General features: G+C 40.5%; 7 protein-coding genes across 10 annotated transcripts; 5 read left to right on the forward strand and 2 right to left on the reverse strand.

The window, feature by feature from the left end:
* The first annotated feature begins 441 nt into the window (after positions 1-441).
* LOC121962812 (beta-1,3-galactosyltransferase 1-like) lies at positions 442-127333 on the forward strand. 4 transcript variants are annotated; one of them, XR_006107166.1, is made up of 6 exons: positions 442-518; positions 3229-3305; positions 22651-22761; positions 61069-61124; positions 125168-126991; positions 127110-127333. XR_006107166.1 is itself a non-coding variant. In XM_042513118.1 (5 exons), exon 5 carries the CDS (start codon positions 125425-125427, stop codon positions 126409-126411), a length of 987 nt encoding a protein of 328 aa, XP_042369052.1. In that variant the 5' UTR covers positions 442-518; positions 3229-3305; positions 22651-22761; positions 61069-61129; positions 125168-125424; the 3' UTR covers positions 126412-127333. The 4 variants fall into 4 exon arrangements, 3 of the variants coding, with proteins under 3 accessions (XP_042369052.1, XP_042369050.1, XP_042369051.1); XM_042513118.1 differs by having other exon boundaries at positions 61069-61129; positions 125168-127333; XM_042513116.1 differs by having other exon boundaries at positions 125168-127333.
* Positions 127334-153228: 25895 nt separating this feature from the next.
* Positions 153229-175300, reverse strand: LOC121962974 (bile salt export pump-like). The gene is made up of 29 exons (XM_042513328.1): positions 175121-175300; positions 174825-174913; positions 174656-174674; positions 172729-172758; positions 172591-172642; positions 172214-172494; positions 171972-172059; positions 170495-170628; positions 170233-170404; positions 169188-169312; positions 168931-169105; positions 168556-168669; positions 168327-168437; positions 168119-168244; positions 165928-166131; positions 165653-165823; positions 165153-165354; positions 164994-165063; positions 164462-164582; positions 164104-164271; positions 163192-163296; positions 162716-162877; positions 162291-162494; positions 160576-160817; positions 159747-159903; positions 159054-159251; positions 157517-157723; positions 155062-155208; positions 153229-154625 (listed from the first exon to the last, which is right to left on the reverse strand). The coding sequence occupies exons 2-29, from the start codon at positions 174901-174903 to the stop codon at positions 154425-154427; spliced, it is 4065 nt and encodes a 1354-aa protein (XP_042369262.1). The 5' UTR covers positions 174904-174913; positions 175121-175300; the 3' UTR covers positions 153229-154424.
* A 5997-nt stretch (positions 175301-181297) lies between these two features.
* On the forward strand, positions 181298-185411 carry LOC121962982 (retinol dehydrogenase 7-like). Its single transcript, XM_042513339.1, has 5 exons — positions 181298-181418; positions 183079-183393; positions 184407-184665; positions 184761-184924; positions 185016-185411. The coding sequence occupies exons 2-5, from the start codon at positions 183081-183083 to the stop codon at positions 185237-185239; spliced, it is 960 nt and encodes a 319-aa protein (XP_042369273.1). The 5' UTR covers positions 181298-181418; positions 183079-183080; the 3' UTR covers positions 185240-185411.
* A 1325-nt stretch (positions 185412-186736) lies between these two features.
* Positions 186737-190523, reverse strand: atp5f1b (ATP synthase F1 subunit beta). The gene is made up of 10 exons (XM_042513336.1): positions 190390-190523; positions 189356-189529; positions 189068-189242; positions 188823-188944; positions 188543-188727; positions 188273-188431; positions 187946-188068; positions 187606-187818; positions 187308-187509; positions 186737-187206 (listed from the first exon to the last, which is right to left on the reverse strand). Exons 1-10 carry the CDS (start codon positions 190490-190492, stop codon positions 187109-187111), a joined length of 1554 nt encoding a protein of 517 aa, XP_042369270.1. The 5' UTR covers positions 190493-190523; the 3' UTR covers positions 186737-187108.
* A 12028-nt stretch (positions 190524-202551) lies between these two features.
* LOC121962975 (collagen alpha-1(XXVIII) chain-like) lies at positions 202552-239504 on the forward strand. The gene is given in 37 exon segments (XM_042513329.1): positions 202552-202834; positions 202975-203132; positions 204324-204898; positions 206676-206696; positions 206782-206844; positions 212012-212026; positions 212028-212069; positions 212248-212292; positions 212462-212488; positions 212904-212948; positions 213252-213296; positions 214693-214746; positions 215998-216066; positions 216175-216243; positions 218476-218544; positions 223308-223376; positions 224307-224375; positions 225307-225375; positions 225496-225564; positions 225648-225719; positions 225817-225885; positions 226009-226080; positions 226250-226318; positions 228197-228265; positions 228726-228794; positions 229414-229482; positions 229905-229973; positions 231185-231253; positions 231335-231403; positions 231499-231579; positions 231763-231798; positions 232999-233035; positions 233233-233790; positions 234632-234927; positions 235012-235240; positions 237780-237974; positions 238170-239504. Coding segments are annotated over 36 exon segments (3702 nt in total). The 5' UTR covers positions 202552-202834; positions 202975-202981; the 3' UTR covers positions 238178-239504.
* A 2644-nt stretch (positions 239505-242148) lies between these two features.
* On the forward strand, positions 242149-249513 carry LOC121962977 (kelch-like protein 41b). The gene is made up of 6 exons (XM_042513334.1): positions 242149-243503; positions 244587-244744; positions 245016-245123; positions 246969-247154; positions 248837-248983; positions 249079-249513. Exons 1-6 carry the CDS (start codon positions 242397-242399, stop codon positions 249188-249190), a joined length of 1818 nt encoding a protein of 605 aa, XP_042369268.1. The 5' UTR covers positions 242149-242396; the 3' UTR covers positions 249191-249513.
* A 1907-nt stretch (positions 249514-251420) lies between these two features.
* Positions 251421-253848, forward strand: LOC121962981 (2-oxoglutarate receptor 1-like). The gene is made up of 2 exons (XM_042513338.1): positions 251421-251496; positions 252643-253848. The coding sequence occupies exon 2, from the start codon at positions 252651-252653 to the stop codon at positions 253668-253670; it is 1020 nt and encodes a 339-aa protein (XP_042369272.1). The 5' UTR covers positions 251421-251496; positions 252643-252650; the 3' UTR covers positions 253671-253848.
* The last annotated feature ends 7079 nt before the right edge of the window (positions 253849-260927 follow it).

A 260927-nucleotide genomic window follows, 5' to 3' on the forward strand; every position in this document is an offset into this window, starting at 1 on the left:
CAATTTATCATCCAATTATATGAGTTTCTTAGCCATTATAGCGACCAATAACTCTTTTAACAAACGCGTTGACATGTGAGTAGGCTATTAAAATAAATGGACTTAAAAACATGTGAACCTTTCCTTTAATGGTGCTCAATCAAACAAGAATATCCTTAAGAGAGCCGGTCAATCACTGCTCTCCCCTGAAACAGGGCCGCGGGTTTATTTTTGCCCTGATGCCTTCAGATCATCCAGGCATGACAAGCGGCCGCTGCGCTGCCTGAGAGTCAGTCTCCGTTAAACAAAGCAGCATCATGCTCCTCGCTCGCGGCCAGGGACCGATTGGCTGCTGTCCCTCCCATCAGGCGGCCGCTGATTGGACGGCCCCTCTGCTCCGCCGGCTGCCGCCGCCCCCTCCACGAGCGTGCAGCGCGAGACACAGAGCAGCAGAGGAGGACTCCGCGCGGTGTGGAGCGGACGGTGCACAGCTGCTAGGACAAGTTTTAACGACGGGACACGGAGGACAACACCGCAAGGTGAGTAAAAATGCTAAAAACACCGTGTTTCTCCGGTGTGTGCTGCGCTGCTCGCTTTCCAGGCACTAATTAGTGGCTTCAGGCGCTCGTGCGCTTCCGGACGGACGCTGTTTTTGGAAGTAAAATTGAGTTTTGGCTTGCTAAGTCCATCATGTGCTGTTATGTTTGTGAATGCGCTGTTTGACCCCAGCTGTGGCAGCTAATTTGCCCGTTTCGAAGTTAATTTGTGTCAAAGGAAGCTGTGTTTTTTTAAAGGTTGACTGGACTGTCATTTAAAAGCGGATTTTGACTGTTTTTTTTTTTTAGGTTTGACGTATGTGACTTGAAAACATTTCAAATTGTGCTGCACAGCAGGGAGGTAAGGGTGCTGGGAGCTGCTACCTATTTTGTGAGGTTTTACTGCTCACTAGGTTAGCCTGGCATCATTGACACACTTAATTTTGTCTTTTTAAGTGCATGCCATCATTTAAATGTAAATTTTTTTGGCTTATTGGTATTTATATGTGTGTGAGAGGAGAAGAGAGCAAAGCAGAGACAGGATAAATCCAGATAAGTAGATGAGAGCATTGTGCATTTCATAATACTGTGCACATTATAGCCTAATATCAAGTGCACTGATTCATCTGACTGCTAATCCACATCACTTAACATGAACTGGTAAAATCCATAAGCCCTTTGTTTCATAGCATAAAGGAATTAATGTCACCCTGCTGTGCTTTATCACTCCGTCAGATACTCCTAGGAAGTGCAGGGGACAGTTAAAATGGAAAGCAGGGGGATATAACCCTCTGTGGCAAGCTGCTCAATAGGATTTTACCTTGTAGTGGACGGGTCACAACAACAATTCACGGCCAGTGTCTCTGCTCACTGTGAGCAGTGTGTCTAAGCCTCTAAAAATCCATTTCTGGAGATTTATTTTGACAGTTGCTTTGAAACCTGAATACCACAGATCTCAAACGCATCTCCCTCCTACAGGACTGATCCTCTTTTTGGAATTACACCGCTCCACGAAGAGGTTACATCAATACTTCTTCACACTGTTTCTTGTCGTGAAGTAATACCAGAGAAGCAAGCTTGGCTTTTTTTCTGAGCGCCGTGGCTTTCAACCTTACACCGCCGCCTGGGTCGTTAATACCAGCAGCCCCTGCCAAATTCTCTCATTTAAGCCTGTGTGCTGGCGCATGACCAGATACTGATATTGTATGAGTGGGGGGAGAAAATGTTCCATTTAATTTCAGAAATGTCCCACAGTCCTCCATTTATCTCCCGTGACATGAAATACAGTGGTTTAATCTCAATTAGGCAATGACATATCAGAATGGGTCCCACACACGGGTGACTGCAGATGACAGTGATGAACATGGGTTGGGAGGTCTAGTTTGGTGAACTGAAGGTGATAGAATAACTGATTCTCTAAGAAAAAAAGAAAATGTTAATTGATCTCAGCTTGCTTGACTTCATCTGACAATATCCATTTTTCTCCTGGGAGACTGTTTGATAAAGCCGATCTTGATTGAAGTCTTTGTCTGTCTCTAAAGCTCGAACAAATGTTGAGATTTAGAAGCTATTTCCAGACTTAAGGTTCAGATCTGAGCTAATAACTTCTTCGTCATGCCACAGCTGATAGTCTTTTAAAAAATGATTATGATAATGAGTGTAGCTCAATAAGAGACCCTCAGAATTTCTTCCTTATGAAGCCTGTAAGTTCCAAAAATCAATGATTTGCGCCTTGTTTTTAAAGGAGCAGTGTGCAGGATTTAGTGGCATCTAGTTGTGAAAATTGCAGAAACATCTCCCATGCTTCTGCAATTCAGGGTAGGATTCTTCAGTGTTCATTAACCCCTTTTACACTGCATGTTCGAGGCAGGAATAGACAACAGGAATGAGTCCTAAAACCCGGAAATCTGTTAGCATTTCAGCACTTCCAGCTCCCTTGTCTCAAAGTAATTGGGTTTTTTGAATGTTTTTGGTTAGAAGCCTGAAGTCTTTGGTTAAAGACTCTTAAGAGACTTTTACATTTTGTTTTACGGCATACTCTGGCAAATACCCCACTGTGAACTATGAAAATGTCTGTCTGTGTGCAGCTGATTTGGTAAAAGGGACTACCGGCAGCAGGGTTGGAAATTAACTTTTTTGTCCACCTGCCGGTTTGGCTGGTAGATACCAAAATCTACCAGCCACTCAATATATTGCCATTGTTTTTTTGGCTGGTGAGTGAAGCAAATCTAGCAACCACTTGACTTGTGGCTCGTGCTAATTTCCAACCCTGCCCGGCAGAACAGGGTTGGTATAATAACAGCAAAGGCAGCGTAAAGAAGGGACTGTATATCAGCTCAGTCACATGTTCTCTGTGCAAAAAGTGTTACTGTTAACAAGTTTTTTTCAAGAGCTGAATCATCTGCACAGGTATCTCTCTCTACAAAACAAATGGACTGAGTGTTTGAGAGAGTAAATAAAGCAGTTTCATGTTGCAATTCAGTGAATCTGTGCTGCTGTTGGGCTCATCGCAGACGGGCCGTGAGTCAAGCAATGATTTGTAGGCCGAGACATCAGCACCGCAATGCTGCATTTACAATGACATGTATGTGATTGCAGCTTCTGAAAATTTGATATTTCACATGACCACATTGTGATCACAATAGTATTTCAGTTACTTGTACAGTCCTAATCTAGAGCTAGTGTTTGGTTTGTCTGCTCTGGGCTACTGTAGAAACATGGCGGCGCAACATGGTGGAGTCTGTGGACGAGGACCTGCTCCCTATGTAGAAATGAACGGATCATTCTAAGGTAACAAGAACACAACAATCCATATACACTCAAGAAGACACTTTTCTGTACTTTTAATTTAAAGAATAATGTAGTCGTAAAATAAGTTTTGGTGTCAGTTTGTTCTAAATCAATACAGATAATGCGCGCTTTTTTAAACACATATCAGAAGGTATTCTGATGAATTATCTGGGTATTTCTGACATCAATACACATAACTGAATCGATATCAAAGCAGCTGGATCAATATCGAATTGAAATCGAATCGAATTGTGACCCAAATAATCAAAATTGAATTGAGTTTTGAGGTTCTTGATAATACCCAGCCCTTGTACTTTTTATATCATATTCAGTTTCTGCCAATATTTTCCCCTAAATCCTACACACCGGACCTTTTTAAAGTGTAGTAGTGGTATTTCAGGATTTAACACTTACACTGAGTCTTATCACAGCCCTTATATCTATAAATAGGTTGTTTACATCCGCTGTGTTGTGAACTACATATTATTGACATCCTGTGAGAGGAAGCAAGCCCCTGGGTGTGCATCTCACGGGCTGCTTTTAACTCATTTAACCCCAGTGTTGGGGATTTATATGTGAAGGCATCCTTCCTGTCGGAGTTATTGGGTGAATGTGACACACAAAATTGATCTTCTGAAATGCTCCACACTAAATAACTTGATGCAATTTTAACGTGTAGCACCGATTAGGAAATTGAAGATTTTATTTGGCTGAAATGAATCTGGGAGCAGAGGCCCTCAGGCAAGACCCGATTCTTTTAATTACATCATATTTTTGTCCTGGAAGTGATTGGAATTCGATTTGTTGGGCAACAGCGCGCTCCCAGATGAGATAAACTATATGTGACAGTGATGAATGACATTAGCAAAGAGCGCTCCAGAAAAGTGTATCACAAACCAGCTTATTAACTCGTTCACAATTTCAATGCACTTACGGTTTTGCGGCTGCCTTTCACGTCAGCACGATTTAAATGGGAAATCTGTCGGATGCTGGGTTGCTGTTTGTTACGGCGTGCGGTGGCATTTTGGTGCCCCCAGGGAACATCCGCTGTTTTGTCAGAATCTCCTTTGGATTCTGCTGCTTTATAAAGACCTTCAGTTAATGTTCAATTTAGCCCCCCCCCGTCACCACCATTGGTTTAATTTAATATTTGGCAAACCTGCTCTGCCATTCATCATCTGGATTTACTGTCAGTCACTCCAAGTCTTTCTGCATCAACATTCAAGCATCATACAGGCAGGAATCCATCATAGAAGAGGAAGATATACCAATTTCTCCGCTGAGTAAGGGGCATGCCCGCAATCATAGATATATGATTGTAGACGAGCTGGAAAGCACATACTCTATACCCGTATGACCAGCTGTGATTGACATTATCCGGCTTAGACACATTCTGCTGTTGTGGATAATATGAGAAATCAAAGAAAGTACAAAAAATGACAGTGCTTCCTTTTTGCGCCCAGCATCATTGGATGGTGACTTTCAAATATTCAAGGCTGACTTGTCCTTTCATACACGCAGGCTGAACTATAGTCCAGTACTCAGTGCGTGGTTAACATAGTCATGAATCTACGTAGTGAGAGTAGCAGCTGCTGTGAGTGAATGCAAACTTTTAGACCCAGCAGAACGAACAGTTAAGTCTCACTTTAACTGTGCATGGCCTTTTGCCTCTCCATCTGTTCCCACAGTACACTCTGCTTTCCAGGAAGTGTGGTACATTGAATAACAGAACGATATATATATTTCAACAGTGCTAATCATCAACAGTTAAGCCCCCAAAAATATAAAATCAATATAAAGTGACTGCCGCTGCTGAATGTGTGTGAAGCGCTGCGTATTACTATAAAGGCCCACCCATTTAAAACTACCTCAGTTAAGTCCTGGAAAAGGGTCAAATATAGTGGAAAAGTTTTGAAAATTCATTGGTAAAAAAGTGTGGGAACCCTGTCAGGGCTAATGCTGTGTTTCAGTACATTGCTACCCTGCATTTCTTCCTGTATGCAAATGGCTGGCTACTGTGCTGCTTAAGTGACAGGCTGACAGTAACAAAATGCTAAATATACATAGAAGGAAATGTGTTATCTGCTGTGAGCCAAACCTCTAAGCCAACATGTCCATAAAGCAGTAATATATTCCTGCAGCAGTGTCACTAAGACAAATGCCTCATCACTGACTGTACTTTGCACCCAGTTTAGTGTGTCTGGTATTCAGACTTCACTCCTGCAGTTTTTTTTTTACATTTTAAATGTGTTCACAACAGTGAAGTGCTGAATGATAATTTCTTTTGATAACTTTGGAAAAAAGTGCAATGTTCAATTGCGAGAGCCATAATTTTAATTATAACGTACATAACTAACTGTTTAACAAGCTGTAGCAAGAGAAAATTTAAGATGTCAGCTGTGGATTCCGCCGGCTATAAAGAAAACAGATAAATTTACTCAGCCAATCTTAATTATGCGAGATGGGAAAAACAACAAAAAATAATCTGTTGGCTGTTGCCCAGTTAATGAGCGCTCTGCATGCCAGTGCCTTTACATTTAAGCTTGGCCAAAGGTAGGAATAGGTTGTGATTGAGGGTTTCATTTTTGATTTATATCTGGATCTATCAAGCTCTGACGCTGATTAATCTCTTATCAAACTGTTCAGCTCAATATGTCAGTTTCAGGTGAATTTTGCTTTCACCAGATACCCATTAACCAGCAAGAAAACAGTTAATTTTTAAGAAAAAAACCCAAATGACAAACATTACAAGACGTGTATCCCCTTTTAGTGCAGCTCTCCATTCACTCAGTGAGCTGAGGTGCTACATTTTGAAGCACTCTTCATTTAGAGATGCTGACATTTGAGCGATTTGTGATGTAAATGTATTGCCTTTGATTTTATTTTCTGTTTGCTTTGCTGACAGGCAGGCAGTTAGTTGCATTAACATGTGGAAACATGATGCCCACCCTCTGATCTCCGCTGCGGCGTCCCCGCACTGCACACCCTCCGGCCAGCACTACACACTACTCTTACTGTTATTGGCTAGCACTTGTTGCGTTAGTTGTTTGGGTTTATTAGGTTTAGGCAAGAGAATGCTATGGTTAGGGTAAGCCAATCAAAGGCAGATTACGGTGAATCATGATTTCATTCAAATATATTTGAACAGGGGCCAGGCGAAAGCTTGCTAGTGCTGTCATTCATTTGGCAATTATTGCTGGTGAAGCCGTGCTGACCCATGGTGTTGGGAAGGCTTTACTTTGAAAACCTGCTGCCCACCCTCTGGTCTCCCCTCAGGTTACCCCGTTAAGTTAGTGGTTTAATTTTAAACCCCTTTAGCACTGTCAATTATGTTAGCACCACTTGCTGTGCTGATGTTGGTACTAAGACAGTTAACATTCCTACTAAAGGGTTTCTTTGGCTCTAAATTAAACCGCTTATTAACCAGGGTGACCTGGGGGGAGACAGGAGGGTGGGCACCATATTTTCACAGTAATGCCACCATGGGTTTGGACAGCCTCACCAATGTTAGCTGCAGAAGGAGCTATGGCAGCTAGGTAAACCTGGCTGTTAACAGTGACTTATCCAAAGGAAAACATCATTTTATCTGATTAAATAATGTAGAAACAGGATGAGTTTTATAAAACAATGATCACAACTTAACTTTATATATTAACTGTACATAGATTAACTATATTAACAGGACCTGCTGACTTGATAAACATAAATTTTTTTTTCCCATATTGTTATTTTACAAACTATGTAAGATGGGCTGAAACACAAGGACTTTTGTGGAAAGGTCAGCACATTTTTTTTTCAGTTTTGGAACTGTTGTATCTCTAATAACAAACCACAAATGCGCGATTGTAGTTTGAACCACAGAAGATAATTGCAATTTAAATAGCAATCACATTGTTGGTGAGAAAAATCAAATCATTTCCTCAAATTACTCAGAGAAATGATTAATAATTTATTCATTTTACACAATGAGGGACATAATGTCCCTCTGACGGAGCAGTAGGATTCTTTTTAGATGCTCCCCTGCTCCTTGAACATCTCCCTCAGGGGGTGCTGGAATTGTTGACCCTGACCTGTTCAGGCAGGGCAAACGAAAAGACCATTTCCCTCAGGGAATTAATGGCGTATTATTATTGGCTCAGCTCTCTCTCTAAATAATTAATGACCAAATTGTTCAGTTTAATCACAACATGGGAAAGCAAACCAATGAAGGAGTGCACTGTCCAGTTGCCCGTTTTCATGCAGAATTAATGATTTCTGTGTAAGAAGTTGTAATTTACCCTGCATTAGATTGTATGACTGCACAGCTACACTGTAATTACTGATAGGAGGAGGCTGTAACTTGCAAGACTGTCATCTTTTATAAGGCCTTGAGTTTTGTGCTACCGTGGCTGTAGTATTTCTCTCTGATTCTTTTCTTTCTCTGGGGGCGTTCACTGGTTTCACATTGATGTGCTCTGACCTATGCTGTTGCTCCAAACTGGCTCCCTCTCCTGCCCCCTCTCTTTCAGCCCCGCTCCCTCCGTCTCTGTGGAGAAGGGCTTGGAGAGCTACACAGGCGGCTCTGTGTTTCATCTGTCGAGCTTAGCTAGTTGCGATCATGTCTGCGACTGCCGTCCAAAGTTTATTGGATCATTTGATAATCTTGTTGGCCAGAGCTTAGCCACGTGTGCCCCCAGCTCTGCGTTTGACTCCGTAGGCACAGATGATGGATTCAAATCCAGCAACGGCATACTGTGATCATACTGATTTTTTACCCACAAGCCCTTTCAACAACATGGCACATGAAAACAAACAATAAACAGCCTGGTTGTTTATTATCTGGCTATATTTACTGGGTTTGACTCAAAAACATGCAAGCCACATTAAAATTGTAGCAAGGAGAAACTAAGTAACATTTTGTCATCCATTTCCCTGTTTTTGTTTACGAAAATGTCAAATGATAAGGAGTAATATGCTGTCATTATCCAAAAAGCTCAGCTGGCAGATATCTGTCCTTGTTTTACTGAGGACAAAAACAAACACAATCTGAAAAGACGGACCCAAAATGTCATTGTCCTCATCGCTGGTGCATGTCAGGTTGATGAGGTGATTTACTGACTGCTGCAGCCAGGCCTGATATAACAGCCAGGTGATTACATTGTTCAATAATGCTGAGTTTGTCAGGGGGAGTCGTGGTTAAGTGCTGAGTTGCATTTTATTCCCTTTTGTGCACAGCTCTAAGGGTCACGGTGGTTCATTTTTATGACCCAAGTCGTATCACACGGCAGGTTAGAGGGAGGGAGAGCGGGGTTGTGCTCGCCTCATGCCGCTCCCCCGCATCCTGTTATCTCATACTCTACCAGCTGCGGTTGCATGTTGGCTGCCTTCGCCTTCCCATTTCCACACGCGAGGCTCTGCTGCAAAGCTTGCCGAGCCCCCTCCGCCACCACACTTGGCATGGGATGAGTGCAGAGCGGAGTCTCCTAGCCCTGTTTTTTTCTAATTGGGTTCTGATGACGGGACTTTGCCGGTTTGCCAAGCTGGCCGCCACAGCTATTGCTGTCTCCCAGTTCCCCCCTTGGTCAAGTAGATGATTGGATTTTCTTTGGAGTGGTCAAATAGAGGGGGGATATAAGGGTTAGGACCCTATCAGCTGTCTCCCTGTGTACGTCTACAGGCTGTTTGGCTTCCCAGAGCACTGAATTTATAACACCAGGAAGCCTTGTTTGTGTTAGGGCATGCTTCCCTCCACCTTATCTCTGCTACCGCATGGATACCTTGTCACTCTAATTTTGAGGTTGTGAATTGAAAGTTTATGTTGAGCATATTCGGAAACCCTGTGGCTTATGAAACACATTCAAAACCACCCGTTTTTTTAAATTCATGCTTCAATAGGGAGGCTGTTTTCCTCAATTAGAGAGAAAGACTTCTGGAAGAGATGTTGGACAGTAGCATTGTGCTGCCACTATCCACTTTGAAGGCAGATGCTAAGAAAAAGCATTATAATTTTTTTCAGTGTGATCCCCCTCCTCACTCTAATCCTCTTTATAGAAGGCCAACATGGTTCCATACTGATATGTATATGCAGCAGGGTGTGTGGGGGAAAGCAGGAGTCAGAGTCATGCTGTTTTATTTCTTGAGCTAAATTAATTAAATACAGAGTCGTCACAGAGGAAGATGTTTACTTTTTATTTTTGGGAGGCTGTATGTATAACATTTTGTACTGCTTTCGGCGTAATTCAGTAGGTGATATTAATATCGTGCTGTATGCACGGTTGATTTCAATCAGCATCTGCTCTCAACAAGCTCACATTCCTCAGTGGACCCGACTAACCCATTTGAATAGTCGTGTGTTTGACTCCTAGGCCTAATTATAGAGTATGCACTATTATGTGTGCACAAACACCATACAGAACATCATTAATCTTAGACAAACTAGTTGCAGCACCAATTATTTTAGGTATGTTTGATACTCTTGATGCATCTTTAAGCGTCTTTATCCTTTGAGGCCTGTATGTAAATATGACATTTGCCTCTGAAAATTCTTTCCGCCAAATTGATTTTGAGGGCAGGCAGATTTAATGTGGAGCAATCTTATCCCTATCTTATCCCAGTTGGTCTTGTTAACTGCCTCCGCTCTCAGCTGTAAGACAGAAAATATATTTACATGAGACTGACAGACCTAGATAATGGAGTTTTCGGAGCTGACCTTCTGGACCGAACAGATGGTCCCAATCAAATAGTTGATCTCTTCTGCCTCCGCTCTTGTTGATGAAATGAAGCAGCAGCAGGTTACCGTATGTCCACAGTGGTGCGATATGTTGAGTATAGGTGCTTTCATCCTGGTCGAGGCTGTGACGCTGGATTTCACAAGTTCATATTCCACTTTAGATTTATACACGTGTTGCTTTTGTGCTGTCTGAAATACAAAGCGGCGCTTCACTTTGGCAGAAAATCTCAAAGAAGTTTAAGTTTAGTCGATATCGAGCTCTAGCTGCTTCAGGGATTCACTGCCGCTGCTCACACTGAGGATTTTTTCTTCTTCAGCTCTCAATATTGATGATTGCAAAAAGGATGAATAACTAACAGGAAAGTTAGAAGGGCTTGGAAAGCACACCAAAAAGTATAAACTTTAGTATGAAAGTGAGAAAGAGGTACATTTCATTAATCTGCTGATTATTTTTGCTTGGTCTATAACGTCATGAAAAAATAAAAAACACCCATCACGGTCTTGTTTGTTTTGACACAACAATCATCCTCTCCCCCAAATATTCAATTTTCTATCATATGAGTAAATTGTGCAACAGCTGCAAAAATAAAAAACAACACAGTGGAAATAAATTCTAGTTGATCATTCAGGAATTACCAACTAAATAAATTAGTTTTTTGCATGTATGATGCTCTTAAAGTCCCAATAAAACAGTATTTAGTGTCTGTATTGTGATTTATTCCCCTAGTGAAAGGGAATATTTGAGCAGTTTACAGTTACATGATAAATTTAAATGAAACCCTTTGCATTTGATTGAACTGCTAAAAAGTGTGCAGGCTTAGAGTTTAGCGCTGAGCGGACTGTTGGCTCCACGCACACACCTCCCTCGCTGTGAGATCAAGAGGAGGACAAGGGAGAGATGAACGAATTAGACCCTTTTGTTTTGGAGATGAAACAATGTGATACCCAAACACTCATCTCTTCATGTCTCCTGTCGCCACGACTAATGGTTAAGTGTAGTCTTATATGACCGATGAGGCTAGCTAGTCGCCCAAAGTCTCATTTGATTGGATTAACTTATTTGAACTCCCCTGAGAGCAGGATGAGTCATCGTACATTTGAAATCGTTTTACCTTGTTTGACAGAAAGAGAAATGTAAAAATACTCAGATTTTTAAAAAATATATTTGGCATAACAAAAGCTAAATGATTAACTCAGGGGCACAGGATTAAAACTGAGAGAATGTGTTTTTCATTTCATTTGGACTTTAATGTGAAATAATTATTGCACTGCCACAGGTCAAATAATCTGACGGTCAAAGAAAATGATGTTACACCATCAGTAGACTGAGGCTGAGCGCTCGTCCTATTTGTCTACAAGGCTCTTACTTTAACACGATGGATGCTAGACACACATTTAAGCTAGCTATGTCTGTGTTGCACACGTTTTTATACATCAACAGTTAATTCTTCTTTGCATTTGGCTGTAGTGTCAGATGGAGGCAAATGAGAGAGATTGTGAATGAAAGATTGGATAAGGGATTCGTAGGCCACGGAGCTTAACAAATCCGGGTATTTTCCCAAATCCAAATTGGAGCAGACTTTCTGAACCCATCCCTGAATTTGATGTAGAAATCCAGATGGAGATAACAGTTCTTTGAGTCATAACTATGAAAATGATTTGACATCTTTAGGGTGCTTGCAGGTTAAAGAAATGAATTGAAGATGGCTGAGGTGTTGCAGTGGGAAGGATTTCTTTTCATGTGAGAGCAAGTTGGTGGAATGTCTAGCCTTGGAGGAAGTATTTCACTCGTAAATGTTCAAAGTATAAACTTCACAGAAGGCTGCAAGGTGAAAGTATAATGTATTGTATGGCGTATTCTTTCCACTCATGGACCAGTACGTATGCACTGAAAGCGTAGATACAGTACAGGAGTGTGGCTGTAATGTTTGTACTGAGTTCTCAAAGACTTTTGTCTCATTTATTCCTTTTCTTGCCTGAGAACAGCTGTGAGGGAGCCTCAAAAGGTCAAAAAACACTAAGTTAAGCCTGAATGATAATAGCAGACCTTTTTTCCGGCACACACTCTTGCTCTTCTTCCATCCTCTGAATTTTTCCATTTTCATTTTACTAGCTTTAGGTCAGAGCGTTTGAAGAGAAGTGGAGATCATGCACTTGTTCACGTATTACCAATACAATATGTATACATTTATTTCAACCACTTCGGCCTTTGTGAAGATAGAAAATGTGTGTAGCACATAGAGGTGGAATAGTATATTGATTAACCCTTTGAAACCTAAGCAAATTTGACTTGGTTTCATTTAAAAGCGGGAAGAAAGCATTAAGCAACGAAAGAAGACATGACCCCCAAATTAGCAAGAAATTAGCAAAACATTACAACAAAATTACTCAAAAATTAGTAATAAAAAAAGAAACTAAAAAAATGAGAAGAAAAGAAAGAAAAATTAAAAAGCAACAGGAAATGACCTGGAAAAGTGCTCAAAACTGTGTAAAATCTTTTTCCCCAGACATTTTACCCTAGCTGTTTTAAAAATAAAATTTTCTAAATTGACTTTTTTTTCATACAGAGTTGCCCATTGCCTTTTTGCCCATGGGTTTGAAAGAGATTGTGCCATTTGCTCAGGGTTCAAAAGTTTGAATACAAATACAAGAAAAGTGATGTTGCTCCAGGTTTCAAATGGTTATTCAGCAAATTTTTTTTTTTAAATGGATCAATCATTTAGGTAATTTTAGTAGGAGTATTTGCTGGTTTTCTTATGGCTGGTTTGAAATAATTGATTGATTGATTCAACCAACTAAAACTGATTTTATTTGAATGATCTGATATCGAATCATAAAATCCAAGAATGGACTTTATACATGTTTGCTTTTTCCTGTGGATGCTGAAGCTTAAACTCTGTGAAACTCTGACGAACATTGTGGATTGGCGCCAGTTTCAACTCGTCTTGTCTAGTTCTTGAAGCACTCTGATAGTGTTAAAATATATTCAGGCTTTGGACAGTTGGTCGGTCAAAAAGACTTTTCAAGACATCACCCTGGGCTCTGGTTGTGGTGCAGACATTTCTCCATATTTTCTGACATTTTTTAGACCAAGTGATTAACTGAAAAATAATCGACAGTGGCAGCGTCACATGACAAAGGCAAAACAACCCCAAGTAGATATGTGTTATTACCACAAAGGCCACAAAGGCCCATGTGGTTGAAACAATGACAAATGAAAAACAATATTGGGAGGATATCTGAGCAAGTGTACACACGCACTCGATTTTTCTTTTTTATTTATTGCACCAGACATAGTTTATTTGTTGTTTGACTGTGCTCTCACAGTGGCACCGGGGTAAAAAAACATTCTTCCCCTTGAGCACCCAAAGAAGACATGGGGATAGAGGCAAAACACATTTGAGGTTTGTTTGGTATAATCTTTTCTTGGAGCGTGTTTATTCTCAGGGCATTTTTTTTTTGTTATATTTGTACTCCAGGCAAACAATGCACATTTATCTTTCCAGAAAAGCCTATAAATACGTAGTGTAGTGATTTGAATACTATATGTTGCACTCCATTAGGCACTGAGTTTTGAGCGCATACATGCTTTGCAACATGAATGCTATCACGTGTAAATGATAAATGACTCGTCTGAAGCTCGAGCTCTAGAGATCCCTTTATCTGCATAGATTACTTCAGGAATGTCTGTCTTTTCTAGTTTTCTTCACAGAAAAACTAATGTAAGCGGGCCAGGCTAATGTGTGTTCTGGTAAGATGCACACTGTGTCCTCTCTAATATGTGAACCCCATGCATTTTTCACAACGCGGTTGATTACATTCTCTGGATGATTTTTCATATTTAATCAGCTTCAGGCGCTTTGGGTTTTACTTACACAAGAGTGGCCATTAATATTCAGTGTATCCACATTTCAGACGTGCGGTTACTTTGTTTGCATTCACGGCTATGTCTTTGTTTTGTGGACTTATAGAGTAGTTTTAGTGGAAATAATATATTCAGTACTTAGCATTTGGTGATATTACCCCTAATTCTGTGTTTTGAGGGATTATTTATAAGCCTCTGGTATAACTGTAGCATTCTCATCCCCTGTAATGAATTTTAATTGATATCTAGTCTGGTGATTCATCTTCAAATAACACTGATTCAATCACATTTCATATTGAAGGTTCCCAGGAAAATAGTGGAAGCCAGGATGATAATGAGGATCATAATTGCACCTGAAAGCAACAAAACAAGGATACTGCAATAACGCGGAACAAAAGCTGTCAGCTGGAAAGAAAATACTTTCCATTTAATTTGCCTGATTATGCAAAAACACACAAATAACGTCATTTTCTTCATGTGGATATGGCGTGATTGGACGTTTGCTCACTCTCCAGCTCAGCAGGTAGTCTTGATATTTGCATCATTTTTCATTTATCACTGTCACCATCCATCTTGCCTGAGGGGAAAGCGGCGTTGGCTCAATCGCCGACACCTGGTGACCTTTTCCGGCAAGAATCCGCTGTGGGGAAAATTTGTTGCAGAGTCATTTGATTCAGCTGAGTTATCGCTGATGTGTCCCAGCCATGGATTTGCTGCTGTGTCACCCCCTTTTCTATCTCGTTATAGAGAGCAAACACAAACTCTCATAATAAACGGCACATTCTCCTGTTTTTATACGAAGAAAAAGCAGGACAGCCGATCACCATCATCTATTCGCCGCCGCCATGACAGTTCTCCTATTCCCATCGACGTATAAAGAGCCCATGTGTAATGAACCAGAGGATGATAGTCCTGCTTTGCGGTTTGCAGGATTGCAGCTCTGACTCCCCACTGCATTTGAGATGTGTTTGATGTGCTGTGACGCCTAAAGATGCCACAATAGTCCTGCAGGTTCAAAGCCGAGCTCGCGGCTTTCCCCATGCATGCCAAATAGGACACACAGGAGAGTTTTATGGTGAAAAGCAATAGTTTACCAGTCATTGTACTTGACAGGAGGAAAAGCTTGACTACTAGTCTATCATTGAATAAAGATGTGTCAGCAAGGGCTGCCCTCTTAAAGGTCCAGTGTGTAGGATTTAGTGGCAGAACTCAAACAGCGCTAAAATGTGAACGTACCTATCCAGAACCCAGTATTTGGTTTATCCCTTCTGGGCTACTGTAGAAACATCTTGGAGTGAAAGTGGACCTACTCTGCATGCAGTAACTGTATATCAATGTCAAAGCTTTTTTTTTAAGCAGCAATTCAGGAAAACAGCATGGCAGGCCATAACCTACGGTTTAACTGTGCAGAGGTTTTAGTTACAATAGTTACAATAAGACCAGGGCAAAGTATTGATATTTTTTTCTGTCTTGGTTCTCGAAAAAGAATGGCCTAGGTTGCAAGTATTTGCTTATGCTGTTTAAGTACAAATCTTTGGTAAACACCAGTAAATTGTCAGCACCAGGATGTTTCAGTCGCCTGCAAAACACTCACACCAGCGTTTCAGCCATTGCACGAGTTTTGAGCCGTACTTTGCAAGTAAATAAGCGGAAGTTAATTAAAAATAAGTTGATTTCAGGCTCTAGTGGCATGTTTGCTCCATTTACAAATTTGCATAATTTTTTGCAACAGATGTTCCTTGACAATGAAAATGAGTGCTTGAAAAAGTACTTGAAGGTCCTTGAATTTGACTCTCCCCTGTTTGTATGAACTCTTTATTATATTAATGTCATATGGAGTATGGATATTGTCTTAGGTTTTGGATATCGCAATATTGGAAGTAAGTCTGTTCCTGGTTTTTAATCTAGAACAGACAAATGCAAAAGTTTTGTCTTAGAAGGCCAGAGTGGGAGCATATCCCTTTTATTTGAATGTTATTACTTATTTTAGTGCTTCCATGATGACAGTGCGTAATGTCGTGCCTGTGCATATGGGATGGGTCCCATGATGTAGAGTTATCGCTCCCCTCCATCACTGCATCTATGGAGGTAAGCCTGCTCTTTCCTGTGCATTCATCACCATTAAGAGAGCAATCAGCGGTGCTGGAGATCAGCTTAGGCTATAGGAAGCACACAGTGTAGATGACAGATCCAGATTCACCCCTCCTTCCCAATCACCCCCCCTCCACCACCATTTTATCGAGCGCTATGATCTATTGAGGGAGAAAGCCAGAGCGGTCTTCAAATAAAAGCAATAACTCTGTGGCTGTGGAGAAGGAAATCAGGAAGCAGGCGTGTCCTGGCAAGTCAGACATCTATCCTTCCCCAACACAGCAGTGTATACGGACATACGTTTCCCTCCCCCTTACCTGCCCCCCCACCCTCCGTATGTTGCTGTCTCACTCAAGTTTATCATCAGCTGCTCCCCGTAGATGGCTTATTGCCTTTTCCACCCTCATCTGTCCGCCTGGCTGAAAAGGCCTCCCAGGAAGAGATTAGCAATCCAATAACTCGTGGAGCATCCACCTCAGCAGCAGGTGCTCCCCAGAGTGAATGCTGATGAGAACAGCCAGGACTCTATAATAACAGGCCAGGTAGTATTTGCTAACAGCAGGCAGCCTGCTAGAAGCCCCAACATGCTTGTGAGCAGACCTTGTCTCTAAGTTTTTGATGGTTTCAATGTTATTCAATACATATTTTTTTTCAATACATAAAAATACAGCAAGAAATTAGTGAAAAGTTGTAAGATAAGAAAAAAAAAGACAACCCTAAAAACAAATAAGAAGATTACCCCGAATATATTCTAATATATAATTAGAATGATTATGAATATGTTTCTGGACATTTCACAAACATTTCCCTTGTTTTTGCAAATTTTCTAGTAATTCTCCATCCTTTTTAAAAATCACTTTTTAGGTCATTTTCTTCGTCATCATTTACTTATTTCTCGCCATATGTAGGCCACTTCTTTTCAAGTTGGTTATATTAAAAAAAAAATCAAACCAATTTGCTTAGGTTTCAAAGGGTTAACCTCAAATGACAGTGTCTTTGTAGTTATTAATAATTGCATTTTTTAACCTCCAGCTCAGTGCGAAGAGGCTTTTACACTCTCTCCTCAGCTATGGAACGACCTATCTGAACCCCCCAAACATTTGTTGAGTTTGTGTTCCTTTTAAATCCAGCTGCATAACAAATTTAATGCAAAACTGCTTTTATGTTCCCTTTTTATTCTCTATTTTTTCATTTTATAGACTCCTGTTTTATTATTTGAACCTTTACATTCTTTTATGCTCCATATTTTTTTTACTTCGGCGTAGCTTGTTTATCCTTTCTTACCTCACTCTCAGGCTTGGTACTTAACTGTCACCTGTGGTTTTATGGAGCTGTACAACACTTTTACTGTGGTGTTTTGTTGCTCATTATAATAGCCCATGGGTAAATAGTAAAAACACTCGTAGAACTGTCTTCACCCTGATTTTGAAAATTACCTGTCTTTTAAAGCTTGGTAAGAAGCCAGGTGATGTACTGAACAGTTTATGTTTCATAACAGAAAATCCAAACAGCGCTATTTCACAGAATATTTCAATAAAGAAGGCAGGTTTTTACCATTTTTTAAAATGGGAAATCTCAATCAAGAGTATGTAAGGTAACCAAATAAGATAAAGTATGTTGGTGAAATGATACATGGGCCCATTTTGAACTCACAAAAAGTAATCATCAGTCATTTATTTATCTACTTTCCAAGTATAAAATATATATGGACACAATAGTGTGTTATCTGCAGCTCCACAGTTGTAGCTTTTCTCTTTATTATACCTGTTCTGATATGAAGCCTCCAACAAAAGACTGCGCAAACACAAACTCAGCTCAAAACAAACTGGGAGGGTGTATTTTCTTTTTTATGGAGAACAAAAAAGGACTCAAACACCCTATAGCGTAACCGCAAGTCGTCTCCCTTGTCCATAAATCCCCTCTAGCTTCTGGCTGCAGGGTGTGCACTGAATTTACGCGCTCTGCTTGTGTTATCTGTAGTTTGTGTTTTCTTCAATTTCACGGGGGCTTGTGTTTCATGATAAAGAGTCAGTTGGAGTCAGTTCCTCAAGGCCAACTTAACGTGATAGGCCACTGTGGGGTTGTTATAATGTATGAATCACAGTGGAGACCAGCTCTTCTCTCTTTGTCATCTGTAATGTAGAAAAAGCTGCTTTTCAGACACTGATTGCAGGGGTCAACAGGGATTATTTTTAGGAAAGATACATAAAAATGATACGTTTTTCATAATAAGATTGGCAGTCACGCTCATTTGAAGTAGGTTTTTGCCTTATTTTCCTCTCAGCTTTCAACCCAGTCACCTGTCGTTAGATTCACAGAAAGTGGCAAGTTGAGAGTTTGTGTTTTTCTAGGTGCTGCAAGAATCATTCAAAGTATCTATTTTTGATAACTGTTTGCAGTCGAAGTATCTGAGAGGCAGGGAGAATGAGAGACAGAACGAGAGGCAGAGAGAGAGATAAAAAGAGAGACAATGATAAAAGGGCTGTCTTTGCTATGCTGTTGGATGTTTGCCATCTTCAGTGAGCAAAAGGGCACGCGCAGACTGGTGAATGGGAGGCACAGGTGCAATAAAGGATCTCCACTAATTGAGTGAAGTACAGGAGCCCAGGAGGGCCAGTCCAGGTGCACAGATACTAGCCAAGGTTAGCAGAGGTCCACAACAAACGAAGAGAATCCTCCCCTTCACTGTTCTCTGTAATTGCGGTTTGCCTAATCTGTCCCCTGGCTTCCTGTCTGTGAAAAAAAAAAAATAAAATTCAGAGCGCTGAGCAGTCATCTGGCATGAGTCTAGAGTCAGAGATTGCTCCGTCGGCTTGGCATTCACCAGCCTGCAAGATGAGGAACAAATGAAAACTGAATTACCAGGCTGGGAGATTAATGGAGAAAAATGAAAAAGGATGGATTGGACCGTGCTGAGACGCCAGCGTTACAGGTGTCAGGGGAGCAAAGACGGATGCCAAGCTTCAGACTTTGGCGCCCAGAGGTGCCTCGTGTTCCAGCAAATGATAGGCCTATGTCATAATAAAATAGGCTGCTGAAAAGTAGCGTGATATTAATTGCGACAGGCATCTCCTCCTCCTTCATCTGTAGCCATTGAAAGCACGTCTGACTAACAAGGAGAATCTATCCTGGAAGTGTTCGCGTTTCATTTTTCTGTCATTATAACATGAGCAAATATCTGCTGAAGCTAGAAAAATGAGAACCATTGTGCTCTTCCCTTTCTTTTGACAGAATACAGTTCCTACAGCTGCTCATTGAAAGTGGTCGGCAGCTATTTAATTTTTCTCACATCTACATGAGCTTCATTTTACTGTAGATTAACACTAGGCTTGTTAGTTTGGGTTATTTTTGTTTTTGGTAGCCCAACACCCATAAACCAATCAGTAGGGAAGAAGAAAAAAAGCCCCACAAAATTATGTGAAATAAAAGGGGCCTTTCCTTTCAGTTTGTGCGCTCCATAGATTCAGTGAGCATTAGCGTCGTATTTTAAAGCACCATCTTTTCAGAGGTGGTGAAATTCCAGCTCACTCTCACTCCAAAAGAGTGCTTTTGTTTCACAAAGAAATCAAAGTAAAAAAACATTGTATGTGTATTATCAAAAGATGCACGTCACAAGCAAAAATTGTACATTTCCTGTGAAAACAGAAATGTAATTTGAAAAGACAAAAATGCATATTACGAGCGTAAATTGAAATGCCATCCTCCAGCGTCAGCGACAGAAGTAGGAGGGTACCTCGTGTGACATTTGGACGTTAAGGTCCACTGACAAAGCAGTGGTATTTGAAGAGTTGGGATGAGAACATGTTAGAAATTCAAATGTTTTTTGATGTAAAAGCCTATTTTCTTGGCTTTGCCAGCTGCCATGTTAACATGTGCAAACAGAGCAGACTGCCCACCCTTCAGTGTCCACCGGGTAGTTATCCTGGCCTCCCTAGCTGTAGTGTTACTACTCAGGCTAACCCACTGAGTACACCGCAAACTTCCTTTAGCCTACATTAGCACCACTAGCCGTGCTGACACTGCAAACTGTGCTAACAGCGTTAACATTAGTGAGTTAACAATGCTACACAGGGTTTGTGGTGTAAAATTGAGTCACTTACTTACAGGAGCAAGCTGGGGGAAGATCTGTTGGGTCGGGGGTGGTGTTACCGGCCTAAAACAACCTATAGACCAACATGCAAAGCCATTCAAAAATATTCTCAGTGGTTAACTAATTAACCATTAACATTCCTTATAAACACTGAGGATGCGGTAAAATATTGTAATTTATTATATAACCCCCCCTCAAATGTCCTCTGTCTGTTAACTGCATTTGGTCTTACAGTTTCAATTCAGACTCGTGAAAAGACAGCTTTGTCTTTTATGGGATTAATTCTGAAATGAAATGAAATGTCATGGGTGTGTTTGACATTTGACTGTCTTTTATTGACCATATGCATGTTATTTTTCATTTAATCAATACAGAGAAGGCTAAAGTGCAACTACAAAAGTCAGATGTTTCCTTAAACCCCAAAGCATGTTTTAAATGTCACTAATGCTGTAGATATTACCGTTATTCAAGGATAGGATTAGAGTCTTTCTGCTGTTTATTACAACAAATCACTGAGCTATATTCTACTAACATGCACATTTGCATCCAAGTCTATATCACAGACTCGTTATCTACTATCCCAGCTTGTCATTCTTTGTATCAACGCTCCTGACAACAAATAAATGAATGCTTACAGAAGCTTTTCAGCAGCAAGGCGTCCCTCTCTGTGTGCTTCTGGATTATAGATTGGGCCTTTAATAATCAATGACAGTGTGGTTGTCGGGACAGATTAGTGGCATAATCTCCAGTCTATGCCTTTATAATACTCTTTACACTGTAACTCTCAGAAGCAATAAAAAGCCCCAGCTTAATGCGGCGGCAGCTAATGTTTGTCACCATATTGGTTTCCATGGAACGGCATTGTTGAGATCATTCCGAGCCCCTCGGTGTTAGTATCGTTTGCTTTAAGGATTTTATTTGAGGTTATTTCTGAAGTGACATTTTCGGAGGAACTTGACATTTTGATCAAATTGATAAAAAAGATTATCTGACAGTCGTATTCCCAAATAAGGCTGGCAAAGCTGCGTCACAGATGTCAGGCTTAAGAAAAGTAAATGTAAACAGTCTTAAAAGTAATTCAATCCCTTCTCTCCAACTCTGTGCAAGTTTTGTGAGGCAGCAGGTCACCATGTGTTGTAATCACGCCAGAGAAATGCCCTCTCCATTTGCATTTCTCCATGTTTATTGAGGTGTGAGACACTGGCATGCAAACGCCATTATTCTCCCTCTCCCTGGCTGATTTCCCAGCACAGTCGGCTAATAGAGGTGAGCCGACAGCAGGCCCAGTGGAAGACCACCCGCGCACTGTGGGCAACAAGTGGTGACATCTTAATTATGAAGAATGGACAGCAATCAAGCCTGGACATAAATCTTAAGATGGCACACTGTGTGACATCACAGCTTATATCAAGGCTGCACTATATATTATTTCAGCATCAGCTTTGCAGTGTGCACATGCACAGCAGTCACATTGCAGAATGTGCGATGTTAAGTGAGTCTAAAGGAAAATTTGCACGATTCTCATTTCCATGACTAATGGCCAAGACTTCCTTTAAAAGACTGGTGGCCTTGTGGGTTACGAATGTTTGTGACGTATGGTAGGGTTTATGATGGGAAGTGTGTGTGTCTGTGTCAGTGCGTCAAAGTATCGTAAAGATTGCATACTTTTCCATGGGTATTAAAGCTACAGTGGTCATATCAAATCAAGTTTATTGATATGGCAACTGAAAAACAACTGCAGCTGACCAAAGTCCTGTGCAAATTGAAATCGATGGCACACAGATAGATAACATTTAGATAGGCACAAAACAACAACAACACCAAAATGATGGTAGAAATGACAAAGCAGTGTTATTTGTACACAAATATAAAACAATACAACACTGGTAAGATCAATTACAAAAAACAAAGAGTATAAAAAATCAAAACCACTATGAGCAACCAAAGGCCATTAAAAACATGTATGTCTTAAGATGAGTGTCAGTGGAGGGAGAACATTTAATTGAGAGCAGAGGGATCTTAATTTAAGTGAGCAGAAAGTCTGCAGAAAAGCAGTAATGAGACAAGCTAAAGCTAACAGTTTACATATAAAAAAACTCCCAACTCCGAGTCCTGCAGGAGTCGGATTTTTAAGACCTGCTCCAGTACTGAAACTGCAATTCGCAATCGCCCTGCGACAGGCACATGTGACCATTAGTTCAACAACGGGACCCAATCTTCAGACACAAAATCTGTGACCTGACCTGAAATTGCAAATTGTTTACTATACATGAGCTGTACAAATAATTTGGCGATTATTTGGGGACATTTTATACATGTGACACTATGATAATCAATGTAAAGACAAAGGTAATGCAGGAAATACAGTTTAAACTAATATTTTTTGCTCATGCTTATAATATTGAGCAGCACGTCCACAGCTAACATGCCTGATTGAAGTGATTGCTTATATTCCAGTTGGCGCAGGAGAACAGGACCTACGCACAATGCAGCAGTCAGAATGTTAAATAAAATGATTATACTCCGTTTATTTAATATTGCCATAATTTAATACCTGCAGTCTGACCCACATGTTCTTTTTTTCACCCAGAACCGAATCCAGAAATTAAGTCAAGACAAAATACCCATGGGCACCTGCTGGAACCTCACCTGATGCAGGACTTGGAGGCGGAGCAACATAAGGGAACCCTTTTATTTTAAGGTAAGCAACGTGCATTATTAATATAACATGTTAAATCATTGCCTTTAGTTAGAATTGATTGATTGTGAGTCAGTATAATTCACCCCTCCAAATTCAATTCAGAGGAGTAGTCACATGGCTCACCAAACGGCTACGTTTTCTTATCATTTTTGTTTTTTTTCGGAATTCAGTCTCTTTCGAAATTTCCCCCAAAATCTTGAATTAATATTTCTTATCATATGTAACTTTGCAAGGCATCTGGTGAAAATTCTTCTTTCTTCATATTGCAATTTAGATAGCAGGAAAAAAAAGCTTTTTTTTTTCCTGTATCGAGCAGCTTTAGTTTATATTCAGTGATTTGTTGCAAGCATCTCTTTTATGTGAAAAGCTTTCAGAGTGAGAGGGATTGTAGCTGGATTGGCAGACAGGATTTAGAGGCTGAGGTTCAGAGAAAGAATCTTTTGGGCTTTTTTAGGGAAGGGATGAAGCCAGTTGGAAAACATAGTTTGACTCAGCTTTGCCCTCCTTGGTTTAATCACAGGCAGCATTTGAGGATTCAGAGATAAAGTTAGCTCAGATTCTTCTGGCAGAACAAACTGAAAGTCAACACTGTCACAAAAGGAAAGTGATCCGTAATCCCTTTTTAGTGACACATTTGCCAACAATTCCATCTTTTTGTCCACATTTCCCTGCTTTTGATGTATGTGCTGAGCTCTTACGCCCATGATCACGGCATCCTTTTTAACAACCCTGTGAGGGAATTGGTGTGTGTTACTCACATGTGGAAGAAATCTGCCGTATCGTGAAGATGGAGGCTCATATGTTGAGAGCAGTGAGTCAGTGTGTATGTACAGCGGCAGTTAGCAGCTCCACATCACATGTAAGGAAGCATTTGAAAATGCATGGCATACATTAAAGAGCATTCCTTTCAATCCCAGCAGGACACCAGCATCCACCCACGTTTAAGTGAATCTTGCTCCTGAACCCACTGCTGTATAGTGATATCTGGCGACACATCAATAGATCTGGTCCTAATGAGCAATATCACGCATTGTAGCATGTTTTATGGAGGTGTGTGTGCACATCAAAGTTTGGTTGTGTCTCAGAGTTCGCTGAATAGTTGTGTTGTTTATTGGCTATTATATTTTTTTAAAGCGCAAATATTCCAGGTGTTGAAGATTGAGCTCAGTGAAACAGTTTGTGATTTGGTTTTACATGAGTGAAACCTGAGCATAGTTATTGAGTATAATTCTTGGAGCACTTGATCGATGTTTGCCGGTTTGATTTATTGGTTATGAGGTTGTTGTTAGCTCATAATTAGGCTTGTAATAAACAATATAATTCAAGTTATTTTCAGACCATTTTGTTCCACTGATATAATAATATAGTTGCTTAGTAATGCAAGTACAATCTTTCAAAGAGAAATACACTTTTAATTCTTAAAAATATTCAGACATTGGAATTAGAGTATTAAAAAAATGTGTTACATATTTTGAAAGTAATTAACAACTGTTAATATACACAAGAAAATATCTATGAAATTATAGTACCTATATAAGAGTAGCACACATTTATTGAGGTTGAGATACAGATTTAAAAACTTTCTTATATTATTAAACAAAACATTTTTAGTATTTAGTATTTTTAGATTTGCAAAAAACAGAAAAAAGGGTAAATTGCAATAAATTCCAATAAATTGCACCCTAATCTCAGCATGTTGCCAAGCCCTCATATGTTTATAAGACACCAAAAGAAAAACTCCATTGCAGCAGTCCAAGCAGTTTATCACAATTAAATTCATCACAGGGATTTAAGACTTTTTTGTCTCACAGCTCAGTTTTAAACAAAATATTCTGCCTTCTTTCCCAAGCTTGAACAAGCAACAAAAAAGGTTCCCTTCCTGAAACATAGCTCAAGTTTTTCATAATCATCCAACCATAAGAAGTCGGCATACATTGATGACATTTTTGTGATCTTTGTCTTTTGCTTGAATTATACTTCACATAGGGTTCTACATTATAACCATCCTTTGTAAGATAAAACGTTCTTAATTTTGGCTCATACCATATATATATAGTTTTCTTTTTACATATGAAACAACTTGTTCCTTTCCTCCTGAAGACAAATCATTCAAGTAAAATAAAGATTTCAACTCTTTAGTCACAATAGATTTGATAAAATTTGGCACTCACTCACGAATTCAAGTACTGAATACCAAGAAATTCAGACGTTTATTTACTTGGTCCTTGAAAAGTACTTGAATAAGATTGAGAAGAGAGCAGCTACTACTTGTCGTTTACTGGCTGGTAAATGCCAACTAATTAATCAGCGCCAGGATGTTACGTTGGCTTGCAAACAAGCTTTTTTTAGATGGTGATCAGTAATTTTGTGCTTCTAAATTATGCTCTAAAGTTTTAGACCAAAACTCTGCTGGAGAAATGAAGGTTTGTAAATGTGTAGACATTATTTTTAGTAGTAGGAAAAAAACATTAAATTTGGGCACAAATTATAAAGATTCACAAACACTTGAGGTGCTTTTTAGAGCATGTGAGTCGGAGCTTAAAGTAATAGCAAAGTAACTGATGTCCCATAGTCTGCTCTTCATATTTTTCTGCATTTTTGTCCTTTGCCAATCACATGCTGGATAATGATAACAAGTTAATTTATAATAAGTTCATTTTAGTCAACGCTAGCATGTGTTAGCTCCATTTCTGAGCACTCGTTTGTATGCTTGTATGTTTCTCTTGCACCACATGGTTGTGGAAGAAAAACATATTTTCTCTTGAAAATAAAAATGAGTGCTTGAGAAAGTACTTGAAAATTCTTGAATTTGACACCCCCTATCTGGAAGAATCCTGAATAGTGCAATACAGCAGCAACCATAAAGGCAGCTAACATGCTTTCAGCTGCTCAGTCACTTCACTGTGAGGAGTTTAAGTCAAAGTTAGCTCTTTAGAGTACGTTTTTCCTGCTCAGACTGAAGTGGATTTGTTTACTTTCAGGCTTTATCAGACGCAATGATATTTTAGTCAGTATACGGCTAAATGACAAACGCTGCAGTGTGTGAGCATTCCATTAGTTTGTGAGGACTCAGCCGTACAGAAAATTTCATTTGTTGCCTGTCTGAATGTTGTGTTTTCAGGTTAACTGGCCACACAGGCCGGGACTCAGGGGGATGGCTTGTTTGTTTTCTCTGTTGTATAAGAGCAGTGGAGCTCAAATCCTGTTGTGTCACAAGCTTTTTGCATAACTCACACTTTGTGCAAACCCTCTCTGCTGCTGCAGTGGAAACACAAGCTCGGAAGCTATTGATTTGAGCTAATCCCAGATAGTATTTGCTGCATACATGTTGCGCCATGTGATTCCAGTAGCTCATCAGTCCCCCAGGACTGGGATAAGAAGCTACCCCCTCACCCCACCACACACAAGCACAATTAGAGTTGAAGATCTCACACATGCCTGGGCAAAAAATAGCACAATCACGCCGCACATGGGGGGCTGGAATTAAATCCATTTTTGGTAATTTAATGAAATTCAAGTGTCTCGTCCTCACAACTCTCATCCCAATTAGAAATGAAAAACTGTGAACACAAGGGTAGGAAATTATTAAAAGAACAGTCGGGTGGAAGTGGAAATTACAGAAGGCCCTCTTCCCTCGCTCCCCTTTAAAATGTGAATGTCAACGGAACTTTGTTAGCAAAGGTTAACACGGTCATTAGAATTCAGCCCGCAGCACGTCTAATTTATTCCCAAAGTGGTGTCATTCATTTATGGATCCGTTCCATATTTAGGGCGAAGGCGACGGCAAGATTTCCATCGCAGAATGTCATTTAGAACAACGGCGTGTCTAATACGAGACACTTAGCTGGGTGTCTTTGTCTTTGACTCACAGGTCAGGGATTAACACTGGCAGAGCATTGCCTGCTGTCACTCCCAACCTGAAACTAAATCTATATCATTTGAATAAAACATAGTATGAAGACATTCGAGTCCATTTAGATGTCTCGGCTTTAAGACATCTGGCCTTGACAACACCAATAGGTCTTCATTTTCTGTCTCCCTGAGTAAAACGTGGAAACAACAACACTTGTCAGCCTGATGCTCTTCTAAGCTCAGGAAAATGCAAAGGCATTTTGTTGGCGCCTACGTCTCTCCCACTGATTAATGGCTAGAGGTGGAGGACCCATGTTGTGGCTTTGATGAGGCAATTTGTACAGTTCTGCGAGAAAACAATGGCAGTTCATTTTATTGCGATGCGTCTCCAGGGATACATCAGCACGGCTGCAACATCGTACAGTGAGGAGTTTAGCCCAATAATAAATCAAAAGATGCTGGTGTGCCAGGGAGGGGGGCGGTATTACAGCTCACTCTTTAATGGCCCATGTGCTGTTTGTGGCTCCATTTGGATGCAGAGTTTGAAGCCAGCATCTTATTGTATTCAGTTATGACTACAAAGCCAGGGACTGTTGCTTTTGATACATCCCTCTGGGTGTGCACAAAGCTGCCAGTTGATCATTTAGTGTTCCAAACATCACATTTTCCAGATGAACAAAACTGTAGCAAAGCCTGGGAGTTATATTCCAAGGGTACAGGTGTACTGCTTGATGGTTATCGATAACAGAAAGCTATTGTTAAACCACAATGTGTATTCGAGCATCCATTGCGCTACTTGAGCCTGTTAGCCTGAGGACAAGCCGTAGTACATTTTACTAATTTTTTTGCTGATGGACCACAGCTAACAAGCACACACCGTATATATGTGACATCGACTTTCATACATGCACATTACTGATGCTGTATGTCAGCTGCTGTCCAACTGGGTCCTCGGATGTCAAAGGCACCAATTAGTATTTTTGGAAATAGTGGACATCTATGGCTAGTAATTGGCTGCTTGGTGTGAATCTGTACTGTTTCATCTTGGTTGGAAATTTCTGTTGCATTCCCAGCTTTTAAATTGTGAATATTGTCAGGTTTTCTTAGTTGTCTACCATAGTAAATTGAATCTCTTGGGGTGTTGGCAAACCTCCCTTTTTTGAAAAATCTTATGTGTGTGTGTGTGTTTGTGTGTCTTTTTTTATCATTCTGTGTCCCCTCTAAATTTGGACATTTTTGCATGCGTATGAACACCGCGCAAGCGGAGCTCTTCATGAGTATGCAAGGCTGTTTCCTGACTGAATTATGCCAGTCGAATCAGATTTGTTGATTTCTTCAATACGAATATCTGACAATATTTATTATTTTTTTTTTCCATTAAGTTTGAATTGGGCTCAGCGAGATGTTCATTGTGACGGGGCATTCACTTAACATAGTAAACAAGCCAATTGCCTTAACGACGGATCAGAATTGTGAATCAACATGTTTTGCTGACACCAAACATGTCAAACAAAAGCCAGAGACTGTAACCTCTGAAGATGCTGTGAGCTGTAAATTCACCACTTCTATCCAGAAGGCAAAAGACAATGTTATCTTGGAGCCTTACAATGCAAAGTCTCCTCAATGCCCCTGAACAGTGTCCCTGGCTCCCTGTACTAAGAGTATCTCCATAGCAAAATCTGGGGACCAAAAGGTTCCCAGAAGTACACTGCACAGCACACAGACTAGCAAAAAAATAACAAAAAAAGTGGCCTTGATGCAATCTCAGTTGATTTAAGGGTCTCCAACTGATTATTTGAATCGATCTATGAGTTTGAGTTTAGTTTTAGGAGTCACATGGTGGATAACTGATCTGTTGATCCAGTCAGAGCTCATAAGATTGATGGATGAGAAGAAGAGCTGCTGCAGAGGCAAGTGAATACAAACTTTTTGGCCCAGCGCAATGATTAAGTTTAACTTTCACAGCACCTGACATTGTGCTTTTCCATCTGTGCCCAGAGTACACTCTGCACCCCGAGAGTTTGGTTCAATGAATAACTGAACAGAATATAATTTTCCAATAGTGCTCCAAATAAACACTCCAGCTCCAAAAATATCAAATCAATCAGTGGTGGCAGATGTTTTCCATCGTGGTGGACCACCACAAATGAATAATTGTGTGGGAAACCCTCTCTATGACAGTATTATCTTGACATTAATCTTAGCTAGGCCAATATTTATGAATATTGGTCTTCATAGAGACCACTGACCAAATGATTTAGAACACACATCGTCCGATAACAATTGGCGTACGTTCAATCAGAGCACTGTTATACAGTATAATAGAACTGCAACTTCAGACGTTTTGGTATTTCCTCTTGATTAATTTACCAATGATTGACAAATTGATTAGTTCACTTATCCTTTTGCAGGGTATTGCTCAAGTGCATATTCTTAACAAATGACCTTCCGTTGTCCTGGAAACAGGTCTTGTTTCCTTTAATTGGTCACCCGTCTGTGTCCATTCTGCACAGTTTTACAGTTACTGTCATTACTGTCATCATTATTTAGTTGGTTAATGAGAGCAATGGGAGACTTGGCGTACCTCTCTGAACTAGACACATTTTTCTAAGCTGCTGCTTCATGAGGCAGGGGAGTGAATTAACTACAGCAGCATTAGCAGCTACTGTGGAGTCAGGAGTTCACACTGAAGGTGTGTTGGTTTTCCCCCTTATACGTCTTTGTGGACTGGAGGGATTTCGATTTGTAAATGTGCAGTAACATCTAGATGACACAGTAGTATGCCAGATAACCAAACGCTGCAGTATGATGAATATTGATCATATAAATGTTGATAATGAGGACCAATATTTCATTGTGGAGTCTCTCGCCTGCAGGTATTTTGATCAAATTTGATTTTTTTTTATGAGAGATTTGCAAGAAAACACCAGAAGTGGAATGCTTATTATCATATTGTTGCAATATATTTGTCGCTGGGAGTTTGAACAGCCACTAAGGTGTCTGCACGGTGCCCACAGCTGCTGCTGCATCTCTGTTGTGTTACTCTGAGTGTGCTGAGTATGTCAGTTTTCTATATCCACATTTACTGACAGATTCAGATGCTAATGTTTCCATGTTAACAAATGTAGCAGTGAGACAGCATTGAGGATCGTGCCGGGGCCATCATTACTGTGTTTGTGCAGTATATATGGGCAGCAGGTCTACAGTGATCAGCTCAGAGTGGAGCAGGTCCACTTGATTAACTTCCCATTTGTGGGCTGTGTAAGCCCTCCAGAAGTCAGCAGCCCTGCTAAACCTGCTCGTCGCTAATTGGAGACATGAAGCACTCTTCAGGAAAGCCCAAAAACAAAGCCTTGGGGGAAAGGTGTCACAGCTGCCTGTGCATAGGTTAATAAGCTCATAGGCCTTTTTCACAAAAGACATTTTGACATGTCGCAGCAGGAAAACCACAAATGTAAATAATAAGATGAGTAATGGCTGAAGTCCATTTAGCTTCTTTAGTTTTAAACTCCTGGTGTAGTGCACGCTGGCTCATTGTCACAGGTTACCGGGACGCTTGCATTGATGCTGCAAGCAGACTTTTTCATGACGTTTGTGACTTTGAGATATAAATAATTCTTCTTATTCTTCATATATCTTCTGAACCTTTCCACAAGATCAAATCAGCCTTGTAAATATTGTATGTTGAGTTTGTGAAGATGTATCAGGCACGTGCACGGTGTCTGTTACAATACCAGTTTGTGCACCATAGATTCTTGGCTTGCTTTGCTTGGGGGCCACTGATGTCGGGTGGCAGGGGGCCAGGGGCCTGTTGCATGTATGTTTTGGGGATTTTAAGACATTTCTGGGATTGTAGGACGTTTCTAGGATTTTGGGATGTTTCCCTGACGCATTAACATCTGAAAGGAGGCAGTAAACTTACTATTCGTTGTGCACAACAAATTGGTGTTGAAATCATAGAACAAAAACCACAGGGAGTGAAACTTCCCAGCTCTCCTCCGACGTTGTTAGACGTTAAATTTAGGTTGTGATGTTGGGTGACCAAAATTCAATGTCAGAATAACGTCTAATGTCAACATGAATTTGACGTAGAATACTGTTGATAGACAACATTGATATTTTGTTGGTTTTAAGTTGTTAAGTAACCGAGTAACTGAGAATAAAACCCAACATCTGCAAAATGTCATAATTTAAACGTCCACACAACATGACATTCGAAAGTCGTTAGATATTTTAGGTATCGTCCACAAAATTTACATTCTGACCGTAGATTGACATCTGACTGATGTAAGAGTCCAACATCTTTCCAAGCTCTGCAAAAACACCTGACCACCCACCCACCGTCATCCCCAGCTCTCTTGACCAGTAGGAAATAACCTTATTTTTTTAGGTTCGTACAGTGTACTGGAATTGACGAATATGAATGTTAATAGTAAAACATTATTGTGATATATTAATCTTAATCACAATTTTGGATTTCCCACAATTAAATGACCATGATTTATTGTGATATAAACTTAAAAAATGTGCGCTCCTGTCATAGAAAACTCAGCTGCAAATCAAATCAAGTGCTTCCCAACTAACAGCCAGTCCTTACATTGGAGGATCTGTTGTTTGGAATAACGTTACTAATGTTACCTAACTTTACCTTGCATTACCTCACTGAATCCCTGTCCTTGCCAGCAATTCAGACATTCATAACAGAGACAGTGTACAGCACATCACTGTATCCATCCAACTCCACAGACAAACTGAAATAACCAATACAAACAAATTAGTCCAAAGATATGCATCCAATAAACACTGTTTTCATTTGTTTGCACTCTATGATGGCATATTTACTTTTAGATAGCTTATGTTTTAGGTACAGATTTCATTTATATTTTGCCTCTAGAGGAATAACTGAATAACGATCAGGTTTATTTTGATGCAAACATTTGTACATTAGCAGGATGTAGCACAACATGGAAGTGAAAGCAGTGCTCTGTTCTTTCAGATGTGACAGTGCCATAAAAATGTTTTGTGCCTAAAATCAATAAATAATTGTGTTTATCATTTTGGGCAAAATTATGCAGTCCAAGGACCCACTCAAATGACCACCTGTGGTTCGTGGGGATTCACTGCATTGAAAACCTGTCAACATCACCGGCTTTAATACAACAGAGCAATCGTTAATGCTATTAGTAAAACCTGCAATTTTCCTGCTATGACAAGTCAAAATGTGCTCTCAAAAGTAATCAAACTGTTAATTCAGCGCAACAGTCCTGGAGGCTTATTCAGACATGTTTTTCCCTTCTCCAAACCAACATCAAAAATGAGGCAGATAATTGAGAGCAGTGCTGAAAGCCTGATGATCATGTGTAATGTGCAGCAGTTGCTTTGCTCTCTGCGAGTCATTTAGTTATTATTCATAGTAAGACTGTTCCTGAGCAGTGGGTGGCTGCATAGTAGCATTAAAAATCCAAAAACAACAATGTTCCCCTTCAGTCTGGGATCCTACACAAAAGAGTGACAAATTGAGAATCTTGAAATGCTATTTCTCACAATATTGAACTGAATCAGCGACGAGAATGAAGACTTTGGAGACAGAGGAGATAGCAATAGTGAGGGTGAATTGTGAGAGACCCTATGAAGAAAAATATTCTGTTTTGCACACCACTCATCCTCCACGGTCGCTCCATGCATAAATGAATACAGATAGCTGGGTGAAATCAGTACTGATAAGAAGAAGCTTGGCACAAGATGTTGCTGCTAATCAGTCCCCTCAGCCACCGTCCAACCCGGCATACAAAACCACCTCTCTCACACACACACACAGCACAGAAACAATCACTTTGCTTGATATTTCCTTTCACAATTGCTTTTGCTCTATCCATTCAACACCCATATAATTCCAGTGGAAATATGTGCTCTGCAGCTTATTACCGAACACAGATACTGGATGTTGCTTTGCATATTGACTACTTTGGCTCTGTTTTATTCTCTTCAGGCTTGTGTCATCATTAAATCACTTATTTCAACATTTAACACACTCAGTTTAGCCTTGTGCCGATTGGCGGTTAGATCGTGTATTGCCGATGAAAGGATTGTTTGACGACTGTGACCATATTAAGCAATTTAAACTTGCTTGCTATCAAAGCTAAGATGTAATAAGAGTAATGTCTTGAATCTGCGCCCTACTGTGCATTTAGAGATGTTTCTGGTGGAGCGGCACGTCCGCCTGCTGAGCCCCGTTAATCAGCACGAGTGACGAGTGAATTTCAAATCCTTAATTACAAACCAGTTTGCCGTCTCTTTAACACGAATCTGATACTCAGCATCTCTGTTCTTCACATGCTCTGCTCTTGGTAAGAGTAGTTAACATCGTGAATATGATTTGGATAATAAAGATGAGACAATAATGCTGATGCTGATATTGTCTTGTCAATCACACACACACCAACTTAAAAAAAGGAGCAATTGTTTTAAAAAGATTAGATTTCAGTGGATTTATGCCAACGGAAATATATATGTATATATTTCACCCATGAAATCCCTTTTTCAAGTAATACCTTCAGATCGCAAATTTGGATTACGATACGATAAGATAAGATAAGATAAGATAAGATAAGATAAGATAAGGGAACATAACACAAGGTACAGCTTCAAAGCAACTCAAGAGTCAAAGTGATTTGAGTACAAGGAAAGGATAAAATATTCCAAAATAAAAATTAGATATCATTGAGGAATAAAAGCAATACATGTATTATATAAAAATAAATTCAAACATGACAATGCCGTTAATTGTGCATTGCTTTGATTTGATAAATTCTCAAGCAGATTTTTGATATTCTGCATCTTGACACTGCACTGGTAAGAAACGGCTAAAAGTCGTCCGTGCTGGACATCACTGGTGTTCTGCGACGTTACTCTAATCACCTCTCCTCACCCAACCCTAACTGGTGCTGTAATTCAGATTTTTAATATTACCGGTCTGTCAGAATCCAATAAATGTTGTCAATTTGAGCCCCTCTTTCTAACTAAAAAGAAGAGTTCAACTTGTCATTTCATCAAAATGAGAAATCCTTGGTGGCTCCTGAGAGAATACATTAAGAGGGATAATGAAGGCGACAGAGAGCACCCAGGATGATTTCCTGTGGTGTATTTTCTGCTTCATAAATTATAATGTCACCATCAAATGAGGCAGCTCTAGGAATGTATGTATGCATAAAACAGGCCATATAAATAAATAACATCATATATGCTGTAATAGAAAAACCATTTCAAAGCTGTTTAACGCCTGTTTGAATATAAAGAACAATATTATCTCTAAATGAGCTTGGATGATTAAAAAAAACATAATTAAAAACAGCACAGAGTACAACTTCATGCATCTGCTCCAAGACATTTCCTATTAAAAACCTATTTCAGGCTGGTGTTGGAGGTGTAAAACAATGCTCAACTTGTAAGCTGTCTGCAACTTGTCAGCTGTCTTGTCGTTTCCGACCTTAATTGGAAACCCAAAGTGCTGACACGCAGCAGCCCTGAATCCACGAAGCAACACCTTATTTTCACTTTTGCCTGAGTCCCTCTCATCTCTTACTTGGTCCCGTCAGTGGTTGAGTTGAGCTAAGCTCACAGTTGTGTGATGACCCAAAAAAAAGGCTGCTTTTCAAACTAGGCAGAGGAGAATCGCCCCTTCTAGATGTCATTTCTAAGTAGCACAGCACAGCTAGAAACGTACTTGTGTTTCATCCTTGAGAGATAATTTGTAGACCATAAAATGAGAAAACTGCAGTGCCTTTTTCAACTCAATAAGTAAAAGTAATTTAAACGAATTAAAAAGTCACACTTTGTGAGCAAAGGTGCTCTTTGGAGTCAAGAGCCATAAGAAAGCCTTTAAAGTAGGACTGCATGATTAGTGAACTTTTGTCAACTAGCCAGTAAAAAGTTGTCTTTAGCTGATCACTGGAAGCACTGGTGAAATGGTGTTCGTCTCAAAAATCAGACGACAAATTGACTAGAAAATATACCAGCTCCACTTGTAGAAGGCTGCAACGTTACATAATGTCGCTGATGAGAGCCAATAATTAACCAGTTATTCTGTTAGTGTCGGGTCTGCATGTTTCCTCAAGCACAACAATAAGCAATGAAAACATTGAAGTTATTATATGTAGAATGACTTTAGCTCTATCAATTTCACAAAATGTGTCCAGGCCTTCTGATGGTCATCCTCATGTAATGTGCATTTTCTGAATGCTTATGATTAAGGACAAAACAGAGCAGTAACACCAGAGATCTTGCAGCATAGTTCAGGCAAAATATGACCTAGGGCTGTGCAATATGGCTTTAAACGATATATATATATATATATATATATATATATATATATAAATCTACTCTAAACTACCATAAACTACCAAAATACAAAATAATTGAATTAGCTTAAGTAACAAATAAAGTAGCTACTGCCATAAAATATGGTTACATGAATTGCTGTTATAATTAAGTTGAATAAATACTGTTATAATGTTCCATAAAGTAAAGTATGTAGTTAAAGTGCTGTCATTGTAAAGTTAAATAAAGTAATAAAACTTTTGACGCTGCCCCCTAGTGCCGTCTGTTGGCTGTGTCTATGCCAACTTATGGTTAAATTGTTATCAAGAACTCTTGCAGAGTCAAGAATTTCAGTTTGGCTCTGCACCACTCCGGCCTACAATAAAATGTATTTTGCCATGTGTTAATGCAGCTTGTCAAAGCACAGTTGAAGCTAATGATCACAATGTCATCATTCGTAGCTTCTTGGTCTGGTTTTTGCTCCATTTCCCAAAGTATGCAATGTTTTTCACCAGTACACAGGCTATTTGGCTAGTGGTAAACTAGTGATGTAGGTGGATGAGGGAGCGGCGTGAAGCTGCTGTCAGAGCGGACAGGTGTGGTGATTGGGGCAGAGCTGGGTGAGGAGTATAAAATGTGGAGGCAGCTGTATACTGTGAGCCACATTTTGTTGTAAAATGAATTATGCAGTCCTTCTAGGAAAGCCAAGTTCCTGAATTTGGTGTAGATACATAATATTGAGTGTAGTGACACAAATGAGCTTCCAATGGAGCAGTAAAGGTGTTTTTTTGTTTCTAAAGGGAGAGCAGAGGACCTGTTACTAGCAGACACATATTATAAAATATGTGTCTGCTAGTTTCTACCTGCTATATATATATATATATATATATATATATATATATATATATATATATATATATATATATATATATATATATATATATATATATATATATATATATATATATATATATATATATATATATATATATATATATATATATAAAGCAGGTTAGAAACTAGAAAGTACAGATTTATTTTCATTTGTCCTTGTTGGTGCTTGTAGCCTTAAGTTTGCCAGGTTGGAGACAAATAAACCTGTTGAATATTAGATGTGTTGTATGTCGATTCTGTACAGAGCAAAAACAACTGCTGTAGCTGCAGACCTGTTAGAATAGAAAAAAATACAGAATATTTTTATTGTCATTGTACACGTACAATGAAATTGATGAACTTTTAACTTTTAACAGGCGTAGTATCTGAAGACACAAAGGTCAAATATGCTGCTGATGTTGGTTGTAACTGTAGCTATGCATTTTTTTTCGTATAAAATGGTCAGAAATGATAGGAAAATACATATATTTCTGATAAACAAGGAACCACAGAGTCACTGGGTTTACTGTATGCGAACTGATCATGCTATTGTGTGTGTTGTCACCCGCCCAAAGACCCATTTGGAGTCTGGAAAAATCCCAGTATGGAACACTAGCCAGTCTCTATACCTCCCCTGCATGGGGTATGTAGCATACAAAAGCAAAACTCTGGTTTAAGTGATTTTGATGGTGAATGCGGCTGTCAGTGCTCAGTTCTGTGTCAGCTGTGTGTCAGTACAGACCCACCCAGCAGGGCCTTGATTTGAATTTGTGGCATTGCTTATGAAGTCCTTCTGAATTGGAAAAACAGAGGTTGTTTGTCTTCCTCTGGTCAACAGTTACGATGTGGATAATGTCCTAGGACTCATTGTCCATGATGGTGTAATTATATTACTGTGCACAACGCCCTGTAGAAGAGCTGTAAAGACAAATAATGGTACACAGCATTTCCGCCCATTTTTTCCTGCAGAGGCGTTATTAGAGTTTGGAAAAGTAGCAAAAAAAGATGGATGAGTACGTGAAAGAATATGGTGGAAACTGTGTGATGCTAAAGAATATACCATTTTCTAATATTTTTCTGATATTAGAGCTCAATTCCAAAAAGCATTTGATGGCAAAAATTATGCAACAGGCTCGGCGGTGCATTTACTGAGAGCGCCAAGCTCGAAACTCGTCACTAAGAGGAGCTGCTTCATCAAGTGTCAATTTTTTGCTTTCAAGTGCTATTTGGGATTGAGAACACAGTATTCTGACAATAATTGCAAGACCTACATGGAGAGTCCATCCTTCCAGCTGCTGCAGAAAAGAAAATAAAGACAGGTGAAGCCAAACATTTTTCCAACAATTTCAAAAGTGTCAAATTGAAATAATTTCCTTTTATGTATCTTCATGCACTCATCTATTGCTACTATATGGTCTTTTGCATACGTATGTAGTATGGCTATGACGTGCTGCGTTGCAGACATGGATATAAATAAAGCCCAGTCAAATGTATTTATGAAGGAGGCTTGGCGGTTTGTGTTAACTGAGAAAGCTGAGCCACGCTGTCACTTCAATGTCCACTGGAGCCAACAGACGGAAAAGATCTAAATGTTGCCTTTGCTAGCATCTTCCACTTCCACAGTAACCCCCACGCACCCATCAGTGCTATGTCGTGTTTATCACTCTGTCGATTACTTCTTTTTTTTTTTCAGATTATTTTTGGGGCTTTTTTGCCTTTATTTGATAGGACAGCTATAGCGTGAAAGGGGGAGAGAAACAGGGGATTACATGCAGCAATGAGCTAATGGCTGCTCCGATTACTGTCTTTTTTTAAAAACCTTTTTATCAGTTCCTCTGTTTTTTCAATATTCCAATGGCAACACATCTAACACACTTTCAGGCAAACCTTGTGAATTCTGTGCAACCTTGCGATTTTGTGCACTCACAGCAACTTCACCGCCAGTTTGACTACTGCTGCAGGAGTGTGAGGTCTTTGTTTGGGATAGAGACATATGGCTAACTTAACCCACGATTATCAACAGGTTTAATGGTAAAATTAAGTCATTTTGGTGCCGGTTTGAGATTGTTGGGACCGTTTCACGGTTTGTTGCTGTATGATGCTGCCGTGTTAGCCCTTGCTGAGGAGGAGAGCGGCTCACGCAATTATTTTGCGATTTTCTCTTCCCCCCAATGCAATTTCATTGCAAAAAAAAAAGCACCAAAACATTGCAAGATGCTTTTGCATTCTTCTCGAAAAGCTGCTGTGAAATTAGACATTTCAGGCTTGAAGTTTTGTTTCTAGCATCCACTTGAGAATTTTTCTTGGATTTTCTGCCATACCTTCTGCCAAACTACTCGCTGCTGCTTCATTCCTATTGCCTCTCCCCTCATCACCACAGACACCACGTCTCTGGTATACTAAGAAATACGGAGACCTTTCCCTCGCCTGCGAGGGGTTTAATCAGTGTTGTGTGAACTCATTTGGCATTGGCTTGGATGAAACAGATGTTTATTCGTATGTAAAAGTCTACCAGCTCCAACTTTAGCTTTATTCTTAAATGCTGCTGGATAAAAATACCAGAATGATGTTGGAATCCAGTGTGAATGGATGTTCATGATTTTAGAGTTATGAGATAAATAATCTTGAAATAGAATTTGTAACCAGAGTTACACACAGCACAAACTATGATCAACATTTTAATGACTCCACTTAGTATCTGAAAGTTTGCTCTCCAAATATTCCCAGCGGTAACTTCGAGTTTATCTTTCAGCTGTGAAAGTTTACCAAAATAAACAAGACCCCAACAGAATACTTGATTAAATACTAAATTCAGTTTTGAACGCAGTGGAATATATGATCACAGCTACGTGGAATTATGTTAATTTAGACATTGTAAAGCTGTGAAAGGCATGCATTAATAAGATGTTGCCTGTTTTATCAGTGTTGTGAAACTCTCTCAATGTTCAATGTTTCCTGAAGTTACGCAACACCATATTATTTTACTTCCGTCATCTTCTGTCTGTGCGTTCCACATATGTTTTCATTCACAGTCATCAAATCCAGCCTGTTCTGAGCAGCTGGCCTTCCTCAGGGTTTAGATTTTATTTATTTTGGACTGCATTTCATTTTCAAAAGATCTTGTATCCAAAATAGAACAGTTAATTGAAGAAGGCTACCTTTGAAACAGTGTGTTTAAATCCGGAATAATGTTTTAAAGTTGACCGTTTGATCAACAGACTTAGTTTATTACCTCATAATTCTTTTGCACAACTTTTTTGCTGCGCACAGGAGCTATACTTGGCAATAATTATGCACACTTCAACTAAAACAAATGTTTTCCCATTTTTTATGATTAGCTCGGTGTACTGTTTATGATGAGATTCTGACAGTGAGACAGTTACAAGGAATATGCTCAGTCACTACCTATGTCCCATTAAGCTTCAGAGCTGTAGGGGATCCATGCGTGGTGCTTTTTGCATGAGCAGAAATGTTCCATTACAGTCATTTTTCATACACACAACACGGCCAAAACTATGCAGACAACGATACCTTGCACCCACATGTGATTATTGAACATATCAGTCATTTGTAAAATAAGTCTCTACTCTCGATTTTTGTTGTCCTACCTCCTTATTTCCTTTTTTCTGGGGTGTCTGCCCTCTCACAGTCCAGTGTACCGGTTTAAAACTGGTTTGATTTTATGCAAACGGCTTGGACAACATGCTCTGGCAAATTAGAAGTAGCCTACACAAGCAGCCTGTGTTGATGGCATCATAGTGCTAAATCCAACTTGTATGTGGTGGTAAATTTTTGCAAGAATACCCTCTGCAGCAAACAAAAGTTTATAATACTTTTGTTTAGAAAGATAATCTTCACAAATTATTATTTTTCAAGCGTACGTGCAATGGCTAGAAGTAAAAAAGCTAATGTTAGGCTACAAACCAGCTACAGCTGGTTTGCATGACTTCAGCATCCATGCAGCATTTTCACATTCAAAAAAATCTATTCACGTTGAGAGGAGGAAACTAGGGGTTACTTATTTTTGGGTTTTTGGACTTCCTGCAGCACTTATGCAGCAGTTATTTTGGTAATAAGCAACATGATGTGATTGACACATTATTATGTTTATATGTTTGTTTGGTACGCTGTTGCCCTCCATGTTTGGGGCATGCGCATGCGCTGTTGGAGAAATGATGGATCGATTACTCTCCCTGTGACCTGACTGTGACCTCAGTGATGTCATTTCAGCACTTTCGATTCGTACCCGTAAACTTGGATGCATGCTCACAGTGAAGACTTCGTAGTCGTAAAAACGTGAGTTGTATTCGTAAGACTTTGCACTCACAGATTTTACACTCATATAAAAACAATCCAAACTCGAACCCAGTTTCACAGACTCACGTATATGACAGCAGAACTTTGTGTAAAACTACTTTTTTGACATAGAAATTGTTAAAATTACAAGTAAGAATGATTAATTATGGATACATCTTTTTGACAGCTATCTTACACCGTAGGAGAGGGGCCGAGTGAGCGGTGCACATTGTGTTTGTTTACTAAAAAGTTCATTTGTGCTGAGAAGACAAGACATGGCAGAGTTTATATTTCAGAAATGAAACATTTGACACCAACCTGGCCACAAGCGATGCCACATGCCGTTTTGAGTTGAACGTTTGCTCTGTCTCTTTTTCCTGTTGTGTGCTGAAATAGATGAAAAACTGCTGATTCACGAAGACAAAATTAGGAAAATTAGGAATCTGGCAGTTTGCCAGGGAGCTGAATGTTTCTGTTAAATGACCACCGCTCATAACAAGCTACCTGCTGTTGGCTGAATAGCGTGTTATTTCCAGTAAATATCACAATATAAAACATGTGTTTTCTGTTTAAAAAGTAGAAATGTTGGAAGATAGTGAGTACTCATCTGTTTTTTAAGTGGTGACGTCTCAGTCTGATCTAAGGCGCACAGTTGGAGGGTACCTGGTTTGTTTGCTGTAACAATAGAGCATATTTAAAGGATTCAACTGAGTCACCTGGTAAAATTCGCTATCCTTGTGTTTGGTTTCATATCTAACCAGTCTGAAAATTTTTAGCCCACCCTTCCTGCCCTCTTGAATTTCAGAAACCACTCAATAGGGCATTTGATCGCCATGTGACTGTGACAACATGGTACATCATATGTAAAGTACGTCGAAATGCCTCTGTTTGAAAGCCTCTATACAAGAAGAACTGCTCTGCCTTGCTTTATGAATGCAGATTAAAATGCATTATAGATGATTTGTGATGATCAAACAGCTCAGAGTGACACTGTGAAGGGGGAGGAGGAGAGGGGATGACACACTTTCATTCATTCACATCCCTTATTAGCCGCTCCGTACGCATCAAATCAGTTTGCAGACAGACGGATAGAAAGACATAAGGAGAAAGAAGGGAATCATTCACACCCGAGTGCACTCGTTCTTTGTGTGCTCAGTTTGCGTAAGAGTTAATGTTTGATGCGTGTGTTTATTATTTGGCCTCCATCTGCACTCCACCCCCCCGCTCCCTCATCAGCCATCAGTCTCGTGAACACATGTTTAGTTTTCATTGCAGCAACGCATCAACCACCTGGAGGGGGAAATGCCTGGGTGGCATTTTGACATGCTGTTTGCAGCTGACAGGTTCGGGATAATCACTTCACGACTCCCATGAAATTTCCTAATAAGCCTTTCGCTGAATGTCAATCCGGCTTTACCTGAGCGAGATGCAACTCTATGAATTCACAGGGATTTCTTTTTCTCCTTCTTCTTCTTCTTCCTCTTCTTTTTCTGCCTCTTTTTCTCCTGCTCACTTCGCTCGCTGATTTGACAGCTGTTGTTCTTAATTTTCTCCCTGGCTATTTCCCGAGGATCCATCTGGTGCTGTTGAGAGTGAGAGGCTGATGTGGGAGCAGTGCTCAGCCAGTCAGATGCACACACACACACACACACACACACACAAATCAAATACTTGCAAACACACCTGGGCAAGAGTTGTGTTTCTCCATTGGTGTGAGAAAAGCAGACGCATAATGTACACATGTAAACTTGACACTCACTCAGGGAAAATACCCAAACAAGTCAATGTGTCGAGAAAGGAAGCATCAAAACATAAAAACTAAAAATATAAACAACGCATTTATGAAATTCCTCTTTGCTTACTTCTTCTGCAGTCTATCCTATGAGTTTGTGAGGAGACCTCTTATGATAATTACATTATTGACTCATAGTACAGTATATAAACATGTAGCGGCAGATGCTTGAATCATGGCAGGCTGCCACAATAAATGAATGTGTGGGATATTGTTAATCGCGATTATTTCTGGGATAATATATTTGTTGTCATGACCAGATAATTTGTGATTAAGCAGAAAACAAATAGATGGTTTTGCAGAGTGCACACTAATCTGAAACTAATTTGCAAGCTTTTAAACAGTCTCAACCTCAGTGGGCTGAAAGTGAATTTGATGGCAGGTATTGACGGGTGTGTTTGCCCTGCACAGTAGTTCATTATTTTGAAAATCTAGACTGCGGCTCTCTGTGCTCATATTCAAGCATGTTTCTCTTCCTCTCCAGAGGTAGATGTGGAAGAAAGACAGACCAATTACAGTGAGTGATTTTTCTATTTGGGCTCTTTGAACAATAAGAGCTTTCTTTTCTTTCTTTTGCAGCTTGCTTTTGTGAATGCTATGCCGTGGGCAGTTTGGTTTTTGTCTGCTTCCAAGTACAGATTATTCCTGCTTGGAATAACTGTTTGTTTTGGTGTGCTAAGCACCGGCAGAGCTGTCCTCCTTCCACCCTGCAACCGACTTTTTATCTGCACATCCCCTTGTTTCGTCTGTAGGTTGTGATTCTTTCATCTCAGAGGGGTTAACGACAGCTATAATCCTATTGATCCAGAAAACTGATCCTTCCTAATCCTGTAACATGAAAGTTGGGCATTGTGATGTGCAGTGCAGTACAGTAGAGCCAGTAGCAACAGCTTTATGAATTCTTAGCCAACACCAAGAGCCCGCCGTCAGTGTTCATCTCAAAGCAGCTTCTGAGACAGAGAATGTCCAGGACTGTACCTCAACTAAAAAGAGGCAGTTCTTTATGAATCTATTATTTGTTTCTCCTGTGGAGGATGCAGCGTCTTTTCGGCATGCTGTTATTGTGGACTCTGCAGACAGAGAACAGAAGACGAAAGAGCATTTTCAGATGAGCCTCCGGGAATGAGTCAGGCTGACTTTACTCGATTGCCTTTCTTCCTGCTTCCCACTTTTCCTCTCACTTTCTCACCTTGTGTTGTGGGCTCTTGCTCTCTGTCTCTCCAGAGTTTTGCTCCTGGTTTGCCCTCGCACTTCTTCCCTGTTTAAAACCTACCGTCATCTCTTTATCCCTCCTCTGTGTCTCTCTGTCTTTACCTCCTTCTCACCGTCTCTCCCTTGACACCAGCGCCAGGTACAGCTGTGTGTGTGATGGCAAAAAGCATGTGGCAGTGCCCCGCCATGACCAACACTCATCCATGCCAGTTAATGACACTTACAGGCATCCCACGATGCACATCACCATGGTTGCCAGGCTGAGTGCTGGCTGAATCAGCAGTAAAAAGTCGCACTTTGGCAGCGCTCCCAGTGCAGGGTACAGTAGAGGTGACATCAGCGACTCTGGATGACACCGCGCTGGCAGCATCTGCCTCCCACACTCTCTCACTATTATCAGTTTTCACAGTGGATGTTGTGAGAGAGGGAGACAGACTGGTTGTACTTGCAGTGAAGTCAACGTAGTCATGAATGAAGGGGTAAACTGAGAACAAATACTCTATGTTGAAGTTTGATGTCATGACAGCAGTGTGTTTCCTCCTGTTTTAGTTGTCACTCCACCATTGACTTTGTTTACAGAGTGAGTATGTTTACATGCTCGAAATATTCCACTTTTTGCTTTTTTTTCCAAAAAAAGACAATATTCGTACCAAGTAGTTTACATGGCAGATGAAAATCTTCTTACATTCCCATCTATTTGTAGCCGTTTGTACTCTGAATAAAGTGCCCAAACATGTTGTTAACATGTAACATAACTTGAGCTGCATGTGCCAATCTGCTTCTCTGATAAAAAAATGTTCCACTGGTTTGGGACGTGTTTGACCATAATTTGCGTAATCCAAAACCTGTTAATATCCATGTCTTTTATAATGATTAAAAGTAGGTGTGTTTCTTCTTCCAATCAGAAATTTGGGCATCCTTTTGAGGCATGCATCTCTACCATTGCCTGATAAGTCCATCCAAACAATTTCGGTAGGCGGGAGTACTTGCTTTGACATTTTAATGTTAACATTAGACTCTACTCTACTCTACTTTGTTGCGATTGGACATAAACAGTATATCTAAAAAATACCATTCATTTAAATGTACTACTTGTGTGCGACGTGTACCTTGTCGACAACAATCCCCATGAGGTTTTTGTGATACATTGGCGTGACCAGCATATTTCAACATTTCTCATTCAGCAACCAGCTGCCTGTGGACTGCTGAATATTAGCTGGCAGTGTTATTGTTCTGCAAGCGGCGGCCTGCATTTTACATCATCAACTACAACACCGTCCCTGATTGGCTGCTTACTTTGTCAACTATTGTGTGGATCCCTGATTGACTCCGATTGTATTGTAATGTCTGGATACCAGGCGTAGTGGCACCAGACTGATACACAGAGCAAAACAGAATGTTGAGCTCATGTCATCAGGATGGTCCTGCCAAACTATCTCTACCAAACCAGCTGCTGGCTAATTGTTTGTGTACAACAGATCTGCGACAACCCACAGAGCTGACTGTAGACATGCAAGAGAAGAAAAGACATTTTAAATCTCAATGAGTCTTTTACCTGGTTACATAATGGATATATATATATATATCCATTATGTAACCAGTAAACATAAGTCAAACAAGTCAACTAGTCTAAAAGTAAGAAAAAAAGAAGAGGTCAAAATTGAGCACAATTTAATCCCTAACGTCAAACATTGTCAGACAATACAGTGTTTAAGAGCCATTTAATTATATGTTTTTTTAAATTTAACAAGTTTTCTCCCCATTGAGATCAAATATCTCCTTTAAAAGGCCAAGAACAGCAGCACTGGATTTCAACAACAATTAAGATTCACATAAAAACACATAGATAGTAACATAAAATGAGCAAATAAAAAAGTTGCACACAGACATCTTGGACTCAATAGATGGTTTAAAAAACTCCTTCAAGGTCACCATGTGTTGAGGATCATTTTGCAGATTATTCCATGCCGTAGGTGCAGAGAACCTGAGAAACTTTTTTCCCCAATTAAGTTCTGAGTTAGGGCATAACCAGATTGAAAAAGTCCTGCAAACGTAGATTTCTATTTCCGTATTTCACATTCAAAAGATACGTTGGTAAGAATTTTACCAGCAATCACTAAATATTTGTATAGCAGTGACTGAGGGGTTGAGTGAGTAAGTGATGCACAGTTCGTTATGAATCTTAGGTCTCCATGATAAACAATATCCAGCATTTGAAGACAGTGAGCATCACTATAGTCAAACTTTTCATTTTAAATAAATGCTTCTGAAATGTGTGGCACTTTGCATCACACAGTAGGAACATTGCATATGAAACCTATGAAACATGACAATAAATCACTAAATTATTTTAATGAATAATAATTCAAGTTGTAATAAGTTTAGCTGACTGGTATTTCTGCTGCCAGCTAGCAAGGCGGCATTTAATCGAGTAATTAAGCACATCCATAGTTGAGACACATATTATGAATTCACTTTATACTTATCCAAATAATGCTGCTTAAACATGAATATAAACAGCATATCCCACATGTCTGCATTGGAAAATGCATGAATTTTGGGAAAAAAAGGCCTAATTGGGGATATCCAAATGAAATGTGCTGTTTACATGGCCAGAATCAAATACTGAATATTGGCCTATTCTGAATAATAGTATAATATTATATTATACAAGCATAATATTAGTGTGCATGTAGATCTAGTCAGTGATTTGCTCAAAGACCTTTCTTTTACTCTAACATATGTGTTGACCTTTGTAGAAAACCTAAATGATATAAAATTCAAGTCACTAAATGAAGGCTGAATATGCAGAATTCTACCTTTTATGTGAATCTGGGAGTATAACACCTGACTGTATTCTGATACAGTAGGATCATAAGAGAGTGAAAAGATGATGCCCAAAGGCAAAAACAAGATGTTAAAGTCAGATTTAACGTATTATTATATCAGCAGCGTCTATAAAGCCTGTCAAATTGTTCTTAGGTTTCTCTGGAAACATCAAGTGTGGCTGGGGGGGGTGAATCATGTCAGACTTCAATTGCTAAGTGCTACCATGCAGCTGTAACAGTAGCTTTGTCACTGAAATTGCTCCAGTAATGAAGCCTGACCTTCTATGCCTGGACTCCCACTTAAATTCAATGGGATCCACCTATCATCTGCTGCTTTCTTTCACTATCACCGCTTGTGTTCGTCCAAAGAGGGGAAAAAATGCCTTTTTCACAGCTGTTAGGATGATGGTACTCTGCACAAATAGTCCCAGAAAGTGTTAATTCAGCCTCTTTGGACATATGATCTATTCATAGCAGCTCGTCCTCAGTGAAGCACAAGTTTACTAATGCTCCACTATTTATTATCAGGTCAGCACTTTATCTTTATCTACGGCCGGTCTGGGGAAAAGCAATTTAAGCTTGCCGAAGTTTCTTAGTCTCTTGCAACTTTAGTTTTTGCACATATTTGAAGCCATCGATTGCTCAGAACTCGTAATGGCTTTGCTGGAAGAGAGGCGATAACTTTGGAATAGGAGTGAACAAATCCCTTTCATGTAGAGCGCAAGCTGTCATTGCTGCTCCGAGGGTTCCTACGGCAACCATTGGCTGCCTCCTTTTGTTTGGCAAGGTGTGAGTCATGGTCGGCCAGTTTTTTCAGCATTACTCTGAAGATACGTTGAGACATTTATAATGAAAAGTGCATGACAGTTAATGGAGACAGTGTTCTTTTTGAACAAATTACAAATCTGAGGTTATGTCGCTGACATGACTGGATTACACAATCCTGATGGTATCTTTGTTAACTCTGTGTTGGAATCTGTTTTTATCCATTTAAACCATCTTAAAATGAAGCAGTACATCACTGCAATAGTGGTTGAGCACCAAATATGCATTTTCTTTTGGTAAAATTCATTTTTCCATGATTTTACAACACCAATAGACCAATCACACACGTGTTAACCATTGTGAGAGAGAAAGAAGGAATGGTTGATTTCAGTAACATATTTGAGAATGGCACTTCATGCATTTAGGACTATTATCATTTTGTCACATCACAGCTCTGCAATCACACACTGTTGGCAGTCATTGTAATATTCTCTAATAATTTCAGGTGCAATATGACTAATGCTGCTGCTACATCTGTTTTGCATCCATCTGCTGAATTTCAGCAGAAGAATGTGTGATATTAGTCTTTTTGTGAATAAAACTTGCAAACGGTAGCAATTTGGCACGTTGATTAAACTAATGATCGTATCTCGTTTCACAGGTGGCATTTATCAAACTGAAATAAGCAGTCTGTGACAAGGTTGTGCATTTAAGAGAGTTCGGTTATGCTGACTGGGAACTCTGGTGTCAGCACAAAAAACAATGAGAGGTTTATTATAAGGATAGAAAAATGTTGAATGAGGCCTGTTTGCTTTTCAAACTGCAAATAGTGGAGGCTGAGCAAAAGCCTCAAGTTGCTGCACTGATGCTACAGGCTTATTCAGCAGGGGTGTCACGATTGGATTTTTGATTTAATGGCTTTTTTCTTCAGCACCGACTGTTATGCCAATAATCTTCTCTTCTTAAGTCATAAAAAGTAAACACATCATAGGTTTTATGACACTTATTTTGATTTTCAAATTATTTTTTTAAAGAAGTGTGTGATACAACTGCCTTATTTTTTGAAGAACAACACTAAGGCCCTATGTAGGCATTGGCAATAAAATTATATTATACTGATATTGTGATATAAGACTAGATATAATTTTAGATTATTGTCTGGATATTCTAATAACACAGGTTTTGTCTTTACCTGGTTTTAAAGGCTTTTTTGAACTTACAGACAGTTCTAGCTTTTCTGTAATTAGCCTTTACCCACTGAGTCGTTATATCCACATTACTGATGATTATTTGTCAAAACTGTCATTGTGGAAATATTTTGTGAAAGCACCAATAATCAACCCTACAGTATTGTTGCAGTATGTCATCAGTGTATTTGGACAAAAGAAAAGTAGATATTACAATGTCTCCATATCATATAATCCAGCCCCAGCCATATAGTCAAATTAAAAAATTATATTTAAAATGTAATAACTACCACTTATTTATCATATTATGTTGATGTATTTTTCACATTTATTATGGTAAATCATTATAAACGTTACTCTGGTTCATTCTCTGATGTTCTGGGCATGCATATTGCATCAGCACTCAGCACTGTCACTTCAGATAAGGGCACATCATAGAAGGGAAGCACCAGGTCAACAGAAAGCGAGAGATTTGTAGTCAGCATGTGTAGTCCAGGGTTTGGACACTTTGGCTTTTGTAAAAACGGAGAGGCTCTTGATAAAACATTCGCTGCTTGCAAAATATACAGATACAAGATCAATAACAATAGCAATTTGCCATTTAATGTTGTGTTAACTTTTATGTTGCATAAAAATGCTCAATTGTATCATATCACCAGCCATGTACCTGCGTCATCTTTCTGTATTGTTGGGAAATTGTCGGGCTACCACTATGCCTCACTGTGTTGATTTAGTAGTGTAGTTTTTGTATATTTCGACGTGCACACGGAGGCAAATAAGAAAAGAAGATTTGTCGGTCCTGCTTTGATTTTAGTGGAGCCCAGTTTTGATGGATTTTGTGATTTAGAATTGACAGGTCAGGCATTTTCTGTGCCTTACTGCCTTTCCAAACTGTCCCTGAAAGCATTTTTCTTGAAGGCACCTCTTCCCCATAGGTGTGATCTCTCCGTGACCTGTGTCAGCGATGCTTAGTGTGCCAGTTACACTGGCGCTCAGGAATGTCTCACTCAGAACACACCGTCCTTGCTTGAATCATTAACCTCCACCAGTTTGCCCTGCGGCAACAAGAGATCCAGTCAACTGGCACACTTTGTCAACCCCCAATGTCTCCTTTGTTTGAGACTGTGACACAAAGAAATTAGCGCCCTGCATATTCATCACTATTACTAGCGAGGAGACGAGGAATTTAATTGAATATGTAATAGCACAAGGGATTGAAGTGGGGCCCGGCTCATTGCATTGCTGAAGCATGGGCCAGTCACTGTATCTCTTCATGGGAAGATAACAAATGCTGGGCTGGAGAGATGACACAAGCAAGTCCCACAACGGGAGCCGCGAGTCCGACTGTTCTTTTAAAGTGAAATATTGCTTGGAGATGTGCGGAGTGATGATAAACAAGGAGCTCCCAGTACATAGTGTAAATAACAAGATTAAATCAAAGGCTGAGCTATGATTGAAACACCTCCCTCTGGGCCCGAATTGATTGGCCATTTCAGCGCTGACAGTTTCATAAATAAACCGAAAAGGAGAGAAACAATGTGTTAACCTATTCGTTATGCACATTTAATGTGTGAACCTGATCAATGCTGCAGGATCAAGCTTGGCACGTTGTTGTTCGTAGCGCTCATACACTACACTGCCGGTGCTTCAGTAGAGCGATTGCAACAATTAGGTGTTAACAGAGAGAAATGAGGCCTCAATTCCCACTAATGGCTGCGCTTTTACTAAAAGAAAAAGCCAACCTCGATTAACCGGAGGGCTGAGGGGAGGGAGGTGGCGGCTGTTTGGCCGAGGCTAGACTTGGGTGGCGGCGAGGTCCTTCTGGGACTTGAGCGGCCTTCATGAAGCATTGGTTGGATGAAGGATGAAAGAGTCCGGAGACGTGGTCGGGTGGAATGAGGGAGCAGCGCGGACACACGGAGCCTTCAGAACTCTGACAGCTCCCCAGCAGAGAGGACAGGGGGGGATGATGGGAGAAAGAGAGGAGGAGGAGCAGAGGCGCCTCACAGAGATCAAAGGTGCACTCATCAAGGACTTGTCTCTCCTTTCCTTTGACAGGGGCAAAGAGGTGGGGGAGGGAGGGGGCTTGAATGAAAAGTCAATGACGATGAGGACTGTAGGCTGAGGCCGGAGAGCTATAACAAAACCAAAGAGGAGAGGGTAATCCTTTCACCTGTAGCTCAGTCGCTTTATATTCCTCTCAGCACTCTCTGCTGTGGCGACTTTCTCCATCTTAATTTCCTCTGCACTCTCCCTGAAAGATTCATGCATTTGGAATATGATGGACATATGGACAGTATATACACACTTTGCCCTTGGCTGTATTATTTTTACATATGTGTTCCGTAGTAGTTAACACTTTAACGCCTGAATAGACCTCATTTTTTCTTGTGCTGCGTTCAAAGTCCTTTTAATAGCAAACCCTTGAAATCTAAAAGAATTGGTTTGATTTATTTCAAAAATTGAGGGAAAAAAACATAACTGAGCAACTTTGCTAGAAATAATCCTGTAACGCTAAAGAAAAAGTTAGTAAAAGGTAACAAGGAAATAATATGAAAATTAGGGGGGGGGGGGGGGGATTATTAGATATTACATATTATATTGTATCTTAATTATGTAATTGAAATTATTGTACAGAAAAATGAAAAAAGTTTTTTGAATTTTTTTATTTTATTTCATTTTCTTGGGTTTTGTTTGTTTTTTTGCTTTGTTTTTCATATTTTTAGGTGTTTTTCTTGGAACTTTTTTTTTTTTTTTTTTTTTACTAATTTATTGCTAAATTTTGGGTCATGTCTTATAAATTTGCTTGTTGCTCATGTTTTTGAAATTAATCAAGCCAATTTCCTATATCTATTTGGGCTGGGCAACATGGCAGTAAGTGTTATCATGCCTGTATATCACATTGTGGAGCCACTATTTCTGTTAACATTATAGAAACCCTTAACCTTAAGATTCCTGATGAGCAGCTTCAGCAGCTGAAGAGTGACCAAGAGTGGTATGCACACCGAAAACCTTTTTAAAATAACAAATTGTACCAAGATATATGGGATTTCTCTAATTACTGGTGTTTGTGACTGTACAGATTGGTGATGCTTCAGTTCTCATTAGGGATGCACAGTAAGATGGGAACATTATCAGTATCGTCAGATATTGGCTTTATAATTAGATATTGGAACAGGCCAACGTGCTGATTTCTGCAGATATCACAAACCAATATAATCAACCACCCAAACCCTGTTTGCAAACCGCCAGCTTTATGCATCATAGTAGCACAGGTCTGAGACAGAGGGCAGGACAAGACAGAGACACAAGGACTTAGAGCCAAAGCAAGTGTGTGCTTGAGAGACAGGGTGACAGAGAGCCGAGGAGTAGGTGGATTCGTGCATGCAGTATTTCTGTAACTAATTAATAACTCACTTGGGACCCTGCTTTGTCACTTTTTTGTTTGCCAAACCTGTGATATTTATTATACCAGTTACATTTTTAATAGACGACAGTCAGCCAAGCGGATGTGAACAGAAATTGATCAGTGACGGTAGCAAAATATTTACAGTATCTGCAACAAACTTGGTAATTTAAACAGGAACCACTTTGCCCATCTGGCAGCTTACAGTTCATTTGGAAGATAAATTGGAATTGTTGCTTTTAAAGCATGCAATAAATACCATTTATGCCACCACAAAGCTTTGCCTGGCCCACGGTATTAAAGGACAGAAAGACAGCTGAGGGGCTTTTAACTCATGATGGTGGGCCCTGTGGACGATGACTGACTGCCATGGACAATGGCATCAGCCGCAACCATAGGCAAGAAAACACTCACAATAAGTTGATCACGGTGAATTCCCTTTGGTCCCCATGGTCATGAGCTTTGGGTTGTGACCAAAAGAATGATTGCAGATAAAAGTGGCCAGAATGAGTTTCCTCCACGGGACTTTGGGCTTTTGAGACGCGGTGAGGAGCTCAGGCACCCGAGAGAGCTCGGAGAAGAGCCACCGCTCCTTTGCGTCAAAAGGGGCTAGCGGAGGTGGTTCATCTATCTGATCAGGATGCCTCTTGGGCACCTCCCGTTAGAGGTTCTGTGTCGACATCCCACTGGTAGGAGACCCCGGGGTAGACCCAGGACACGCTGGAGGGATTTTATACCTCATCTGGCCGAGGAATGCCTCTGGATCCCCTAGGACAAGCTGGAAAACCTTGCTTATCCTGCTGCCCCCTGCAACCCTGCCCCAGAAAAGCTGATAGAAGCGGATGACCAAAAACCCCTCCAGAAACTCACTAATTGGTCTAATATATCTGCTAGAGTTTTCTGAAACTGGAGTGAGCGTCTCACCTCTTTTCACGGTTTACGCAGCGTCAGCCCAGCTTTGAAGGGGGCTCCATAATTTGTTTGCTCATTCATGTGTCACATGCAATATGTCAGACCTCACTGATCTCGTTTTGACAAAACCCGAGGAAAGGATGCATCTCACAGCTGCACCCGGCCCTCAAAATTGCAATGATCAGCCCCAGGTAGAACTCCAATTATAACTCAAATCAAGGTGTCATAGACTGGAACGTTGGCGAAAGGCGACTTATATAGCACAATAACACACTTGCATGCCTAAGAATGCCTGGAGAGCGTCTCACTCATTAAACATGATCATTATGAAGTGAGAGGTTACAGAGGCGATCTAGGGAGATATGACCTATTTCTCCCTCCTGAGTGCAGCTGCTCTCTCAGCACTGAAGGCAGGAGAGAGAAACAAGAGGACACACTACAGTTTGATACACAGGAGATGACATTTTCTTGATTTACTATGCATCAACAGCCAGGCAAAGACTAAAGAGGGGCGTCCTTACTGGATATAAGATGTAAATGTGCGCACAAAGTGGATGTTTTATGAATAGTGTGGATGGATGTCTCCTGTGTAAATCTCTGTTCCATAGCTTTATTCAGCCAGGAATAGAAAGAGAAGAAGAGAAGAGTGTTTCTTCGAGCTTACATTTCCACTTCTCTGCCCAGGCCGACAGCACAGGACTGGTTTTACATCTCAACACGAGTCACTAATTGACACAGTTTGGACGAGACTTTTAAAAAGAATGTGCACTGTCAGTCAAAAGTTTCTAAAGCCTTTTGTTTTAATATCTTAATTAAAGTCCACATAATGTCATACCTTTGAGAATCAACCCCAGTAAGGTCTTTTTTTTCCTGTAAGACAATCTTTTTATTTCGCAGAGCAATAACAGGTGGGCTTTCCTCTATCCTGAGCTGACATTTGCCTTAGATGATGACTGTTAAGAGTTTCAGATAGACCTAAATCTTTGTGTGTAAGGGCTTAATTGACAGGATCTCAGATTCTAATGGGACTCTTAATCAGGGCTTTAATAACACTTTGTAAATCTGAAAGGTCAACCAATTAAGCCTATGGTTATGTTAAAAACACCTCGACAGGCCTCGCATCGAGGCAAGTGTTCGCTGTTGTCTGCTCCAGGTGCATAATTAGAGTAATCAAGATCTAGGCCACTTCCAATTAGATCTGGGTCATTTCCATTAAAATGAAAAAGTCATTCATTTCCTAATGCACCATTTATAATACAGTGCTCCTAAGGTACCAGACACAGTCTCTTAACATGATTTGTTTCCTGTTGATTGCCTGAATAAAAAGCAGACTCTTATCACTCAAAATATCACATAGATCTGACAGCCATATTGATTTAGAAAAATACTTTTTTTTCCTCTTACCTGCAGTGCTGTTTATCACTCTAGATTGTTTTGGTGTTAGTTGTCGATTTATGGAGATATCGGCCAAAGAGATGTCTGCTTTCTTTTAGTATAATGGTACTACAGGCACTTGGCTTTTGGGGCTCAATGTGCCAAAAAATACATTTGAAAAACTCAATAGAAATACCTCTTTCTAGAAATCATGACTCGGTTACTCAAGATAATCCACAGACCTTGTAGGAGCGATATTCTTTTAGACCAGCCGCTAAAAGAAAAAATTGGGCATTGTATTTGTCTGCAAACCCCAAATGTGTTCCATTTGTATGTTTCATGTATCGTATCAATGTATATGAGTATATGAGCTGATTTTAACATCTGGGGATGGGGGATAACGCGACACCTAGGTAAGATGCCGGCCGAGCTACAGACCACAAAAACAACAAAAGTAGTTTTTACAGTTTTTAGCAAGTTGTCGCTTTGTTCCCAGCGCCTTTTTAGCCGCCAAACGCGGGTGTTATTTAGTGACCCGTTGCTGTGTTTCCACCTGTGAAAGTGCCACGAAAAGCAGTTCTTCTTTTATCCAGACATCATGGCATTCCCTGCAGGGCTAGTGCCTTTAAAAGCAGCTGTTTTTGTTAGAGGTGTTGCTGCGTTTCCAGCCAAGATAGTGCAATGACATGCGTGAGCTAGCAGTTGATGCACGCTTCCCTCTGCACGGTGATATAGTCTGCAAGGAAGAAAATTTCCTCATAAAACTGCTCACAACAAGGTCTGTGGATTATGTTGCGTAACCAAGTCATGACTTCTGGAAAGACACATTGCTGTTGAGTTTTTCTTTTTTTTTTTGTTAGGGTGCTTTTAGCACTACAAGTAGAGTGCCATCTAGTTCCATTATACTCAGAGAAAGTAGAGTTATCCACAGCAAATATCTCTCACACTCTGCTACTCACACCAACACAGTCTAGATTGATAAACAGCACCACAGGTATGAGGAAAAACATGCATTTTTGATTTTGGGATAGACAGTCTTTTTCAGACTGGATCCACTTTTGAGTTAGTAAATAAGATGTACAGCCACTTAATAACTATCAATTGATCCAGGTCTACTTCTGTTGTGCTTATTGCAGCATTTTTCACATTTTTCCAGAGAAAATCCAGTAATTCTGCCTTTTGATCCACACAAAATCTGTCAGAAATCCATTAAATAACTTAATGACTTAATAAAATTGCGAGGTAATGTCCGGTTCAGGTTGCAGGTTTTCAGTTAGTCAATTGTGCGAACAGACTTTTTGGTGAGGCACACGCCAAAGTGACCAGTCATGTATTACAGACGTCAGAGATGTGCTTGACCTAAAAACCTTTCCAGAGACTTTGTACCCGTGAGGAAGAAAGCAGGTACCTGTGTGAAGCTGGCAGGAGTTCACATAAAGCAGCAGAGTATTGCTTTGGTTTAACAAAGACCCATGTGATCTGGATATGTGGTTGAATTTCAATTTAAACCGAATCCAGTGAGCAGGGGAGAATAATGTGACCTTGAATTTTGTGCCCCACGGCATGGTGAATACACTGAACAGTAGCGAGGGTTGATCTGGAGCTCAGGGTGTCTACAGAGCGTGAATCACCTGTGAAACGATAGAAATAAGCAAAAGAAATCGAACGCCATTTCCATATGTGCTGTCTGTCATGGGAGACTTTGTCAACAACGCTAACAGCAGCTGACAGGAAGTCTTAAGGACGCCTTCAAGCTGAAAGTTAATTATCTCATTCGCCCCGGCGGGTATCTCAGGATCTGACGGTATCTGTTTGGAGCTTTCAGACCACACAAAGACACGCTTTGAATTGTGACACACACCCCCTGCAGTTAGCAGCTCTGATCAGCAATCAGGATTGTCAGAGTGTCAATAGGACGTGGAGACGGATGAATGCCAGGGTTGACAGGTGTGTCGATTAGCCATTAGATCATTACTAGAAAGAGACAAGTGATCCATGAAAACTCCAGTGAAATCATTCTGGTATTTTCTCTATCATGTGGAAGGTCTCCTAAGCAGTAATCATTCATTTGTTACTTCTATTTTCGATTGAAGGGCAGCAGTTTATAGCTCTGAATCATGTCTGCGGTAATCACCATGTCTCCATTAAAACGGGCTGAAATTTGATTGGCAACTGGTTTTGAAAGGTCAGAGGAACCCTGCAGTACAGGCGGATTTGTGGATTCATCTAAAGCCTTTTATCGTAGTCATTTTGAGCCTGTTAGCATGCTGATGCTAGCATGTAGCTTGAGGTACAGTTGTGCCTCACTTGATCTCCTCTCATTAGATATATTTTAATCACAGAACTCATGTTTGAAATCTTTATTTCAACAGCAGAACATAGTTAGAGTTTGGCATCTAGCCTCATCACTTCCCACATATAAGTTTATATGAGATATTTGGCAGGGATGATTGATATCTTACCCTCTAGCTCGAGCCTACCGATGGATGCTGGGGTGGATGTGGAGCTGAAAGAGCAGGCAGCAACACTGATGCAGGGCCGCAGCAATACTGACAGCAGAGGGGAGAGATGGCAAGTTTCTGCAGCTCAAATAGACTCGGGAAGGTGTGTTTTGTACATGACATGTGAAGCATGATGTATGACATTTGTGTGTGTGAATCAATGCATCTCAAGCCGACTGCCTGAACTAGCTCTCAGGTGTAGCTCCAGTTTTTGTAACTTCTGTAACAACGCTTTACAAAAACATAGTCCTTCCCCTATAGATGGACCAGCATGGGACCTTAGTTTTGGGAAATATGTATAGTAGTTAATTAGGAGAGACAAAAATAATTTGGATCTCATTTGAATTGCATTATGAATTACACATATGTCGCAAGTCAAGAAAATCACACTTTTGAAGCATAAGATGGTGAAAATATGTCATTAGAAAGTGTTCATAACCTAGAGTTGCATTTCCTAGGATAGCAAAGGCATGGCTTTCCAGACATTCTCACGCTAACTCTAAATAATACCACTTTTCTTGCCAAAACCGAACCAACCAAACCAACAAAAACAAATGGTCATAGCCAGTCATAGACAGAGGAGGGTTGGTCATGTCTTTGCTATCCTTGAAAATACAATTTTGTGTCTGGGATATACTCACACAAGCACAGTTGCTTGTTCTTTTGCCTCTCTGCTGATACAATGACAATTCGCTGAATAAAACTCATCAGGTAAAGTAACGTTGCATGCAAGGAACAGAGCTAAGCTACCTAGCTAGCTGGCATGTAACAAATGTTAGCTTACATTGCTGGTGTTGGTGATGTATATTGTGAGACACATAAGATTTAGTTCATTTTGCAGTAAACTAAATGGTACTATAGTGAATTGTTTTAAATTGACAAATATGTGTAATTCATGGCATAATGCAAACACAATCAAAATACTGTCTCTTGCCATTGATTACTGCAGGGTTTCCCGCACATTCATTGATATGTGGCATTCCACCAAATCTAATTCATCTGCTGCCACAACTAGATTTTTGGAGCTGAACTGTTGGTTAGGAGTGCTACTGGAATATATGTTTCAGTTATTTATAGTGCACTTGGGGCAGAGATGTGCAGGAGAATGTCAGGCGCATTGAAAGTGAAAGTGAAAAGTGTTCAGTCTGCTGGGTCTAAAACTTTGCTTTCACTGACAGACATTCATCCATTATTATGATCCGATCAGCTATGAAAGGATCTACAGATCAATTATCCACCCTGTTAGTGACAAACTGCTGCTGAGGAATAAATGAAGTTCTGCAAAAACGTTGGATTTTAGATTGACGTCAAAGGATGATATGATTATATGATAATGATTTTTTTTTTAATTATCCCCACCGCCACATCCACACACACACACACTGCCATTCTGTGGGAAACACTGTGATGTGACTATTTTTTTTTTTTTTTCTGAAATAGGTCCCTTTCGGGACACCGGCAGGGGAAGGGGTTTGTCTCTCTATATAGATAAAGAACAAAACTCCATTTTCACAGACATTAAGCAGATCATTATATGCAGAGCGTAATTTCTTCTGTTTAGTTATCAGTGGTGATAACTGGTGATAATCATATTATATAAGTATATAATATACAGTACATCATCAAACTTTTACTTTTGTTTTACTTATATATCCACAATGATAAAGTATCCACATAAACAACATGTTTTAATGACGTAACCCACATTAACTTCAAATCTGGGACCAAACCATGACTAGAAATGGAACTTAAGCAAAATTACCCTCCCAGTCATCCCTTTAATGGCACCCAGAAACAATAACAATTAGCCTACACACTAGAAAATTATAACTCCAAAAAAATATTGCAAAGCACATTTTCATTGGGCTGTTATGGTAATTTCCGCACTGAGCTCTCACAGACAAACAACACCAGGAGTATATTCAGGGCGAAAAACAAGCTCATCACTCATCGAGGTCTTGGAAATGACTTCAACAACAGTGAAACGGAGCCTTGTTCTGCTCCCAAAGGGGAGAGAGATACCAACTCTAATGATAGTTGGCAGCAGAAACTAAAGGTGCTTTTGCTTTCCTTTTATTATTCCTCGTTGTTGAATAATTAAGACCTATTGTTATTTCTTGGCCACCCACTGTAATGATAGCAATAATTCATATTATGCTGATTAGCACGCTGACGGGGGGGGGCGTAATGCATTCCACATGGCAACATTTTTTCCAGCGTCAGAAAAATTATGTTAATAGCAAACAGAGGCATGTTTATACAAAGAGGTAAACGCACGAGAAGAGTGTGTGAATTAGCTTCTATAGTTCGGCGAAACTGTGCCAAGGCCACCAAAGCATGTTTGATGCACTAATAAGTATTTCTCTGCATCTCTATAGTAAGCCAATTTGCAAAGTGATTGCTCATCAGCTGCCTCAGAGTGTTTACGCTATTATATGTGTGTGTGTGTGTGTGTGTGTGTGTGCGTATGTGGTTGTGTTTTTCCCTCTGCGTGTGCACACCGCACTCCCCCTCCGAGAGCCATTTTGGTGCGCGAGCGGCTTGTTAATGGAGGGCTGCGATTACTCCAGAGCTGAGCTGACGGCTCGCTGCAGCTAAGCTCTGATCAGGTAGCTGACTTCATGCCACGGCTGAGACGTGCCAGTCAGGTCGGAGAGCAGGAAGTTCTTCCCAATTACCCAGCAGACAATGCTCTCTGCCTGTTAGCGGGAGAGGTGAAAGGGCTCCATCCTGTCCTTGACATGGCGTTTCCTCTCTCTCTTTAAGCCTGATGGCACAGAGATATGTCACCCCATGATGGTCTATACTTTTAGTTGCTTTTCTCTTTCCAGCCGTGCTTTTAGGCTCACCAGCAGCGTGACTCCAGGCCTGTCTGTTCAACGTTTTGGCCGACACAGAAATGTCTCAACAATTTTCATGTGGCTGAAACCTTTGACTGAGGAATTGATTTGTTGATTAACACAAAATTAATAAGTGACAGGAAAAAAATGTAATCAGTTGATCTATCGATGTGTTAGATGGGGATTGGGAATTCAACATAGAAATTGTACCTTTTTACAATGAAGTTATTTAGGGGAAAAACATGAAGAATTAATACCAGGCCTTATGGCATGCTTTGGCTAAAAGTATGCCGATTTAATTGTAGTCATGCACTGCAGTCAGCAGCACACTTTCTCTTCACAGGTAAAGAGCAATGGCCAGCATCCCATTAAATGGAAATTCAATAAGATTACAACCCCTCTGTATGCAAAGTGCATTCTCCCATCACATGAGTCATGGAGACATGGAGGAAGTCAATGCAGGGTTCCTGCAGATCCTTAAAAAGTCTGAAAAGGCTTTCAGTTTATTATCTTTTTAAAAAGACCTGGTATAAAATTCACTTAAATTAATCTTATAAAAGTCTTAAAATGGAAGAAAGATTTTATTTATCTTTCCTGATGTTGCACTGTAAAATCTCAAAATAATAACATCTGTTTTTAGTTCATTTTAATTTAAAACATTTCTTTTCTTAAACTTGTCATGATGGGAATCCAAGCAATGGAAACTCACATGCACATTACAAAACACTAAATCGTCTGGAAAACAGGCCAGAATAAGGAAGAAATGCCAGATATTTCCCGCTTCTGCTGGTAAACCAACTTGATATCTTTATGATAATATAATATGTTCATTGCCTTCCATGTGTTCCACTCTAAAAAGTTTTTTTTTCCGACATTTGACGTAGATAATCTAACTTTTTCACTGGACAAAAAAATGTTTTATGTTGCAATCAACATTTGGGCAAAATAAAATTGTCCTTCCTTAATTTTGGTTTTTAGAAAATTGTTCTTAAACTTAATTTCGAGTGGCATTAAAACAGTCTTAGATCCAATTTGTATTAAGCTGTTGGAACTCTGCAGTATGGACGATGTGGAGGCCTGAGAGGAGGCTTTTTTTTGGACGGGGATCAAAGGGAGTGTTTATTTATTGTTGTTGTTCAATGAAACTTCAATGCAATGCCAAATGAGTCAACTCATTTAATTAAAGTTGAACTGCGCTTAATTGATTTTGTCTTTCCTATTAGAGAGGCTTGTCTACTTCTGATTTGGTGAAAGGGTTGTTTCTATCTGCATATGAAATGGTAAACGCCGCCTGTTATGTAGGGAGTAGTGAATGAAACAGCCCGCTCTCTGCCACCACCCGTGCTCTCAGTCCACACTGTAGGCATACAGTCAAACATAGCAGTGACGCTGATAGTGCCAAGTCTGGTAATTGAAATATTTCGTGTGGAATTTGTTAATTAGACTCGTGTTATCTCAGTTCAGTGCCATCCTCAAGGTAAATGAAAACCAGAGAATGTTTGGAAATTGGTTGAGTCTGTGTGTCGGTGCAGCAGCAACCGCCGCGGAAGCATATTAATCAAGTGAAAAACTCAATTTGATATGAGAGAAATTTCATTTGACCTTTTCTGGGCGTAAGTGAGTCTTGAATGATAAGTTCTTATAAAAGAGCATACATCAATAGATGCCTCCACCTTCTCCGCCTGTTTGTTGCCGTGGTTAGATAGCAAGCGCTGGTTGCAGCATACTGATGAGCCATCGGCTGATTACACTTAAAACTTCCCTCATGGTCCGTGTCAAGATACATTTGAGATGAGCAGAGCCTTATGCAGTTTGCATGAAGCAAAGCATACGTGTGTCTGCTTCTTGGAAACGTACCGTGCTGATTTATTGTTTAATTTCCGACAGAATGGGTTCAAGTGAATTACATTTATGTTAAAGAGATTCTTTTTGCAAATTCATTTTGGCATCTTAGCCTCGGTAAATCATGTTTGTTTGAGAAGTAAAATATTTTTTTGTTTTAGGTTGACAACAGAGCCTTAAAAAAGAAAAAGAAAAAGCCTTAATGCTCCACATACTTTCTTCACAGCATCATCTGACCTCTTTCCCGTCTCTTTCTCCAAGTCTCATATCAGTCGTCCTGACCTGGCTCTGTCTTTTTTTTTGTCTCACAGAGATGGTATGAAGAGACGGAGCCCATATTGCCTTGGACAAGAGCCAGCTGCATCGGGTACGGTATGCTACACTGACCTCAGCTTCCTGTCCGTTTGTCAAAGCGCTGCTCAGTCAGGGATGTAGCCTATTTCTGGTTTTAAAAGGCCTTTCATAATAGGTAGACACAGTGGTCCTGTATTTCTCAGAGCTTTTCTCTGCTGGAAACAAGCCAGAGGAGATGGAGAACTGAAACAGAAGCTTTGGATAAAAGTTATTGTTGCCTCTGAGGTTCACCGCTTCAATCTCGCTGTTTAATGAAGCAGAGGCTTTGTCACCCTTGCATGCGTTTAAGTCTCCTGGGTTCCCTTTGTCATCAAAGGGAATTACTAAATTGAGGAGGAAATACGGTGTGTGGTGCATCCCGGCGGTTTATGTCAGTTCTTTTCTCAAGTCTGTGCCGTCTCCCTGCGTTAAAGACCAGCACATGAATCACATGCGTATTATACTGCACCTACGTTGATATGATGAAAGAGGAGGCTGTTGCTGTAGATGAGTTTATGCATTTACCTTCCATTCTGATAACTCGGCTGAATGTTAATGATGCTTATACCAAGGATAATTTTTTCGTTGTTTTGAACAAAATCTTTTCTAACCTTAATCAACACTTTTTTACTCGATGTAATGGTGTTGTGCTGCTTTTGGCCCCGGGTCTGTTTGTCAATATTACTAATTCCTGAGCAGACTTGCTGTAAGCTGTGATCACCTGGAGCATCATTATCACCAGAGGAGAAAACTGTGTTTTATTCGGCAGGATGGAGAATGCGATCTGTGAAGTATAAGGGAAAATGGCGCGGGCTGCTGGCTGCTGGCTGTTATGACGGTGGCCGCTCATTGATCAATGGCGGATCATGCTGCTGATTGTGGTGGCGCTTGGGTTTACCACTCTTTCTCGTCTTCCATGTTTCGCATGTCCTGTCTTGGAGGTCTTCACAACCTTGAATCTGAGCACGATCAGTGGTATATGTTACTGTGATGTTTACATGATTCAGAGGCAGGTACACATTTTTACCTTTTTGTGTACAGTCTCTTTACATATCTATATTATAAACTGTATCGGTTTATAGTCTTATTTATAATCACATCTGGATGCATATAGACATAAAAATGACATGGTACCACAGCTGAACACTGTCAGGACACTAATATATGTCACAATCAGCAGTGGAACTTCAGCTACTTGTACTTAACTTTTCATCAGTATTTTATATTCATCCCACTTCATACTTTTACTCCACTACTTTTCAGAGGGAAATATTGTACTTCTTACTCCAGTGTATTTATCTGACAGTTTTAGTTACTTTACAAATTAAGAATTGCATAAAACGGAAGAAAAGGTTACAAAATATGATATTTGTTATAAATTTAACTACCTTATATCTGCCAACTCTTTTCATAACCATTTAAGTCATTTTTTCCTTTCTCTTTGTTATTATAGTTTCAGTTATTTTGGGTGGGCAATTACTTTAATAAACATTTCAGTCGTTTTTTTCTTTTCTGTTTTTTTAAATAGTTTTGAATTTTGGAGTCTTTTTAAATTTGTCTGAATTGGGCTCTTTGAAAATTATTTAAATTATTGTGTGCTGCCCACAAATGCCACAGTGCCCTCCTCCAAAGGTGGGAGGACATTCTGCAGTTTGAGGTTGCCACTGGCCACCGAAACATAATCTGGATAATGTATCTTTAAGTAAGACATTAAGAACAGCCTGCTCTTTCTTCCCTCTCTGTCTTCCCTTCTCAGTGCCCTGCCAGTGTCTGCGCTAGCCCGCAGAGACACCAACAGTTAGCATACATATGTCAGATGCTCCATGCAAGCTAAAGTTCACATCCCCTTCAGATGCGTGCTTCCTTAGCGCCACAGGCAGGGACTCAGTGAAAAGGTCATCTCTCACACTGAGTAAATGAAGGAAATTGCCGGCTTTCGCTTCCCCTCACCATACTGTTTTTAGCCTTAGCTGAGCATTGCAGACTGCTGCTTACTCCCACTCACCTAATCACCGCTCAGCAGGCCAAATTAATACATGAATCATATTACAAATCTGCATAGAATTAGCATTTTCTCGCCTTGAAGAGTATTTTTATATGATGTCATTTTTAATTGCAGCGGCTCCGCAGCCGGACACATTGTGTCTTCAGCTGGATTATGATATTCAATGCGGCAATTACACTGAAATTCCACTTTCTAAAGCCGTTAATGGGGAGAGATTCGAATTCAGATGAAGTAAGGGACTGTTAATTATTTATGAAAGGGGAGAGGGTCGTGCAAAACGGGGGAGGCACTTAAAATAATTTTTCAACCCTTTGAACTCTGCAATAGAAATGGTTTGCCACTGCCAGCATAGATGTTTTGTCATTTATTGAAATATTTTCAAATGTTTCATATCTATAAAATTGGCACAACTTGAGCTTAAAAGTTAAGTCAGTCAGTAAATCATAATAATTGATAAAAGTTGAAATAGTAGACGCATAAACTAAATATTTCTCAACACTCTATAAGTTATTTGAACAATATTGTTTAGTTTTTGAGATATGCTCATTTTTATAAGCAGAGTTCGAAGGTGTCGTGAAATAATTCCTTTGGCGTGACCACGCTTTTTTCCACCACAAATAACTTTGGTGCAATGACGTCATTATTAGCTCACAATCTGATGAAACAGAAGACAGAAGCCTTCATTTTCTGCTGCAAGAATGAATGTTCTAGCTTTAATGGTTTTTATTTTAGATCAACATACATACAGGATAATGCAAACAACAATCTCCTGCAGCCATTATGGGAAAATCCGAAATGATATTCAGTGTAGTTCCTGTGTAATACTGTGTTTGCATTGCACGTAAGATAAGTTAGTGTAAGGTCATGGCGTGATTACAGGAAAGACATACTGTTTGCTTTCTGCAGCAGAAAGAATGGAAGCTCAAGCGATTACCATGCTTATTAAAAACCTATTTAAACAGAAAGATGCAAACAATAAAGTCTATTTTTTAATTTGCCTTAAGTTAGGAACATTTAATTTTAATTTGTTGTATTTTGTATTTATTTCAAAAACCCTGAAAACTTCTGCAAGTGGGTTTTAAAGGCATGTTTTATTTAAAAATATTCAAACTCACACAGTGTATCATAACCACAAACTAAAATAGTATGCATTTATGGTGAAGGGATGTTTATGCATTTTCCCCCAGTCAGTCAGGGAGGCTTAAGGAAAAATATTTCTTGCTTCTTGCAAATTGTACCTTAATCGATCATTGGTAACACTCACAAGCCGTAAATTGACTAAACCCAAAAAAGAAAAAGAAAACTTTGCTTGTATCAAAGTATTCCAAATGTGTTTTATCCTTATCCATATTCTCTGACAGCACTGCATCATATATAAAACGCATAAAGACGTAAAGGCCTCGACATGTGAAACACATATATACAATATAGCTTAATCATGCTTTTTGTTTTGCCCACTTTATTTTGCAATGTCGCTGCTGAACTTTTCTTTTAGGCCCCAAGATAGCTCCATTGTCACAAAATAGTTAAATAGTGCACTCTTTACTTGCTGATGCTGGTCACTGATAGATGCATTCAAAATACACCATTCAGCTGATAGCTAGAATATAACAGAATCACATATTTGATCAAATTCTCAAGGACTGATTAATTGATTGTCAATTTATTGTCATTATCCCTAATCATGATAGATTTTTTTTTTTAAATAGAGTGACACCCTGGCCACCCTTCAACTTTGATAAATAAAGTTCAGTCCCAAATTAAATTTGAGAGATTGTCATTGAGGGTGGAAGTATGTCTTTATGCTTTTTCTTTGGCTACAAGGAAGCAACATTGGGCATCAAAGCCAAATCTAGTCATCACTACAAAGAGGAGGGCTTCGCAGTGGCACTGTGTGACGTGAATGTAAAATCTGAATGCATGGGTGATTATATGTATAACCTCGTGGTGAAATATTTATTGAAAAGGAGTGAACGTATTGATGGGCCTCGGGGAAGAGCAGGCGGTATCTAAGAGGCAATTCGACTTCTTTGAACCGCTTCCCTGCCTCCCAGATCAGGACTCTGGGAGTTACTGTGAATTCTTTATGAGTATATACAAATGGTAAAAAGCAGCACTTTATCCAGCCTTTTTATTTTTAACACCCAATCTTTTTAAATATTCAATCAATGCTCCAGATAATTTGTCTGACGAGTCGGACTATTTGATTTCTTTTCTCTTATTTGGTTGGAAACAGAAAGACACTGTGATGAATTGTAGTGAATACTCTGGCAGCTTTAGAAGCAGCTCTCTGACACAGATCCTGATAGAAGAGTGTAATGTGCTGACGTAATTTAACTTCCCTTCACGAGGCTTCTTCTCACTGAAAAAAATGTGAGTGCTACGCTTGTTAATTGGCGTCTTAACAAGGATCCCCTGCCTAAAGTGTTGATTTTAGATTGTGGACTAATCTGAGAACCAGAATTGTTTATATGAAGCTCAAAATATTACTTTGGATTTCATCATAATGCTTGAGAGTCTCAGTAAAAGATGGATTTATTGCAGTCCAAGTGTTAGTCTACCGCCACAGTGACGCGCTAATTGAACAGTGCACGCCGGAGATCCAGCTGCAGGCGCTATTTGCATAGCTTCATCATAATTTATCAAAGACACCTCAGCGGGCACTTTATCATGTCTCAAGACCGCTTTCTCCACCTTTTTTTTCCCTATGAATACATTACGCCACCGACTCATACATCTTCACCGGCTGTCCTTGCGGCGAGCAGTCGTTCTGCGAATGAAGTGCGATCGCAGGGCTCCGTTTGTCACGCATGGCTTCCCGCCAGACTATGTGTTCAGCGTAAACGCCACACAGAGATATCCGCCCAGCCAATGGCGTTGAGTTATTTGACCACACAGTGAGATATCAGGGCGCACAATGCTTAATACAGTGGCGAAGAAGCCTCAGAGATTAACGCCCGTGTCTCGGCGTGGCGGTTGTAACTCATTAGTCGATTTCTCCGATCAATCACAGTTGAATTATTGCAGGTCATTAGGAACATAAAACTTGAATGCAGGCCTCAGGGGGAGATCCATTTTGGCTCAGTGGGAGGTAAAGGACTTGATGAGTGGGAGAGGACTCGTGTCTGCATCCCTCATACTGTTTGAACTCTCCTTAATGGCTTTGATTGTCATTGAAAATAGTAATTTATCCCAAAAGATTTAGGAGTTTATCGCATTATCGCACTACTTCAACAATGGCAGCTTCTGTAGTTACATTAAACGGAGTGCGCTTTAACTGCTGGCAGATTTACAGGCAGCAACACACACACACACACACACACACACACACACACACACACACAGATGGACCGCACAATTTCAAAGCAATGATAAAACTATTAAGCCTTAGTGCACGGCTGACTCGCTCACAGACTGGCATTGTTTGGCATTATTCCATTTCAAAGGTTCTATTTGTGATTATGGCATGGGAACAACAATAAGGCCTCTTAAAGTGTCTTCAGATCAATGAAGTGAGTCTTTTATAAGCTTTCCAAACACCACAGCGGTAAAGGGCAATCTCAGAAGATTATACTTGTCAGATTAAATGAAACCATGGTGGGGTTTCAATTGGCGAGCAGCGAGAGGTTCCCCATTCGAACAATAACATCTCGGCGCTTTGAAAACAGAAGCCAGAGGACTGTGGATGCACCTCACAGGTTTTTTTCTTGGCAGTGTGCGAGCTGATTTATAATGTGCGCCCGGGTTCAAATAAGTGCTTCGGAGGATGAAAGGGTGATTAATTCAAGTGCAGGTTATTTGTCTTGTCTGACACGTGAATCACGGGAGCCTCTCCCCCACAGGACCTCTCTCTGCTGATGAACAAGATTTCAAATCATATCTGGGGTCGAGCAGGCTGGAGATCGAACTGGGGTCAAGTAGTAAATGCAAATTAGGGTTTTTTTTAACTTGTTGATGGGTGGAGTTGCTGTGTCAGGACAACTCTCACGGCTAAGCTCTGTTTTAATACATTTCCATCAATAGCCCAGTGTCATTAAGGAAATAAGGTAACAGGTCAGGAACCATGTAACCATTCTTTGATTATATGCAGCTATGACCTTAGTTGATGTAAACCTTTTTAGGTAAAGTAAATATTGCAATGCTCATACTGAAGCTATGGTGCATATTTTAAAATTTCTCCTATTAGAATTAGGATATCTGTATGAAAATCTCATATAGGAGTTTGGTACTGTGCACATCTGAGGCAGTTGCAGCAGCTGGAATCAGGTACTGGTGCCCAGCTGTGCCTTTTTTTTTAGTATTTTAACTCTTTGAAACCTGGAGCAACATCACTTTTCTTGTGCTGCTTTCAGATGCCTTTCACAAGTATTTAAACCTTTCAACTAAATTAGTGCGCTTTCTCTCAAAAACATGGGAAAAAAGCCAATGAGCAACTTAGTAAGAAATGTTCCACAATTTCAACTGTACAGGGATGAATGTTTTTGTGACTCTCTAGTTCACGTTTTATTAAGGCTTGACTTTAAGTGAAGCAAAATTAAGAACAGAGCCGCTTAAGTGACGGACAGTGAGTTGGCTCCAACACTGTAGTCCAAATATGGTCACTTCCGGCTCCACAAAAACAAGATGGCGATAGCTAAAATGCTCGAGTCTCTAAAACTGCGGTCTAAAAATCAATAGATGATATCACAGTTGCTTCGGTCATTATTTCATACAGTCTCAGGTAGAAACACTAAACTGATGCTCTTAATCACTGTGACATACACTAAGTAGTAGGTGAAGTTACTCTCTCAGGGAGGCAACTGGCGACACAAGTTAAGTGACATTTCCATGGCAGCAGTTGACTGACATCTGAAATGTGCCATTGCTAGTAGATGAACTCATCAGACTTAAAAAATAGCAGCTCATTCAAAGCTTAGAACCTACCAAATCCTCATGTTGGAGAGTTTTTTTCTGTCTGTCTCAGTTCCAGTAATATCATTTTTTTCTTCAGCCAAGCCTTTTGGATAATATTGCATTAAGTGTTTAATTTGTCTGAACAAGGCTTTGATCAAACAACTGTGACAGAATAATGATTCAATAGAAAAATAAGTTGTGAATTGTCCTTTTGTTTTGGTAGTTTATTAAACTCTACACTGTCAATCTCAGTCACACTACAGCGATGGGAAGTGGGGCCAGTTTCAGGAATATTACAAAACATCAGGGGAAAACGGCCCAAAACAGTACAAATAGCAGCCTAACTTATCTAAATCAGCTCAAAGATATTTTTACCAGCCTTAGTGAATAAAAAGTAGCCTGATTGATGAAGAAAATGTCCAAAGTGGCAACAAGCGACTGACTGCAGAACGCCATAGTTCTCTATATCCTACTTAGAATTATGCTTTATTCTGTGGTTAAGCTGCACTTCTGTCTAGATCCTTTTGTTCTGTGGAGGTGGATGCAATTCTTATATTTTTAGTTGAAAACATTTTAGGATTTTGAACAAGCTGCACATGCACAAGAAAACAGGAGGCAGTGGACTCCAGAGCAAAAAAAACTCCCTGTGGCTGTTATGCACATGCACTCTGCAATTTTAATTTCTCTTTCAGAATCAACTTTCAGTGGATCATCAAAATAATATTACTGTAAATGCACTCATGTTAAGGAGAATGTGATGTTTTCCTTTGGGGGCAGAATTGGCATTAGTGATGTTTTAGTTATGCTGTTGTGGACTGTTTTCTGCAGGCTGCTTTGTGCATTAAATTCCACTCATCTCATTCTGAGCAGGTTAAACAAATCAAAGGCGGTGCTTACAAATATCAATGAGACCAATCAATGAGTCTGCACTTAACCCAGCTGTGTGGAGGCGGTCTATACCTCAGTTCACAGGTTGAATGAATGCAGCGTTTAACCTTCTACCACAAAGCCTGGACTGTTCAGTGGGCAGAGCGAGCTTTCTGATTCTCGTCGTCACTTCCTGTTTGCAAGGTTAACATCAGTGAAAGAGGCAGCACATAGTGTTTACACTGGCCCTTGAACCCGGCACAATGCAGCGCTGCACGGAGCAGTGCTGTGCAAGAGTGCTGCTTTGTTTTCTGTCTAGTGGTAGTGCATAACCACTTGAGCAGAGAGCTCTGCCAGTCAGAGCATCTCTTGACAAATGAAGGTTTCATTTAAAGTGAAGGTCGTGAGCTGCTTTTGTTTTGGAATCGCTGGAGTGAATCCCCTCTCTCTGAGTTGTATTTCACTTTGCTGCTAATTTAAAGTTTTTGGCTGACACATCCTTGTGAGGAGTCCATAAGCAGTCAGTCACCAGCGTGAGCTGTCTGTAGATTTAACCACTTCTGCTGTGTAGGAACATTACGGTTCTGCTCGAACATGTACACAGTTTAACAGGCGCCAAACCAGCACAGTAAAATAGCGCTGGTGTTTTGTTTGTTTCCCCCCCGTCAGTTTCTGGGCTGAAAACATCAGTATGCGTAACAGAAGTGCTTTTGGAATGGTCGAGCGGTGTGTGAAATCTCCTCACACACCTCTCAAATCAATTTTTTAAAAAATATCCTCAAAGGATTTAGAAGGAATTGAAAAGTCTGACATTTAATTTACTAAAGTCTTAAATATTTTCTCTTGACTGCTGTTGGGTAATGTCAATAATGTTTTTGTATCTGATTGTTGTTGGGTTTTTTTTTTGTTTTTTTCCATAATACTTTGCTCAGTATGACCATGAAACAGGTATCAAATTGCAGTTTGTGTTCTCATACAAATAAACCCTGAAGAAATATGCATTAATATGCAATGGGTAATATATGTGGTCCTACAGCACTTCACAACAAACGTTTCCAAGCATTACCAAAGAGTGTCCAACACTAGTCCAGTACCTCAACAGTGACTTGCAAGATTTCTATTAAATTGGTTATTGATTGTTGTGATCCCTAGAGGTTTATTCCTAAGGAATTTTATTGATCATGTGACATTCCCCACTAACACCACTGTCAAGTCAAATTGTTCCCTTAAGGAGCAACTGATGGTGAGAATCCTCTAGTGACCTGTTGTACATGAAATTCACTGTAGATACTCATGCATCGCTGTACGTCTCTGCAAAGCATGGCTACATTACATTTATATTCTATTATGTAGCAGACATTTAAAAAACATGACGTTTTCTAATGTGTGTTTGTGTTTAGGTACAATAACTGTTTGTTTATGGTTAGGAAAAGATCATGTTTTAGCCAAATATACATTCCTTTGGTGGTGCTATCCCAGCAGAAAATGCAACAATGGCTCAAATAAAAACAACAGCTTTTTGTAGCACTATCCCCAGTGGCAAAACAGCAATGTAGGGATGTACGATAATATCAACACATCATCGGTATCAGCAGATAATGGCTTTAAAGTGAAGTATGACAATCAGCCATCATGCTGTATTTTTTATTTTATTGACAAAGTGAACATGTACAAAACATCAGCTGTACGCTGAAGTATTTTAATCCTTTTGCACAATGAATGAATATTACATAGACTGGAAAGCATTGTGTTTCATGTGTTTCTGTGCTGGTGGGTTATCACAAGAGTATGCATGGTATGTTCTGTTTAATCCACAGCAGATGAGACCTGATGATCACTAAAATTAAGTGGATCAGTGGATATATCAATATCAATTATTGGTCACATGAGTTGTTATACATCAGCATATCAGATTTTGGCAAAACAATCTGATATTGTGTATCCCTACAGCAATGGGTCGCTTAAAAAAGAAAAAGAAAAACATGTTTGATGACTAAAAGCCACTGGGATGAAGTGCTGATTCACAAAGAAAAAAAATGGCATTTTTGTTTTTTTTGTTGTCTTGAACGCTGCTCTACAGCTTGGCAGGCATCTCATCCAGGTAACACACCATCAACCACCCCCTCCACCTTCAAATGCAAAAGTCAGCTTCTATTAATAGATCATTTTAGACACGGTGTTATGATTTGTGTGAAATGTACAAATGTAACATATCTGTGGTTTGCAGAGATATACAGTGCCAACATTTTCTTCTCGCAACTGGGCTGTCCCTTGTGGATAAACCGTGACACTATTAGTGACTTTTGCATTGATTTTAATAATCTGATCTCCAAACACTTTTGATGTAGAAGCCCCTGTGGCCTTTCTTTGAGTGCTTACCAAACATTGAGGCTCTAAGAGACGGAAAATACACAGCAATTTGTTTGTTGTGTTCAGCATTGTATTGTGGGTTTAAATGAACCTTTTCGCCTCAAGGGGCCGCTCACTTGGCTTTAGAACAAGAGCCTCGTTGAGCATAAAAAGGCTGCCGGTGGTTTATGCACGTTGGAGGTTGACTGATGATGTCTGAGGCTGGCCATTGATGATGACGCATCAAGGTGAAAGTGCTTGAAAATGTTTTTCCAAAGAGAGACACAGGCGCAGCTACTTTCAGCGAACAGTCGATGCATTTTTCATTCCCTGCGCCTCTTTGCCCACTTCTGCTTTGACCATTTACCCCCTGCTTCTCCCCAACACTCCCCACATTTTCCTTTTCCTAGAGGTGTTTCACACACACACACACACACTGCACACTATCTCTTTGAACAGTGGTGTTTGATGTTAGAATTGAACCAGGGTGTGCGGACTGGGAGGCTTTCTCCTTCCCCAAAATCCTTTAGTCTTTTGTGTATTCAATGAGCAATTGCATACTCTTAACCATGCATGACTTTGATAAAGCTAATCTCAGTGTAGATGAATAGACCCTCCCTCCACACACTGACAGAACACTTCATAAGGGAGCTTTTATGCACTGCAATGCCTTTACTTCAATGTGGAGGCTTGGACTTTGGCACAATGGTGTTTTGATGCCGCATAAAATTAGAACTAGGTTCAAAAGGCAGAATTTTCGATGGCCATTTATCACGTCCGCCTTTATCAACTAGGTCATTTTTCATTTTTCTTCGTGTTTTTCGAGCGAGAGGGGAAGAGAGACAGTAAAAGGAAAGCAAGAGAATGGGCTAGAGTGTGAAAGAAGGTGCAGGGAAAATGAGGTAATAGATAAAGAGAAATGACAAAGGAAGGAAAAGTGCAGGATATACAGCAGATTGTGTGTACTCATCCACATTTTTTTCCCACCACGTTCATCTGAGAGTTTCAGATTCACCGCTCCGTCTCGGTAAACATGTTGACTTTTTACATTTCGGAACATTTTTGTCTTGCTGCTCCGACTGAACTAGAAAAGACAGCCGAAACTTTCAAAGTTCTGCCCAAAAGTATTTCTCTGGACGTAAGCACTCTGCCACACACGCTTACTCTCCACTCCTATCCGTGGGAGTGCAGGCTTTGTAGCCGTCTCTGGTGGCTCAAAGTGGGTTGCACAGCATACTAAGTACTTTGTGTCGGTGGTATGTTATGTAAAAGTAATTCTCGGGCTAATTTCAGTTTAAAGGGGCAACGCTGTGGCACATCTGTGGGCTGCGGTGGGCACGGGGCTTGCACGCTTTTAACTAGAGTGACACTTGTTCTTGGAGTAATTGCAACGCAAACTAGAAATAGATTGACACAGTAAGAGGGAAGAGTAAGCAGAAAATGTCAAGCTTACACTGATCATAGATGCCAATCCAAATCATCATCAACAATTAGTCATCAAAATTGTTGTCTGATTTATTATTGGTCAACTAATCTTTAAGCTCTTGTTAATGATTATAAGAAATAACTACAAATAAGTGGTAAGAGCGGCAGCACATTTGGTTGTTTTCTGACAACTGAGGGCCAGCTCTGGCCCATATACGGCTGACAGTTTTGGCTCATTTTTAGCCAGATAAGTCACAATTATGTCCATCTTTTAACTTCCACTGATGTGATATGCACATATGATCTGTAAATGTATGGATACTGGTCTGATATATAATGTACTGGGCTGAGTGTGCCAGTGTCAGAGCCCGGTATTGCAGCTGTACTTGGTAGCACTGTGGTACTCGAGATTGGTCTCAAGACCACTTTTTGAAGGTCTCGTCTCAGTCTCATCCACATTATTTATTTCTCTTGGTCACAGACAAAGATGATTTTATTTCAATAGTCAAGATGACAACTAGGCGGATATTGCCTGTCAAAAAGAAGTGTTGCATAAAGGTGGTTAATTTGATCTCAGCTCCTTAGTGTTTGTATTTGTGTGCTTATAGAAAACAAAGAAAAAATCCCACACATAAAATTCACTTCCGCAATGTCTTGATTATTTTATCAAGACATTTCTCATGGTGCACATATCCATATACACACAGATATGCACTGTATTTGGCAGTTTAAGAGGTGAATATTTGTTTTGTGTGGGTGTTTTTTGTAGGAATGTAGATCTTTCAGCTCAATTTGAAAAGTGCCTGAGGTCTCACGTTTTATCTTAAGTGTGTCATGCGGTGTGGGACCTACTCTACCTTGATCTTGGTCTTGACTTGGGCTACATCCATCCATATGAATATGTTTTCATTTAAAAACACATAACTGTTACTGTGTTTACGCCTAGTGTCCACATTTTCTCCCTAAAACCCCTTAAACAGAGACCTTTGAAAACACTGCTGCTCCAGTTTTAGATTGAAAACTCGGGTTGCATTTTAGTCTGGACAGGCGGACAGAGACTCTTTAGAATAATGATGCAGACAACCACATTCACTGCCTGACTGTCTTATCAGTCACAACATTTTAAGCCAAAACATTATAGCTATGTCTACATATCATTTGTGATTTCATCCTCATTGTGTGAGTACTCCTTTCCCATCACCATGGCTTCCTCTTGCAAAGGATAACGCTCCTGGCACTGCTCAAATATGTCACCAAATTTGCTTTGCAAAGACTCCCGATCTGTTTTCGGCTGCCTTGACGGCCTTATACTCGTATGTTGCTTTCAGTAACACTATCAGCTCTTTGGCTGTCCAAGCAAAAAAAAAAAAAAAAAAATCTGGTCTTTATTTTCACCAACTTTGTAGTATTTTATGTAACTAAGCAACCAGCTGCAGAGAAGTTGTTTCCTCTTTGCACTGGCAAGCACATGCCCAGAGTGCGTCAACGGTCATGTGATATGTGTTTTCAGGCGTGTTGGTATGGGCAGAGATTATTCCTTAAACACTGCTAAAAGGATCGTTTTCATGGAGATTGTTTTTTCCTTTCATCAGTATCGGCAAGATTGGAATCAGCCAACAGGCTGATTTCTGCAGATATTGCAACTACCTTTTTTTTATTTTTGACAAAGTGAAGAGGTACAACCATAAGTTGAAGTATTTTTTATATTTTACAAAATGAATGAATGTTACATACACCGAAAAGCATTGTATTTCATGTCTCCGTCTTCTGGTGCACCGTCATGATAAGAGTATGCTTATGCATGATCTTACCGTGATGTTAATTCCATTACAGGGGTGACTTAATGATCACTGAAAAAAAGAAAAAAAGTTGATATATTATGATCATCAGTTATCAGCCAAATGAGTATTCAAATATCAGCATATTGGATATTGGCGAAAAAAAATCCAATATCATGCATCCCTATTTAAATGAATGTATCAGTACGGATATAGCCTTGGTGTTAACCCCTCAAAGTCTTGGTCTTGTCTCTGTAGACTCTGGTCTTGTTCATGACGTCTTGCAGCACTGATGTTTTGTTGATTCTGGCAGATCCTTCCTGAGGACTGTGAGAGACCTTGGCTGTTAGGCTGAGCCATTGTGGCTGCCTGCTGTGCTATAACTAGCACTTGATAGATGGATAGATGCTTAATTGACCTGAGAGTGAAATTTTTTTGTCACCTTTATGTTTGCCCGCTGCACAATAGCTCAACCTGTTATAGCATGAAAGCACATAACATGTCATTCATAAAAACGCTGTGTCCTCCTCCTCTGCTCTGTGTATCTGTATGACTGTGCTGCAGAGAGGCAGGCATTTATTTTGTGTTTGCGAGCAGGCAGGAAAGAGAGGAGTTCAAGGACTCACAAGGGCTCAGGTCCCCAGGGGCCCCCCCACAGAGACAATGATGACTCTCCTCCCACACCCACACACCCACCTACCTCCTTCCCGTCCTCCATTTTGACACTGAGCAACGAGGCCCGCTCTGACCTTGCAGCGATTTGCAAATGCACACCTAGCCGGTCCTCTCACAGCTACGGGAGGAGCACCGCCTGCAGCTGACAGACCAACACCGAGACATGCACAAACACACACAGCCTCACATGCACATCCAGTCATGCGCTAACACACACAAAGAGTACGTCTGCAGAGGGACGCTGTTTCTAGGTCCCCATCTCCCCACGGGAGCTCCCTATCATCACAAGGTCCAGCAGTCAACATAACCCCTAGACAGCTCTGCCATTCAGCGCTCCCTCCTCTCTTCCTCTCCCTCTCCGCCCGTCACACCTTCAGCATAATAAGTGTTTGCAGCAGTCACACCATGGCACTGTGTGACCCCCTCAGTCATCAGCGGCGTAACCCCCACCCCTCCTTCCAGGCAAGACCAATTTACAATCTGCCCGCCTCAACGCTGCCTCTCAGCCGTCTGTGACGCCGCGCCGCCGTCCGCTCTGTTGTTTATTTATGACCCCTGGCCCTCCAATGAAGGGCATTATGAAAGGGATTACACAGCCAAACGGCTTGGCTCAGACCCCACTCTCATTACTCACTGCTTGTCCAGGAAGATAGCGAAGGACTCAGACAGTGAGCGGGAGATTATCAAAGTGCCCGACTGTTTGATCACTCTGTAAACTGAATGTATACGCTCCTGCTGGGCGAGGAGCTTCGTCTTTCAAGGGACACCTGAAAATGCGCAGTGCTGTGGGGGCTGCCGTCGAGAAGGTGGCTGTAATTGAAGTGGAAATGACAAAAGGGACTCTGGAGCCCCAGCTGCCAGGAAGGACTGAGAGGCCAGAGAGTTAGAGGAGGAGGAGGAAGGACGGTGATGCAGCAAAGGCTGAGTTTTTCTCACCTTGCCATGCTCATTCACCTCAGAGTGATACAGGGTAAGCATGAGGAGCCACAGAAGGAGAGAGGAGAGAGAGGAGAGGCCTCATACTGTCATGATATATTGAGAGCTTGTTGAGTGTTTTCGAGCCATATTAGGTTTCTCATTTTCAGTTTATTTTGTTTTTGATAGCCTGAAATTAACCAGCAGGTTAATTTTTAAGAGTAAAAAACAACAGCTTAAAAAAATAGCACTATCCATTATCCACTATCCATTTAGATTGTTAAAATTTTAATGTTTTGTGATCAACTACTTCAGGGCTGCCCCTTGAAAATTGGAGGCTCGAATCATCAGCCGGAGACCCTCAGTAGACTGAGATTGCTTCAAGTTAAGCAGTCATTTTTCCAGGGCAGTTTTTCACGTCACTCTTTGCAGCTGCAGAAATGAAGCTGGTTAGCTAATGTTAGCTTTGGCGTATCATTACTATGCATCACCAGGGTCTGGTGGGAGCTAGGCCATTCATTTAGCGAGTACTGCTGGTGACATGTTTCTGGTGGCACTATGGCGTTGCTGCGGAAACATGGTAGCCACCCTCCCTACTTCTAGGGAGCTTTGATTAGTGAGCAGCTTAATTTTGAGCCACAAAAACCCCTCTAGCATTATTATCTATATTAGCACCACTGCTAACGATGCCAATAGAGGTAATGGTGATAACATTATTACTAATACTAATTTGCAGCTCAAAATTTAGCCGCTTACTCCCAAGGGCAACTTTGAAGGAGACTGGAGGGTGGGTACAGGGTTTCCTCAGCAACACCAGCTCCCATCAGACTTTAGCTGTGTCCCAATTCAGGGTCTGCATCCTTCGGAGGCTGCATTCGAAGGCCAATTACGTCACAGCGCTGCGCGAAGGCTGTCCCATTTGGTCACAAGTCGAAGGCTCCTCCTTTCGCAGCCCACAAATGCGTCCTCCTTTTCCCTCTGTTTGGAGGACACATCGCTACTATCCTTCGCGGCCTTCCATTTCCCAAGATTCCTTGCGCGCCCGCGATCTTCAAAAATAATGGCGGCACAGAGCGGAGATCGGAGCGTTGATTTAACTTAATGTGGGTTTTTACTCATTTGAAAATCAAACGCCAGATATGTTAAACTTAGAGGGACATTAAAATCTCATAATTTCATTCATAATACGTGACGTTAGTAATGCTAACATGTAGCCACCTAGCAGCCCCGCTGTGCTGCCCGCAGCCGCGGAGAGCTCCGTCCGCAGCCGCGGAGAGCTCCGTCCGCAGCCGCGGAGAGCTCCGTCCGCAGCCGCGGAGAGCTCCGTCCGCAGCCGCGGAGAGCTCCGTCCGCAGCCGCGGAGAGCTCCGTCCGCAGCCGCGGAGAGCTCCGTCCGCAGCCGCGGAGAGCTCAACTGCGCGAAAAATCAGCTTCCGACGCGGACAGAGGCGCTTGTCCTCCTCCTCCAGCAAAATTTAAATAAAAAGTAAATTTTAAAAATACAATAATTTCTCCCCCCCCCCCCCCCCCCCCCCTCAGCTGATGTGGGGGTAAGGGCGGGAACATCTGGTGACGCAACCAGGAAATCCTCCGAAGGCTAGACTGTCCCAATTAACAACCGTTAATGCAGCCTTCGGAGGTGCCTCCGAAGGCTGCGTGGGCTGGGTCCTCCGAAGGATGCAGACCCTGAATTGCAGTGAAGTAAATTAAAGAGTAACCTGTAAATGAACATGTGTAAACACTCAAAAATATTCTTTGGCAGTTCATCCGATCAATGATTAACAGTTGAGATTCCTAGTATTCATTTTAATCATAAAAAAAGGCATTTATGTGTATATTTTACATATCAATAAGGGACAAAAAGATACAGAACAGGCTGTAACCTTCTCTTAATTATTACATGGTGTCCTTGTTTGATCAATTTATGTAAGTTTGGTCTTTTCAAACCTATTTCATAACCCACTGACTGAGCCAAAAGTACATGTTGCTCAAGGCTAAAAACAAGACTGCTTTTGTGAAAAGTTGACATTTTAGAAGTACAAGGTTTCCACCTGACAGGGTGCACAAAAGAGAACGGCCTCATGCACGCTGGCAGATTTTCTTTCAGAGCTGTTTTACTTTAACAGCTTTTATGTGCATCCACACACAATGTGAAAAACAATACAACACTCATCAGCAAAGTGTTAAATGCTCGCTGTGGGTAATTGAAGCAGGTGCGAGCTGAACATTTTTATCCTCACAGACAACATATTTCCATAGAGGGTCGTGTGCAGCTAGCTGACGCCGCAGTGAACAAAACAAAATCCATTAGTTTTGAGCCACATCCAAAAGCAGCAGGTGGACTGATTTTTGTGACTGAAACAACGGGCTCTGTCAAACTTTTTCACTGTGTATATGATGGCGAGGAGTTCCCTTTCAAACTTGATCCTTTATGTTATTTCACTATTCTGGCGTTCAGCTTTGATATAAATCCACCAGGAGGAAGAGTGATGTTGTACATCCAGAGATTAGAGAGATCAGAGAGACTGTGAATTGTTAAAGGTAGTGTATTTCAGTGTGTGCGTGTGTGTGTGTGGGCGGTTGTGATGTGTGCTGGCAGCATGACTTGCAGCAGGTGGGTGTGTGCAGTACAGTAACAGTACAGAGCCAATTTAAGGATGCGGCCAATGCTGGTTTTCACTTGGTTTTTTTTTTAATGCTGCAGGGTTACTCTCCTACCCTGTTGGTTAGGGGCTGCTTCACTGATCTTAGCTCCTTGTTTCCTGCGGTGGGTTACCATGGGACCCTCCGCTGGCGGCAAGCTCAAGGAGAAAGCTTGATGTCAAAGCGTACAGGAGAGGTGTGTAGGATCCCATACCGTACCTCTCTCTTGTCCTCTTGCTTTTTTCTTCTGACTCACACACTGTTGTTCCTTCTTCCTGCACTGTGTTCAGTTGGAAGTGTGTTTCTGGTGTGGTTCAATCAAGCATCTCCCTCACACTTTTCCTGGGTGTGATCGATGCATGCGCGTGTGACCTTCATCGCTGAGGTGTATGATATGGATCTATCTTAATGTCATTAACTGTCGTACATCTCTGTGGAACAAAGTGGTGCTGTATCACCTGTACCACAGTCATGGCCGAGATGTTTGCTGAGTTAAATTAAATTCTGTGAGATTTGGGTTGTTGTGCATATTAATGGGCATAAGCTGTATTAGACATTTATCTGTCCTGTCTTAGCTTATTTGTCAGGACTATAGGCTCATAGTTATCTCCTGGGATGTTATTTAGGCTGTTCTTAGCCACATAGAATTTTTCTTTTCCTCCGTGATGGGGCTGAGACAGATCCTTGGCGAATCCTTGCTGGTCTTTGGCTGGAATGAGATCCCCTGCAATGATGTACTAAACGTGAGGTCGACTCGTATTGGCCTAAGGCCCTGGTTCCACCAGCAGCATGTCAATGACATTACGTTTGCGGCGCTGCTGTGCTCTGTCCCCCACGCAGCTTTATATCCCACCGGGAGCATTTCAGAAGCGGAGCGTCCTGCCAGCTGATACTTTAGACTTGCTGAGATTGTGCTTATTTCAACATTTTCCCTTGATTTTGTGATCATTTCTCTTTGATTTTTGTGATTCTACCATAGCTGAGTAGGCCACATATATAAATGCTTTCCTCCCTTTTTTCTGTGCCTTTTCTGTCTATTTAAACTATGCTTATTGATGTTTTACCCACTTTGTTGTGCTGTAGCCTTACAGTCCAGCCAGTAACAAAGTAGATCAAAGAATTCTCGCCATGTTTTAGTTAACATACATGTTCATCTTAATAAGACAAATCAGTATGAAAAAATCCAGATATGCATGGAATAGATTGGAGATTTGTGGCTGTATTTTAATTAAAAACACATCCAGCTTCATAATTATACAATTTAATAATTAATATATCAGTTATGAACAAAATAGATATGTAGGAGGTTTTAACTACAGTGCTGTTTTGATGTACAGTGCCTGTTAGCAGGCTCATTACACTGCTGGACAGAATAAAGAGGGCTTGCAGAAGGAGAAGAAACCGATAATGTTGATGTAATGTTAGTTCAGTGACACATGATCCTGAGTCTGTGCAAGGCATTTTATTTTGAAATTTGACCGGATGCAGCGCTGCTTGACTTCCTGTGTAGTACAAACTATTCTGTGCAGCTTGACGCAAATGTTGTCTGCCTCTGGCAAAAGTAGTGTTGTATTTTCCGCAAAGCGGGAGCTGCGTCTGGGATGCTGCTGAGATGCTCCGGGATGCGCCCGGTGGAATCACGAGCATTGTCTGCAATCGGTTCCAGAGGCTGTGCCGGGTGTTGACGTACCCAGTGGAATTAAGCCATAATGAAAACCAGTTGCAATAGTTTATCTATCCACCAGGGGCAGCAGTGATATGGTAGCTGAAGGGGTTTACTGCACATGAGTTGTTCTTACCGTATTTGAGGTGTATGAGAGACTTTTATTATTATTATTATTATTACACGATGATCAGGTCACCAAAATATTATGTTAGAGAGTTTTGTAAAGCCCTGATACAGATTGTAGTGAGACAGCCGATAGCTTACTACATACACTACCTTCTATTCTCTCCATTAAAGCTCTGAGATGTGTTTTTCAACAGAACCATATGAACATGAAAGCCACACGCTTAGCAAATGATATACAGTAAGAAATACAAGCTTATGCAGCACTTACTAAGCAGCTGGCTTTACCTGCAGTGATAACAGGCTGAGACAGACTTACATAGTGTTTATATACCAAGAATTAATTACATAAAATTATATATTTGCTATTTACAACTTGGCACATTTAATTAAAAATATGTTCAAGACAGATTTTTCATAAAGTCAAAGTTTGAGAGAATCTGTGGTCTTTCTCCCTGGGCGACAAAGTAAGAAATTGCGGTTGCTACTGTATGACGTTTTTATTGTCAATACAGTTGCCTTTTTTAAAACTCTAGTGAAATGATGAAATGGACAGTGTGAAATATATTTTGTGCTTGCAAAGTTTATTGTAGCCTTTTTGTTAAAAATCCAAAGAGGATACTCGTCATCCTTGGGGCACTCTTAAGTTCTACATTTTTATTGAAAGTGACAATCATCAAACAGGTAAATGTGTGTGTTTACATGGACAGAGTATCAACCTCGAGGCTTATCCCAAAGCGAGTGTAAACGAGTAACTGAGAAAGAGTGAGTGAGAAAGACAGTGGATGCACTCAGCAGACAGCTGTTGGCTATCAGAGCAGAGACGAAATTAGCAGTTAAGTTGTCAAGTGCTAATAAATATACAGTGTAGTGTTCGTGTGGCTGTCATCTTCCATTGCCAGTTTGTTTTTTGTAATCATCACAGCGCGTGCGCAAATAGACTGCAGTAATCAGTCAGTCACTACGGGGGTATAAATAACCCAGTTTCTCTGTGTTTTATGTATTATCATATCCCAAATATGAACACTATCTCTATTTTGCATGAACACGAGAATGTTTGGTTTGTGTAATGGGTCAATGACCAGACAAAAGCAAAAACCATACATTAATTCACTCGCCTCTCCCTCTTTCTCTGTATATATTCCCCTCCTCACTCTCTCAACCTCCCTTTAATTGGATGAAGTGAATGTAATGACACACTATTTCACGAGAAAATAAATGGGCTCCAAACAAGCTGCTGCTCCATTCCAGGGCGACTTAATGTCACAGCGAACCCGATAACACTTATGAAATGTACACAGCAGACAGGGAAGATGAATAGTTCCCCTGGTAAACTGTGGCTGTGCATGTGTGATGCGTATCTGGCCATAACTGTCTGGAAGGGATGCTACCAGCGTTGGTTTGGACGTGGAGTGTTTGCAGAGGACTTTTGTGGACGCCTGATAGCAATCAGAAGACACAGACAAGTCTGGGAGGCAGAGTGATAAAGAAAAACCTTCATCTTGCTGATCAAATGCTGTAAATGTTTTCATGATGGGTCTTGAAAGCACAATTAGTTCAATATGTATTTTCTAAGGATAGAAATCAGCTTATTTTAGAGCTCTAAACTCATCAAATTCTTGCACAAAAAAAACAATTAACTACTTAGGCTTAATTAACATGCACTCTATGATTTTTCCTAAACGTAGCACTAAAAATCCTCTAACACATCTTTGAACTCAGACAACAGCCCAAAGCAGCATAAACATGTTTAAATCTGTGTCATGAACAAATCTGCCGCAAGGCTTCTGGTAAATATATTTGCACAAAAATAAAATTCAAACACGTTGGAATCTTCTGATGTCGGTTAAAAGGAATCTCTAAATGTCAGCCCATTTAAAATGTAATTAAAAATTTAATTTGGAATTGCTATTAGATATTCAGTAATAGTTCATGCGTTGTATCGCCCCAGCTATAAGCCTCTCTATCTGAGAAGGTTATTGTGCATGAAATGAGAGGAGGGAGTAAAACAAGCCGGGGTGAATAGAACAGAAAATGATCTGCCACATAGTGTAAAGACCTGCCTTCCTACGCTTGTGTAATTTAACGCCGGCTCTGCAGGACACACTTTGTGATCGTGTAACGTGGAGTGTTTCACATGTGGGGTCATGAGAGAGGCACTGATGAGCATTCGAACAGTAATTAATTTTTCTTACGGGGAGAGTCGTTTTTCAGAGGAGCACACATCATCTTTGATGTTGCAAATATGATCGCATGACTTTTTTTTCACCTTTTTTTTGATGATTAACTCCCACGTACAGATTCGTTTATTAAGTGTATTCACATATATGTTTTCATTTATTTTCTCTGATCAGCTCTCATCTGGGGTGTGTTGGTGAACAGAATCTGTCGACTTTTTGACTTTTCATAGGAAATGCACACTATTAATCAAGGTGTCCCAAGAAAAGCTTGACAGTAAGCCAGCATGCACAATACTCAGACACTGAAACTGAAGCAGCTAAACGGAATTTAGCGATTAGTCATTTAATGATTTACTCTTGTAATTTTCCTGGTGTTACATGCAAAATGTCTCACATGAAAAATTTCTAATGATTGACATCTCCTTCACCTGGTGAAGTGGGCCAGCTCGTGCCTTCAATATTTTTATTTGCATATTTATGGCTGCGCGCCTGAGCAGAGGTCTAATCAGATAGGATAACTGAAGACACCTGTGTAGCTGGACCTGAGATGTGCAGGGCCTTTAAACTGCAACATTATGGCCTCTCTCTCTCTGTCAGACTGAGCTAGAAATATATTTAATGGTCCCAGCTAAAATGCAAGAGACCAAAAATGTTATGCATTACTGACAGTCCCATTAAAATCTCTAAAAGTCCAACTGAAACCACATGAAGTCATCACATTTTCCACTCACAAATAATTTCAGTGTTTTTTTTTTCATTATTAGTTATTATTATTTTCACCAGGCATTTTCCTGAAGGAGAGCCTCCGTGGATGTGTGAGTGTGTACATCTTTCTGTCCACAGATAATCTCAGATATTATTGAATCAATCAGCCTAATATGTTGTGTGCACATTTATGACTCTATGCTCAAGGACATCTAGTAGTTGTGTTGATTCTTAATTGTTGAAAAACCTGTTTTACTGATCGTTTTCTACCGTCATTGACTGCAGACTGCTCACTCCTTCTGACTGGCTTGTAGGGGATGCAAGTCATCAACATCTCATAGCAAAAGCATAGAGAAAGAAGCACCTTCAGAAATCATCTTGGCTCAATACAAGAAGCTTCATTGTCAGTTGTGGCTCACATTTTTTTTCCTTTGTTGTGGCTCAAAAACTGACATTCATAGAAAAGTTCAATCTGACCTTGAAGCAGAGCATCTGCAGATGAATTCTATACCTGATATGTTTGGCACAATATAAGTTGAAAAATATTCCCTGTTTTTGAAAGCTTTGCCACCATGTTGACTGCAAGAGAGCTGATTTTATATTGTCTTCAGTGACAATGATCAGGTCAGAAAATCTCCACTCTTGTAGTTTTAATATATATCTTTTTAAAGTAGGAAGAATAGGTCTTGATATCAGAATTCCTTCTTTGCGTCTCAGGTGCTTGAGAACTGTGTCAGTTTGATTGACTGTAGCTGGCAGGCTAAGCACCAGCAGGGGAACAAGAGATCTAGTAAACAAACTGGCACCATAACCTACATGCACAGGGCAGAGAGGGTTTTGGTGGTGGTATTAACGAGAGAGGACCACATCAGTATCTAACCAGACCCAAGTAAGATCTGCATCTTGCGACTGCAGATCCGTTGAAATGTCTTTTTCCGTGGCCCCAGTGTTGTTAAGTAGGTTTTTGTCTGGTTGTATATGAAAGAAAGTTGATGTTATGGCTGTCTGCAAACACGGATTTAAATGAAGCCATTTGAATGGCTGTATGGACACAAGTCCTTCATCTATGCAGATACCATATTTGTTATTTACTGTGTAACTAAAAAACTCAATGCTATTCTGCTTCATTAGGACTGTGTGGGGGTGTTTTGATCAGATACAGGTGACAGTAGCTGGACAACATAGGCAAATGACCCCACTGTCATCAGATTTTTAGTGGAAAATGGAGCCCAAATGAGCTATTACTGTTCCTACTTTGTTTTATGTGTGTTTGCACTCAGAGGAAGAAGCAGATTGAGAAAAATATATATTTTTTCAGGGCCTTTAAAACTGTAATTGTCGCCCTTGTTTTCACATTGAACAGAATGGTCGGCATGAATAAATTGTAGGTAGGAAATTGGTTTTTAAGCTTCAAAAGCTGGCAAAAGATGGAAAATAGACACTGAAGGTTGAAGTGGGAGAAGAAAAAGAACTCTTGTACTGGTGTATGTTTGAGCTTTTAGCAGCCGAGACAGCTGCAAGTGATTAGAGATGTTTTACCACTGATGCTCAAAAATACATCTCTGACTCAGGTTTGTGCTGCAAGTACTAGAACGCAGATAGCAGATTTTTACTTACGATAAATACTTTTATTGGACAAAATTTTCTCAGAAATAAATGCGAGAAGAATATTTTGACATTGAAATTGGAATATGAACAACATATTTAACATATTTTTTTAAAAAGTAATTAACACCTGTTGATATTCAAGACTGCATATAAACAGTTATAGTACCTGTACCTTTCACAACTCTGCGTTTTCCACTCCAAAAGTGAAAAGTTATGCCCATATGATGTATAAAGAGTCGATGCTATTATTAATTTTGTGTGCCTTTGAAACAACTGTAAAAACAGAAAAAAGGTCAGATTTGAGCCTGAATAAAAAATACATCCACATGCGAAAACACTGATATTTTGGCACAGAAAACGACAGCTCCATGTAGAGACAATGAACAAAGGCATCTTCATTTCACAGATCCTTTATATAGGTGTGGAAGTTATCAGTTATTATCTTTTCTTTGATGTACCTAGGTGTTTTTTTAAGCTATTCTCTCCACCAACTCGTAGATTAAGACATTAGCTCAATAAATGTAGTTAGCCTAAGAGGGATTAGTGTGTCCTACATGACTAGTGTATCACTTGGCACTATGGCAAAGATAATTAAGAGTCATTAAGACGTTTTCCGCGAGAGCTTTGTTCATTTTCCGTTTCATTTCACCCAAAGCACAGGGTTGGCATTGTCATTCAAGTGCTGTAACAAGACACCGTAGGTCACGCTCGCTAGCTTTAAATATTCAGCTAAATTATAAGTTAGAAGGAACAATGTTGAATCCATCAGTAGTGCAAATTGTTCTGAGCTGAAACAGAACAGAAGAGTATTGGAGTTCAATAGTGGCCGACTAATTGGTGAGACGCTGTCGCATACACTGATACATTGTTAGGAACAGTTGGACACATAACGAGTGCAACTATGCCCACACACACCTACACGCTAGCTCTTTGTTATTCTAACTGCACTTCCAGGCTGTAAAAAACACGTACGTGCATCCGTAGCAACAGAGAAAATACATTTTGCATCTTATTTACACATATGCACAAATGACACTGAAAAAAAGCAGCACAGCCCACGTGCTCAAGCACAGATACGAGGCAAAGAGCGACTATGTGATAATGCCTTTTGTCTGGTAAGACAGTGAATCAGAGGACAAGTTGAAGAGTGCAGCCGTCACTCTAACCCAGCGCTACATCTCAAAGGGAAGCTTCGTCTTCTGCAGGATTTTGTTTTCCGTTTTTATGCGCGGGTAAACAGACAGCAGTGACAAGCACACGGGGAATAAGGAGGCTGCTGCGCTGCAACAGGAGATCAGAAAACCCCACGACGGGTGTCACAGGGGACTTTTAGGTTTACAAAAGCAATTTTTATTGGCTGGGGTCATAGACTTGTGTATCTCTGTTCCCTGTGCTCCCAATCCCCTGTGACATCAGTAGAAAGAAATCCTTTTCTTGATGTTTCTCTCTCGCTCCATAGCTTGCTCCACCAGTGTGATATTTCTGTCTGCTAACATCCACTTTTGTTGCTTCTTCTGTCATTTTCTGCCCATCTTTCCCCCCCTCTATTCTTTCCCTTTTGATTCACAGTTGCATTATGCAAATGACACATTTCCCATGGAGCGCTGGCTTTTGCCGCCTCTCTGGCAAAGTTGTATCACTCCATACATCCCTGCTATATAGAGGCAGAAGGAAGTGGGGAATAATTGCAGAGAAACAGCGTCAATTTACTATAATTTTGTGTTTTCGCTGCATGAAAGCATAAAACTATTATCTATGCATTTAATGTTTGTCTCTAAGCTCGACAGTACGGTGGAGTGACACCTCCGGTTTACACAAGAACAGTCCAAACTTGAAAAATCACAATAACACAAATACAAACACCTGAATACAAAATAAGAAAAATATTCAACATATGCAGAACGTCACGCATTCCCCTTTTCTCCAGCTTACTTTTCCTTCCTCTCACACTTTGATGGCAGCGCGTGTGTCGGCTCGCCGTACCTGTCAGCCTCTCACACATTCTCTTTGATGTCACCAACATGTCGACGTTAGTCCAAACTACGACACGGCTACACGTTCAAAGAGCAGTCAAACATCCTGCGCAACACCTCCGCAGCTAATGAGCCAAACACACTCCAGTCTGTTGCATGATGTGCACAGTGGGCGGAGAAAATACCAACTCTTGGTCAAGTTTGCAATATTTCAGTATTTTTATCTTTTGCCTTTATTTTATCATAATTATAATTTTGTTTCTCTTAAGAAACCATCAGCACATTGCAAATTGTATTAGCTCTGGGCCCCATCTGATATGTTTTTATGCAAATGTATTTCTGCCCAGATAGTAATTATTTTGTCCATTTTTAATTGGCGGCTGTAGCCACATACATTTGAAAAGTTTTTAGATGAGAAATAAATGTCAGATGATCAGACAGATTGTAAACAAACCTTCAGGTTAGTCAAACTTAATTGGGAGAGAAAATAAATGTGAATGTTAAAAATATTACCCAACTGTCTGTTGTGAGCACCCTTCATGTTGACAAATTAGGTGGTTTTCTGCCCAATAAGGCTTCTTGTATTTTGATGCACAAGAGCAAAATGTTTTGGGTAACTTCCTCCCCAGTAATTTTGGAGATTGACGGCTCTGAGTTCTATAGGCTCAATACTGAATGACAGATACCTAGGGACCAATCAAACTGAGTGACATTTCAAATGATACAATTAAAGATGACAGGGCTGGTTTGAGGCTCTAAATGAGCAACCCAATATGCTTAATGTAGTTGGCATTGTAATATTCTGCAAACCACAGATAAGTTATATCTGTATGTGATGATACAGCTGATATGTTGAACCTTGGCTGTGGTTAGGTTTAGGCACACAAATCATGGTTATGGTTAGGAAAACATCATATTTTGGCTTAAAATACCCAGTTTTGGGGGCGCAGTCTTCACCATCACTGAAAAATTACACCACTCTTTGTGCCACAATGCCAGCAGGTAACCACTTTTCATGCCAGATAATGCAATGATGAATTACAGCCACTTTTCGCGCCACTAACCAAGCAGGAAACGCTGAGATGTCTTGGTAAAAAAAACTTCTTGTGGTGTGATCCCTTGTGGAAAAACAGCAACGGGTCCCTACAAAATCTCCATGTTTGGTGCCTAAAATGCATCTGGAAATGGTGCAATCACTAAATCACAACCAATCTTGTTTATAGGTGTGGCAAAGTGGTCTGTAGCTCGGCAGCCGTCTCACCGTCCCCTCCACCTCCACATCAAAAGGTCAGCTCATATACCTCATCACTTTAGAAACAACACATGTATGAACCTAGAAATGTAACATATTTGTTGTTTACATGCCAACATTGTCTCTGGCAACTGGGTGTGACTGAGACACTTGCTGTCAGTCAAATCTGCCAACACTGACCGAGTATCTTCTCCTCAGTGCGGCCGCACTCTGGGCTGCAGTTGCCTGAAGAGATAAAGGGGTCCAATCTGCTCTGGAGCTGACCCGCACTCAACCTAGAACTATTTCACTGGTATTGGATTGAGTGGAGAGTTTTAATGCCATGGGGTCTAGCTGCACTTTCCCAGGCCTCTTCAGCGCTGTAATACATTTCTGGGGGAAACAATGCACCATGGATACCAACTAAGACCCAGAGTGGAAGCTAGCTCCTTTTTAAAGGGAGAAAGAAATACAGCTTTATTAGCTCCTACAAATGTCTGTGCTGCAGAGCAGCCCGGCCTGTTTTGGATGAAGCCCATCTCCCACTGGCCGCGGGAGAATTCTGCCGTCCATACACAAAGCCTTCATGAAGCAACATAGTTCACAGGACATCGTCTGCTGGGTATTTTCTGCTAAAACTCTCGCTAGGTTTACCGCTGGAAAAATACCAGGAATAATTGGCCATTAGTGTATTTGGGGTAAAAGAGCATAATGAAACACTTTTTGAACAACACTGTTGTTTGTCTGCACATGGGTGTACATCTCTCCATATCTGTGTTTGTGTGTATGTTTGAGGAAATAGCATTAGAGAGTGACGTGCACAGTCATTACTTCACAGTGGGTTACTGACAGGGCATTAGGCTCTCCTGCAGCGGGGCCTGCAAAATTGTGCTCATTATGGCGTCTCAGTTCACATCCAGGTCTGATTTGCTCGCCTTTGCATTGCTCCTGGTTATAGTCTAGTGGAGGCAGACGAAGAATCAGCGGAACAAATCTCATTAAGGGAAGAGACAAACTTACAATAGGAGCTGAGATCAAACTGTAAGAGGTAAATATTGACAAAGCAAGGCAGCGAGCCGAACTCAGCAGCACTGCTCATTCACTTGTTTGTGACCACTAGTTTGCTTTTGTTCTCTTACATTTACATTTCACTTAGTGCGTTAGTGTTGAACACTGAACAGTACGACCACACTGCTCTGCATAATCTGCCTTCAGACTGTTGCCTCGCAAATTTGATTTAAAGCTTCTATTTTGAATGCAGTTACAACCAGTCAAGGATTTACTCTCCGTAATAAGAAATAGCTGAGACTAATCGTCATGATTTTTATTAAGTAACCATAAAATATTCTACAATTATTCACAAAATGTTTTTGGTTAAGCCCTGATCAGGGTTTCTATTTAATTATCAAAGACTGTAGGGAATGAAATGACCACTTAGCCCCACCCCCTTTAGCAGGGCTCCTGTAGATCCTTTTTTAAATCCCAATTTTTAAAAGGCATTAAAATGATTAATCTCTGAATAAGGCCTTAATTGGTATTAAAATGTCTTAAATTAATCTTTTTTAAAAATTTGAAAAAATGTGGAGATATCAGAAGCAGAATATTATGATTCATATTTGTTGGCATTGCATCATAAAACCTTGTATTTTTTAAAATAATCTATTTTCTTTTTTTTTTATAAACCTACTCAATCTACCATTTCATTTACCATATTTGATGAAATGACGAAAAAAAGCTTCAAATTATCCAAATGGATCATTTTTGATAACACAATATGTCATTTCTTCCATGTGTTCCACTATAAAAAGTTTTAAATTTCTTAAGCATTTGAAGTAGATCATCTAACTTTTTGATTAGGCTAACTTGACTAAAAAAAATGTTTTTGCTGAAGGAAACACTTGCTGAAGAGTTGCTGTGAGGCTTTCTGCACATCAACAGAACTTAAAAATCCAGATTTAAAGGGTATTTTTCAACCTCTCAACCTCTATTTTCCCATGTTTTTGTGTTTAAGTGACTAATGGGAAAAACATTTTTAAAAATTGGTCTATAGAGCCAGAGCAGGGGCTGGGCTGCAACGTAAAGCCTGCACTTATGTTGTATTTGAACTATCAATTTTCATCCACTGAAGGTGTTTGTTTTTCCCACTCACAGGCTCAGATTGTAAGTGGTGTCAAGATAAGTGTCTGGCAAGATTTTTGAAAGAGTCCATGCAGAGCTAGACGTTTGTGTTTAAGAGTTAGACCCTATTTTATTTAACTGTGGACTGTTCTGGCTCTTGTAATTTATCAATTACAACTTGTCTGAAAGCTCTGAGGCAGCAAAATATTTGTTTTTAAGTGGAAGTCTGTGATGTTACATCAGTAAAGTTCAAAATTATATGTTGTGCCAACATTTCTCTCATTTATATGGCTCTTGAGAGGAGGAGGAGGAAAAATAAAGAAGCATATATGCTATTATTGTAGCTAAACCAACCATGGTCTGTGTCCACGTGACATGTTGTGCCACTATGGCACTTTCAGACACTTTCTTACAGGAGCAGTGATATTCCAAAATTTCATTTTAAAGCCAGTATCTGCCAGTACCAGTGACATGCTGATATTATTGTGCATCCCTTGTGAAGAGTTAATTGTGAAAATGATTCAAATTTTCTGCAAGGTAGTTCAGCAATATCGCTCTCGAGGATAACTTGGCAATATCAGTCAAGAGCACGGGTTCTTAAATTTAATATTCAAAGGTCCAAAATCTGATCTATTCAAGGCCGAAGGTCCGTAACAATTGGCGATGAGCAAGTGACTGTTATGAAGCTTTCTTATAACTGAATTTCTCTGACATCTCTGGTCTCTCCTTTCCCTCAAACAAGGCCTCAGCTATCTCATTTAAGCACTCTTTAACTACCTCTGCATCAAAAAAGGACTTTTTGTTTTTGCCCAGCACTCAGACCTCTCGGTGAGAGGCCTCAGTAGCTCTCTCCTGCTGTGTCAGAGATCTCACAAACAACTTGTTTGTTGATTCATAGGAAGATTTTAACTGTCTAAGTTTTGTTATCCTCACCTCTGTTTTCTGAGGATGTTGCAGTCTGTGTCTTTGTGTCATAGTGCGATTAGCATTTCCACGCTTCACAACTCCCACTGTGTCTGTGCAAACTAAACACATTCGTGCTGGACTGGTGCAAAATTAACACATATTTCTCCGCCCACTTGTCTTTGAAAGCGCGGTTTTGGTGGTCAGCTTTTCTTTTCTTTGCACATTTGAATAGAGACATCCTCACCGCCTCGGCGACGTAAAATACACTGACAGAAGACACCGATGTCTTGCTTTCTTTTGCCCACAGGACAGAACGTCAGGGCCCGTTAGAACCAACGCCTGTTAGCCGACCCTTGAACTCTGACACGTGATGACTTTAACGTCTTACGCTCACCGGCTGTCAACGTTGCCTTGACAACAGTGTCAAACAGGGAAACAATTAGGTATAAGGCTTAATCTCAGGCTAGGATCGCTCTAACGATCTCCAAATCTCCAAATATGCTACAAAACCTTCAATTAATGGATAAGTGTCAAACTTTTTTTTGTACACTTCATTACATTGTATTATTGTATTCCTGATAGGAGGTGTGACTTGGCATCTGACGTCTGGTCTTAAGGGTAACTCAGCAGTATCAGTCTGGACGGTAACTTAAGTTCAAAGACAGCTGGAGAAAGGAAGTATACTCTCCTGTAGAAAAATGAGAGTGATATTGACAGAGCGGAGGGAGCTCACCTGGTTTATTTCCCACTACATCACCGCTGCTGCTGTAGCAACATAAAGCAGAGCTGACAGCTCTCACTAACTGGCCAGTCAAACCAAAAGCCAGCTCTGACCTCAGGCTGTGTCTCACGTGGATCAGCTATGATTTCCAGCAGAGTATCTGACTTTTGTGAAAATATTCCCTCTTGAGGTTTCAGACTGTGTTTCAAGCTACTATGGATACATACAGAAGTGCAGGTGTGTTTTTAAAAATCCTTCTGTATTGTTGCATTCAGACATTGTTTCTATATAAGTTTAGAAAGATACGATGTAACTTTTCTCTGCCGTTGAATGAGGACTTTTTGTTTCATCACAAGAAGGAGATTGAGAGCCAAAGTGGGTAGATGAAGATGGAGAAAGGAACAGTTGTCCAAAAATCCCAACAAGATGGCTGAGCAGTCTGCACACACTGCAGCACTCAGAGCCAAATGGCTCTCTCCATGTTGGTCCCAAACCCTCGTGCATTTTGCATCTGAAAAGACGCCAAATGTGACTAAATTTGGAGCGCTGGCCTTGGAGTGTGCCTTCCACTTCATGGGCTGGAACACAAAGCCAGCATATCAAAGACAGGACAGTGTTTGAGAGATAAGCATGTATTTTCTCTTCCTCTCCTGCTATCAGCCAAACTTCTATCATGTAATTAAATCTAATTGCACATCCAGAGCCATACAGTTTGATGGGTCTGGGTAATTGGTTCTACATTAGAAACCATAATTACCTCTGTGGCCGCAGGATTATGCTTTTTACATCACTATTGTTACTCATTTTTGGCTGCAGAAGCATTCAGCATCGACCCCTACTGTGGTCTATTTCCATACATGTGTGCAGTCAGGCTCTTATTTAAATTAGCATGCGTGTAGATACTTTGTGGATAATTAATTCAGAATAAAATCAGAGCAACACAATACATATGTGGCTCCTCTTTAAAGGACAATTAAATTACAAAGAAATAGGTGTTTGAAAGGGGTAATATTTTCATGAATGAATGAATCACTGCACATCTGTGGACATATGTTCAACATACACTGCTTCCACACATAAATAATATCCAGATGATGATAGTGATTGTGTGAAACAAGCACAGGCATCCTGCACTTTGTCACAGTGTTAAGACTCGTCTGCCTGGAGTTTGTGATAAGGTGAACAGTAAGGCACATATCCACGTCTGCACACACTGGGCTTGTTATCTACAGTAGGAAGCTGATAAGGTGTATATTTTTGTTTTTTCACAATTCAACACATGGGAGCAATTTCTGCAAATACTCCAGAGTAGGCGAGTTCGTGTGCACTTGTTCCACATATTGCTCTTGAACCGAGGAGGGAGTTACAGAGGGACTGATTTGCTTTCTGTTTTCTACCTCTTGTCAGTGTTAAAGAGTAAATGCAGTAGTGTGGACACTCCAGCTGCTTCAATTTGTTTAAGTTAAAGTGAACCGTATAGGGAGACCTGAGAATAAACAGCACTTCAGGGCCTGTGTTTACAAGCAGCTTGGAAGGCCTCAGAGGAATCGCACTCAAAGTTAAACCTCAGAGTGAAACGGAGAGATACTTCTGAAGCCTCCCACGCTGACTTTCTGCAAGGAGAAGTACAAATTATGATGATGTTTTCTGACAGTTGTGGTTTGAGATGTTAGACAGTAGTAATTTAAAATGCTAAAAATAGCACACTTTTTCAAAATGCAGGTTTTACGAACATAGGTAGCAAAGTTATCTAGGTTACAGTTAATAATGCCAAAATTAATACATAGCTTAAATCTTACAATGCAGTTTTCCATTTGCACAGTTTGACTAAACACAGGCTACTCATGTGGCTTAAAAGAATAAAGGTATATTTAGTTCAAACCCATAGATATTTCATTTGGTGTCTTATAAGAAAGGCATCTTCTGATGGAGCTGTCAATTTTTGCTTGAAAAATAACTAGGGATGCACGATAATATCAGCATGTCATTGGTATTGGCCGATATTGGCTTTAAAACGAAATATGGGAATTGGCCAACATGCTGATTTCTGCCAAAATCACAAACCGATATTTTTTTTAATTGACAAATTTGTATTGAACAGCTACATTTAATTCCACTGACGTAATTCCATAAAATCATGCCAGCTCAATTTTCAATAAATAGAATAATGAATCGGTTATTTGCTTGAGGCAGCTTGTATCTGTACAGCTGCTAAAAGTTTTGTTTATTATAGCTGGAATTGTTGGCTGCGACAGATCACATCAGCACTGTGTCAAAGCTGTATTTTTTTCTCTTGCTGAGAGGACCTCTCAGCAACAGGACCTTGTTTTTTTTCTCTGGTGCTCTCTGCAGCATCCCACACAAGGTCAGTCACAAGAAATGTTAATTTTTATCTATTACACACGTCTTTGCCCGAATCTCCTGCAGCTCCAACAGGTCATTCACCAAGTTCAGAAAGTTAAATGCTTTTACTCTAGGTCCAAAAAAGATCAGATCTGTGGCAAGTTAGAAATGATCTCATATAATGAAATGCTTGATAATACAGGCCATTAACATCTTTAAAGGAAGATCTTCTTGGCTTTCAATTCAAGCCAAAAGCTGCATCCGATTCAGTAGTTACACCATCAGGTGCAGTAAAGTCTGAATGCTTAGCAGCTTGGTCATTCTGCTTGCCTTTGCTTGAGGAAAATACAGAATCTAGCAATCAATAAAACTTACAGTTCAAAGATCAAAAACATTGTTCAGCTCCATTTAAGGTTTCCGCAGTGTCACCACGGTATTTAACACTAAAGGCCAAACGGTGCAAACTCTGAATCTGTTACTCGAAGTTCTTTTAGCTCAGCTGAGGTTCTTTCCAAATCTTTGACACATTGATCAGCCACTGCAGTTGCACAAATTACCCCATTTGACCTGAATTTGGCTCCTGGTGAACATCTTTGTTGGAAGGAAAAATAATTCATCACTGATTTATTCTAGTTGTTATGGTTTTTGTGATGACCTAGACAGACAATAAGCTTGGCTATTCACCCGAGGCAAAGCATTTACAGGAAGAGCAGGTTCAGATCAACAAAAAAGCCCATTTCTTTTGTGGTGAATAAGCTTGTATGTACAAATTTACCTATTTTCTGGTGTAATTCCTTCTACACTTCTCACATAAACAGTGTACCAATGTTTAACTTATTGTTGGCATATGCTTTTGCTCTATTCTGGATTTTTTTGCTGTGTCTTGTTACTGTTTGTGGCTCGACCCATTTTCCACATGGGGATCATTAAAGTTTCATCTTATCTTAAATCTGAAAGCCAAGAAGGAGAGACAGAGGAAGCAAGACAACAGAACTGAAAACTGGTGGAGGATATCAAAAGTGTTAATCACACCCTGCATCTCATCCTGCTGTCCTTGAATGCACCATCTGACACTGCAGGCAGGCTTAAGCCTTTCGTTTTAAATGAAACTTGAGCTCCGTACTTTGTTGAAGAAGTCTGTTAAATGAGGCCGATATGACAGAAATACAGATGCACTGACGTATGTTTTGACCCTGACCGTACATGCTGGCAGGGAATCAATTTTAAATCTTTATAAAATCTTTGCCCTTGCATTTTTTGTCTATGTGTTTCCCAGCACAGTTCATTTACAGTTATGGTTAACAATGATAATGCCAATGCTAATTCTTGCTGGGGAAAAGGGCTTGAAACATTTAAACATGTGGTTACTGGAAAAACAGAACATTCATCTCCTGCGAGGGCCTTTTACGGCATCACCCACTGCTTTGTAAATTCTAGTTTTGAAGCCTCGAGTTTGGCATTTTGGCCACCACCATTTTGGACTTTTGGAGTAAAAAGTGACCACATTTGGACCAGAAGATATAACCATAATGTTAGCTGCCAGCTCTGCTAGCACACTGCATTTATAGCTATGATTAACTGTGATAATAGGGACAGCTTCTCCCATACTCTGAATCTGGGGTTATACCATACTTATGTTGCCCAACCAACGTTTTCATCATTGGAGCAACTTGGCAGTTGACAACACATCCACCTTTCACTCAAAGAGGCCATGCCCTTAATTATGCTTTTTTTTCTTGAAGAGATAAATTAGATAAAGCAAGCTGTTTTTGTACCAGGCTGTAAACATGTTTATAACTGCCATAAAGTTTGGCATTTTAACATGAGGGTCTGTGGGGATTGACTCTTTCTTGGAGTCAGCCTCAAGGGGAGTTGGCTTCATTTTCCGACCCCAGATGATGCCACTTGACTTAAGTCGATACTTCACATTAAGTATCATTTTTACTGTCCAGCAGAAATATAGTTTTGTTTGCCCTTGGTTACTGTTATTTATTTTTTTTAATACTGACCATCCCAAACTCCTACCTCCAGCACATCTATGCACCAAGAAGTAGTTACTGACAATGAGGGCCAGGCAGAGGACTACATTTTAAAAGAAAAGGCACATTTGCTCTGTCAGTGATGGGACTGTTCAGCATGGAACACCTGTCCAAAATGTCATTAAATATGATCAAACTTACAATCCCGATGATAACATTTTAGAAATGCTAATTTATTGTAATTCATTTCAGAAGCCCAATCTACCTTTATAATGTGTCATAGAGCATATATTTCATTGTTAAATAAAACCTCTGTTCCCACTGTGCTTTACACCTGATGCTGAGATTCTGGGGGCGGACTCAACAGGGGGTCACTCTGCTGGAGGCTTACACTCGCTGTCATAGACCTTTTATTAATTAAATCTTCTGGCTGCTGCACATTTGCAACTGTTTTTATTATTCAGAAAAATAGGATGCTGCACAAAATATGACAGGAAACTACTAAAGGAACTCTGAGGACTTTTTGATCACTAATAGTGCTGTGGAGCAATACTTTTGTGATGCATGCTCGCATGCATGTGGCCCAACTCACACGCCAGTGCTTTCACACACTAATTCACTGATTTAAAGGTGGCAATAATGCCAGACAGTCAAAAACAGCCCGGTCAGTGTCTTAATTAATCCTTAATATTCCTCTGTCAGTCATAATTCAATGCTCTAATTAAGCTGATTACGCTCTTTAATGCAAGAAACAATGAAAACGACACATAAAAACAATGCATGAAGTAGATCATAATAGCCATGTACACAAACAATACACTATTTGTTGCAAATGTACAGATGAAAGGATTGGTTTGGCTTTAGCAGCGCATCAATTCTGGGCACACACACAGTGTGCCGATAAATCCTCGACAGGCTGAAGTGTATCTCTAGTGCAGATCCAAAACAAAATTATAATCAAGCCTTTTTAATCAGATTAATTGTTGTCTTTGTGGTTATTTTGAATTCAAAGGAATCCCAATCCTGGCTTTGCTTCTCAACACTGAATACGTGTACGTGCATATGTATGTGTGTGTGTGTGTGTGTGTATTTGTGTGTGTGTGTGTAGCTAAGCGATCACACACTGGTAGATTTACACCCTTATGGGAGCTGATCCTGTCTGTATGAGAAGTTATTGGATTACATGTGCTCGGAGATATTGAGTGTCTGCTGCTCACTTCCTCGTCAGAGTGGAAAGAATAAGCTGTGTGATTGCTCCAACGTTTATTCCGCAAGTACACACGAAGCTAGATGTTTCTCTAGATCTGATCTGAATAATTAAGAAACAACTGGACACTGTGACAACAGTGAACATCTCTTCCTCTCTGCCTCCTCTCCTCTCAGTCGTAGTGTTACATAAATGTAAGCGTAACCTTTCTGGCTGGCGGTGGGAAGACGGATCACTGCGAGCAGCTCTCTCAGATGTATCACCTGATACAGCTGATGTACGGCCCATAAAGTCCTCGCATGCACTAAAACAACAAGAGGGGGGCGTGATACAAATGTGCTCTGTAGCGACGTCAACTTTAAACAGATAGCAGGTGCATAACTCCCAGCTGTAAAAGCTGACAGTCAACACATATACAGTCCAACAGCTGCGTATGAATCATGAGCGTGATGCGATAAGGTGCTCGCAGCCACCTTCAGCTGGTAAAGATTTCACTTGCAGTCACTTTTACAGCATCATGATTTACATTTAGTATTGCGTCCACTTAATTTAAATGATAAATGTATTTGCATTTATTATCTGTTGGGATGAGACAGACTATTGTCCCCTCCCTTTTTTTAAGCCTGTGCTGAATTAGTTGTATTCTTTCTGTCTGAATCACATAATTAGATGAGATTTGACCAATATTTCTAGGACTTAAAATGTTCATGTCTTATCATAAGGCATGTTTGACATAAGACTCTTATGTCACACATATAGAAGTTATGATTTATTCATTAAGGAAGTCCCACCAACAAGGATTTATTTAAACCAAGACTAGCTTTAATCAGAGTTTAATAAAACTAGGTTTATAATGGGTAAGTACAGATTTAAAATTAAGCAGCATAAACAATTAATCCTGGTTTAGTAAAGCCAAGTTTAGTCACTATAACTGAATTTAAACTTAATTCAATAAATAGGGACATGCATAATATCAAAATGAAAATAATAAATAAATAAACAAATAGTGTTTAATGAATAAATAAATACATAATCAACATGCTGTTGGCACCCAATGAATATTTGGAGTTTGAGAAAAACTTGTTGGCCGAATAAATAGAACAATATTGCCAAAAAATAAAACAGTTTTAAATGTTTGATAGTTGGCCCACTCTTCCTGTTCAGCCAAAAAACAGTTTCCTTGGTGAACCAGGATCTTTATAAAAATTCATCATCATAAGAGTTAAGTGGGCTGAGTCTCTCTCTCATGTTTCTTTGAGGAACTTCATTATTTTACTCAATCCATTTAAAAAAGGCAGCAACTGTAAAATTGAAACCTCCTGAGTTGTTGGTTCAAAGTTAAAGCTGGACTATGGTTAAAATTTTTGATGCAAAAGAGTTTACTTTAATCTCGGTCTAGAGTAAGAACTAATGAGATGGCAGAGCAAAATAGTGTTGGGAGGAGCTTGCTCGACTTTTTAATGAACCAGTTTGCTAGCTGATTGTGGTTTTTACAAGATTATTTTGACTATTTTTGCAGAAGTAGGTGTGAAGTGGAATGGATAGGTTCATTGGTAATCTCAGTGTCACTGTCTCTTATTCCAGCGCTCAGGTTAGAGCAGCCACACTGCCAGCATAAGCAGCGTAAGCAGCGCGGTGCGGCTGTTGCTCAGTTGTAGAACATCTAGATAAACTGAGTCTCGCCCATGTTTTTTTTCTGCGTGATGCAAGCGGTTGTCAGCAAAAATAAACAGCAAAAATTGTGTTATGATAATTATATTGACATACTACCTTTTACTACAGTTTCAATGTTTTTAATCTGCCACAGACATGAAGAAATATATTATATAAATATCTGTTTTACTCAACCTTTCCTGTTTGTGTTTCAAAATAAAAGCCCTCCGACAGCGTCTCTGTCAACAGAATCCCTCAAGTTGTAAACACAAGTCATTTTATTGTGAAACATTTGCAGGACTATGTTGTTTTCAACGCAGTTGCTTACAGGGCTTGATAAATTAGTCGGCTTTTAATTGTGTAAATACAGTAGTTACAGCAGCAGACAGCTCTGCAGCAGCGCTGCACCGACGAGGCTGTCAGCGTGAACACGGCAGGTGCAAGCCACAGCAATGTGGCGAGGTAACCGTCACGCACTGCTCACGTACGCAGTGTGGCCCGGGCATTTGAGGAATGAGTCTGTTGAACTTCAGTTTGTATTGCAGTTCATCCCAGTAGTAAAGTGTGTAGTGCTGGAAACCAATCTATCCCAGTTAATGGTTGATATGAGGAGCTTTTAAAGCGAAGCAATCACATTAAACTCCACTAAGGAAGTTTAATATCCCAGCAACTTAGAGATAGCGTAGCCTCATGAAATAAAAACACAGGTATGCTGACTCCCTCTGGATGGATGTGATGACCGCCATACTTTTCATCTAACTCACAGTGGTGGGTTATAATTGTCCAGAATAATGAGCTGAGTGGCACTGAGGTAAATGGTTTCAAAGTGGCAGCAGAATGGACATCTCCATAATCCAGTGCAGTGGGTTGTATGATATTATTTTCTGTTTTGAAGAGAGAAACAAGCTCTGCTTTGGTGTTAGAGTTCAATTAGAATTGAACATCACCAGCCCTCTAATTTTGTATTCATAGTTTTGTCTCATCTAATTGTGTATAAAAACAGTGGTTTCATTTTACTCTCACCATCGCTGTTATTCAGAGATGAACTCAAATGGCACATTCTTTTCTCCTGTTGATCAAACTCCATCAAGCTTGAATGTGGAGCACAACCCTCGTGATTCTCACCACGGGTTCTTCTATTAATTCTACACTTAGTGAAATGAAATCACAGCGAGCACTGTAGCAAACAGCAATTAGCCTAATTAAACTGATAGAAAGATGATCTATAAACTCTTAACATTGACTATGGGTGATTTAATTAGTGATGTAATGGAAGCTACACTGCAGGCCTGGTTATTGAATGGCAGCAAAAGAAGCCCTACTGTGTGAACTGCTAGTCACTGTTGTCATGATGGTTGTGAAGTGCTCAGATGAGACACAGTTAGAAGATAATTAGATATCTCATATTTCATGGTATTTTACAGGGCAGAAACAGATGATTTGTATTTTGCATATCCTGTTTTAAACCGACAGTCTACACCATGTGTGACCTTGAGCTACCTGTAAAATGAACTAAAGCAGTAGAGTTGGGATGGTATGCTTACCTTCTGATTGCATACTCTCATGGCAATTGGTTGCCAATTCCTACATATCTACAATTTTTAAGTATTGTGATTTGATTTTTTAACAATAGACCATGGGAAAAAGTTGAATCATACTCTTCCAGTCACTGAATACCATAAGGCATAATTCCCAAAGCAATGCACATCTAGTCTTTTATTTCAGCAGCATCCTGCATCGCATAGAAAAGTGGAAAAAAATACACTGAAAACTGTTTTTATGGTCTACTTTATAATAGCTTTACTCCACTGAAACTGCTACATTTACAGTGTGTGTGTGTGTATGTGTGTGTGTGTGTCTGGTGGCTGCCACAATATCGACACAACTGCCACTTATTGATTTTTCTCTTTCTCTTTGGTATTTAAAATAGGTCAGATTTTATTGCATGTAGAGCTGTGCTCAGCGCGGTCATTAGCTCAGCCCCTCACCCCACTCTCTTTTTAAGATGTGATGTAATTTCCGTGTGATTTAAGATCTGTCATATAACACAAATAACACAAATTAGCTAGCTGGTGCATCCCGCAGTCCCCCCCGCTTCTGAGAGGAATATGCTCAGGAGGAGAGCGGGAGGAAGCTCTGGAGACAGACCTTCAGTCGCACCAGCGCCCAGCAGGGTTTCACAAAGACTCAATCAATTCAGGCATTAAAAAATGTCAATATTTGAGTGAATTGATTTTTTTTCCCATCCCTGAAAACAAATGGGAATTCAGCATTTCATTATGTATGATGAGCAGGCTTTATGTCTCTCCTTGTTGAAACTAATTGAAAAATGGTTTTCAGTAATGTAAGTACACTGGATTTATTGGGCAGATTGAGCAAAACCTTTAATATCAGTCAGACCTGTTTTCCTTATGCAGTATTGGAATCCACCTTCGTCCTCGTTTATTTCATGTCAGCGCTTTCACATTATTGATATAGATTTCCATTTTTTTGGAAAGTATTTACATTTTGCCAGTCCTAGTACATTTTCTAACTCTTTTTTTTGGTTGGAAACAAATCCTAGCCACCCATTCCATCACAAAGTGAGCAGAAAAATCAATCAGATAAAGTGCCTCATTGAGGCCGGACACGCCAAGTTCAACATTCTCACCGCCTCGGTACGACAGCTGTTACGCAACCAAGAAGTTCTGATCCTGACAGCTCTCAGACATCCTCTTTTCAAGGGCAGAGATAGAAAAATGAATTTGCGGCAAGAGAAGGGGGGTCAGTGAGCAGCTATGTTTGCCGTTTGAGCGGGCGGAGAGTTTTTAGGAGAGGGAGGGCCGTCTCTGCTGCTGGACACAATCCTCCACCTGCCTCCTGCTTCCTGACCTGAGCAGACAGAGCAACTGTATACTTAAGAATGATTGACAAGGTGAAAACCTGTCCAATTTCAACTTAACTGATACTTTTTTCCCCAAGTACAAACTAGACTCATCTTTTTCACCACATCGAGTGCATGCAGAGTAAGTGTTTTACTCATTTATGGCAAAGAAAAGTGTTAAGATGTAAAAGAAAAAGTCTCATTCAGATGAACGTGTGATCGTCAGTGCTGTGAAGAAAGGAAAATAAGACTTTGCCCTCTCTCTTTGTGAATTTTGTGACTCTTGCCTTCCTCATCTTCACTTGGTTTATCAGAACAAGATAAAGGTGCTGCTCGCACAGAAAAGTACACTGACCTGACAGCGACACAGACATAGGAGCCGAGGATGCTGGGAAACACAATGGTTTGAAAGAAGGCTCAAAGAAATGGCCTTGGGCAGTACAAAAGGTTTTCTTTGTTGGACTGAATGTTTTCACCAAAATTGGCATCGGTCCCATCCAGAGGAAGAAATTGGAAAAAATGTTGGGTTTTTTTGCACTTCTTAGTTCCTTTGGGCACTGCAAACAACTGACCACCTCGTCTTATAATTATGAGCCTCTGCCGAACATTTGAGATGTGAATTTACAGCAGAAATGTATTTATACAACGTAAAAAATAGAAATAGATCAGACTTGCTCATCTGTTTGTTGGTGTAAGACTCTCTGACATGCAAAACTAAGTGCTTCCTGTACAATTTAATGTGGCCACCCCTTTTTTTTAAAAAAAAAAGTTGCGTGGCTCCTGGTGATCAGACTGCATGACACAGTCAATATTGGCATCTGTTATTGTTCTTGAAACTTACATAAATATTAGAAAGTTAAATATCATACTGGTATGAGGCTAAGGTGTTAAATTTCTGATGTGCGGTATCTCAGGACTGCTGATAGAAGCTTATAATACCTGTTTGGTTCATGAATAAATCTAACAAACTTATTTGCAAGGATGATGTGATCCCTGTGAGGACTCCTGTGACAACTTATTTCTAAAAAAAAAAAAGAAAGAAATTTAATTTAAGCCTCTGTTTTGTTTTTCAATTTTGGTTGAAAAACGACGAACTGAGATGCTGCTTAGAGTCTTTTGAATTTGAAAACTTGAAAACCCGAGAGGATCTTGGACAGTACAGACAACTTTGAAATTGTTATGCAGTTACTTTTAAAGGAATTGAAGAATGAGTGGTGCATTGTCTTCTTGTGAAATCTCCGGTCAATATCGTCCCAGCAGCACCGGCCACACTGCCCTATTGACCACATATGATAAGACATTAACTGTGTTGAATAGCCAACAAAAAGAGAGAGATGGTCCAATCACAGATGCTGTGAGAGGCAGCTTTGGTTTCATCTGTCACTGTGCCCCTCCAGTCAAGCCCCATCAGCTGGGCTTTTTTTTTTTTTTTTTTTCGAAAGACTAAACCCAAGTGACTTCTACAAGGAGCTGAATGATCCTGCTTTGATGGAGGCCATTTTTGTAGTTGGACAGTCTGGAAGATGAGAAGGAGGTCTCAGGGGAAAGAAATGGAAAAAAAACAAGCGGAGTGACGAGAAGGAGGCTTGAAGGCTTGTGCATCAGTTTCTGAATTTTGTATGAAGTGAAGGCTCGGTCAGTCAAGGACACTTCTGCTAATTTGTTGTTTAATGTGCCACGATTTTAGCACATCGTGATAAGATTGAAATATTTTTTCCTGCATAATTTTCTTATCTTTTTGATTTCGAGGAGAAATGTAGGAACAGCATAGAATTATTAGTGTATTGCAACCCTGTTCTGTTATCACACACACACACAGACACACACACACACACAGTCATCTCCGTGGGCAGCTCAGATCGATCTGTCCCAGAGGAAAGTCAGCCGGTCCAGTGGCTAATCACACAGATGGATCCGCTGTCTGACAGCCGTCATAGGCAGTGAGACTGCTACTGGATCACTTCCTGTCATCACTGACACACTCAAACAGAAAGACACATACACACACACACTTTGCTGTTAGGCACTGTTAAAACATCATTATATTCTTTCTGTTTGCTGAAGGGAGCATATTGTAAACTGGTGGCTCCTAACTGGTGTAGCCACAGGGTCCAGATATCTCCTCCACACATAGGAGAAATTACTATTTTATTTCACAAATGTAATCCACATTTTAGCTTAAAACACACTATAATAAAAAAAATTTTACTAGAATAAAGTGCAGTTACTGAAAACGTAGTGAATAAATAGCACTGCATCCAAAAAGGTGCTTATTATTTCTTCAAAACTGCTGACATAAAAGTAGCATCTTAATAAGCCAAACAATACCAAGAACAGAGCAACAAAACAGTTGCTGCACTAAAAAAACAAGCAGGCCGGTGTGATAAATGCAGCCCTTAACAAAGTCTGTAGGTGTGCACTTCAAAATAAAGTGTGTTTTTACAAACTTGACACACTTGAATCTCTTGTGGTCCATTAAGAATAGACCCCTGACCCACTTTTGGACTGCAACCCACCAGTTGGAGACCACTGTTGCAGCACATTGCAGCGGGGTCTTTTACATTTTTTCCAGCCCAGATATCATCTCGCTCATCCCTTGTGGAATTTTTTGTAAAATAAGAGACTCAGTTGTTCTACTAATAGGAAATCAGTTTAAGCACATGGACAGTTTGGAAAGCTCACATGATCAGATCATTAATGTGAATGTTTCCTTCACTGTTACTCACACACGTCATCGTCTGTTCTTCCACCAAATTCAGTTTAAATTATACACCTCATCTCTTCTCTGAAACCAAATCTAAAATGTTCATAACCTAAATCAAGCAAATTGCAGAAAAAAACATGATTAAAACAACATGTTTGTGGGATTATACCAAAGCAAAGACCTGCGCCACCTGTGAGGACGCCATCATCAGTAGAACGAGAGCACACGCTGCACACGGCTTTTTCTCTCTCCTCCACACACCACCAACCGCTCAGATTCAATTTATCAACGGCAATTACCGTGCTTTTAATATTTAAGATGTTATTTATATCGACACATTAGATTTGAAAGACCTGTCAGGAGGATATGTCTCCGGCATGTTTGGCTGTGTAACCTCAGCGCCACCGCGGTGATTTGATTCATTTTTTCACATTTTACGATGGTGAAATTTTAACTTTAATTTTTATTCCACTTATGGAAACAGACAGACAATTTAAAATCAAACCACAAGTTATTTGCTACATTACATTCCATTATTGAAAATTAAGATGGAGGTGTGATCTCAAACATATCAGCAGAATGCAACAGATCTCACTAAATTTTATCTTAAAGATCCAACAAAAAGCCATTCACCAGGCTCTCCAGAGACGGCCGTCGACCCGGAGAGCTTCGCTGTTGTTACTTTGCAATGTGTACAGTTTTAACTTTGAACTTCTGGCTGCGTATATTGAAGAGTAGCTGTGATTGATTGTAGTCATTGCGGCTTCTGTCTGCTGTCAGTGAGCTGTCATCTGTCTGTGGCTCACTCAGTGTGACGTGTCTTTTGCTGTGCAGAGGATTGTGGATCAGAAAAGCATGCTGGCTCGCAAACTGTAAAATGCAAAAAATATTATGTGTTGGGATATACAAAATCTTTTTCTTGCATACTCAGTAATATGGTCGTGTGGGTATTGGATTGCACCACTCTTCTCATAAATGCCTCGAAGAAATATCTTCAGATTATGCATAAAGATATTGGAGGTCAAAGGTCAAGGTCACTGTGAGCCTACAAAACATGTTATTGGCTGTAACTCAGTAGAACTCTAATAGAATAAAATAATAAATCAGAAACTGAATTGGTGACACTGATCTTGGTTGTCCACATTGAAACTGTGCTGATTGTCTGTGCTGCAGAGCTGAAGATGCGTGAAGCATCCATGTTTTCAGTATTTGTAGCTTCTGTGGAGCAACATCCATATTTTAAGCTGGTCTGGACTCTGGACAGACATGGATGGAAACTGAGATTTGAGTAATTGGCAGAGGCAAACAACCATGAGATGGTAATTCTAGTTTACCATTTTATTAGGTTTGCCATACAGATGCACTATATTGGATTTTTAGCCGATAATCAGTACTGACGTCTTTTTTTCCCCACCTAATTTTAGTGATCATCAGTCTCCTGTCGTGGAATTAACATCATATTGTGCAAACTCTTATCATGATGGTCCACCAGCAGATGGAGACATAAAATATAATGCTTTCCAATGTATATAATATTCATTCATCGTGCAAAATAAGAAAAATACTTCAACTTAGAGTTTATGTTTTGTACATGTTCACTTTGTCAATTTAAAAAAAAAAAATCAGTTTATGATATCAGCAGAAATTAGCATGTTGGCTGATTCTGATATTTATTATAAAGCCAATATCTGCCAATACTAATGATGTGTAGATATTGCTGTGTATCTCTAGTTTGCCATACAATTTTGGGATATTAGTAGGGATGATAACAATTGATCGATGATCAATTCATTGATCGGTAAGAATTTAAACAAACCTAAAATTTAATCTATTAATTGATAGGCTCTGAAATGCCGTCAGCACATACGCAATATGTTAATGTGAACTTTGACTGAAGAGAAAACACATTTGGTATTGTTTGAAATAAGCAAAGTTTTATGTTGTTTTTTTGTCAAATAAGGATTCATCCATCGTTAATTTTACTGATTTATTGAAAGCGCTTACAATTTTAACCCTTGATATTGGGAAATTAATTTTTTTAAGTCAAGAGGAGGGTCCAGACTAATGTTAAAAGTGCCGCCTCCTCACCGCAGTTACTCGTGTGCAGTCCCTTTAGATGCCTGTGAGGACTCCTAACTTTAAACCTCTTCACTGGCACTCTCCTTAATCCTCATTAGAGAAACACTTTAAAGGGGGGTTAAGTCATCTAATGGCTGTTTTATTTACAAGGTCTGAAACTTGAAGCGTCAGCACTTGGCAAAAAAGTCGTTGAGTCACCGGTATTGATCAACAGCCCTGTTAAAGCCAGCAGACATATTATGGTCATTCTGAGCTATGAGACAATAAAAGCTGTACTTATGAGATTTAGGGTTGCCCCATTACTCTGCCCCATATCTTTCCTTTATTTTTAATGTTTTTATGTAGTCTTATTTTTCTTTCCTCTGTGTAACAATGGCTCCTGTGTGAAAGTCTGGCCTGAAGGTGAGAGTGTTTGGAAAGCTCTCATTAAAGTGGCATTCAGAGATCCAGACGTTGAGCTGGAGGTGCAGTCGGCCAGTATCCACACCGGTTAACCTTGTCCAGCTCTCTGCGGAACAATTTAAATATTCATCAGCCTAAAAGAAGCTTCCGGCTGCTAGAGAGGGTGCATATTATTCCGCCTTCTTTAAAGATGCACATATGATTTGAGCTTTACGTCCTGTAGCTCTTGGCGTGACGCAGTCACCATGGTAACTTTGTCACAGATTTACTATCATTCATATTGTAAAATGTGCATAAGTAAACACCCACGCCGTAGTATTTCCCCTCCTCCCTCTTCGGCTCGGCTCTTAAACACACATTTATTCACACACAAACACACATGCATACTATACACAATCCCTCTGATCTCGCAGTGTTTCCCCAGGGCTGCTCCGACACAAACAAAAGCACAGTTTAAGGTTAATACCACTTCTCTGAATACACCTCTAGCCAATACTGATGTGTTTGCCAGAGGTTAAAAGTTCAGAGAATTGCAGTCTGCTGTGTGTGTGTGTGTGTGTGTGTGTGTGTGTGTGTCTGTGTCTGTGTGTCTGTGTGTGTGTGTGTGTATGCTGATAGGGTGTGTGTGTGTGTCTGTGTCTGTGTCTGTGTGTGTGTGTGTGTGTGTGTGTGTGTGTGTGTGTGTGTGTGTCTGTTTGTCTGTGTGTCTGTGTGTGTGTGTGTGTGTGTGTGTGTCTGTGTGTCTGTGTGTGTGTGTGTGTGTGTGTGTTTTAAGACAAACTGTGTCTGACAGCCTGACAGAACAATGAAAACCAGAGTGTGTATTTCTGTCAGGGTTTAGGTTGAAGCCGAACTCTGAAACTATTCACTTTTTCCTCTGCCCTCTGATCTCTCTCTCTCTCTCTCTCTCTCTCTCTCTCTCTGACACAGATACACACACACACACACACTTATGGCACATAAACAGAAAAATGGACTCAAAGACATGCTTTTTCCCAAGTCTCACCTCTGTGAAGCTGAAACCTAGCGGGTCTGACAGGTGGAATCATTTATTTACCGAGGGCATACTGAGCAGCTCGGCCTCTGACTGGACCTCATGCTGGCTGGAGATAGCAGCCTCACCTCACAAGGCCCCGAGCAGCAGTGGGCAGCCGGACGGCGGGTTATCACGCCATCCACACACACATCAGAGCGGCTTAAGTGCCCGCTGTGATTTCTGCAGGATAGCGAGGCTTGTGCATGCGTGTCACTGTGCACGCAGGAAGAGAGAGGAGCGTGTGTCCATTAATATTTATCTTCCTCCCCTGACATCCACTGGCCGCTATTTGTCTGGATAATTTATATTCAATATCTCACCATGTAGGATATACGAATCTGAGCTTACGTTTATACAGATTCATCATTTCAGTGTTACCTTGTTTTGAACACCAGTCGGATTTACTGTGTTGTCATTGAAATTGGTTGCCAAGGGTTTGTGAATAGAACATTATCTCGGATTTACAGCACTAGAGACATAAATTAGATTAAAACCTTTTAAAAAATCTAATTATCCACCTTTTAACCACAACTTGCCAAATGCTAGAAGACATTAAGAGTCCTACAGTCAAATTTAGAAAGTCTTTTGAAAGTATTTACAGGGTTCCCGCGGTAATGAAATTCCTGGAAAAGCTATGAAATTGGAAAAGCTGTTTTCCAGGCCTGGAAATGGTTTGGAATCGACAGAATGTTTTGGAAAAGTTTTGAATTCTCTTTTGTTTGGGTTATTTTTCTAAAAATATGTTAATATAAATCCCAAAACATGTCCCTAAACCCTTAAAATGCAGTGCTGCACGATGTGACAGTCATATAGATGTCAGCAGTATCATGTGATACACATAGATCACAGATACAAGCGCATGCATGTGCCGGTCTGGTCTATTTGCAAATGCAGCTACTTGGTGGTGGGTGATAGCATGTGCTAGCTGTTTGCTTATCCGAAAAATTCCTGGGAAGTGTCTTTAATAATATCTGGCTGCATTGCTATATGAGCCATCTTATTTTAAACTATGTAAATATTATTAAAAACCTGTGGGAAAGTTTTAAAAATTATATAAAAATAAAAATATGTGGGAACCCTGTATTTTACATGATTATTATATTTTGCATGCAGTCCAGTGAAACACAGAAAACAGATCACGTACACAACATAGAAAGACAGATAATGAGCATTATTTTGCACATTGTCCATTACAGCAGTTTCTTTGGAGATCAACATGAGCGAACTGTTACTGAGTTATGTGGGAAGGTAAATGTAGTACGATATTTTCCCCTGAATTAAAAAGAGAAATACACGGGAAGTATACTGTTGAGGTGTATATTTTTCAGGTGCTTCAGGCGCCTGTTATTTTGTTGTACTGTGAGTTAAAATAGCAACATGATGAAATATGTTTTAACATCATAATAAATCTAAAGATGTCTTGGCCCAGGTGTGTTGCTCAGAGTGCAAAGGAAGCGCAGTGTTGAGTGTGGAGATGTCCGTATGAGCCGTTCTTGAGAAACCACAGGCTAAGCAATCGTCCCTGTACGACCGGCATGTTTTCAGCAGTGCTCTTGTGTATGGCAAAGATGAAAAAATGAAATCCTCATTTCTGAGAAGCTGGATCTAGAGAGAATATTTGGTATCTTTGTCTGAAAACTGACTGAAATGATTAATCGATTAACAGCTGCCCGTTGATTGATTAATCAGTTTAAGGCAGGGTTCCCATGGTCATGGAAAACCTGGATAAGTCATGGAATTAGTAAAAAAAAATCATTTGTAGTTTTGGATTTTTGTTGCATGTAATGAAAATTGTTATAGTATTGTTCTGTGGATAAGTTTACATTTACCATAATGACAACTTTATTTTCTGAAGCTGTTAGTGTAACGATTCTCTGAGAGGCATCTATGTGCGACAGGTTTTTTGACCGTACGTTTCTTCATTTTCTGGCAGCGCTCTGTCTCTCCATCCATGTATGCCAGCTAGCTGAAAATGTGTTTGAATAGAGTTTGAATTCGTTTGAGAATTGACACCCAAGTGGGGCAAAGTATCATCATTATAGGTTCTTTAAAAGAAATGTGTGGGAATCCCTGTAAAAAGGTAAACCAAAGGTTTAAGCTCTTAAGTGCACTTTTTTTTGTGAGTGTAATCCTGTCTCTATGGAAATGATCTGGCCAGTTGCATCACATCAATTTCGGGTAGAAGTGAAACTTTTATGAATATAAATATTTGAGCATATCAGCTTAATAATTCCAAATCAGCAGAAGCAAGTCTGAAAAAAAGTGCAGTGTGAAACTAAGTTCAGCTGTTACCTTAATGTGTCAAAAAACCTGTACATTTCATTAACACCTCATTTTCAGCTTGTAGCTGCAGGTTGTCATCAGTAATTAGGCTGCTGCTAAAAACACAAAAGCTGATTACGGATCTGCAGAACGACTCGGAAATTGTTTCAGTTATATAAGAGTTTAGATGTAGTTCATGTGTTTCTGTGCCTTTTTTAACATTCTTGCTGTATGGAACAGAGTGCATGTATGTTTTGTATGGTTTCAGTTTTCCCTTCCTTAACTTAGTGTATACAAATATACAGACAATAATACTAATTCTTACCTGTGTTTGCACTTATAAGAGTTATACCTGGGCACAGGATAGGAGGTATTGCAGACCTCAGCTCTGGAGACACTGCATTGTCGTGGTGTGTGTGTGTGTGTGTCTCTGTCTGTGTGTTCCCAGTGCCCCTTAGTAAGAGGAGTGTTATTTACCGGAAGGAGTGCTGAAACTGCATGTCCTCGGCCTGTGCTGCCATCAGCAGTGGCAGCGTTTGTGTGTGTGCAAGTGCATGTATACGTGTGTGTGTGTGTGTGGTGGACAGGCAAGGAGACAAGGTAATTACCACAGGACCCTTCATCTGGCATCCGCTCAGCTCTCAGGTTCAACAGAGCAGCTAACAGGAGCTCTGTCAGCTCACAGCCAAGACACCAAGCAGGTGTGTGTGGAGGCACCTGTGGGCCTAAAAAATGAAAAAAAAAAAAAACTACTTTTTTTTTTTAACACAAGGAGACAGTTGAGGACATCTGCACATGAGCACATGTTAGATAAAAAACTGCGAGTGCGTCCGCCTGCATTGTCTCTGCATCGTGTGCGATCTCCCCTCCCAGCATCACTATTGCCTGGAGTCGCTCGTGTTATCTAGACAGGTGCAGTTGTCTGTGCCCCGCTATATAATGGGATGTGTTCAGCCTGTTCCACGCTGTACCGTCTGCCAGCAGCGAGATGGTGTTTCTGATAACTCCTCGCCCCCTGATAGAGGCTGCAGCAGGGCGAATTACAGCCATTGGGCAACAGTACTGCACATATGTTTGGAGTAGTGCTGAGCTTTTGTCTCCATCATTCCCTTCCAGGTGTTTTTTCCAGGTGAATTACTTAATGTGACTAATGGCTGTTTATGTGGAAATATCTGTATTCAGACGTCCATGATTAATTAGCCACCTTACATTAGAGCTTCACTTGGGAAGCTTCCCGATGAGTAGTTCTCTACTCAACACAGGGACTGTGGTGAGCATGTGGCCTTATAATTGTGATGTCACACATAGTATTTGACTACTTTTGTATATATTTTATATGTATATTATGGTCCACAATGCATGCACAGTGTGTGTTCACTTTAGCAACATTTGTTGTTACAGCACTGCTGCAGAGCTGCCTACTGTTATAACTACTGCTTTTCCTGCAGATAAAAGCATACTCCACTCATAAATGAGACTGCAAGCTGCTGCATTGTCTGCATGTTTCACAGAAAATGCTTTGAGTTAACAACTTTCTGTTAACAGAAAGATTGTTAGAGGGCTTCTATTTTTAAACAGAAAAATGAAAACTTGAGTAAAACTGATACATTTGTATTTCCTCATCTCTGTGACAGATAAAGACATTGAGTAAAAGGTAGTATGGAGTGGATAGAATTATCAAAGGACCATTTTCACTGTCTATTTTTGAAAACAATGCACATCAGGCACACCTGAGCAGCACTGCTCACACCGCCACTGCCAGTCTAACCTGGTAACATGGGCGCTGAAAGAAAACAACAGGTTACGTGACGTGATCGCCGAAATGTGATCGGCCACCAAAGCGTGCGTATTTCCAAAAGCTGAATCCATTTTAGCTTTCCCCCATAGTCCTCTGCATTTCTGTTATTGTTTGTTTCTTTCTTTGTTTTTTTTTTTTTCTCCTCCCCTGCAGCCCTACCGCTGCAGTCTAGATGCACTGTGGACATTCAGATGAATGGGAGGACTGGCCTTTTCACCACATCACTTGATTTGGTGTGAATGCTGCTGAATTTGGCCTAGTGGGTTTTACCACAGAAGCTGGCAGTTTGGAGGTGAAGTGGCCAGCAATATTGTGGCTCAGTAGCCTAGCAGTAGTAAGTTCTTTCAGGTCACAGAGAGCGTTTTATTTTTTATTAGGTTTAGAGATAAATGCCTCTGCAACGTGTCATTCAGCCCTTATACAATGAAGACAAATAGAATTGTGTTCATGTCAAATCACTTTCACAGACTTCACTGTCTCCCATTTTTAATGGTTACTAGTTTAGATGAAATAAGTTTTAAGGAAAAGTGTTCATAGAAACGCTGGATGAGTACATAGCACTAAAGGGAGTTGAGATTTTTCTGTCTTTTTTGGGGGGGGGTTGTTGAGCAAATCCTTTAAGCACAACACCGCACTTACAATCCTGGCTCATTTTTGCGAAATAATGCCCCTCGAAGTAGAGAGAATAGTGCAATTTAAAGTGATCTAATTTGATCAACTAAGTGCCAAAATTGCCCATTGGTGTTCAGAATGGGACATCACTTATCTCAATTTTTGTCCTATCCATCATGAGCTGAGTGCCACTTTTTTTTTCAATTGGCGGTCGCCTCATGAAAATGAAACACTTCATAGGAATATTGCAGTTCACATGCAATTCACATCACTTAACGTCTGTTAGATCGGGGCAATTCATCCCCACAGTATCTGCTGCCATATGGACAGAGGAGCATGATGGGAGAAAGGTGATCACTCAGAATGGTGATGTCAGGGTTTTTTTTTGTTTTTAATTTCAGGCCACTTGTATGTCTTTCTATCAGTCTGTTCTTCACTGTCAGTCACTCATTACCTTTTTTAATGTTTACTCTGTATTTGCCGTTAGATTTCGGGCTTTTGATTAAAGTCCTGGTCCTCAGGATACTAAACTCACAGTGTTATGGAAGCCTGATTCATTGCTTAGCTGATGGACGTAACAAAAAATAAAAATAAAATTACAGAGAAACACCCAGAGAGACCCTCCAGAGCTGGATCAATAGCAGAGAATTTACAAGCTCATCAGAGACTTATCGCTGCTGCTACTGCTGCTGCTGCTGCTTTTAGTGTTGAAGGTGCTTGTAGACACTTTCATGGATTTAAGGTCAGTGTTCGAGTGAAAGGGAGAGAGCACGGGAGGAAGAGAAAAGGGGAAAGAGGTGAGAAAGTGTTTAAATGAAAACAGTCGACTCAAGAGAAGGGTTTGAGAGGTTTGCGCCTCATGATGTGTCTACACTTCCTGCTGCAGGCTGCTGCTGCATCGATCGCCTTCTCGCTTTGTTTTTCAGTCTCGCACAAAGGTCCCTCTGCATGTGTTGAGGCTCCGAGAGAGACTCGTGATTTACAGATGAGCTGATATGACTGAATATTAAATCTTTACAAGGGAAGATTATAAGGGTAACAATCAGTTTATCACCTTAAATCACAAAGGATGGATTGAGATAAAGATCACAAGATAGCTTTGCCTTATTTACACGAATTAAATTCTGCTGTCGATTAGAAAAAATGAGACTTTAGTCTTTTCAGTGTAATTTATGATGCTGCTTATTCAGCTTTAAACTTCATTATCGTGTTAATACTATATTATGTTGGCTCTGGATGATTTGTGTTGCGAGAGTCCAGTGGGGCTGATGGATATGCTTTACTGCATGTGGAAAATGACCTGCTTTCAACAGCCATCCCAAGAGGAGATTTAGTTTCAAAGCGTTTATATTATTTTTCTTGCTTTGCTTTTTCCTCTCAGATGATTTTGCGGTCGATGTCATAACATAACGGGATGTCTGTTTAAGGCCTTGTCAGTTAAGTTGACGTTGAAACACCCACACATGTGCGCTAAAACTAATGGACTGTTATATTTGATAGTTAGACGCTTGTGATAACTTTGGACATAAAGTTTTGTCGGATTTATTACACTGTTGGACTGCCAGAGTGCTTAAAATGTAGGGAGATACCAGGTTTATTAGGATTCACTTGTATGCTGTGCAGTAAATTGAACCTGGATTATCAATATTGCGTATTTCACACACAGTTGCAATTCAGATTGCATAGAATACGCAAAACAAGATAAGAACATAAACAGTTAAATGAGAGTAATAAATGCTATATGGTTTAGCAAAAGCAGGGACAAATCCCAAAAATTACATGGTTATCAAGTAACCATGTAATTTTGACGACCGAATCACAGCCGTGATGATATAAAGTACAGCATCACTGCCTCTTGTGTGATATTGCTTAATTGAATGTTTAGGACTTTAAAGAAAGTTGTTTTAGAACAATAATCCGAGCAAAAAAACCCCAGACAGATACATTAATAAATTCAGTAAGATGTTGGTAGAAAGTCTAAATGATTTTTACATTTTGTTTTTATGCCACACTGTTGAAAGAGTTTTAAGAAGCTGGTTGGAAAGGCATGTATGCAGCAGCTGGATGACTAATCCATCTGTGAAAACTCCAGTGCCAGCACCCTCCAGCAGATCAGTGGGTAGCAAAAAGGTTAATAATACGACTTAACACATTTTTGGCACCATTCTCTTGAGCAAGGCACTTGTGACTAAATTGCTCCTCTGCAGATGCTTAGTGCCTGACAGTGAAGAACGGCGCTTGTTCTGAGCAAGCAAGCAGCTCTCAGGTGTGAGTGTACAGATGTGAGGCAGGCCACTGCTGAGAGTGCGTGCTCAGCAAAACGGCGGCCTGGATAATGTAAAAGTTTAAAAAGGCGAACACTGCCTTGCCCCAGGCACCTGCGCTCTCTAGTGACTACAGCTGATACATGTCATCAATACTATAAAACTTCTGCAGCCAGATCTAAGAAGGTTATTACCACCTCATTCTCCTGATCTCTGCAGCAGCACGCAACACAAACACGTTGCTTCCTAGTTAGTCCAGCGTTTGTCCTCACCAGCTGTTCATATAATATTTCATTTTGGGTGCTGAGTCTTCTGGGAGCGTCGTCCCCACTTACCCCGATGCAGCACCAAGCTTGAATATTGTATAACGGCAATGTCACCCAGTCGGACAGTGAAATGTATTACCTGCATGAATCAAGTTGTCATTTCCAATTTATGAGGGAGCTTAGCATTCAGAGCACATGTCTGCCCGGCGTGGGGAGCCGGCTGAAGCTTTTTGCCTCTCCGAAGCCCCTCAGCAACACCCAGCGCTGCTTCCCATTGAGGTCAGCGACACTGCAAAACAAACCGAAATGCACCTGCACTCATTTTTCTTGAGAAAATACTGTGTAATTATGAAATGCAGCTGTGTTTCTGCACCGAACACCCCCCTCGTCTTTTCCCTGCTTACTCATCCACCAGCACAGTGGCCTTTGCACATGATTCTCAGCTTGTTATAACCTGTGCAAAAGCACCAGATGGGTGGGAGTCACAGCTCACCACAAATGAAGCATTGTCTGATAAGTTTTAAACTGACTTTAAATAAGTTTTAACTTTGCACAATCATTAAAATATCCTTTGAGGAGAGCTTCAGAGTTAAAACAAATGCCGAGAGTTTTCTGCAAGCTCTGCTTGGCCGCAGACTGATACAGCCCAGCACAGCACAGTTTGGGCTCAAGTCAGCACCGAAGTGGGGATGGAGCATCAGGCTTCTGTACAGCAGCCAAATCTGTTGGCCGCTATTGATATCCCATTTCCTCTGTCACTCCTAAGCTGCTTTGCATTCAGAGGCTTTGCACTAAGCCCAGAGTGTCCAGCCTGTGGCCTGTAATACTGACTATACGGCTGGCTGTGCCGCTCCACAACAATCATCAAGTCCTTTTATTATCCAGGAAACAAAAGCCTAGCTAGTGCCACACTGGGAGCCTACTAGCTCTGACATTTTAATTGTGCTTCACTCATATTAGGTGGGATGCGAACCAATTTGGCCATTGCTGTTAAATTCCTCACGCATTAATTCCTCTTTTGACTATTTAGAAGGCGACATAATGGGTTTTAGACTTGGCAGAAGATTGGAGGAAAAGAGGATCAAACATCGAACAGAAGACAGTCTCTTTTTTTTTCGCAGCTGACAATTATAAACCTCCTGTTGAGCTTATCACATATTCAGCAGCAGGAGCTTGAGATAAGGTGTTGAGTTATGGGGCTGTGGACAGCGCATGTCAGCATCAGCAAGAAAGGTTTTGTGTTTGATATGTTTAAATTTCTAGCTACTTCCCGGAAGAAAAGAGCAGTTCAAATCCTCAGATGTAGTTGAAATTCTAGAAACGCGACTGCGTATTATTCACATCCTCATGCCTCCAGTGTCACTGCATTCATATGCAGCCCTCATTGGCCTTGGAGTCTGTTTTGTTTCAGCGTTCGAGGGGAAAGTGTGTCTGAGTCTATCATAAATCATAGCCATAAAGCATGCGCAGGCACTCTAAGACAATGTCACATACCCTAGAGTCAAAGTGGCAAGTGTGTTTGATAAATATAATTTGCTCCTGAGTGCCTTTTTTTCCTCTCAGACACAAAAAAGCAATTATTTTTTCTTTCCGTTATCCACTTGATTCTTTCTTGTTGTTATTGAATATTTAAAAGGTACCGCCTCGACTGCAAATACCACATCATAATGCCGCGATGTAAAGTATTTCTACGCAAAACGTTTTGACAGCTTTGCTTAAATCAGCACTCGTGGAAACCGCAAGTGTTGGAGGCCGTTTCCTGTTTTCCTCTGCCAATCATTAAATCCATAATATTGAAGCAGGCAACGTGAATGTAACATGTCAGCCCTGAGCTCAGATTATGATTTATTTACCCTCCGATGTGTCTGCCCTCCATGCTCACCTGTCACACGCATGCTCCTCCGACGCAGCAGAGACAGCAGACGTTACAGTCTATTAGACCACCTTGCAGAAACACGTCTTTGTTTTGTTTTTCTCTAACTCCCTCCCTCACTGACTCACATGCACAGTCATCCCCCCCCCGAGCAAGGTCACTCTACGCTGCACTAATGACTGCAATCAATTATCTGGTGCAACATTAAACAAGACCGAAACTCCCACATCTCTGTAGCCTTGCAGCTCTGTGCTCCCTCTTATAGAGGTCACTTGATTGTAAAGACAGCAGAGCAGATGATTTTCGTCTGTTCGGAGTTCATGTGACTCTCAAAGCACAAACACTGCATGGTAGTAAAGTCTGTAATTGATTTCTTCAATGTGTGATAACAAGGTGCTGCTGTAAACTCCAGCTCTTGAAGCGATTGATCAATTTATTATATGAATAATGGGCTGCACCGGGGCTGCAACTAATAATTATTTTCATTAGTTATCTTTTTTAATTAAAGCGACATGCCAACAATTACACACATTGAAGATAAGTTTGTTCTTCATGTGGAGCACTACTCAGCCTGTTAAAACAGTTTCATAATTCCAGACAACAACCCAGTGATGTCATAGTGATGTCATTAGGGTTATCTCGGCCTGGGCATCCCCAAGGGCAGGAATTTTCCTCAGCAGATACTGTGGGCCAAACTTTAGAAAAAAATTGTTATTGTTTACTAATTTAAGACTTGTTAAAAATAAGAAGAATTAATAATAAATTAAAAAAAAAATTAAATAAGATCTATGAGTTTGTTCATACTTGATATACTTGACATACATTTGGAAAAGACAGGAATCTGTCTAAACTTGCCTTCTAATCTGCACCAAATTATAATCAACCACCCGAACCCCAGCCACAAAACTGATAACTTTATGCATCATAGTAGCAAGAAGAAAAAAATGTTCCATATGTATCAGGACGCTTTTTTTCCCTCATATTTTCTGAATTCATATATATTACGCAGGCTGGATGGTGTGGCGGGCCGTATGTGTCCTACAGGCCGTCAGTTGAGAAACACAGTCTTAGACCTTGCCATGTGCTTCTGGGATTGCTCTTCTGAAATTATAGTTCCACTTTCTTCCTATAGTCATTTTTTACATCTTTTACGGCTCTTCTTACACTGTAGGCTGCTGCTTTATAAGTTTCCAGACTGCAGTCTGTATTTCGTGTGTTCAAAGCATCCGGGATGGCTCTGGTAATCCATAGTTTCTGGTTGTGTTATGATTTAAGTGTTGTTTTGGGTCAGTTGCTTCAGTTGTTTTACAAGGGACTGGTTGCAATTGATGGATCTGTCTTGGTTCTGTTTCCCAGTTGGCAAACTACCCTGATTCATGAAGTCTCAATGCTAATAAATGTCTTATCAAACCTTTTATGAAACAATCAAACAACTAATATAACTAACTAATGTTAACTATATTTTTTCTTTAGGATTTAACAAGAACAATGTAGTGGCGACTCCTCTATAGAGAATTTATGTAGCTGATCATCAATTTTAGGGGAATCTTTCTGTCAAAGTCAAATGAAAATCAATATTTAACCCCCATCAACTTCTGTAAGCAGACCGCACGTATTTGGAGAAGGCAGATTGTTAAAAAAGAAAAAGAAAAAAACTGTTTTACACCTGAAATGAAACTGTTGTGTCTGCCCTCTCAGCAGGTAACATTTAACTTAAATTAAGTTCCTTCAACTTTGGCTACTTTAAAATCTTAAAAACTTTGAAATCATCAGATTTGGATTAGGAGTTAATGAGATGCTATTGAACCCCGATGTTAGGCCTCTGCCACTTCACTTTCGACCGTTCTTTCTATGAAATGTTGTTTGCAAATCCTCCAGTTTTTTGGGAAATATGATGGTAAGTCGCTGGAGTACCTTTTTAAAGTGATTTATGATTTTGTCAATAAAACGTCAGAGGTAATGAAAAATGCCCCGCACAATTTCCCATCACAAAGCCCAAGGTGATGTCTTCAAATTGCTTTTTCTGACTCATCAACGCTCCAAAGACATTCAATTTGCAGTCTTAGTAAACAGAAAAAGCAACAAACTCTCACGTTTAAGAACCAGTGAATGTTCGGCATTTGCTTGCAAAATGATTAATTATTTATCAAAACAGTTGTGTGTTAGACTGATTTTCCATCAGTCAGCACAATACCGTCCCAAAGTGTGGAGTGACAAAAAGCACTCCTTTTTGTCAGTGGCTACCTTTCTGGACGTGGATAAATGTTTGATCACTGTACAAAAGTATCATGAGCGTCGTCTTCGCCACACAATGTGGAGTCTGCGATCAGTGTGAGGCGTAATGGAGCAGCGACTGAAGCAGAGCTCAGAACCAGGCTGCTAAATTGACTTCCCGGGGGGGTGGAGGGATTCATTCAAAACACTTTAGCACTTAATGCTGCCGTACAGCAGACTGACTACACCGCCATTCCCTCACTAGTCTCTCTCACGCTGTCTCTCTCCCCCCATTGCCTGTCACTGTGCTGTCATGACAACCAGTTCAGATTAGCAGATCATTAGCAATAAGCCCTGTGAATGGATCTTAATAATAACTGTAATTATTTGACTTTAATGCTCTTTTTTCACATGTTAATGCCTAATTTTACTGCGGTGTAGGATTTTGGAGTTATTATTTCATTGGCATGTTTAACTGCCCTCTGATCAGCAGGGTGGTGATAATTATGATCTACAGGACGATTGGTGTTAAAACTTAAATTCCTGTTCCTGGAAATGTTTTAATATTACAAATACAATGTCACATAACTGACAAAGTTTGGCAAAAATGTCACAGCGCTTCTTTTCAGTCATAACTCAGCCAAAAGGACGTCTCACACACACTTGCTCTGTGCAGTACTGTTTGATGTCCATCACCGACCGCAAAATGATATGATAATCAGTGTGTCATTTCTAGCCATTTTTAACCAACATTGCACGTCATCTCATAAGCGACCTTTAATGTATAGCTATATTTGTGCAAATCATTTGCTAACCAGGGTAACACACAGCACTTGAGCGGGGAGTATTCTGTCATACATCAGAACGTGACTGTGTCTTAAGGCTTTTGCTCACTGCTTTTGTTGTTTTTGGTCTGCACTTTTTGAATCCATCATCGGGAAACAAACGTTACGCACATTGACTCAGATTCATTTTATTGTTTTGTTTGTTGAGAAAAATCCCAATACGAGACAAATGAAGGGCCACGTTTGCTCCTGTGCCTCTTTACACTGGAGTTTCCTCTGTCTGTCACCACTCTCTCCCGACGTCTTACATTTGGCACCGCGGCTGAAGGGACTGAGCTGTCCTTCCTCTCTGTCCCTGTGCGGACCTGAATTTTAATATCTGACATGCTGAATGTGAGCTATCTATCCGTTTTCTCCTGTTTTGAAGCCTTGAGTTGAGCATTGAGTTGCAATCTTGGATTTTTGGAGCCAGATTTGACTATATTGGAGATGGTGGAGAAAACCCTTAATGCCAGCTGTTAGCTTGGTTAGCGCGATGCATTTACAGCTATGGTTAACTGTGATAATGCTAATGCTCATTTCCACTTGTGAAAAACAGGCTTAAAACCATCAAACTGAACATCTGACTCCTTGGAGGGTCTTTGAGTGCAACTTAATGCTAAACAAGACTTTTTTTAGGCAACAGAAATGTCACAATTGATTTTTATAAACTGAAAACACACTGAAATAGAGACAGTGGCAGCTGCACCTGTACTCTGGAGTTATGGCACGGTTACATGACCTAACCAACGTTATTACTGTGGTAGCAGCTTGTCAGTGGACGTCACCCAACTGTCACTAGAAGAAGCCGCAAAACTTAAAGCCTTAATAACTTTCAAGTGAACGATTTTTTTAAAAAACTCCCCTTACAGTTGTGATATATGTTGAAATTATCTAGAGACCAAAACTGTTTTGTGTACCAGGCTGTAAACATGTTTATTTCTGCAGTAAAGTTAGGTATTTTATTGTGGAGGTCTATGGACTCACTCTTGGAGCCAGCCTCAAATGGCCGTTAGCGGAACTGCAGCCTTTGGTACGACAGTAAAAAGTCTCCCCCATTAATATTACAGTCTCTATAATACAGTCCACCCAGTTTCTACTTGTTATTCTTTAAATAATATCAAGTCACAGTCACAATAATGCACATCCTAGTTATTTCTCTGTGCGGTCTGCGTGACGCCACAGAAGATAAACACATAATGAGAAGCATTAAAGTGCAGGATGTCCTGCTCTCAGTCCTCACATCTGTATTTCTCCATGAGGCCCCATGTGTTGCTGATGATGCACGATGACATCAACAAAAACTGTTCAGTGAATGAGTCACCTATCAGCCTGTAAAACTTAATGTGTACAGTTCATGTCTTTCAGTTTAAAAATAATGCAGGTGGCCCAAAGAGCTGCTCTGCCGCCCCAGCTCCTAACAGATGTGTTTCCTCTCCAGGCTGTTGAATCAGCGCTCTGTGTGGTCTGTTTGGGCCGTGTTTAATTAGTTTCTGCTAACCACAAATGAACACTGTCATTACTTAGTATTTCCCACTGCGAAAGCTGCATCACCACAATTAACCTCTTCCACTCCACCAGGACGCCGGCTTTTATTTATGTGTGATGATGTTAGTCCTCAGAGTAGCCATTTCATCGGAGTGAGACCATGTTTTGAAAGAGACATCACTGTATGAAATGATCGGTTATGACCTCTAGAATAATCACAGCCTCTTGAAACTTTATGAACACAAACTATAAAACTTGGACATTTAGAGGATAGATGGCTTTCTTTGGTAATAAGGGGGGGTTCTTAGCAGCTTTCTTGCCAAAACATTTAATTGTCACATAAATCTCCAAATGTTAAAAGTCACAGCATGAATTTTTTCGATGGTGCTCCTCCAGATCTTGGTGGAGCATTTATTGCTGTAGTGTGGCACAGTGCATTCTGGTATTTGTAGGTTTTCAATCTCATGAGCAAACGCAACCTTTTTCTCTGTTTTCTCTCATCATGTTGCACCTATTTCAAAAGTATTTGCATCTTTCTGCTGTAGACACAGATCAGTTTTATTAAAAGGGCAACTTTTCAGCAGTGAAATACTCCTTCACAAGTTTGAATAGGCACCGAACCAAAACACCGTGTTACTTTTAGAGATGTGACTAAAGAGCCTTGACATAGAGCTGAGCTGCAGCTCAAATTAATCTTCTAGCTTTCACATCATGTACACTAAAATCTGACAGGTTGATCTTACTTTTAATAATCTTGATTGCCTTGAAAAAGTAAAGTACATATAACTATAAATCTTAATTTGTGTTTATTCTTTATCTAAGTTTTAAGTTTACTTAAAACTTAACTGTATTTACTATTTTTGTGAATATAATTGCAACTTAAAAATGACCAGTAAAGTTATCCTAAGTTTTTTGTAAGTGTTAGCGACCAAGTCACTGACTCAGCTTTAAAAAAAAAAGTTTAAAAAAAACTTAAAATAATTACCTCAATCTGCAACACATTTCACATTCAAATCAATTTCACAAGTTCGATTAACACAACTGCTTTGAAATTGAGTTGAGAATGAGTTCAGATGTATTTCATAACCTAACATCAGCTTCAACTCCATCCATACATCATTCCAGTATTTCTCCATTTTCATACATTCCCAAAAAAGATGAGTATTTCCTGCATTATTTTCCCTTCTAAAAGTATATTTACTTTTATAATAATGCTTTTTTAATAATGGAATATCTGATTATAAACTTCCAACAAAATTCTTTGCACATCCTGGAGCTGGTAGTCGATTGTCGTATGCTTCATATATTAAACCATTTTTCATCTTATAACTGTATTTTGCTTTCTTTCACCCATTTCTCTTGAATATACAGTGTAGCGGTTTTTCTGTTCATCACTAGACGGTGACATAACTAACTGATTAATAAAATAAACTTATCAATTAGATATAAAGTAAACATAAATTAGTTCATTTTCCAGGATATTTTCAAGTAAAATCAACTTGTCAGATTTTACAGTGTATACCATTTCTATATATCTCCCCAACAAGATCTCCTGACCCCTTTAAAAAAAACAAAAATGGGCTTATGGTGTGGTGGGGTGGAGTGTAAGAGGTTAAAACTATGATCCTGTGGCCTGATACTTTTTGTAACTTATTCAGGAGACTTCCACTGAGTACTAATGTAATTCAAAGTGACACGACAGCATGAAACGATACAGCCATCTTTCAATTTGCTCAGAGGGGAAGCTGGGTCTCACGATTTCGTGAGGTGCATCGCCAAATGAGGATATTCTGGGCTGAAGGAAAACTAAGCGTGCAGTGGCTGTGTAGGAATAGACCTCGCTCAGGGAAGGACAGAGGTGAAAACAAGCTGATCTGCAAACAGGAAGAGGGGGAGCGAGGTCGAGGAAAGGGGACGAATATGATGATTTAGTGATTTGGTCAGAGAAAGGAGGAGAAATGGATATTGAGTGGCTGTAGGGAGACTGATTGCAATAAGGGCTGTCGATAAGTTTGAAGCGAGCTGTGAGGGGAGGAAAGGAGATGACACGGGGAGAAGTAGAGGTAGCGCAACATGGAATGAAGCCTTGAAAGTCCCACATACAAAAACAAAACAAAAAAAAAGCCAGGAGGACAGAGAGTGAGACGAAGAAAGACGGGGAGGGGGAGGTAGCGAGACATAAAAATGGATCAAGCAGCCAGTGAAGTAAAGAAGGAGGGAGTGATGGAGAGGGAGGAGGTGTGGAAAAGCAGCCATGATGAGATGGATTCTACTGGACCATGAGATTGATGACTCTGCTTCAGAAAGAGAAGGAGAGGGAAGAGATAGTCGGGACGGGGGGAGGAATAAGAAAAAAGCCCTGATGAAAAGAACCATAGCGCCCCGAAAGACCCGACAAAATCTGGAGTCTGATAAAGGAATGAGCCGCTTTTATCTCAGCCCTTCCATCTTAAAACACAGCACGAGCCGCATCGTCGCACATTTCTCTATCTGTAATAGGATCTATAGCACTTTTTTTGTTCGTCGTCAGTTATGCATTGCGAAATACATCCCCAGAAGAAGAACATCAAAAGAGATTATGTCTGGAGCAAATAAAAGTCTGTTTGTAAAGACGGATTCTGTGAATTGATTATCCATCAACGCCTCAGAATGCAAACATCAACACACAGGGGGCATTTGAGTATAATAAAGCCATATTTAGAGCTTAAATTCATCCCCTCATGGTCTGTCAGGGTGTCCAATTAGAGCGGTGGAAGATTCCCCACAGCAGTCCAGCTAACGAAGGAGAAGCTCATTATCGTAAAAATATGTAAAATCCACATGCCAACTTCAGTCTGACATTGAGGAGTGAGAAAGCAAGGGAGCAAATGGGGAGTAAGACCACGAGAATAAAAGGAAGTGGATATTAATCTGTTCCCATGAGAACGTTTCACTTTCACCTTCTCCGCCTTGATCCTTCTCCCTCCTCCTCCTCCTCCTCCTCCTTCTCCTCTCAGACTGCCGGAGTGGCTCTGATTTGCCAGCCCGCGTCTGCTCCGGAGGGGATAAGAAGGAGATAAACAGCGTTTGCAAACAGAAAGTGGTCGAAGCTGAGGCAGATCAGGCCCTATCAATGGGGAGAGTTTCCTGGGATATTCACAGTCTTCAGACCACAGAGCTGTTATCAGAGGCGGTGATAGAACGATAGGGTAACTGGCTGTGGCGCCGCGCCGCCTGCCGAGCCACTGGACTGACGTTATGAGCCGTAATGAATAGGGGATAAAAAAATACTGTTAGATATGTGGCACGCCGCGCTGCTATAAATGCCTTTTTCTGAAAATGAAACATGTTAGAAGTTTCACCTTTTGTCAACATGCTTATCTTCCTGCTGCCGTTTCATTATGTTATGATTTATGTCCACTGACTGTCTGTTTTCTCATCTTTTTTTAGATGCTGTCACAGAGAGCTGAAAGCGTTCGCGAGAGCTGCGATGGGACACAGTGAGGCCGCCGACGAGATAAGAGATCTCTGCAGCGCTCCTTTTCAATCAAAACACTAGACAGTAAGGAAGTCCATTATCTAAGATTAATGTCAGCTGCGTTGCGGAGGCAGCCTCAAGCTGCACCGCCAGATCTGAGACAACCCATGGAGGCGTGGCCTCGACGTTTCCAACGCTGCCGCCGCTAACACCAGCCGAGTGAACAGCGATGCCTTCTAAGGTCTCCTGCTTATACTTGCTGACGGTGGTTTGCTGGGCCAGCGCTCTGTGGTACCTGAGTGTGTCCCGCCCCTCCACTTCCTACGTGGGCCAGCTCACTATCCCCGTACGCAAAACGCCCAAGCTGAACAAAAACACCACCTTTAGCAACATCCGCACGCGCTCGCTCAACCCGCACGACTTCGGCTACCTCATTAACGAGGCCAAGAAGTGCGAGGCGGAGCCGCCCTTCCTCGTCATCCTCATCAGCACCACCCACAAGGAATTCGACGCCCGTCAGGCCATCAGAGAAACATGGGGTGATGAGAGCACATTTCCGGATGTGCGCGTGGTCACACTCTTCCTGTTGGGCCGCAGCACCGATGCTGTCCTCAACCAGATGGTGGAGCAGGAGAGTCAGATATTTCATGACATCGTCGTGGAGGATTTTATCGACTCTTACCACAATCTGACGCTTAAGACCCTGATGGGCATGCGCTGGTTGGCCACATTTTGCTCTAAGGCTCAATATGTCCTCAAGACGGACAGCGACATCTTCGTCAACATGGAGAATCTCATCTACAACCTGCTGAAGCCCACCACCAAGCCCAGGAGGAGGTACTTCACCGGCTACGTCATCAACGGCGGGCCAATCAGAGACATGCGCAGCAAGTGGTACATGCCCAGGGATTTGTACCCTGAGAGCAAGTACCCGCCGTTCTGCTCCGGCACCGGGTACGTCTTCTCCGCAGACGTGGCCGAGCTCATATACAAGACCTCTCTACACACCAGGCTGCTGCACCTGGAGGACGTGTACGTCGGCGTGTGCCTCCGCAAGCTGGGCATCCACCCCTTCCAGAACAGTGGCTTCAACCACTGGAAGATGGCATACAGCCTCTGCCGCTACCGCCGCGTGGTCACCGTGCACCAGATCTCCCCCGAGGAGATGCACCGGATCTGGAACGACATGACCAGCAAGAAACATCTCAAATGTTAGCACGACTGTTAGCGCCGGGGGGAGAGTCAGGGAGGAACTGAATGTCCTCTTATCACCTGCGTCCCCATCATTGGCAAATACTGTACAGCACGCAGGGAGTCGAGGGAACAGTGTTGACGAAGCGTCCGCCGCTTTGTCCGGACGCCGATTGCTTTGCCAGGAGTCTCAGACAGTGCAAGGCCAAAGCAGACTCCTCTGTATTCTACATATTTTCTCACTTCAAGGTGTTTATGAGACAAAACAGCCACAAAGTTGGAAACCCAAAAAAATGTTTAAAAAGTTCAGGTGGTTGTTTGCCAGCAGCACTATAATTCTTAGGGAAAAACACGACAGGAAACTTAGCAGCTCATGTTCAACTGCTCATTTACACAAGACACAAACTGTTCCCAGTTACTAAACTGCAGATTACATTAATGCCAACACTTCTTTGAACCCAGACATTCGCCTCTCGGGTCAATCACAAGCTCTAATTATGAATGTTCCTCATGTATTTTCAGTTGTTGTACTTTTTCTGAACAAGGTGTTAATGTTGGATGTACTGTCTGGCGCCGCAGCAGCTGTCGTCATCGTGAGGACCGTGGTGAGTTTACAATGTGATGACTCATTTAGATAGGCGTTGTGTCATGTTGCTCTAGAAAGCAGTGGAACTAGAAGTGTTAATGACTGGACCTGTTTGCCTCTGTGATGTTCTTTTTCAGGAGCAGACGTATTTTCTTACAGCTGATCTTTGTATCATGCAATGAAAAAAAGTATCCGGACAGCGTGAAGACATCGGCTGCTCGCATTCCCAAGTGAATGTTACTTCTGTTAAAAGTGTAATGTGCAGTTATTTGTCCCAGGCAGCACTGTGAACAGGCTGCAGACTATTATATTTTCTATTACTTGAACACGAAGGAGAACAGATGTACTGTAAGAGCAGTGAGGACGAATATAACACTTTTGAGTGCTTTCTTCTTTTCAATTACTTGAGATTAAATAAAGCGCTTTTATAAGACCCGATATTGTAGTTATTACCCAAAACAATCTAATAGTTTTGAATTTGCTGGATTTATCACAAGTTAATACACCAGCATGCATGTGAGGAAATGAGATTACACTCTTCGACTGTTGAGAAACATGAGCCGTAGAGTGGGAGCGTCTCATTAGGGCTGCTGCTCTTTGCGGCAGCTGTGCTCAGTTTGAAGCGGGTCCCAGCTCTCAACACGTCACCGACGGGCTGCTGTGGAAACAACACGGACGCACTCTTCTCCGTGCAGGTGTTGGCGCATGTGCGTAAGTGGAGAGCAGACTGTGAGCATTGTGTGATTAAATCAAACGTAGCATCTGTGCAATTGGCAGCTGAATGGCTGCTTTCAACCATAATGTCAAGAGGAATCACCGAGCCGGCTGGATTTTTATGTTAAAATACAGAGCATAAATCCTTCTTCTCAATGTGATTGATACCTTCTCTATTGTTTGTATTTTTTTCATTTTCTTTCTTTTTTTTTTTTTTTTTTTGTTTGTTTTGTTTTTTTCCTTACAACCCCGCAAATCCAAAAACTGCGCACAAGTCACAGACAAAATATTTAAAGTAAAGAGCTTGACTGTAGAGGCTGTTATCGCCGTAGAAACTGTTTTCTGTAGTTTTTACACTCAGGATCCCAGTGAAACACTTGTCGCAGTGTGGCGTTTTGATAGCCTGAAAACGCCACACTGCGACAAGTGTTTCATGCAAGAACCGTTGCCGTGTAAATGACCCCTAACCTCTTAAGACTCACCTTTGCATAGCTTGCCTTGTTAGCTCATCGAAAAAGACACAACATTCAAAGAAGTAGTTCTTGTTCGTGAAATACTAAGTATCCCTGCGGCCTCTGCTTCTCAGCAGCTCTACCTCACTCTCCGTAGGCAGCAACTTTATGTCATGTTTCAACAAACGTGCAATTAGCAGCAACAACAAAACAGGCAAATAACAGTTACAGAAATATATGTGAGTTTGTGCCATGCTGCAAGTCAGTTTATTAGCTCACTTGAACAGGTGCAGTGGCAACAGTTTACATAAAAATGGCGCTGCTTTGACATCCTTGCACATTTACCAGAATAGGAATGTCCTTTCTCCTCATTCTGTTTCTCTGTGCTCACCTTAAATCTCAGTTTAACAGCTGAATGCACAAGCAGGATTTGTTCCATCATAACTAGTTCAGAAGCAAATTATAGTGCAGTTAGCGACTATATGTGATGTGTGGAAACTTGCAGCCTCCAGGTCATACACACACACACACGCACGCACGCACGCACGCACGCACACACACACACACACACACACACACACACACACACACACACTGTGAACACATTTTCTTACCAGAAAAAATATTTTCCTATTCACAGCCTGGATATTTCAGTACTAATCATGACAGAGTTTCATATGTCTGTTTTTAAAACTTTGTTTTCCATTTTATGCTCTATTTTAGGGATGATTTCAGAGACGATGACGGCAGATGATAACCTTCACTTGACAGGGTCATCAGCGATTGCAGACTGACTCTAACATACTTTATAAGAGTGAACAGGTGCATTATTAGACTGGCCTACAGTTTCCTTACAAGGAAATATTTTGTTGTCTTCACCAATTTGTTTTTAAGCATTGATGTTTAGACTGTTATACTTTGCAGTGCAGTCGGTCTGATTCACTTGTGGAATGTAAATTTACTAAGTGTGGATTTGAGCTGCTTTTGTTACTTTATAGATGAAGGTGTTTGCATTGAAAACGTAAAAAGAGTTTATAAATTAAGTTACCAAATCGGATTTTTTTAAAAAAATGATAATAATAAGCAACATTTTTAATTTGTGATTTTTATGACGTCATTTTCCCAAACAATCCTTTGATGTGAGATGTTTGCCTTCTGCAGGGACATCTAGTGGCCTCCATCTTCAGAGTAAAGCTCAGCCTGCTGTGGTCTATAAACACGATACTTCTGGTGAGTCGAATAAAGCCTGTTGTGTACATGATGACGTAAATACAGGCCCCGCTGAACCTGTTGGTGAAGGTCTTATCTGACATGCACAGACTCAAATCATTAAAATGCTGGTTTTCTTGTTTTTTTTCATGGACTTCTAAGCAGCCATGCTTTCCTGCACATCTGCATGATGATGAAATCCACAAAACAGAAATAAGAACTATTTTTGTTGTTTCTCAAGATAAAAACAGTAAAAAAAAAAAAAAAAAATCCCTTTTGATGCCCCAAAAAAAAAGAAAAATTTTTTTTTTTTTTTGCCCCCCCCCCCATAGGTCAAGAGCTTTTGTATCTTTAGTGTGAAGCACTGTGTGTGTGTGTGTGTGTGTGTGTGTGTGTGTGTGTGTGTGTGTGTGTATACATACATGTGTGTAGACATGTGCATGCTAGATGTCAGCGAGTGCGGACAAATCCGCACCAGGCAACATCACTGTAATTAGGTTGCTCTAGCCTCTCATGCCTACAGGTGCGTGTATGTGTGTGTGCGTGCGTGTGTGTGTGTGTATGTGCATGCATTGGATTTGTGAACTCTTTGTTCCAGGCATCATCATCATCCGAGGGAGCAGCATCGCTCCGGCGGGATTTGTTGCCGGAGAAATGAAAAATGTCTTCTGTTCTTTACTTGCAAAGATAAACATAAAAATGTGGGAAGCACTTGTGGCGAGGCTCTTTCCTCAAACAGTTTCGCTCTGGAAACTCTTGTGGGAGCTTGTAGGCAGAAAACACACCATCGCTGTTATGATTCCCTCATAATAAAACCTATTCCCGGTTGACATCTTTACGTCAAATACTTCTTTTTGATCAGTCTCCGAAACAGTTTTGGAAACAAGAAAAATAATTGAAGCAGTTTTATTCCCGTGTATCAGTTTAGGCTGCATTTGTTCTTTATTGAGCGGGAAAGAAAAGAAGCTCTAAGAGCCACAGTATGTTATCAGTTAATGACTTTATTTTACTTCCACACACACAAAAAAAAAAGATCTGCCCAGTAGTACACATGTGAAATAATTGTTATTCACAGCTTCTTATCCTCAGTGCTGTGTTTTGCATTCCTCTGATCACCCCCTATGGCATATGCAATCTGATACAATATGCTGAGTAATAGAAAGTCTGCTCTGTAATTGGCCAAACAACCCAGTGGTAGAGCATTTAAAAAGGCTAAAGCTTGGGGAAAATGAAAAGCGAGTGATTATTCCGGGGCTTGTGGTAAATGAACCTCATAACGAGCGAGGCGGAGTGCTCCACAATTGGGAACGCTCAGATTTCAAAACAAAGCTTGGGAAGGCAGGCCTGTGGAGCCTTGAGTAGAAACACAACGCTGTTACGCACAGAGTAGACCTCGCTTTGGCATTGTTGTCTAGTTTGATGCTGTTAACACTGGAGGCAAATTCCTTAATGCTGCATAATCCGCTGCAGAAAGCATCTCACAAAAACGCCACTTTTTTTTTTTATATCTTCATATACATATTCATATTCTTATGCATATTCTTCTGCCCTAAATACATTCTTTTCAGCGTTTCAGTTGGCCTGACCTCGTCATGACCTGTCCTTTGAGGCACCAGGGAAGCGAGTTTATGAGGAAATAGCCGTGGAATAAATTGGCATCGTGCAATCCGCCATCTGTGCAGGCGCAGTCAGAGCAAGGTGAGAGAGGGGGGCTCATCGAGAGCAGCTGGGGAGCCGCTCAACAATTCTCTTCTTCCTCCAGGAAAAGTGCCATGAGAGCGCTGCGAGTGTGCATCACAACGCCACAGCTTCCCTGAAATGATAATGACAGCTTGATGTGCGCGCAGTTCGGTTTTAAACTTGGCCTGAAGTGATCAGGGTGTGTTGGATGTGCCTTTGTTGGCTGATAATGGGATGTGATGGTTAGAGGTGCACGTGAGTGCTGACGTCATGTCCTTTCTAAAACTCCCTCGAATTTGGTTTTGGTTAATTAAAATTTAGAAAATATATATATATATTCTGTACTTTTTCTGCAGTATCTAACCTCTAATTGTGATTAAAACAATGCCAAAAAAAAGAAAAATGATGCAAAATTAAAAACAATTATTTTTTGGTGAACTGTCCCTTTAAGGGTCTGTTCAGTGTCATTTACAGTGGTATTAACACAGAATTTTCCCTCATGATCTTTCTTTTCAGACAGTCTGGAGAAACATCAAAGAATGAAAACAGAAGATGTTTGAAATCAATATTGGATGTTTTATCTCGTATTATTGATCATCCTCAAGATGAATTTAAGCTGTTTATGTTGACTGGACATTCACACATCCACAGCATCAGGCGGCAGTCGCTTGTGTTTCCCACCTGGAGAAAGCGCGGCACTGAAAGTGATATTTACTTGCAACTCAAAGGTCAAAACTTGATTCAGCTCAGCGATCAAAAGCACAGAAGCTATTAATCTCCGTCCTGTCTTCCCCGTTTCAAACATTTGATAAATATACAGCAAACACAAGTCGATTTTGGATGTGGGCTGCCTCTGAGACTGAACATTCAAATTTGTTGTGAAATTACTTCTCGGCAAAACAAATCAATGGCAGCGGGGCAGAATAAGCTCCCGTTGCCTTCGCCTTTGCATCGCTGCATAAATGACGCACCTGTCACTTGGTGTTTTATATGCAATCACACTCTGCAGGACTCTTGCGACCGTTCCAAGTGCGTCCGGCAGCAGGAAGTTAACCCCTGCTGCAGAACAACTCAGATGGGTAACCTTAATGTGGATATATTTGCCAGGAGAAGCTGTCCTTGTCGATGACAGCGTTTCAGCTGCATGAATTATTTTCTGTCATCCATAACAGATAGATAGGATTTAAATAGGAAGCATACATCAGAACATGAGGCAGGAGCACCACCAGCACTTGACAGAGATAAGTGTGACAGCTAGGCTGAATTTGAATTGCGTAAGCGATAAATTAACTCTTAATGCTCTGGGATGGAAGCCGATCTCTTGTAAGTGATGGAAGCATGCGGCTCAACCTCACCTTCTTCCAAAAGCAGCAGGCTCATATTTATGACCAGCTGCAAGCTGGGGAGGAATATTTGCATTTTTGCATGAGAGTGGAGTCTCATAAATATCTGATGGGTTTATGAATATCAACAATCTAGCGAGCAGGTAAAGGAACAAGGTACCTGCAACGAGCTGGCTGTGTATTTGACGTTAGTAGTTTTATAATTTAGCATACGTGGGTACGTATGCGAGTCATATTTATGCCTCAAGATCTTTGGAGTAAGCAGTTTGTTAGTCTGTTTAATTGTATATGAAGGTGATCCTTGTATTCCTTTCTTTCACTTGCATTTAGGCAAACAGCAGCTTACAGCATCCCATCATGCAGTGGACCCTACGTATCCATCACATGAGCATAAATAGCCAATTCATCAGTCAGGTTCCACATATGTTCATTTTTGTTCTAAAGTAAATGTTAAGTTACGTGGCAGTACACACTTTTTATACATTTCAGCTGTAAGTGATTAGTTTGGTCAAGTTTGCATTGGTACCACCACTCAAAATCACAAAGGCTGATCTTCTCAACCATTTATCCACAAGCGTACTTTTACATAACCTGACTTGGCTATTTTAGCTTTTTACCCAGCGTGCAGCGCAACACATTCATACTCCCAACTCATCAAATATCGACTCTCAGTCCGTGGGCTTACAGGTCAAAATATGATGCACTAGGTACCCTTCCTTGGTCAGTTTTGGATGCTCAGGGAGGACACCTCAGTTCAGGCTTGTGCATGAATGAATTTCACAGGAAATGTATCCTCTCGTTAATGTTATGTTGGGTTTTTTTTGTATCTATGTAAACATGTGACATCACTTTTAGGTTTATTTTCTTAGGGTTCTGCAACAAAAGCAAGTAGTAAAGTATTGAAAAGTACATGGTTTGACTGGAAATAAGTAGCCTGCATTTGTTACTAATCTCATGTTATGTCACTACACACATTTTGCTGTTAAGAAAAGACCTCAGTTGAATTTTCGTTTCACAGGGTAAACAAAAAGTCAGCTCCCAGATGAAAGTCACAAATTTGTTGCCCTATGTGGACTGCGTATTTGACGGGTTGGAAGTGAGACAGGATTGTGTAATACTGCATACTGATGTCATGTACCATTCACAACGTTTCGCAACTGAAGCCCAAAAAATGAAACTGAACTGACCCGACCTGATTTTGGAAACCCAGCTTCACTGGTTATTGTGATAAAACATTTCCTAAAGATTGGGATTACTGCATTGTGTAATCCTGTTTGGATACTTATAGTTGTTCTTACCACAAATACGTGTTTTTAAATTATAATTGATTTATAACTTTTTTAACAGTTGCAGTACTCCCCAATCTTTCCAGGTACTGGTATGACTACTGCAGGAGTCCCCTCTGGGATGTAAGTCAGCCTGTTTGGGATTCACAGGTATAATGTATTTCACTGTGCTCTGTCACATTGTCTTTAAATGATGTATTTTAACAGACTGGTTTACAGCTACAGCTCACATAATCATTACAATAAGGCTTGTAAATGTTGCTTAGCATAAAACAGGCTTATGATTCAAAATCTTCACATCAACAAAAAAGCTCTGGCACTTTGGTCTTTTATATATTCCCAAACTGTAGAGAAACAGAATTGGCCACTTCCATTCAACTTCCCGTTTATGTGATAGCAGGATACTAAATCCTTGTTGTCTTAATTAGAGCTTAGTGAAATGAAGCTGCAGAGGCCTGAAGCTACATTATCGGATACTTTTGGGAAAATGGTTAATTAGTTATATACTGTAGCATGTAGTCAAAGAAAGTCTTCAAAACATGATCTCTTTTTTACAGTCGAAATTAAGGATTTTTAACTACGTCCCGAGACAGATCTATGTTTTATCTTTGTTGGCCAATCCTCCAATGTGAGATCAATACACAGAGTTTTATGGAAGGTCTGAAGCGGTCTCATGATAACAAAACTGCCTCACAATCTCAGCATATTAGGTCTTATTTTTCTTTTATCACAGAATAATTATTGTGAGATCTTAAGATGATGTTCTCACATTATTTTGAGGGTTTTTATGGTTTCTGGGACTAATGGGGTTTTGTAATCATTAGTGTTATGTCAGAAAACAAGTTTCTTACTATATGTCATGATCACAAAATAACAAAGCAGCTTTGTTATTCTTTCCTAGACTCCTACTGCTTGCTTTGGGCGAATTATTGGGTCTCTATATTAAAATTAAATTAAGCTGGGGTGCCCGGTGGCTCGGTTGGTAGAGCAGGCGCCGCATGTACAGAGGCTGTGGGTTTGAATCCGGCCTCGGCCCTTTGCTGCATATCATTCCTTCTCTCTCTCCCCCTTTCATGCTACAAAAAAATAATTAAGTCTCTATCCACTGCACATGACTTCTAACTATAGGTGCATTTTCACCCACCTCTTTTTATGTGCATTTACAGTATTAAGTCAATATTTACTTACCAATAGCAGACAGTAAGCGCATAAATTCATATTTTCTTTTGCAGATTTTCTGAAAAAAAAGGTTAAAATTTGCACTGCATTTGGATGAAAACCCAACTATTGATATATAGAGTTTGGTCACATTTACATCTCAGTAATGACATCTGGAAAGGAGTCACTTTTGTCCGTGCATTTAGTCTAAGCTGCTTTTGTGGTGTGCTCTTAGGCTAGATGTGGACTTTTTCAGTCATTAACAATGATCCAAACCACTCTGGCGAGGACCCATGGGGACTTCATTGCCTCATTTGTGATGTAATTAATCTCTATTAAAACCACATCCATCTCGCTCCCTACCTGACCCACATCTCACATGCAATTTTGCGCTTCAGAACACAAACCACTGGGAACATGCCTGTAGAGATAATAAGGAAAAGGAAGAGGGGATGAGTGCTTTACAAGAGCTTTAAAGACAGAGAAAAATGTAAAAACAATTTAGAATCTCATTTGTGGTGTGAAAAGGTGTTTCAGAGGAATAATGTCAGGCTTGTTTTCTCTTTCACTGCATACCTGTCTGCTTTTTGTCTCTTTCTTCATTTGTTTTTTGACTTGGCCCCATTTTACTGTCTTTCACCACTTTCCCCATTTCTGTCTCTGATAATCTAAGCCGGGCTTAAGCCTCCATCTACTCTATCTGCCTCCCTCTCTCGCAGTTTCCCCCTGTCTGATTCTTACTGCGAGCCCGAAAAATCCTCAGCAGATGCCTGAGAGACTGTTTGGCTGGCTGCGTGCAGTTGACAGACAACACAGCTTTAAATGTGAAAACAAGGCTATTTCCAGCAGGCTTTGCAGAGATGGAATGCATGAATTTATAGACAGAGAGTGAGTGTGCGTGGAGGGGGAGCCTCACCGACGTTTTCTTTGCACATGTTTGACATTTTTCCCCAAACTTGTCAACACGAAATGCTTTGTAAGAACAGCATGGAGGAAAACGCAAACATTTTGTGCCTGTCACAGTGAGGGCTTTATCCCGAGACGTTACTCACACTACACAGGGATACGCATTGGAAAATAAATTCCTATTGATCAGGATTGCACAGCAGCCATATTACGTTTACTAATTGCATTTTTTACTCACTGTTAAATGTGGTGAGATGGAAAGAAAGTTAATATCCAAGTCACTGCCAATTTAATTATGACATACAACTTTTTTGACCAAAATTACCGCTGGCAAGGAAAAAATTAAGAGATAATTTGATCCAGCAGAAAACCACCATGAATCCCAATTATGTTTAAGGAGAGTACTTGGAGATAAATTAATCTTTTAAATCGATAAAAAAAAAAAAAATTTGTATTAAAAAAAATGGGGAAAAATCATATTTTTGGACACTATCTCTATTGGCAATAATCATGAAAATGGAATGCAGCAATATTTCTTAAGAGAAATCAGACAGGACGAAGTAAACAGCTCAGCATCACTTGGCATAACATCCATAATGGATAATTCTGCACTAGAGTTTGTGACACAGAGCTTTGCTTTTTTATCAACCACCAATCTCAACAAGGTGTTGAAGAGATCTAGTATTAATATTTCTGTGGTTAATTCTTCTCTAAGTCAATGTAATGCCACTTGGTTTTTATGTAACCTGCTCCATATGTTCTGTTTCTATGCCAGTGCTTGATTTCTTCTAATTCTGTGCACCTGACGCTGCTGACCTGCTCAGAAGAGGTTAAACTTTCACCCTGCATGCTCAGGAAGATGTCATCTGAGAGGTTTGTGCTTTTCACACATAAATAAATCAATAAAAGAATAAAAATACAGCAAATACAAACTTCAAAAGACACATTGGATGCACTAAACATAGTTATCTACCAAAAACACAATCTTTCACTTACCTTTACACACTGTAAAGGGTTAAAATAGCTACGTTTTTACAGTAACTTATAAAGTATGTCACTTTACATACTACACTAGTTACATCACTATTCTTTAAAACAAAAAACGAGTAGAAGTGGAAGAAGTATGTAAATCCTTTACCTAAGTAAAAGTACTAATACCACCCTATGAAAAACTCTTACAAGGAAAAGTCCTGCATTCAGAATTGTACACAAGTAAATATAATCAGGAAAAACTATGAAAAGTAAAAGTACTCATTGCAGAAAAATCTTCAAGATGTTATTATTTATTTAAAAAAACACCCCAAACCTCAAAATTATAAAAAGAAAACACCTAAAACTTAAAAACAAAAAATAGGGGGAAAAAACACCTAAATATATACCAAAAACTCCAAATTATAAACAAAATTAAAAATAACACCCCACAAAACTCTTATTGATAAAAAAAAAATAGAAAAAGACTTAAATGAATTTAATTTATAATGAAGTTCAGTACTTGAGTAAATGTACTTAGTTACATTCCACCACTGCACAGAGGACAAAAACCCCTGTCTCCTGGGTGAAAGTCCAGTGTGTGTTTATCTATACAACACTTCTTGGAGTTCGTTGAAGCCTGGGGCGTCTTATACAGCTGCTGTAGGGCACTGTGTCAGTAACAGAAGCTGACAGCCGCTGATCAGGATGCCATATCTGACATCCCGGGAATGAGAACGGCTCGGTCAAAGCCGAGTAAGAAAGCACACAGTTTGGAGAATAATTTTACCTTTAACCTTTGTTTTCATGCCCACATAAACCTGGCTAACCCGGGGCTTTATAAACCTTTCTGACATTTGTGTTTCCTGCCCTGCGCTGCATTCAAAGATCTCATAAATTCATTTGGTGAGAGGTCAGAATTACAAAACCAAGGTCCACTAAGTACAGCCGCTGAATCTCAACATGATGCGATTAGTTTTTACGTAATTCCCTTCGGCGACATGATGTTGTGCCACTCTCCGCTCTGCCTGACCTCCTGTAATCATCTCATCTCCCTTGTCAATTTCTCTCTGCGCCATCCTCGCGCTGATAAGCTGGCTCTGTTTGCAGGCCTTCCCATCTATCAAACAAATTCGGGCTGAACGCTGGTACACAGCTAAAAAATGACTGACAATGTGAAGCCTGGATAGATGAAAAATCCTGCCCGGTGTCAAGGCTAGCTTTGCAGAAAATTCAATCAAACCTCAAGTGTCCGGGAGATTAATAGCCGCCATTATTCACACTGGACTCCAGGTGCTCTGCGGGTGTTGTTTATGTGACTATGTGAATGTGGAAGAGACGAGATAGATTATATTACCCACTGTGGAGCTGATAAAACTTTTTAGCAATAATCAAACACCAAAAATCGATTCAACAGAGTGCTGTTACCCAAAAAAGAAGGAGAAACTCAATTACCCAGCAGGCTGGGGTCAGATGGGTAGAGGGAGAAACACAAGGTGAACCGTTACATTACATCAGAGGCCTCCTCCTCACTCCTATCACTTCCAATTTCCTTAATACAGGAGCACTGTTCCTCTCTGGAAGATAATCGACAATGAAATTAAGTGGCGGTGGGCCCGTGTCAGCGGGGGATTGTGGAGGACGTGACGGCTCGGGGCTGATGGGAGATAATCACAGGCCACAATAACCGCTGCCAGGAGAATTGCTCCGGGCTGCTTTATGGTCATAATAAGCGTAACCTTGTCTGCCACTGTAAGGTAAGTCAAACGGGCTGGCACAAACATTTTGTTACACACGTACATAAAAAAAGATCAAACACACGAGCTCGCTAACACCCCTCTCTCTCAGATGCTTGTGTGAATTATGTCACTGTCAGCTCAAACTTTCCCCCCTGGAGCAATATCGACTCCAACACACACATGTGCTCACACACTTCATAGGAGTGTACACAATCATGACAAATGACCCTTTCCACTGGCTGTCCCACCTTAAGGGGGGTGTAACAACAGTGTCGGCTCAGATGAGGAAAGAGGCGACTCACCAGCGCTGAAGCACTGAACCTGGCGACCGCTTTTACCTTCATGTTATCGGCCTGCTTTATTCCATTTCGCTCTCTGCGGCTGCAGCCGAGCAAAGTTTCCCAGAAATGCCTTTAATCTTGCCGGTTTTCATCTCAGTTGATCTTTTTGTGTGTGTGTGTTTTGGGTGAGGCATCTGAACAGCTGGCAAATTAATGCGGTTTAATTTCACGATTTGCGTGACATTGACTTTCAGTGTTTTGATATGTGAAGTTCAGCACCCACCAGGCACCATGGTCTGCCTGGGAGAGGATTCAGGACCAGTGCGAATCTCTCTATCTTACAGCTCACGCAAGTCTCTTATATATGTACAGGCATCAATACATTTGTCAGTAAAGCAACTTCTCACCTGCTGTGATCAATCACAAGACCCCACAAATATGTCCTTTTATGAAAGGACATATGTTACTTTTAGCCTGGTGCCAGTATGCTGCACACTTGGCTCCCAGGCCTAACCATCCCTAGACCTTTGACCTCGAGGCCTCCTTGCCTAACCGAAATAAGAACCTTAAGAAACTGAGCATAATACACCTCATATGTATTTTTATTTTTTTTTGCATGTTAATAGCAAATTAGGATAAAAGCCAGAACATTCACTCTCAGCATTTTCAGCAAGTCCCTCCTCTTGTTTGCGTTCAGCTGACTAAACACTGTAAAAGACCAGTGTCTGTCAGAGCTAATCACTTCTGCAAATAGGCACAGCACAGTGATTACACCGTGCCAACGCCATACACACACGCACACGCGAGGTAACTGCTGTGAAGTCCGCCCTTTGAAGGTAAACCAGAGCAGCATCTAAACTATTGCTGTGAACACAATCAGATAGGTGAACCCTTCAGAAGCCGGCTGGGCATCAGGGGTTTTTTTTGTTTTTTTTTTTGTGGTCAGGCGCATTTGTCAAACTGTTTAACCCTTTGACACCTTAGCAAAACAGTTTGTTTCTTTAAAAAACATCGGCAAAAATGCAAGGACCAACTTGCTCCACTCCAACTCCAGAAAGCTCAGGAGTTTGAAATGCTGCTCTCCAAACCAGGAGGTTGTGTGTTCAAATCTTACGAATAACAGTTACTTTTCAGGTTTAAGACCCAAAGTGGACTATACAAATATGCAAAACACGTCAGTTGAACTTGTCAAAGTATGATTTTATGCTATGCTTTTACCGTTATTATAGAACTGCATGTTCTAAATTAAAAGTGATGATATTCTTCATCTACAGAGCACTTCAAAAACAACATTACAAAATGCTTCACAAGGCTGCAAAATAATACTCAGGTCATTAAATCAATTTTAAACGAAAACATAAAAAAAGCTTTTGGTGAATGAAAAACAAGGGTTAAAAAAATAAAGGGAAATTAAAACTCAATCAGGAAAGGCTGTGGGTTAAAGAATGTTTTAAGAAGGTACTTATAATAGGAATGATTAATAGTATTAATTAACGCTGTTTTCTTTTTTAACTGAACACTCATTTCATTTTCCATTTTAATCCAACACAGAAACAGGATAGGGTTAGATTCAGACAAAAATCTGACTTTGAAATTCTCCTTTTTTTAATTCATGATTTCTTTTTTTCCTTTTTTTTAAAAACATAATTTTTGTTTAAACATTTTTTAATCCTGCATCACAGAAACAGGATGGGAGAGGATTTGTTCTCATGTCTTTTGTCTTTTTTTGCTCTTTTTTTTGTGTGTAGTCTCTGGATGTGCCTGCACACCGGGAGCAGTGGCTGCCTGTGCTCTTGCCTGTTTTATAATTTGCTGGTAATATGTTTATTTTAGTAATATAATATCCTATTCTCGTAAAATTCTGTCTTTATTCCCGTAAAATTCTGACTTTTTTTCTTGTAAAAAATATGATTTATTCTCTTAATATTATGACTTTTTTTTCTCATAAAATTACGATTTTTATTTCTTGTGTGTTTTGGGGGCGTGGCTACAGAGACCTGTCGCTCGAGGTGGAGGCGCAGCATGGCGTCAACTGACCCTTTGACATGTTTGCGGCTCGTGGAAATTAATTTTAATATATTGGACGTCTGGAAATGTCCGGTTGTACTAAAAAAACACCCCGTGGGTGACGTCTGTTTAGTACCTTTCGGTAAGTACATTTAGTTTTAAGCCTGCTTTTTCGCTCGCCGAAGTTAGCATCGCATTTGCAGTTAACGTCAATCACGAGCGCACCTTATTATTATTACTTTTAGTAGTAGTAGTATTTTTATTTATTTATAGGTTATATCCTGCCTCTGGTGTTTCCTCATTTGTGGTAGCATTTCCTCAGTTCCCAGTTTCAATGTGCACTCTTATTTTAGTGCTACATTAATACAAGTAATACAAGTCTTGTTTTTTGTACTCAGATTAACTCATTTAAGGACTTCATTTTGCACTGAAGGAAGTCTAACATTAACCAAAAACATTTCATATTTTGCATATTTGTCTTTTCTGTACAGTGCAGCCCCAATATGGAACCAGAAGCACTCAGAAATGCAGACTGGAGTCTGACTGGCTTCAGTGCTGTTTGTAAGTCCTCTGCTGCACTGAACTTTCCCAGACAGCCACACCAGGGAAAAAGCAGACTTCCCAAACATAGTTTTTATCTCAACTGTTGTGCACCATAACTATGGGGTATGAAAAATGTGCAGAATAGTTTGCCATCCTCATATCTTTTGTTTTTTGTGTAAAATATACTCCAATCCAAATTTAGGCCTTCAGATGAAATGCTCACAAAAGGAAAAAGCAGAACATGTGCATGTTGTCCTTTTTACAGTGAGCGTTTGAGTTTTTTGGGCCCCAACTTTACTGTTTTGTTGCACCCATGAACCTCATCTCTACATCATCTGAGCCCAATGGACTAAGGAAAAATATATAATGGATGTAAATTCATTAATAATCCTTTTTTTTCATCAGTGCGAGTCTGTACTTGCTGTTATGATTTCCATTTTTCCAGACAGACTTCCAGCCATCTGGAGGGAGAAAGAGAGCTGGTGTGAACTTGTTGCTTTGAGCTTGAGGGGTTAAACCTGTAGGTGGGGAGCGAATCGACCGTTAGTCAAAACACAATATGTTTTGTGGCTGCATTGCATTTTGGTCCCCTGAGACCACTGGCAGATGAGAAATTGGTATCTCTGCCTCTGCCTTGATGGATTTCTCCCTGTGGGATTGTTGATCATCGGAGCAAAATGGTTCATCTAAAGAGAAGATCTCGAGCTGGGATTGATGTTTACCTTTGTGTTAGATTTAGAATTACGTTTTTTTTATGTTATGTAGTATTTGCAAAGCAAACATTATGTTGTCCAGATATGAATAAAGACCAATCCCACAACAATCAGAACTAGCTTCTATTCTTAGTAATGGGGAAGGTAAAAGATTATTCGTAACATTTTCTCAGCTTTGCAAACTGTGTCAATTTTAAATTCAATTTATGATTTAAGTGTGGAAAAATCAAAAGCAATCTCTTAACAAATGTGATTTTTTTTTCTCTATTCTCTTATGTTCCCAGGGAGGAGACAATTCTCATTTAAAACAGGCAGCATCTATCATCTACAACATTACTGAATCAGAAACACAGATATTCTCTTTTATAAATACCAACATGTTCACAACTATGTTTTTCTTTGTGGCAGAAAATCACCAACAGAGGACTGGCTCTGAAACACGAGCTGTTTTCTCCAAGAACTGGATCTTCTTGGTCTCCGAGTTTTGAGAGCAAGGTAAAATACATGCATTTATATAATAATAATAATTACATATTTTACCACAACCATCTAAAAAATCGTGTCTATATTTGATTGATTCAGCCATATATTGCTGGATCAAAGGTCGTTTTTTGAGTCTGAAATATCAGCCCAGTTGCCAGGAGAAAATGTTTTTGTTGTGCATGTCTGCAAAATATTGTATCTTAAATTTTCACTTATGTATCATATTAACTCATTGAGTGCCATTGAGGTATATATACATCAAAGTGTGTTTTCAGCGGCTGACACCAGGGGGCGCGCTCACGCTCCCTGTGTGTAATTTTGGGGCTGCTGGGATTCGTAGTTGGAGTACAAAAGAAGTGGAGTAGCAGGGAGCAGGGAGTTTTTTTTTTTTTGTTTTACAAAGACTTATTTGCGTTTCCTGACAAGATTTTGCAGGAGGAGCAGGTTGGTTTTTTTTTACAGGGACATGGCTACTTTTCCCACTCCCAAAACCAAACATTTTAAGCATAAACATGATCTTTTTCTTACTTTAACCAAATAGTTTTTTCTTCCCTAAACATAACCATGCGTTATCCACAGCGTTTTTGAAATGTAAAAATTCAACATATCTGCTACATAATAATGCGCAACTGTAACATATCTGTAAAAAGATAAGATAGCCTTTGTTAATCCCCACACCAAGGAAATTCACGTTACAGTGGCTTAGTGCACCATTAAACATAAAGTCAAAACAAAAGGAGAGTGTAAAATACAAAAAAATATATAGATATAGATATAAAAGCAGTATATAGATTAAAAAAAAACATATAACCTTATGTTAACAACATTTAGTACATCTCAGTGCCCCCGGCCCTGTCTCTGCGTGTATGAAAATTTTACCTCCTGCAGCTATTGTGATGATGGATATTACATTGATAGACCTTGAAAAAGTAAAGCAAATATAACTATAAATCTTAATTTACGTTTACTTCATACGTAAGTGTTAAGTTAGCGAGAATGTAGCTGTATTGACTTAATTTTGTGAGATTGTTGCAACTTAAAAATGACAAAAGAAATGATGTTGTTCTTAAGTTAGTCTGACGTAACTTGATCATGGCAGAAGGATTTTACCAGTGATGAAGTTAGCAGTTCTTTTTAAATCTTTAAGATTACACAAACATGATTGACAAGTGTGAGACCGACAGAATACAGATATAAGGCAGAGTACACCTGGTTTACCGAAGTTACTAAAACTTAGAGAGTTTGATTTAATTCAACTTTTCCTTTTTAAGTTGCAACAACTTCACACAATTAAGTAAATATAACTACCTTTAAGTAAACTTAACAATTAGACATGAAGTCAACATAATTTAAGATTAACAGTTATATATAGTTGCATTTTTTCCAGGTGATAAGTAAGTAAAATCAGCTTCTCAGATTTTACAATGGATGTTTGTTGTTTGCTTTTACTTCATGTGTCTGTTGCATAAATAGGCATGGCCTTTTGCGTGTGAATTTTCGGATGTCTGTCAGACAGGAAAACCCTCTGAGCACGTGTGTGTCAGTATATGTTCGTCACATATGGCGTCACGCTGTACTCAGGCATCAGTAATACAGGCCTATCATTTAATGGTAGCAGCAACAAGCTTACACACTCTGTGCATGTTTGTACTAGTTGTATGTTAAATGTCCATATAATGATAAAAATAGTCCGCCTGCATCCGGGGTTGAATATTATTCCAACAGAAATCATGAGAACCAACCTGTTCTGTCTGAGTTGATAAACACAGGTGGTAAACAGCAGCTGTCACTCTGCAGGAAAGTCGCTGCTGTTTCTGCAGAGATGCTATTTCTGCAAATTGCTCATTTCAGTATCAAAGGCCTGCTACAGACTGATGTCTTGGTTTGGATATTCTTTTAAGTCAGCCGTTCACAGCTCACTTAGTGGGATGTCAGAGCCGCGTAGTGCAACAAAACTCAATGAGCTGGGTGCGCATCGGCAGAGCTCACAGGTTGTTCAGCTGAGTATCACCGCAAGGTCAATCATTGCCTCGTTTGCTGAAAAGCTATTTGCTAATCCCGTTAATGGGCCTGTTCAGAGACTGTATCTGATTGAGAATTTGCTCTCAGACAGCATACTATTTAGACAGAAGCACATTAATGTTATCTTGGGTTCTTTCAAGGGAATTGAATGAGGTGATTTCTCATGAAGTGGAGCTGAAATGAGAAATATCGGCGGGGTAGGAGGTGCAACAAATCACATGAGGTTACAGGAGGGTGGTTGTTCTTGTTCCCAGGAGCTGCAGCTGCAGCAACAATGAACGCCAAGCCATGATATATATAATATGGCTGTCCACAAACAACTTTTATTTATCCCAGTGGGGACATGTTGTTATCACTAGGGTCAGCAGAGCGAGAACCCCAAACAGCTCATAACCTGGCATCCCTGGTTTAAAGACGGCAGAGTGAGATTCGGTATCAGCCCGCTCTACTAATGAATCAGGAGATTAATCATGGACTTCATACATGTGAAACGCGCTTTTCCACTGAGCAGTGTCCAAGGTCAAAGAGCTGCAGTGCACACAGATGCAGCTCAGCGTGAGGTGTGCTTCAGATCTGATGTGTGTCCAGACCGGCCTGCATGTTAACAGAACGCTGGGCTTTCATCCTCAGCCTGATGCTCACATCATTTCCACTGTGTCGCCGTGGCACGTTTGATTCAAACAAACAATTGTGAGTGACTTAGGCAGGCTGTGCAAATTCTGTCCATAAATGCTGAATGGCACATTAGCAAGGTTCACTTTTGTGCTCTGAAATGAAAAAGTACACCTGGAAAACCCATCATACAAAATAATCACCTTGATTTTACGATTCACAGATCCGTGTTATTTAGCAAACGGTAAATTCAGGGTGACAAAGGTCTACGCTTATGCAAGCTGAGCTGCTTACATAGCTCTATTAAAAAAACTTCATAACTTGCCAGCAGAAACCTAAATTACCACTCGAATGCTTCAGTAATAGATAGGCTTACCCAAGGCCGGCCGCAGTACTCAGAACTAAACAATAATCACAGGCTATAATTAGCAATTTATGTCTTATAATTGTGATTTTATCAGGTATATTCACCGTTAGAAAAAATGTAATATTCAAGATGAGGAGGAAATTGACTTCTGTTTTTAATAGAGGCATAATGTCATTTATTCATATGGTCCAACACTGTGCTACGTGCAGAATGATCCCCATATGTCTTAAAGGTCACCTTGAAGGTGTAAAGTGATTCTAAGATTTTATCTTTAAAATTAAAAATATGAATGCAGGTTATATAAAGGAATCGTGATTAATTTTAATAAGAGCGACATCCCCGCTACTTCCACGCCGCTGCTGCCGCGCCGCTGCTGCCGTGCTGCAGCTGTTTTTCCACAATTATAAGCACAAATTCCACAACTAAACAGTCTTAGTTTGCGATGAAACACTCTTTGTTATTCGGCCTGACAATGCTGTTGTCTGTATCTTCAGACCCGTTTCACACAGCACGTGCAGCAGTGCATAACTGCAGCCTCACCAAACTGCAGCGTGTTTCATGCTTGTGGTGTTCACACATGCAGCGTGGCTGCCGTGTTGCTGCCACAATTTCCACTAATTTATGAAGTTGTGCAAACTCAATGAATTGACACTGCTATTCAAGCCTAAGTCAGTACTTGGTGATGCCAGCCGAGGCAGCAAAAGCAGGTCTTGTGGCTCCTGAAGGTCTGCAGTGGCAAATAGCACATGTTGCACGACATGTGATGACTTGAATCTTTTCCAGGTAGCTGAGTGAAAAATGAAGATGAACAGCGGGTGCGCTGGGGTTTCATAGAGTGTGATTGTTACTTCCTGATTGGGTGGGGAGTGCAAAGATCTGTCTCGGGATCCCAAGGCAGAGCTCGAGTGTGATAAATCAATAGTGGACGTTAGAGGGGGGGTAGCACCATTACTGAATAGGCTTACCTGGCACGGACACAAGGGCCTAAAGTGTCACAGGGCCCCACGGCCTTCGCTTGTAAAATTACACTTAACATATTAACATACGATGATGAGAAAGAGACTCAAAATTACCACAAAGAAACACAAAAAGACCAAATGGAGATGCAAAGGAAATGCAAAAAGACAGAAAATAACTGCAGAAAGGGCCAAAAAACAGAAAGAAGCACAAAACAATTTGAAGTAGACACAAAACAACCACAAGGAGACACAAAATGAATACGAAGTGACAAACGACTTAAAGAGACACAAAAAAATGACCTCAGAGACACACAAATAATTACAAAACGACACAAAGCAACCACAAAGAGACACAAAATGACCTCAAAGCAACACAAAATGATCAAATAAGAGACTAAATTGCCTCCAGGACTCACAAATGACGTAAAAAAGACACAAGATTGTACCTGTCTGTGGATTCTTAAGAGCAACAGTAATAAATCAAAAGTCAGGTGACCATTTCTAAACACTTTTTTTTTGCATTTTTTAGGTGCAACTTGCGAGGAAATGTTTGCTCCCATGCAGGCGTGTGAAGAACATTCAGGCTCCACACACAAAGGTTGGTTGTCTCTGTCATTCAGTCATTCCTTTGTATCAGTGGTTGGTGATACTCATCGCTTTCAGTAAACTTGCTCTAATCTCATCTGAACTTCTGGCAGCTTTTCCTCTCATCGTCATCTCCTTGGCACTCTCCCTGGATCCTGACGAAAATATGTCCTCCATAATATCTGCACCGTGGTGGTCCCAGCCTCAGTGAGTTTCTCTATTTTATGAATACTCAAATGTTCATATATAAGCTATTATGGCACCGAAGCAATATGTTCCCTACCGTCCTGCCGCACAGTGATTCTGGGAAACGTCTCTATCCTCCTCTCAGTCCCTGAACGTTGCACCGCTAATACTGAACCCTTACGCACTTACATTAATGAATAACAAAAAACTTATGACAGGATCCTCTTCTAATGCAGCCTCTTGCCCTCCCTGTGGCCATAGTCACTCTGTTATTGGTGCTGTAATAATGATTATGATAATGAAAAGCTTTAATGGTAATGACTGTCATCAGTAATGATGAAATTAGGCTCATGTTATATTGTAGCTCCTTTTCACTTCCCCTTGGGTTAATGATATATCTTCAAGTATGGATTTATTTTACAATGAGCGCTGTAATTTCAGTTTTATGGGACTGACCATGTTTGAGCCTGACAGAGGGAAAGACATGAAAGCTCAGCAGCTTTTTAATATTGGCCCTGCCTTCCTGTGTTAAAGCAGGAAGAATCCAATCAAGTCCAGACACAAACTCATAACCTAATATCAGATTCAGGGTAGAAAACAAATCTGGGATGGATTTCCATTTTCCTATGCAGCTAGGTTTAATTCTTGCAGTCTCTGCCACCTCAGTAGTGTTGCTTTTGTGTTGATCAAAGGTCACGCGTGTATTTTCAAATGTATCCTCCTTCAGCAGTTCATATTGTGTATTACGCATGCACATACAATGATTCATATGATATCAAATGAATTGATGCTTAATATTGCTCAGACATGTGCAGTAGGGTTTTAGGAGTATTTTTTTTCTAACGTTGCACAGAGAAATCTAAAAATAATTAAGTTTTTTTAGTAAGTCACAATATGACATGTTCAAAAAACAGCTGGCAACACCATGAAATAGCATGCCCAGTCATATCATAGCATACACTGCTGCAGTGACGACCAAAAACATGCAAAAACACTGAAATAGCAGGTTGAGAAAATTACCAAAAATGCCATATGCGGTATGGCAAAAAAATGTCAAAATATCAGCTGAAAACCACATTAACGTGGCTATGATATTTTTTGATATCAACCCCTCTTAATAGCAGTATAATGCTGAGCTGCGGGTGCGAGTCCTGTCTGTTTCTGCAAAATGGGAGCGCACTGACCACCAGCTACTTTATGTAATAATCTGTACTTTGGTTATCTCATGCAGCCGCACTTCACAAATCTCAAACGATCACTTAAAGTTGATGTAAAAGCTAAATTCAGAATTTTTTTCCTCCTTTTGTTTGCATTCTTTCGGAGATCTTTACAGACTTATTTATACTTTCGGAGCTTAGCTGGTGTACAAGTCAAATGTTGAGACCATTGAATAGTTTCCCAGAGATTCCTTTTAACTCCGTTCCCAACCTGAGCATAACTCAAGAGCCAAATGGCCAGCCTTAAGCAAAAGTTATGTATATTAGATTTAGAGCAAGATGGTGACGGCGTACCTTAAAATAACTCAAATAGTGTTGTTTGAGCCATCCACTACCCCAAAATGACTTCTTACGCTGACTTAAAGTCTGTTTACTCCTTCCATCTTGACATCTGTCAGAGTTTTTTTCACGTGATTGCAACATTATCAATTACGTGGAAATACCGGCTCATGAACAAGTGGTATATATATGAATTTTGGTGGATTACTTTTCGCAGCAATGTGTGTTACTGAGCAGTGCACAACAGCCATTTTCAGAAGTGAATAATGTTCTAAGTTAAGACGACACTTCAACAGACCCGAACAAAGGAAGCCTTTTACTACGATTGAGCTTTTGAGTGAAGCCTCAAACAGCAACACACACTTAGAGTCACTCACAGCAGGAACGTAACCTGCAGCTGCTACCGCAGATCAAACGTGGAACTTTCTCTTTATGCTCCCTCTCGCCTGAAGCCAGGTCTCATTTTAATTTCTTCTCCTCTCAACCACATTTAAATTCTGACTCAAGACACCGCCGCCCTAAGGCCAACTATTGACAAGCCGAAAAACAAGGGTCTCCTCCATCTTATTTACTGCTGCTTCAAGCCAACCAATTTGCTGGCCATCCTCTCAGTGAGCTGTAATGGCTTCTTGAGTGTCAGCGCTTTAAATCCTTCAGAGACTCGCTGTCCAGCACGCAGCAGGTGAAGCTGGGGCAGAAAAGACAGTAAAACAAATTATCCTTAGGGGAAATTAAGGGGAAATGTAATTATGAGAGGCACACACACACACACACAATAATCCACATGAATGCACCTGCACCAAATAAAGTGAGTTTACTTTGTGAAATTACCATCAATATTCCTTTTGAGCCTAATGAATTATTAGCATCGCTTTTAAAATTTTATGCCGTGCTACTCAAAAATAAATCTTATTAACACCGAGCAACATTTGGAATCAGAAAAGAAGCGATATGAAATTCTCTGTTTGCCTGTGTGGTGTTTGTTTATGTGGACTGAGATCATAGAGAACACACAGCGGAGCTTGCTTATCACTCTCACAGCCAGCAGAGGCACATCCCTCAGCCTCAGGCGCCTGTTTTCATCAATCAGAATCGCATTGACATTACATGGCACAAAGTCAAACAGTGTCCTCTCGCCCAATGAATTGGCATAAGAAGCCGCGAGATGAGATCGCATCTAAGGAATGCTAATTTACCCGCAGTCTGGGTCTGGAGATGTCGTGATTAAAGACTCAATTTCCCAGAGGTCAGTGTGGTGTGATCACATATTACCACTAACTGATGGAGCGTCTCTGACATCTGCACTCCGACGGTACGGCTGTCACAAGCGGTGGCATCAACACCCGTTTACATGGAGTAGGGAATCAGTCAGAATCGAGAATTCATTCAGTCACGGAGTTCTTCAGTAGCCGTGTTATGCTATCAAACTGCTTATTCATGGTTTGGTTTATGTAAGTGAAAAAGTAGAGGGAGAGGCCTGCAGCAGCTCTCAGCTATAAACGTCTAAGCCCTGAAATGCTGCCATCCGGCATTATCTTCACATAGCAGGAAGCCCTGCCATGCATTATCCCAACATGTGTCTCAGTGGAAGGCATTTCAGAGCAGCAGGTTTTAATGCTGTTGTGCTTTGCTGTGCTGGTACACTGACAACGCTTCTCTGTGTTTATTACAAGCATATCATCTTGTCATTTTGTCACTGACTGACAGCTAGAAAATATTTTTTTTGTTTCCGATATAATGACCATACCAGTGATTTAACATTTTTAGCCTATTAAATCCAAATCACATTTACTACAGAGTTTTTCAAAAATAGCATTCATCCATTTTTAAGGCAGATTTTCTACGGTGCCTTACAGGCATTGAGTGATTTGTATTAATTTCTTCTGGGTGTTGAGACTGAAACAAGCTTGAGATATGTAATCCATCACACTGACCGTTTCCTTGCCCTTGTTTTTCCGTCAGTTATTTTATCATCATGTGGAAATGCACCGGAAAGCAGGAGCTATTTTCTCTCTTTTTGTGCTGAAAGCTGTGGAGCCCAAAAAGGGACAAAAGCAATGGTTTACCTGAATAGATCAAGAAATGCACTAATAAATACAATATTGTCAACAACTGAGATTAAATAAAAAATAAATCCAGATCTTTCTCTCCTTTATAATTTTCCTTAAAATGATAGTTTTAAGGTATATGATAGATTTTTAAAGTGGGGCTGTATGAGATACTTATGTGTAGTCAGTGTATTATACACAGTAGCTGCCAGTCAGCACACTCCCGGTTTGCAGAAACAGACGGGTGTGCACCTCAAAGCTAAGTGGATGCTGTATTGAGAGAGGGGAAGTTTCGTTTTAGTCGATCAGCTCTTGAAGAAATCAGCTCTTGAAGAAATGAAGAAACGTAGTGCCAAAGGAAAAGGCTGTGCGTTAGCGAGGCAAAGCTGTGAAAATAGTCTAAATATAGCATCTGCTTAGACCGATATTGATTTTTTTGTATTGATATTGATTCTTTTTTTAAGTGGCTGAAATACGTTTTGATATCAACCCCTGTGGGGTGCACGTTCCTATGTTTCTGCAAACCGGGAGCACACCAACTACTGTATGTAAAACACTGACTACACATAAGTATGTCATACAGCCTCACTTTTGAAATAACTAATACAACAACTATCCTTTTAACCTCCACTGAGTTTATGCAATAAATAACATTTTGAAACCTTTCAGGTAGCTTCCTCAAAAACATCGCAGCAGTCTATAAGGAAGCTGTCTATCTCCAACCAACTCATAAAACTACACCAGTAAACAGATAGGCTATTATTAATCATCTACATGCTGCTGCAGCATTATCATAGAAACTCTAAAGGCACCAAGGATGTGATGAATAAATGACATGAACTTGTGAAATACTTGGCTAGGAAACATTCATACCAGCAGCGGTGTGAATTTGCAACAGTTGCAACACTTGTTCAGTAAAAGGTTTTGATGAGAGAAGAGTTTCCCCGATAGCGTCAGGATTGGGATTTGAGACAACTGCACAGCTTCCTTCAGTGGCATCACCAGTGTAATATTATGGCTCACAAAGTTTGCCTATATAACAAATTCCCTCAGCTGAGAATCTGCATCACTCATAGATAGAAAACTGACTATAAAGAGAATACAGAGTGACACTATTTCCAAAGGAGCTGATTAATGAAAGGCACTTTTTACCAGACTTCAGTTTAAAATACCGAAAATAAACTGGTCCAGAGCAGGTTAGGTCTGCAGCGAATGTTATTATAGCAGCTGAGTCAAAAGAGAGCCAACTCATAACACTGAAACAAAAGCACTGGCTTTAACTCAATGTATCCGTGAACCCACTAATTTCACTTTGTGATACACTCTTCTGATATTTGACTGAAATGACCACAGACAGACAGGTTTTAAACATTATTGAGGATATTAGATCTAACTTCATGGTATACTGTATATCGTTAATTGTTAATTGTTTTAAAACTCTTAAATAAAACTGCCTTTCATCAACAACTTTACAGCAATAAAGATGAAATACATCTTGGACTATCAGTCTGGATTTTGAACCCTGGTTATGTGGCAGTATTTGCAAATAGTCAAGCGCCAACTTGTGTAGCTGTTGTTGCCAACAGCAGCCAGGTGCTCATTAAGACTGCAAGCAAGTTTATCAGAGCTCTCTGGGACGTGTTTGATTAATGAGACCATCCTTCATACTTGTGCAAACACTACATAAGACTCAGTGGAGGTCAGAGACTTTGATGGTTTATTTAATTCTCACATAAAGCATAAAAAATAGAACTATCCATACAGAATTAAGGAATACATCTGACCAAGCAATTTAAAGGAATTATCTTAAAGCACATACAAATTGAGACATCATGGTATTTTGGTTTTGAATGGTTCCTGTCTATTGAAATGTTAAAGGATCATTTGACATTTAGGGAAATATTCACTTTCTTGCTGGGAGCTAAATGGGAAGATAAACCGTCATTCCTGTATTATAAATCGTGCTGCCTTCAAATTGAATTTGTAAACTCATGGGCACTAAACGGGAATTATTTATTATAATTTTATATTGTGTGTACACAATATACTTCATGTTGAAGTGGTTAATGTGGTTTTCATTTTTGGTAAGTTATGTTTTGACTTTTTATGCCATACCACGTATGGCATTTTTGGTCATTTTCTCAAATGGGCAATATGTAGGCTACTGTCAGCATCTAGAAGCCACAGAAGCAAAAAAATTAGTAAGCTACCATACGGCAGGAAATTTAAAGGCATAAAGACAGATGAAAAAGATAAGGCTGTTTTTATTGTGTGCATATTATGACCAAAATCTATAAACAACTAAAATTCTAATGTATTTTTTTACCGTCAACCAAAAAAAGGACTTTCTTGAACTCTTGATAACGCCATATCTGAAAACATAGGCAGACAAAACTTATGAACTCTGAGCTTGCAGAAAAATACTACATGAGAGATCGTTTATATAGAGTATTTTAACAAACAACACAACCCTAATATAAGGCAAAATATAGGGCGAGATGTTTAGCTTAGCCTAGCATAGCTCCACCTAAAATCTAGCAGCAGGGTAAACCAGCTAGCCCGGTCCTGTCTGATTTTGCACCTGTCTAAACTCCGTAAAGACGACACGTTGTGTTTTTACTGTAGTCATGTGCTGTAATGTGAAAGAGTGAGCTTCAGAGGATCTGGTGGGACAGAGCCAGGCTAACTGTTTCCCCCTGCTTTCAATCATTAGGATAAGCTAAGCTAACTAGCCGTTCAGTCTGGCTAATAATTAGTCTACATACATCAGAGTGGTATCAATCTGTTCATCTTTACACAGCAAGATAGAAACTTATGTATTTCTTTAAAACCATTAATAAAATTATGCGATATTAAATATAAATATATGATGTATAATACTGATAAAGCTCAGTAACAAGAATCATCTTTTTTATAGTACAGTAAGAGTACAGTAAATGATCACCATTTGTGGGTGTTTTGCCATGACTGTGTTGTGTCTGGACATGAATAATGCAATATTTTGGCTTGAAATTTAAGAGCTTCATGCCTGTCGATTATTGTTGGTAATAAAACCAGCTCACAGGCACATTACCACCAAAGGACTGGATGAAGCAGTAGACTGTGGTGAACTGTGGTGCACATTTGTTGAATACCGCTGCATCAAATTTAGGCTAAAGACCAAAAAATGCCAATATAACAGAAAGATAATTAGTAACGAAGGGACTATGGGGGGAGTTGTTTTTTGATTTGACTCAGAAATTCAAAACCTATAAGTGGGTTTTCAAGACATGTTTTCTTTGAAAATCTCCAAAGTCACTCCATTTATCTTGGCCAGAAACAGTGAAATGTGGTTATTTATAGTGGAAGGAGGGCCATTTCCCCCCAGTCACTCAGGGAGGCTCAACGAAAAATATCTGTATCTCTGGGGAGGGTCATTATCTTAAAAAAAGTCACACCGCAGCCGCCCTCCTACTCTGATAAATAAAGTACAGTCCCTAATTACCTTAAAACACCCCAACAAAATCCCTCTCTTTAAAACAGTGTCCCCAACCAAAAATAAATACTATGAGAGTGAATCAGTGTATTTTACTTTCTTTACAGGCTATGGCATACTTCCGGTCCTGATCTGTCTCTGGATGTACGGCGATAACACTGCTCCTTACATTCGTTCCTCTCGGCTGCCTCGCTAATTGGCTGTGGTTTCCCGGGGCAGTTAGCTGATTGGTGCTCCCGTGGTAACCAGCTTGTAGTAGGCTCCCTTCAGCGCCATGAGCTGGTCGTGCGTTCCTTTCTCGATCACATAGCCCCTAGACATGACGGCGATAATGTCAGAGTTCTGAATGGTGGACAGGCGATGGGCGATGACGATGCAGGTCCGGCCCTCTCTGGCTTTGTCCAGGGCTTCTTGCACGGTCTGTCACGAGCATAAAAACACACACACAGAGGCAAGAACCATCATCATCTTCTCCCAGTCAGCACACACACAAGCCCCACAATTATAGTAATTTCACAATCATGCGTTGATTACTATCATTAGAATGTTCCAGTGTATCAGTGCGCTGCAGAGGCCTCTTTGCTCCGCAGCATGGTTCAGCTATTCGAGCTGGAAAAGCTACAGCATCGGCCCACATCTTAAAGAGGCTCTGCTGGAGGGCTGGTGTGAACTGTGAACTGCTGGTGATGATAATAGAGATGATGAATGATAATGATGTTAATGGTAATAGTAATTAACTGCTGGCCTTCCTTGCTCTCCGTGCCCAAAGAATATCAAGCAGCCACGCTCTGCTTCGATTTGATGTGTGTGAATTTAAAAAATAATGACGATGTCGCTCAGTTCTTTTAAGCTTTACTTTCTCGCTCTCAGTGTCCAGGGCGGAGGTGGCCTCATCCAGAAGCAGGATCTTGGGGTCACGTATGATGGCCCTGGCAATTGCGATGCGCTGCTTTTGACCACGAGACAGCTGAGAACCCTGGGCGCCGACATTTGTGTTGTATTTCTGAGGCAGAAAAGAACATTATGGTAAGTCATGTGTTCCTCTATCAAACTTTTAAAGAATGTTGCTTAAACCTGCTGGTGCTAATTTCCAACCCTGTATCCTGTTGAATTGTGGCGTATCTTATCGAATCGTATCGTATCGTATTGTATCGTATCGTATGACATCATAATATATCGTATCCCCATGTGGACCATTGCATTTTAATGGTGTTGAGGTGTAAAGATCCTTACTTTGATTCAGTGTCCTTTTTTAAAAACAATGAGCAACAGTGAGGAAATATCATGCGGACACATTCTGTCTCTCAGCTTCAGACCTCTCTCAGTCCCCTTAGGCCCTGTATTAATGGAACTTTCCAGAACTCACCCTCAGACTTTCTCACCTTCATCTGGGACTGTATGTGCAAAACATCCTAAGGCTAACAGCTCCTAACAGGCCAAGTTACGAAAAACTCCCAAAAACTAAGGAGCCTTTCAACTAGAGAGCACTGATTATATGTGTTTTTTAAAAAAAAATGAAAAAAAGACCATCATACGATATATCATTAAAACTCCTAAGTATATCAGCCTTAAAAATGCAGTATCAGTCGGCCTGTACTTTGAAGTGACCGCAATCAGTCTCCTGCTGAAGGTTTTGAGTCTCATGTAATGCATCAGCATTTTGGGAAAATACAATTATTAGAAGCTTGTAAACTGGCTTTTGGTCAGTCGCTGTGACTGAGTGACACCATATTGAAATAACAGAATTTAAACTGGAGATCAAGGGTGCATTACTTATTATTGGCATGCTTCACCACCCAAATGATTATGTATCTATCAATAACTCACAGTGTTCCTTTGAATTTGTAAAGAAAACATTGATTTCATGCATGCTTTTCAGTGAACAAAGAATGGTCCCCAATGGCTTCAATATATCAACAATGTTTGCTCTTTTTGGATTCTTTGTTCACCTGAGGCATGCAAGAAAAACAATGTTGTCTTCACAAATTCATTGTAATACAGGATGGGTAATTAAAGGGATACTTTACTGGTTTTTAACCAGCTTTGTATGAAAATGATGTGTGTGTGTGTGTGTGTGTAGATGAGACACCATGGACACAAAGAGTGTAGAGCTGATCAATAGACTTATCTTCCCCTCTCTCGGTCTTTCAAACTCAGACTGAAATCCGATCAGATGGTAAAACTAGGCAGAGCTGATTGAATATAAATCAAGATTATGTTACTGCACCACCGACTGGTCTCCAAAAATGTCCTCAAAAACATATTTAATTCCCTATTTAGTTGTAATAGCCAGATATTGTGAACAGGAAGCTGGCGCCATCCCGCCTGTTGCACAGTGAAGAGAGAGGCTGGAAAAACTGAGATCAAACACTCGAACTTGGCAGCACTGATCAAATATAAACCAAGATTCTGTCACTATTTCATGCCTCAAATGTTTGTAGAAAAATGTTTTAGCTCACTGTTTCACTGTAACACGAGATCACCAGCTGCAGTTGTTTCACACGGCCCATTCATGTTATGTCACCCCCAAGCGAAAGCATCTATTGGTCTGGTATGACCACGATGCATTCGGGTAGTTGTAGGTTTTCCACCAATTGAGCAAAAGTGTCATTTTCTTTGTTTTCTCTGCTCATGTAGCACCAATTTCAAAAGTATTTGCGTCTTTTTACGGCAGATGCGGATTAGTTTTATGTGAGGACCCTCTTTATATCGGTGAAATACTTCTTTAATACTAAAATGGTGAAGGAAAGGGGTGAAGTATCCCTTTAGTTTGCCCCTGGAAAACTATTTTCTGCAGTGTTGATGATTTTGCTGTAGATGTGACACAGGTCTGCATGCACCAACTACGTCTAAATGTCAGTGCAACAGCCTGTAGACAAATAGTGGGCAGAGGTAAACAGGTCACCATTACGCCATTCCTTTTAGTATTAAAGTTGCTCCCTACAAGTTTGTGAAAATCTCTTTAAGAGGAAATGATCAGCTGGAACATGTAGTGGCATTTTGAAGGACACCTTGTGATTTTAAAGGATACGCACTTGGCACACCAGCCTATCGTTCACACATCGAGCAACTTGTGTCCCTGATCAACCGCAGTGTGTGTATAAACCAGCCTCTCTTCTGCTGCCATTCACCAGATCATCTGTTGTGCCTTTGTTCTCTTCATGATGTCTGTGTTTGCCGGCTCCCCTTTTACTTTTGCTTCACTGACTGTTGCCAATGTTAACATAAACAAAGTAGACCTCATTTCAACCCGCCGTGCCTCTACGTTTGAGTTCTCATCACAAACGTCCCACACAAAATGTCCACAGTACCTCAGGAAGTGACATGACAAAGTCGTGAAGCTGGGCTTTCTTGGCGGCAGCGATGACCTCATTCACGCTGATTTCCCGCAAGTTGTCACCGTACTTGATGTTCTCTTCTATGCTGCAGTCGAACAGGATGGGCTCCTGGGACACGATGCCAATCTTTGAACGCAGGAAGGGCACGTTGACACCAGTCGAGTCATGGCCATCAATCAGCTGCGAGAAGCGATTGATTTTACCATTAGGAGAAAGCAATACAATAAGCAAAGACTGGAAATACAATCCACTTAATGAGCTATCATAACACCATCTCCACTGTGATTTCTCTCCTAACTATGCAGAGGTGTTACTGCCTTTTTTAAATCTCAAACAGAGAATCAGGACCAGGCGTTTCCAAACCACTTCCAACACAATTAAGGCCATTTGAATCTTGGCAGGGATCCCTTCCTGGCACTAAGGCAAACCTCCTTCCTGGATGGAGTGCCCCTTTTTAAAGATAAAGCACACAGTCAGCAGAAATGTCTAATGGATAAAGGAAATTAAGTGATATGAGAGTCAGAAGTGCTTCAATCACTGAATGTCCAACAATTGTTCTTTGACTTTGACAGATTTCTGATTTGACTTTAAACAGTGACAGTCTAGGTACAACTGAGCCTCGTGAGAGCGTAAGCTGAAAGCAGACGATACATACTGCATGACTTATTCATTTCACAATGACATATCTGACATTTTAATAAAGGTCAACATCTGCTGTGACGGTGTGATAATGATCCTTGTTGAAATCTGCAAAGAATTCACCAGATTCCTCTAAACCATAACAGTATCCCTAGTGAAGGAGGTGTTTTCATCTTTCTCAGAATCTAAAATAACTGGTTTTTGTTTGGTTGTTTGTGGGCAAACAAGCTGTAAATGCAACACTTACGCCTAATATCTAATATCCTAAGCTTATATAACTGATATTTTAGCAAACTGTTTATGCCCGTGACTGTATATAAAGATGGACAGCATGTCAGCTCCCCAAAAGTGAAGCCAAAACATCTTTATTGCCCCCTGGTGGCTGGCTGCAGTATAGGATATAAACCCCGCCCCCTGCATGTACGCAGATGGAACATGGGCCAAATTAAAAGTTATTATTTCACATCAAATCAATTTTTCCTAAAAAACAGTTGCTGTGATATTAAGTAGTTCTTATCACACTGTTGTATTTTCAAGTGTTTGTTCTGTTTCTGATAAGTTTGGTTTTATTTAGTTATTTGGTATAAGTAGTATTTTACTATTGTTGCTGGTTGAGTTGGAGCTCATTTTAATGACTATTAGGTTGTTATGTGTGAAAAATAGTGAGTAATTTTTAGCTGTCAGATACATTTAATATAGTAAAATGGTTTAATTAATGTTCCCCTATAAATAGTGCAAAATAGGAGTATTAAGTAGCAGAATATGGAAATACTCAAGGGCAAGTAGTTCAAAATTGTACCATTTCCAGAACAGACTTACAAGCTATTCATAATACACTTCGTATCTGCAGTATTTTTCTGTGTGTTCTCACCACTCGGCCATGGTCAGGATCGTAAAACCTCTCCAGCAGCTGTATGCTGGTGCTCTTCCCACAGCCGCTGCTGCCCACAAAGGCCAGTGTCTGGCCGGGCTTCACAGACACATTCAGCCCATTCAGGACCTGGATGTCAGGCCTGGTGGGGTAGGTGAACTTACAGTCAATGAACTCAATGTTCCCTTGGAAGTTATCCTGAAAACACAGCAGAGGGAGGGGGAGGAAACACAAACAATGACAGAGAACAAAGGTTAGTGTGGGTTTTTTGATGTGTTAGGGTGCCACCTCCTGTCCACACAAGGCAGCTCAGACTCTCCAATCACACGGGAAGTAAAGAGTTTAATTTCATATAACTGTCTTAGGAGCTTTTTTTATTGTTCAAAATGCCTCACATTTTTTAAGAGGCTCTGTGTGCTCGTATTTTCTGGATTTTCTTTCCTTCAGATGAGCAATATGTGATGAAAGGGCTAACAATCCTTCCTCGTCTCCTCTCTCCATCTACACATCTCTGTCACGACTAATTTAAAATTAATAAGTAAAGCAATAAAGGAAAAATAAATTAGACTTTTCATCTGGATTCTTCTCTGAATCTATCATGGAAAGTGCGGGCGGCACTCATTTTATTACACCCTCGGCGTGCGCTTTTGGCAGAATAGCACATAACATGAAGCATAACATATGCCCTCATACCCATTTATCTCCCTTATCGCTGTAGATGCTGATCTGAGGCACACGGTCCAGCAGCTGGAAGAAACGTGATGCAGAAATCTTGGCCTTGGCGTAGTCGGGTGTGTAAGAAGAGGCTCTGCCGAGGGCTGTGCCACTGGTGACGATGGCTGAGATGACCCTGCCAGAGAGAGCAGCATTATGTAAGTCATGTATCAGTCGCTGTATCTTTTTATATATCCACTGCCTCACCACAGCTTTGTTTCCTTCCTCCTTCCCCAGAAGCAATAGATTTTCAATTTTAAAAGTCATAATTCTGAACATAGTTGTGAAATCAGAGCCATCTTTAGATGATATTTATGGTTTGAATTTTAAGCAATAGCTTTTACATATATTTGCATTCCTGAATTATGTCCCTATACAGTAGTTTTCGTTGTGGTGAGGTCCTCCATTGAAAAAAAATTAAAAAAGGAAATATTACTGATAAAATTCAGTATAGCCTGAAAGTAGTTATAAATGACAATAACAGGGTTCCCACGGTCATTGAAAACCTGGAAAAGTCACTAAATTTCACAGTCTCATTTTTAAGGCCTGGGAAAGTCGTGTAAACACTTAAATCCTTGAAAGTTTTGCAAAAGTCATGACATTTTTTTGTGTGTAGTGAAATTAATTCTTAAAGTAATCTTCGGTTAACAACTTTTTCTGTAATGTCGCATAACAGCAAACATATTTCCTGTAGGCTAGCTAATGACATAATGTAGCTTTAATATGTGCGACAACGTTTTGCTGACCATCAAGCACATTTCGTCATTTTCTCCCCAAGTTTTGGCGCCCCACTCGCTAGCCTTCTTACCTGAACACTAAGCTGAAATGGAGCCCCTCTTGTCGCACCAAGTAACCTCCAAACCTGTAGGAGGCGGAGTTGGTTAAGAAGACGACGCACTGGGCGAAACCGTAGCAGGCTCCGTAAACCTTTGCCTTCTTTCGGGATGCTTGGTACGGAGCATCTAGCTGTGCCTCGTACATTTCCACAAACACCCTTTCTTTCCCCAGGCCTGCGATGGTCCGGATGTTATTCAGCGCCTCGCCGGAAATCTGCATAAAAAGGACTCGGGTTAAATTCCAATACCAGATTAAATGGCACGGTAAAAAACAGGAGGGAAAAGATGCAGATAGTTTAATAGAAGTGATTCCTAATCCCTACATGTTTTTTGGGAGACTTCGATATAGATAAAGCATTTGCTCTGTTCTTATCTATATCCTATTTTATGCTGCAGCAGTAAGCCAATTTCCCCCCACAGGGATCATTAAACTTTCATCTAATCCACTTCATTGGGATGGGTGGGGTTTACTGCAGGGAGATAATTGAGATAGTGGAAAGGAAGTTCATAGTGAATTAACTTTTTCTTTGATTGTGAACTTTTTGGCTCTCACTGTATTGTCCCGAGGTTTTATTCACTATGTGTTGTCTCTACCAAGACAGCATTTTAAGCCTGGGTGGCCCCAGTAGGAACAGAGCCCGACAGTGTTAGCTCTGTGTTTAACTTACCGCCAAATTACAGGAGCAGCTAATAAAATGTTACTGTATCAAGATCTGAGTTCAGCTGTAGCACCGTGGAGCTTTTCTGCAGTGATGAGAAACAACTGCAACCTAGGCCCATTTGTTCAGAAAATATAATCTGGATCAGAATGACCATCCCATGTTTTGTACTCCAGGATCAGATAATCCATTTTGACATAGTACATTTTTGCAAACCTTTGATATAATTCATTTGTACACCTCATATGTACTTTATCCTATCAAAGTTTTAAAAGTGATGCAGTATATAAGAGAGACATTTGTTAGTCATCACTGTTTTCAGTGGCTTTTCAGTCAATGAACATGGATGTTTTTTAGCGACAAATTGCTGCGTTTCCAGACGGGTTTGAGCCACAGAAGTGGTCCTTTTTTTTTCCTCTCGCTTTAACAACAAAACTGGGCACTTTAAGCCAAAATATGATCTCCAAAACATTAAGTTAAACTAAATAAAATTTAAAAAAAACGTTAAGTTTTCCCATATCTGCATTATAATAATACTAGTGTATGGTTATATATATATATATATATATATATATATATAATATATATATATATATATATATATATATATATATATATATATATATATATATATATTACATATTTATAAAATATTTTATTACATTTTTTTCCTGAAATCCACCCTGAATCCATCCCTCTGCTGGGATCATGATAATCTGGATTGTTTGGATCAAAGATACCCCAATCCTACAAAAAGTTTTGAACAACACATACTGAAGGCTGGATTACATTATCTAATACGATTTTAGATTCTTTTTTTTCCCTTTGAATAACCCATTATCAAGATTTGATCCAATCTGAAAATCAAAATCCCATCAGTTCACTCCTGAGCATTTGGGTCCTGGAGCCTAAAATAGACACTATTGTTAAGTTTCCTCATAGCAGCTGTGAGATAAGTCGGTTATGTCACCGTTTCCGCGAAAGTAGAATTGTGGTGAAGTTGTACAGTATAAATAGCAATGTCTGACCCGTCCGGCGGCCTCCATCGCCTGCTTGTCCTGCTTTGCGAACCCTGTCAGCATCTTAGCCTGGAAGCCACCCGACAGAGCAAGGAACGGCAGGAAGCACAGGATGAGCAGCGTGAGCTTCCAGCTGAAGTAGAAGGACATGAGGACGGCCACGCCGATGTTGGTCAGAGAGTTGACTATCATGCCGATCTGCGAGCCCGTGGCCTGTGAAGAAGACGTTTGAAAGGAGGATAATGCTACTGTGCAGCGTGCTGATTCTTCTCACGGATTTAACTCAGTCATCCAAGCAGAATTTAAGTAGTCAGGATACCAAGAAAAATAAATCAGTGACGTTACATTATCCAGTTCTGCCATGTTATTGCTGAATATAGAGTTGAATGACTCTTTCAAAATCACCATCTTTTCACACTGAGGCTGTAACTCACTCCCTGAACTTGCGAGGCATCGGTCGCCAGGCGCGTGGTCAGAGCTCCGGGGCTGTTCCTGTGATCATCAAACCAGCCAATCTCTTGGCCCAGCATGGCTCGGAAGCCGAGCCGCCGTAACCTGCGGGTCAACAGCTCTCCAGCCTTGGAGAATGCGTAACCCTGGAGACACAGGACATTTTTTATTAAATCCAAAATAACACAGTGATCTTCAGCATAACGTAATATATAACTCATCTGGAAAAAAAGCGCCTTTGCCATCCCTGTACCCCAGGAGTTTCAGAACTCATGCATCAATCATTGAACAGCATCTCTGCAGGATGGAGGGAAATCTTTTTTATCCAAAGGAGGTATTAATTTGCCTGAATAAAGAAGATCTCTTGTGACTTTCCCCCAACCTTGAAGATGTGCGGGGGGTGACGGCAGTACAGAGGCAGCAAAGCAATCAGTCCTGCTGGAGCAGACTGTTACTCTACCTGCAGCATCTGCGTGAAGAAAGAGACCACGCCGACCATGACAAAGAACAAGCAGATACTATCAATCTCCTTCCTCTGAGCCACAGGATCTGTTACCGAGAATGTCTGCAAACACACACACACACACACACACACACACACACACACACACACACACACACACATACACACACAGACACACACAGACATACATGCAAGTACAACAGCATGTTAATATCCATCAAGACCATCATCAACATACATACATAATGTGCATACACAGCAGGGAAAATATCCCGCCCAGTTGCGTTTTAGCAACTCGTCACTGTATTTCTTGCTGCTTTTAAGGCTCCAAATGTAGGTGTTTTTGTCGCAGCCTGTCACTTTTTAGATAGTGCCAAGAACAACAGTTATTTTTTAACCAAGACATTGCTGCTTTCCCTGCCAAGGTAGTGCCTCTTTAACAAGATATATTTAGCAAAGATATATTTACTTAACCACAGGTTTCTGTGCCAAAACTTAACCACAGTGTTGTTAAAACATATCCCCGACATGATCACATGCAAATGCAACATGATGCAGAAATGCTCGTTAGCTGACAGTTAGCCACTGCTAGCCTTGCAGTCACAGCATTTGAACAGGCTGTATTAGCTATTTTTTTCTTACATATTTGTAGCAGTTAGTGTTAATATTAGATTTTAACTAATGCCAGCGATATTAGCTTTTCAGTTATTTTGCCACTGGTTTGAGTACTTCTTTTCACTTAGTGGTAGAGATTGTTGCTGTCAGACAATTATTTTCTGACTTTGCATTACAGCCAGGAAACTAACATCAACGTTTTTACAATTTGGTTTCTCTCATGAACTCTCCTTTTCCACGTATATTTTACATTTGTACATTTTATAAAGTCTTTGTTTAGGTCTTGCTGCTCACCGCCAGGATTTGACTGAACAGTAGAGAGTAAACAGGGTTGACCCCTCCATTTATGGCAGCCCCAAAGGATCCAAAAAGCATATATGGCCACTCAGGCAGGTTGTACTTCAGAATCCTGGAAACTGGAGCAGGCTCCACAACCTCCTCCTCTTCCTCCAGGACGGCATTCTGAGCATTCACACGGACAAATATGCATCAGCAGACAGTCAAAGCTTTTAACTGTGTGTACTGTCTGTGGATCGATACAAAAAAAACTTCCATGAAGAGGCTTTACACTCTAACGCTATGTAATCACTGTTGACCTGCTTCAGCCACCCACGTATAAAATTGGATGCAAACACTCCAGCGGCACACACACCTCGGACTTGTCTGCCTGTGACACAGCGTAGGCTCTGGGGCCGAGCTCTCCGGCAATGGGAACAGAGGACTCTGGGATCAGATTGGACAGCTGAGATCTGGACCGCTGGCGAATAGAGGCTCTGCAAAAACAAAAACACTTTCCAACTCAAAAAAGGAGCTGCTTTTATATACATCACTTAATGCACATGATTAGTCGAAGGACACAGGAATATATTGCTGCTGCTGTTGTTCTTGAGCAAATTAGTAGGTGCTTTTAATGGATGTGATAGAGGACCTGAAACCTCCTCTGCTGTTGAACTTTTAAGTGGCTCTGGATGATAGTGTCAGCTAAATGCTCCAAGTGTCGTAGTGAATTTAAGAGGGTAATTAAGTAAATGAAGGTGCCAGTTTGCACCATGACACGCCTCAATTTCAGCCTCAAAATGACTACTGTAATAACCCTATTTAGATGCACAGGCAGGAGCAGGGAAAGGATATTATACACAAGTAAGCAAACGATGAGGGGCGAGGCGACTGGGAATGTTTCATACCTCAAACTGGCACGGTAGCTGCCTGCTCTGGATAGATTTAGCCTCTGTGGCTCCTCTTCATCGTCAGCCACTGATGAAATAGAGACAACAAAGAGTGATGATCACGATCAGTACAACTTTTTGTGTTTCTGAGATATTTTCGCCCAAAGTTGGACCTACTTTCCCGAGCCTTCTCATTCAGAGCCTTGTCCCCTTGGCTCTGCAGGGTGACGAGAGTGAAGTAGACTCCCTTCCTCTCCAGCAGCTCATCGTGTTTGCCCCTCTCCACGGCTCGGCCGTGCTCAAAGCCAACAATCACATCAGCGTTCTTTATGGTGGACAGCCGGTGGGCGATGGAGATGGTGGTGCGACCCATGCGTACCTGTGAAATCAAACACACATTGGTGTATCAGTTCTGATCTTTAAGATCTTCTCTGCAAAAATTAAGTGTGAATTCACATTTTACCAATATTTTTCCCTCTTTTTTGGCTATGAGGTGGATCTGTTTTCTTATTTTATGTACTTTTCATAATTGGCTCTATTAGAAATGTGGCAAGATTTTCTCATGCCATTATATGACAAGAGAAAGTGACTTTTTTCTGTTTTATGACGTTCCCTATAGCATCCAAACCTGAGACGAAAACAGAATCAATTTCAGCACATACACCAGTCAGACTTACACTGTCCAAAGCCTCTTGAACTACAGCCTCACTCTCGTTGTCGAGGGCAGAGGTTGCCATGTCCAGCAGCAGGATACGAGGTTTTCTGACCAGCGCTCGAGCAATGGCAATACGCTGCTTCTGTCCGCCGCTCATCTGACCCCCTCCCTCCCCCACCAAGGTGTCGAATTTCTGTCAGGTTACAAAATACAGGGAAAGTTGTTAAAACTACTTTGAATTTGAATTTCAATCCTAATAATGAAACTTTATTACTCAGATCCTCTGTGCGGCTTCACCTGCGGCAGGTCCATGATGAAGTTGTAGGCGTTGGCCTGCTTTGCAGCACTGGTGATGTCTTCCATGGAGACGCCGGGTCGACCATAGCGTATATTCTCGGCGATGGTCGTGGCAAACAGCACAGGCTCCTGCTCCACAATGCCAATCAGGGAACGCAGCCATTGGATGTTCAGCCCTCTGATGTCATGACCGTCCAGGGTCACCTGAGGTGGGGGACACAGCTGGTTAGGCTAAAATTGATGGATGATGCTATTATAGTACTTTGCTGCTATAATGTGTTTTTTTTTTTTTTTTTTGCAACAATGCTAGTTCCAAATGGTAGGGTTGTTAGTCTTGTGTATAATCTTCATTATGCTGTAAGAGGCTTTTTCCTTCTGGAGAAGCTGAAAGGAATAAGAGAGTAAGGTGTACAAAGGCCTCTAATTCCAGTAAAAGTGAAAAATGAGGCTGTTAGGACCCATTGGCTGAATAATGAAACAGATTATCATGTACTTCTATCACCCTCGGGGGGTGGTTATTTTTGAATCGACTAGAATAAAGCTTTAAAAGAAGGAGTCGGCAGCTACAGTGGGTCGAGGGAATCTTCAATCGCAGGAGTTGACAAAAAGGATCAGTGATAGAAGAATCACAGTATATTGAGAGAGCAGGGCTGCCAACTTTTAAATTGAGTTAGGAGTGAGATAGTAATATGACCTCAGATTTTACATCACAGCCATAGTCAGGGTCGCACAGAACAGGATTGTATTGAACATTTCAGCGAACCTTTGAGGGAAAAGATTTAATGGGAGTGGAAGTATGAGGGCATGTATTTGGAATTAATTTTCTCTTTCATTTTTTTGAAAGCAACTGAATAGTAAAGTGATTTTAGATTTGACATGGTCATAATAAGTGTCTGCGCCTGAGCTTGTGCAAGTGGCCGATGCTGTTGTGAGGATTTATACTTGTGCACTGATGTGTCTGCGCTGCTCTGCAGTTACATTTCAAATGCTAGATGGCTGTGAGGTTTCTGTGCCACTGTGCTGAGTCTCTGTAGTAAAGTTTAATTAATTCAAGTAACACATCTAAAACACTTTAAACATGGCTTAATAGGGACAATATTAAAAAACAGTCCAAAAAAATGGTTTTGTTAAAACCCCAGTTTTGAAGTCACAAAGTGTACAGACATTTTTAAATATTTTCTCCACAAATACAACATGCTAAACGCATTAGAAAAAGCCTATGACATTTTACAACTCATAAATTAGCCATGCAGCTAGCTGACTTCCCCTCTACTCATATGAAGCCAAGAAATATCGCGTTAAAACAGCTCCACAATAACTTTTAAAAGGTTTACCGACAAAACAATTGTCTTATACCAGAAAAGTTTTTCCCCTTATATGCAACATGCCTACATTATTAGCATAAGCCTATGACATTTCCCATTGCATACATTAGCATAGCAGCTAGCAGACTAAAAGTGGGGTCTTTATGTCTTCACATTTCTTCTAATTTTCGAAATATTATTAAAGAAAAACTTTGTTTCTATGAGGGGAAATGTTTTTCATTTAACCAAAAAAACCCACAAAAAAACCCAAAAGGTCTGCATCTTGCACGTGATGCTACGGTGTCGATTAAAGTATAAATCCTGCTTACTCTTAACAGGATATATTGAAAATTTCAGCAAACCTCTGAAGGAAAACATTACTTTATTTAATTTATGGGGGTTTAAATTGACAGTATCATTTGAGCTGACTTTTCTTGTGCAGTAATTTGCAGTGAAACAGTTTATTGTTAAAATCAGGGCCATTTTAAACAGAAGTCTATTGCACTACTTTTCAGCAAACCTGTTATGCAATCTATTTTATCAAACTTTTGGGGATGGTTTTGTTTTGTGCATAAAATGAAAGAAATTATTACTGTGACGTAACAGAACAAACAAACATGCACCGACATCCAGGCTGCTGCTGGCTTGACTGGGTTTTCACAAAGGACGCCTCACTTGACGGTTGTTTTACTGTTGTGCTATGCTGCTCTGTCTGTGTGCTGTGAGGGTCCGGTTTAATACCGTGATGTTATCAGGTAGGCCTATAAAATTTTATTGCATGAGTAAATGGACGGGTGGAATGAGAGCGTGTGAAAAGTGTCAATGTGAGTGTCACGGTCAATGCAGGACAGCGGTCCTGACTTGAGTGTCTCAGCTGTCAAACCTACCATGCCCTCTTGGGGGTCATAGAAGCGCTGGATGAGCTGAACAGCAGTACTCTTCCCAGCTCCACTGGGACCCACAAAGGCTGTGGTCTCCCCTGCCTTCACTGCAACGCTAAGCTGGTCCAGAATCTGTGACAGTAACATTGTTTTCCTATAAATGGTTTGCGACCTTCAATTTTATGTGATGATGAATGTAGACCTGAGCCAGTACCTTGACTTCAGGTCTGGAGGGGTAGTGGAAGGTCACATTGTGAAACTCAATATCTCCTTTGACCCTGTCAAGCTTATATCCAGCCTCAGACAGACAATCAATCTCCGGCTCCTGACAGTAGCACATTTCAAAAAGGAGACATGTCAATAAGAGGCAATGTTTTTCTGTGTAAGTACAATACCTTGTAAGGATTAATATCTTGCAAAATTTTAACATGAAGCATTCTCACTCTCTCTATAGTTTCAAATATGATGGTGGCGGCTCCACGGCCCGCGGCGAACGCTTCCAGACATGGGGACGCCTGCCCCAAATTCATTGCTGCTATCAGAACACCAAAGAACACCTGGAATAAAGAGGTCAGTACATGATAGGAAGGAATGGAGGAATACCACATCAAGGCAGTAATTCTAGTTTTGTCAAAACAATTTTTTTGTTTGGTCGGTTAAGAAAACCAAATAAAGGAAAGTTAGTTACAAAAACCTCCAATCACAAATTAAAGCATAATCTAAACTCCCAACAAGAAAAGTTTGCCATCTGCTCCAGTGCTAATCTGTCAGTTGTGGTTGGGTTGAACCGCGTCTCATTAATATGATGAGTGTGATACCTGCAGTAGCGTTCCTGGTGTGTACTCCTCAGTATCCACCACCAGGCTGGAGCCATACCAGAACGCCAAACCATAGCACAGAAAGATGATCATCCACATGTATCCGGTGAAAAAGCCCATGATCAGACCCTTCCTGATGCCCCAGCGCTGCGCTGAGATCAAGTTCCTGTCGTACCTGTAGAGGAATAGAGGAGCTCACCTCAGCTGCATATAAATATATATTTGAAAAATTTAATCTTTCGTCGGGCAAAGTGTACCTCTGCACCTCTTTATTCTCTCCACCAAAAGCAGCGACTGTCCTGATGGAGGAGAGAACCTCGTCAGCTACAGCTCCAGCTTTGGCGTAGGCCTGCAGCTCCATCCCTGTTAGCTTAGCCACAAACTAGAAGAAACACAGAGGCACGCAAAGTTGATGCAGACGTGAAGACGAATCAGAAAGTCATTTCAAGCAGAGTCGACAAGTTGAGACAAGAGAAGTCAACCAGTCAAGAGAGGTCAATCAACAGGTCAAGAGAGGTCAATCAACAGGTCAAGAGAGGTCAATCAACAGGTCAAGAGAGGTCAATCAACAGGTCAAGAGAGATTAATCAACAGGTCAAGAGAGATTAATCAACTAGTCAAGACTAATCAGGTCAAAAGAGGTCAATCAACAAGTCAGCAGAAATCAGTTCACAAGTCAAGAGCAGGATTCCCGCAGATCCTTAAAAAGTCTCAAAAGGCATTGAATCCATCAGTCTAAAAATAAGGCCATGATTGGCAAAGACATTTTCTTATATCAGTCTTTCAAAAGTCTTAAAATGCTTATACACTGGAGGTGTGATTTTTATGATTTTTCTTAATTTCATTGCAAAAGCTCTAAATAAAAGGGGTAACTTCAAAACAATAAATAACCAAATGCCTCTTGCATTACCATAACCAAAGACTCATGTCTTATGTTTCAATAAATGTTTGAATGATAAAATAAAGTAAGACTTTAAAAAATCACCCCATAACTGTAAGTTATTAATGTTAGTACATGTTTTTTCTTCAGTATTGGCTTCTGTTCTTAAATTTCATTCCAAGTGGCATCAAAGTCTTAAATCCCACTTGCCTTGAGCTGTAGGAACCCTGGCCAAGAGAGGTTAATCAAAAGGTTAAGAGATCAATCAAGAAATCAAGAGAAATTTAGTCAAAAAGTCTATAAGATTATTCAACAAGTCAAGAGAGGTCAATCAACAGGTCACGAGAAGTTAAGTCAAAACAAGTACAGTCGTCAAGAAATCAAGTCAATAGTAAATTAAGTCCGGAGAAGTGAGGTCTCACCACGGCCATAAGACCAGCTCCAATACCGATCAGTGGACTTGCTGCAACAATCACCAGCGTTAGCTTCCATCCTTTCACAAAGCCGATGCAGAAACCACACACAAAGGTGGTGAAGCGCTGCAGGAAAATGGCAACTTGATCCGCAATGGCGTCATTGATCTTGTTAATATCGCTGCAAGACAGATATAACCACCGTAAAACGTACACACTGATGCTCCAAACTGCTCCATGAGATAAATAAAGTCATCATGGTCCCACTCACTCTGACATGCGAGTGTTGAGCTCCCCAACAGAGGTGCAGTCGAACCAGCCGATCTCCATCCTCATCACCCTGCCGAAATATAATTTCCTGATGAGCCGAATCTGCCTGGCAGCAGCCGTCACCCACAGGGAGATCTATGAGAGTATCAGTAAGAGACGGGGAACACTCAGATTTGTTCATTGTTGGATAGAAAAGCAAGCAGGGCGACAGAATGGTATCAGGACCCTGACCTTTGACCTCCTTTTTAAAGCTACCCAGCAAACATTGGTCAGACCGTGATGTTGTGTCCCTGGCCAAAACTTGTCCTGGACTGACACCAAAAATGCCAACGCGGCAGTGAGTCAAACGGCCAGATGGTGATACTGTATCTACGTCCAAAGTGGAACAACATAGACAGAAAGTCTGGTGGATAAAGGATAAAGCACAGGGCTGTCACCCGTGAGACCGAGGTATCAGTCCCAAGTGGGTCAACTGGAGCAACGCCTGTGAGCTAGATCAGGCAGTCAACTCGAGCTGCACTGATTCATACGCAGGTCATACGTCACGCTCTATGTGTCTGTTAATGTCATATTTCAACATGCAAGGGTGCTCATAAAGGACAGCCAGATGACGAGTAGATAATGCAGCTGATGTTGGCACAACTTTCAGTTTGGAACTATTTTTGAACCATAACGGGACGTCTTAATTGGACATTTAAACAACGGTCATTCAGAGTCTCAATATTTGCTGGGTTAAAAGAGGAAACCAAATCTAACTCTTAAAGAGGCACTATACTGATTTTACATGATGAAGTTCAGCTCGTTCAAAAGGGGGAAATGGTTGTACAAAATCTTCTGTGGTTTTGGAGAAGCTCTATTAATGTCTCGGCTTTGGATTGGAGGCTACATCTTTCACATGAAGCCTGTGCTTTAAAAAAAAATGTGATCATGGTGAGTCTAATATGGAAACATTGACTTGCTCAATGGGAAATTTAGGATCCAGCAATTCTGATCAATACTAAGGATTAAAATCAGGATATCTCTGCCTCCTGATTTAAATTTGGCCGTTCTTTTTTAAAATTCTTATACGTCTCCTAACTTTATGAAAGTGGAATACAATCTCTAAACAATTTAATGCTTAATAAACCGATAGTGGAGCTTTAAAACGAAAGTAGTGCTTGAACAATGACACCATCCACCATCCGTTTGTGCTCCGACCAACAGAGTCGGCTAATATTTTAATAAAATTTTCTCCTGTCGTCTGAGCTGCTATTTTCAGAAAATCTGATGCCACGCAACCTCTTTTTAAAAGTTTGTAGGGATAATATTAAAACAGCAAGAGGATTTCAGCGTTACACCGTTTCCTTCAAGGTATCATAGCTGATAGGATCGAAATATGTCATGCTGATTGAACTGGTTCAAAGTGGATGCAAGGATGACACAGACTAATTTTAGATGAGTCTCTCTGTATGAAAGCAATGACATTTAAAAAAACCAACCTGAAAGTATCCCAGCAAGAAGACAGCTGCGCCAATTCCAACATAATAGAGGGCAAATTTGGTCATTTCATATTCAATGTCGAGAATCCTGAAAGAGAGAGCAAGTACAGTAAATGAATCATATATGAGGGCTACAAAACCACGTACACTTAAACACAGATGTAAAACTTTTGAAATCACTTTTGACAGTTTATTTGATGTTGAAAAAAAGCCACCTCATGCATTTCTCATAACCCACTTACCCACACGACCTGGGCTTCAGCGGGCTGAGCATCTCCCATGTTGAATTGTTCATGTGGCTCCAGTCGTTCACCACAGTGTAGTTCCTCTTCCACTGGATCGTGTTGTTCACGCACTCCTTCCTGTCATCGTTCAGCTCGTTGAGCTCGATGTCGTACTCGATGAAGGTGTCGGTGAGCAGGCCGAACACCAGCAGCATGAGGGGCTGGGCCGAGCCGTGCAGCACCGCGCACACACTGCCCACCACCATCATCAGCACCTCGTTGCATGTGGAAAAACGGAACTGGGCAGCCAGAGGAGCACAACGTTTAAATTAAGTGGACAAATCTCAAGCTGGGATGAAGAATGAGGCTTACATAGTGGAAAATAAATATTTTACCAGCTCAAAGAAGCCAACTCTTATCGCTGGTTGCTCCGCATTTCCCTTATCTCTGTTTGGAATAGAGGATCAATTAGTTTTCTATATGAGATGAATATGTGAAAGTATAAAGGGCCTCTGGTGCTATCTTTTACTCACTTGCTATCATCCTTGGAAGTTGTCACGTTCCTGCATAGAAAAAGACAGAACACATGTTGAGCTGCTAAATACTTTACAGGGTCGCCAAAGACATGGAAGAGTCATGAAATCACATCACATTAAAAGGTTTTGTAAAAGTCAGGGAATTTTGTTGTGTATAATGACACAGTTACAGGTATCCTTTGTGGATAAAGTTCTGCGTAATGTAACGTAACTGCAGCTTTATTTTCTGTAGTGTGTCAACTAACAGCTCTCATGCTGATTTGTGACATTTTCTTTACCTGGGTCAGCCTTGCAGTTTCTAACCAGTTTTTTTTTTTTTTTACTCATTCCCTGCCAGATCATTATATTTGCCATGATGACAAGGAACCTGAACCTGAACCTGTATCCTGTTCGTGACCTGCTCAACAGCCACGCCCCCTGGATTTGCCCACCTATTGCCTGTAAGTCCGTTCAGATAGTTTCCCTTCATCCTGCCTCACCCTTTGTGTTTGGTTTCTCCTCTTTTTGGTGCCAGAATTGATCAGTCAAACCTAAAAACTTCACACTTCACTTAATTTCCCATAACGTGAAATAAAAGTTCACCGTCTGCAATGTGGGTGGGCGCTTAACGACACTGTTCGCCTCTGTAGGTTAGACGCCGTTATCAGCTGTAACCGCCGTGTTAGGCTTAAAGCTTTTCTCAGGATGCTGTTTGATTGATCTCTTTAGTGAACACCAAATACAATTTACTCCCATCTTCCCACCCACCCTCCCAACCTCAACCTCTGCCACATAAACTCATTTACAAATAATAAATAAATTAAATAATAAATGAATAAAAGGGGGCCATAACAGCAGAAAAAAAAAAACGATGGTAAGATCATACTAATTGCAGAAAAAAGAAAGAGAGAGAACAGTAAGGGTAGCTCAGAACTAACACGGTTTTAAGAAACCACATAAACAATACAGTATAAGGCTGGAGAGTAGAGCTCACTAAGTTTGAAGAAATGAAATGGGACCAGAGAGGTTGCCAAATTTTGACAAACTTTTCACGGTCATTACTCCTTGTGTATCTAAATTTGCCCAGGTGCAAAACATATAATTAAGAGTACATGCTCGATGAAAGATGCCATTTGTCTCTATATTTTTTACATAGCAAATAGTTGTTTGCTCTTCTATGATCTGAATGTCGTTCACAGTGCATTTACGCTGCAGCGTGATCAACTTTAAGGGCCATAATTACAACAGTTACAAGCAGGAACTCATGATGCATGTTTTGTTAGAGCTGAAACAACTAGTAGATGAATCAGTCACAGAAAATGAATCATCAACTATTTTAATATTTGATTGTGTCCGTTGTGACCATTAACAAAAACTGTTGTTTTTAGCAAAACAGTTATGTTTCCATCTTGTCTAGTGTGAGGATATGATGCTGTTCTCTGTTTTATATTGCTGTAAACTGAGAACTCTGAGAGCCTGTGGTTGGCATTTTTCACAAAATGATTGGTCAAAAGAATAATATCCTGATTAATCAATAACGAAACTAAGGATGAGTTAGCCCTTATCATGCAGAAAATCATGTCTCTTGACAGGAATGTGTTACTTAAGAATGCATTTCTCATTACTCATTTCTGATGGATCAGTGCTGTTAAAGGTGCACTATAAATGGAAATGTTACCTTTTGTCTCACCTGAGACTCTATCAGCAAAAGCACATAAATGCCTGCCAACACACACACCCACAGATTGGCGGGCAGGCCCACATGGCCACTGACCTCCACAGAGATAACATCTCTTTCTAGTTACCACATTTCCTGTGAAGAGGCTGCTGTCACGAGACTTCAAGCATCACTCATAATGAGTATTACTCATAACACTGTCATTCATGGATCTTAAACTATATCCAAGATTTCCCTTAATCACAGAAAATATTCTCGAGTACTTACGTTTTAGAGGCATCTGGTTCTGAAATACGAAAAGAAACAACATTTTTTTTCAATTTACATCTGAAGCTGGAACTCTCATCCAAAATGTTTTATTTAGATATCCATGTTATTGGCTGATTTTTAGAGTGTTTCTGTGTAATGGAGCGTCTTCACTGTCAGTGTGCATTACCTTCATCTGAAAACTCATAGCTGTGGTTTTCCTGTCCCAGTTTTTTGATGCTTTGCAGTTTTACTGATCCAGTCGGCATGTTGACTCATCTAGGAGAAGCAAAGAGATGGCACGTTTCAGAAAAATAACAACAATTAGCATGTGACAGTCTTGTCAAAATTTAAACCCCACTTGAGAGTACATTATGGGTTTGTTTATTTGTTTGTTGTTTTGTTTCAAGCAGTCATCCACTTTGACGAAAATGAAAAGTCTTTTGAATTTGAGACATTCGTATTCCACATAGAGATGAGACTTACCTGCGCGTTTCCTTTTTAAGACAAAGCTATTTTTCTGCTCCTTGATTGAAAATAATGATGAGTTCTAACAAAAGGAGTCAAGTCAAATTAAACCAACAGCAGCACTCCTCTGCTTAAAGTCCCGTATCCACACATTCAGTTGTTATACTCAGCGTGTAGCAGCGTGCCACGACTCACTGTGTGTCTTGGCACTGACTGACATGCTCTTATTGAACAGAATTGGCTGCACCACGGGGACAGAGTGTGTGTGTGTGTGTGTGTGTGTGTGTGTGTGTGTGTGTGTGTGTGTGTGTGTGTGTGTGTGTGTGTGTGTGTGTGTGTTTTTTTTTTTTTTTTTTAGGGTAAGTGTCCTATCGGTTTGTGCCACTAAGAAGGCCAGTGACCCCCTCGAGGCAAATATTTTACCTGCAGAGGCCGTGCACCCTTACTAACTGAACGTGACTTATGTTTTCACACAGGTGATGGCTTTAAATGAGAATTATGTAAGGGAGCAGGCAAAGAGGAGATTCACTATTCTTGAAATTATTTAGTTTAAGAATCATATTCTGATGTGCTTTTACAGAGAAAGAAAACATCATGTGAGGCTTTGAAGATAAAGGTCCAGTTGTTTGTTTACTTGGTGTGGACACGGATGCTGTAGTTCCTAAAACTGTACACGGGATTATTACGCCGGCTTGCCTGTCAACCAGGCGGATAATACTAATAAACTTGAAGCAGCATCAACCAAACTGTTTAAACATTAACATTTGGCTGAAGTAGCATTTGGACTGTGGAAATTATTTCTCCAAGACTTCATAAGATCCTGATTAGTGCAGGGATTAATAGGATTTAAGTGACGACCGGAAGCTTTAGTCAACAATTCTTCAGTTACTTTAATAGCTGGTGTAATGTCCTTTAAAACAAGGCTGTGATTGCTTCAGTGGACTAAAAACAATGCACAAAGAGGCAGTTGACTCAATAAATTCACTTACAGTGGGGATTACTATAGTGTTTTATTGCATTACAAAAGTAATCTTCAAAGCCAAACTTCCCAAGTGAATGATGATGTAAATTATGCTGAACTGCTTCAAAAACCCTTAAAGAAAAACAACAAAAAACTTGGCTATTTTCTGAAATTCTAAAACTGGTCTAATATTGTAATAGACGTCTTTAAAACATGAACTCCACTTAAGCCTCTTTGATTAGACGCTGTTTTTATTCTTCTCAACATCAAAGCATAACTGTACAGTCTAAAAGGGCACCGTGGTGGAGAAGTGAAGGAATAAATGACGATACAAAAGCAGCTGTCTCTGTGAACGGGAATGGAAAAGAACGCTAAATCCACGACGGAAAGATGTGTGGCTTCAGGTAGAATTAATGACAGGATTGTGTGTTTATTCAAAACTAGCGGCGGATGTGGCTGGACAGAGGCATTAACAGCCTGTAAATCTCTGTTGGCTGACCAGCATTTTTTTTTACCGGACAATCGGGTGTGTGTGCAGGAGAGTCATCACAAGGAACAATGACTCCAGCCTGCAACAGTGAATCAAAAACGGGTTTAACTCCTTCGAGCGCTTTGTGTTTCAGTGGGTATTGTTTAATGCACGGCCGGAAATCAGACTTTTGGTGAATTAGCAGGGGTGTAACACCTTTCGTCAGGCCAACGTCATACTTATGTGTTGCCCATAATTCAGATGGCACCTCGGATAACCGAGCCATGTCGATTGTTGTTTTTTGAACCATGGTGTGTGTCCTATTCAAAATAGGAATACGCTCATTGTTCTCTTAACTAAGGCAACCGATGTAAATGCCGTCCTGTATTCATCACCTCTCTGACTGTACAGTGTTCTGGGATCCCAACATGTGGGACTGATGTCAGTCAGCTTCATCTGAGTGTAAACCCACATTCCCAAATCCTTCCACTGCCACCCCACAGGCTTGGCCAGCGACACGTGGACACCTTTATACAGCTAATTCTGCACTTAAAACAGAGATACAGAAACAGCAGCAGCCTCTTTTGTCCAGAAAACATGTTGTAAAGACAATCGTTCGACTTCCTGATTCTGTTTTTACCATATTTTCTCAAAACTTTCATCTGGCCCTTCTGACACATGTGATGTCAGTGCAATGAGTCTGCATGAAGCATGATGCATGTGTGCCATTTGTGTGTGTGTGTGTGTTCAGATGAGGTGAGTCGTGCTGCCACATAAGCGTCACCAATTGGCACGAGAGACCGCTCATGTACACACTTCAGCGTGTCAGGGTCATATCTCAGCGTTTGTGTGTTCACAGGCAGTCTGATTATTGGGTGTGAAGTTAACACAACGCCAAAATGGCACATTAAGTCTCTTCCCTTTAAATTGATAGGACAGTGCTCAGATAACAGAAAAAAGTGTTTTGTCGTGGTGTCATCAGGTGTGCATTGTAAAGGTGCGGTGTAGGGTTCTGCCACCAGCACAGATTGTTTTGTAATATTTTCCACTTTTTGTAGGCGTTTTGGGTAATGCTGATGCTTTTAAAACAGACAATGTAGCACCAGAGTCAGCTAAAAATACAGCATCATTACCTGTTACACGTAAAGTTAACTCAGCCTTCATGACCATCGTTATACGTTATAGGTTTTCAGGTTTATTATTTTTAGCCTTAGTTTCAACATATTCAATGGTTGTCATTATTTCATCACACGTTGTATAGCAGTGTGCTCTTTTTGTTAATTTGTTAGTTATGCTGTCTTTAGCCATCAGTTAAAGCAAGACCGTGTACTTTTAAAAGAAGAAATGACACATTTCTCTTCTCATAAATGGAAATGAAATTCTTAAAACACTTTTTCTCACTTGAGTGCACTCAGGGGTTCATATTTAACAATATCACAGACTATAATAGTCTCTGTTAAAGCTGCAACATGCATGTGTGCATGAGTTGTGTATAGATTTTGCTGCACATTGACATTTAGGTTATTGCCCTCTTCCCAGTTCTTCCAGCTTTATGTTGTACATTCACCCTGAATGCGACATCTAGGAGAATACACATCATTTTTACACTGCTAAAAGCTAAAAATAACATCATTTGTATCACATTTTCAGGTGCTGCTTAAGATTCGTGTCCATTATTAAAGTGAGGAAAAACACAGGCTTATATTTCAGATTTTAATCATTTGAAAATCAACCAAAACTCTGAATTTCCATCTATCAATCTGGCCCCTCACTTATGTAGGAGAGGATGTAGGAGATAATACTTGTGATTTATGTTGTTAGAAAAATGGCTGATTGGGGCTGCACACTTAAACATGAAAACAACCGATTGCTTGCTGATGGCCTTAAACTGTCGGTCACTCACTGCTGCCTTCAAGTGCCCTCAGAAAAAGGACAATTATGAACATGTCCAACATGATAATATGTCGAAGAAAAGAAATGATAATTGATTTTGTGTTGGATCCTTCAGCTGAGTGTTTAACATCAGCTGAAAAGTGCAGGATGAGGTTATTAAGAACTTTATTCAGTTTAGTGAAAGGGCAACTGCAAGAGGAAAACACTGCCAGAGAATGAAAACTAATTAAAAAATTAAAATTAAAATGAACCCTTTAGAAGCTGGATTGACATCAGTTTTGTTATCTGCGTTTAGACGCTTTTCACAAGTATTTAAATCCATGGAACCTGAGAAATTAGGTTTGCTTTCACTCTAAAACACTGGACAAAGACAAGTAATATCTGGAAAATTGAAAGAAAAAAGAAAGTAAAATGTGACAAGAAAATTACTTGAAAATTAGTCAAGCTGTGCTGCAATTATTAGATAACAAAAAGGAAAAAAAATGTCCAGAAAAAAATTTTTAATTTCTTAGAATTCTTATAATGATATATTTAAAATTGTATTACAGAAAACGTAGATATTTTTTGCACTTTCTTAATGTAATTTTTTTTTAATCTTATTTTTGGGTCATTGTCTCAAAACGTTTTATTAATTTATTGCCAATTTCTTGTTTAGTTGCTCGTGGCCTTCTTCCCATGTTTTTGAAAGAAATCAATTCAATTTGCTCAGATTTCAAAAGGTCAATACCACGTATGAATGTTGTGTAAAGTCTGTCTAAAGGTAACTGCTTTACTTCAGTACCATCAGATGTATTTAAGCTATAAACGAAATGCATGCAGTATAAAATAGTTTAACTTTAAATGTTACAGTTTTCTTTGTTTCCTGAGTTACTGCGACGTGTAGAAGTCTGAAGGCTGCAATAACAATTTAAATGGCATTTTCTTCAGCAGCGCTGTGAAAATAACAACCTTATAGGATTTTTCTATGATATATTTTCTATTGAAACATCAAGTACAGTATTGCAGCATTTACTTGTACAGGAACATGTAATTGCAGCTCTGTTATTGGAAAGAGGAGCACCTGAAGGCAGCGTCTGCACAGACAATGAATTACAAAACAACACTGCTGCCGCCCTGTGGTAAAACTGTGAAACGCTTCAGATGATGCTCAGCACACACATGGTTGGCATATTGGTTTGATCACTTTCAAAAACATGGGGAGAAGGCTCATCGACATGTGGCCATAAACATAGCGAGAAATGAGTTACGAGAAAATTACCAGGAAAAAAATGCAAAAATAAAAGTGATAAATTTATGAGTTTAAAATTATTCTTGATATAGTTTTCTGGACATTTTCCCTTTTTTGATAATTAATTCTCCTCCTTTTTTTAAGCAGAATTTCAGGTTTGAGGTCGTTCTTTTCATCACCATTTACCAATTTCATGCAATTTATGGGGCATTTCTTGCAAAGTTGGCCAATGCCTTTTTGACTTTGTTTTTGGAAGAAATCAAACCAATTTGCTCATGTTTCAAGAATTAAAGAATTAAATTAAAGCTTGTAAAAGGCTGCTTAACAAAGCATCAGGAAACTGATGTCCAACCAGGTTTTAAAGGGTTAATAATGTGCATATGCCTTAAAACAGTGAATGAGAGAGCAGCAGTTTTTATCCTGGCAGTTACAGAGGAGAGACATTATACTTTACACAGTGGATAGGTGTCATAATTTCCTCTTTTTAGACAAACCGCTCCAGTAAAACCAAACACATCTCAGGCACAGAAACACTCCCACATTTTCAGAGTCTCTCTTGCGTAAAAGGGTCATCACACAGATGATTTGGCCCGATTTACAGTAATTTATTACATATTAATACATTCATTCATGAAGTGTTGGAAAACAGCCGAAGTACATTTACTCAAGTACTGTACTTAAGTACAATTTTTAAGGATCTTAACCACTTACTTTGTACTTTAGTATTTCCATTTATGCTACTTTTTACTTATTCTCCTTTATAAATAACTTTAACCAGCTGCGACAGAGTAATAAACACATTAATGCATCACTGCCTTAGCTGTGCAACTATTACACCACTTCTCTGTGCAAGTATTCATCTGTGCAATAGTCTTCATCATCCTTATGTGTTCTTACCTGCACCACTATTGAATATATCTAATATATGAGGCACCTATTGTTTGTACTTATTATTTGTAAGTATTGTGCTGTTTTTGTTTTTTTTTTCATTTGTACTATAAAGATAATGTGTTGCTCACTGTAGCATAATGCACATATTTAAATATTTCATCCTTTACATAATAGTTTATACAGTGTAATGTGGCATAAGGTACAAATTTGTATATTTTCTAAATGTATATTTTAACAAACTTTAAAAACTCAGCATAAATGCATATATATATATATATATATATATATATATATATATATATATATACATATGTATTCTTTTCATGTAACATAATTTCACATAAATGTTAGATGTATAGTTATAGGAGTAACAAAAATAGTTTTCTGGACATCAACAACAACTAAAACTAAACTAAAATTAAAGTATTTTTCTCAGGTTTCAGAGGTGCGACGAACTCATAAACTGTTGTTTATCTCGGTGATAAAGTATATTTTGATACTTTTGTTCTTTTACTTAAGTAAAAAAAAAAAGTTTTGAAAGCAGGGATTTTACTTGCAAAAGATAGTTTCTACTCGGTGTTTTTTGCTGTTTTTACACACGTCAAAGGTGTTGGTATGTCCTCTTCCACCGCACTCATGTATTTATTCACTCGCCGTGTCACCGGAGGCGGCGGCGGAGCTGAACGACCCTCCGCGGCTGCGGTTGCGGTTGCGGTTGCTGTCTTCGCCGATAGGTGGCGCTTGGCCGTGTCCACCCTCGGAAAGACTTCGGGGCTGCTGCTGCTGCGCCTCTGCCATTGGTGGACCGGGCTGTTTTCCTGCTATAAAACTGCAGTATCAGTACATAGAGTACAGGAAGACCTCTGCTCCACAGGTGAGACACTCAGTGCTGTTTTTTTTCTATGTTGTTAACACGAACAGCGAGAAAGCTCTTAGCTGAGGAGCAAACAGCACAGCATTTCTTCATCATAACCAGTTCCTGTGTCTGATTTGGTATTACGCAACAGGAGCATAGCTAGATTTGAGCCGTGCCAGGTGGGATCGGTGAATTAGTTTGGCACATTTTTTTAAAACTTTCTGTAAATTGTTGTACAGCACTTTCTGAGAAGCATCCCGTGATCCGCGCATTGAAAAATAACCTGCAGTACACAGAAGTCACACAGCTTATACATACACAATGTAACGTCGTTTTCAAATCCATAAGAGACGCCACTGACTTTCTAATCAGCTAATCAGACAGAAAGCACGGGTTAACAGTCGTGAACTTTGAAATCCGCTACCTTCGCTCTCCTCCCTGTTTGTCAAGTTGTGCAATATAATCATCTAAATTAGTATATAAGCGGATGACAAAATTAATACAGATTACATTCTGTTATTCTGTCATTTTAAAGTTGGTCATGGAAAGCAAGTTCTGTCTTCCTCCAGTCTAGTTTATCATCGATGATTCAGAAGTTACTCAGAGTTTTAGTGTGTAAAAGAAGTTTATAGAAACATTTAAGCTCTGAGGTAGAAATTAGTGGCAGTGGTAGAGTAAAGGTGTGTGTATTCACAAAATGTAGTTGTATAGATAGACACACACACATATATATATACATTTCAAGGTTTATGTATGATATTACAGTTTTGGTAATAGTAATGCATTAATGTGTAAGTAGCACTGAACTTGGATAAAGAGGAGAAAATTTAAGGGGCATAAGCCTAATTGTTCACTGAGATCTGAGAACTTTCCTCTGAGGCAATCTCTTGTTTCACCAAACTTCCTGCAGTTATTGCGGTCACTATTTGGTTCAATGGTACAGTTTCAGCTGATCTGTATTCTTAGTCATTTAATATAACATAAAATAAATGTTAAATGAATCACTTAGGGGTCACCAGTTAACTCAAAAACAGCAATTCAGTATCAACTGGAGGGGACATAATGGTCTCTACAGTCTAACTTGCTGATCAGTGTATTGCCGATGACAATATTTGATTTGTTTTCCCTTTAATGCAGGCTATAAAATTATTCATAATAGTAGTAGTGGTGGTAGTGTTATTAAATTAAACTGACCTATTTGCCCTGTCATAGAGTTGTGTTGGCACTCCCCACATGTGACAAACACTTGCGACACAGACAGTGATCAGAGAAAGAGAGAAGATGGAAGGTGGACTATTGCTTGTAATGTTTTTGTACGTTTTTTTTACACACAACTAACTACCCATTCGACTGGTTTGCCTGAACTGCTGCTCAAATACTAAATGTAGCAGTGGATAGATAATCATGACAGCCTCGCTTGCTTTCCATGGTTGTAATATAATTTTTCACCCAAAGTCGATTGCTTTTATTGGAGCAATTGGCAGAATAATAACAGGGAAGTGAGTTTTGCTCAATGAGGCAGAAAGATAGACAAAATGATATGACAGTCTTTTTTTCAGTTTTGTATACCATATTGCATATAATGGTAGAATGTTGCCTATTGTAGTATTGTTACATTTTATATTTAAATACTTTATCATCATGATTATGCAGCACTGAATCCTCTTTGTTCTCACAGCCATGTACCTGTATCTGCTGGGCCTGGTGGTTTTCTACTACCTGTACCGCTGGGTCAGGGAGCTGCCTCGGGTCCCTGACAAGGCCAGCAAGTATGTGTACATCACAGGCTGTGACTCGGGCTTTGGTAACCTCCTGGCTCGCCATCTGGACAAGAAGGGCTTCAGAGTGATCGCCTCGTGTTTCACAGAGAAGGGAGAAGAGGATCTGAAGAAGTCCTGCTCCAGCAACCTAATCACAACACACCTGGATGTTCGGTCGAAGGAAAGCGTTGCCAAAGTGGCAGCAATGATCAAGGACAAAGTGGGGGCGCGAGGTGAGTGTGGAGTGTTATCTGTTTTTGTTGGTCCAGACTGAAATGTCGCCACAACCTTTGGATTAATTGATTGCCATAAAATTTCGTACAAACATTCGCGTTCCCCTCAGGATGAAGTCTACTGACATTGATTTTCCCAACTTCCTCTAGCGCCACCATGATGTTAACATATGTGGTTTAAGGGGAAGTTTCTCAAACATTATTGCATGGATTGCAATAAAACTGCTGTGGTGGCCCGCTGGGTTTCCACCTATTGCCATCATCACATCAAAATCTAAACTAAACTGAGATACTGAGAACAGCCTCATGTAGCTTTTGTTGTTTCTCAGCGTTCATGAAAACGCTGCAGGTAGATGTTCACAGTCATTCACTGTAAAATGTATTCATTATTTGAATTAATTGTATTTAGCGTGTACAGGCATGCTTTACATTTTTCTGCTCTGTTAAAGCTTCACTGTGTAGGATTTAGGGGGATATATTGGCAGAAGTGGAAGAGTTTGTATTAAGTATGTGACATAGGGAGCGGGTCCTCGTCTACAAAGACCACCATGTTTCCATCAGAGTTAAGTTAGCAGCCTGTCTTCAACAGGAGTGTCGGACAAACACTGACTATTATTTTTTTCTGTATTTTTACTGTTTTAAAACACCTGGTGAGATTTTTTTCTACAGTGCAAAGAGACCTCTGTGGATAATCCGGCTCTCAGTAAAAACCACCTGAATGTCTGGATGTTAAGTGAATAGAGAAAAAAAAAGAATACACATGAAGGAAGAGGCCTCTGCTCATAATTTGACTCCTGGTAAAAACCTGAGCAGTGAACACTGAAAGAATCTAACGGGGTTAAGCTTCATGTGACTGCAGTCTACGATCTCTACCGTTCAGTGCTACTAAATCCCCCTAAATCTTACACAATGTTCCTTAAAGAGGGCCGCTGCTTGTTGTGAATGAACGCATTTAGTTTAAAAGTGTTAAACATGATTTTATTGACTGGATGTCCTCTGTGTTATCCTCCCAGGCTTATGGGCTCTAGTGAACAATGCAGGCGTTTCCGTACCCACCGCCCCCACTGACTGGCTGAACATCGATGACTACAAGTCCATGCTGGACGTCAACGTAAATGGGGTGATCGCAGTGACCCTGAGTGTCCTGCCACTAATCAAGAAGGCCCAGGGAAGGGTGGTCAATGTAGCCAGTGTGTTTGGGAGGATCAGTGCCACAGGCGGCCCGTACACTGTCTCCAAGTACGCCGTGGAGGCTTTCAATGACAACCTCAGGTGATACATTAACTCACTCAGTCAATTGTTTGTCAGTCGGCCGGCACAGATTCTTTTGCAGGCAACCACTAACCAAATAAAAATGTTCTGCTTAGGTTAAATATGTTGCCCTTCGGTGTCAAAGTCCTCTGCATCGAGCCAGGCTTCTTCAAAACAAACGTAACCGACACTGCCATCCTGAGCAAGAACGTCCAGGTGCTGTGGGACAGACTGCCGCAGGAGATCAAAGATGAATATGGACCTGAATATCTACCAAAGTGTAAGTTTGGATCATCGATTTTCTGATTTTAGTTGTTTGTTTTGAATTAATTTATCAATTTATCAATATATCCACTCATTTTCCCTCCTAGCGTTAGCATTAATTAAAGACAAAGTTGCCAAGATGAGTGATGGAGATCTGATGAAGGTGGTCGGCTGTATGGAGCACGCTGTGTCCGCTGTCCGGCCCCGCAGCCGCTACTCCCCAGGCTGGGACGCCAAGCTTTTCTGGCTGCCGCTGTCGTACATGCCAACCTGTGTCGCTGACTACATCTTAAGCAAAGAAGCCATTCCTATAGCCAAGAAAGTGCAATAAGTTGTGTTGTTTTTGTATTCATATCTGGACATTTTATGCAATTTGACAGTATACGTCTACTCATCTTACCACTATCTTTGTATTCCTGATTAAAGAATCATTCCTTTGTATGTTTGTATTTCCAGCATTTGGCAGGATGGCTCTGTGACATAAAAAATACATTTTAAATGAAGTGATTGGTTTGTATCCCTTCTTTGAATATGTTCGAAAGACTGGCTTTTATCACAGGCATTTACATTCAAGGTCCCGTTATCTACAAGTAGATAGGAGTTTGTTCAAACTAATACGCTCGGCCTTGATGATAGACGTGCGAAAGGTCAGGATGCAGCAATAAAACAGCAGCCTGATGATTACAAAGTATAAATGGAGCAGGACTCTGTCAGCGTCTGTTACATTTGTGGAAATCCAACTTGAAATACAGCTTCCATTATTGCCCTGATCGTGATGTCCCTACATGTCTAATTGTAAGAGTGCTCAATAATATAATTTCTTTTGACAGCAGCTACAGGACTGTGACTTTGCTCCACAGGAGGTATTTAAAAGGATTGAAGTGTGCAGGGTAAGTGGCAGATTGCAACCAGCTAAAATTTCTCTCGTGCCAGGCGTGCAAGAGAACTACAGTGGCTGACAGTGGTGGCATCATATTAAAAAAATAAATAAAAAAGAACTTGAGTTTTTGTTGTAGGCCTAAAGTGATTAAAGCCTCGACACCAAATAAAAAAATAACAGTTCATCAACAGAAATGTACATAATAGGTCTATACCCTGGCGCCTTTTCCTCTGAATTTTGCCAAACCTCAATTGCGGTGGCTGGTCTTTAGTCTCCCGGGCTAAGCTAGCAATGGATCCCAAATTAAACATCCCATGACCTGCCCTGAAGCTTCACATATTTCTGTGAGCTGCCCTAGGTGACAGAGAAAATGCACAACCCTTCCCTCCACTATAAATGACATGATTTTAAAGTTTCTGGCTATGGTAAATGGTGTGATTTTGGAGACTTTACAAAAAAGCATGCATTTCAAACCCACTTGCCAGGTTTGGGGTTCTGGTGATAATTAAAATAATACAAATTATAGTCATTTAAAGTTTATGTTCCTTACATTAAGCCAAAAAAAAAGTCTCTCCCCAGTGCTTAAAAATAATCTGAAGTGCCTGTCCCATGTTGCACCACTCCTTCCCTTCTCATGAATGAACAAGTCTCAATAAATGCTCATTACAATTAGTTATTATTTCATAATGTGCAAATACCGCTGATATAGGTGCATAGGTGCATATATCCTGCAGGTGAATAGACAGGTTTTGATGTAATAATTGTATTTTGGGTCCCCACTGCCATTCAGCAAAACTGGATTTTGTAGTTTTAAGAACTGTAGAAATATTTTCCCTCCCAGCACTGAGATCTAGTGTTTACTATCAAAGCTACATGTATTTCCTCCTCGTATTATATTACAAATTAGCTCAAAAGTTTGTTACCCTGAAGTTGAAACAAACACTCATGCATAGTTTGTCCACTGTTTTATTTCAGTGCGTGACAAGCTGCAACACAGTTCAGAAAGCTTAACATGGCTCACGGCTGCCCTCTTGTGGTCAGAGTGGATGATGACAGCCATTTCATTAAGAACAAGATTCTCAACTACAACTATGAAAGCATTTAGGAAATATACAGTTGACAAGTTGTTGTTTTTTTGTAAAGACAGTGTTTTATTCCATCTTTCGTTGGAAACATTAAATAGAACTTTTCTTTCAGATGACGAGACAGGTACATTTGCATTTTGACATGTTTTACAAACCAAGTGCTCCTAACCGCAGAACCCCTCTCTCCTTTTGTTTTTCTCCACTTCTCTCCAAAACAGCTAGATTGTTTCGATGTTTATGAGTGCTCCTCAGCCAGCTTCTCGGCCTTCTGAACCACTTCCTCGATGGGGCCGACCATGTAGAAGGCCTGCTCGGGCAGACTGTCGTACTCGCCTACAAGGAAACAGGTAAAAGAAAATATATGTACAACAAATAAGTTGAGGGACTTCTTAAAAAGTGTTAAATAATTTTTATCAGTGACTTCATACACTTACCACCAAGGATGCTCTTGAAGCCTTTGATGGTTTCCTTGAGGGGCACCAGCTTGCCCAAATGGCCGGTGAAGACCTCGGCCACCTGGAAGGGCTGGGACAGGAAACGCTGGATCTTGCGGGCGCGGGCCACAGTCAGTTTGTCCTCCTCAGACAATTCATCCATACCCAAAATGGCAATGATATCCTGCAGGGATTTGTAGTCCTATAGGAGGAAAAGTAAACTTGTTAGCCTGATAAAAGCCCCCCCCCCCTTTGAAAAAATACATGTTTCTACAGAGTAAATATTAGAGTCCCAAACCTGGAGGATTTTCTGCACACCACGGGCGATTTCGTAATGCTCAGAGCCAACAATGTTGGGGTCCATGATACGGGAGGTGGAATCCAGGGGGTCGACGGCGGGGTAGATACCCAGCTCAGCGATGGCGCGGGACAACACAGTGGTGGCGTCCAAGTGAGCGAAGGTGGTGGCGGGGGCAGGGTCAGTCAAATCGTCAGCGGGCACATAGATAGCCTGATGGAGAAAAATGAGACCTGGTCAGTTTTTGTAATAATAAGTTTCCCTTCGGGCCACAATCATAAACATCTTTCAAAGGCCGTTTAGCAAATCCAGTGATGGGTTAACACGAAGACATGTTCACCTGCACAGATGTGATTGAACCCTTCTTGGTGGTGGTGATTCTCTCCTGCATGGTACCCATGTCAGTGGCCAGAGTGGGCTGGTAACCCACGGCGGAGGGGATACGACCCAGCAGGGCAGACACCTGAAAGGTAAGAGGACTTGTCAGTATGAAGAATCGCTTTATAGGTTTGTAGTAACAGTCGGGGGTCTACGTGTGACTGTAAGTGTGACTGCATTTAAATTTAAAATTCAGCCTCACAAGAACCCCGTGAACTATTTCGCTTCTATCTTTAGGTAAAAGTTTTCTGCCTATGTGACTTTGCTTCTAACACTTATTTTTACAGACCTCAGAGCCAGCCTGTGTGAAACGGAAGATGTTGTCGATGAAGAGCAGCACATCCTGACCCTCCTGGTCACGGAAGTACTCTGCCACGGTCAGTCCAGTCAGAGCCACTCTGGCACGGGCGCCTGGGGGCTCGTTCATCTGTCCGTACACCAGCGCCACCTAGCAGGGACAGCAGTTGAGGTAAGTTTGCCACAGTAAATGGCCTTTTTTTCCCCCCTTTTTAATGTTTCAATTCGAAAATTCTTGTCAAGGCTTGCTAAAAGTCCTCACCTTGGAGGTGGTGTCCTTCAGGTTGATGACACCGGACTCAATCATTTCATGGTACAAGTCATTTCCCTCACGGGTACGCTCTCCCACACCGGCAAACACGGAGTAACCACCATGGGCCTTGGCCACGTTGTTGATCAGTTCCATAATCAATACAGTCTTGCCCACACCAGCACCTCCAAACAGACCTGTGAGCAAAAAAAAAAAAGTGGGATTATTTTGATCAGTGGCTTCAGAGATTTCAGTACACAAGCCATTATCTATGCCGCCTGTGAGCACGCACCAATCTTTCCTCCCTTGGCGTAGGGAGCCAGCAGGTCCACAACCTTAATGCCAGTCACCAGGATCTCCTGCTCCACACTCATGTCAGTGAATTCAGGGGCCTCAGCGTGGATAGGTGCAGTCCTGCGGTGGGAAATAAACACTTATAATTATCAATCTAAGAGTTAACATTATTGTTATTCTGCAGGACATTTTGTTATTCTTTCATAAGTGTATTCATTTATGTTATTTTCAAGGTGAACTCACTGCTTGGTGGAGATGGGACCCCTCTCGTCGATGGGCTCCCCGATGACATTCATAATCCTGCCCAGAGTCTCGGGACCCACTGGGATTCTGATGGGGGCGCCGGTGTCCAGAACTTTCTGTCCTCTGACCAGACCCTCGGTACCATCCATAGCAATGGTACGCACTGTGTTCTCCCCTAAACACATAATCAACATCCATCTCATTTACTGTGAACTATATATATATAACTTAAATGCTCTCTGTCTGTTCCTGCAGGACTGAGGGAAGGTCACAATGCACGCTGCTCACCAAGATGCTGAGCCACCTCCAGGACTAGCCTGGAGTCACGGCCGGCCACTTCCAGGGCGTTGAGGATGGGAGGAAGGCCCTCATCGAACTGGACGTCGACGACGGCACCGATGACAGCCACAATCTTACCGGCGGCGGCGCTGGCAGCAGCAGCAGGTGCGACATAATCTCTGCCTGTAAAGTAACGCAGACAATGTGTGCAGTTAGTGTGCTGCACATGTGTGTTACAGTCATGACCTTGCAATGCCAGCAGCAGGCATTAGTCTCCAATATGCAACCCTGCGCACTGAAATACACCAGACTACTAACTGCGTGCTGATCCGTGTCATTGTCAACGGATCGGCTAAACTATAAGCCTTTAAACACAAATTAAATGACCGATTGACGTCATCTGACAAATCAATAAGCGTTCAAGTGTGAACTATAAGTAGCTTTTGATCTGTACCAATTCTGAATTTGATATATCCCCAGCTAAATATCGTTAACGTGGACAGACTGTCAGATGAATGAAGTGTACTTTGAGCTAACCTTGCTAATGCTGCTAATGACAAACGCAGGACACTCAATGGCAACAGAGTTTACCGTTTCATACTCAACATATTAGCTAAATATTTTTGATGCATCTGCGGGTAGGCGTTGATGGCTATACAATATTGCTAATCCACTAGCCAGACTTTGCTAAAAACGCAACTTGCGATGCTAACTTAGCAGGCTGTGCACAGTCTCCCACCGCCTCATGTCATTACATAGAGGTCATTTCTGCTAGCACAAGAAAGACACAGCCTAGTCGTTTTCTAACGCATGACATCTGTCAGTGGGTGCATATCTGCGATTATGTCCCCATATAAACTTCGAGAATAACTCAAACTCATGTCAAATCAGACATTTTAATTTTACGGCCTGCTCCGCCGGCGGCAGGGCAGCCAGCGTGTTGCTAACACGTTAGCACCGCCCCTGCCCTTCTCAGGCGGCCGCCTTAACAACTGTTTTCTTATTACGAGTTCGTTCAAAAACACCACGCATGCAGGACTTACGTGAAAGGACGGCTGGAGATCCAACGAGAGCCTTCAGGGGCTGGGCCCCAGGCTTGAGAGCCTGCAGTGCCCCGGTGCAGCAGCGTCCCACAGCTCCTAACATTGTCAAAATGGCTGAAGGTGGAAAGAGACAGGGGAACTTGCGGCTTTATAATGAATGGCCGCCGAGGCGAACTGCGCACGCGCGCTACGTAAGCGAGGCTATCTGAGCATGCGTGGATGTGGAGCGCATCCAGCTGACACTCTGCCCTCCAGAGCTGGACTATTTGACACTAAATGTGACTGCTGAATGACAGTCCGCGCTAAAGGTTACATGGAAAAGAAGTTATTATTCAGATCAAAAGATCAATATGTGTAGATCTGCATGGAGACAAATGGCTTCGGCAGCCTTTTAGTGTCATTGCACATTTGTACACAATGTCCCATGTCAGGGGGAGTGAAGTTTTTCAGCTGCACCCCTTCAGTTGTACATGTCTGGAGATCCTGTTTTAGGGCTGTAACAATGCTCCCAGTTGAGAGATATTTCTAAACTAACCACAGCAAGGTTCCTGTGCTGACTGAGAATTAGAGAACTCTGCCTGTGTTTACAGAAATTAAACCATAAGACATAATCATTTATACTATAGAGAACCCCAGATATGAATCCTAAAACCCGGAAATCTGTTAGCATGTCAGCACCTCTGTGTTCCCTTGTCTCAAAGTCATTTGGTGTTTCTGAAGTGTATTTTTGGTTCGAGGCCTTAGACAACATCTGCGGTGAACACAAAATATTTAAGTATCATAAATGTTTGTATATCACAAAGAGTTTATCTTCTGCAATGATCCAAAATCCAACAGAAAAAATCCTGTAGGCTTTTTGATGAGGGAACCAGTATAATGATAGTTTTCAGGCTGTTCCACTCTATTTTACCTCAATATAAGGGGTCAGTTGTCCTCACACTGTCAGTGGTGTATACCAGGGGTGTCCAAACTTTTCTAAATCTGGACAGGATTAAATAATGTGAAAATTCCTGGGGGGCCAGCTGCTTTTCGCATCATATGGTTATTTAAAAAAGAAATCCCATATAAATGACACAAATGCAATTCTTTCATCTTTCAGTGAAAAAGAATTCAACTTTCCACCACTCCTTAAAGAGTCAGCCATGGCTGTCAACTGTATGCTTCTTTGTTATGGTCACGTTGCAGGAAATATCTGATGTTAGGCAGCCGTTTGTTTGCTTGTTTTCTGGCTTGCATTTAAGAGAACACATTCGTTTTGCTAACAAATATTCTGTTAACTATAAAGTATTTTTTAAAAGACAAGCTGAGGGCTGTTTAAAATCAGTCTGAGGGCCACAATTGGCCCCCGGGCCAGACTTTGGGCATGACTGGTGTGGACCTAAAACGCTGGACCTGCAGTGACTAAACAGCGGGCAGGTGACAGCGGTGGAGAGTGACTTAAAGTGTCACTTTACCCCCTAAATCAAAATGTCATATTTGACTTTACCTGTAGTGCTGTTTATGAGTCGAGATTGTTTTGGTGTGAGTTGTCGAGTGTTGGAAATATCAGCTATAGAGATGTTTGCTTTGTCTTGAATATAACAGAGCTAAATGGCACTCGGCTTGTGGTGCGTTACATTTGGAAAACTCAACAGCAACGTCTCTTTCCAGAAATCATGATCCGCTTATTCAAGATAATCCACAGATGTTGTTGAGAGCAGTTTCATGTAGGAACTTCATCATCACTGTGCAGATGGAAGTGTGAATCTACTCATGGATGTGAGGCTCGTGCTCATGAGGGCGAGATGTAAACAGTAGTGACGTCCTCCTCGGCTGAGCTGTAACATTAGTTCAATAATGCTTGCTCACTTGAGCTGATTCAGATGTTTGGCCTTCTTCACCGTGATACAGTTGGCTGGTGCTGCGCTGTAGAAACTTGAGTCCATTCCATTTTTTTTAATGCGAGGCCCCTTTATGCTTCCACTCCACTGCAATTAAGAGGAAAATACTGTAGTTTGTACTACAAAGTAGTAATACCACAATATTAAAATACTCCATGTAAATCCCTTTCCTTAAATGAACTTTGCCTAAAGGTAAACAAGTAATATCAGCAAAATGTACCTTAAGTGTCAAAAGTGAAAATATTCATTTTACAGAACTGCCCATTCAGAATATTATATTATTGGATTATTATTGTCAGGTGGTTTAGTTTGTTGCAGTCATATTTCTTTCATCTTATTTTAAGATTATGAGATTTGTATCTGCAAAATATCCAAAGCAGTGTAGATGTTACATTTATGTAATGGAGTAAAAAGTACAATATTATCTGAAATGTGAAGAGTAGAAGTATAGAGTAACAGAAAATGTTTATAATCTAGTAAACTAGTTCACATGTGTCTCAATAGTATAAGTAAATGGACCACCACCGTTTGTTTATTCTTAATCTGGTTCACTGGAGGCTGCGCGATTTCATAAATAGCACGACACGAGTGGGTGTTAGGGCAATATTGCATTTTGTAGAAGAATATTAGGCCTAAGTGTATATAAAATTTTACATGACTTTTGACTTTTAACTGGCAGAACATCTCCATTCGTACCATTTTTTAAAGTAGTGTCTGCATGTTTTCCTTTCAGGCTGCATAGACACCCAACAGCCATAACCAACCAGCGAAGGCAGTCTGCAGTGGTGGAGGAAGTACTGAAGTGCCAAAGGTAAAAGTCTTTATTGTTCGGCATTGGCCCATTTTCTATATATTATTCATTTACCATTATTGATGCACGAATGTGCACCTCACTTCAGTGTTACAGATAAAGGTGGAGCTCATGTGAATCACTTTATGTACTTATTGGTAGCCTGCGAATTCCCCTTATTTTAATTTGTGATAATACAACACGATTTACTTGTTGGTTTTATTTGGTATTTTCAATCTAAATTTACAAGGTAACAAGTAACTAAAGTAATTCAATAAAAGCAGCAGAGTAAAAAGTACAATAAAGTGAAATGAAATAGAAATAGGACTTTGAAAAGTGAGGGACACATACAAATTAAGAAAATTCACTGAATGGATACTAGAAAGATATTTTTTTCAGTCAAAATGTCTGTTGTCTTATCCTGCTAAAACAAACGCTGAGTATACAATGGAAAGCAATATCTGGTGCATATTGTCTACAAAAATACTGTGCACTGGGGAATTTGGGACACAGGACACATGAACGTTGTCAGCCCAGATGAGGGTTCACTATATTTACACTAGAGGATGCTGTTGTATTACAAGACATAGAATGTGGGGATTTTGGTTTGTGTGTGTGTGTGTGTGTGTGTGTGTGTGTGTGTGTGTGTAGTACAGTATATATGTATAAGTATTAGAGGTGTGAATCTTTCAGTATCTCACGTTTGGATTCAGAATTGATTCTCGATTCAAAACGATTTCCGATTCAAAATATAGGAGATGTAATTTCAGGATCTACTCCAGTCTGTTTTCCAGTGGCATATTATGTTATGAAAGCAAAGTGTGTATGAAATTATGGAGGCTTTATTATGTACAAGCTTTTTTCTTGTAGAAAACCTTTCTCCCAAGTGTTGGGAATCAGAAATTGAAAAAATAAACATTGTAAATATTATAGTTTGAAAAATGGACACACTTTTCCAAAAAAAATCCCATCTTATCCCATTATCTGTGCCATTCTGCAAAGCAGCTCCTCTCTGTGATGCTGCAGAGGGCCACATCACACTCCTGACACTTCAGAGAGGGCCCTGATTCTCCTGCCTGCTCTGCCTGCAGTGAACACAGAGTTTACATCCATACGAGGCCCTGCTGCTTGTTACACTGCCTCCTGATTTACCCTTGTCTCATTATTATTATTATTATTATTATTATTATTATTATTATTATTATTATTATAGGGGCTAACAGAGTTTATTCTAATGCATGAGGCGCTACCAATAACACAGAGCGATAGACGCAGCGGATTAGACCAATCACAGTGCAGTTTGCTCCGGATGACTATGGCATACGTAAGCGGATACGAAGCGTTGACTCGTCTTCCGGTTGGTGGACACGACCGACCATACCTCTCTGACCTTTCCGTGGAACCATGGGAAACCAATATGACGTTCAGCATGGACGCTAAAGTTTTTGTATCATCGAAATATGGATAAAATATCGGCGAAAGACATCCAATGCCGGATCTGTCATTATGGATTTATTGAAGGTCCCGTAAAAATTCTTATGTGAATCGATTTTTCGAATAAGTATTTGATATATTTGATTTTATAAAGCTTAAGTCTTCCAGTTGTCTCGGCTCAGTTTAAAGCATATTGTAAAATCTGTGTGTGTCTGTATCTGTGTAAGTATGACAAGCCCCTTTAATATTTAACAGCGCTGATAACAGCTTTGGTAGCAATTCTAATTAAATATATGCAGTTAATTTCTCACCAGTTAATTAATTTCTTAATTGTGGAAAGTTTTCATTCCAGATATCCGTAACTTAATTTCAGTAAGTTGAATTTTACCATTTAAGTCTATTCAAACTCAATTACAAATAACTACAATTACTTTTTGGGGCTAACAGAGTTTATTCTAATGCATGAGGCGCTACCAATAACACAGAGCGATAGACGCAGCAGGATTAGACCAATCACAGTGCAGTTTGCTTCGGATGACGTATGGCATACGTAACCGGATACGAAGCGTTGGCTCGTCTTCCGGTTGGTGGACACGACCGACCATACCTCTGACCTTTCCGTGGAACCATGGGAAACCAATATGACGTTCAGCATGGACGCTAAAGTTTTTGTATCATCGAAATATGGATAAAATATCGGCGAAAGACATCCAATGCCGGATCTGTCATTATGGATTTATTGAAGGTCCCGTAAAAATTCTTATGTGAATCGATTTTTCTAATAAGTATTTGATATATTTGATTTTATAAAGCTTCCAGTTGTCTCGGCTCAGTTTAAAGCATATTGTAAAATCTGTGTATGTCTGTATCTGTGTAAGTATGACAAGCCCCTTTAATATTTAACAGCGCTGATAACAGCTTTGGTAGCAATTCTAATTAAATATATGCAATTAATTTCTAGTTTGCATGTTATTGAAACGGACTGAACAGGGCTTGGCATTGCTCCTCCTACCCACATATGACTATGTGCGTATCTGCAGGCGTAAATGCATCTCTACTAGTCTGTATTTGTCTGTGAAAACACAGCACATATTTGAATTAAGCATACTGTGCATGCCCCACAGTAAAGACTGATGACTGACAGCTGAGAATACTTTGTGTTGCCAGGCTCTGTGTTGTTGCAGGTATGTGCAGGAGAACACTCTGAATGTCACTTAAAGTCAAATATCTGTTTTAAAATTTCTTGTGAGAAAAGTTTGGCATATAGTCAAGGGAGCAGCGCTGAGATCACTCTGCAATCATTCCCCAAAAGGTTTTCCATGTATTACTCCTCTGTGTTTGGAAAGATTGCGATTGTGTTGCAGTTACTGTAGCCACAGCGATCAGGTTGAATGAGTTCACAACAGTGAGATTCAAGAATGGACACGTTCCTGAGCGTGATCCAAACGCAGCAGAGGTTACCATTTTTACACAGCTAGAAAAGTCACTTTACGGAGTCATCCGTGAACAATAGCTTTTATTCAAATCCTTGCGAATGTTCCCAAATCACACCTGCGTATTGTCTCTGTCAGATGCTGAAAAGCCCCCATTCATCAGCCTCAGAAGAGTTTGACAGCAGGTGACCTTTGACCTCCCAGACATGTTCCATGCAGAACAGGTGAGCAAACACTTTTCTACTTTTCAAGATTTTTTTTTTTTTGATGGAAGACCTTGAAGGTGATGATAATGTTAGATTGAAACAGTTGGGATTCTGCAGCTCTGCAGAGGTTTTGCCGTAAATGCTTTTGTTTTATTGAACTGATCTTTTAAGCCTTGCTAGCAGCATGGCTGCAGGCGGTGTAGCAGTGTCAGCATGTCAGTGTCAGACTCGCTCTTTAGTCCAGACAGAAATCTCTCAGCATCTGTTGGATGGATTGACATGAAATTTTTGTTCAGACACTAACAGTCCCTCGTGGATGAATCCTTATGAATTTGGTGATCTTTTGCTGTTGTAGCGCCACGATGAAACCGAGAGTTTTTGGTGAAATATCTCTGCAACAAAAATCTGCTGTTCACATTTATGTTCCCCTGAGGATAAATTGTAATAATTTTGGTGTTTGCTGCAGACGTAGTTACTCAGTGCCCTTGTCTCCTCTGATCGCTGTAACCCAGCAAGCGCGCATCATCCAGTCGTCTTGGAATCTTAAAAAATAATTCATTGGCTTGTTTTTTTTTTGACATATGTTTATTATTTTTTTTTATTTTTCAGGGCAAAACAGCACACATAACATTCAACAGAAAATACAGGAAAAAAAGCAACTCGGCTCAGCTCACAGACATTTATAAAGGAAAGAGACTCAGGCATTACATGCTAAAACTTAAAGAAAGAAAAACAAAACCTGTTAATCCCCTACTGCATAAACCCTCTAATAAGCACAGTGGACATATCCAGTCCAACATAGGACACAAAAGACTCCCATGTTCAGTGGAACACATCGTCTTTTGAATGCAGGATACGTGTCAAGTAATCCAAACAAATACTCACGTATGACCTCATGCCACTGTGTTTTAGTGGGAGCTTTGTCTGTAATCGAGTTCAAGTATGCACTTTGTTGCACAGAATCTTAGTATGCATTGGCTTGTTGTTGAAACAGTACAAGGCCACCAGAGTGACGTTTGCAGCTTGGTTGTGCCACAGTTTAATTCAGTTTTCAATGGGAGTGGTGGATTTTGAAAATGATAGCGGTTGACAACTGGAAGAAAGTCTCTACTTTATTTTTTTTACCTCTGCTATCTAAACACAGAGCATAAAAGCGCCTCTCTCCACTGCATTTCTTTAGCCGTATACTCTGCTTCAAGTAAATATTGCTAAATATGGGAGTCCTCATCCATAATGTTCTCTGCACTCACATTTGCAAAGTCATTTTTGATGTTAGAAACGTTGTTAGTTTGCAGCACAAGGGGAGAGAAGAAAAAGTGTTTGGTTTTTGAGCAGCATATAGAGCACGCTCCCTAAGCAATATACACTAATCCTGTAGTTCTTCCTGCATCCAGCGACATCATTGTCACATCAGTAGCAGTGGGCGGCCGACTTCACTTCACAGGATCTGTTCCTCCGAGTTAATACATGTTGATGTATCGAACCTTTTTCATGCTTTTTTTCATTATGTGTTTCTGTGACACTCTATTGCAGTACATGCACGTTTGATAGCAAGTGCTGCCTGCCCCACTAACCCTCTCCTCAGAGCGTTACACGGCATCATGTATACATTTACATTAATAAATATAAAGTATTCATTCAGTGTCCCACTGTGTCGGCATGCTATGTCAGCTCAGTGCAACGTTAAAGAATCGTCACTGACCAATGATCTGTCGTTCTTTGAGGGGTGAGTAGCAGCCATCCCACTGACCGCCACAGCCGCGTCTGATTTTTCTCAGATCACATTTCATGTTTTATGTGTTGTTCGAATGCTCTGAGCAATATAATACAACACATCACCTCGGTAGAGTCCCCCTTTTTCCCAAATTCTAAATTAAAGCTGATAAACACACTGAAGTGAAGGAGCACATGAATGCACCATCAGCCTCGACTGGCTCGCCCGCCTGTTCAGTCAGCGCCATTGCTGCACTATTTTATGACCCATTATGGATTCATGAGCACATGAATGTTAATCAAGCTGAGCCAGTGTGTACTGGACAGGAAAAAGATTTGTGTGTTCATTTTCAGAACATGTCAAATGATGGCGCTGGATGCAGGAAGAATAAGAGGTTTTGCAGCTGCAAGGTTTTGTTTTCTGGGGCAATATAGCGCAAACTGAGGGATTCGTTGCTTTAATAGACCACATTTAACATAAGCACTGATTGAACATCCGCATAAAGGCTCGCAAATTCGTTTAACCACTTCACTGAGACAACAGCTGTCAGTCAAAAACATGCATGAAGCTCATGTATGCTTTTAATCTGTGATTGACAACTTATACAACTCGAACTGAACGTTTGCTGCACAGCAGCCCGTAACACATTCCTGTTTTAGGCCACAACGGTTACACAATGAGGAGTTTTTTCAGTTTTACCTGGTGGTGTAGCTGTCAGCTCCACTTTGCATAAGATTGGTATGAAAACTTGTTGGGACATACATATTTCTTTCGTTACTCTCAGTACTCTTCCATATGGTTCGCCACTCACCCGCTAACAATCAGCGGGCCGCTCTCCTCGCTGCGGTAACTATATGTTGAGTGAACATGCATTATCTTGTAAAAACAGTGGTTAAACCAAATGTCACAGGAAAGATACCTGCAGGGGAAGAGAGTATCAAAGAGCTAAGTGGTGGCTTCCGCAGTGTCATAAAAGAAACTCTGGCTTTGTTTTTCCTCCTCCTCTTTTTACACCACACACACCTTTTCTGAGGAAACTATTTGCTCTTTAAAATGAAACTGTGTGGCACTGAATTTCAAAGAAAAAAAAGGCCACGTCCTGCTTTTTATTGATGCCCTTTATTGGTGCGTGCATCTGCTCAGAGCGTCACTGCGCTCATTTCGAAAAAAAGACCTTCTTTATTCCTCTGTTGGCGTGCGTTGTTGAATGAATGTCGCCTAATTGCTTGGTTTAGAGACACTGTGGGGTCTGCTTTTAGAAAGCACACTTTAAATGCAGCATAGTGAACATGTGGGCTCATTATTTCTGAATCCCCGCTGTGAACGAAATCAAGAAAGTGAGAAGTTAACTATGAAACCAAATGCTTTTTTAAAAGATTGTCATAACAGGCACGAGGATGTGCAGCTGCCCTATTTCGGCATACCATAACTTCACAGTCTGTGGCTTTCCATTTGTATACAGCATCTCAGATTGAAATTCAGTGCTATGCCGTGTCCTAGTTTTGCCGTATATTGCAGCAAAACAAGTGTGGAAGCTGTAAAAGTTTCATTCGTTTATGTGAAATAGCCAAAGCAGAGCGTTTTTAGACCTCGAAGGTCAGACGGCTTCTTCCTATTTCTCACTGCAAACCAGCTCCAAGCAGACACAATATTAAAACGACAGAAATAATTCCCATAAACCCTCGCTTTGCTTCATCAGCTCTCCACACGCAGCAAAAGGAGCAGATTTAAGGAGGTCCATCTTTCAGCGGGAACATTCTTGAGTGACAGCTCACCTTTCCTTGCTTTCAGTAATACAGTAGGCAATAAAAACACACGTCAACGTCATCCCTATTGCAGAGTTATGCGATTCCAGTTCCAGCTTTTATGGCTGCAGACAGTCTCATGGGATGTTAAGACTCCTCTGATCCAGGACTACATAGGAATTATAATAAGATTAAGGAGTTATGAGACTTTTCTTTGGTGCTGAAAAGGACACGCACCAGGTTTCAATAAAAAACTGATTCTGAGGAGGAAGTGCGCCGGCTATAACCTTTCACATCCAGCTTTGAAGACACCTCTGCCAGAAAAGAAACTTCGTCTTGTGTTAACCTACAAAATCTGACTTTTAAGGAGTATAGAAGAGATGTATAGTGGGTAGATCTCGGGCCACAGAATGAGCAAACTGTGGAAGAATACCGTTTACTGCTGTGAAATCTGACTGTAGACAAAAAGACAAACATCTATCCTGTCATAAAAGAATGAAATACGCATTCAGCCATAAAAGCTGCAGTGGCTTCATACAAATGTTCTTCTTTCCGACTCCTGGAAATGTGTGTTTACAGTAAATCATGCCAAGTGAAAGACTTAACAAATCACCACTCTGGGTGTTGTCACAGATGAATCATGGTACGTTGCCTTTGCAAGGTGTGTTGCCTTAAGGCGTAAATCACCTATCCAAAGTTTTCCAGCTTTTCCAGGCCTCTGGGCACACAATTAAAGAAAACATACATATTATATACTTTAAAGCAGCCATAGAAAGTAGTTTTGCAACAACAATTGATTACATGATTGTGTGTAATGTGAAAGGGGTCACTGGAAGTGCAGCCCAGTCGACAGAGGAAATGTTCTCATTGTAGGTTTAGTCAAACCGTGAGTATTTTAAATCTGTATGTTTCACACATACACACATGTATCAAAGGAGCTGACTTTGTCATTGGAAGCTTGAGACGATGGTGGAGGTCGTGACACCGAGGAGAGATGCGTGCCAAGCTGCAAACCACTGTTAAGCCTAACAAAACTGATTTATTTTTGCGGTTTTTAGCGAGTCATTGCGATGTTCCAGTGGCTTTTTAGTTACCAATTTGGGTGTTTTTAACATCCCCTCATTGTTTTTCTATTGAAGATAGTGCCACTAAATTCAGTTCTTTTTTTAGTGGGACATCAGTGGCTTCTCCAGCCATGATTGTAAAACCAAAATCATGTTTTTTGAGCCAAAAATAAAGCCAGGGTTCTCAGGATCATGGAAACCTGGAAAAATCATGGAATGCCATAATCACATTCCAGGCTTGGAAAAGACATGGAATTAGTAAAACTCATTGAAAGTTTTGAAAAAGTCATGGAATTTTGTTATGATTGTGAATATAATCTTCCATGGATAACCTTCCATGTCACGTAACATAACGGCAAATGTCTTTTCCCGCCGTAACGTCGTTCAAATATGTGTTGATGTGCTTTTCTTAAATTTCTCCCTGCGTTTCGTCCCCCCCTTCGTGTGTGTGAGATTGCTGAAATTATCTTTTGAAATGTTGTCCAGCAGAATGTGTGGGAATCCTGCAAATCTTTTATCATAAGTGATTTTTGTGCCTAAATCTAACCATAAACATTATGTAAAATGTCAACATATCTGCATAATAACATTAAAACGTATTTGGAACATTGCAGGAACGTGAAATGCCAACTTTTTTCGCCGATTAGGTTGTGAAGTGATGAACCCACAGAGAATTATCACAGTTCCCCTCAGCTTGGCAGCTTTATAGCTTTTTTTGTATCTCATTGTTTTGGTTTTACAGCTCGCAACTTTACTGTTTGCCTCACTGATCTCATAGCACCATTTTTTGTTGCCGACAGCAAAAAAGCCGTAAATATTCGCTCTACACTGGCAGACTGACACAGTTAGTAACTAGCTCGTAAGCACATTGAACATTTAGAAGATGAAGAGTCAGATATTTGGTGGAGACCAGTCAGAGATAACAGGAGTCCAGATGAATGCTTATGTTGCTGTCTGCCGGATGTGGAAATACCACCTTTTTGTCAAGTTCACCATAATATTGTGTATTCGCGGCATGTTACTGCTGCTCCCAAGTGGAGGATTTGTGGGTCAGAATATCTAGATTTGATAAGCTATGTGCAGCAAATGGGTTAAGCTAAATTTAAAATGAGTAAAATTAGTTAACGGCCGATGACGACACGGACACAGTAGGGTTTTAGTGTGGAGCCTAATGTGTGTGAACACCAAGACAGAAGACAGTGGTGAGTTTAAATAGTGTATTTTAATACATTTTTTTCCCCAAAAGATAAACTAAACATATAGGTATGCACTGGGACAAACTGAATCTTTTCTAGCTCGCTTAATAGCATCATTATATTGTTACTGGATCACAAACGTTGGTATGTGAGTGTATTGAGTTAAGCAATGATGTGTTTTATTGCTTATGAATTCAACTTTTACTTCGTAAGAGAGAGTAAGAACATTGTTTTGTTTCCTTTTCAAAACTAACACAATCTTTTTTTTTTTTTCAGTTATCCAGATTTTGTTTAAATATTAAAATCAGCCTGAACGAGAACATGTGCAATGTTTCAAACTCTCCAGAAATATTACCAAGAATCTGACCTTGATGTCCTTGTGGTAGCTACCCGACAGCACAATGGCAAAAAAACTGATGAAGTCCTGTTTTTGATTTTAAGCAGCTGTCTTGGACAAATTGCTGTTATTCCCAGGGGATTTCCTTTCTTCTGTCCCTGTTTTAAACAGCACTGCTAACAAAGTAAAAATGACACTATAAAAAAAGAAGGGGGGGGGGGGGGGGGGGGGGGGGGCAGTCATTGCTCCGTCATGTCGAGGGATTTCTGGAGTGTATGCTTCCCCCAGGCACCCCTCCCACACTCTCCCCTAAATGGGAGTGAGTGAGTTTTAAAAAGGGCTGGACTTCCCTTAATTTACTGCAAGCTCAGAATGGCTTGAGTCTCATGAGAGCGAGTACAGTATAAACTTTTGGCAAACACTGCTGCTGCTGCTGCTGGTGTCAACATAAGGTGCCCACTTGACCCACAGTTTCAGCGTCTCCAGCCCTGGAAGAGGACACTCAGCTTGATGCACAGGACATGGAGCCAAACTGACTGTGAATGAAGACTCTCTTCTTTGACCTTTTTGCACTTTTTCTGAATTTCCTCACCGCTGGGACTGCTTTGTAGAGCTGAACACATTGGAGACCTAAGTCAGCAGCATTGTGAGTTATGCATGCTTTATACCTGCATGCTTGTTAAAGCTTGTTCTCAGAGCGTGTGCAGGTTTTTTTTTGAAGCTATTAAAATGTGAGGACGTGTCTGGGTCCTTTTTATCCATCTGTGTTTTCTCTTTGACTCTTAGGGAAGTCATGGTCCCCTCGCTGCACTGGCTCCTGCTACTGTGGGGACTCCAAGGTCTTTGGGCACAGGACTATGAAGAAGACTATGAGGAAGAGGTGGTGATACCCAAGAAGAAGAGCAAACAAATCCCGACCAATTCCATATCACAAAATGGCAAAGGTAAGTCTAAAGAAGTCTTTATTTTATGTTTTTCTACGGGCTGTTTTATTGGCTCTTTTCCCACTGATGCTCTTACTTGGAAAAGTGGTGTGGAATTTGTGCAGGCGGGACATCTGTCACTTTTTCATCACCGGGTAAAAAAGCCTGCTGCCACAGGTATAAAAAAAAAAAAAAAAGAACATGATACTCGACAAGGACATCGCTGGAGGATGCAATCCACTTGGACTGATCGTATCTCTCAGGCTCCTCAGAGCCATCCATCTCCTGTGTGACCGTTCAGTGCTCTGTTACCCAAATGTTTTATTCGCTCAGAATCCCGTCTCCCCGGGCGCATTCTCTCTGTGACATATTTCCGTGAAGATTAATGTGATTTATCCCCAGCCTATATTAGATCTGTGACCTCCTTCCATTGCTGAAGGTTGGTGCAGCAAGTTGAGTTACTTTTATTTCCTCCTCAAAATTATATGTCACATTCATGAACTTATCACACTTTTCCTGAAGAGGAATCAGCCTATAGAGGCTAAACAGTCAATATATCACCTTTACCCCCTCTGAAGGCTCCGCAGATAAAGATTTCTCCCTGACTCATAAAATCCATTTGGCTGTAATCACTTGGATCTTTATATTCGGCTGGATATGAAAGTTATAACCAATATCTTAATAAAAAGGTCTAGAGAAGCAACCTGGCAACAGAAAATACAGGGAAAATACTTTCACAGTCACAGGTTTGTGTGAAGCCAAAACAGCTGCCGTTTAATGATGAAATGCCAAAATGTGCACACTCCTTTTAAAAGCCCGGTTCAAGGCTAGCTGTCTCCCCCTGTTTCCAGTCTTTATGCTAAGCTAAGCTAACCGGCAGCTGGCTCTAGCTTCATATAGCTTGCAGATATGAGAGTGGGTTCAGTTTTTCTCACCTAACTCTCAGCAAGACATCAAAGGTCAGGTCTAATTTTACCTCGCACAGCATGGGAGTAGTTGGTCCACCACTGCATCCATTGGTTGGTTTTCTTTGTGTCATTGTGTTACTTTGCTTCTGTGGCGGTGACTCATAAACACTTCAACTAAAACTTGAATGTTGAGATTTAATACATTAGGAACTCTTCTGGGAAGCAACAGAATGATGGAAAAATAGTGGACCCACTCTTTCATTCTCTATCTCATTGTTAATATTGGCTATCCTCCTCGTTTCAGCCCTCATCGATGAAGACTGCGGTTTGGAGTTAGCCTTCCTGATAGACAGCTCAGAGAGCGCCAAGGACAACCATGCCCAGGAGAAGCGCTTTGCTTCAGACGTGATGAACCGGCTTCAGAACCTGCGGCTGCAGACCGGCCGCGGCCTCAGCACCCGTGCAGCCCTCCTCCAGTACAGCAGCCACGTCATCATCGAGCAGACCTTCAAACAGTGGAGGGGCATAGACGACTTCAAGGCCCGGATCGCTCCCATCGTGTACATCGGCCACGGCACCTACACCACCTATGCCATCACCAACCTGACGCGTATCTACCTGGAGGAGTCGGATCTCAGAAGCATCAAGGTGGCCGTTCTGCTCTTCGACGGCATCTCGCACCCCAGGAACCCGGACATATTTTCAGCCGTGGCTGACGCCAAGAACCAGGGCGTCCGCTTCTTCACCATAGGCATCACGCCTGAAGCCAATGAGCCCGCCAATATGGCTCAGCTGCGACTGATCGCCAGCTCCCCGGCCTCGCGCTACCTTCACAACCTGCAGGACAGAGGCATTGTGGATAAATTCATCAAGGAGATTGTGAGTAAAAAAATCTTTGTTTTCAGATTTGATGTAGAATTTTTGAAATTTTGTCCATGAACGCATGTGGCTGTATCATCGACATTACTGAGTCCATTAGCTGAGACGATGACTCCTCTCTACTTTCAGTTAAACTTTATTTCAGCCTTTACTTTTACGCCCACGCAGCCTTTTTGTTTAACAGAAGCTGTGTAGTCTCTCTTGCATCGTGACAAATCCGTCCCTGTTAATGAAAGTTTTATTGAACTGACATTTCAGATTTTTTGCAGAAATCTAAAAATCACTTGCAAGATTGTGTAAATTTCTCAAAGTCGGCGTTCTAATCACTTTGCATCAACCATTATCGCATATAATCACTTTGCTTCTAAATTTGGTTGGCACTTCTAATTTTCAAAATTGCATATATATTTTATTAGTGTTTATTCCCAGTAACAGCAGGTGGAAGCTTCAAAAAGCCATAATGCAGAGCGACCTTTGCCAAATGAATCAAATGTTAGTGTCTCCATGAACCCAATAAGCACTTCCTCAGTTTTAAACACCACCCACTGCTTTATATCTTGTCTTATTGCATTCCTGACATACACCTGCTCCCTGCTGCCATAGTAACAGGTCTGCTGTCATCACACAGAGATTATATTATTCCTGACATTCACTCTAAAATCAGCACTTGGTTGAAAAAATATAAAGCTTTAAAAGTCTTCTTTTGCCTTGCATGTGTTTGGAGGAAACTGAGAAAAATGTCTTCATTTCCATTTGTTTGTCTTGACTTGTGTGGTTGGGGTTACTGCTTTCATAAAGCGACTTCCACAAAGATAATGAGAACATGTGCTGCACAGCAACATCCTGCACCACCAGGCTGTTAGCTGGAACATGTGCTCCGCATTAAAACTCTTTGTGGGAAAAATCGGGGGACAGTAATAGAGCAGGAGCCCTGCAAGAACGTGCATGCACGCTACATCATTCAACCAGCTCCTCCAACACCACTTCAAACTCAGGCTCACTGTTGACACAGGTGGTACACATCCAAATACGATAAGGGAGAACTTCATAGCAAACTGCGGCTCTGAGGCTGCGACAGCATTGAACCTGACAGCCTGCAGTTCTGCTGGCGTGCGAGAGAAGCTGCTCCACAACCACACTTTCATCTCGCTGCCCTGCTCAGGCAGCATCTGTATGTCATAAGCATGTGCCTCCGTCTCAGCTGAGAAACTGTCTTTAATCTTTAGTGTCAGCATTGGACTGCACCGCTCCGTCCTCGAAGACTGTCTGTGTTTTTCTCAGACTCCCCTCCCGACTGCGGAATCATCCCCTGGATGCTGAGCGAGGCTATTTTACTGATCAATGCATGTGGTTTGTGTTTAGTCTCGGCAGAATTTCGACCACTCTCCTTTGTGTCGAGAATGTGGTTAGCTTTGAAGAGAAACACAAGCCGTGGGGTGAAAAACGGGGCTCTGGCAAGAAGTGTGTGTTACGAGAGGAAATGCAGGATGTGAGTCCGCTGGCAGAGTCAGGTGGAGGAGGGGTTGAAGGCCATTTGACAGACTGAACTCAGGCCAGCTGTGAGCAACTTTAATTGGGTGTTTGAGTAGCAGGTGTTTTTGGCTGCAGTCTAATCCTACAGCATAAGTTTGAGACTAGAATTCGAAGTTTACCTCCGATTTAGATTAGAAAAGTTTTCTCAGATCTCTCTCTGCGATTGTGCGCTGCTGAGGGAGAAATGAACCATATGCAGCAAGTCTGACAACATCTTGACATTCTTGTGTTTTTTGTTTCGCAGACGGCGCTGGCAGATGAAGGGGTAAGTCTCTACTGTGGTCTTTCTGGACATTTGTTGATTTGCGTCCCCGAATGGCCCGTCTGACATTGTGTCTCTGTCTCTGAAGTGTCCTCTGGCTCAGAGCAAGTGTGCGTGTGACAAGGGTGAGCGGGGACCCAGCGGCCCTCCTGTAAGTATTCCTCCTACCAGCAGTGATTTTTTTTTATCGCTTATTATCTTAATAATGAGATTTCATGTTTTTTTGTTCTTTTTTTGTTTTTATTGGAATCAAAATTGGCGCACATCACACAGCACAGCATACCATCATTTTCTTTTTCTAACACCAAAGTCTGGACAGACAAAAAATAAAATAAATATAATCTAATATATTAGAAGTATATGTTGCAATATCACACACTAATAGTATGTTTTCCTGAAGGGAGAAACAATCAAATAAAAAAGAAAGAAAAACCAAACAGGAAAGAAGGTCTCGCTGCACACATGTGCTCCCTAAAGAAAAGAAACAATAGAATCACAAAGTATAAAGAGAGATTTTATTTTCTATTATTGGTCTCTATGAACAGATATCTGCATATTTATACAGGATCTGTAGGCAAGGGGATCATATTTTGGTATGTTTGTAGTCGTCTTGTTCGTTCAAGTAGTATCGACCAATCATGTTTGAGCAATCATGGACCAAAATGCAGTCTCAGAACCCATCAGCTATCACTTGAGGAAGATTTAATTCTCATTATTTTCAATATTAATTTATTTGTAGAACTGAGCCCAGCGTGAGCAAAGATGCTTTTCATTTAGCAAACTTTGAGCGCTCTCTCCTCCCATGACCTGGATATATTCCCCCTGTGCCATGATGGAGGATCTTAAATCCCTTAAACGAACTGTGAGGAAACGAGGAGGGAGGAGGCTTCTGGAGGAGCTTAGAGTGAAGAAACACAGATGCATTCTTTGTGTCTTTCCCTTGCATCTCTTCTGGACATCCTCGCTGGGTGGAGCACAGATGCGAGTGAGGTAGGGGGGAGACATGTTAGTATAATGAAAAGCACCCAAAAATCATAAAAGGTGACTATTGTGATCACAGGCTTCTCTTTTTTTACTGTGATCTCCACAGCTGTAGTCGTCACCTCGAATCCTGGTCTGAATCATAAAGCTTAGCAGATGGAGGTTCCTAAAGTGAAATTTAATCAAATCGGGGTCCATGACTTAATGTGGATCGATTTAGGGATCCTTTAAGAACTCCTGTTATGGTGATTATCTGAAATGTTGTCTGGATCTGGTTCAAGTTGCTAATCGAACTGTAGACAATGAGCGTCGCACAGAAAGGGAAGTCTTGGCCCGCATATCTGCTGAGTACACTGGAACCGGTATGTTGGCAGCGGCCCCCAGAGGCTTATCATCTTCAGACCATTAGACCGGAGGTCACGAGACTGTTTCTCTGTACACTTTTTAATTAATTTGCCCCATTTTTTCACAAGTGGCCTTTCTACTGCATAATGCCATTTAATCAGTCAGTGTTTCCTTTCATTTCCTTGCCTCTAAAGCTGTCAAGCCCAACAAGAGCAACCAAATTTAGCCACTTAGCATCTGTTAGCAGCAATCAAATGTAAACAGTGTCAAAATTCTGAATCATTGTTTGCTGCTGCTGTAAAAGAGGAATTACACAGACAGAAACTAACAAGATCTCAGGCAGGCAGTCTTTCTTTTTGGTTGCACTACTCAGAAGGTGCTAAAACGGCTAACACCACCTCCCCTTTGATGCTTGCTAATCCAAGCTTATAACCAAGCCTAGCATGTTAGCAGGCTAGCTTAGTTGTACCTCTGCAGCATTGGTAAGCTAAATGAAACTCTTTTATTATAAAAAATAAAAATAATGATATTATTTATTTATATAACAATAAGTTGAGTTTATTTCACGAATTCATTTATGTATTTTAGACAATTTATTTGTATTTTCATAATGCTGTCATTTCATTTATCCAACATTGAACTCCCTGGGGTTCAAGCTTGACCCTCCTCTGTTTCGCACAAACAGTAAGATTATGTTTCAGTTTTTTTAAACCACATACATTCTTCTGCTGCCTCTAAATGGCTCCCAAACTGGCTCCTCATGAAGCGCCGTAGAGGATAACGTAGCTGACAAAGGCACCCTTGATGCTAACAGGCTGCATAATTGCAGATTTTGAGGGGGTTTAGTAAATCGTGCGGTTTGGAGGAGCTCTGTTTCCCTGCAGCAGTGAGAGTAAAGCAAATACCTCACATTCCTCGTGCAGTTTATTGAGAACAGGCTGAAACACATATTTACATGGGAAATCAGAAGAATCACGTCTGCCGAAAGATCCCAGTCACTGGGGATTGTCTGAGGACACATGCTCGGCGGATAAGATGTTACACGCATGACTTTCTTCGCCTGCCAAAGCCGTGTCGTGATGTGAGCACGCCTTTTATTACGCAAAGAAGGTCAGCCACAATTAGACGTAGTGGTTTTGCTTTGATGTATTTTCACAGGATGAGAACAGAGTAATTACCCCCTTAAACCTAATGCTCCGAACAAAAGCTGTTTCACATCACGGGCAACAGGCGCACGCTGGCGGAAGCAGAGTGTGCAGACAGACGTACAGACGCGGAAATGCTTGAAAGATAAGAACATGCATAGTCCTCTACACACATGCATGAAGAGCGAGAGAAGAGCCAGACAGTTGTTTGGGTTCGTCCGCTCACACACATGCAGACAACTTGAAGCCCCTCTGACTCATGCTGCACTTCAAACATGCTGCTTCCATGAGGCCTGTAGAAGTCAATGAAAGGAGCTCTTATACTGCCTATCCCAGAACAAAAGGCAGCTAATAAGACTTTTTTTTTTGATTGGCCGTCATTACATGAAAGTAAACCATGGATGCGCAGCTACACCACGATTTACAGCTGTTGCTAAAGTGTCCTATCGACTTTAGGATGACCAATTATTGCCAGGCTGAAAGTAATAAAGACCCATTCGCTTTTTTGTTCTAGGGTTAGATCAGAAACAGAATCAGAAAAGGAGTGACTGCCAAATACATTTTCACTCACGAGGAATTTACTTTGGTTTTTGGTCCAACACTAAACATACAATAAAGTAGGGCTGTTGACGCGTGAACGTGTTAATCACTATGCGATTAACGCATACATTTTTTAAAATCATGTTAATTGCCGGTTGACATTCCCATCTTTAAGAGGCGGTACCAGGCTGAGTTTTAAAGCCAGAGTGATGAAACCGGTCTCATATGAAACTAGAAGACATAAAGGGTATATATCCAGGGGTGCCAACTATCCCATGCTAGCGTCTCGTTATTTAGAGTATTATTCTCAGGGATAATGTTCCACAGTTAGGCTAAATTTTGGCAAAAATGGCCATTTTTCAGGGGTCCCTTGACCTCTGACCTCAAGATGGGTTCTATGGGTACCCATGAATCTCCCCTTTACAGACATGCCCACTTCATGCTAGTCCCATGCTTTTTTCTTTGTTATTGCTGTGGTTCCTAATCAAGACAGTCTGGTTAGTATTGCTTCACCTTGTATTGTTTTGTAATGCACAATAGTTGAAAACGGGATTAAAAATGTGATTAATGGTGATTAACTATAGAAATTCTGCAATTAATTGCAATTTAAAAAATGTATGGTTTGACAATCCTACAGTCAACATATTAAGAAGAAGAAAGAAAAAGATACAAAATAATATAAGTACTGAAACACTCGAGAACTTGAATATAGAAAAAAAAATTCACAATATAAATCTGTCAGAGACACATGAGTAGAGATGTATAAGTACGATAACATGATATCTAAATATGTGCAATATAGCTGTTAAGAATAAGAAAGCTGTACAGTTTTTGCAGAGATGTGCAAAAATGTTAGATGAGCGATAAATGTTAAGTCTTCATACTAGGATTTGGGTTTGCATAAAGACTGGAAGCTAAGTAAAGCTAACCGGCTGCTGGCTGTAGCCGTAGTTGTAGATATACAAGTGCCATATCGATCCTCTCAAAAAATATAAAAAAAAAATAAAAATATAAAAAAAAAAAATAAATAAATAAATATTAAAAATATAATTATTTTAACATTCAGAACGAGACTGACAGGGTTAAGAAAACATGTTTTCTTTTACCATGAGCCACACACATAGCAGATTGCATTTAATTAGTTAAAGAGGACCTGTTGTGCTCACTTTCAGGTTTATACTTGTATTTAAGGTTTCCACTAGAACGTGTTGATATGCTTTAAATGTTCAACAAACGATTAAATATCCTCATACTTTCTGTGCTGGAGCACCTGCACTCACGTTCTCTGTGAGACGCTCTGTTTTAGCACCTGTCTCTTCAAGCTCCCTCCTGAAAAAGTCTGCTCAGATTTTTCCAGGTCGTCCGTATCGCAGCGTCTCCGCACCGTCATTGCAGCTGGAGAATGATGGAGAATAGCGACACAACGATCACCTTTGAAAGCTTCGAAACACAACCGCTCATGTTCCAAACAGGAATATGATCCAAAATTTGAGGAATTAACATCAAAATCCATGATTACATGTTTCTTTGATGTTAGCGTGTAGCTTCATTTAGCAATGTAGGCTCCTGCAATACTGAATCTGGAGCCAGTAACCATATAGAAAAATCTGTCACACCATGATGTCATAGTGTAGCCAGAGTGGGAAAAAACAGTTGGAAACGTTGCTAGATTACCTCTACATATGTTTTCCTCATTATTTTAAAATTTGGCAGTGTTTAATATGAACATCTGACATTATAACACTATATTGAAAACACAAAACACGGAGAGGCATAATAGGTGCCCTTTAACTAACTTGCACCCCTTCATTCACCCTTTATTTTCTTTTTTAAACCTTGATATCCAATCAATCAATCGGACTTTATTTGTATAGCAAAACTGTAACAAAAATGTAAAAGCTAAAAAAAAACATTAAAAGCCAAACAAAAAAGGGAGGTCTTGGGTTAAAAATATCTTAAAAATATCGACCCCCTCTGTTACTCTCAGGTCTGCAGGCAGGCTGTTCCACAATCATGGTCGGTAGTAAAAAAAAAAAAAAAAAAAAAGTGCCTCTCTGTGAGTTATTGTTCTAACTTTTGGGACTTTTAAAAGGCCACTGCCAGCAGACCTGAGGTTACAAGAGGGCTCATAAGATAAGAGCAAACTGGATGGATAACTAGACCAAAACCATTTTGAGCTTTAAAAACGAATAAAGGATCTTAAAATCAATCCTGAAACACACTGGTAGCCATTGCAGAGACTTTGAGTTTTATTGTTAGGGTCAGGGATGGTTAAGCATCGACTTAATATGTTTTTTCTCTCTTCAGGGCAAGAAGGGCCGTCCCTCCTGGAGATGATGGAAGCCCTGGCCTAAAAGGACAGAAGGTACTGCGCAATTATTTCACCATCACGTGTCTTTTTGTTGATGTTGTTGTCGTTTTTTGTGTTTTTTTTTTTTTATGAAACTGTACATTACAAATGAACCGCCAGTTTCCGAATACTGCTAGTACAAACCAGGAGAGTCGCCTTTCCTAGAAACTCTAACGTCCCTCTTTCTCTTTAGGGTGAGAGTGGGCTCAGTGGTCTTCCGGGTCGGGAAGGAGCAGAGGTGAGCTAACGGTCACAAATGAAGTTGTTAAGATTTTCAGTCAAAACTTTTGAAATTTGCTTCATTTTGCACATCAGTCATTTTCCTCTGAAAGGAAGTCTTGCTCTGCAGTCTGTGTGGCGGTGTTTCGGTCTCCTCCTGACTTAACACGACTGTTTTGTACACACAGGGGAAAGCGGGATACAAAGGAGAGAAGGTATTGTATGGATTCTGCTGTAAAGTCTCTATATGCTCCCATTGTTTGTCAAAGTATCGGGTTCCCACACTCGTGGAAAATCTGCAACAATGAGAGAGATTTAAGAGTTATGTTTTCCAGACCTGAAAGGGAGCGTACACAGAAAAAGACTTTGGAAATATCATGGCATTTTGTTCTCCTTTTTTATTCATCTGTGTTTAATGTCAAGCCTGTCTGCAAGTATCTTTAGTTACTTTTCTTTTTAAGGAATTTAATTACGTAAATCCCATGTCATTAGTTGTTGCAAAGCAGCTCCTGGCTGGGATATTAAAACCCATTATTCCAGGATAAATTGCCCCCTGTGTCATAAACTTGAAATTATGCAAAATTGCATAATGTTAAGGACTTCATTAAACTGCTTTTCCTGCTCTTACAGGGAGAGAGAGGGGAGTGCGGCACACCTGGAGTAAAGGGAGACAGAGTACGTTTCCTTTTAATGTCGTAAGAACTTCAAACCGTCATCGAGTGTAACTTTAAGTTTGGCTTTTGTCATTGCTTCAGTGATGCAACCAAGTACAAGTACAATCATTACTTTCCCATTTTTATCTCAAATTTAAGTCAAATTTGAAAGAGATGTGATGGCAATCACTGGTGTAAGTTTATTATCCATATCCTTTTAACACCATTTTTTAAATTTTATCCAATGATTAAATACTAACACAAGCCATTTAAGGTGAAAGTGCTGTTTTATGACTAAAATTTTAAGCAACTCCTATTTTTGTAGGGTCCTGAAGGTACTGTTGGCCCAAGAGGAAATCGTGGACTTCAGGTAAAATCTACCATCTTATTTATCATAAAGAAGCCCCAGACTGACCCTTCGCTAAATCCTACACCTTCTTAATCATTGTTGCTACAACTGTCTGTCTATCTACAATAGCATGGCACATTTCACAGCGATAGAGATAGTAGATATACCTCTCGAAATTCATAGTAAAGAGCGCCCAGTAGCTCACCTGATATAAAGGGCGCCCCACTGTGGCTGTGTCCTTGCAGCAGCAGCTGTGGGTTCAATCACAACCTGCGGCCCTTTGCGGCATTTTATTTTATTTTATTTTATTCTGCGTGTGTTCAACAGCATAGCAACTGCAGTACAATCAGCGTGGAATACCAAAATATAAAAGCAAAGCTTGCACGTTGTCCATTTTTTTTTTTTTTTTTCACCCCCCCCAACCCATATCAGAGAAACTGAAAGACAAATTATTATAAAACTACAATGAAACATACACATATACATGCATGTATACATCTTAGACATACGTAAGCAAACAGTAAAATAAATCAAAATGGAAACATAGATACTCACGCACACATATTCATACGAACAAATACACGTATACATCAGTCAAAGTTGTCTATAGGCTTTGAGTAACGATCAGTTAAGGACGAGTGCGCAGTTTTCGTGTTTTCATGTCCAAAAAACTGCCATGTCCTATAATAGCATTGACATCTTAGTTCACATGTTTTTTCGAATGCAACAGAACATGTAACCCAAAAAATTAAAGCTGGAAGCTTATAGTGTGTTTCTTGGACTCTTGGACAGGTTATTTATAAAAGTACTAAGCTAGCTGGACAGGTGTGCTAGCATTTTAGGACTTTTATTAGTTATTATCATTAGAATTATGTCAAATGAATTGGAGTTGGGTGTTCAATATAAATATTTGACTGTTCGTTCTAATTTTTTCAATATGGAGTTTGAACAGGGTTCAGTTGGACATTTCAAATCAAATTAGCCCTCCAAGCTTGTGCATGCTAACTATGCAACCAATCTCTTCGTCCAGGCAGCTGCCTCCGCGTTTGCAGCTTCCTGTGCACACTGCATCCTGAGTGACCAAAAAAAGGGGGTCAGCTGTACTAACATTAGCCACTTAAGTTATAGAAGGATGTTTATGCTCTTGTGTTTTTGATTTTGCAAGAACTAAAAGAGATACACCACCCTCCATACTATTAAAACACAACATGTAGAGAAATTCAAAGTTTGATGTGCCTAGTTACAGTTGCTAAGCTACGATGCAACAGTCACTGATTGGTGGAGGGGTTTGGCGTACGGTCAGTTGTGCTATTTCATTTGATAAGTTCTGCCTGATCCTTGAGACTCTACAATAACTGCTACTTTGCTCTTTGCAATTCCCTTTTTTTTAACCCTCTCTCGCTTATTCACACTTCAGGGTGTGATTGGTCCACCTGGCGATAACGGGCCTGAAGGTGCGATGGGCAAAAAAGTAAGTATTCCTCAGTCTCAGTGCTTCTGCATGAACCAAACCTCTGAAATCTGGGAAGTGTCGAAGTACAAAAGGAAACGAAGACAGACATAAATCATTTCTCTCCTCCCTCCGACTGGTCCTTCCTGTACGCTCCAGTAAGCTCGCTTTGTGCCAAAGATTGGCCTCTCCCCTTTCTTAAAAACCAGATGCATATCTGAAGCAAACTGGGTTTGTGTGTCGGGGCCATGAACTCTTTGTCAGTCTGATTTCAGTAAGTTTCTCTCATAGCTGAATTAAAAGGGCATCCATGTCAGCGGCTTCATCAGCATAAAGATCATGAAAAAGGTGAAAAATAAAATGCGTTGCTGCATGTGGAGGGACAGAAAGTGAGAAAACACGTGACATAATAAAGCGCTCTCTCTGCTCCGCAGAGTAACAGTACACTCACGAAGCTGACATTTAAAATGCGTTTAGATTAAATCAATTTATCACGGGCATAAATAACATCACAAATGTCAAGTAGCCCTACAAACTGATGGGGTGACCATACATTTGAACACTTGTTTGTGAGTTATGATCCATCACCAGTGGAACATTTGAAACGGCTCTAAAGTACCTCATCTGTTATTACCTTGTCAGCCTATTTGTCTCTTGGTACTTTTAAAAGCCCTCTCTGTGGTGTTACAGCTGCCAATTCTGCAACGAGCCCACACTCCCCACCAAGTGTTCCCTCCTTAATTATTTTGGAAGAATGTTCATGTTGATTGTCTGCCTGTCGTTCTATATCACCTAAATGGCAGACTAATGTCTGGCTTTAAACATTGTCCCAACTTGCCTGAAAGGGCAAGGGGAACAAAAAAAAAAAAAAAAAGTGCCGGTATGCACCTACTAACATTTCCACTCCCCTTTTCACGGCTCTCGCATGCCCTCCTGCTGCACACCGTGTCCGTGATTTACGGCCTCTGAGTGAATAATTGCATTCTTTACCAATAAAGTCTTGACTGAAGGAATGAAAGGACCCCATAGTACATGTCTAAACCCTCCTTTAAAATAGCTAAATATTAGAGGACGGAAAATCAGCATGGAAGTGTGGAGTGGGAGGAACTAGATTGGTTTGTTGGTTTTGGTCATCAGCCAACACGGGACAGCTCTCCTGATGTCCGATTATGTCAAAATGTGGCTTTGGACTCAGTAATCAGACAAACAACAGTGTGTTTTGTCATCTGTTTGTTTGTTTGCACATGTCTGTCCCTGCCTGTCTTTTTATAGGGGGAAAGGGGACTTCCTGGGCCACCTGGAATCCAAGGGGAGACAGGGATCGGCCTTCCGGGACCGAAGGTAAAGTCAGACACCCTATTGTTTTGGAAAGTGAAGTCATGAGAACATAATGGTGCACCTGTGCTCCACCCTGTTCATGCACTCATTTCACTCTCACACACTCTGCAGGGCGATGTCGGTTATCACGGGCCAACTGGGCCTCCTGGCCCTCCAGGACTTGGCGAGCCTGGACCCCCGGTGAGTAAGAAACAGTGGAGCTTTTGGAATTTCCTCAAAGGGGTAGCGAAATGGGGTGGGACACCAAAACCAGAAGCCATAACTGAATTTTAGTTATTCTATCATGTTGTTGATGTATACAGGCCGGTTGAAAACGATGTTAATATGGAGAGTCAAGGATCACATACTGATATACTTCGGTTTCTTTTTCACAGTTAACATTAGGTATTATCTGATGTGCACAGACTAATACTTGTACAGTTCACATTTGGAGTTTCGCAGCAGTCCTGTTTCGTTGTGTTATGAATCTTTAAATGCCCGCTATGCACGACTGCCCCACCAGGCGCCTGTATCCAGCCCCGCCCCTTTCTCCACACAAGAGTGTTTTATTTACAAAAAAAGTAACAGTACAAACTCCATCATATTTCACAGATTAAACTGCAAATGACTGATTCACATAAATAATATTATAATCAAAACATTGGCAGAAAAACATGTTTTCTTTACATGGATAGATGATCAGCTATGATGCATTTGCAGAAGTTTTATTTCAGCATTTCCTGGCTTTACACAGAGCTGTTCAGAAAGTCAACAAAGCTGCAGCTTGAGTGGCTGTGCTGATGTGAGCACTGTTTGAATTTCTCAAATTGTCACTCTCTGTCGTTGCACTGCCAGCTTGGTCTGTATCACAGGTATCCCAGCATGCTTTGTAGAGCAAATCAGTCGCTTCTAACACACAATGAAAGGGAGCAAATTTCTGGTCACGTCCATCGGCGTATAGCTGGCATGCACAGTTTTGATTAATTTTGGTGATTCAAATAGGCTGGTTTTCCTTTCCCTTCAAATGAATAAATGAATAGCTTAAATTTGAGTACATTGATTGAAAGGAACAAAACATGTACTGAACACCGGCCTTTTCAAGTTTAGGGAGACCTGTGGGTACCAATAAAACCCATTTTCCTTCAGATATCTGGGACCCCTTTAAAAATGGCCTTACCAACTGTTCCCTCACCAAAATTTATTCCACAGTTGGAGCACTTTTTAGCCTCCTTCTGAAGAAGCCATGCCGACATGGTTGGTATCCAGGGATGCAATGGTTGCTTTATGTTGTCTGGTCTCTCAAAATGCCACTACGTTTGTGTAAACTTTTAAAAAATTAGCACACTGGAGATCTCGAGCTCCGCTTTTAGAGTGTCTGCAACATACAGGCCTTTGCAGTGACTCGGCTTTGATTCCAGCCTGCGGCCCTTCGCTGTGTGTCACACCTCCCCTCTCTCCCCACTTTCCTTCCTCTCTAGCCACACTATAGTAAGGTTAAAAGCCCTGAAAATAATATATACAAAAAACAGTGGACCAAAGCGTCTTAAAGACAGACAAAACACAAAGGCAACAGGTTGTAGCAGTGCAAAAGTACAGTACTGTGCAAAAGTCTTAGGCCACCTTCAACTTTGTTATTACAAAAGTAAAACCAGAACATACAGGAAACATGTATGCAGTATTAAAAACACAAATATTTCAGAATAAAACAACTTGAGCAGGCTAAAGTTGCAGATATTTAGTGAGGCCTCCCTTTCCGCTCAGCATGTCTTGAACTCTCTTGGACAGACAATATGAGATTTACAACACTAATCACGACATGTTCAGCTCAGTATTGTTATTATTATTATTTGTTATGCTTGTATGATTCCATGTTTCACACTTTATATTGACTTCAGTCTGAAGAAGCTGTTTTAGTTTGACTCTTTTGGGGTTTTAATGCATTGCACATGGTCTCAGCATTCTTTCTATCTTTGTAAAGGGGCTGAAAAATAAATGTATATATAGATCCTCATAACAACAAAACAATGTTGGCCTTAGACTTTTGCACAGTACTTTAACTGACCCTTGACTAAGTCCCAAACCCCGGTTACTGATGCTACTGTGTCAAGCTCTCCATTCTTTAATAATGATAAATAAAATAATAAAAACAATAACAGGCCAATTTGCCATTAAAATTTGGTTGCTTTTTTAAACAGTGGGTTTTGTTTTTTGTCCTCAATTGAGATATTTATAACTTCACTTTTAGCTAATCCTACAAACTCATGTAGTCATTAAATGTGCTGCTTGGCTGCGGCAATACATTTAGGTTACTACTGTCAATAGGTGCTAACTATGACTGAATAATCTCTGTTCATTTAACACACATTTAGTGTGAAAGAGGGTTTTTTTTAAGTGTTCTTCCAGTGATCATTGACATCGTTTTGCTTTACTCAGGGGCCTCAAGGGCCACAGGGAGTCCAAGGGGAGAGAGGACAGATCGGAGAAGGTCTCCCTGGACCAAAGGTGAGTCAGTGTCTTTTGTGTCTCAGGCTATTAGGAGGCTCAAGCACTCAAACCAGTTAAAAGCTTTGAACCCTCTTGACTCCTTCTCATGAATTCACCTTCAATCCACCCACCGACCCACTGAACAAAGGCCCCGTCTGGCCTCCAGATTCCAGGACGTGATGACAGGAAATTGACAACATGTAAAGTTTCAAGTGATGATAACACAACACAGAAGTTCCATAAGTTCATATCCAGCATACGGTGTAGCATGGCTCTCATTAGCTCACGGTATGATCGAGGACATGAGAACATGCCGGTGCAGAGCGGCAGATGCACTGATGATTCGGGAAAATAGCCAGGACACTTGTCGACGTGACAGAGTGAGTGAGTCACCGAGAGAGGAAAGAATGAGTCTGTTCCTGTGTCTGTCTCCCCTCAGGATGTGCCGACACAAAAACACACACACACCGTCGCTCTCAAACACACACTCACAGGTGCATACTTGCTCTTAACCCAAAGATTAGACACGTTCCCTACCACCATATGTTCCATTTTCTTTTATTTTGTGACTTCATCATTATTTTCCTTACCTCATTATTTTCTGTTTTTTAATAGCTTCAAAAGAAGCTGTTTGTGTTTTTCCACATCACTCGAGATGCGGCTTCCATGCCAAAATTCATGGCAGACATCCCTGAAATGTACAGTTTCTAGGCGAAAAAAATAGAGCCATTCAGCTCCACCTTGAAGTGCAGACGAGAACCTGAAACAGCATTACAGGAGTAAAATTACAAGTATTATCAAACAGTTAAATGACTCAATAAAATGTGAAAAATCCAAATAATTTGAGACTTTCTCATTTAATGTCAGACCAAATGCAGTACTTAAATTCAAATTTAAGTAATTCAATTCAAAATATGTGATATGATTTGATAACCATTGACTCAGGCCTCTGCTTGAAAATTAAATGCCCAAAATAAATATAGTATTTCTCTGCAACTACAAGGTCTAAATAAATAATCCTGGTATCATAATAAATGTAACACTTGTGAGATTTTTGCGATCGTGTAAGCATCAGAATGTACTTGGCCTGAGTAAATTCAGAAATAAGACAGCAAATGAAAGATTTGACCTCAGTCGAACAAAACTTTACACTTTTAGAGTGAATATCGATTTGGAATTAAGCAGTTTCTATCAAAAATGTATTGCAAACCATATCACAGCACCTGAACGTTACCTGTGCATACACTGATGCGCATAAAGTAAAGCAGAGCAAATTCAGAGAGATTTTAGTTGTGACTTGTAAAGGTGGAATTTCAGAATTGGCCATTTTAGGGAGATTTTTGTGCCATCTGTTCCTTTCAGGTAACTATAAAACTCATTTAATGTCACTTACATTTCACTTAAGGTGTCCATCTAAAAACAACTGTTTTTGGCTTTATTTGGAAATATCAGTCAGTCAGATCTTTACACATATTCCCATGCAAGGAAAACCATCATAAATAGAAAGAATCAGTAGGTTAATATTTACTTACATTGTCATTTCTGGTTATTGAGCAAAATAACTAAAATGTCAGAAACCAGCATAACTGCAGCATTATACACAGTGTGCGCCCCAAAGCATGAAAAAATTTGTACCAAGAGCCCGTGGTCATGATGATCCAGGCATGTAACAGCTTTGACTCACGACCTCACTATTTCTGAAACTCTATCAGCGTTAATGTTCCTCCAGATGTGAAAAGTCATTCATCACAGTTCCTTTAATGCTTTCTGATTTTGAACAGTAATAGCTGAGTTCAGTTAACGCGCAGATATCTTTGAACATCTCCCCCAAAGCCATATCATCTCTGTGAGATAACACACCGCTCTTTAAACGAACACCATCAAATTCCTTTGTTGTTTTGATAATAAAAGCAGACAATTAAGTGTCATTAAGATAATGGAATGTTTTTCGGTGATGACATATGTAATCATTTTTTGGCAACGATACAACACGAACAGAGAGGCCTTGCATGAGAAAATGCATAACTATAACTCAGGTGAAAATCATACTTTTTCCACCTCCCTCATACCTTCATCTAATTTATCATTTGTCGACTTGTCTTTTCGGTGGTAACAGCTAGTTTCCAGCCCTGAACAGGAGGCAGCGATCTCGCGCCCTTAGATTGGCCTCGAGGGTGCTCATTTTTTCCTCAACAGGAGATTTGACCGCGGACTCGCAGGTGCCGTTTTTGTTCCTCGGTCTTCACATGACGTGTTTCGACAAGCCCCGAATTCACAGGAGCTCAGCAGCAATATTACCCTTTTTCCACATCATTAGCAGCCCAGCTTGTGTGCCAAAATGAGAGATCACAGTGTTATGACAATACATCCATGCTTTTTTGAAGCTGCCATGCAAATGCAGCATTACTATGCTAATCAGTGTACTTCAGTGTCTGTCACTGTATTTCTCTTGTCCTTGGATGACCTTGGACGACAGGGGAATGTTCTCGAGGGACTTATCTGCAGAGACGTACACAGCCAGGCATTATGCTGCAACTCTTTTCACTCTACTTACTGTCAACTTGAATTACTGCTTTAATCCGTCTCTGTATTTATATTCCTGCTTTTTCTGTTTTCATACTTAAAGATTCTCTCCAGACACATTTTTTAGAGATGTACACTACTCTTTCTTCTCATTAAATGGTCAGTAACCCCGACTTTTACAAAAGAGACAAGGTTAAAAACACACCTACTCCTCTTCCCCTGTGTAATATGGAGAATTTGAGATGCCACCACAAATGGCCAGGAAATACACAATGAGCAGTTTACACAGTGCCAACCGCAGCATGTTTATGTTCCCTGAACCCTGTGTTCCCTCAAATCCATATGTTCCTTCAGTGCCACGTTCCCTCAGATCCCTATGTTGTCTCGGCCCGATGTTCCCTCACCTGTATGTTGTCAGTCTGCAGACATCTTTTCATTTATAGTTGTAGCTTACTAATGTATGAAAAATGTTTCCAAAGGCACTAAAGATACCATTCACAACCTTTCACAATGAAAAAAATATATGCATACCGACCTGAACCTCACCAGCCTGCTGGTGGAAACGCCACATAGGTTACATACTCTGGCTTTAAGGAAGCCAAGCTGAGTCTTCCCATGTGTGTTTCATAGTCTGATTTTGGCAGCATACTGTTACTGTCATATAACGCTTTTACTGAACGGGCTGGAAAACACTTCAAGGGGTTTCGAAACATCATGTTACTTGAAACAGGGAGCTGAAATCATTCTAGCAAACTTCCCTTTTTTTCATTTTGTGCGTGTCTCCCTTTTTTATCGTTCTGGGTCCGCTCTCCATGTTCACACGCTTTTCTGTGTCCGTGAAGGCAGCGCAGGCAGATTTCTTTCGGAGTTGTTTTTTTTCCCTCTGCAGCAGTTTGAGGAGAATGAGTCGCAGGGTGGATAATTGATCCGTCAGTCCAGTCAGAGCTGATCAGATCAGGTCGATGGTTGAGAGGAGGAGAGTAGAGGCGAGTGATGCAAACTTGTAGACCCTACAAGAATAACAAATAAGCCTCGCTCTCACTGCGCCTGCCAGTCTGCTGCTTGGTCTGTGCCCAGAGTATCTTTGCATTCCAAGAGTGTGGTGCAGTACATAACCAAACTGGATATAAATATATATATGTATTCTAACAGTGCTCCTCACCAGTGACCCTGCTCCAAAAATAGAAATTCTGTTTGTGGCGGTGGATGTTTTGTTAGCAGCTAGCTGCTACAAATTATGTGTGAGAAACCCTGTAAATATTCTTTGTACCCTTTTGCATTTTGATAACAGAAGGATTTTATAAAATCAGTGAGTTAATTAAAAGCGTGACATGGATGCGGAGATGCACTTTAGCTATTTTATGATGTCTGCCAACAGTTTTGACGTTCTGCTCAACTGGATCCAGCCCAGTGTTGCTCACGCTGGGACACAAACATTTCTACAGGATCCCCACGGAGACCTAGAAGTCTTTTAAAAAAAAGCCTTGAATTTAATACCCTCAAAATAAGGCCTTAAAGAGTCTTACATTTGTAAACAGAATCCTGAATTTTGTGACAAAGATCTTACATTTTTTTGAATTGTTGAATTTGAATTGTCAAAAAGGAACTGAAATGACATCATTTCTGTCATGTGACACACATCAAAAGTGTCAGTCGCCCCCTACCATAAATCTGGCTTCAGTGTTCGTTCTGTCTGTAGTTTTGCAGCTTGATGACAGATCACTCTCTTAATTTGACATTTCTGGGAGGTCCAGAGAAGACCTCCCCCTTCACATTAGGAATGCCGAAACAGCCCGCTAAAGTCTGCAGATTCTTTACATCAGTTTATAATGCAAATGTCGACCATCTGAGGGGAGGCAACCAACAAGAAACAAACATCCTGGGGTGAAGGGGTCTTTAAAGTCACAAGAGAAACTTGTAAGAAGTCACAGCGCCTTTGAAGAGCATTGTGTTGGTTTCTGCGGTAACACTCTGCAGTCCCAGTATACCCACGCTTGGTGCCAAAACTATCAGGCAGTAAAATGTTTGTCTGGATACTGTCTCCGTAAACAGCGCGGTCCATCAGCCTCAGCCCGAGCTCGACATGTAGACATCAACATAAACAAACCTCAATCAGAAAACACATTGGGCCGCTATAGTTTTTTGTGTACTGGACGATTCATGTGGATATCAGATTATGTGATTATCCGTCATACATCCTCTCACGCTGTCATTTTTATATACACTATAGAGGCGATAACTTGTGTGTGTCTTCACAGGGAGAGCGAGGCTCTGAGGGGCCAAGGGGGCTCAGAGGACAGCCGGGCGCTGGAATCAAAGGAGAGAAGGTAGAGTACAGAGCGGCTGTAAATAAGACGGCTGGCTGAAATGCTTTCACACAGGCGTGAAGATAAAGCCAGAGTCCTGTTCCAAGAAGGCCAAGAGTTGGCAGAGTCACCAGTGAAAGCATTCAGCGTGCTGTTATATATGAGGTCACAGTCTACAGGTGATGAATCAAGGTTAAAGCCTGGAGAGTGTAGGAGGAGTGCAGCTTCACAGTTTTGTGCTGATGAATGTGAGAAAGCTGGCTCTGCACTGACATGGTCACACAATTACAGAAAGGTGTTCTCTCTACCTTTCAGGATGTCTCTGCAGATCACTGCAGCCATCTGGTAATCTTCTAACCCACGAGCGTCGACGGAACATGACATGAGCTGATTTAAAATGTGTTTTAAAGTTACATAATTCAGCTTATGTCACTGGAATATGACGTTAACATTCGGGAATGAATAAAAATGTTTCCCCGCAGAAAACATGGGTCTTTTAAACCATAAAGTTTTTTTTTTTTTTTTTTTTTTTACATGGGAGTTCCTGACCCAGATTGTGCTGACAGCTTTACTGTAGCCGTGTGGAGAAGTTCATCACAGATAATTGCAATGTTTTTGTGTGGTAATGACAAACCGGTGCCTACGGGGGTCTCTGTGCATTAACATCACACATTTATGACGTTAATGTTGCATGGCAGATAATGGCAGATGAAAAGGCAATTGTCATCAAGTTTTTTTTGTACAAAAGGAATTTACTACACAACAGTATAAATCCGTCACCGAGCCAAAAGGAAATGCACAAGATCTTGGCAGAGACTCATTTACAGTTGGATGCTTTCCACATGTGATAAATCAAGATCCCAGTTGGCATGTGAGGTTGATGCACTGTCATTCAATCAACACTTACATGTTGTTATCATCATTAACCTCCAGTCCTATCTGATCCTGTAGGGGGATTTTGGTGCTCCAGGTCTTCCAGGGCCGCTCGGCCTCCCAGGAGCTGGCATACAGGGCGAGAAGGCAAGTACTTAAATAAAATGATTGGTTTCGAATCTTAACTGCCATACAATTATAGTTTTGCATGTTATTCCTGAACGTAAATGCCATATCGATCTAATTTGGGGACTGTGGAAAAATTACTGGGGTGCAGCGGAAGGTTGAAACTCGTGTTTTGCTTTTTATAAAACAAGATTTAACAAACAGCCGGGGGACGAGTTCCCTTGTGGGTAATAAGACAGAATGGCTTCTCTGATTGATTGTATCCCTTTTTTTAACTGCGCATCATGAGACAGTGTTGACCCTTAGAAACCCAGATTGACATCAGTTTTCTTGTGCTGTGTTCAGATGCCTTTTTTCTGTGAAACCTTGAATAATAAAGTTTTTAAGATTAGGTTACAGAAAAAAGCACACATTTAGCTTTACTTTTTACTAATTACTTGGCCTGATCATTGGGCCTTATGCCTGTATTTGTGAAAGAAACCAAACCAATTTGCTCAGGTTCCAAAGGGTTAAAGGAATGTGATACTAAATTTGTACTAATACAAGACAGTACAGCTGGCACAGGTTTCCTACAGATCCTTAAAAAGTCTTTATTAAATGAAGGCATTAAATTCATTAAGTTATCTAAAAAAAAATACAATAGACATTTAGACAAAAGTAGTACTTTTTCTTGTTTCATATTTTTTTTCTCAAATTTTTGTAGGCTAATTGTAAAATTGGTCTAAAATTGAATTCCGAGTGGCATTAAAAGGTCTTAAAATCTAACATGCTGTAGAAACCCTGAAGCAGACTACGTTCAATGACTAATTTATTATAGAACTAAGCGTAGTATTTTTCAGACTTGACCACCATGCAGTCATTTTCATACAGTCCCTTAGCAATCCAGTTTTACTTCGTGTGATTTTTAATGGTTGGCTTCTGTTTTAATCACTGCATCCATCCTTTCTTGCAGGGCGTGGAAGGACCAAGGGGGCCACCAGGGAGCAGAGGTCCACCAGGAGAGGGCTTTCCTGGACCCAAGGTTTGAACATACACTCATTATGTTGTTTAGTTTGGTGAATTAATTCTTTCAGGGGCTCAGAAATCAATGCTGCTCCTGCACCAAACATTAGCAACAGTAAGTGGATGTTTTCTCACACAGGGAGACCAAGGTTTGCCGGGCGAGGTTGGCGCCCCAGGAGAGAGAGGGGCTGGAGACCCTGGAGCCAAGGTCAGTCAAAGCAGTTCATATTTTTACAGTATTGTACATTAACCAATCCGTAAGCTGACACAGATGCATGAATGTGTCCTCAGGGTGAGCCGGGGTCACCGGGAATGTCTGGTTTGCCCGGTCTGCCGGGGGAGGACGGAGCTCCTGGACAGAAGGTCGTTAAACTTACCACCTACTGTATGTCTGTTTGCACCGATGTCAAGCTCTTAATGCAGTAATGGAGTAATGCATCATGAATGTTTGTGTCTGTAGGGTGAGCCGGGACCTGTAGGTCTCAGAGGGCCAGAGGGGGCAGCTGGAATTGGCACCCAGGGTGAAAAGGTGAAAAAAAGTGACGTTTCTTGCCCTTTTTTGGGCATGCTTTGCACTCTTTGCTGACTTATATATAATAAGTAGAGTCACTGCTATCAGACTAATAACTGTATTCCCAATGTGATTTTTAAGGGTGACCAAGGCCAAAGAGGAATTAGGGGCTTAACTGGTCCACCTGGCATTGCTGGACCCTCGGGACCAAAGGTGAGGAGCTGTTAAGCTTGATTAGCTATTGAGCAATTCCAATTAATTTCTTTGCAATGAGACTCTGTCCGCGGCCTGCTGAAAGGGTATACAGTGGTAAGGAATTACGAGAAAAGTTGAGTTATGAGTTATTGATTGTAACTACTTGTCTTGTTTAAATCTTCTTCAGGGAGAACCAGGAGCACAGGGAAGGTTGGGTTTACCGGGTCCTCCAGGCCGTTTCGTCTCCGGGCCGAAGGTGACTACTCCCAGTCTCCTTTAGTGATATTAGAAAACTGTGAAAGCCTATTGCGTTTGCACATTTACACAAAACAAGTGATTCTGATTGTTCTGATTGTTAAAAACAAGTTTTTCCACAGTCACCATACTCTTCATTTCAGTTGTTTTTTCGAAAGGGTTGAAAGTGGAAGAAACTCTTGGCAGGAGTGACAGTTTTCACTGGTAACACAGCAGGCTGCTCTCACAAACTGTTCATATGTTTTCCAAGAAACGTGTTCAAACCTGTGTGAACTTTGACGAAACTTTGAGGCATCAATACATCCTCACCGTGATTGTTTTCCTAAATTACAGTAACTTTACTTGCCTAAATCTAACCTCCAGGGCTGATTTTTTATCATGTAACTGTATATTAACCCTTTAACACTCACACTAAGAAATTCCTTTGCAAAATATATATGCAACGTTATAGACTATAGAATATGTTAACAAAATGCATTCATTTCTTTTTTTTTAAAAAATCGAAATATAAAAGTGACTTCACGCAAAAAATAATGAAAAAAATAAATAAAAATATTTAGATATGAGTAAAAGAAGAATCTAGTTTAAAAAAATCTGTATAAAATATATGGTAAAAAAACAAATTGTCAAAGTTATAAAATAAAAATCAGAAAATGAAAGTAACTTCATAAAATAAACAAACAGAATAAATGAATATAAAAAATAAACAAATGAAAATAAATACAAATAATAACGAATCTAGTAATAAAATCTGTTTTGAAATGTAAAAAAATAGTCAATTTAATATGATAAAAATGGAATTGAATAGAATTACAGTATAATGAAATAAGTAATAAGTAAAATGCATTGTATAAAAACATCTAAATAAAATGAAATTGGGTTTTGCTGAATTTTTAGTAAAGCAATTGGATTGCAAAAAATGTCCACCATGCGGTTGCAATTCCTGTTAAAGGGTGAGGATACCGTACGAAACTGTTGAGCGTGCAGGATATCATACGACCCGTTCCACGAGAATACGTTAAACACAGTGACGTCATGTCAGCAGCAGTTCAGAACAAAAGAAAAGTTTGTACTTCTTTTTCCAAACAGGTGCATGAGAGAGAGGGACGAGCAGGACACGACTCAGGGAAAAATTAACACACACTGCAAAAACTTGCAAAGATCATTACTTTAATGCAACATTTTGATTCAGTGTTTCTTGTACCAAAATGTTGTATTAAAATATTGATTTTTGCAAGTTAGAAAATGTTTTTTCTCCAAGTTATGGCAGCAGCAGTGGAAGTATGGAAATCCTTTACCTAATTGTGTCTTCTGGCACAGTGTTTCCAGGAAGTGTTATTGTTGGCACCGCTGTCGCAAAGGAAACAAATGACTTATAATTATACTTTTTGGTAAATGGGCATGGCGACTAATAGCTACCAGGGGAGGCACATTGGTTGAAGCACTTCCTCTTTTCAGTGAGAGCGAGGCTCATGGAGAACCGATCCAAACATTGACGGCGTCATTATTCTAATGCCATGACATTGTGCAATCAACGTTTAATTCATCACGATAACTTAAGTCTCCTCTTCGCTGATTTTTGTTCCATCTGGTCTCGTCAACGAAAAGATCTCATTTTACTTCGTCAACATCTTGAGGGTCTTGGGAGTTTATGGGGTCTGATCAGGGGCCCACAACTCCCTTTTGTCCCATGTTTTGTGGGCCCCAACTGTTTCATGTATAGCAATGCATCATATTATATAATCTCATCACAGGGTTTGTTTGTAAAATCTTAATCTGCAAAGTAGATTTATCTGCCAAATAAGTATATTTGAGAACTAATCACAATATTAGCCTTTGTATGAGATGATAAGTTAATTAGTGCTCATGTGTGTTTTAGGGTGATCTTGGCCCAGGTGGTCCTCCTGGTCCGATTGGGGAGACTGGATACGGACTTCCTGGCCCAAAGGTAACACTGAGTATTAACCTCGATTCTAAAACGCAACAATGTGTTTGTAACTTGGATGATTGCGTGTTGACACACTCTTGAAGCATGTTGTCATAGCTGAACAGTCTATGTTTGGAAAATCAATTATCGGGTGGATTTAATGAGAGGCAGATCCAGCAGCACATGTGCGTACTTTCATCATGGGAATCGTTTCCCAGCATCCAGCAGGAACAGAGAAGACGTCAACATTTGTTCATAAGAAATTCAAATCATAAAATGCTACAATATGTTTTGCTGTTCTAACCTTCTTCCCCTGTTTTGATGTATTGCACAAAAGTTAAAATACAGAAGCACAAACGGAGCAGACAGCACATGTGTCTGTTTCAACATCCACATTCCTCTTCACTTTCCTTTGAACGTCTATCTGTGAATCATTAAGTGTCTTTTGTGTGACTGAGTTATTGACCGATTTTCTCTGTAGGGTGACCGTGGAGACTCAGGTCCTACGGGTCCTGTTGGTCCCAAAGGAGACGGCTATCCGGGCCCCATGGTGAGGAACTGATTCAAAGCAGGACATGCCCATTTGTCTGCATATAAATCTGTTCGTTTGTACACAGCACATTTAGTCGTCCGTCCATCTGTCTTCCTGATTCTGCCCATCAGTTCCAGCCGTACATCAATCCATGAGACATTTATTACCAAAAGTTACAGTACCTGACCCTCGTATATCCTTGATGAGGACCATAGCAAGGAGACGCAGGAGGGCAAATTCAGAGCACAGGAACATTTGGGTTGGTAGGCGTTTATGTGGCTTCTGAGGAGGAGATTAGTTCAGTTTTAAGATTATTAAAAGTGTAAGTATCATTATTGTTTGTTTGCAACAGAGCTTAATTTGTGCTAATTCCAGTGGAAAAATCCCGTAGGCTTTTTGATGAGGGAGCCAGGGCGACGTTAGCCTCCAGTTGTACAGAAAAACATCATCCCTAGGACAGTTTAAAACTCACTAATGAGCAATTTGTGTCTAGTTTGTTGGGGAGGCTATGTGCCATACTGTTTCTTGGCAAAGACTAGTCATTTCCTGGAGCTTTCTAGCAAAAACCTGAACTATTCCTTTAATATTTTTACCCTTTCTGAGAGTGTACTCTACGTTGATGCTGTGTGTTGTTTAGGGCCCTCCTGGTCTGCCTGGACTTCCAGGAGAACCCGGCCTGGAAGGAGTTGGCCTCCCTGGACCAAAGGTGAGAAACTGGACTTGTCAGACCAAAAATAATGTTTGCAAAGTGAGTGCATGTTTGTAGCAATGAGAAAGCATTACAGCGTGATGTGATGTATTACCTGGAATGATAAAGATGGTTCCTTTGTCAAAATCAGGAGCGTAACACTTCACCTCACGTTAAGACTTTTGCAAAATGAACCTCCACTGTAAAAAAAAAAAAAAATTTAAAAAAAACAGAGGCGAAGCAATTGTCCAATACCGTAAGATCAATTTCAGAGTGTTTGAATGTGCGCTGAAGATAAGTGAAAGTATCTCCCCAGTGAAAGATGTGGTCATTTGTTCGAGGAAACTAATTAAAGGAAACGAGGTTTTACTCAGCACAGGAGTTCATTTATTTGATGGATTGTGAATTGCTGTTTTATAAGTGTTCATATATCTTTGCAGGGCGATGTTGGTTTCCGAGGACTGCCTGGTTTACCGGGACCTCCAGGCGAAGGCCTCCAAGGACCTGTGGTACAACATAACTTTTACTTTTTTTTTCAGATTTGACATTGCAGTTCTTCAAACTACAGTGACTTCAATTTAGACTTTTCATTTACCTTTTATAAGTCGAAAAAAAGCAGCCTGTCTTCTGCTTCTGCAAACACGAGTCAAGGACAACATTGCAATGTGTTTACTTATGCAGAAAGCCTGCTGTAATTTTATTTGACATACAGCCAAACAGTCGTGATTGAGTCATATTCTCTGAAGGATTACGTCTTTGCTGGAGTCAAAGAGTTCCAGATTGGAAGAACGAGTGCTTCATCTTGCGCGTGAACGTGCCCACCACAGGGGCCGTATATTCTAAAGCTGCCAGTTCATTTGTTCGGGGGATTTATCCTGATTTTCCTCGCAGCTCTCTGACACATTGGTGCAGAGTGTGAATCTCAGCAGACATACTTGTCTGATGAGAAGCAGGCCTGACTGCAGCAACACCCAGCACCCATATGTCCCCAGATATCCCGTCCAGAGTCCCTGCAGGCTTCAGAGCAGCGTTTCTGCAGGTCTGGGCGCTGTCACACTCATGCAGAGGTAGGCAGGATTTAATTGGGGACTTGACTGCCGTCATGTTGGCAGACTCCAGCCCTCGTCCATATTGAGAGAATAATGATGATGTCAGAAAGTCATGACTCAGTATTATGAGACACAGACAGTCCTCACCTCCAAATGCTTTTTTCCTAGAAATATGACAAGCTGTTTTATAATGTGACAAATTCGTTCTAAATCTGTTCAAGAAAGAGGAATCACTGGGCACACATGCGTGATACATGGCTGGTCTGTTGTGTAACATGCTCAGTCAACTCAAGTTTGATTTATGTAGCAAAAGTAGAGTTGCAAGGATGTTGTTAATGGATGTTTAAAGGATCAGAGCAGATTTTCCTAGTTTGAGGTTATTACATGTGATCCATCCAGTAATTATGAGACATCTGACTCATTTTGAAGTCGTATTGAGTCAGTCATCTATTCTGGAAGCTGTAAACATTTAACAATGTTGACAAAAAGGGCCAGCAGTGAGGCAGTTTTATCATATCAGTACTTCTAAAGTGACGTAGTAAATGTACACACTGTCACTGTGAGGAGGAGGGGACGGTGGATGGCGTGACAGCTAGACGCGACATCAGCTAAGCTGCAGACCACCGTTTCACTGCTCAAATGTGATGCTTACTGCCTCTTCTGTGCTGCAGGGTAACCCTGGGCGGCCTGGCCCTCCAGGGCCAACAGGGCCACAAGGACAAGGAGTTCAAGGACCAAAGGTTGGCTAGCTATATTCTTACAAAAAAAATCAAGTATCTGCCCTGCACATATTAAGTATTAAATGTATGTGTGTGATTCAGGGTGAACAGGGGGCTCAGGGCGTGACGGGGCCGAGGGGGATGCCTGGAGAAGGCTTCCCTGGAGCTAAAGTGAGTCACCATGTTGTCCTCGAGTATTTGAATGTGCGTTTGTGTGCATGTATTATTATTTGATTGCTTACATTTCGCCATTCCATGTGCATCAGGGTGACCGCGGCTCAGCAGGGGAGAGAGGGCTGAAGGGAATCAAAGGGGATCTGGGAGATCCTGGAACCCCGGGACTTCCTGTGAGTTACACAGATGATGTTTTTATATGTCCATTAACTGCATGCTGCTTTATGGGATTGATGTTCTTACCCTTGTAATCAGTCACCTGAGCAAATATTTGTCTAGTTAATGGAATTTAAAATGTGTTAAATTCATGACACCTTTACAGTAATATATATCTACTTTTTATATTCTCATCTTAGGGTCGCCCTGGTGTCAAAGGTGAAGCCGGCCTCACTGTGAGTCTTCTCTTTCTGTCATCTGCTTTTTCCAGCAGTGAAATGTAAATATGTATATATACTCAAGTACTGTACTTAGTGGGTAAATAAGGTATTTTTCTAAATAGGCCCTGTTTACCCATGTTTTTGTATCTAAGTGACTAATGGAGACAACATTTTTTAATATCGGTGTAGTGTTGAAAGAGACCACTGCAATGTAATCCTTGCAAGTAATTAAGCACCGGCAGTTAAGCACCAACTAAACGTGCTTGTTTTTGCTACTGACAGGCTCAGATTGTTATTCTAAGTGCATGACAACATTTTGGAAAGGATCCCTACAGAGGTCGACCTCTTTCAAAGGGTAAGATCCTTTTTGTTACACCAGATGCAGCCAAACACGCCAGACTCCATTTACATAAACAGCCATTTTATCATCATAAAACCAACTACATTCAAAGTCACGAAAGCAAAATAGAACTTACAGAAAACATCTTGGTTTGTTTCTCCATTGTTCCTACAATCACCAGCTCTAGTTGATATGAAATAAACCCTTAATTCACTCAGTTAGATGTGGAAATATGCAGGCTCGCACCCTTCAATCACTGTTTATCTAAATGAAGTATGTCTGTAGGGATCTTTTTCAGAAAGTTGTCAGACATTTATAACAGTCTGAGTCTTTCAGTGGCAAAAAAGTACTTTGAGTGGATGTAAATAAACGGTGCTCAATTGACTAGAGACCAGGAACCAGGCTTTACATTGCAGCCTGTTTCACAGCTGCTTGCTGCAGAGGTCTTGCCTTTTACTCGACCAGTTTCAAACACTGTTGTCCCCATTAGACACAAAATAAGGAAAAATAGAGTCCAGGTTGGAAAATACCAAAGTTACCCCTTAAGTACAAGTTAAAGATGCTTGTACTTTACCTGAATATTTCATTTTATGCTACTTTATACTCTGGTCTACTACATCTGAGAGGTAAATATTGTACTTTTTACATTACGTTTGTCTGACACTTTAGTAACTTTTCAGATTACATTTTTTTCACACCTTTCGTGTCTCCAAATTTAGCGATTCCGAATTTGAAAGTTTCTGATAAACCGCAGGATAGCGTGTTCCTTAAAAATACTGCTATTTTTACATAATTAAAGGATCTGAATGACTTTTTCATCAGTTACTGCTCATGTTTATTTATACACTCACGCTGTGTTGGTGTATTCATTTCAGAGAGAGGACATCATTCGGATGATCAAAGAGATCTGTGGTAGAGTATCTTGTGATCTTTGCAATATTTATTTCCCTTCTCAGTATTGACTTCATGTTATAAGAGGAGACTGAGTTTCTGCATCGAAGCCACTGTCTCATCCTATCTGTGAATCAGTAGATCAGATTCCACACAGTGAACCTCGTCAAAGTGACATTTCAGCCATGATCTCATACGCTGCTGTGATGTGATTCCAGGATGTGGGATCAAGTGTAAGGAGAGGCCCATGGAGCTGGTGTTTGTCATTGACAGCTCCGAGAGCGTGGGCCCAGAGAACTTTGAGATCATCAAGGACTTTGTGAACGCACTGGTGGACCGGGTCACGGTGGGCCGTAACGCCACCAGGATCGGCCTGGTGCTCTACAGCCTGGAGGTGAAGCTGGTGTTCAACCTGGCGCGATACGTCACCAAACAGGACATCAAGCAGGCCATCAGGAACATCCCATACATGGGAGAGGGCACCTACACCGGCACAGCCATCCGCAAAGCCACCCAGGAGGCCTTCTACACTTCACGCGTGGGAGTCAGCAAAGTGGCCATCGTGATCACCGACGGACAGACGGACAAGCGAGAGCCCGTGAAGCTGGATATCGCCGTGCGAGAAGCACACGCTGCCAATATCGAGATGTTTGCTCTGGGGATTGTGAACACATCTGACCCAACACAAGCTGAGTTCATGAGAGAGCTCAATCTGATCGCCTCCGACCCCGACAGCGAGCACATGTTCCTCATTGATGACTTCAACACCCTGCCAGGTTAGAGGAACTCTTTTTTGGTTACACTGCATCAATACTAGTGCAGAGATACGAGATTATTGCATAAATGATTAGCTTATATTGGTACCTGCTCATGTGTTGGCTAAGAAATGTCTCAACACAAATGTTAAATAAAGTTAGGAGTAATTTGTGAGCTCTAAAGGTGCTGGTAGGCTGGTTTCTTTTAACTTTAGACAGAGCCGTGTTTTCTGTTTTCAGACTATGTGCTAAGCTTAGAAAACCACGTACCAGATTTGATTTAATATTAATGTAACCATAGAAACTCACTATAACTGTACTCTTGTGGCGAGCGGCGATTCTTGTCCTCCCACCTGCCCCACACCTACCGCACAGCGCAAGAGGAGAGCGGAAGAGCCGTGGACTGCGATTACTCTCTTCATCTCTCTTTTTCCCTGATGGTCTGAATCAGTCGATATATTTGGCAGCTTATAGAAATGATCTCAAAAATTGAAATAGGAGAGAGATGGCAGCACTGTTGACCAGATAATACACAAGATGAAAGTTCACGAAAAACTTATTGGCAATCTATCCAATCATTTTCGAGACATTTCTCTAATGTGAACCTCATGGTTGCCCTAAAGAAAAGTCGGGGAATACTGCAGTCGGTAGGACACGTCCTCTGCAGAGCGTTAACGTCTGTAGGAAATGTCATTGCAATCTATCCGATAGCTGTTAAGATATTTCAGTCTGGACCATAATGGTGGACCCTCTGTTGCCATCTCCCGCTAGCCTGGCTAAAAAAAATCTCTATCAGTCTCAAGAGACAACATGTCCTGTGTCCCTGGCTCTGACTTCTCCTCTCTTTGTCTCTCTGTCTCAGCGCTGGAATCCAAGCTGGTCAGCCAGTTCTGTGAGGACGAGAACGGAGCCCTGATATATAACAGGATAACTAACGGCTACAACGGCTATGGAAACAACGGCTACAATGGATACAATGGCAACAGGAATGGCAACAATGGGAACTATGTGGTCGGTGGCTATGGGTACCGACCTGTGACTGAGAAGGAAGTCGTGAGCGGTCGACAGAGCGGCACCAGCACTGGCACCAGCGCTCAGAGCCACGGAGGCCGGGTAGAAACCACCCAGCAAGGCAGCAAAGGATCCAGCACAGCACATGTATGAAACACAGGAGTGTGTGATCATTATGAAAATGTAACCATCGCACTGTTTAACGCTGTTGGCTGGTTTTGTCACCATCAGGGAGGAGGAGGGCAGCATGTGTTCACTGAGACACAATTTGGAAGAGAGCGAGGGGACACATTTAACCGCAACACCTCAGACGACGAGGACTCATCCAGCACCCAAGGCTCCTCCTCATCTTCATCATCATCATCATCATCTTCTTCATCATCTTCTACAAGAATAACCACATCATCCTCAGGTGTATCCATACAGCACGTGCCTGCACCAAAGCCAGCTCTTCCCAAAGGTACAGACGGTGCAGTTTGCTCTTACACTTTTTATAATTGTCTCTGATAGTCACGCAGAGACATGACACCGTCACACTCACATTGACAAAACACAGCCACAACAACAGTTTCATAGTAATTAGAGGAAAACAAGTGAAGCTGCTTCCTGTGAATGATGCAGGAACTCTTCAGGCAACACAAATAAAATGAATCATACCCTCAGGTTCTATTAGAAACAAACAGGCAACACTGTATATTACTATAGCGTCCACATGAGGGGATTTGAATGCGTCATTCCTTTAAGTGTCCTCAAAATAGTATTTTCCTGAGACACATATTTGAATTAAAAAATAGCCAGATTTGACGTAAAACATGCCTCTTCTCTCCAGTATATTAGAACGAGATGGAACTCGGCTCGTGGTGCTCAAAGTGCCGAAAAAATACATTTGAAAACTCAGCACCAACAAGAAATAATGATCCAGTTACTCAAGATAGTCCACAGAGCTTGTTGTGAGCAGTTTGATGTAGGAACTATTTTCTTTCTACCGAACTACACCTGCCAGTGCATCTACTAACGGACGAGAGGCTTGTGACGGCACGAGATGCAAAAGTTTTGAAGGCGATATCCTCATTTGAGCTGTCACGGTATGCGCAGTGATACAGTCGGCACGTGTAGTTCCTAGTTTTAAGGTCATAGATATCAGTCCAATTGGGCAGATTTGTCAATTTCATATTAATTTCCAAAAGTTCGAATCATATGTGTTGAACGAACGTACCTGTGTAAGATGTAGCGTAAGGACTATTCCCACAGCAATTTAGATTTAAGCCTCTAGATTACAGTTTAAGTTTTACAGTATAAAGAGACAGACATATTACTGCAATTATTGCAAAATGTGCTTCAGTTTGGAAAAGACGAGACCATAATTCATAAAAGAAACATTGTGTACCGTTCGAATGGTATCGCATAAGGTCACTCGGCTGGAAATTCAGAAAGCTTGAACCAATATCCGTGTAAAGGGAGCTATTCTGTGGTGCTCCTCTAAATCATTTCTGCAGATAACTTCATCATTTTTGCTGCTGTTCTGTTGAACCTGCTCCTCAATCAGGAGCTGGTTTGACAAAGATCGACCGTGACTGCGTCTGAGATCAAACTAACAGTCAGACTTCACACGGATGTTTTTGACTATGTTCAGCAAGACAAATTTGCCGTGAATTCTGGCTTTAAAAAGATTTATTTTTCTTTTTAATTATAAATCACGGCTTAGAGAGAAACTGCATCAAACTCCTCAGCTCTGTTCACTCTTGCAGAAAATATTTCCATTCTCAAAGACTTCAACAGTTAATTCAACAGGGATTCAGCAAAGAGTGCAACAGTGTCGTAGCAGAGCTCAGTGTTTGAGCGAAGTCCTCAGTGTTCTCGCTGCTGCATATTTCCAAAGGTTTGCTCATTATTAGCTCCACAACACTGTTAACAAACCTCATGTTTTGAGCCACGTTTGCATCTGTTGTTACCGGAGATACGTTTGTCTCATTCACGTGATATCTCGAAAAAAAACACTCATGACTCACGAACTGATTAGATCTTTGTACAAAAAGGTCATGGTGACCTCACAAAAAACATTTTGGCCATAACTCAAGAATTCATGCCCTAATTATGACAACATTTCACACAAATGTCTCAATGGAAAAAATGAGTGGAGACATTTTATGTCTAAAACATTAACGTGCGACTTCACTGTGACGTCGTGATGTTTTCTGGCCATTATTCAGCGCCATGACTCAGGAACAGAAGGGGAGACATGTGGTCAGATAATGAAGTGAAACTGATTTTATACATACTCTGCGCTGCTTGGAAGGAGATGTGTGTAAACATCCACGTTTTAGACTTTGCAGCTTCTTTGCAGAAACATCCATCATGTCATGGCTATCGATGTAAACTGGGACCTGGCTGGTTGGCAGAGGCATAAATCAGCGAGGCGATGATTCTAGTTTTGTCTTTTGAATCAGGCTGGTCTTAATTTGGCTTTTTTTTAAGCCGAACATTACAGACCAGTCTAACAGGGTTCCTGCGGATCTTTCAAAAGTCCCAAAAGGTATTGGTAAGTAGTCTAAAATTAAGGACTGAATTGGTATTAAAATGCCTTAAATGAATATTTCAGAAGTCTTAAAAGTGCTAAATCCCACTTCCTTTAAGTTTTAGGAACCCTGGTCTAAAATATTCCTGTAAGTCGAGTCAAACTCAGCATCCAGCTGCGTGTTTATAGTAAAACTACAGCTAAAGTTAGCCAGACGCAAGGTAACAAATCCTCTTCACCCTTTGTCAGTATGTGAGTATTGATATGTGATCAGATCTGCTTGATGCGGCTTGATAGATGAATCTCCAGTGAAGCTCCAGTCTGCTGTGTTTCGAGTCCACGTGCTGGAGAGACCTCCGGGGTTATGATAAGAGCTCTGTGATTGACAGGCTCCGTAATGAGGTCATATAGGTGGGGAGCAGGGAGGCCAATTATTTTTGATGCAGTGTGGATGATTAGATAGAATCTGCTGTTTTTCCTGCAGAGACAGTTCCCCTGGACCCTCGCTGCGGCCTGGTTCTGGACCAGGGCACATGTCGGGACTATAACATCCGCTGGTACTATGACAAGCAGGCCAACGCCTGCGCCCAGTTCTGGTACGGAGGCTGTAACGGCAACAAGAACCGCTTTGACACGGAGGAGGAGTGCAAGAGGACGTGTGTGATGGGCAGATCCACAGGTACGCTCTCATGATTCATCCCCACCAAATCGACGCCATTTATGTCATTCACACCTTGCCTGTCGAACAACAAATCTGCCGTTTTCTTCCTTTTATGTTTTTTTGCAATTTCCTCAGCCGAAATGAGGCCGTAACAATTTTATTGGTCCCAAATGTTTTAGAGTATTGACTTTCTCACGTGTTTTCTTTTTCCAGGAGGCTGAGTGAACGCATCTGCCGTACATCTGCTGTAGATACTTCAAGGAGGGGCAGCTAATACCAGCCATTTTCACAGGGTTATGTAAAGTTTCTGCATAATTCTCAGGCATAAACATGTACACTGATGTTCCATATCACTGATGCATTACAGTTCCTGTCTTTGCGCCCCCTCCTGTACCACTTATTGTAAAATTATCCTCCTCTAATTACAGTGAAAGAGAGGCCAGCTTTGATAGATACCTCCGTTGTGTTTTTTTTTATTTTTTATATCCGCATCCAACGCAGGAGATGCTCCATCACGCCTACTCAGGAATACAGACGAGCACTCACTGTGTGTGTCCACTTTCCCGGGGATTCCCACACCTCTAGGACATGATCATGGTTTTTCTTCGGTCTGTGAGTGATGCAAAGATTGTGAAAAAAATGGACTGACTCGTAATTAACTGGTGCCTCATCAATGTCAGAATCACAAATCACATCAGTCAGTCGTTATGTCATTAAAGACATAGTGTAGCTATTCAAATCACTGTAGGGCATATCAGCGCATAATCACATCAAAGAGCCAATAACACGACACACATGAAGCCTCTCATCACTTATATCAATAAAATATAGTTTGTTCTTTTTATATATAAAATGACTGATGCTCTGTAACTTCATGTTGTGCATTTGAATGTGTTTTTTTTTCTGAATTTGAAATGTGATGTTTTGTGTTTACATGATTTCACTTCTTATTACTACTAACTGTCTACATTTGTTCAAGCAGGATGGACGGACACACACACACACATACACACACTGCCCTCTACTGGGTAACACATGCCGATGTCACTGAAGTCGGTACAACAGCACATGATACTAGAATTGTACTTACAGTGTTAAGCAACTGGTTTGTTACTATATTCCCCAGCTGTACTGACTGTATGAATCCATATTTTACAACATTTTATGTCAAACATGTTTAATAAATCTGATCTAAACTAATACAGTATTTGCAAAGACATCACATTCATGTAGCAGCACTATATGATTTTTTTTTCCTTTACTGTATTTATATTAAAATTCAGTCTTTCCATATCATATAAAAAAGTGGCCAAATTAGTTACACAGAAAATCTGTATTAGGGCTTTATTTTCCCATGATAATTAAATAAGTAGCAAATAAACCAACATGTCTATTTTGAGAAATACATTAAACATAGGTTACAAATTCGATTAGTGATTAAATGTTATCTCTAAAGAAATGACTTATTTTGCCTGATAACAGCTTAATATATAGTCCAGTTTCAGCATTATATCCCACCAGTTGTTCAACCAATCATTTGAGAGTTAGATAAAACCTGTTGACTGTTGATGTCTATTTGGGACTTTTATATTACGAACGCACGCGTTTCTAAGCTATAGGTAATCTGACAGTTAGCCAAACTGTAACCAAGATACTTTGTTTAGATTATTTTGCAATAAAAAACAAATAATATTCTGTTAAATGGAGGTATCATTTGGCATAAATTTTGCATTAAGTAATGTCTCTGCTAATGTGCATTTTTGTGCAAAATCTTGTTTTTTTTAAATGCGCTTAATGCAAAATTTGAGCACGGCAGCTAATGGTGCTAACTCCATAAACTGTGCTAAACAACGGCAACAGCATTGATAGAGCCAATCATGTTAACCCGGGGGTATTGGATGGTGGGTACTTCGATTATGCAATATTACTGTCCTGATATCAGTGGTAACCGTCATAAGGGTTAAATGCAAAGTGCCCGCATTTAGCTAGCCAATGGGATACACGTCTGCGCTAACATGCATGCACTGCACAGCGTTCCACAACAAACTACAGAGAAGCTCAGATTACAACACACACACAGAGGTAGCGTGACTTCATTCTCTGCTCAGGATGCCATTACTCTACTATATCTTTACATAGCAAATACTGGTTTGCTGCTTTATCAGTGCTATGAGTGCTGCATACAGAATTTTCAAGAATTAAAATGTTTAAATTCAGGTAGTTCACTTCAAATTCTTTGTTTTGTCCCTTAAACCAAACAAAATATTGCTGAAGAAGCTGCAGCTTTTTTTTTTTTATAGAAGTGCAACATACACTTTTCTCTGCCCTCCTCCCCACCCCCAGAAACAGTCCCTAAATATTCTACAAAAATGAAAACATATTTTCAAGAGATGTTTCAGAGCTTTGCTTTATTAATCTACTGAGGCTTAAGGGAAGTGTCAGAGCTTTCTTTCGCAGAATCTGCTCTCCCCTTCTGCTTAAATTACATGTTAGACACTCCTCGACAAGTGGCGTAGTCTGATCTATCTTTAGTGCTGCCCACGGGAGAAATGTTACCTAACTCTACACACTCCGCACACTTTATCAGACCACTGAAATAAGACGTAACAATGTGAGATCCCATTGATCCAGACACATCAGTAATGGCCTTTTTAACATTTTGTTCTAAAACGCGTGGCTGTGAGGAAATTGACACCATTTGTCTCACAGAAGAAAGATAACTGAGTAAATATTTGCAGCGGTGAAATAATCTGGGTGATTGAGGTGAGTTTTAAAAGGTTTAATGGCAAAGTAACACACACAGTCACAAAGACACACACACACACACACACACACACACACACACACACACACAAAAACAAGCAGCTGGACAATAATGCACTCTGCAGGGAAAAGGAAGAACTGTGCTGATTGGTGGACAGAACAGCTTGTATGTGTGACTATCACCTGTTTCTGCACACAGCTGCTGCACCCAAACGCTTCTGGTCCATTTTTAGCACAAATGTTTTTGTGCTCTTCAATCTTACTTTAATCATGCATTGCTGTGATAAAATAACATAAAATAATCTGATTGTTGATTGACTTTGGTGGCTCCTTTGAGGAATTGTAGGAGGAAAAAAAACAGTGCTAAAAGAAAATTTAAAACTAAGAATAAATTGTTAGAAATTAGATAATAATAGAAACAAAAGCAAAACAAAATGTTTACTGCAATTTTAACTGCAATGTGTATTTTCTCAATAATTAGTTACTCAATTCAAAAACCTAACTGCATGGCCACCATTGTTGTTTGATGTTTTGGTTGGATTTCGGTTGTGATGTGACAGAAAGGACGTCCAATACTCACGTCAGTTTGCTGTAAAATACTGACGGTAACTGGCATTAGTAGTTTGTTGGTTATGTTGTTAAGTAACCAAAATCCAATGTTTTCTAGCATGTCCTGTCAATGTCATCTTTACTTAAAATGAGGAAATTTAGCTGTAAGGTACAGAGAACAAAACTTACTATTTGCAAAACATCACAATGTCAACATCCACGCAATCCAATTTTTGTTTTGACCTAAATTTGATGACTCTGACTCCTAATCTTTGCAGTCATATGACGTCTGATGCCCACTGGGAAATTAATTATCTACCATTTAGCTATTTAATTTGATCATCTTTCAAGAAATAAACATCCATCCTGTTGCTTCATATGTAGAATTTTCTCTTCTTTGTCACAATTGATGGTTGATGTAATATTTTGGGAGTTTGAACTGTTTGTGAAGCAAAGGTAATTTAAAGAAGGTCCCTAGAGAAAACAATAGGTAGCTGATGAGTAACTGATAATAAACGTGATCGTAAGTGGCAGCCCTGGTCGTATCTGTTGTGGTAATTAGTGACTATAATTGTGTTTCCTATTTTTAGGATTATTGATACTGGTTTTCTCAGTTGTGTAGTCATGGTATAAATTATAAAGTATAAAGAAATAGGTGTTTATGTAAACACGGCTAAATAAGTTAAGAATGATTGACATATATACACATATTTTTAAACGTGACGGCCGCTGCTCTAAATATCCTCCCAGTCACACGTACAGCTTGAGGCGATCTATTCGAGGGCTTTGACAGCATTGTCTCCGCCACATGACACTTTGGGAGCTGAATCATGGTGGCATACCCTCAGCCTGAGCAGCCAGTTGCTACTTTCAGTCTGTGACAGCAGCTGCTCGAGTCGAGGCCTGCGCTGCGCCGTGATTCGGCCCAGTCAGATTCCACCAGAGCTGAAGCAGGCAGGGGGGCAGAGGGAGCTATATTTAGGGTGGGACAGGATTAAATTGCAGGGTCTTCACAGTGGAAACCTTTTCTCTGCTCTGCCTTTTCCAGCCAGGACCGACTGCCAAAAGGACCTGTGGTCACCGTCTCCTTCCTCTCTCCACGGACCCCCTTGTTCCTCCTGACACGCCATGGACCCCAACGCCATCAAGGAGGAGCTGCGCCTCTTCCAGAGCACCCTGCTCCAGGACGGGCTGAAGGAGTTGCTGAATGAGAACAAGTTTGTGGACTGCACCCTGAAGGTGGGCGACCGCAGTTTGCCCTGCCATCGGCTGATCATGGCCGCCTGCAGCCCTTACTTCAGGGAGATCTTCTTCACAGAGGACGGGAAGGAGGTGGAGAACACCAAGGAGGTGGTCCTGGAAGACGTCAACCCTTCCATCCTGGACATGATCGTCCAGTACCTCTACTCGGCCGAGATCGAACTCACCGACGACAACGTGCAGGACATAATTGCTGTGGCGAACAGATTCCAGATTCCCTCTGTCTTTACCGTCTGCGTCAACTACCTCCAGAAGAAGCTGTCCATGAGCAACTGCATGGCCATTTTCAGGATGGGCCTGGTGCTCAGCTGTCCCAGGCTCGCCGTGGCTGCACGCAACTACATCGCCGACCGTTTTGAATTCCTTTACAAAGACGAGGAGTTCCTCAAGCTCGCAGCCCACGAACTGTTCGCCATCATCGGTGGAGACTCGCTGAATGTGGAGAAGGAGGAGCTGGTGTTCGAGGCGGTCATGGCATGGGTCCGCCATGACAAAGAGCGCATCAAGGTCCTGAAGGATGCTTTCAACTGTGTCCGCTTCCGTCTGCTGCCAGAGAAGTACTTCAAAGACAAAGTGGAGACCGATGAGATCATCAAGGCCGACCCCGAGCTCCAGAAGACCATCCAGGTCATCAGGGACGCCTACAAGGGGAAACTTCCGGAGAAACCCAAGATGAAGGAGGGGGAGGAGGGCGCTGGCGTGGAAGGAGGCGAGGAGGACAGCCCGTTCCCCGGCTTCCTGAACGACAACCGCAGACACGGCATGTATGTACGTGAATTCATCGTCATGATCAATGATACAGCAGCGGTGGGGTATGATGTCAATGAGAACGAGTGCTACCTGGCGGCCATGTCGGAGCAGCTTCCGCGTAACCACGTGAGCCTGGTGTCGCAGAAGAACCAGCTCTTCATCATCGGAGGACTGTTTGTGGACGAGGAAAACAAAGATCTACCTCTGCAATGTTACTTCTACCTGGTAACCACATTTTGTTTTATCTACTATTGCTCCCTTTAAAAATACATTTAATTCAATTGTTGGATATTTGGGAAAAGACGATGGTACCATTATCTTAACATTAAATTCGGAGCTAGCCTAGCTAATCACAGAGACTGGTAGCAGGGGGAAACAGCTAGCATGGCTGTTGGTTTTACACTTTTTTTTACGAATTATGCAGCGATATGAAGAATAAACGGGATATAACATGTTAGTTAGTGACGTAGTAGGCACATTTTTGTTGAAATGTCTAAAGAGTAAGGCTGTTTCCTCCAACTTTGTGCTACTTTAAACTACCTGCCTGCTCATTAGCTTTTATATTTATAACGAGGCGAGGCCCCCTTCCTCCAGCGTCTCAAACGGATCTTATTTACGGAAAAAAACTACAATTAACTACATTTAATTAATGGCAAACTGCAACTTTATTAGCACGCAAATTTAGATTTTTAATGTAAAAAATCATGTCTTATTCTAATGAGTCCGAAAACCTGAAAATGAGTTTGCAGCTTTTGCATTGGAAGAACATCATCCCTGCAGCACTCTAGAGGACAGACAGGACAGTGGGATCAGTCTTCTCATCTAACACTGCAAAAAACAAATAAGCTTTTCCCCAAAATGTCCAAATCCTCCTCATAAAACTGCGTTCGTAGCACCTTTAAAGTCTGAGTATGCATGAACATAATGCACTTAGCGTTAACTCACAAACTGTCTTTTCCAGGGAGTATTTTAGCTCATCTAAACCCTATTTTGCATAGCAATCCCTTAAATGAAACTCAAACTACAAAAAGAGAAGAATGACTGACAGACTGACAAGAATACATTTTTTCCTAAAGCAGTCTTCAGTCAGCTGATGGATTGTGTTTCCCATGCTGCCTATCAGGCCTAAAAGAGCCAGACGATGAAGGAAGTGACACAGGCCTTTGATATCTAATAATAACTGTATTTAATAGCATAATCGATATATGGAAACCATGCAGTACTATGATTCACTCTCTTCTTCACGAGGACATAAAGTCACAGGCTAACAGGGGTTAAGAGTGTGTTTTATTGTACTTTTCCTCACAGTTGGATCCTCTCACACCTGAATGGGTCGCCCTGCCGCCCATGCCTTCTCCAAGATGCCTCTTCAACATCGGAGAGAGCCAGAACCTGCTGTTCGCCGTGGCTGGAAAAGACCTCCAGACCAACGAGTCGCTGGACTCTGTGATGTGCTACGATGTTGAGTTCGTGCCATTTTTTTTTTATCTCCCTCTCTCTGTCTTTGTGTCTCACCCTGTATCTCATCTTTTGTGCAGTTTGAGGTGATAATTAAATAACATAGCTGCTTCTATTGGAGAATTTTTAAAAAAGGAACTATAATTTAATCATTTGCATCATTCTTCTGTTTGTTTCCTCTGTCATAATGGAGCTGTTTATTTGTGGATGTATAGTTTTGATATTTAACTTGCTTATTTGACATCATTTAAAACTGTTACTTAAATATGAATTCTTCAGGAAGATGAAGTGGAGTGAGACCAAAAAGCTTCCTTTGAAGATCCACGGCCACGCTGTCGTCTCCCACAAGGGAATGGTCTACAGCATTGGAGGAAAGACAGATGACAAGTGAGTAAATGGGTCTGTGTGTGTGTGTGTGTGTGTGTGTGTGTGTGTGTGTGTGTGTGTGTGTGTGAGAGAGAGAGAGACAGACACAGAGAGAGACAGAGAAAGAGGGGGCCTTACGCTATAAGCTGCAGCTGTTTGCAGTCTGGTCTATCATTCACCACCACGCCAGACTGCAGGGCTGCACACAACTTCATCCACAAAAATTACACCCCGACAGTTCAGGACTTTCTGATATGTTACAATCATGGAAGACGTCTGACATTCTGTATTCTGTGTGTCAGTGATACTTTAACCTTAAACCCCAGGATTTGACACTATTAGCTCATCAATCACTTCAGTGTTTATAACTGCTAATAACTGAGAGGAAACAGGTGCGCTGCTCCTGCACTGATTTCAGTTGGTGTTAAAGCCTTAAATCAGGGTGTGAATTACTCTTTTTAAATGACGACACAATTAACAATCAATGGAAAACAATAAATCAATCCAAAATCTGTGTGGCTAAAAGAAAAGATCCACAAGGCCTGGAAATCTGGAAGAGGAACATAAAAAGGTGGAGAGAAAAAAGAAAAGGAATTTATTGTTAATAAAAAGAAAAGAAAAGCAGATTTTATCGAGATTTTTACAAACAAAGGAAAAAATGTGCATAAAACTTTACAAAAAAAATGCCTTTATCGCACTGGCAGGTTCTAAAAGTTATAACATGATTAAAAACTTATACACTGTATTATCAATTACTGAACAAATATCTTATGGTGAGAAGAAAATACCTTCAGGAGTTTTGTCTTTTCTGTCTCCACCCTCCAAACCTTTTACAAGTATTTAAACCCTGAAAAAAAGGTTTAATTACTTTTAAAAACATGGGGAAAAAGGACGAGCAAATTGGTAAGAAATGTTTCACAAATTGCAAGAAATTAATAGATTTAGAAAAGTATTTTCAATAAAGCTAGGGAAAAAAAAAAAAAGCGGGGAAAAAACCCTTTTTAAATAAACCTTAATATATATCTAAAATTATTTTGCAGATTTAATATACAATTTTAAGCACCTTTTTACAGGTCATTCCTTTGTTTGTCTCCTTGTTTTTACATTCTTTTTAATTTTTAAAACTGTTTTTAGGTCAGTTGCTTGTAACTTTTATGAATTTCTTGCCAAATTCAAGGGGTTAAAACTCATCTAGGTAAAAGTAAAAATAGTAAAACTTAAATGTAATTTCTTTTTCTTTTTTTTTATTGTACTCAGTATTTTCTCTTCCGGTCATATTTTCTTTGTTATATTCTATTTTGAAATGAAGTTTTCTTCCCTGTTTTGGTATTAGTTTATTCAGCTGTTTGGTCATGCGTTTCTGTTTTCCTGCTGATTGTCGATTGGCTGCTTCATCCTTTAAAAACAGAACTCAGTGAGGCTCTAATGAAGGCTTCATGCTGAAACACATTGTCAGTCCATTAGTTACATTAGCAAAAGTGATTAAGACATGAGGTGACATCTTCATCATCGTTTACTGGAATGTCTAATTGTCTTTTGGGGAACACAAACACGCTGCTAATCACATTTACAAAGGAAGTTTGCTCTAAATGATCCTTATTTCCTCTACTTGTCTGCTTTTTGTTTTGCTTTTTTCACGTTTTATGTGGAAAAAAGGTGTTTTTGTAACAATTACTCTGAATGAGCTGAAGGAACACAAGATTCTGCCATCCATTCATTAGTGTGTGTGTGTGTGTGTGTGTGTGTGTGTGTGTGTGTGTGTGTGTGTGTGTGTGTGTGTGTGTTTGAGAGAGCACCATCTGGCCGTCATGTAACATCTTTTGACACAAAAATCCCACGATTGTCTTCCTGCCTCCGTTTCCGCAGCAAAGCCCTCAACAAGATGTTTGTCTACAACCACAAGCAGTCAGAGTGGAGGGAGCTGGCAGCCATGAAGACGCCCAGAGCCATGTTCGGATCTGTCGTCCACAACGGCAAGATCGTGGTGGCTGGTGGCGTCAACGAGGAAGGCCTCACTAATTCATGTGAAGCCTATGACTTCACAACAAACAAGTATGATTTTGTTTTAAGATTTTAGTTGAGAAATTGTGTTAAAATAATCTAAATGTTACATGAACAACCGCATTTAGACATCATTCATCTCAGATTACCACATCCTGTGGAGCCCCAAAGTGTCCAGTGTAACATCAGGAAGACATAATGAGACAAACATGAGTAAATTGTGTAAAATTTAAAAAAAACCAGCAACTTATACATTAAACTCATAAATTGTAGGGCTGACAGAAGCTCTTCAAATCTTCAGTTGTTGCCAATTGATTTCCGAATCAGTCTTTAAATGTAAAGTTACTGATAGTTTTGACTCATTCCCATCTAATGTCAGTCACCAGCACTCCTGAACTACTGATCTTAAACCTCAACTGTCAGTATCATCTGAGTATGAGTATCATCCGTTTAGTGAAGTATTCTTTTGAAATTGATGTTTTAGAAATGTCAGAATTATTACGTTTTTTATTATCCCACCCAGAGTTTTAGTTAATTACGGATGTTTCTCACTGAAGCTTTGATGCCCCAAACCTGATGTTTTCAGAAAATTAACAAGCTACTCATCACGATCAGGATTTATATTTCCTAATTGCATTTTTCCTCATTACTACCCAGCTGCTGGCAAACAGCTAGCTAGTTCCTGTTGGTTATCAAAACACAGAGGAGACTGCACTGACTGTTGACAAAGTTTCTTTCTCTGATAAAGTTAAATTTAAAAAAGTTAAGTTAAAGTTAAGTTTAAAATAAAAAGTCTGCTGCCGTAACTCTAAATCAACCACTAAGCAGCTGCTGTTAGCACTGGCTGCTTTATGCAGACTAATAATATGCGAGGCTAACTAGCAGGCTCGGCAGATAGCGTGTGCTACCTTGTTAAGCTAAATAACAATAGAAGTTAACGCCTAATCTACTGTGTTTATTCAGCCTTTTCTCTTTCCCAGGATGTCAAACGCCAGCGTGGTTAGTGGCTTTCAGCAAACTCCAATCTGAACCCATCTGTAGCAATGATGCAATTCAAAGCCTGATTCAGTCTAAGCAGGTTGGGAGGGAGGGAAAGGTGGTGAATAGTCAACCAAACACAGGACTTTCCCCCAGAAAACCACTGTTTGTGTCCTCTGCCAAGCATTGAGGTTTTTTGTTAGTATTACGTCATCAGCATGTTAACAGTCATTAGATTATTTAAGTTAATAAACAAATATCCTAATTTTAACCCAAAACATTTTTTTGTTAACCGTTCCAAGTAGTTGTGTTGGTTAAACTTTAAGTTCTTTTGCTGGCAAAACAAGCACAAAAAAAAAAAAACGCTCTAAAACAGAAGCTAGAGGGGCACACAGAGCATCAACGCAGTGTCGGGCCAATGACGAATCTGCCATGTTTGACAAATTAGGATTGAGAACATGTTGGTGTATTTACAATAGCAAGAGGAGCTAAATGGCTAAATTTGTTAGCAGTTTTTTAAAAAATAGGGGGAATTAAAAAAAAAAAAAACAATAATCTTATTATTTTATTTTGTATGTATTTTATATTATTCATTTCACAATCTCTTATTTATATATTTAAAATTGAAGTCTTTGGGCCTCCATATGAAAAAAAAAAAGAAAAGAAAGTTGGACAAATGCACTGAGGTACAAAGGACATCTAAAATGAGAGCTCCATCTTACACTTGACCTTCTCCTAATGTTGTTTCTCCTCAGGTGGGAGCCCTTTACAGACTTCCCCCAGGAGAGGAGCTCTGTCAACCTGCTGAGCAATGGCGGCTCCCTGTTTGCTGTGGGCGGCTTCACCATGGTGGAGATGGAGAACAAGGAGGTGGCTCCCACAGAGGTCACCGACGTGTGGCAGTAAGTCTTCACAAGTTATGGGTCCAGTATTTACATGGTTTGGCTGGTTAGCGGTGTGTTTGCTGGAGTTCTGACTCTCCTCCTGGTCTCGTTAGGTATGAGGATGATAAGAAGCAGTGGAGTGGGATGTTGAGGGAGATGCGTTATGCTGCCGGCTCCTCCTGTGTGTCCATGCGCCTCAACGCTGCCAGGATGCCCAAACTGTAGACAGAAACACTTTCTTTCTTTCTTAACCCCCCCCCAACAGCACCTCCTGACACCCCCCTCCTCCCCCAGCGAGCTGCCTCCGAGCCGTCTCATCCTCTGCACTCAGATTTCTGTGTGTCGAGTTGATCTTTGACATTAATTTTTCTCTGAACTGAGATGATTTTTATCTGTACTATAAACACTCGGCTCTGCTGCCTCTTCAAAGACTGCACCATCCCCACAGTATTAAAAAAAAAAAGAAGCCACAATTTAGATTGATCTTTAAAGCTCTGTTTACACCATTTCTAGCGTTTCTTTTGTAAAATAAACATTTGTAAACTTCTGCTTCTTTTACTGTTTCTGACTTTGTGTGATCCACAGAAAAGTGACATTACAGAGACTGTATCAACACGTCGAGGGCAGCCGAGGGAGAGAAGATATATATTTGTAGCGTCTTTGTACTCTCAGGTAAACAAGGAAGTGGAAGTGTGTTAATAGCAGGTGAAGTATTGACATTTGAGCTCGGCATAATGATCTTCAGACACGTGACAAATATACATGTGTGTGTCAGTGTGATCGTGGGATACTGCACTGCAAGCTGAAGAGGTTGAAACGTGACTGTTGAGTTGAGGTATGCCCCCCCCACACTGAGAAGAATGCATTCACAGTGAGTCATCACGGTGTTTGAGTGTGTTTTTATTCTCACATTAACAGGATAATGACACAGGAGATGGGCGGATTTTACACATTTGAAAGCAATCATTTTTCAGAATTGTTTGCAACTGTGAACTGCAGCCTTAAAGGAGATGTGTCAAGGATGCAAGTAAGCTCAATAACACTTACAGGTAAGATAACGTAAGTAATGATATATAGTTGGAATTTATACTGCCTCCACGGTTCGCAGAAACGTACAAAGCCAACATTTTCTGACTGCAGGGCTGTTTCTGTTTTACTGTTACTGGTCTTTTTAATGAAACTTTATCATTAACCCACTGTACTCTACCTGCCCAGCATCAGACACCAGACAAGGTCAGCAACTAGCTTGTGAAGTTGCCAGAGCATTTATAAGCTAAGACCCAGATATTTCCCTTAGGAGTTGGTGGAGAACAAAATAGAGCTAAAAAAAATAGTCCAAATTAATGCTTTCATTTTACATTTGCACAACACAAGTGCTGTGACTGGTTGATAAAAATACAATTAATTTCCACCACTGGGGACTGCTGTGTTAAAGCGTGCTGGCAGCCTCGACATTTGCTCACAGTGACGTTTCAACAGGTCAGGCAGAACTCACAGGTGTCCTGCACAACACGCATCCATTTTTCAGTGTTAGTCATTACATATTCTTACAGATGTTTGGAACTGATTTGAAAGTTGCTCATAGAGCTCATAAAAATCTTGTGGCAGCTGTTTTTATTTCGGACACTCATGAATGACTGTTATTTAACCCTTTGACACTAGGATCAACATCAGTTTTCTTGTACTGCGTTCAGAAACATTTCATGAGTATTTAAACCCCTGCAAACTGAGAAAATTGGTTTGATTTCTTTCAAAAACATACAACAAAAAACATAATGAGCAACTTGGCAATTTTTTTTTACTTCATATTTATAATTCTCATAATTAGGTATTAGATTGTTTTCAGCGCTTTCTTAAGGTCATTTTCTTGTTTTATTGTTATTTCATTTGTTTTTTTTTTGTTTTTTATTTTAACTTTTTTCAGTGACATTTAAAAACAAAAAAACTTTTTACTAATTTCTCGCAGTTTTTTGGCCATTTCTTGTTAAATTGCTTGGTGCCTTTTCCCCATGTTTTTGAAAGAAGTCAAGCCAATTTGCTTAGGATTGAAAGTGTTAAGGATTATTTCTAACATTCTGCAAAACTTCCTCATTACTTGAATCAGAAACCAAGGTCTGCTCCAAGTTTAACGCTGCAGTCACATTGAGGCAAACGCAAACATGTTTGGAGATATAACAAAGACCTCTATAGAAACTCCTGAGTTTATTTTCCTGAGCAAAAGGTGCACTTGAGAGTTTAATTCATCAAAAAAAAAAACCCAATGTGCTGCCAAACCTGATTGAGTAAATAAAGTGACCCTTAAGCTTTATTAGCTCAAGCATGACACCAGGAAGTTAGTGCACATGGCTGAAGGTGAAGCACACAACAGCGAGCTTTCAAACAAAACTATGCTGGAGTTTCCCCCTGGGTGTGGATGACTGGAAGGGAAGAGGAACGAGTAGGAGGAGGAGTGACGGAGGGATGCATGTGAACAACAGAGATGAGACGCTGAAGGCTTTGAGTGAGCACTGCTGAGGACACTGTAACTAAAAGTGAGTAGAAAAGTATCTTTTACCTTTATGACTCAGCCTCTCTGTGTTTCAGCACTGCTGGATGACATTAGCTTTTGCATAGAGTTTGTATTTTTTTTCCCACGAAATGTAATCATTTTAATGAATACAAGTTCCTGCCTTCTGAAATCTGAGTGTACATGTGATGTGTAAATGACACCTCATACATCTCCTCACATCTATAATGAGAGCAGATTGCACTGCACAGCATTACAGGAAGCTGCCATCAAGCCAGCACGCCATAGGCACTGTCATTTCCTGAGAGGCTTTGAGAAACCAGACTGTTTGACGAGGAAAAAAGGTTTTGTTTGCTTCTTTCCCACTGCGTTTGCTTGATTGTTTGTTTCTTTCTTAGGCTGCTCGCCTGTGGGTTTCTGTCCCTGCTCTCTCCTTCCTTCCTCGGGCAGTAATTGCCAATGACGATTATCTGACAACTGAGGGAAAAGGGAATGATTTGCTCGCAGTCTATTTTTTCTTGACAGCAACATACAATGTACATGTATTCACCTGAATTTTGAATTGGAAAAAAAATGGAGGAATGGGCTAAATATTCAGCTCAAAATCCATTACAAAAGAGCACTAATTCAGAATCTAATCAGCATGATTTGAAAAAATTAAATATGCACTCATCAATATTTTGCATTAATAAATGAAATGACCACAAATTTATGTTGAAGAGTTAGTTTGAACTTGTTTGTTGTGACAAACCCACCTGACTCTGCAGGTGTCCCACAACTCTACGGAGTATTTCAGCATTTTTGAGCAATTTAAGCGCAGTGTTGTTGTTTTTTTTAAAGGCTTGAATATTTAATGTTTGGGTATATCTTCACAGCTGAGCAGGCATTAAATTCCAGTAAAACCCGTCAGAAATTCACTGTCAAATTTGCAACAAGCTGGTAGGTTACAGATGTTTTCAGGAGATGGTGGGGACTAAAAAAGAGCCAAAAGGAAGTAAACATCGGACTCACATTCACCAGAATCAGGACTCAAATTGTTTGCCAACATGTTTGCCATTTCAACTTTATTGGCTTTAAAATAAGAGAAGATAGCAATAAAATAAAAGAGTTCAATACCAACATTTTCTCGTGGCGACTGGACGATGTTTGTAAAATTGCTTTCCATCCTCAGACTCAGCCATGGCCAGCTTCCTATACTACGGAGAACATCACAACTGCACCAATGTGGACCAACTGATGAAACGCTATTACCTGCCCGTCTCCTATGGCGTCATCTTCATCGTGGGCCTGGTGGGCAACGTCACCTCCATTGGCATTTATCTGACAAAGCTGCGACCCTGGAAGAGCAGCAGCATCATCATGGTCAACCTGGCGCTGACCGACCTCCTCTATGTCCTCAGCATGCCCTTCTTGGTGTACTACTACAGTAACGGGGACTCGTGGACACTCGGCGACTTCATGTGCCGCTTTGTGCGCTTCGGGTTTCACTTTAACCTGTATGGGAGCATCCTCTTCCTGACGTGTCTCGCAGTTTTCCGCTACGTGGTCGTGATCAAGCCTTTGAGGGCTGCACAGGTGCAGCAAAAGTTTTGGGGTATAATTGCGTGCTCGGCCGTCTGGATCATCGCCGCTGCTGAGATCACGCCCATGTTGACGATGATATCTTTGGAAGTGCGCGACAATAAGACCTACTGCTTAGACTTTGCTAGCACCATACCCGTCGACGACGTGCGGTGGTACGGCTGGCTGCTTACTGCTCTGGGATATCTCCTCCCTCTAGTGGTGGTGTCCATGTGTTACATCGGTGTAGTGAAACAGTTGGTGAAAGGGCCCTCCATATCCAGTCCGTGTCGGATGCGAGCGCGCCACGTGACCGTGCTAATCCTGGTGGTGTTTGTGGTGTGTTTTCTGCCATATCACATCTTGCGTGTGTTGCGGATAGAGACTCGAAGGACGCCAGAGACGCCATGCATGGTGGAGCGCATCGTGCATGCAGCATATATTATCTCCAGGCCTCTGGCCGGTCTCAATACGTTTTTCAACCTGGCTCTGTACACTCTGTCAGGTGATAGGTTCAGGAGGGCCTTCCTCAGTACATTTTGTTTGGAAAACTTTAACTTCAACTGGCTTTCCAAGGCCAGGTCGTTGGTCCACCTGGCTGTTATCAGCAAGGCAGGTAGTGACATGCCGGCTGCATGACTGAAGACTGTCCAAAACCTCTTTCCCTTTTTTTAATCTCTCTTGGATTGACTCTGTGGACACTCTATAAACTTATTCAGACACGGTGCCGGGAAAGCTGCATAACAGCTGTAGTTACTGCATTGTCAGCCGCCCACAGATGATAAATAGTTTTATGTGCCAACACCTGAAATGTAAATATAAATGACTAAAGGTTAACCCTTTGAAACCTGGATCAACATCTCTTTTCTTGTGCTGGGTTCAGATGCCTTTCACCAGTATTTAAATCTTCGAACCGTAAACAAAGTGGTTTGCTTTCTTTCAGTATAATGGGAAAAAAGGCAACTTGGTAAGATATGTTCAGCAAAGTGCAAGAAATTAGTAGATTTAGATTTTTTAATGTGGGGAACATGTAAATTCAACTATATTATCATTACCATAACTATGTATTTAAAATTATGTCACATAATTATTAGTATTTCTTAAGCACTTTTTAAATATTTTTTGTAGTTATTGTGGCTACTTTTTGTTAACTTTTGTTTTATTTTATTTTTTTAGGTAATGTAATGTTCATTTTTTTTTTTTTTTTAGCTTTCCTTATTGCTTTCTTTCTTATTTTGTTGTTTGCTGTCTTTCTTTATTTTCTTTGTACTATTGAGAAAATGTTGTTATTGTAAGGCTATAAGCCACCAAATATGAAATGAAGCATGAGATAAAAGCAATATTAGGAATTTAGGAAAGGATTACATCTATCTTTATTCAATACATTTTGCCAATAAATGTTGTCATTGTATTTTTCCACAAACCATGTTACATTTCTAAATTGTTATGTATCCTAGCAAATAAAATGAAACCACTGTGGTTAATGTGTGGTTATTATGGGTAGGAAAAGATTATCTTATGGGCTGAAACACAGTGACAGATCACTAGAAAACATCCACGTTTAATGTTAAAAACAGCTGGAAACAAAGACATTACACCTTAAATGACTCTTAAAACAACTGTTGTTGTTTGATGGGCTCAAACAGTGGTCTGCAGTGATAACTACAATGTTAGCAATAAATTAAGATTGTTTTGTGTTAACCAGTATTAACAGTACCAGTTTACAGTTGTTTTTGCAGTTAAACTGTGTGTACTGTTCCTTTAACCGCGTGCTGGAAAACACAGAGAACAGCACGAGACGGGAAGTCGCGAGCTGCGCAAACCGTCAACTTTAAGCAGAGGAGAAAAACAAGAGGACAGAAGCGAATTTGTACACTTTTATTTTTCAATTTTTGGAGGATTTTGTGCTCACCTTCTGTCTATATCGCTGGATATTGGATTTGTTAGAGTTTTGAACGCGGACGTGGTGAGTTAAAAACTATTCTGGGTCAGTTAGCATGTTATTTCCCTAATGTGTCGACGAAATTGCTGGTAGCTAAGCTAAGAAAGCGCGACTACATTCATATTGTGTATTTAATGTGTTTTATTTTTGTGTAAAGCGAACTGAGAAGCTACATTTGACAGGTCAAGTTTATCTTCGTTAATGCAGAGAGGTGAAGGCCGCCATTTTAAGGGGGCGTTTCAAATTTAATTTACCATTAACATGTATTAGTTTGAACCTATGTGAGACTAAAATATCATTTCGTATATATTTTCGTGTTGCACTGTTAGCTGGAGAATGAAGATGGCGAACCACCTGTCGGAGGATTTTTTTTCGGGAGGTCATCTGCTTCCCCAACACCAACCTCCACTCCAGGGAGAGGGACTCATCCACCTGAATCACGGTAGGACTAAACTATTATTATATCACACTGGATTTTATTCTGCAATCACAGTGTTTGCAGAATAAAATCCTTCACTGGGAGATTCCTGGTGTGCGGATCTCTATCTCTTCACATTGTGTTCCTCTTGGGTCCAGCAACCACCACTACCACTATGTGCATGTCTTATTTTGTTGAGTAAAAGATAAGGTAGCACTAAACTCTTTAAATAGGCCGAACTAAGATAAAAGGTGAACTTTAAACTGGGTAAACTCGAAGAGAAGTGAGGATAACTTAAAGGACCCTAAAGTTAAAATTATCTGTTGAACACAAACAGTCTTAAATTACGCCAGAGTGACATAAAATAGGGACATACCTATTTTTAGATTTGTGGTGTATTTTGAATGATTTTAAGGGATTTGAACCCTCAATTCCTCAGTGTGTGTGTGTGTGTGTGAGAGAGAGAGATGTGTGATTTGGTACCTAAATATACATATGCTCACTTATAATTTTTCTGCAAAACAATAATGCAGTTCAAACATATCCCTTTGTGGTCTGTTATCCCTGAGTGCTAGATATAAACTGAACTGAAACTGAAGAACCTAGATAGTCCTGGCTGTATATATCTGGAATGCTACATATGGTATGCGGAAATATACAAAGCCAGCGCATATATTTCATCTCCAGGGTCCAAAATTAAACACCCTCCAAGCCCCAAATGCGGTTAGATTTCCCATTTGGTAAGTAGATCGTGGAGAGCTATCTGCCACACTGGCAGGTGAAGTTTTGTACCAAAATAGTCATGTGAGAGTCTCACTGCTGAGAGTCACTGCCGTATTTTGGCGTCTTTTAGAGGTGCACGGCTCTGCTGCTCCTCTGTTGTCTGTGTCCAAGACACACACACACACACACACACACACACACACAGACACCTGTGCTGATGCGGTGAAACCTGACCATCTTGAGAGCTACTTGTTTTTACTGTGGGGGACATCAGCTGCTTAAATACCACCTGCTGTTAGAGTTGAGAATCTTTCAGTATCTCACGATTTGATTTGATTCGATTTTGATTGTTGGGGTGACAATTTGATTGAGAATTGATTCTCAATTCAAAACGATTTCCGATTCAAAAACTGGGAGATGTAATTTCAGGATCTATTCCAGTCTGTTTTGCCAGTGGCATATTATGTTATGAAAGCAAAGCCTGTATGAAATTATGGAGGTTTTATTATGTACAAGTTTTTTTGTTGTAGTATACCTTTCTCCCAAGTGTTTGGAATCAGAAAGTGAAAAAATAAACATGAGTATGTGTATAGTTCAAAAAATGGACACACTTTTCCAAAAAAAAGTCCCACTGTATGCCATTATCTGTGCCATTTTGCAAAGCAGCTCCTCTCTGTGATGCTGCAGAGGGCCACATCACACTCCTGACACTTCAGAGAGGGCCCTGATTCTCCTGCCTGCTCTGCCTGCAGTGAACACAGAGTTTACATCCATACGAGGCCCTGCTGCTTGTTACACTGCCTCCTGATTTACCCTTGTCTCATTATTATTATAATTATTATTATTATTATTATTGGGGCTACCAGAGCTTATTACAATGCACGAGGCGCTACTAATAACACAGAGCGATAGATACAGTAGGATTAGTCCAATCACAGTGCAGTTTGCTCGAGATGACGTGTGGCATACGTAAGCGGATACAAATCGTCGATTCGCCTCCCGATTGGACCAAAGACCAAAACAAACCTCTGACCTCTCTCCATGGAACCATGGGAAACCAATATGGCGTTTAGCATCGATGCTAATGTACTTTAATCATCGAAATATGGATAAAATATGGACGGAAGACACACAATATCGGATCTGTCATTGTGGATTTATTGAACAAGGTTCCGCAAAACACCCGAATTCCCAGGCTGGATACTGAGGCTTCTAAAAGAGCTACGAGACATCCCTGTGAACGGCACAGCCGGCAGCTGTCACTGCCAAAAAAGTAAGATGATCTGACAAACGGTCTCAGAAATATTAAGCCCTTTCTAAATGATAAGAATTTTAGAGGGTTAAGAATAATTGATGTTTAGGATATTTGAATAGATTCTGATTCGTTAAAAACGAGAATCGAGATTCTTATGTGAATCGATTTTTTTTCCCATCCCTACCTGCAGTCATCTGCTGGTAGATAATGTTGTACATATAGAGGGAATAAAATAAATAAAATGCTATTTAGCATTTTGGCCAGTGGATGCTTTCATCTACCAGCCAACTTGGCCAGTGAGTCAAAAAGTTAATTTTGTACGCTGTACGTCACTTTAAAAACATTTTTGATATGTCTGAAATATGTAGATGTAGTAGTGCTGGATGGTATTACCTAAAATTTGACTCTGTTTTTTTTTCACTTTAAATCACGGTATTCTTTCCCCCTCTATATAGATTTAGTGGCTTTTTCTACTCTCTGGAGTTAACACATTATTCTCTGAATCCATGATAAGATTAGACTGATTGAATGTAAGATTATCAGCAGTAACTTTGGTGTCTGGAAAAGTGCAGCTCCAGGCTAACGTTACTACTAAGCTTCACTGTGTTGTCTTTGAAGTTTTTTTTTGTCTTTTGACAAAATTGGAATTGGATGTTGTTTAAACAAAAAAGCATCCACATGACAGACAAAGCTCCGCTCATTTGGTGCATCTCTGGTCTCTCTTCTTTTTTCTTGAATAGAGACAGCCTCTCCTAAATTGACTGTAATGCTAACTGGATAGCTAGTGATCTGGACCCAGCATGACATCCTGTGAGTAAATTTGTAAATGTGCAACTAGTAGTGCCACATATTGTTGTGTGCCTGGCTGTTTATGAGCTGTTGGAGAGTAAGTTGTCAGTAACTAATTGTTATGTTATATGGTAAGAATGGTATGCAGTTAATGGGGATCCCCTCTCAAACCACTGTTCAGTTTGTCACTACCATGGTGCTCTTACGGTGATCACTGTCATGCAGTGTGCGCCCTGTTGTAGCATTGTAGCAAGTGTTTCAACTATGTGCCGGTATGATGGTATATTTAAGCAATATCTCATGAGAAAGATTGCTATTGTACTGTATATCATCCCTATGTGTTGGTCACAGGCACAAGGTTGCAGGCAGAGTACAACATCACAACCTTGAGTGTGATATTCTGCAAGCATCATTTATTAGTTACAGTAAAGAGCGACAACAGATTATGATTTGTTTGTTTATGTGATGATTTTTACTTTTTTTGGCTCCGTCGACACAAATAGTTCCTCAACCGCTGGAACTGAAAGCTGTTGCCTAGCAAGACATAAACATTTTCCTTCATACCAGTTTGCTAATCTGTAGGAGCTCGGTCTTCATGTTGTGTACAGACCAGCTGCTCAGGGTCATGAACATTTATTCATGAGTTTCCACTGAAACAAGAGTCTGTTGTCAGTCACTTTGGCGGCCTGTGTGAATCAGATGAGTTAGTCTGATCAGACAGTACGTCGCTCCAGTGTGTGTCCACTCACTGCTGTGATCTCCGTCACCTCAAACTGTTTCTCTATGGCGGTGGCTCTCAGGCTGCAGTTAGTGTAAGATTGTTGTGTCTCTCTCTCACTGCATATCCTTGTGACAGCTGGTTTACTCCCAGTGAATGGCGGTTTACCAAAACCTGTCCGTCACAACTGCTCCCCACCTGGGCTGCAGGTGGACGTTTTTGCATCAGGCAGGATTTTGCTCAGGTTTATTGTACTGTATATCAGCACTCATGAAATGCCTCTCGACCAATCAAATTGCTCGGTCAGATCTAACGGTTATATAAGAAATATTGTAGCGGTTGACAGATTATTGGCCTGGCTGATTCTTGGGGCCGATATTTGACATTTTGCAGATTATCTGTATTGGTGTTTTATTTTAATGAACGCTAAAAAAATGGGAGGAACTTTTACTTTGTAAAACCTCAGGAATCTATTTTTATTTATTCATTTTTTAATTTCCATTTTCACTGAACTTTATAAACAAAAAGTTGCAGGAAACTTGCCGTGTATGATGTTGAAAGTTTCAGTTCTGATTACAAATTTGCTAAAGCCATTTAAATAAAATTCTCTGTTGGAGTTTGTCATATTCTCAACAGAAATATTTTCATTTTTATTGTACATGCATTTTGGTTTCAAATATCGGTTATCAGTCTCATCAACTACTACTAATTGGTATAGGTATTGGCCCTGAAAAAACAATATCAGTTGACCCCTAAAATATTTGTATCATATGGAAACTTATGACCTGTATACCAGGTGAACCAGTATACCGCACAGCTCTAATGTAGTGTGTTGGTGGTTTGCAGAAACTCAGTTGCCCAGGCAATTCATTTCATGCAAATGTGCTGGAATATTACTTATTACTTGAAATATTCCACGTGTTTCTTTAAAAATGTGACTTATTCTGTATTTATTATTTCATTTTTTCCTCTTTTTTTGCATTTTCTTAGTCCCCAATAGTTTGGAAATGAATGGAAATTTTAAAACGACAGCAAAACCAGACTATATCAATCATCATGGTTTGCTGCGTTTGTCTCTCCAACAGTGTGATAAAATGATTTTACAGCCCACCAACACCTCCTGCAGCTACTGATCTGTGAAAGACTCTGAGGTTGTGTCTGAGCACTTAGCCGAGCTCTCTTTGCAGATGCATTCACCTTCCCCATGAGCTAACAAGGCAGGCAGCACATTCCTCATTTTGAAAAGCCTACATCCTGCTCTCTGTGTAGCTGAACAGAGAGAGAGCGAGCTGACGACGGAAGAACCAAAGGGTTCTGAAATGTTTCGCTGCACAGAGAAAATCTGTAAGAACAAAAAAACATCCGTTTATCTTCATCTAACACAAACCTCCCGGAACAAAGTCTCCCTGTCAACAGAGAGACATGATCCGTAGATAAAGGAAGCTGTTACACTATTTGTCCAAACTGCTTCATCCTGGAGACCATATGTCACACTGCTGCAATACCCGTTTTATGGTTCAGATCACAATTCAAAACAATTAGAGAGCTGTGCCAAATAATGGAGACTTTTATGACACAAGGATGAATTAATGTAACATTTTAAGGTTTCTGTCACTTCTCTGTGTGCATGAGTGCGCTGAGAAGTAAAATCCAGCATCATTATCACAGGCTTACATAATTCTAATCTTTCTCTGTTGCATGCTGTGCAAGTAGAATAGAGACTGCAGCTGGGGATGGAGAGGCTATTTTGGTCTGTGGACACAGCCATTTCCTTTTCTGCCTCCTGACTGATCTCCTCATCCTCATTTTCCTCCTCGTGAACAAAAACGTCTGCGTGGAGTGGTTGGGGAAGTGCTTATTACAGCCACAATGTTCCAGAAGCAGGATATTAATATGAATCATCCCGGCACCTAACATCTCAAAGGCACGTCTGTAAAAATGTGTCGGAATAGATTGTTTTTCTAGCGGAGTGCAAATGGAGCAGAGTACTGTATGTTTGTCAGATTGTGGAGGAGAAAGCATTCAGCAAGCCAATTGGTTTCTTCTATTTT

Source organism: Plectropomus leopardus, chromosome 24 (genome assembly GCF_008729295.1).
Source record: "Plectropomus leopardus isolate mb chromosome 24, YSFRI_Pleo_2.0, whole genome shotgun sequence".
Lineage (NCBI taxonomy): Eukaryota > Metazoa > Chordata > Actinopteri > Perciformes > Serranidae > Plectropomus > Plectropomus leopardus.

Excerpts from the sequence above, each read along its gene's own strand:
- LOC121962977 (XM_042513334.1), top strand. The coding sequence starts at position 242,397 with ATGGACCCCAACGCCATCAAGGAGGAGCTGCGCCTCTTCCAGAGCACC. Across the intron at positions 245,124-246,968 it reads GGAGGAAAGACAGATGACAA|CAAAGCCCTCAACAAGATGT; the intron begins GTGAGTAAATGG and ends CCGTTTCCGCAG. Across the intron at positions 247,155-248,836 it reads TATGACTTCACAACAAACAA|GTGGGAGCCCTTTACAGACT; the intron begins GTATGATTTTGT and ends GTTTCTCCTCAG.
- atp5f1b (XM_042513336.1), bottom strand. The coding sequence starts at position 190,492 with ATGTTAGGAGCTGTGGGACGCTGCTGCACCGGGGCACTGCAGGCTCTC. Across the intron at positions 188,945-189,067 it reads GGTCCCATCTCCACCAAGCA|GACTGCACCTATCCACGCTG; the intron begins GTGAGTTCACCT and ends TTCCCACCGCAG. Across the intron at positions 188,432-188,542 it reads TGAAGGACACCACCTCCAAG|GTGGCGCTGGTGTACGGACA; the intron begins GTGAGGACTTTT and ends TGTCCCTGCTAG.
- LOC121962981 (XM_042513338.1), top strand. The coding sequence starts at position 252,651 with ATGGCCAGCTTCCTATACTACGGAGAACATCACAACTGCACCAATGTG.
- LOC121962982 (XM_042513339.1), top strand. The coding sequence starts at position 183,081 with ATGTACCTGTATCTGCTGGGCCTGGTGGTTTTCTACTACCTGTACCGC. Across the intron at positions 184,666-184,760 it reads GCTTTCAATGACAACCTCAG|GTTAAATATGTTGCCCTTCG; the intron begins GTGATACATTAA and ends TGTTCTGCTTAG. Across the intron at positions 184,925-185,015 it reads ACCTGAATATCTACCAAAGT|CGTTAGCATTAATTAAAGAC; the intron begins GTAAGTTTGGAT and ends TTTCCCTCCTAG.
- LOC121962974 (XM_042513328.1), bottom strand. The coding sequence starts at position 174,903 with ATGCCGACTGGATCAGTAAAACTGCAAAGCATCAAAAAACTGGGACAG. Across the intron at positions 172,060-172,213 it reads CTGAAGCCCAGGTCGTGTGG|GATTCTCGACATTGAATATG; the intron begins GTAAGTGGGTTA and ends TCTCTCTTTCAG. Across the intron at positions 154,626-155,061 it reads TGGACACTGAGAGCGAGAAA|ACCGTGCAAGAAGCCCTGGA; the intron begins GTAAAGCTTAAA and ends TGCTCGTGACAG.
- LOC121962812 (XM_042513118.1), top strand. The coding sequence starts at position 125,425 with ATGCCTTCTAAGGTCTCCTGCTTATACTTGCTGACGGTGGTTTGCTGG.